Consider the following 288,358-nt stretch of genomic DNA (forward strand, 5'->3'; position numbering starts at 1 on the left):
CTCCAAGGAGAATGACCAGCACTGCAGAGGTGAGCAATGCACCTGTCAGTCCTTCTTTAGCCTAATAAAGAATTTAAGTCCTGTTTCCCAGACAATGAGTACTCTGATATTTGCCAAACTCAGCTGGAGCATAGATGACCAGTTTTCAAGTCTCTGGGTAGGCAAAACCTGTCCCTGCCCTGACCGGCATACAACTGGCTTTTCTACAGCTTCTCTCAGTTGCATCTAATGGTGATGCTGTTCGCCAAAGAAGCAGCAACTGGGGCAAAAGTAGGGGGAAGCCAACCGACTGGTTGCTGTGACCCTGGTGTAAGACTGAAGTCCTTGCTTTGGTGTAGATTTAATTATTCATAGCAGAATGGCATTGACGGGAAAGACCATCTTGGATCAGCCGTGCTTCAGCTGATGGGATAGCGCCCAGCCCCCGGAGGTGTAAATTCAAGTGCCTGATCAGGGTAGGGACTTGAATGCTCCATGATTTCAGATGAGTAGCCGGATTTCCAGGTAACTGACTGTTCTTGACTCACACGGGAGGGAGTCTTCTCGTGTGTAAAATAAAAGCTTGGTTTGCTTCTGATCTGCAGTGAGAAAAACCCTGGATGTGGAGTGTAGATTATAGCTTGTGAACACCGCTGAAAGAACAGCCTGACGCCTTCTGCCCCTGCCCCCTTAGGGGGGACGAGTGATCAATGGCTGTCTCAAAGCTGTCTGTGAAGCCTTTGCATCCCAGTTTGATTTCCAGACGTGTGCATGACAAAGGCATGTCTCGTGATACCGAATGCAAAGCTGTGCATGTGGATTGTGTTCTTGGCTTGTCCTCCTGTCACAGAATACACAAAATTATAAAGATCCCCTCCTCTTACTGTGAAAGTCGTATGTTTGGAGTCTTTCCCCTTTAAGACCTTGCTCATTGTTAGTGTTTATGAAATTTCTGTATTGCAAACCGTACTTTGGTAATGCAAACTTTGAATAAAGCCCATGTTCAAAACAAAACAAACCTCAAAAACGCACACACAAGGCAACGTTCCACTCTGATTAAATTGATAAATAGTGCTGTCTCTTACCAAAATCCTCAAAAGACAAAATGTCAGCAGGCACCTGCTATATTATAAATGATGCAAACAGAGGTGGACAAAAAAAATGTGGATTTATTGTGTGTGGGTGATGGTATCTATTTTATTTATGACCACTGGTTGAAACAGCATAGCGTAAAGACTAAACATTGCACCAGACACTAGGATTATGGTGCAAGTATGGAAATAACGCAGTTTGCAAACAGCGAAGTTTCCCTGCTTTTGCTGGCTATTTAAGGGTATTTGTGAGTGCGTTGTTTTTGCAGTGCCAGAGCTGGTTTTCATCACAGTGGGGATTTGGTTTTTAAGGATCTCCTGCTCTTCCATGAGATCACAAAGTGTGATGTGAAGCAGCGTCTTTGTACTAAAGACATCGCAAATCTGTGAGTAGTTTTTCAAATAGGCATTAAGTCAATAACATGCCATATGATAAAGTACATGCGTGAGAAACTAAGGATGAGATGAGTGACCTCTTTTTTTGTGTGCGGTGGAACTGTTGCTCAGTTTTAATTCAGTGGAGTATTCTGTGCAGTCCCAGAGAGATTACATGTATAAGCTAAACTAAAAATAGTTGGATGTGAACTAAACTAAAATCTGCATGGCTCTACTGTTAAAGAAAGTCCCCCCAGTGCCCCTCAGCTCTGCTGGATTGGTCTGAAACTTTTGATCTGGATACACATGTGAAAGAAAAACAACTTTGAGAGCAGAGACGTATAGCTCTGTGCGTTACGCTTGTAGATTATCTTGCATAGATTTCAATATTGTTAGATTTAAAACTGTCAAACAACTGTCTAAACGTGCGTTTATCTTTGAAAAAAAAAAAATGTATGAGCAAGCTGAAGATCTAGGAGAAGAGATGCAGTGAACTGCCTCTTTTCACTGAGCACAAAATGACTGCACGTATTTCTGAAGATCTTTTTCACAGGAAATCCAAGGTTCATACCTGTATGTATTTCCTGCCCTATGTCTATAGTGACTTTTATTCATAAGTACCACTATTCATAAATAAAAAACCAACCCATTCATTGTATTTCGGTAAAGAATAAAATAGAAATGTCACCTCAGCCTTAAAATAAAAAGGGTCCTTGTACAGGAAAGAGATCATCCTGGGGCTGCTGCCTAAGAGCTATAGGGTTGTCGTGTAGAATATGCACCATAAAACTGTTCCTTTTGAAATTCATCCATATATTATAATGTAAATATATACATGCACACAGAGCTTTATGCGCGATGTAATGCAACACTGGGGACCATGAAAAAGAATGGCAAAATTCAACAACCAGCACCACATTATTGGTGTCTCTGCCATCACTTACATTAGCAGCTGGCACCGAAGCCTGGGTGGGTAGTGCAGGGCGTTTCCTGGTGAGTAACTTGTGTCCACTGAGGACAGGGTCATAATCTAGGTCTGAATTCAGAGATTTGAGTACATCTGAGTTACCATACTGCTCCCACTGCCGCCGACTTTGTCTGCCACTGACCTGTGCTGTGCGGGAAGCTTGGGGCAGGAGCTCCAACCCAGCCCAAACCGCTGTAGGCATCAGGTTGGACACTGTTGGCGGAGCATGATGCTCCTGCCCCGAAGCAGAGATCGTGGATAGCCATGCTTCCTGTCCTGGCTGCCCGGGGGGACACCAACTCCAAATGCACAAAGCTTGTGGATCGGAGGACGGCCGGAATCGGGCTGAAAGGTGGTGGTATGTCAGCGTGGTGAACACGGCTCGCTCCGGGACAGCTCGCTGTTCTCTGGAAACCTGAAACCTCAATAAACACAGGAATTATCATTGCCTGATGCAGTTATTAACACAGTGCTAAGCACCTGTGAGTTTTCAGGACCATTTATTTCTTGAAGTGTAGGAAAATGTCGTTGATGTAAATGAGTTTGACCAGGGGCTGCTTCCTGGCCCTGAGCTGCCAACATCTGTCTCCGCCAGAGCAGTTAGAATATTTAAGCAGCCAAATGCTCCAACCAGCTGAGCGTTCATGGGCAGTTTATAATGTGCTACATTTCAGCTAGACAAAATTGTTGCCATGAATAGTAATGCCTCATAGCTGTAATGCCCTTAGCCCTTCCTTCCCGCCTTGCACACACAGCCCAGCCTTGTGCTGGTGCCTCCACCCTTCGACAGGGTTTACAGAGCCTTTATGCTGGGAAGGAGAGGTCTCTCTATTTCTAAGTGAGATATTTACGGCTGCTTTCTATTGCTCAAAAGATGCAGCACTCTGGGTGATGGGCGTGTGGTTTTGCCTGTTTGTGGCTGCCCTGGCCTGGGGAGAAGGAGCTCCCCGTGGGTGGCACGTTCGGTAAGGCTTTAGAGATGCTGCATTCTGCAACGGCCGGGTCACAGATCTGTCCTGAGCTTTGATTTAGCTTCTGCTCTGTCTTGGTGCCTAGTGTAGAGAAGTTTGGTTTATTTTGCTGTACTTTACTCCCCTAACTGTAAAAGGAATGTTGTTATCTACCATGTTTTATAAAGTGCTAGCAGGCTGTGGTTGTGTAGGGGGAGCTGTGCTTTCTAGCATGAATTAGTGACTTAACCCCAGGGAAGCTGAAACATCAAATCTTCATGGAGAAAAAAAAAACCCATGTAAGGAAACTGCCTTCCCTGTGTCTCAGGCATTTTAGGTGCTGTTCCCTTTGCATTAGGACAGAAGCCAGTAATCCCATGCTTCAAACCACACCGGGCAGTGCCATTGCCTGGGTAGTAGGGGATTCTGCTATGGACCAGAAAACATGGACTAAGCTATGGATGGGGCTCTTCTGAGATGTACCTATGCATTACGATAATCTGCTACTGCCAGAAAGAATAACAAGAAAGATTAGATAGGCAAGACTGTGGACAAAATTAAAGTGAGATTTAAAATGAAAGTATGAAAGGATATTAAAAATACACGCACACATGCATCCTGATGGCTGTCCTCCTCAATAAAAGGTCATACCCTCCGTGTGAATCGTGGGAATAGATATAAGAAGATAAGAACCCTGAAGATACCGTATAAATACAGTCTGAGAGATGGTTTATTGGGAGAGACAGACTTCCAAAGAGACACAAGCTGGAAGGAGGCAAGACACTTGCAAATAAGATCTCATCTTTATTGTGGTGTTCAACATTATTTCTAGGTAAAGAAAAATGTGTTCTGGGGGGCTAATCAAGGTATTTTTCATTTAGGGTTCAAACCTTTATGCTCTCCTGCATGAGGGCTTCATTGCATCAGTTCCTCTCCCTTCCCATCCACGTGTACCTGTAGCCTAGTATTTTCCTCCCTGTCCATCCAGACACCTGGGTTCATAGACAGACCCTTTCCAGAGGAGGGTGACTTGGGGGAAGTACCCAGAGGAGTCCGTGGCTGTGCTGCTGGCAAAACAGTTCTTGGGAGAGGGGCCAAGACTGCCACAAAGGCAACAGGCTACACGTGGGACATCTCAGGCCAGTCGTAGGTATCTGCTGGCTTTGTGAACCAAATGTTTGCTCTTCTGTCAACAGAACCTCTTACCTCTTGGAAGGAAGAACAGGAAGCTCCAGGGACCACCTTGATTTTATTTTCCTTGAAGGATAAGTTAATTTTCTTAAGGCACTAAGTTATGATCTATATCCCAGAATCGATACATAAAAGAGCTAGACCAGGAGGGCCAAGAACAGCAGTATAGACAAGACTTAAGATCGTGTTTGCTCATAGAACCTAGACAGAAAACCTTCTTAAGCATTTTTTTTTTTCTTTACAAAGAACATTGTGTTAAGCCCAAATCTGAGACCGGTCCAAATAAAGTAGGTAAAGAGATTAGGGAAGAGTTCTGTCCAGTGCCTGTCCGTGCTTTTTAAAATCTGTCTATTCAATAATGTGAAACGATGGGATAATATCTCTAGAGGTTTGTTTTTGGGTTTTTTTTGTGGGCACTAAGTTGTTTGATTAGCTTCTGTTGCCTGGGTGAGTGTTCAGACTCTTAGCTGGTAGGCTCTGTTTAAGATTCTGGGTGATTACTTCCCATGAACTTGTGTGCTCTTATCTCATGGCTTTAGGTTGAGTCTCATTTCTGTATTAAATTTCAGTTTGCTGCATTTGAAAGGAGTGAGTTGTATGAATAATTAAAACACATTTATTAACTTATAATGAATAGTCAGTAAGGCTGGGAATTGGACTGAGTGACGAGTGCGGGAAGTTTTGAAGCCTACTCTTTGTAGGAATGAGAACAAAATCTTGATAAAGTAAAATTTTCTGGAGTTCAGTATGTGCCTGGATCACAACCTGAAAAATAGAAGTACAGTCTTCTCTGGGGTTGTCTGATACTTCATGATGAACCTTCCTGCTCTCACTATTTCGTGAGGTCAGTGAAGGATTTTCAGGCTGAACTCTTCTACGCTGTACCCTCGCATGTTTTCTTGAAAATGGGCTAGTGTTTATACTTGCTCTGTTTAGAAACATTATTTTTTTAGGAAAAGTAAATTAAAAAAAATGCAGAAGACTGGGCTTCTTTATTTTATTAATATGTTCACCTTGCTTTACTTTTACAGTATGGAGTAGAAGAGAGATTAAAGCATTAGCTGCTTTTATGTAAAGCTGATGGCTTACTTTTGGGCATTTTCTTTCTTTTGAATTCTACAGCACACTGTAGACTGACCATATTACTGGTCAGTGGCAGCTTGTGGGGGGAGCCCTCGTCATTGGCATTGCTTCCAACTTACACGAGTATTGCAACAGCGCTTGGGTGCTCAAGTCATGGACCACATCGTCACCCTGCTGGGCTTTCAGTAAGAAGTATGGAATAAATGGTTTATGTCGCCTCAATAGGGCCTAAATATAAGAATAGCATAGGTGGAGGGCTGTGCTTGGATAATCACCGCTGGCTTGTATATAATCACAGCACGGGGAGAGCAAGGCCTCATTCCCACCTCCTGCCCCCCTTTCCCGGGCAACTCAGGAGCCTGATGTAGGTGCGCCAAGTAGCCGGGTGGAGCAGCCCCTCTCCCCATCTACTGCACGAGTCTGCAGAGATTAACGTCCCAGCTGCGCTGCCTGGCGCGAGCACCTTCTGCCCAGACACTCTGATTTAGCACCGGTGTCAGTGAGGGTGGCAACATCCCTGGAGTGGAAAGCAGAATCCAGCCCTGCCACTGCCAAGGTGATGAGCTGTAGCTCCATGAGATCTTTTTGACCTTCTGCATTGTGCCACCCATTGTGGCTGTAGTGAGCTTCCAAGGAGAGAGCTGGAAGCAGCGGCGGCGACCAGCCAGGGGGTTCTTGCAAGTCACTGGGCAAAAAAAGCAGTCTGAGACAAAGCCCCAGGGGCTGGTCATGAGAGGAGACCTGGCTGCTGAGAGAAAGGCGTATTCTTGTTTGGTTTACTTCATTTCCCACACTGTTGAAGCAGGGGAGCAGCCTGAGAGACCACACAGAGAGCTGCCCCTCTCTCCTGGAGTCACAAGCTCTCTGCCACAGTGTCCTGGGGGAACATCGCTCCTAATGAAATCACCAGCCAGTCTCTGCTGCCTGGCTTTTGTATTAGCGGAGTTTAAATTAGGCCATCACTCTGAAGTGCCAGCCTCTCTTTGCTAGTGACAGATGAGGAGATGCAAGCATAATCAAAGGAGCAAATTAATCGATTCTGATTCATCTAATCTTGGCAAATGAAATGCCCCAAGGAGACAGTGGGGACTTTTCAGCACATGCTGGAACTTGGGCTCTGGCTACAGGAGCGTTTCCACACCAGCCTTGGAGCAAGGCTGACAGAGGGTATCAGCAGGGTCTAGGATGCAGACTGGCAGAGTGGCCGGGCCATGGGCCAAACAGGGTCACCGCCTTGCAGGGACAGTATTTCCAATACGTCCCTGGGCTGGAGAGGGACAAAGGCCTGGGGAACAAGTGGTAAAAATCCCACTGCAAAATGGATAACTTTTTATATTGACTTAATGTTTTTGGGATGATGAGGCTTAGGACTAGTGCAATAAGGGACCGGAGAAAGGGAAAATGGTTTGCATGTTTGATAGGATCTCCCGTGATCTACCCCAATATATGGAGAGGAGGAGGCCAACTGAGCAAAGTGGCCTCTCTCTCACCTGCCATGGAGAGGGAACATGGTTCCTCTGGTTCCTCTCCTCCACGCCATTAAATCAGCCTAATACCTAGTTTTTGGCATTCATCTTGAATTATTATTTCATATTCAAACCTATAAAAATGGAAATGAAGAATATGTTGAACAGTTTCTTCTGGAAGGTACAGACAGCATTGTGTTTATATAAGCAGTCATTCTTCACTGCGCATTACATACCCGCCTGGGTATCAGTGAAAAATTATTTGCAGAATGTGTATTGTCTGTTGTTTAGAATGCCTATTTTTGTGAAAATGATGCTAGTCCAAATAATTGAGTGTAATGGAGAGGAAGTATATAGATGCTGCAAAGTGCTACGAAAAGGCTGAATTTGCTCTGGAAGAAGCCTTAAGATTTCATTACTCCCATTGCAGTTTCTAAGAGCAAGGTAACCTGAGAAGGAAAGGGACTACTTTGACAAATCACTTTTATTTTGCTTCCTACAATAACTCACGGACAAAAAGACAGATTGGTTTTTCGATGCATTGTGTCAGATAATTCTCTCTCCCGACTCAGCCACCCTCCCCCAACTTTAACTTGACTGAAGAGGCAATTTGATTGTACATGCATACGTCCCGCTGCCTGGTAAAAGGACGCAGCTGTGTGCCTCCAGGTTTACTACAGCGCCATAGTCTATATTTTCCCTCTGAAAGGTAAAGGTCGCAAAAGGTTCCACGTGTACAGGAGGAGAGGTGGGACTGGGCAGGTGCCGTTGCCCTTGCAACCAGCAGCAGTCAGGCCATTGCTAATGTCCCCTCATGATTTGGTCTTGTGCCCTTAACTGAAGGAGGGGAGGAAGAAACCTGAGCAAGGTCTAATAGGTCTGGAAACTGGACATTTTTCTGAACATTGGGGCATTTAGTCCAATACAGAAATGCACAATCCAGGTCAGGAGCTAAAGCCAGTCAGCCTGCTCGGAAGATAAATTCCCACTGTAAGGTGTTCAATGACCCCAAAATCGGGAGGACACCAGATAAAATGGTGAGGGTCCCTGTTTTCTGAAATCTTGCAAACAAGGGCATTGAGTTTTCTTAAAGAGCTTTCCTGTAATGTTAACCATCTGCTATGATATGGTATAGTTTCAATGTCAATGTGCTGTTTTGGGTCAGAAAGGAATATGACTGAAACTTTCCCAGTTTCTCAAAGTTAACTTTGATGGTATGAAGAAATAAATCGCAAAATACAGAGGAGACCATCACGACTGAGATAAAGACAACTGAAGGAGTGAAAGTCTAGAACTGTTTCTCAAAAACTCCAACAGAGCACAGCACGAGCCCAGCTTCAGCCAATGCAAAGCACTGAGGAAAAAATTGACTTTGCAGGGAAGGACTTGGAGAAAAAAACCCTGAGCAAAAGGAACAAAATATTGACCTCCAACCTTCCATCAATACGTGCCTTGAAACAGTAAATCCAGCAACTGAACTCCCATTACATACAAAAGACTCTGAAACAAGCCTTTGAGATGAAAGCCATTAGTAAGGTAAGAAGGAAACGTTTTCCTCCATAGAAAGTCAAACATACTATTTACTCCTTCAAGTAATGTATTCAGGGCCAGTGCTATATGTGAACTCTGCCTGAAAGACATTGTTTCTCCATCCTAATCCATTTGCAAATTGAGTCAGTGAAGTACCAATTAACTTCAGGTCATTAATTTTATCATTTTCTTTCATTTTTATTTGCTTTTGTTTTCCTTTAACTTGTGTAATGGCCGCGGGGAGAAAAAAAAAAATTGTTTGGGTCCTGGGCCTTCAATAAGTCTTTTCCTAATGCACCAATTTCGGGGCTCAGGTTAGAGCTCTGCTTGGCCTTTTTGTTGCTTAAGACACTTCTATGCCTTTAGTTTTAGTCTCCATCCTCTGCTTCCCCAGCTGAGATGTCTAATGTGGGGGGGATTAGTCCCAGCTCTTGTTGAGAATGTGGGTCTATTTTGTTTTTTTGGGATAAGGAGCAAAAGCTCAGGATCTATCAAAACAAATTCCTGCTTATGTTTCTTTAGTTTCATGGTTTTGTTTTAATTTAATTTTAATTATTTTAAAGACATTTTCCATATTTTTAGGTCTTATATTTCATTTTTACTTTCAGAGGGTTTTTTTTATTTTAAATGAAGTTTAAAAGAATAGATTTGTTGGGTTTTATAATGTGCCAGGAGATCCTCTGCTGTGAGCTTCTTAGATGCTTGGTAGCATCTCTTGATCCACATACACTATTTGTTGTACAATATTTAGCTCCTTTTAGGGTTTTAATTTAGTGGGGACTACATGGAGAAAACCAGCTCAGTGACCATCTCTGAGTTAAATCTTTCAGAAATTAATAGCGCTGAGTGGAACAGGGACCTCCTTGTTCTGGATACAACCAGTTTTTCTGGCACAGCGGGGAATGACTGGAATTTTTGGCTATGGCTAAGTTTGCTGTAGGGGGAGCTTCATGGTGTTGACCTCGCCTCGCTGTTCTGCTTGTTCTAAGCCGTACTTAACAGTACTTTTAGTGGTGCCATAGGTATTGCCGAGTACTATGGGAAACTACACAATTCTTTGGTTAGGCAGGAGCCCTGTTTGTGACCTTAAGGAGACCCAACCACTGGCTTGCTAGCTGCTCACCTCAGCTGTATACATGACTTACACTATGAGGAACTTCCTTTTGCGGCTCCTGAGGACAGTCAAACGTAGACTCTAATGACCCAAGAGCTGCCATGGAAAGGATTCTTCTGCTTGTGACAGGAGAATAATAATGTCATGCCAGCTGATTTTACTCATTTTCTTATCAGCTATTTAAAAAGCCCAAGTGTTTAAATCTTAAAAATGAACCACACCAAAAATAGGGAGAAAACTAAAAACCCAAATCTCCCGCAAAAGCAATAAAATCCACAGTTTCATTCTGAAATTTTACCTGCATGTAATTTAGTAGTATAAATCATGAAGGAAATTGCACCTCATTTCACCGAACAATGCTATGGGAATGAAAACATAGACAGGTGGGGGTTGAAGTGATTAAATGTTTCAACAGAGTAAGCAAAATGAATCCGTGGTGCTTTCTCAGGATGTAGAAACCGATGAAGTATTCTATAAGCGGCTGGCAGAGGTCTCGCAATCATCTGCCCTTGTTCTTGTGGGGGATTTCAACTTCCCGGATGTCCGCTGGGAATACTACACAGCAGAGAGGGAACAGTCCCGGAGGTTCCTGGAGTGTGTGGAAGACAACTTCCTAACACAGCTGGTGAAGGAACCTACTAGGGGAAGTGCCCTACTGGACCTACTGTTTGTTAACAGAGAAGGTCTTGTGGGGGATGTAAAGGTTGGAGGTCGTCTTGGGCAGAGTGACCATGAAATGATAGAGTTTTCAATTCTTGGTGAAGGGAGGCGGGGAGCCAGCAAAACTGCCACCTTGGATTTCCGAAGGGCAGACTTTAGCCTGTTTAGGAGCATGGTTGAGAGTGTCCCTTGGGAGGCAGTTTTGAAGAGCAAAGGTGCCCAGGAAAGCTGGTCATACTTCAAGCAGGTGCTCTTAGAAGCACAGGAGAAGGCCATCCCCATGTCCCGAAAGACGAGCCGACGGGGAAGAAGGCCAGCCTGGCTAAATAGAGAGCTTTGGCTGGACCTCAGGAAAAAAAGGAAAGCTTACATTCTCTGGAAAAGGGGGTTGGCAACTTATGAGGATTATCAAGATATAACAAAGCTATGCAGGGGGAAGATTAGAAGGGCCAAAGCTCAATCAGAACTCAGCTTGGCCACTGCAGTTAAAGATAACAAGAAGAGATTTTTCCAGTATATCAACAGAAAAAGGAAAACTAGGGAAAATATAGGTCCACTGATGAATGAGACGGGTGCCCTAGTGGTGGAAGACACAGAGAAGGCAGAGTTACTGAATGCCTTCTTTTCTTCGTTCTTCACTCATAAAGCCGTCCCTCACACATCCCATACCCTGGAGGCAAGGGGGAAGGTCTGAAGAGAGGAAGATTTTCCCTTAGTTGAGGAGGACCGGGTCAGAGACCACTTGGCCAAGCTGGACATTCATAAATCCATGGGCCCTGACGGGATGCACCCGCGAGTGCTGAGAGAGCTGGCAGATGTTATCGCTAGACCACTCTCCATCGTCTTTGAAAAGTCATGGGGAACAGGAGAGGTGCCTGAGGACTGGAGGAAGGCTAACGTCACTCCAATCTTCAAAAAAGGCAAGAAGGAGGACCCAGGGAACTACAGGCCGGTTAGTCTCACCTCTGTCCCTGGGAAGGTAATGGAGCGACTCATTCTGGATGTCGTCTCCAAACACATAGAGGAACAGGAAGTTATTGGAAGTGGTCAGCATGGATTTACCAAGGGCAAATCATGCCTGACCAATCTGATAGCTTTCTATGATGTTATAACGGGTTGGCTGGATGAGGGGAGAGCCGTAGATGTCATCTACCTTGACCTTAGCAAGGCCTTTGACACTGTCTCCCATAACATCCTCATTAGGAAGCTGAGGAAGTATGGGCTAGACGAGGTGACAGTGAGGTGGATCGAGAGCTGGCTGAGCGACAGAACCCAGAGGGTTGTGATCAGCGGCACAGAGTCCAGTTGGAGGCCTGTAACGAGTGGTGTCCCTCAGGGGTCAATACTTGGACCAATTTTGTTCAATATATTCATAAATGACCTCGATGAGGGGACAGAGTGTATCCTCAGCAAGTTTGCTGATGATACCAAGCTGGGAGGGGTGGCCGACACTCCAGAGGGCCGTGCTGCCATCCAGCGTCACCTGGACAGGCTGGAGAGCTGGGCAGAGAAGAACCTAATGAGGTTCAACAAAAGCAAGTGTAGGGTCCTGCACCTGGGAAGGAAGAATGCCAAACACCAGTATATGTTAGGGGCGGACATGCTGGGAAGCAGCTCTGAGGAGAAGGACCTGGGGGTCCTGGTAGACAGCAAATTATCCATGAGCCAGCAGTGTGCCCTTGTTGCCAAGAAGGCCAATGGCATCCTGGGCTGCATAGGGAAGACTGTGGCCAGTAGGTCGAGGGAGGTCATTCTCGCCCTCTACTCTGCACTGGTGAGGCCACAACTGGAGTACTGTGTCCGGTTTTGGGCTCCCCAGTTCAAGAGGGACAGGGAACTACTGGAGCGAGTCCAGCGTAGGGCAACCAAGATGATTATGGGACTGGAGCACCTCCCTTATGAGGAAAGGCTGAAAGAGCTGGGACTCTTTAGCCTGGAGAAGAGAAGGTTGAGGGGGGACCTGATTAATGTTTACAAGTATCTAAAGGGTGGGTTTAAGGAGGACGGAGCCAGGCTCTTTTCAATGGTTCCCAGCGACAGGACAAGGGGCAATGGGCACAAGCTAGAACATAGGAAGTTCCGTTCAAATGCACGGAAAAACTTCTTTACAGTGAGGGTGACAGAGCACTGGAACAGGCTGCCCAGGGAGGTTGTGGAGTCCCCTTCTCTGGAGATTTTCAAGACCCGCCTGGATGCAGCCCTGAGGGATGTGCTTTAGGCAATCCTGCTCTAGCAGGGGAGTTGGACTAGATGATCTCTAGAGGTCCCTTCCAACTCTGAAGATTCCGTGATTCCGTGATTCCGTGATTCTCCCAAACCAGGCAGCACCAGTGACATGTTGAAATATAGCAGTGAAACTCTGCAGAAGAGGTACCTGGACGTGAATTGACCAGAGGCATCTATTCATCGCCTGCCCCTCAGGTTACATTCTACACGAACAGACACTGTATTTTCTCGTGAGAATATTGCAGTCCAGGGAATGGCAATTCCTGCTTCATTTCAGTTCCTGGCTCCTAGCAGTCCCCTGCTTGAGGGGATTGAGTGCACCCTCAGTAAGTTTGCAGACGACACCAAATGAGGTGGGATTGTTGATCTGCTTGAGGGTAGGAAGGCTCTACAGCGGGACCTGGACAGGCTGGATCGATGGGCCAAGGCCAATTGTATGAGGTTTAATAAGGCCAAGTGCCGGGTCCTGCATTTCGGTCACAACAACCCCAAGCAGCGCCACAGGCTTGGGGAAGAGTGGCTGGAAAGCTGCCCGGCAGAAAAGGACCTGGGGGTGCTGGTGGACGGCCAGCTTAACATGAGCCAGCAGTGTGCCCAGCTGGCCAAGAAGGCCAACAGCATCCTGGCTTGTACCAGGAACAGCGTGGCCAGCAGGAGTAGGGAAGTGATCGTGCCTCTGTGCTCGGCACTGGTGAGGCCTCACCTCGAGTGCTGTGTTCAGTTCTGGGCCCCTCTGTACAAGAGGGACATTGAAGTGCTGGAGCGTGTCCAGAGGAGAGCTACCAGGCTGGTGAGGGGTCTGGAGACCAGGTCACATGAGGAGAGGCTGAGGGAGCTGGGCATGTTTAGCTTGGAGAAGAGGAGGCTGAGGGGAGACCTCATTGCCCTCTACAACTACCTGAAAGGAGGCTGGAGAGAGGGGCGTGTTGGCCTCTTCTCCCAGGTGAATAATGACAGGACCAGAGGAAATGGTCTGAAGTTGCAGCAGGGGAGGTTTAGATTAGATATTCGGAAGAATTACTTTACTGAAAGAGTGGTCAGGCCCTGGAACAGCCTGCCCAGGGAGGTGGTTGAGTCACCATCCCTAGAGGTATTTAAGAAACGTCTAGATGTGGCACTTCAGGGCATGCTCTAGTGGCAGAGATTGTAGGTTGTTTGGTTGGACTCGATGATCTTAAGGGTCCTTTCCAACCATGAAGATTCTGTGATTCTGTGATTCTGTGCTTTGGGCTCCCAGTGTAGACCACAAGCTGCGTGAGTGCACCTGGCTGCAGCGCGCAGGCTGAGGTCTCTCGTACTGCCAGAGGATGGAGGGAGGCAGGTGTGAAGCAGAAGTAAGCTCCCAGTGCTAGCAATCTAGCCAGTTGCCAGTCTGGTTTCCACTTGTACAGTGACTACCCCGAGCGTGAGTTGGAGATCCCGAGCTTCTTGAGGGTGCTGGACTTAGCACGCACAAAATTTCTAACAACAGATACACACACTGCACGGGATCACTGGCAGCCCTGTGGAAATCAAAATGACTCCCTGTGAGTTAAACTACATGTTAAACTTCAGCGACTTTTCCATGAGAGGGCTGGCTCAGACCTGTCATCCTTCCACGCACATTTTCTGAAACCATCAGGGAAACTTCTGGATGACCAAAAATGTGGAGTTGTTCCTAAACTGATTAATGTTAGTTCCAAAGAACATAAGGAATGGATGTGCCATTTGATTTAGGAGCTCGCGATGTTGTTTCTCAGAAACACATCTTTCTTAGAACCTGCAGTGCCGTCTACCTGGGACGGGAAAGATTTCTACTTGCACTATTTCATGAAATTACAGTTTGTATAACTCCAAACTTACAGAGGAGCTGTAGCATGTTTTCTCTGTCAAAAAGTACTAAGATAGTTACGAATAAAATCAGTCTATCAATACTTTGAAGAAAACCCGTATTTTTTAAAGAATAAAATATATGCATATTTCTGTAGTTCCTGTTTATAATTCAACTTCTTAAATTTTATGGTGGAGTTTTTTGCGTTTTTATAGCATTAATTCATGTTATTTAATTTCCAGTTGCTTGGTAACTGCTGACAGGCTTATGCTTGTCATAGCCATAAAGGATCTAGGAGAATATACAAAACAAGCACGAGCCAGTTGTACTGCTCTCTACTCAAAACGGTGCCATTCTTCAGGTTGATTTAGAGTTTACTTCTCTCATTTGCTTTATCCTATGCCCTTTTCTGGAATGTGCTTGCACGCTCCTGCTCCTCTCCTCTTTCTCCCTTGCTCTCCACTGCTTTCTTCACCGGGAAAAAAACCAACCTCCTGGAACTGCCAGGCCTTTCTGTGGCACACAGGTCCTATGTGCATAATGAATAATTCTTAACTCTGACTTTTATTCCACTGTGTCAAAAGCTCCACTTGCCCTGTGACTGCCAACGAGCACCTTTGGCTTTTCTCAAGACATTTGCTACGCAACGCAATGAATCATTCTCTGCAATACAGCGGCATTTGAGAGCCTGAGACAACACAAAACTGATCCCATCTAATAACAGCGTGACTGTTCATAGGAGGTACCATACAATTGATCTGGATGGGAGATCAGCTGGCTAGGCAGCTGCGTGGCCAGGAAGGAAGCATTTAAGAGGACTTCACTCTTACACTCAAAATCTTTTTATAGGAAAAAGGGAGAACCCTCTCTTATATGTGAAAACAAGAACTCGTTGCTTGTATCATGAAAATTTTTAGTGTATAATAATACTGATTATTAGTCCAGTTGCAATAGTTCATAGTCCATCTATTTAATTCAAATTAATACTGGAAATCCCTGATAACTGAGTTAAAAGTGTTAAAAAGAACACCCACCCCAGCCCCCTGCCCCTTCCTAGTCTATTTATTATGCTCATCCTTGCAGTGTTCCTCCGGGTGCCAGGCCAACCGTTTCAGTGTATGTGCCTGTAGAGGGGTTATGAGGAGTTGCCAGTGCTCTGCAGCCATCACTGAGAAGAGGATATTAAAGGATATTATTGAAGGATAATTAGTTGTCAGATAGATAAGAAGGGCATGCTCTGGACTCTCTGCAACCATCTTCATCCTCAACATCAGGCATGGCAAGCAGTGCCTTTTAGCAGAGAAAATCCATCAGTTCCAGGCACGCGAATTCCAGATACATGTGATTTTGCCCTTTAATCTATCATAAAAATGGTGTTGCATTTTTGCTAGCTTTTACCATCATGTGGATGAATGTCACGCTCTGTACATGTTCACTATCCCCAATGCTTTCTGAGAGAAAGAGCAATGCTTTTGTATTTATGCCATTCTTTTCACGTTAATAGCAAGTTTTAATAAAGAATGATCTCTAAATGTTGAAGTGATTAGGGCAGGGTAAAGAAAGGGGTCTTGAAGTATCTCAGTTTTGACATCTTGGTTGATTTCTCAGCATTGTTAGGAATTCAGACAAGGCAGAAATGTGTTGATGTGAAAATTTCCTGCCAGTGCCACTGAAAACTGGGACATTGCCGTGGCAAGTTCATTAGGTTTCCATTTCACTCCTAGCAGCAGGGGCCGTTCAGGTTTGGAGCAGGTTGTATGAAGCAATTTTCTAGGAGTGATGTTCAGTATAGTGTGACCTCTGCACCTAGGCGATATTTGCCGATTTCATATGCAGAATTTTTTCCTCTTTCGGGCAAAGGTAGACAGTATCCAGTCTCTTGCAATTTAACGCCAAGTCGGTCTGAAATTTGCAGGTAAATTTGTATATGTGCAGTAGATTGCATAGTTCTATGGCCTACTGTTGCATTTCTTTCAAAGGTGATTATTTATGTGTGGAAGAGGAATGCTAGTTATTTAAACAGGTCCAGTCCCATGACTACATAATACGATTAATTCTCTGTGTCTGTTGTGTTTTAGACAATGATGTGCTGAGTGCTTGATCCAAAATACATGGAGTCGATGGAGAGATCCACATCAAATCTTAAATCCTCCAAGCCTTTGCCTTTGACTGTAGGAGCCAGGTTCTGCTCACTGTTTCACTAAGGGGAGTAACACGGAGGGTTCATGCAACAGAAGAGCAATAGGCCTAGATCAAGCTCTCGTGAACACTGCTGTCTTGCAACTGGTTCTTATTTCCCTCTCTGTCATCCCAGTTGCTTCTGTGAAGCAGACAGATTGATTCATTTTCTGCGTGTAAAGGGATGCTTACCCTTTGGTTCCGTGTCCCTGGTAAGTTGTCTGGGTGTTTCGTGTGTGTTCACCGAGAACAAACAAGTTGGGAGCAGACATGTTTTATGTTTCTGTGAGTGATGTGGCTTTTCTTGGATTTCAGACTGGAACCTCCCGTGCAGCCCTGGAGAGAGAAACCAACCCATGGAGCTCAGGCGTGGCAAAGGTGTCAAACAAAAAAAACCCCAAAAGCAGCAGATTTGTGGGGCTACAAAGCCCCCAGAAACTTTCCTTATATTGAAGTCTAACATAGCTTCATACTGATTATTTCTCAAATAAAAATATGGTTCCTTGTAAGAAAAAATTCCAAAGTATAAAGCATTTCCAAATTGGTTTTTGATGCTTTGTACAAAAGTGCTCCGAGTACATATATTTGTATTAAATTTGAATGTTTCATGTTATACCATTTCCCTTATTGTATTACTACAGGAGTATTTTTTCCCTCTGCTTCCATTTTATGAAAAAAAAATAAAAAAGTTTGATGTAAAAAGGAGTAGCTCCAATGTCCGCCAGCAGAGAAGCAGCACTTGTGAAGTTCATTTGCACTTCACCACAAAATACTGAAGTGTATGCTTCAAATCTTTTGACGTTGTGTTGAGAGAAATGGGACCATTCAAGCAATTAATTTCAGATGTTTGTTTAGGTACTTTGCTGAATCAGGGTATAGTTTAAGTGAGAAAACATTATCTAATGATCGATCTTCAAAACACTTCGCTGCAAAATGTATCGGCAATATAAAACTATGATATTAAGTACAGGTAAACCTAGCGTGAGGCAGGAGGCAAAACTGAGCAAGAGCAGAGGCAGCAGCACAGACCTTAGGCCCTGCTGGGCAGAGCGTCTTCCATAGCCCTGTTTTATGGCTTTTGTCTGTAGATTGCCACGTAGTGCATACAGGACCCCGTAGGGCCCCACAGGCTCCCCACAGAAATATCCTGGAAAAGGGCCAGACTCAGATGGTAAACCCTGGGGCCAACCTGTGGTGTCCTCTGCTTCCTATGGCTGTGGTCCTCTCCCGGAGTTGTGTCCTTAATCCCAGTTTTCCCATTCGTGAAGGACAAATGCAAGAGAACGTTGCACGTATTAGAGGACTCAAACATGCGTTGTGTAGAGAAGCACGCAGTCATTTATCAGAGATCGCCCCTGCGGAACGGATAGCAGCTCCTGGCTGAGGTGAGAGCAAGCCTCTGTTCAACCTGCTTCAAACCAAGGGCACGAACATGCATGTGCTGCTGCTGGCCCCTGGCTGTCAGGCAGGGCTCCTAATGCAGGGCTGGGAGGTCGTACGCAGGGAAAGACCTGGCTGAAGTCATCACGGGTAAAAATTGGGTGTAGATGGATCCTATGAAGCCACAATGAGAGCAAGTAGCATCAGAGTCCTCTAATAGTAGCTTCCATTAAAGTGCTTACCGTGGGGAATGGACTCACACACTGCATTTTGACAACAATTTTCAAAGGTCATTTCCCAGATATAGAAATGTAACCTTTTTCAATTTAGCTGGAAGTTAGAGAGCTAATTTCTGCAAAACATGGCCATTTTTCATCTCATCCTGCACATCCAGTGCATCCTTCCCCTTACGTTGCTCATTGTCATTCACAGTCTGCAGTTCACGGACACTGTTAAAAGCTTTCCATTTCACATCTGGATGTTGAAGTTGTCTTAAAACTTTTCTATTTCATCAGTCAACAAAAAGAATGAGGCCTTGGAGCCTCAGGGTGTAATTATGGGTGAGATTAGCCCTCCAAATGAAACACCTGTGTGTCTTTTCTGTAAACATGCACTGCTTTTCTGCGGCAACTTGGGTCATAATTTCAATAATGAACCTACTGTTGTTTAAGTGGAGTTTGGTTTGCTGCATGGTGCATCGCATCTTTTTATTTTCAAGGAGATTTTGGAAAGCTGATTTGTAGGCGTCTCTAATACCAGGCTGAACATTTTTCACTCAGTTTTGCTCAAATAGCACCTGTGAAATTCCAGATCAAACAAAGAGACTTTAACATAAACCCGAAGGTTAATGACATCACTCTGAACAACCTAAATATAGTAAAAAAAAAATCTAGTTCTGGAGTATTAACTATAGACTCAGCACAAAAATTAAGTGAACTTGTCCAAAACAGGCAGACACAATTAGCCCATAACCCATGTTCAGGAATTAGTGAAGGACCAGGTCCAAAGCTTGAATTAGCCAACAAGAGTTTTTCCTTTGGCTTTTACAGGCTTCGAGTCTCGAGTTCTCGGTTTGCTTCTGTCCCTCCTAAAATCGGCATCAGAAACCCTACTGACATCAGTGGTGTAGAAACTGGTGGCAGAAGTCCTATTTCAAAATTAGACACAAGAATCATGTCATTGCAATTGGAATAAAATATCCAGAGCTGGATGGACAAGGTTGTAAGATCACAACCACAGCCTTTAACTTTTAGAGGTCCCTCTGCCCTGTATAATTCACAGCTCTGAAGAGTGGGGAAAGTCTGCTGTTCTAGCTAATGGATTACTGTGCACATAACTACTTGAAAAAATTTAAGCTCTTAAAGTCATTTATTGCCAAAAATGTAGCACGTAATCACAACATATCTTCAGGACCGGATGGGTTTTCAGGTTCTACACTTTGAACTCAGGCGATTAAAGTGGAGCTCAAAGAACTGTAGCATGTTTTATAATTGGTGCTTTCTCTTCTTACTCATAGCAATAATATATTCCTTGCTTATTTCACATTTTATTATGCCTGAAGAAGTGCTAATGCGTTTTCATTTAAAGAATTACAAGATGTGGTTACTTAGAATGCTACATTGCTCACAGTTTTGCAGATACCGAGTTTCATATTGTAAATAGAAATACTTCTGTTATTGTATCAAGACTATTAAATTTTAAACCTACTGCAATAAAAATAATCGACATTTTTTTTATGAGTCATAACATTCATAGTTGCTATAAATGTTAATGAAAAAATGGAGTAAAGAAACTGCATGAGTGACAAAAGTCATAACTTCTACCAGACTTAATTTGTGTATTCACTATAAACTCATTCTTTTATGGATCCACAAGTTTTGTCTGCTCTGTTCCGGTGCGTTTTTTCAAGTGTTAGCAATATTGCAGCACCGCTGCCCCAAACACGGCTATTGTCATTGCGGGGCCATTCTCCGCAAACATAAATTATTTTGGCACAGACCTGAAACCGTCACCAACTGATTAACAAAATTAGAAATCTAAGGGCTTGTGCTGCTGGAGCTGAGGCAGATGTGGATCTTTCTCATCATGGAGCTGAGAAGGACAGAGAAAACAAATGAGGCCTCTGATGAGCCAACCAAAGGTGTGTCTGCTGTTTGCTGGGTCGCTTCCAGTGAAACTTTGTGGTTTCTTTCCAAGTCCAGGAGCTGTTAAAAAGCAAAATGTCCCAAGGTCAAGAAAAAATGTCACGGTGCCTGAAGTGAAGATTACTTTTGTGTATGCTCTTTTAGAGGCTTCTCCTTTCTCTGCTGGTGTTATTCGTGCTTTGAATCACTTTGTAAGTACCATGTGCCTTCCTTTAACGCTGGTGATACCTACATTTAGTGGCTAATGTAGGCATTTTAAGTCTCTCTCCAATACTTTGGCTCCTTCAGAGTTCTTGGAGATGTAGTAATCCCTCTGAGGAATACACAGAAGAGAAGGAGTAGGCCCAGTGGGAATATGTTTGGGATAGAAAATCATCTGCCTTCTCAAAGTATCCCCTGAAACCCCTCATTAACCCACAGACCAGCAGATTCCTCCATCGTTCTGCATCCAGCAGATTTGCGTCATTTTTTCAGTGTTCAAACTTGCCGTTGTTTGCTCTGCAAAATCTATTTCAGCTCTTCCAATTTCACTTTAAAATACTGCTTGCTAAAATTTACGTCTCTTTTTTAGTAGAATTTGTATGCCCACTTATTGACAGAGAAGTACAGGACCTCTGAGTGTATGAGCTGTCAGAACATCAATGGGTGGGCCACCTTTTCCCTCTGTAAGTCTCTACAGCGAGATTGGTTGCCTTTCCAAAAGCAGATTTATATTTTTTTCTCAGAGTTTGCTGTCCTGGAGCAGAAAAAATTGAATGTAATTCCGTGGTCTGTGTTGTGAAGAAAGTCTTATTTTAAAAGATCATAGTTACACCCTTGACTCTAAAATGGATTTTCTGATTTTATTAGGTTGTATTTGGTTGTATTTTGTGAACATACCCCAAAGACTCACACTGAGTCCACAAACCTTATCTCTTATACCCCTGAAAAGCTACTTTTTCTATAAGGGTACTTTAGGGTATTCTCCTAACTGGTTTCAGTGTGGTTTGCATGGTTCCTTACAGAGTCTATTAACCACCTAATAACTTTTTTCTTCCAAGAAGAGCCCAATTAACCTCTTCTGCTTCTGTGTCTCTCTCCAACCATTACGAAAGCCATGTTACGAGGGTGATCTTTTTTGGCACGCACCAAAGGGCTCACCAGTGGATTAGGAGCACTAGATCAAGGAAAGCGTGGAGCACTTCTCTTCGTTACCTTGCCAGTGGAACAAAAACTTTGTGCCAGACTTGTAACTTCAGAAGAAGATCTAATATTTGAGATTTTGATATTTTATGACGTTCTTTCAACTTACAGAACAGCGAACTGAGAAGTAAAACTGGCAAGGAACAGTCCGGATTAAAAGTGAATCTTTCCTAGCTCAAAAATGGTATAATTTCTAGTTCAAATTCTTTAGTATGTTTTATTGGTATAAACTGATGAGGGCAGAAGTGATGACACATTATAGATAACTATTAAGTCATACCATGAGCTAAAGAATATCCAGCCTGTTGAAGTTAGCTTATTAGTAGCATTAAGAACTATCAATTATACATGACTCTTACAAAACTGCCCTTGAGGTATTAGATTAAAAAACCTGATAGATAAGTATTTAGTGACTCTCAGTGGAACTACCCAAAGAGGGGAAGTGCCTTTTCCAAGAGTTTTGAATGCTTTTGAAACCTCAGGGCTACCTTATGATTAAATATCGGGGAAAAATACTTTTAGAAAACTGCTACGTAAATCACTGTGGTATGAAAACTGGCAAGGACTGCTGGCTCTGAGGCGCTGCGTTAGCTCGTGGCTCCCCACCTTACCCACCGCAGCGCTGGATCCACTCCAGCATGTTTCTATAGGTTACTGCTACGTTTCTCTCACAGTAAAACATCTCAGCAGCAAACACCTACCTAGTGTGAAAAGTCGTGTATGTAGATATGTCCAAGAGAATATTTATCACAACATGTAGCCTAAAATTGGGCTGCCAATGCAGTTTGTAACCATGCTAGCCTGTACCGAAACACGTCATCAGTGCTTTTTTTCATGAAATCTGTTTATCTTTTCAACAGAGCTCTCCAGGAAACTGCCTATCTTGTCTGTTCTGTAAGGCACGTCCTCACTGCAGACTTCAGCCAGTGTAGCTGCGTGAGTTGGGACAGGTTTGTGCAAAATGAGACCCGCATAGCTCTCCTGGACTATACCCCTGGTACCAAGAGTTGCCATGGGTTGCACAGAGGGTCTACAGCAATTGTGCAGCTCCCTCTCTGTCCTTTGCTGCTCCCCAGTCCTCTACAATGTCAAATCTGAATTGTCTGTCTTCATTTTGAGCCCACACCATGGCCAGTACGCTGCCCACAATGCCAGCCATCCTCCCAATATTGACCAATTTCCAAATGACCATTTTTGTACTTTCACCTATTCTGTGCCTCATGTTTGGGGAAAAGTGACTTACCAATAACACCCTCCTACCGTCCCCGCTGCTCTTCTGCAAATCACTCCCTAAAATTCTTTCCTTTGCTTTGACATTTTTAGAACCTTGACAACTGCGAAGTTCCTTATGGGCCAAGACTAGTGCCTGTCATGGGGACCAGCACTATCTCCCTGGTTTCCTGAAGTTCCTGGCTGTCTGCATTTGTTTTCCTACAGTGCTAGAACAATGAGCTCTGGTGACACCTACACAGCAGCATAACACAGAAACAACAACAACAACAATTATAAAATAGTGGACCTGTGGTTAAAATAAAAGCATATATTAAGGAAGCTGAGGGGAAAAAATGAAACAGCTTATCTGTTTGGGTTGATTCAGTAGGAAGTGGACAGCACAGAGCAGAGGACAAACATAATTTGGGAATATGTAGACACTTCTACAAGCCCAGCTCTGCACCAAGAGCAGAATTGCTCCCTGTGGTCCCTTCACCATAGGTGCAGGTCATAGGGAAAAAATGGTGGTGCTTTGTGTCAAGCAGTGCAGTAGAAGACCGAGGTCATTATAAAATGGAAATTGCACATAGAAAAAAAAAAAAAGTATGACTAAAAAGGGATGAATCAGATGTTTCATGAGAGGAATTTGTGTTACCCCAGAGGCCCAAAGTGTCTGAGATGTCTGACTGGGACTGGCTGAGGGGATACAGGATCTACAGAAAATATGTATTTTTCTGGAGGGGCAGCAGCTGGCAAGTGTATACCAGGGGATCGAACTTAGAGCTAGATGTGACTTGTGCAATGAATAGAAAGCAAAAAGATTTGCTTTCTTTTTCCAGACCTTAGTTTTGGGCTTTACGGAACCATGAGGTTTAACAGAAAATACAGATCTTTCTGTGAAATTGCTCTAGCAACGAGGTTTTTAATCCACTAGTAGCTGTAAATTACTGTCATCTTTGATGACTGCTGTTTTCATGTGACAATCATTAAAATGCAATTTCAGGATGTTGTGATTTTTAGCTGAAGCAAATATGTATGATACCGAACATAGCATCCTATGTTTGCATGCCCAGTTAAAAAGTAACAGATGCTCACTATCGCTTTTTGAATGCCTCTGTATCTTTCATTTTGTTCTGAATTTTTCTTTTTTTTTTAAATACTATTTTACTGTAGGATAATAATTTAAACCACTTCACTGAAGCTGCTGGATGTGACAAATGACTTCCAGGACAAATGATGGGATGATTAAATGCCTCCTTGTTTAGCAATCAATAGCTGTGAAAATGGGAAGCTGAGCTTCGTGCAGGTTTAAGCAGGGGCTCGGGCAGCTGTTTGAACAGATTCCTCTAGGGACCTCATGTTGAATATGAAGGTAATTTGTATTTTGGTTTATTTTACTCTGTGTCTATCAATGTGCGTACACAAGTGGAAGAAGAAGCAGAGAAAAGGCAAGAAACTCAAGAAGACATCCAGAGCAGATGCAATGATGGCAACCTGGAAGCAGATGAAAGACGGACGGAGTATGAGTGACTGTAACTTTTTGGGAAAAGACGTGGCTGAAGGAGACATAGAATTAGGAGGAAAGGATCTGCCTTGCTGTGTCCATGGAAAGGACATAATGATTAAGCTTGTTTTATTAATAATAAAGTTGTTTGGGGATCTAAAGATCTGTGGTCTATAATGAGGCTGAATAGACATTCTTAAACCACAGGACACAAACTGAGGCTGGTGATTTCTGAAGGGAGTGAGGGAATTAATGCTGACCTCCCTGTAATTTTAGGAAAAAAAAATTAAATATAAGAGCAAAGTTGTTGTCTTCTAACTTTAGCCATGTGCAGTCAAGGGCCATGAGTAACCTCTAGAAATATGCCTTCACTCTCTCTTCACTTACTGTGAATAAAATTTAGGCAGTTAACTTAGACTAGGTACAAAATAAAGTGAACAGGGAGCTAAAGTGAAGGTGAAGATAAACCTCAAAAATGCCTCTTGCGTATCCAGAAGGATGACGTAAATTGGTAAGATCCTCTGAGGGGAGGAGTTTTATTCACTCCAGCAAGGACTGATGGATTGTTGTTCCATGTAAAGGACCAATACTTCGAATGTCTTCTTTTTCAAGCTTCATTGTTGTCTTTGAGATGTAAATATATATAAAGAATTCTGTCAAGCTAGACACTGCCTGCTCTGCATTGCCACACTTCGCTTGGTTTCTGAAGGGGAAGCATTAGGAAAAAATGGGTAACGATGGTAAACGTGCAGGCTCTCTTCAGCATTTGTGATAACACGCGTAGGAAAAGGAATTTTACAGAGCTGATGTCCATCAGACTATCAACATCACATAATTACAAGGATAAAATTAGGCAATGACTTGCTGCTGTCTACATGCTGTCTGCGATGCTCTGACAACTATAATAATTTCAGCTGCAAGAAAGTGAGCGTTGTGCCAGCCGGGGAGCCGTGGTGTTGTAACCGGTTCTTTTTTAAAGATTCCATGGTACAAACCAGAGCTCAGACAAAGGGAAAAAAAAAGTTAACTCAGCTTTATTGTGAAGCCTTGCTAAGCAGTTCCCAAATGTCCCAAAAGTTACTTCAGAGAGTCTTACCACCCTGTAGATCGTAGTAGCACTGCTGAGTAGCAGGATCATGAAGAGCCACATCAGTACGGCTGTGGGGGGGTCGGGTGGGCAGGCACAGCGCTTTTTCAGGGCGGCCCCCGTATCTTCAAAGTGCGCTCATGTCTTTCTCTCCCTCTCTGGCCCGAGACAGCCTGCTTATACCCTGCACCAAACTGAGTGGGAAAGTACAGGCTCGAGTCGCTGCACGCGTGGCCAGCACATGCAGCGAGCCTCACCAGACTCATGATCCAGCTTTGCTGACAGCAGCTGTCTGATACCTGACTACACTGTTGTACTCCCTTCTTGTTATCTTCTTCTTCAAAGGCCGGGTTCGCATGGATACACACATAGTTTTTGCAGCAACAGTACTGAGCTCCTTTTTTTCGGCACATATACTGGGTTTGGTTCAACTATTAATTTCCATCCTCTATTATCCCTAAAACAGGTGTACAGACCAAGTGGGATGAGTGATAAGCCCCGACTGTCACTTTTGATGCCATGAAAGACTTTCCTGGATCACATATTGATGAAAGGAGGTGCTGGCTTTGGGGAATATTCAAGCCAACGTTTCTATTTGAATATACATTAAAATACTGATAAAATGCCCAGTTACTTGGCTGCATGCAAAGCCAGGGTTACTCTGAGACAGTAACAGCCACTTCTGCACACAGAGGAGTGAGCTACAAGTGGTACAATTTATTTCTGACAAGACAGTACGTTGCATTTCCCAGGTCTTACTGTTACATGCTCAGCAACCTGTCGACCTGTGACCAATGACGTGCTGCTTAATGCACGCAGGTAGGTGACCAAATAAATGTCAGAGCAGAGGAACCTATTGGAAAGGAGAATGTAGCACCTGAGTGACCAGGTTGAGTCCCACCTCGGTCCCAAACTTTCCTTTGCCTTCACGGACAGGACTGATGATGAGTCAGGCACAGCTCATGGTGAATAAGGGCACAAAATTTAATTTCATAGCTGAGGCACCGTGGAAAGGGTGTCCTCTATCAGCCCTGATAGGTAGGGAATAGTGTAGACAGCTTCTTACTTTCCTCTGTCCACATATGTGCCCAGGAATGAGCTTGGTGGATTACAGAAGTCCAACCTGGAGTAGGTGTCCTGTCGAATGGTGGCTTTCAGAAGAAAAGAGTTATAAGCAAATAATTATCATCTTTAGAATGTTCCTAGTTTTAATGATGGAAAGCGACTAGAGGAACGCAGATCTAGTGGAAAATTAGAAAATGCATTAGTTGGCCCTGAGATAGAGGGAGCAGTGAATCATAGAATCACAGAATCATAGAATGGTTCGGGTTGGAAGGGACCTTAAAGATCATCTAGTTCCAACCCCCCTGCCATGGGCAGGGACACCTTCCACTAGACCAGGTTGCTCAAAGCCCCATCCAGCCTGGCCTTGAACACTTCCAGGGATGGGGTATCCACAGCCTCCCTGGGCAACCTGTTCCAGCGCCTCACTACACACAAAGTAAGGAATTTCTACCTAATGTCTAATCTAAATCTACCCTCTTTACCCCTTGTCCTATCACTACATGCCCTTGTAAAAAGTCCCTCTCCAGCTTTATTGGAGGCCCCCTAAAGATACCGGAAGGCTTCTAGAAGGTCTACCGAGAACCTTCTCCAGGCTGAACAACCCCAACACTCAGCCTGTCTTCACAGGAGAGGTGCTCCAGCCCTCTGATCATCTTTATTGCCCTCCTCTGGACTCGCTTCAACAGGTCCATGTCACTGACTGCAACTCATTGTGTGACCATCCAGCCAATTCCTTATCCACCAAGTGGTCCGTCTGTCAAATCCATGCTTCTCCAATTTAGAGACAAGGATGTTGTGGGGAACATTGTCAAATGCTTTGCACAAGTCCAGGTAGATGATGTCAGCTGTCTTCCCTTATCCACCAATGCTGTAACCCTGGCGTCATAGAAGGCCACTAAATTTGTCAGACGTGATTTGCCCTTAATGAAGCCCTCTTGGCTGTCACCGATCACCTCCTTATTTTCTGTTTGCCTTAGCATAGTTTCCAGGAGGATCTGCTCCATGACCTTGCCGGGCACAGAGATGAGACTGTAGGCCCCCCGGTCTTCCTTTTTTTTGCTTTTTAAAAACAGGGGTTATGTTTCCCCTCTCCCAGTTGGTGTGAACTTCACTGGCCCCCCCACAACTTTTCAAGTATCATGGATAGTGGCTTAGCAACTTTATCCGCAAGTTCCCCCAGGATCCTAGCTGCATTTCATCAAGTCCCATGGACTTGTGCAGCTTCAGGTACCTTAGATGGTCTCGAACCTGATCTTCTCTTAACAGTGGGCAGTTCCTCATTCTCCCAGTCCCTGCCTTTGCCTTCTGTGACTTGGGCGGTGTGGCTAGAGCCTTGCTGATGAAGACTGAGGTAAAAAAGTCATTGAGTACCTCAGCCTTCTCCTTGTCCCGGGTAACCAGGTCTCCTGGGGGGCTGATATGAGCCCCTGGTAAGCAGCACACCTCTCTAGAGAGTGCATCAGGCTGGCAAATGGATGCCTCTGTACCTCTCAGAAAAGTTGCCTACTAGTATCACCCATTGCCTTTTCTTGGTTTCTCTGGTTGTTATACAGGGAGCAGATCAGGCTGCCATACTCAGCTCCAGCTTCTCTCCTGATGTGACGGCTCTTTTCTCTTCAATCTGCAGAGCGGTGAAGCAGGTCTGCAAGGGCACCTCAGGCTTTGGGGGAAGACTCTTCTTCCTGCTGGTCCTTGCCACTGCAAGCTTCCATTCTTCTTCCGTTCTTTTTTCATTTCTTCTAACAAATTAGAACCATTTGAGATTTCTTTTCCCCCGCGTTTTAAAATCAATTATTCCTTCCAACCTTCAAGATATGGTGAGAAAATGAAATTAGTAAATATTGCTTTTTACATCAAATTTCAACCTTTCAACCTATTTTTATAAGAAAATATTTGCTAGAGTAAGCAGTTCTGGAATATAGCTGCATGGTTTATTTTTTCTTATTGTTATGTAGCATTTACACTCTACAGATATCAGACAGATGAAATAAAACTGTCGCTCATTTTAACAAACAGCTTGTGACAATAGAATGATGAAAAAAAAAACCATTTCACAGGATTAAGATCACTATATAAAAGCTCTGTATTTTTAGCAGAGTCCCTCAAGATTTCCCAGAGGAAATTTGAACAATTCCAGAGTTCTTTCATATGGAATTGTTTATTAAATCTTTTTTCTGTAAACTTCAGGGAACATTTCTTGTGATCCCTAAGGACTGCAGCCCACACCCAAAAGCCGCACAAGCCTGCAACAGGTCAAATCCTAAAAGTCCTTCTACATACATCCTCAATTTAATGTCACTGCTGAAGCCAGGGAGAACTTAGGCCCTCCTTGGACTAAGTAAAGACTTCAGGACATGAACAATATCAGTTCCTTTCATTTACATCTAGGCAGGGAAAATTAGTACAGTTTACAGTACAACCACTGGATTTTGAAAAATAATAATTAGGGCCTCACTTCATTGAAACACTTGGGAAAATGCCTAGCTAAACTTTAAACAGGAAAAAAACGCATTTGAGTGTTTAATGGCCACTACATTGTTTATCTGAATGAAAATATTTTATTTTAATTCCTTTTAAACGAGCGCCTTCTTTCCTTGGCCAGATCAGTTTTCAAACCTGTGACTTCAGGCATATTGAATGAAGAACAGAACGGGGTGGGTGTTTGAAGGAGGAATTCAGGTTATTGGAGTCTTTTTCATCAACTACCTTTTCTTTAGGTAAATAAGTGTTATTTAGCTTAAAGATTGTAGCTCTGTCGTTTTTCCTTACAGTCTTGCTCCACCAAGGGAACAGCCTTCATAGCGTTTAAACAGCTCGGGAAGCTGGAAGGTGTCCACTTGCGCTGTTTGTTGCTAGAGCCATCAATCTTGATCAGAGCTGGCAAACATACCAAGCCTTTGTACCACTGTCTGAAATAATATTCTTCACTAGTTGAGTAACACAGCCGTTTGGGAAAATTTCTCAGGGACAAAATCGACAGCTTTTTCTCCTCGCCCCATTAATTAAAATTGCCACATTCTGCCTGTCAATAGGATCTTTGAAGGCAGTGGAAAAATGGAGAGCTGATTTTTGCCTAAGGACGTATTAGATCCAAAAGCAATGTAGTTCTGCACTTGCAGAGTATTTCAGTCCTAAGGGTCTGTCCGCTTGGCTGACTGCAGAGTCAGAAAACCGAAACATTTTTCCTACACCTTGTCATCGAGTTTATCTATAAATGATCCAAAGACAGTAAACTTTCCCTATTCTTGGTAACTTTTGTGAAACATATCAAATTTGCAAAGCTTCAGGGAAAACCATAGCTTGTCCTTAAAATGCCCTTCTGTTTTCGTTTATCCTATTGGTTACGGAATAGTTATTAAGGCTGTTTGTCCCGACATGGTGTGCTTCTCACATAGGCACCAGAAGATATGTTATCCTCTGGCATAACCTATAAGAGAATAGGAAAGAAATGGGACATTGAATATGAAGGTGAAGTAAAAAGGAGTATTATCCCCTTTTGCCAGTGTTCTCCCCACGTGGTCCCTTTGTCCCACCCCGCACTTGTGCCTATGCTCCTGTGCCCCTTCGCTTACAGGGAAACCTGTGGTCCTGACTATATCTGAGGCTGAAAATGGCCCTACTATCTGCAAGCAGATCACAGGTCAGAAGGAAACAGCTGGGGATGCTGTCGCAGAAGCAGATGGACGAGGGACTGCGCTGCTCGTGAGCCTCGTGGTGTTTCAGTTACAGTCACCACCCTGGGAATGACATGGCAAAGCAAGAGCTTCAGCCTGCCAGTTAGAGAACTCTCATTATCATCATTTTTTCTAACACTAACACTAACACTAGTATTTGGTGCTGGACCTAGTGGATTTTTGAGGGCAAGGGTGTTGCAAGGAGAGGGGGTAACTCTATTTTGCAAGACACCTGTGTTTGCATCACTCTTAAGCCCTCTCAGTGTCTGGCCAAATAAAACCTCCAAAAGTGAATGTTTCTCTTTGCCCAGCCATCTGCTTTTATTCTGTCTCGAGGGATTACTGGTTCGTTTGTCTTAAAGGCAGGGGAATAATTGTCAAGGTTTTCTTAAGAATAATTGAGCTCTTGAAGTAATGTTAAATAGCTTCAGAAGATCTTTTACTGGTGCAGAGATGCTGCTTCTCTTTGCTAAAAAGAAAATCAGACAATCATAAAAGCAGATTTAAGCTCATTCTGCTGAAGATAGAGTAGTGTATACTCTGTGGCAACATCCACACATGGGTGTTCTTGCCGTGTCTGAAGCAGAAACCTGTGCAGAGAATTTGATCATCTCATCCATCTGGTTTTCTACTCGCACTGCTGCATCAAACACCCTCCATGTAGCTGGCTCCAAAACCGCTGGAGATATATGATATATATGGATATATATGAGGAGATATTTGTCCAAGGTGTACCCAAGAGAACTCTGGAGATTTCAAGTAAAACCCCTGGGATCCTGTGGGGACGTTACACCTCACAGATGTCTCTTATCTGCTGTCAGAGAACAGATGGTAAGTGTTTCTTGTATTAAATAAAGCTGCAAAGGGTTGCAACAGCAGGATGAGATTTGAAGTATTAAGTATTGTTTAGTTAATCCAGAGAGCCCATTACTTTTATTACTTACTCCGTGAAATCTTAGATTTGAGCACCTTTGCTCAGGTGGCACAATGGTCTTCTAAACCTCACTAACTCCCTGGTGGGCACCTTCTCGCTCCACATGGCTTTGCAGGGTAAAAGACTAAATGGTTTCTTCCTCTTCTGTCAGCCCCATCTCTGAAGCAGGAGATAGTGGGGTGGAGGGAGACGGTGCCAGGCTCTGCCTCCCATGCTCTTCTCACCAGCAGCCACCAAAGTGCCATAGACTGCAGGTGAGCTGGAGCCAAGGCTGGAGGCCACCACTGGCTGTTTTATGTGCCTGTGTGGCACAGTGCGGCTCCCACCGCTCTGAGTCCGAGCAAAGATAACTTACCTTGCATTTCCTGCCCCTTCCTATCTGTCCCACTGATTTTTAGAGGCTGCCACTTTTGCCACAGGGACTAGCTGGCACTACACAACTGTGTATGGGTCAGCGGGGACAGAACTACTGCTGTCAAAGACAAGTGGTCTTGTTTGTGAATCAAAACCTTAAATCTTGTTTGAGCTGTTGTGAGTTACCTGTGTGATCCCAAAGCAGTTTTGGTGAGTTGCCAGGATGTGTTTCCAGCTCTGATCTAGCTCCTGCCAGTTGCCCGTGCTGTACTGTACTGCGCTCTACTGGTGGTGCACACCAGTCCAGCCATCCTGCAGCTAATGCTGCTCCCTACTCTAACATATGCTCAAATGAGTCAGGAATCTGCTCACTCTGCTTTGTTTTAATGAAGCGTTGAGTTCCTGTGGGATGTGACTTTCACCCCAGGTGCAGTGCTGCTATCTGAGCCTCTTTTTTCCCCTTGCGTTGAGTACAGCTGTAGAGCTTGGATCCTAATCTGACCATCTCCAGCGTGTAGAATATACACTTACCACGTTCTTGGTTGTCTCGTCTGGAACAGGAGTCCAGGCAAGGAAATTCATCTCCAGAGGTCCAGGGCAAAGGGAAGGCAGCTTGGACACAACACTCCTCTTCATGCGTTTGAAGTGGATTTCTTTTCTATGAGCAATTTATCCCAGATTGTTTTACAACACGTCTGCATCCTGTTCTGCCGACTTGCTGCTTTGAGGCCGTGCCCATGAAATAACAGACTTTAATTTCTATGTGTGTTTTTATTTCCTCGCCAAAACTGCAATACAGGTTTTTTTTTCTCCCCTGATCTCATTTATATCACTGGTGCTTTTCCCTGATGGCAACAAGAAGCCTTACAGGAGGTGGCAAAGCCTTTTGGCATTCGGCAACCAAACCGAGGTGCTGGTGCCTATTCCCACCTACTTGGGAACCACACAGAAATCGTTCAGGGACATGTTTGCCCCAAATGTGGCAAAGCAAGGCTTCAAGCAGAGAGCTGCTGCAAATGTTGCCAGCTCACTGCTTGGGAAGCAGGGCTTGGGGGACCGCGGCTCTGCCCCATTTTGCCTGGTTTAAGAGCTCCTGGCCGTCTGGTGGAAAGCCTGATTCTCTACTCGTTGCAGCTGCAGTTCCTCTCTCTTCGTACTGTGGCTGGTGAACTAGTCTGCAGTTCTCTTCTTTACCTTACCTTGGCTCTCCCTTTGGGTATCCTTCTCTAAAGCAAACTTCTTGCTGGAATCTGATGGGGTTGTTTCTACTCGATTTTCAAAACATTTGGTCAAAATTATATGGTGTTATATTATATATTATTATAATATATGATAACATATCAATATATAATATATTGGTATATTATATAGCAATGCTATATTATAATAATATATCCATATATCAATACATATTATAGCAATATAATATAATGTAATGTGATGTAATATAATGTACTATACTACACTATACTATACCATACTAATATTATATGTTATAGCTTACTTGAGACACCCTTCAGAGCAGATGTACCCAACACAGACTCTGTTGAGGATTTAACCTATGAAAGCCATAACTCCTTTAAGGTCCAAGTCTGGGAATTCTAATGGCAGTAATCCAAAGTCACTAATAACTTCTGGGAAAAACCCCCCACCCTCCTTTTCTTTTCTTTTTAAGACCTACACAAATATTTTTTCTGTATTTACACCAGGCAATCCTACAATAATTTTAATTTGTTGTTTATTTTCATGGTAAGCACATTTTCCTGGTTGATACTGTATGTTTTGTAACCAGAGATATATAAAAAAATATTATCTTCCTTTACAAGATCTCTGAATAAAAGTAGTTGCTACAGTTTATTTTAGTGAAATGGTGAGATTTTTTTTTCCCATTGCAATTATAGAGATTTGGCACATACAGACAAAACAATTATTGTATTAGCTTTCTGGCATTGGATTAAGAGTTTTCCAGTTTGGCAAATTGATTGAAAATTTGTTGATAGAATATGATTTTCTCTTTCTTACCTTTTAAAATTTAATTTTATAGCATAGTATAGTGACTTTTGTGTCTAAAATGTTTTATTTTGTTCTATGTTATTGGTACATCTGGTGAAATGACTCAAGGAAAAGCACAAGTATGCATAGCTTCCATTTCCTTCAACCTCATTTGGCAGAAAATCCATAGAATACCCTTTTGTCCTCACTATCATTTAAAATGTTGACAGTCATTTGTGGGTCTGAAGGGTACTGTGCCTAAATCAGAGACAGCAAAAGTGCTTGCAGCTTAGCCTAAGTCCTGAAATTGATAGTGGTTTGATTTAATGCTGACCGGAAAGAGGATATATTGCTGTATCAGCTATGGGGCAGCAACGTTTGGCAGAAGGAGGGGTAGGTAACGTGGGAGTAATAATAATTGTTAGAGCCTTTCCAGCAATCTCCTTGGTTTCAGTGCTTGGAGGCCGAACTAATTTTGTCCTATCAGTCTGTTCTGAATCTTCTGTGAATTTATAATATGGCTGTTCCAGGGAGACATGTTTCAGTTAACCTCAGAGTGGCCTTTGGATCTGCCTAGAATTTAATACCAAAACTCCTGAGAACGGAGAGAGTAGCAAATTGCAGACAGACAATTAATGAAGTAGATAATTAAGATGGTCAGTCTATCAGACTGAGTCTCAGCCATTCTCAGCTGATTGTTTCAATCATCAGCTGCAGCGATGTAAAATCCCAGTGCATTAGTGTTACAGAAACCAATAGTTTTTCATTTGCGTGTCCTATTTTGCAGAGATTGGCAGTCGTAATTGTTTGGAACCATAGATCTGAAAACATAACCAAAAGATTTGTAATTAGAATGATTGCTGAAGTTTCCATGACATAATGAAATTCTGGAGACTGAGGCTTTTTGCAATAAACTGTAGAACATTTATGTTAGAAATCAACCTAGATAGTTTCCAGACTTGATGTTAGTGGAAAATGGAGAATGAATGGTTTGTTGGGGTCCTCAACTGGAAAGGAAAAAAAAAAAAAAGAGGCTTTGAGAAATGACAGGAAGGTTACATTTTATTTTCAGGGAGAAAAATGTGTTTCCACGTCCTTCCATAACTTCCAGAGGGGCTGGAACTAGATGATCCTTAAGGTCCCTTCCAATGCAAACCATTCTATGATTCTATGATCATGTAACAGGTGTTCCCTTCCTCTTTGCTGTATGGCTTTTCAGTGCTGAGAGCCTATGAACCCCCCTTCTCTGAGCAGCCCATATGATTAGGGTATAAACTACCTTCAAAAGCTGAGCTTGAGGATTAGGACATTAAACATCAGACAAAACACCTCAACAGAAGTAGAGGCTTCAATTTACTCTGCACTTTTTCTCCATGCTCATCTGCCAGCTCACCTTCTCTTTCACAGGTGATATCAGCCCTTCTCTTGCCATTCCCCTCAGCTCTACTGATGCAAAGTGTATTTTTCTCTTCCAGAGCATAACTGAAGAGGGGTTCAGCCTTCAGGATGAAGGAAATTAAACACAAGAATTGGACCCATATTGCATTTTCTCTGGAAGTCAAGCAAGACAGGGTCTTCCTTTTCCCCCTCCTTTCCCACACTGCAGTTTGCCATCTCCTCACTGTGCTGTCCTCAACAAAATCTATCAAATGGCTGAGACAGATGAGGACAAAAACTGAATGTTTTTGGAGCGCACAATTTGTCTATCTATTTATTTATTTATTTTTAGAGGAAAGAATCAAAATGCTACAATTCAACATGGGCACGTAGAAATGGCTATTGAGCTGGGAGAGGGAAGAGAGGAAACACTTATGGTATTTCATAAATTACCATTACCCTGGTTAGTATCAATTGCTGTTCCCGCTAGATAAGGAATCTGGCCTAAGAAGAGGGTGGAACAGATTAATACACATCACAATTAGATAGCCAATATACCTGGAGCCCTAAGACAAAAATACTTTGCTGTTTAATTCATTAAAGACTATACTCCCCTGGCTGAGGCACTGTGAAAAACATTGACAAAGGAATTAATTAGGAAGTGAGAGATCTTAGGAAATCAAAAAAGTGTTTCTCTAAAGAAGAAGTGAAATTTGTTAATGAAGTGTTAACCTCTGCTGGCACTTCCATAAAAGAAATCACATGAGGTAGAAAAACACCGCGCTGCAGGATGGGGTGGAGAGCAGTTGTGAGCAAGGCTCTCCTTTCTACGGCAGGGTTGAGAACTCCTTGAAGACAAGATGCAAGAGAATTAAGAACAGCCCCCCCAAAAAACCCAAAACACACCTAAGATAGTTATTTTCAGTCAAAAAGAGCTTCATTACATCAAAATACAATTTTGGTCAACCCAAACCACTTTGGTCATTCGGAGGGTACTTGGCTGTACCAAGCCTCCTGGTCACTTTGCCTCCTCCAAATGAGGCAGGTCCCTGACATCCATGACCATATCTTAAAGCTAATTTTGTTGCTTGTAGAGAATAGCATACATGGGTCCCAAATAAAATTTGTGGAAATTGTTGAGACACGCGCACCTACATGTAAATATACACGCACCTGTAAGAAAACGCGTCTGACTTTTTTTTTTACTTGTATTGTTCCCGCACTTTGCAGGCTGAATTCCCAGTAGGGAAGTGCTCTCCAAAGTAGGAAGTGCTCTGTGCTCAGGCATCGGCCCTTCACTCACCTGCCTTGTGTAATTTCCTCGTTGCTGTGAGTGAAAACAGAGTCTCTTTGGTCAGGATGTGAACTCTTCACGGAGCAGGCTCTCCTGGTGGCTTCGCCTTGCTGCACCCAGGTAAGAGCGCTCCTAGCAATTGCAGAGGACCTCTTGGCAATGAAAACACTTAAATAAGAAATAATCATAATTGAGACCATGACTATCTCAGTCATATCTTAGACAGAACATGAAGGCTAGCTATGAGCAGTGCAGGGCGCTGTGATCCTCACGTTTGGGAGGAGTACAGCAAATTTCATAATTTTCTGTTCTTAGTCGCCATCAGCAGAATGACCAGGAACCAAGCGGTTAAGTTGAGAGGCAACACGAATAACGCTGCTAAAGAAGTTTGGATGCGTAGAAGTGTTTTCCGGATTCTTTAGAGATAATCCTAAAACAAACAACACAAAAACAGATCAACACAAGCTTTGTCAACACCACTTTCATGCAGGCAAACTGTCTCTGGGCAGCAGGGATGCTAGTGGAATGTGAAAGCTCTCAAGCCCGGCTTGAGACAGGAAACAGGCTCCATTTGGAGCCCACATGTTTTTAAAGGTAAATAAAGTCAAACATGTTAACGCCTCTGGGTCTAGTTACAGTCGGATTGTCAGAAAAATTATGACCTTCCAAAATCCCTCTGTATCTGACTAGCTCAGTGAGATTTTCTCAGCTTTAGGCAGATTGCTTATGACTGCTGCATGGGCTGTGCGTCACATAGTAAAGTGGTGTTGGTGATCCTTTTATGAGTTCCTGCCAAGCCTAAGAAAGAAAGTAACCTCATAACATACAGCACGCTGCCCCACGGCACAAAATTTGTAGCTAGAAAAGCTAGAAAAGTTTTTCGCAATAGAAAGTTTTTCTCATTTTGTGGTGCTGTAATTAAAGGAGCAAACGCCATCTCCAGAGTGAAGACAGTGCTCATGTTACTCTCAGACCTGCAGCACTAACCAGTGGCAGAAAAAAGTCTTCGTATCTGGCAAGAATTTTACATACATCCCCAGCTGTGCTTTTATTCAGCATAGTCACTCTAATCTGGTTTGCTTTTTTTTTTTTTTATTTTGCCCTATGGCTGTGTAAGACCAGAACCATCACCAGGGAAGAAATAACAACAAAACCCCCCACCCAAACCTCCTCTGAAGGCTGCAACAACTTGAAACCAGAACCAAGTCAACAGGAAGACACGGTTCCTCCATTATCAATGCCTTCTTTCAATGTCAGAAAAAAAAATGAAGCTAATAAACACACGCTACTGGCAAGGAGCCCAAGAAGTGAGGTGACGTTACTCATGTGCATGGTCTCAGAAAATCCTAACACTTCCAAACCGCATTTTGACAGAGTCAGTTGTAGCAGAGAATTAGGAAGACAATGGCAGCTTTCCGAAATGAAAAAATATGCTGTAAGAAAAGATATCCAACGGTATGATATATGTATGAATTTTGCATTTTGAGCTCTATGGAAAAATGCAACTAGAACACTTGTATTCTAGCACCATAGTCCACTATGGCTCCTCTTTAATCCTGGTTTCTTCTTGGTACCAATTGTAACATTGCATTTTGCTTATTGTAGTTTCCATCTTGGAAATTAGGGTTTAATATTTCAGCTGCTTCTAATTTGACCACACTGAAACTTGGCTTTACTGTTTACACAAACAGATACGTTTCCCAAGGAATCCAACGAGCTATGTTTTTTGAAGTGCAATAAAAATAGCAAACCTCTGTTGATTTCAGATATATTTTCCAAGGTGCTATATCCAACACAGACTGGCTTTGAGAAAATAGAAATGTGCAGGAAAATTGCTTTTGGTCCTTGTCTGTTCTGGATCACTCACAGCTAACACACCGACGGTGGAGACGGATTCCAAACCCAAAGAAAGCTGGTGGAGATTAACCGTGACTTTTACTGGTGTAGCTCTTGCCAGCAAAGCAGAAAACAGCACTTTTAATCAGAAGTAGAATGTCCCCACTTAAATCAGTCTGAGAAAGGCAAAAAGATGGAGACTTTCCAGCACAAAGCAGCAGGAATTTTTCAAGGCTTTCATGACAGGGAAGAGTTTGGGATTTGAGGAGAAATAAAGTGGCTTTTTGGGGGAGTGGGCAAGGGTTGTAGTCACCAAACAGTTATGGATCTATTATGAATCCATCCTCCTATGGCAGATTATTTGGGGGGTTATTTCAAGCTTAGACTTGCAGAAGTATCCACTTGCCTTCCTCCTACTTTGTTAAGAATCAGAGGCTTGCTTTGAAGATTATTACTCTGACATAATGTTAATAACCTCTTTCATGGTGTGCACAAGGCATCGTGAAAATGTGACATACCTTTCAGGACAAATAAGAGTACAGATATTTGACCTACCAAAGCTAGTGGGACTAAGCTTGACCCCATCCTCAAATTTTGGAAATTTGGAATTTGTAAAATTCATGGCAACAAAATACCTTCGAAGAGCTAGGCTTTCTCTGTTGCTGTAACATGTAAAAGACTTCATGCCCACTCTGCATGTCTCTGCCACACAGTCTGAACGCAAACCACCCCTTACCCATCATCTTGAAATCCATATAAGCAAAGATGTTTGGTGTTTTTTTGTTTGTTTTGGCATTACAAAATTCATTCGCGCTCAAGAGCCATTTCTGAAAGTCACTAATGTCTCACAGTCAAGAACCTCAGAGCAATAACTGAAAACAGTAGAGAAATGTACAAAATTCTGTGTGAAGCAGAGTGGTTTTCAGTTTGGAAATGGAGCAATCATCTTTGACTGTTGCTTTTAAACTGCATCCACACATGCAATTATTCTACATTTCAAACCAGAACTACTAGCAACATTATGGAAAAATATCGGTAGGTTTGATGGGCAGTATTATGAATGCTTTGCTACCAGGACAAACAAAAAGCAACCCTCCAAAAGCGAAGTAAGTGTTTGAAGGTCGGAGGGGAGTTCTCCCATTGGAAATAGAATATTATTAATAAGTAATTATTTGTCGTCACAATATTATCAAAGACAACAGATAGGCCCATCTCTATCAGTTCTGAGTTTGCACGTCTAACATGTCCTTAAAATACCTTCCAAGACAGGTGCTCAACACCCTCTGGAGCCAACTGTCCCCCAGATGAGGAAAGACTTTCAAATTTGAAGAGAGGTGATGGGTAACTGTTAATTACTTTAACAGTCCATTAGTCCTGCCATTTTCCAAAGAGTATGAAAACAAGGGTTTTCCCCTTTTTCTTTACAGATACTGTTTAGGTGCAGAAGGCTTCATTAAACGACAGCAAGATGTACCCGATGCCAAAGCATTTATCTATGAGGTACATTTGCCAGCCCAAGGAAACTGATGGGTAGCAATGCTCCAGCCTCTCCTGAGCAGTTTTATAATTCACTGAGCAGAACAGCAAATGCAACTATACTCAGGAGGTGCCACGGAAAGGCTTTGTCCCTTGACTAAAGGAAAATATTCTTAGAATACATTTGACCGTTGCTGTGTCCCGTGCATGTCTAATTGCCTGATGTTTGTGAATATTGCTCACTGGTGATGCTTCATCTAATGTGAAACATTTCTTAATAACATAAATTGTTCTGGGCCAAGACGTATTTTTCTCTTCCAATGTCTTTCTATGCTAGCTGACTTCTGCAGCTCAGCTGCATTGCTTCGGAAGCAGGTCTCTCTTGGCAGATTGACAAACATCTCGGCCACAATGCATTCTGCTGAAGAGCTGGTATTTTTGAATGTTAGAGGGAAAAGGGCCTTCGGGCTTTATCTATATGAGGACTGCTGACACTCACACTTAGTGTAGGGATGCGTTGCCTATGTCTAGTTTGCCCTTCTGCCAACAGAGGTGTGCTCATGGGGTCATTGTGATATAAAGGAGATTTTAACTGGTGACTTTGTCACTGGTAGTACCCACAGTGATTTCCAGTGTTGTCTTGTTGCCCAAAAAGAGGGAGTTTTGTAGCAGAAACTGAGAAAATTAACATCGAGCAGTTGTTAGCAAAGCATGCAGATACTACTGTATGTATTGCATGCATTTGATATGCTCATCTTTTTTTTATACATATATATGTAGAGAGAGAGAGAGAGAGAGAGATGGGCCTAATTGATGGAGAAGGGTTCAGCGCTCTGAAGTACATGAAGCATCTAAAAAATATGTGCAATTTAGTGATGCCTTTCTGCATGCTAGCCCTGCATCAGCCTAGTAGCATCTTTTAGCAAACTATTTGCTGGAGTGCTAAGTAAAGTGCAGGAGCTGACTCCATCCCTGCCCAGCAACATTTGAAATTGCATCACTTACATCCCAGTCGCATGATTTGGACTATAGGTGTAGAGTTTAAGTAGGTATTTTCTATTACATGTGTATGTTTAATATATGTGTGTGTGTAGTCTCTACATCACAGTGCGCTAGAGGGTTCCCTAAGACATGGCTCTCTCTTCAACAACTGTTGAACATTTTTCCTTCTAATACTTCCGAGTGCTTTAAATATTTTGAAAAATTCACTAACCAGAGGGAAAAGAATTCATTAGCTCATGGCTGAGCACTATTGACAAGTAGATTTTGGTACAAAATTCCCATGAGAGTGCGTAAAGTCAGGTCAGTCACTGAGGAATATGTGGTTTGGGAGGAGGAAGGGACAGCTTTTCCCCATTGACTTTTGTGGGAGCTTTGGTCAGGATTTAGAGACAGTTTAGATGTGTACAGAATAACATGGTCAGACAGGTTGGGAGTTTTTACCAATGAAAACATACTTGGAGGAAAAGTTTAAATTTTGAGTGTAGGACTACAGCCTAAATCTGTCAGTGGCAGTTTCGATGGATTCAGTGAGGCTAGCACTTTGTCTGCAATCGTTTCCTCAGGACCACACAGTAAGTCTGTGGCAGGGACATGACCCAAACATAGGTTTGCTGAGTCCATGCAGTCCAGTGTCTTAACCACAGGCTTTTCCTTGATTTTAATAGATATTTATCTGACCTTTAAAGCTATTGTGCTACTAGCTCATAGCTGGGCTTGTCAGAAACTTGAAGAAATACCGGAGGGGGTGCGGGCTATTTGACTGTGTAACAACAGCACCAGTGTTTGGTATTCATTTATATCTCATTACCTTAGGAGAAGAAGACATTCCAACAGTTTTAAAATGAGTTTTCTTTAATTGCAAAAATAGAAGACTCTCACAAAGCCGAAATTTTCTGAATGCTCAGTTCTACACCAAAGAAATTACATGTAAAATACTCCTGTGCAACATGTAAAATAAACCAAGAAAGGGCATTTGACTGGCACCCAGCTCAACATGGACCCCACTGGGCAACACCTGATCTGAGGGCTAGAGCAGACCAGGCTTTCCAGGGTATCTGACCCCCCTGCCAGGGCTCCATCTTCCTGTATCTGCTGAAATAGGAAATGTCAGAGCAAGGTTTAACTTCTGTATTGTTTCCTCCAACATTTCTCTCTGAGAAATCTCCCCAGTTCTTCATGGGAATGACCTGAAAAGACAACAGCAGCCCCCGCACTTTTGCGGCCCCTGGGGGGAACGTGAGTGTTGGAGGGGCAGTACGAAGCATCCCCTCTCTGATCCATCCATAGCCATTAACGTTGATAAAACAGGAGCTGTAAAGGGTGAAATCCTGGTTTCCACAGAACTCAAGCGGCTGATGCTTTTGATTTCAGCAAAGTTGAGATTTCACTCACATCAATCAGTGTTACTTTGTAAGAAGGTTTTCTACATGTCGTGAATTATTTACAGCAAGGTTCAGCTCATGTACAGCACAAAATGCAACAGAAAATTGGTTTACAATCAGAAACATACATCTCCTGGTGTAGAAAATCATCAGGGTATTTTTATGCATAAAAACACATTACACAGTAAGTGTTAGACAATGAATTTCCTGGCTCACATAAAAACAAAGAGATAATTCAATTAGAACTGTGTTTTCATTCATATCAGTCATAAACAATGAATTTGTGGCTTATAGACTGTCCCTCAGATTTCCTAACATGGGAAATCTTGCTACGTTTTCAAGCTTTTTCAATTTTGCGAGCCATGCATTTCAAGCATAATCCAATAAAACTCGATTGCATAAAACCTTCCTGTCACAACCATGCAGTAATATTTTGTCCAAATATGAATTAAAAAGGAAAACTTTTTATATACACAGGGAATTATTTATAATATGTCCAGATTTTTTTGTATATGTTTTGATTCTTGAAGTTCTACTGCCAATTTACAAAGATTGTGTATGTTAAGCATAAAATACATTTATTACTTTTCTTTGCCCTGATTGCATTCATTTCTTTTGCTGAAGTGTATTACTGGTAACTGATACAACATTCTGCACTCAGGAATGTTAGTACTTGTGTAATGTAATACAAATGCCTGAAAAGCAGAAACCTTTGTTCACGAGATACGAGATATTCCTGATACATGAGAAAAATTGATACCAAGTTACTCCTACATGGTTTATAGCGAGAAAGGAGAAACATGCTCTGATTCCTTTTTGGCATTTTCCCAGACTTGACAAGACATGACAAACTGTTCATCAGGAATGTGGCAGTACCTGTGTAGTTGACGACACATCTGGAATGACCTTCCACAACCTTACGGACACAGACTTCACAAGGAGTCTCTCATCAGGAAGAAATTTCACATCAGAGGAATGAAATGAAAAATCCTTGGGCTCCCTCCTGTTGAAAATGAAGGCTGCAGTATGGGATGTATCTGCTTTGTGTTGGACACGCTTGTACTATTAATTCTTGTGCAGGCTCTGAATCGCTGCCAGTTCAAAGCTACAGCCTCTGCCAGAGGGTCACCTCCCTTCGGTTGCTGGAGAGCCAATTATGAGCATGGTGGCTAAGTCCTTGGGAGTTAAATACTTGCTATATACCCATATACAATAAAAGAGCTTGTAAAATACAAAAAGGCTGTAGTACAATGCAATTCAATAAGGAAAACCTTTTCCTCAGCTATTTTCTGTTCATTTGTTGTGGGCCTGAACTTGATAAACCTGCCCACACAATCTGGAGCAAGGAGAACATGAGCTCTGACCATTTGTAGAGCAACGCTCATCATAGGCAGCTATTCTGTGCGACTTTCATCCCTGTGGAAGCCAATACTGCTGATGCTGTCTCTGACCCAGACACGTGGCCTCTTTCTTCATGGGTCTTATATCACAGATTGTTTAAATTCCACAGAACTCCCTCCCAGGCCCTTCTCAGAAGGGATGCTTAATCGTGATGGTATTTATCCATAAGGGGTTTATTCATTAAAAAGGTGCACACATGCACACACACACACACATACTGTGAGAAGTTCATCCCCTGCAGCAGTTATTGGGAACAGCCGTACATCTCCTTGCGTACCAGTCACCTCCCAGAAGCACCTATCTGTGCAACACAATGGTGATCAGCCTGGTGCCGCCACATGCAATGAGATACATTAGCCTTGAGTGTTCAAAACTAAAGAAATATTAGTCTATATGTAGCACAATACTGAAGAGTTGGGATCTTTCATGTTAAATATGAGGGTGAGACTGGAGTTCACCAAGTGTTTTCAGTGGTTGCTAGATATTTACATAACCTCTAAAATCAGTGAGGGAAAAACCCCGCTACACTGCTGAAGTCAGTGAGAATTACTGCTGTGTTGCACAGGGTACAGTGAAATAAGAGGTTTTCCGTACCAAGGAGCGGTTTGTATCTTAGGTCAGTCTTCTCCACAACAGTGGGTCTTTTGCTGGTGATATAAATGAGGTTACTTGTTGGAGAGCAGACACGCATCCGGGAAAGAGATTATTTCTGCGTGCCTCCTGATCAGCCCCTTTCATCAGCTCAGCATTGTTTTAGCAAGCTGAGAAATGCAGTGCAGCCAGACATTCCCATTGTGAGCCCATCTGGTGCGGGAGCGGGCAGATGGGTGACCCTGGTTGCCCGCACTCCATACGGGTTCCCCAGATAGCATTAAGGTAGTTGAGAGGCTACATACCCTCTCTGCCCCACAGTCTCTCCCACTTGTGACTGATGCTTCATACATTGTGTGGCGACTATGGGTCACTCTCTACCTGAACATGGTTCTTATAATAACGCATTGTATATATATTCATATATATATATTATATATATGTATATATGCTACCTAGAATTTCCAGATGTTTTCCTGTTTGTGGCTTTTATCTAACATTCGTCTTCTAAAGAGCTTTTAGATGTTGGGGTTTTTTGGATGACAGGATTACATTCTGACAAAAAGAGAAAGGTAATGTTATTCTGCTTCTAAAGATGCTTCATCTGCGTGCTCAGACTTTTATCCCTAATTTAGTTTTAAATCTGCACCTACCATTTCCATAATTCCAGTGGTCTGTTGTTTTTTTTTTTTAAAACAATGTGGGCCAAGCATCTGAATTCTATGAACCAGTTTGGATTAAAATGCACACTTTCCAGTCTGAATTGTGGTGAGAACATCCTGGACCAACAGCGAGTCAACATAAGGTGCAAACTTTAAAGGAGAAACATTCCTTCTGAAAGCATGTCGGATGCACAGACTGGGGAGGAAAGACTTGTTGTGGTGGCTATGATGAGGTGGGGAGAAATGCAGGGCAGATGAGGGAAGGAGCTTTTATCCCCTTGACTGTGTTTATGCAAACTAACATCACCAGCACTTGGGAATGGAGGGGTTCATTTTGTCACAGTGCTGCACGTCAGACATTACAGGAAGCGTGACCTCCTGCAGTCACTTCTCAAAGCTGCATTTGTTCGCAGGGAGAGAAAAGGAACCAGATTCTTAAAATCAGCGTAGGCATCAGATCCCCTTTAAAATTGACTGAAGGTACTTTTCTTTTTCCTCTTAAAGATAGGCTTGTGAGATCCTGAAATTGGATTATGAAGAAAATCTCAAATGGCAAATGATGAGAGTTAAGTACCTTCCTGCCCCAGCAGAGCACTCTGCCCACCTCTGCTGCTATAAAATTACAGAAAATAAGTCTTGACAGGAGTTTGATAGGTCATCTAAATGGTCCCTCTGCCAAGGCAGATGAACACGGCCTAAATCATCCCCAACACTCTCTGTGCTGATCTGTGTTTCATGAGACTCACATACAACACCCTGGTTAGTCATCTTACCATGATGCTTTCTTTTTCTGCAGCAGTGTGACATGTTCAGTAATGATAATCTTCTCACCACGTGATTTTACTGGTTAAAACAGCTGTCCTTCATTAGGCTGAGACAAATTGAAATGCTGAGAAATTCTTTCTTTTATTTTCACAAAGATGCTCTGAGTACTCAGTAAAGGGGTCCTTAAATATAGATTTGTGATTCATCTGGAAGTACCCACAAAATTCTGTGCTGCACAGAAACATCTGCAGGCCATGAAAAGGATACTTTGAAATCAAACCTTACGGGTACCTTAATGACTATGGCTGCCACAGAACTATAGGTGTCCAAGCAGCATGACTCTGGCATCATCCTAAATCTCGGGGCTGGCCAAAGACTTAAGTTTCACTAGATAGTTGACTAAGGAGCTGATCATGTTCTTCATCCTGATGTAGTATCACTGCTGGCCGATGACATTTGCTGTGTAGGATTCATACTTCCATTTTGCCAGGTTCCTCTGAAGCAGCTGTTCATGGAGAAAGTACAATGGCATATTGCAATGGCCCAGCTGCCCCATGAACTCAAAATTCCCAGTTTGCCACTACTGTTAGCTCAAAATTTTCCTTTTTTTCCCCCCCATGTGGCTAGCACTGGTTCCAAACTGCACATGGTTGGGCTCAGGTCTTCTGTGGTGCCAGAGGGCAGAGCGCAGAGGGTTGTGGGCTCACACACTGCACAGAGTCTCACTGGCTTGGGATCAACTACTGTTTCAATGTAAATGAATTTTAGTCTACAAATGCTTATATTTTTGAGCAGCAATCAAATAACTATGCATATCTAGCTTCACGAAGACACATCTGACTTAAAATTCCAAGCACTGGAAATGCAAACACCTTCACATTGTTGGTGTACAGGATTTGCATCTTTGAAAAATGGCTCAAATTTTTGTTTTTTAAGGTTGGCAAAGGATGGAGGAGGATTCAGGAAAAGAGGATAGATATTCACCACATTTGCATGGTTGGTTTCATCTCAAAACAAAGTTATGTTGCTATGTTATAAACGCATGAGCACTTTGTAATGGCAATAATGTCGGACTTTTAATTAAGGTAGCGTTATTGCTAAGAATTTTAATACAGAGAAAATTGTCTGTTCTACCTTTGTTGCTGTTTTATTTCAGCTAAAACATATTTATTAACTAAATCAAATAAAACACAAGTCTTACTTTCAGCATCCCATGCCACAAAAAGTCTTTTAATTTGTGCTGCGTTTCTGTAACTAGTAAGGAATAACAACCAGCATCTTTCTGATACATCTAGTTGCTCAAACAAAGCACACACATAAACCCTCCTGACAGAGCAAACGTTCACTAAACCGGGTTTTCCTGTGTTGGGTGTGGTGTTTGAGAGGAAATAGATACTGCGGAGTTGATTAATATAAGGTTGGTTTCCTCTTAAAATACTCCTTGAATCCATGGATTCAAGTGTCAGCTCCTTTCCAACTTTTTGATCCACTGATACATCAATTATGCATTTCTTCTGTTCCTGTGAAATGTATTAGAGACAAAACACCCTACAGCCAAGACACTGCAATTGTCAAGGTCATATCAGCATTCACGATATTATGGTGTATGGTACTACGTATAAAGCAGAGAAGTGACATTTACCTTGTGTGCGCAATGACAACATTTCAAAACATCTTGAGATGAAGAAAAATAGCATTTTCCATTGGAAAATATTCTGATTAGAAATTACTCAGTAAGTATCTCTCAAACAAAGCCTTTCCTGCAAGGCCCAAGGGTGATGACAACCCTAAATTCCACTGAAACCAAGGCTGCCCTAAAGACTGATGCAACCACACAGTGTTTCCACCACCTGAAGCTCAAATGAAGATCCTAAACCCCGTATTTGGCTTTTCAGAGCATTCTACTGAAAAGAGCAAGAAAACATCATTAGTGAAGAAAGAAAAACAACCACTACAATGGCAAAGCATTTCCATTTTGTACATCCACTTGAACATAATGGACTGTAAAACAACTTGTACTTACATGTTGTAAACATGTACATTATTAAAACCAATGTGTTCATTATTAAACTCTCTGTATTACACACACTTCTTTTACAATCAGATCATTTGTGTCTTTAGAAACTAGGAATGCCTTCTGGGAGCTTGCTGGGGAAGTGTGTTGTGCCCCAAAGCTATTCAGAACTATAGCATTCATAGCAGAGCCACCTTGTTGTCTTTAATGACTAAATCCTCCACTTCCCATTGTTCGCTGTTAAAAGAAATAGCGATACATGATATACTGTTGTCCGAAAAAATAACCGCCTTTGTATTCCTTGAAGTCTGAAAAATAGGTATGTGGCTTGAATGAATGCATGGGATCGTACGTTCTTGTAAATGTTCCACTAGATTAATCATGCGATAAACCACAGCATCGGCAGACAGTTAGTTCTTGTTCCCCATCTCCTCTCTCTTGTTCTACGGTTCCAGCACCAGCAACTCAGTGCTCGCCTCATGTACGGAGAGTGGGAATTTGGTCTCCTCTCACAGAGCTTGGTTACGCCTGTCCCTCATGAGCTCATCCCTGGAAGGGTCTTCTCCAGTGAGATGGTGTCTCATGTAGGTAGACGTGTACAGCGGAGTTTCATTTAAAATTTACACATGAAGAGTAAAGCTTAGGGCCTAGATGTGTCAGTGAAGAAAAAACTGAGCCTGAATGAACACAATATTTAAAAATGGTTTCAAATTGCTAAGGATGAAATTGTCTCCTATTTTCGAGGTCTACGCCGAACTGTGTTGCATAAGTCATTCCTGAACACTGAAGAGAGTGTTGTCCAGCTCTGGAGTCCTCACCACAAGAAGGACATGGACCTGTTGGAGAGGGTCCAGAGGAGGGCCACGAAGACGACCAGAGGGCTGGAGCACCTCTCCTGTGAGGACAGGCTGAGAGAGTTGGGGTTGTTCAGCCTGGAGAAGAGAAGGCTCCCAGGAGACCTTATAACCCCTTCCAGTACCTAAAGGGGCCCTACAGGAAGGATGGGGAGGGACTCTTTATCAGGGAGTGTAGTGATAGGGCATGGGGTAACAGCCTCAAGTTGAGAGAGGGTAGATTTAGATTGGATATCAGGAAAAAAATCTTTACTGTAAGGGTAGTGAGGCACTGGAACACGTTGCCCAGGGAAGTTGTGGATGCCCCATCCCTGGAAGTGTTCAAGGCCAGGCTGGATGGGGCTTTGAGCAGCCTGGTCTAGTGGGAGGTGTCCCTGCCCATGGCAGGGGGGTTGGAGCTAGATGATCTTTAAGGTCCCTTCCAACTCTAACCATTCTGTGATTCTGTGATTCTGTGAGAGTTCTTCATGGATCATCTAAGTCAACAGGGATTTGTTTGCTAATTTCAATAGAATCTGAAATAGATTATCAAGGTTTATGGCAGGACTGGTTTATGATCTCTTTCTATGGGAGTCTCTAAAGTGCTTTTTAGCTTGTGGCATACAGACTGTCCTGCAGGCCTTCCTCAACACACCTGCAGGGTTAGGGCCTCTGTCTGTACCCTCCAAAATTACCTCAAAATAATTGTTATCTAGCTCAAGTGCCTTATTTCAGTTTTTCTCTTCCCCTTTACTATCTGACAAAATCTGGATTTAAGACTATTCTAATCCATGATATTTAAGTACCTTATGCAGTGGTAAGGAGAAAATCACTATGGATGGAGCCAGCAGCAGAAATCCCACACGAACGGAACTGCAGTATAAAGAATGGCATCCTGTCTCTTCCCATTCACGTGCCACGTAGGGCAGTATTTTTACAGCTCCCAGGCCAGGGCTGGTATTTAGACATTTGAGAGGAGCAGGTGTCACCACTGGCACTTGCAGCTGCCTCTTCTTCTGACCACGTCTTCCTGCTTGGGCTGGGCTGGAAGCATCAGATGCAAGTGTATTAGCAGGGAAAGCAAAGGGGGACTTCCTTCAAAGTTAAAGACTCTGATGAGTATCTTGAAGTTGTTAGTATTTGAAATATCCCATGCACATCTCAGCCAAAGGCAAAGGAGTTTTTCAGAGGACAGTTTTTCAGAGATATGCAAGATGGAATGACTTTATATTCACTAAACATTTTGTGCATAAAACTCCATAGGAGTCACAGCCCTGCGAGGCACCGGCCTTGCTGCTTGCAGATTCTTTGCAATTAGCTTAATGTGGGAAATTCATCTATTTTATTTCTTTGGTGATTTGCAGAACTTTTGGAGTGACAGTACGGTAACTTCTAACTGCAAATCAGCTTCTCCCTGACCTGATTTCTGCCTCAGTAATCACACAGAGAGTCTAATGATGCTTTGAATATGTGATAAAAGTGCTTATTACTCACAAAACTGTACATTCATCATGTTTTCCTGATGACAGACTCACACACGAAATCATCACCTTCAACAACTAGGGACTCAGAGCAGCAACCAGATTCTAAAAATAGATGCTTCCTGTGCTAAGACATTAGTTTTGCATCTCTTACCTGTGATCCTTTACTGCCATGATCATAATTTTATTACAGAGGCAAGCATTCATCTAGCCTTCATCTCAGAATGCCCATTAAAGAAAATAATAATTTCCAAACAAATTTCACCGTTTATTCAGAGTGAAAGGATTGTGCCTTAATGATGAGTTTCTGGGCAGAGTAATAGGGTGACAATTTTTCCTATAAATAAATATTCTTGAACTACCAGTATTGTTAAACAAAAACTATTTTGAGATGCCTCCAGGACTTGTATGAGGCAGCCTAAAGAACCAGTCTGTTTCTCTGAGGGTGTTGTGAATTTGGTATGCAATTACTATTTTATCTTCATCTGTTTTATGCACTTGCTAATGGGATGGTAATATTTTGGGCTATCTTTGGGGGATGGTAATATTTTGGGGTATCCTTTGGAGATCATCAAGCTTTGAATACTTTGGAGTGACTCTTTTTCTGTTCATCTGCTTGATTTGTCTTGCAATGTGCAAAATCTTTTAAGAAGTCATCAAGCTCATTAAAAGGGGAAATAAAGGACTCCAAGCCAGTTACACCTTGTGAAAGTTGATAGCTCAAAATCTAGCGTTAAAGAAAAGTACCAAAAGTAAAAACTGCTTAAAGTTTCCAATTGCCACATACTGCTTCTTTCTTTCTGTTTGCTATGAGCTACCTGGCACTGTTACAACTGACTCTTCATACAGCCGGTACGAGGAGATGTGGAGATGACACTGTCTGGTGAACAGGTCCATGTTCACTCCATGCTGCAGCGTGCGGGAAGAAACACTATTTCCAGGGCTGTGTCACGCTCCCTCTGTGACATTGCTGCCAGAGGCTGCTGTGGTTTGAATATGATGTGTCCTTTCACCTGGTCTTGCCCTCTGCCATAGTGGCTTGGATTTCCACACTCCCACCCTTCTCCCCACTTTGTTCACAAGCAGAATGTGAAATGATGTCTTTGTGATGGCTGGTGCTGAGCTAGGCAGACGTCTCTCCAGATTTTAATGCAACAAGTTCAGAGTCCTCGACATATCTTCCATTTAACTGTTCATTGTTGGAATCGTGATGGTATAGGTAAACGGGGACTTCTGTGATTGATGTCGCAGTGTAGGAGGTAGACCGCGTGGAGCAGTGCTCTCGGCGCCTTTGGCCCCACTGGGTTTTGTACTGTGTCCATTGCCTCTTCAAAGCTCCTTGTACCTGTTAAAGAACCACATAGTTAGGGTGAGGCATAACCTGAATCCCTGTAATTGTAGCATTTTTTTAATTTGCTGCAGGAATTGAAAGAGAGAAAGAGAGAAAGAAAGAGAGAAAGAAAGAGAGAAAGAGAGAAAGAGAGAAAGAAAGAGAGAGAAAGAGAGAGAGAAAGAGAAAGAAAGAAAGAGAGAAATAGAGAAAGAAAGAGTGAAAGAGAGAAAGAAAGAGAGAGAAAGAGAGAAAAAGAGAAAGAAAGAAAGAGAGAGAGAAAGAAAGAGAGAAAGAGAGAGAGAGAAAGAGGGAGAGAGAGAAAGAGAGAAAGAAAGAAAGAGAGAAAGAGAGAAAGAGAGAAAGAAAGAGAGAAAGAAAGAGAGAAAGAAAGAAAGAAAGAAAGAAAGAAAGAAAGAAAGAAAGAAAGAAAGAAAGAAAGAAAGAAAGAAAGAGCGAGCTCCAGGTCTAATTCCATCAGGTTCAGTCTGCCTCTCTCTTCTGCTTTGCTCCCAGCTCCAGAAGCAGAAGTTACTCATCTCTCGGCCTTAACTCCCTCCCTCCCAACCCCATGGCAGCAATTAGTTTCTGCAGTTGTTGCTGCTTATGAAGAGTGGGTATGGGTTAGCTGTTCCCCTACCTAAGAGGTAGATGTGGAACAGATGGTGCACGGGAACACAGTGGGATGCTATGGTAGAAGAGGGAACAGGAAGGAGGGATGAGGATTAAAACCCATCTGAAGCTGCAGCTGGATCCTTGCCCCTGGAATGGCTAATGCATTGTGATCCCTGAAGAAACCTGACCTTGAGTAAAACTGGCCATGAATGGCAAAGTGTAAGTACACTTCAAGAGCTTGCCAGCGCTCATTTTGTAGAGGGGAAGAGTTAGAGGATTAGTATAGATAAACAGAGATTTTATTCCGGTAATTTAAGAACAGGCCCTGTGCTGGCAAACAAATAGCATTGCTCACAGCTCTCTGCATAGGAGAGAATTCCAACCTTTGGACATTCGTCTTCTAGGAATAAAATATTTTATTCAACATTTACATTAAGAGTGTTATTATATATGGCGCTAGGATATGACTTAAGCTATCGAGTCCTGCCAGGGAATAAGAAGCCCTTCTCCAGCTGCATGTCCAGGCGTGCCGGCACTTGCTAGCTCCTTCCCAAAGGAAGCACTGAGACATGAGCAGTGAGCGGGCAAACCCTGGCTCCGTTCATTCAGATCAGCGATTCCAGCCAGCAAAATGTGAGAATAGGAGCAGTTTGCCGTAATAATCTGCTGTAAATGATCACCCCTCCAGAGGAAGGCAGAGGCAGGTGAGGCACTGCGATCACAGGAGCATCCCAGAGTATCCATGCTCGTGCTGAGCTGGACGGTGTGTGTCATTTTTGCTCAGGGAGTATTCTGAAGTCACTCTCTAGGCTCTGTGCAGAACCGTATCTTTGATTCATGTAGATGAATCTAAATGACTTTAATATTTCCCAAGTCTCCACAGTTCTAATCACTCTATTAATATGTATATAGTAAAATGTTATCTACTCACCACCCACAGCTGCCTGCAAGAAAGCTGTTTCATGTCACATAAGGACAAGGCTTCATAAGGAATTGCTATGAATCTGAGATGCTTACTGAGTGTACGGCAGGACTACACAGCATGCCAAGAATGGATATTTCAATTGCTTTGGCTTTTTATTTTTAATCCAAGACACAAGCCAAGGTATGAGGACTGATGCTATAAATCCTTACTCATGGAAGTAGCTGCACTGACTTTGGTATGACTGCTTTCTTGAGTAAACAAACGTTTGCTGGACTAGTCCTTTAAAACTAACTGAAAACGATATCTATGCCCAGTTTCCAATATTAGCTCTTTTTTGCTATTGTTTAGCTTAAGACAAAGTAGTTAAGAGTTCTTTTCACCTGGAGAAATGTATTCCTATTTGCCTTCTCCTAACGCGTGAAGAAAAGAAAACAAATGGCTGAGTGTAGGTTAATTAGATACCAAGCACAGAAAAGGCACATGGCTACAACGGAACTTTAATTACCGGGGCTGTGAGCAAAGCTTACTGTGCCAATATTGAGATTTAAAGTGAAATGGCTGCATGCAGAGATGTTTCATATCACACCATCGCCAAAGTTTATTAGTGAGAAAGAACTACTGCACGAGAGCAATGCAGTTGTAGCACATGATACAGAAATATTACACATGAAGTAAACCCTGTAAAGATTTTAGTCACTTTAAAATTGCCTTTTGATGTCAGAGTATGAATGTTGTAGCTTCGTCACCATAGAAGCTATGGGGAGAGACTGGAAGAAGAAATCTTCAGAAGGATTAAGTCAGTGATTTTTCCCCAATATCACACTGGGGCAGGAGATCCTGTGACCTACAGCTGGACACAATGAGGATAATGCAGAAGTCCTGGGTGTGCCCAGCAGCTCTGCCTGCTCGCAGCCATCTCTCCAACGCTGCCACCGCAGTCATTAGTGCCTGCAGCCACTGCGCACCTCCGGCCATTGCCTCTGCCCCTAAGTATTGAGTGTGTTTGCATTTCACAGCAGTTCATCCATTCAGATTAATCTCAGTGTCTTTAGTTAAGGTGGGAAGAACTTGCTCTTACAGCCTGTTCCTCTCCTGGCCCTGCTTCCCCTGCATAGACCCCAAGGCTTTGATTGCTCTTGCATGGGGAGAGGAGCTGCTGTGAAGGCGATGAGCTCTTGCTGAGCTCTCAAACTGCTCTCAGTTGAACTGGAGTTTGATGGGCTACCAGGTTAACCATAGGTCTGGAGATGATAACACGGTTAACCGAAGGGGGAAGAACAATGTCACTGAGCTTACAAAGCCTGCCGTGAGGAGCTTATCGTTTTGTTCTCAGAAGGGAGTGACACTTCAATTGTATGTGTGGTGAGGGAGAGAACAGGCACATCCCCTCCAGTTCAGCCCATGATTAGAAGTGCCGTTAGTCAGGTTTAAAAGGCTCCATGGAGCAGTGAGAGCACGAGGTCAAAGCAGCTGGGTTTTTGCTCTCCGCTGAACTGCTGGCCTGTGCAAGGATCTGGCCACAAATGGATAATGGATAGTACAAGCTGCTGCACTTGAGTAAAACAACGTGTTAATCTAGATTGCCACGATTCCAAGGATCTCAGATGATCATAATTCAGTGCCAACTAAAACTGTTCATGCACGGATTTTAAATGTGTAAGCAGCATTACTGAAAATCACATGCACAGCAATAATATATTAACGACCAAGGAGGCTCCTGGGGACCGGGAGGGGCAGGGCGATGCCTGCTGTGCTTTCTGCTGGGATAGCAGATGGAAGAAAGTAAAGTCTAAAGAAACAAAGAGCCTGAGTTTATTTACTCAGTCCTGCTCTTCAGGACTTAAAAGGTTTTTCTGTTCTCTATTAGCCATTCATGCCTCTTGGCACACAAGATATATGGCTGACTTTTTTTTTTTTTTCCAAACAGACTTTCCATTTTGTTGGCCAGTCTTGCAGTCTAGAAGCAATCTCAAGCCTGGAAATATGGTCTGGTGAGCAGACTATTGCAGAGACCTTGTATCATCTGTACAACGCTGTTGTTGTTGGACAGAGAAACTACAGTGCTGCTGGACACTGAGATTTTCTATGAAAATGCACAGGAAGATCTGTCAATTTAAAAGTCCAAAACAAATCTATTGTTTACGTGTTCTTCCACATGAATGCAGGCACCAGTACAGCTTCTCATTACTATTTTTATATTTCTTTCTATAGATCGGCTCGTGGTGCTAAAGGGAGGTTGGTGAGGTAGTAGGCGACGAACGCAATATAAAACACTGTCAGGTGGTCCTGAGTTTAGCATTGTTTGTCCTGGCTAAACTTTATGTAATTCATCCTTGAAGTTAAATATTCCAGTAGGAAAAAGTAAATCCCAGAGTATCCAGGCCCCTGTGGTGCTAAAATTAATCTCCTTGCCCCACACTGAATTTTCTCATGAGACATAATTTTGAGCTCTATAGCAGCAGATCTATACAGCAGCTTGGAAACAATCTCCTACCATGACTGAAGACCAGACTGTGGCTTTGGTCTATGTCATACTGCACACAGCAAGACTCGGGGAAATTATCTTTGCTTAGTTCTCTTGGGCAGCCAAACTCAGACCAGCACTCCCTTTGGAAGGACCTAATGCCATCTTGGCATTAGTCTGTTGCTGCTTCTCTATAGGTTTTGTGCCTTATGTATCTACACCTTGTGTAACTGCAAGAATAAATGGGACTTGCAGGAAGGGGATCACGATCCTCTCATCCTCTCTTCTGGCACAGCCCAACACAGCTACTCTAATACATAAACTTGCTTGATGTTTATTGGTAATGTGCTGATGCAAGTAGCACCAAACTGTCTTGAGTCTATATTAGAGAGGTGTCTGCTTTGGCTCTCTGGCCACTTTAGCAGGAAATTCTACAAAAAACTTCCCTTATTGTCCAGTAAATAAAATTTCCTACAAGAAAATAATGAGGAAGTTTCTCAGCATCCCTATCATTGACCATGTTGGACAGTCTGGAGTCTGCAGCAGATACAACAATTTTAAAAGTGTGTGTAATGATGAAAAGTACCCAAGCACCAACAAAAATCACGCTCAACATGTCTGAGAAACTGGAATCCCCACAGCTGTTTGCTCTTACTGCCTGACACTGATGAAAGTTTCTGATCAGCGACTCTATCAAGGAGTCATTAATTCTACAGGCAGTCTGCAGCTACCGGAAGGTAGTTAAGCCATCCATGTGATTATTTATGGGTTAGGGTTTGGGTTAGGGTTAGGGTTTGTGTTAGGGATATTTCTACTATTCAGGATTTGTATCCAGACCCTGCATCTTCCACCCACATAAGGAATGACTGGCTGCTATTGCAGCTTCCTAACAGCAGCTCAGTGAGTGCAGAAGTCTAGACCGCACAGCATGCCTCTGAGGTTGGACGTCTGAATATCATGTATGAATATAGTGTATTTTCTTTATCCAAATGTATTTATTCTGACTTCTAAATTAATTTAATACAGTATTTAATGAACAAAAGAGAGTTGCATATTTATTTTAGACTAATCTTCATTCCTGGAATGTGGCTTTTAATTTTCTGCCTAGTGCAGTCTAGTTTAGTTCATATGACGGGTAAACTCATTCATACCCTGCAATCTAATTTTGAGTTAAATGATACATATGGCCATGATGTTGGCAAGCAGCTGTTCCAGATCTGTTCGTCACTGGGTAACCTGCAAATTGTATTCCTGGAGTTGTAAAGGTGGATATGCTTCTCTGACGTTGTGGCATTGCCAAAAGCACTTAGGTATGTTTCATCACATAGCTCCAGTTCCAAAGAAACAGACAGCCTTTAAGATAGTTTACATTTTCAGTGTATTTTCTTGCTGCCTTTCCTCAATTTTAGCATTGCTACAGCCTTTCTCGCCACAAATCCATACGTTCTCATTAGAGTTGGAGAATTACAGAGTAATTGACCTTTTACTCTAAAGCTATAAAACAGTAAGCAAATTTGTTCTGCAAAATCTAATCTGAAAAAAATGGAAGGCAACACTGGTGAGAATGAAGAAGGAAGAAGGCAATGCTGAAGACCAGGATTTTGGGGTAACACATTGTTTGGAGGCAAGCAAGGACAGGCTGGAGCGCTGCCTGCACAGAGCTATGCAGTCATTCCTATAGGGAGAGGATGCTTCAAAAATTGCCTGGCTGGTCTCTACTTTCTCCACGCCTACCAGGGAGAACGAGAAATCTCTCTGTGTTTCCAGGGCATGGAGAGTGGACTGTGCCAGAAAGTTATGACAGTAAGGGAGAATGAGAAAGCCTGCAGATCCTGGGGGTATAAAAGTGATAGGAAAAAATTGCTGTACGTCTTTCCAACTTTTTTTTAATTGGACCCATGAAACCATGATTTTTACGGTTATCATTTTGTATTATGTTCTGGTGTCATTAACTGTTCACCTTTTGTTATTTTCTTTTATTATCTCGAGAAGCCGTGCTACAGAATTACAGTCAGAGGCCTCTAATTGTTTCTACTGTTGCATTTCTCTGTACATTTATGCAGCAAGCCAGCCAGAAGCCAATGTATAGCTATGCCATCCCAAAAGTTAGCAAACCAGCTAGTAGGACCTTATCAATAGATAATGTGCTTCAAGTCACTACAAAAACATCCGCATGGTCACATCATTACTGGGAATTCGCTATTTTCTAATAGTACACAGGGATAAACACGAGCATGAATATCTCTTTTGGTTGACATACTGAGTGTTAGCATCACAAAGCTTGCTCTGTACCTAAGTCACCTGCTCTGGATTAAAAAATAACTTTTTAAAGGACTTTCTGCCTTTCCTAAGATATGCGGTGGTTTATTTTGCTACAGTTGAATGCTCCTGATGTATTGAAAAAGCATTTTTCTGCTAACCATCTTTGGAAAATGGCTTACTGTAGGAATTTAAATGGTTCTTGACATATTTTAACCAGCTATTTCTTTGTAAAAAAAAAAAAAAAAAAAAAAAAAGAAAGTAGTGAATTGGACCTAAAACCAGCTCTAGGTATCTAAAATACTGATCCAGCTGTAAAAGAATGTGAAACAGCTTTGCCTCAAGGGTTTTTATTTCTCAGTTACTACAAGAGAAACACTGACTTTAAAAAGGCCAGTGCTAATCCTCAAAGGAGTGAAAGTAGTTGCGCTCCTCCAGGCTCCTCTGCTCCGACAGTGCTACTGGGGACGGCACCTCCACCACGGCTCTGGGGCTGAACGCAGCACACGGCTCTCCAGGACAGACCCCCGAAGATCCCCACTGCTTCTTATGGGCCTTTTTGGTCCTTCCAGGCAATTCTGGGGCAGGAAGGGAAGTAGAGCATTTTTCTCCTTTACTTGGACCTCTGTCTCAAAATTGCAGATAGCAGGGGGAGAGTCTCACGCCTGTACCCCATTTGGTGCCATCTGCTTTGTGAAGGTAACATTCCTGATTCATCCGCTCAGAGATATTCAAGTCACATAATATTCTGCACAGAGCTTTCAAAACCTCACGCTGCTGGTTGTACATACAGAGTAAAAAGCTACTTTGTGTGGTTTCGAAGTAGCACAACATGCTTCATTTCTGCCTTAATGAACAACAAAGTGACTATTTTTCAAATTCTGTTCATTTGCTGTATTTTACATGCTTACCTCACCATTGAAGAAGCAGAATATAGTTGCCACAAGTAAGCCCTACGAGAAAGGAAAAGAGTTTAGGGATCAGAATATACAATTTATTTTTTTTTGCATTCCTTAGGAATTTGGACTTGGAGGGATACAAAATAAAAACATTAGTCCACTTCCTCTACATCACCGACACTTCACCTTACCTCCCCCTCATTCACAGTTACATTATTACACCCATTTTTGTCTTCTCAACATGTTTTTCCATTTCGTTCTATATTACTAGCATTTATATATTATCTATTTTGTCTATGAAGTTATTTTTGTACAAGAGGCCTAGAGAAGGAAAATTAAATGGTGTGTAAGGCAGATATCTTGCTTACAGGGGAATACCACACTGGTACCGACTTTGCTGAAGAGACGGCAGAAGAGCTGTGTCCTCCATGCTGCCGCTCGTTTGTCAGAGTACAGTTACCCAGTTACAAGTGTCAGCCAAGGAGAATCCAGCTGCCCCAGGAAGGCTTTAAATCAAACTGTATGTCAGGGTAAGTGAGCTTGTATGTGGGGCACCACAATGGATGGTGGGGATGTGAAAAGAGGTATAAATGGTCAGGAAAAGGGAAAAAAAACCCACAATAGGTGAGTTAGAAGGTAGGGGCAGAGAAAAAGAAGAGAGATTGCAGATCAAAGCTTAGTCCTAAATGGCTTAAAATTAATTTAATTACTGCCACAATTGTTCAGATAATATTTCACTACTGCTACAATATTAAAAAGGGCCAAGCCAGGGACATGAGGTGAGAAGGTGTGAAATTAATAAGAGAGAAAATTCTCGCACACAGAGCCTGCCATTCAGAATCACGTAGTTACTCTGGTCCATGTTCTAAACCACACTCGCTCTTATTAAAATAGCATTACATAGCTTCAGTGGGAGCCAAATGCCTTCATTTTAAATTACTTAAAGCAGTTATTATAAACTAAACATATGGCAGTTTGTGAAATTGAGGGGAAAACTGCAATACAGTAGTTTGTGTTCCCATGGGCTGCTTTGAAGAGCTTTACAGCTGTATCTTTTTTATAAACCTTAATTTAACTGATTACCAGTTAAATTGTAGCTAACACTTTGTAAAATGTCTTGGACTCTCAAGTGTATATTTTGGACCACAAATGTAGGGTAAGCAATAACTATTTTAGCAAAATGCTTATATGTTAGAGATACATAGGCTGGTTTGAAGAGATGCCGACCACCTGAATTTTGGCAATTATTTTTCTCCAGTAAATCTCTTCTAATGCAGAATTTGTAATTTGACATGACTTCAAATATGAACCCAGTAGAGCATATGCAAGGAGGAGGAAGAGTAGACATAGTGAGAAAAAGAAAGTTTCTTTTCATGTTTTGGAAAAACAGTGAGTATTCTCAAAAAACTCAAATTGCGGTATACAATATGTGATGCGCAATAGTTTGCCCATAAGCTGTGGTTTCAGAAACACCACAAAGCCAACCAAAATCTTATGCCTCTAAAGCAGGACTTGGTTAGACCACAGATTCCTAAATAAAAAAGTTATGCAGGGGGAGCAAATGCGTCACTTCCTGGTGCCCTATCTTGATTTTCTCCTGCTCTGTGTGTGCTGTATTAATTTTCAGAGTCTTGCAAAACATCTGCAGTTGAACTACCAGGTACACAGGCTCAGCAGGGGTCTCACTATTTTGCTAAAGTGTGTTTATATTAACAGCAGTCAGCCACGATGGGAAATGAAACGGATCTTGATCTCATCTGGGGGTAGAGATGCACGATGGATGTTGCATCTGAGGCACGGCGGACACAAAAGATGCCAGGAGGAGAGAAAGAACCAGAGAAACTTCTCTAAGTCTGTTCTTCAGTGCGAGTGTTTCGGGGGAATTTGGGAACTGCGGTTCACCTAAAGGCAGAATTGAACCTGAACTGCTGAAGTGAAGTCATTTTCCATTTCAGTTCCTGTATGTTATTTGAATTCCTCTGTTACATTCTGCAATTGCTCTACTTTTGTTGGAGAGTGTAGTTCCCTTAACTGATGTTTTCTCCAGACAACTTCTGACAGAAAAGCTAAAGAGAAAGCTGTGGTGGTGCCTCATATCCCTTCAACTCTTCCGGTCTGGAATGAGCTGAGAGCAGATCTGGCTCCTCACTATTTTGAGACCACGGATGTTGTACATGTTCTGGCTGAAGAAATTATTTTCTCTAGTTTGTCCCATATAGGTCTCACTGCTCTTCTTCCATCAGCAACAGCCCTCTGGGCTCTGCCATCTATCTACTTCCATTTCTATTTCTATTTCTATTTCTATTTCTATTTCTATTTCTATTTCTATTTCTATTTCTACTTCCATTTCTATTTCTAGTTCTAATTCGTATTTCTATTTATTTCTATTTCTATTTCATTATTTCTATTTCTATATTTATTTCTATTTCTATTTCTTATTTTTTCCCATTTATACATAATTTTTTGACGATAGTTCAGAGTACTACCGTTATCTTCAGCTGTAAAGCTCCAGAGATATCTGTAGGACATATCAGCTTTGTCTCTTCAGATGCAGTTGGGCTTGGGATGATGATAATTTTACAGTAGTTCTATTAAAACATGACAGACTGGATGTAGGTTAATCGTTTCATGTAAGACCCACAGGTTAATTTTCATATCTCTTTGACACACGCCTTCCATATTCTCTCTAACTGCTGCTGGTTTTTGCTTAGGGTGCAATTCTCGTTGAGGATGAGATCTCTAGGTCAGTTATACCTCTCTGCCACTGTGTGGAGTTGTTAAACTGACCTGTGATATATTGTCTGCTGAGAGCAGGATAACACTGGCTGTGGTATTGAAGGCAGAGATGAAAAATACATTTATTTTGAGATTAAGGCCTTTAACGACTTCTGAAATTCTTTATTTCTGGAATTGTGTGAAGACCAGATGAATGTGGCTTTTGGCCGAATCATGCCTTAGAGACTGTTCAGAGTTAGCAGCTCTCAGACCTTCATGTACCTCACTGACCCCATAGTGAGTTTTTCCCTGTGTTTAAGTGCCTATACTGGTCCAAGGACATTCTTTGCTTGACAGGTATTTAATTTGTATCTAACTCTCCCAGAAAACCTGAGTGTCTTGAAAGAAGTTCCAGTAATTTGCTCAGGTTAAAAAGAAACAAACAAAACCCACCTATGCAGATCCTGCAAATTTACATGGATTTCTGATACCTCGGTTGTTTTTCTTCTAGGTTATGTCTCCATAAAACCAATAAACCATATCTATATATGCTTATTCCTGTTATTCCTGAGGATGTCTATGGCATTAGTTTCTGCCACAATTACACGCTGTGTTTACACTTCAGTGGGATGACATGTTCATTGTTGGTGGTAGAAGATGATGGCACATATAATTGTACAGATGGGCATAATATTAAAAAAAAAGAGTTTCTGATTCTCTGTGTGGGCTTTGGTCCATGTCCATTCACTTCTCACTTCTGGATCTGAGTGGACAGCAAAAGGAAAAAAAAAAGGTATGGCCAAAGTTCTTCATGGAAGTACTTCCCATTCCCATCTCTCTCATTTCAGCGGAGACAAAGAGCTTTGAGAAAAACAACACTTGAACTTGATGAACAACTTCATCATCTTCATTCACAGCACATTCATACAGCATCTCTGAGGTAAATGACTGCGCTATAAAGTGTTCATTTGTGTTAGGCTAAAAAAAAATAAGCAAAACAACGAATGTGTGTGTGCAGTTTCTGCTGCTACTGAGGTGGGGAGATTGTCAGGAGAGGGCTGAAGACGGCAGCCCACCTGCTGCGAAATGAGGGAGACATCCCATCAGTGAAAGCTCACACTTCCACACTTTGCTGCTTCTCGTGCTCTCTGTTGGAGGTTTCACTACTGTCATTTTGTACATAATTTTTTCCTTCAAAAACGGCACTTTATAATATCCAGCTTTCAAAAAAACCATTTTCCTCAACTTTTATTGGCTCAAAATATTAGGAAGTTTTGAAATTACTAATAATGCAAAGAAAAAAGAAACAGGAAATCAAAAACCCACTTATGTTGTCAGAAGCAGTCCTATGACCTTAACTTTACACAGAAAGAAAAAATGTTTCTGGTTTGGCATCACAGACGATATTTATTTCCCTTTAAATGGAGAAACGGATGGAATGAATACTTTCTAAAATGCATTGAAATATCTTACTAGTTTTAAGAGGCTACTTTCAAATGGGTTAATCTTGTTCTGCGTGAAGCTGCAGAGAGAGTTAAATTTACAACTTGGAGGCAGGGCGGATCTATATGTGACCCAAACCCATGCCTAAAAGCTACAAAACACCCCTGGCACAAATGAGGCCCCCGTGGGCTGGATGTGCCTGCCTGGCAGGGCGGGTGCTGCAGTCCTGAGGGGGCTGCTTGGAAGCTGCTCAGTGACACAGAAGTAACCTTACTTGAGGAGAAAGAAAACTTTGGTTATTCTCCATTTAATAGAAAAAAAACCCCTTTATTTGCCAATAAAAACCCTTAGAGGTTTTTAAAATAAAATAAAAATAAAATGCTGATTAGCATTTTAATTTGTCGATGGAGGCGGACGTGCATATTTAGGGCCACGGTCAGCAAGGTATTGAGAAGGAGAGTAACTTTAAGTGCTTACGTATTGCTGTTGATTTGGGGGCTATTTCTCCACTGCACCAAGCGGACCTCCATGGCTAAATCTTCTCTGGCATAGCGACAGTGCAACGTTAGGTAACGTGATAGCCTCCACAAACCCAGCTAGATGCTGGAGGGAGAATTTTGTGAGAGGGGACAGCTGGTGGCAGGAGCTTGCAAGCAGGAGTGCGTTAATCTCTGGGCTTGTTTGCGAGCATCTGGAAGGGGGGTGGGGTGTCTATGTGTGGGACTAACTGATGCATCATGGGGTTACTGCATTTTTCTGCTCTTCACTTTTTCTGGTGAGGCCTCTACTATGGACCAATGTCAGAGATCAGAAGCTGGGATAATGGGATGTGCTGGCTGGTAGTAGTGACAGAGGTGTTTTCACGACAGAGGTGTGTGTAAGGAGGCAGAGCATCCTGTACCACAGTGTTTTACACCCCGAGGAAGACTGCATCTTTCATGGGCTTTCAGCATCATCTAACAGGCTTTTGAAAGCCAAGTCCTCTCGGAAAATCTCCAACTCGCTGGCTGTTCTGGAGCGCAAATGTTTGCTTTGAGGTGCCTACTGTAGGAGCACTGTTTAACAAGCAAACTGCCTGTTCAGCAATGCACCTACAGCATCCCCCTCTGCATAAATTACTCCACTTAAGGGCTGAAATATCTTTCTTTCGCCTGGTGCAACCTTCATTTCAGCACAGTCTGGAGACTGAAGAGCTGATATTGGTGATGGTGAGGGGAGACACTAATCTCTGCTTTTACAGCATCCATGGAAGGCTGGCTGGTGGGGCTGGAAAAGTACGTGCATTCATATTTGCAGCACAAAGGCCAGTCTTCATTTTTTTTTTTTCATTTACACATATGCTGTATAGATCTGTTAAGAAGAATTGGGTCTATGTGGTGAAACAGACACAATTTGATACAGGGGAAGTAGAAATACAGAGTTTATGAATTGCTCATATAACCATATTTGAAAAAACACTTCTGCTTAAAACAGTGAGCACTGATGACAGTACTGCAAAAAGGGATGGACAATTCAAAACCAGGCTGGCTTCTGTAATTCCAAAGTGACTTCAGTAGAGGAAACCTAGCATGTAACATCTTGACATGCTGTTTTTTAACTGGGAAAACCATTCTATGAAAGATATACCATTACACAGTTTCCTGTGGGAACAAATACTTTCTCACTCATCATCTTCAATCATGATTTTTACAATAGACTGCAGTGCTTGTTTGCACCATTTCTGTGGACACGGACAATGTAGCTAATGTATCAGACCATTGTGCTCACGTAAAGCAGCGACGCGCTGTTGAAAAACTGTCTCTCTTTCTGTTCTAGAAAAAGGCATTAAAAAGGTATTGTTTAACCAAAGCAGAAATGGAGAATGTATTACATTTTCCGTGAAAAAAAAAATCTTCATAATTGCACCCACGATGCCTGCTTGTATGTGATTGACAGGCCACAGTATGTGAAGACTAATAGACTGCTGCCGGCTTATGGAGAGGCAGGCTGTGCTGTGGTTTGTAACAGCATAATAGCTAGTGGGGAAATAGAGCTGTTACACAAACTAATACAATATCTGCTAATTACATAATCAGTCCTAGAAGAAAATGAGCACCAGAGGAGCGATTATATAGCTGGCTATCTTAAATATGCATACAAGAAACGTTTGGGAAAGGATTAAGAAAGTTTATTTTCGAATACAGTTAAGAATCCACCCTAAGTAGAAAAGGGAGCGTCACTATCGGCTGCAGTTAGCAGGACGACTGCATAACCCTCCCAAAAGGCCAAATTTTACATGCTGGTGGGGAGCACACTGAGATTATATTGCAGAGGTGTCAAGAGCTCTTCTGTGAGGTCTGCACTGCTGCCCCGGCTGGGGGATGGCTCTGGGTGGGCTGTCACTGCTTGGCATGGCCTGGCGGCCTCTCTGGGCACAGCAGCAGTGGGGCACGGGCAGCCCGCACCATGTGTCCACGCTGGTGTCCCCAGCACTGTCCCCCAGGACAAAATGCATTGTCAGAGGGTGATCGGGGTCGATAAGCCATGGAGAGACACCCATTCCCGATGACTGGGACGAGGGCAGAAGGAACTCATCAGAGACGAATCTTTGCCTCCTTGGCTCCCTCCCTCACCTAGTCCCATCCATCAATACAAGAGTTTCACAATACTTTGGTTTTGTTTCTCATTCCATTTTAACCTTGGTTTGACTTTCTGTTGCGTAATTATCATAATTAGGATTGTTAACTAAGATGATTAACATTCTTTTTGCAATTCTCTGACAACATCACAGGATTCAAAAGATGTTTTAAGAGTAAAATGATTATTGTAACAGTCTATGTTATCATAACTTGCTAAAACTGCAAGCAACTTGTCATCAGAAAACTTATTTGGAGATAATTCCTTTATAGCCTTTTGAGACCGAAGAAGTGACAATACAGGAAACAATAGAAGAAACAGACTCTCATTCCTTTTAAGCAGAACTGTAATATGAGATGGCATACACTGCAAAAACAGACCTATAACTTCAGTTATTCTACACACGCAGAAGTATGCACATCCACAGTTCTGAAGGGATAAGGGTGATAAGCAGGAAATATAATCTAAGATGACAGGATGCATAGATTTGGTAGCATTATTTATCACTTCATTTAAGGAAAACCCACCACTGATTTTATTTTTTTTTTCCAGCTGTCTTCTAACTACAACATTAAAATAATTTCTGCGTTTAGCTTCTGTATGAAAGGGAGCAAGAAGTGGGTCACTGTACTCGCACCTATTTTGACCACTACTCACAAATGCATTAGAAATCTGCCTTTCCTAGTCAATATAGGACCGGATATATTACAGTCACTAAACCAGATAACCAAGCATTTAAAACCATTTAGATTTGTTCTGTTTTCTCTTTTTTTTTAAAAAAAAGCAAACCAGACTTACTGAATTATGCTGTAATTCCAAAGCGTTTATGAACTCAAAATGTCAGTGTTATATTTTAATTTAAACTGCCTAATAATGGAATTTTAACTCTTAAATGAAGCCTCATTGTCTCAGTCTTTTCTTCTGTGTGTTGGCATTCCCTCTGTACAACAGTTTGCACACACAGATAATTCTAATATTAACCTCACAGCACCAGTTTCAGTAAATTTGAGCACTTCAACAGAAATCATGCTTTGAACGTAAGAGCCCTCTGTAATCTCAGTTTTCTCTCCTTAGTTTAGAAATAGTGCCACCTGATCATTTTTGCTACATTTTTCATTGTTTCCTCTGTCTTGTGGCTGTTCTTTATGTAGCGATGCTACTTGTGCCGAGGCAGACAACCCAATAATGTGAAAGTGGTTGGAAAAGAACCGCAAAATCACGCTCAGTTTCAGGGCAAAACAACTGGCAACAGCATCTTTGGCTAAACTAACTTAACAGCAAGCACCTCACCTAAGCTGAAGTGGCTACTATATAACATACCTGGTAATGCATTAATATATGCATGATGTAATCATATATTTCTCCAGCAAGTCGGTTTTCTGGTCTCCAGGGAATAATAACAAACTGAATTCCTAGTAAGGGCACCAGGATTAAAGTGGCTCTGACAGCTTTCATGTACATGTTGGACTCAGCACGGTGGGTATCCCTTAGCTTTGTCACCAAAACTCGGACAATGTTCAGCAAAAAGAAAAAATTGACCTGCGAAAGCAAAGCCGTTATAGGTGAAAGCATTCAAATTAGAGAGACATTCCAAAGAAAAATACAGAACACATAAATGGCAGTAAAATGTAACTTTCTAGCTTTATCGTAGCGCATAATGGGCAGCTCCTTGGGAGTCAGGACTTGCAAAGTACTTTGAATGTCTTCGGAAAAGAGATGTTAAGCTGCTCTACGTGCTTCCATTAGTAAGCCTGAACAGATGTTTCAGACAGGCAGTGATCAGTTTTGACACCGATGTGGGAAAAATTAGGGTTTCCAGGGAACAATTGATCTCATTTTTTTTGCATAAAGGTTAAACGGGGTGGACACATTGTCCCCTAGGAGTAACCATGTCTCTGTTCTGAGTCTGAAGGTCATCTAGGTATCTAGCTTCTGTCTGCACCGAAGACGTCTGCAGGCAGGTGAGACAAACCCCAGCATGCCCCCGGGCGTATGGGACCTATGGGGGCACACAATTTCTCTGAAGAATGTGCTCCAGCTGACACAGCTCAATACCTCAGGCTTGTGTATGAGCAGAGAGGCAAGATTTTTCTTGAGAAAAAACTGGCCTACCCCTTGCCTCCATCCGCCTGCACGGACCCTGTGGTACACTACCCACAGGTAAAAGTTCATACATGCTGGCTCGGGGCAGAAACGCCAGAACCGTCGGGAAGTTTTGCCCCTGACCCTTACGGTCAGCTGTGCCGAGCAGCTCAGCATCTCATCTCAGTCGTTTCTGGAAATCTGATTCCAGCTGCGGGTGCTCAGCGTATGGAAACCTGCTCTTGACCTCACCTTCACAGAGAGCTCCCTGTGGGATGTGCTGAGAGCCTGCGGGGGAACAGGGAGGGCAGACCCAGGCTGATAATGCGCCCAGTGGGTACCCTCCGGGCATCCTAGGTATCACAGACCTTCTCTCCCTCCAGTGTACCCGGATCACTCTTTTCCACTCTGTTACAGTAATATCAAGCACCTATGCTTCAGAACTTCAACAGCCTTTTTTTTCCAGATGATTTTTTTAAAAATAAGAATATAAGTTGCATAACTTACATAGATATTTTAATAGGCCAAATTCCATAGATAAATGAGGTCCCATTCAATATTAAATCTAAACCTTATTTGCCATCCTCCTCTGACTTCACTGACTCTGCTTAATCTTCACTTTTAGAATTTCTGGAACTAACTGTGAAAAGTGGAAAAAGGACTTTACAAAGCTAAAAATCCTCAGGTCTTCTGAGTCAGTCTGTCACTATGAGAGTGTCGTGGCAAATCATGCAGGGCATTCTGTAGCCATTGACATCTTCATAAGAAAAGTAAGACTGGAAATGGCATAAGCACAATCTAGAAATTATAATGCCTTATTTTGAAAACAGTTAAAGATTGCTCTTTTTCCGTAAAAATTAGTCCCCCTTTTTTCTGTGTGGCCAAGATGTACAGACTTTGAGCATGGTGATAAAAATAAAGGTTGAATGGCCTTTCTAGAAGTTAGCTGGCATTACAACAGCAGAAGCAATCAAAATTGAACCAGTAAACCCACAATAGATGTGATTCTATGGGAATAGCAGACTATCTATATGGCAGGGAGGAATGGGTGTTTTGACATTGCTGCTGTGCAAAACTCCTTCTCAAGAAAGGGTAGAAAGATTTTCATGTTTTTCGGCTATTAGATGAAAGGTGGTTTCTTTATTCAAAGGCGATCCCAGTATTCACCGCCCTACGGTTTGATCGCTAAAGTAATTACTGCGGGTATGCCCATGTGGATGTTGGCAAGCAAGAAGCAGCTCAAAAGCTGAAAGTGCACCTTGGGTGACACATGGAGGTGAGCTTGGGGCTTGGGTTGAATAAAACCCCTTCTGCACCTTTCAGGTTACCACGCCAAATGGCAGCACTGGCATATAACATGCTATATGCATACACATGGCCCAGGTGCACTTTGAATCTTGTCCTCCTAGTCAGACAGCCCAGGCCAGTGCCTACCCTGGGCTAGTTTAGTTCCCTACCTTTGGAGCATGCCAGTCCAGTGACCAGTAAAACCTGTGCTGAACGACCAGCCTGAGCTCAGCTCACCCCAGATAAGGCGTAGCTAAATGCCTCATCAACGTCACATAAACCCAGTACATCGGTCACAAATAAGTTATTCTGGGAGAGAGTGACTGTCCTGATTTTCAAAAGCAGTTAGTGATCCTGTTAGTTAGTTAGTGATTCTGCCTCAAAATCTGATTCTTTACAAGGAGGTTCCTTTACAGGACTTGTTTTTGAAAAGCATTGAGAACCTGTCCTTGTAACACCGAGCAGAGAAAACCTCTAGCTACTTCTAAGTTTTGACCAAAATACTTATAGTAGAGAAACTTCTATTCTATACAGGTTAGCAGCATTTCTAAAATAATTATTAAACTGTTGATAGCAAATAATATTCTTACCAATAAAGCTGCCATTACAGGTCCATGAACAATATAGAGTAAGTGCGTGTCAACACTCATCCAGCAGCTGGAGGGGAAACACACCATTAAAATTTATTATTAACTCAAATAAAATGTGTTACACAGTTAAATAATGCTAAGTTCTTCAAAAACAGACATACTACTCACTTGTCATTGAAGTATTTGGCTCTTGCAACAGCATGAATAGATGCTGGCACTAAAGGGAACCCTGAAATGATTAAAGTTATAGATCAGTCTTGGTAATTTTTTTAGCTTGAATTTCATGTGTCACACACACTAAGTCTCTTGTCCACAAAACACGTGTGCGTGAAATCACAGCTTTCAGGAAAGAACTGCAATCCCACGGCACTCAGGGCCCTAGCCCTGATGGTGAGATGCAAAAGGGAATAAGGCAGGCCAAAAGGAGCAGCAAAGCCCGTGGGCCATGCTCTCCTGGGGTGTGACAAAGCTGCTGCCAGGCTCCCCTGAGCTGCTGCGGCTTGTGCAGGAAAGGGTGTGAGCAGGCAGTGTGGGAAGGAGGCAGGGATCAGTCAGTTCCCAGCTGAGTATTCCCTTGGGAAAACCAGGGACACTTGTTAAAACCACAAATCACTGTTGAGCAAGAGAGAGGCACGTTAACTCGCGTGCCAGATTATGGAGCAATAAACAAGAGAGTGAGGAGTTGCTCTTTTGGAGCCTAGGGCAAAAGAAAATATTTGGAGCCAGGAGTGTTTTGGGGGATGGGGATCTGGGATATCTTCTGCAGGTTCCCAGCCTCTGTGCAGCCAAGCCCACACAACGCAGCTCTATCACAGCAGGGAGTGGAGCTGTGGATACCATAAATCCACATCTCCTGCTTTATCTGTGAGGCCTCAGGAGAGGCCACTGCTCTGACCGGGAGCTGATGGGAGCAAATTTGATTGGCCCAAAGGCCCGGGAACATGCCATGCCGAAGAAACCGTTGAGCCTCAAATTCTTATGTCCAGCCTGACATTAAGACTGATAATCTGGTCCACTCCTGTCCATCTTCTTTCAGCTTGCTTGTATGTTGCGTCCCTCTCCAAAAGGCTAGAAATCTGGAACTGGGGACTCCGCACGACAATACTGACCCCAGTTCGTACAACCCTGCACATACAGACAGCTGGCCAGCGGGGAGATGTCCTACTGCCTTGTCTGTCCTGGGCAGAGAGCTTTGTGATCACCTTTGGTGTAACTGTTGCCTGTTCCCTGCAAACCATGGAGGCTTCTTCTGAGTTTTGGATATTCTATAATTACAAATAAAAATGTGTGAAAATGTCCTGCTGATACCGTGATCAGTCACGTTGTTTTTTCGGGTGTTAGCGATTTCAGAAACACTTTCACAAGAGACAGAGAATCCTGAGCCAAGTTCTGGGGAAGTCTTACCTCAGAGCACAGGCCAGACAATGCTGGAGTGAGAATAAGGTCAAACAAGTATGTAAATGGGACACTCCGATGTCTCCAGGTATCTTTAAGCAACAGCTACTTACTATACTGCTAAAAAAAGTTCTTACTGCAATTTACCTTGGGAGGACAATGCAGGTGTGGGAGAACAAACTGGATTGCCTTCTCCTTTATATATTATTAGAAAATTATTACTTGGCCTCTGGCTGCAGAATGCCTTTTTTGAGTGATGATACATGGTAGAACAACAAAAAGATCAGAACAGAAAGAAAGAAGCTTCCAACCTCAGGGTGATCTTATGGGACTGACAGCTTGAGAAAATCCTTTTGATTTGGAAATGGAGCGAGCCCAGGCCAGTTTTGTTGACAGACAGATCAGTTTTGTTGACAGACAGATTGAAGTGCAAATTTTAAGGGGCCTTTCTGTAATAGCAAAAAGTGTTCATCTAAAAGCTCTGGCCCGGAATATCATGAGTAGAGCACTCCACATGATACCAAGGGACATTTTTTCTTCTGCTAAATGCATTAGCCTAGAATATTTGGCTCAACAAACTCACAAGTAAATCTTAAGAATGTGGCGGAAAGTTTTCATTAGTCAGGTACAGGGTAAGAAGCTCATGACTGTCTACCTCCCAAATTTCCAGCTGCAGGCTGGATGGGCTCTTCTAGGGCTAGATGTTGTCCTCTCTTGTAAAGGGCCAAAAGACAGAGAGGCAATGAGAAGTGGAGCACTAAGGAGGCCTGTTGGGTCTTGGTGGCACAACGTCTATCACTCCAGGGGTCCCACCTACATGTGGTAAGCAGCGAGTAACATAGAAAATGTCTCATCCCAGCCAATGCAGGAAAAGGTATAACGTATCCCTTTAGATCATGCCAGGTCCTTTATGGCACAAGCTGGCAATTATGCTTGTGTGTTTTGTACTGGAAATTATGTATTTCCAGTTGAATTTGGAAGGCAGTTTGTTTCAGCACTGTCCAAATAAATAATACTCTTTTCACTTTTATGTGGATGGAGCTGCCTGAAGCAGTCAGACATGTGGGTGGATGCACATATTTGATACTGTTTTCTTGCCCTGCATAAGGGTGATTTCCTGACCCAGTGAAACAACAAAAAATGAAAAATGACTTTCCCAGTAGTTCCCGGAGTAGAGGTCACCTGAATGCATCAGACTTGAAATCATAGAATCATAGAATCATAAAAGAGTCTGGGTTGGAAGGGACCTTAAAGATCACCTCGTTCCAACCTCGCTGCCATGGTCAGGGACACCTTCCACCACCAGATTAGGTTGCTCAAAGCCCCATCCAACCTGGCCTTGAACACTTCCAGGGATGAGGCATCCACAACTTCTCTGGGCAACCTGTTCCAGTGCCTCACCACCCCCAGAGTGAAGAGTTTCTTCCTTATAACTACCTAAATCTACCCTCTTTCAGTTTAAAACCAATACCCCTTGTCCTATCACTACATGCCCTTGTAAAAAGTCCCTCTCCAGCTTTCCTGTAGGTCCCCTTTAGGTACTGGAAAGCTACTGTAAGGCCTCCCTGGAGCCTTCTCTTCTCCAGGCTGAACAACCCCAACTCTCTCAGCCTGTCTTCATAGCAGAGGTGCTCCAGCCCTTTGATTATCTTTACTGCCCTCCTCTGGACCCAATCCATCAGATCCATGTTCTTCTTATGTTGGGGTCCCCAGAGCTGGATGCAGTACTCCAGACAGGGCTTCACGAGAGCAGAGTAGAGGGGCAGAATCACCTCCCTCCACCTGCTGGACATGCCTCTTTTGATGCAGCCCAGGATGCAGTTGGCTTTCTGGGCTGCAAGGGCATGTTGCCGGCTCATGTTGGGCTTATCAACCAACACTCCCAAGTCCTTCACCTCAGAGCTGCTCTCAATCCATTCTCCGCCCAGCCTGTATTTGTGCTTGGGATTGCCCCGACCCACGTGCAGGACCTTGCACTTGGCCTTGTTGAACTTCATGAGGTTCACACGGGCTGACCTCTCAAGCCTGTCCAGGTCCCTCTGGATGGCATCCCTTTCCTCCAGCATGTTGACCATACCACACAGTTTGGTGTCATTGGCAAACTTGCTGAGAGTGCACTCAATCCCACTGTCTGTATCGCTGACAAAGATGTTGAACACCAGTCCCAGTACTGACCCCTGAGGAACGCCATTAATCACTGGTCTCCACTTGGACATTGAGCCATTGACCGTAACTCTTTGAGAGGAGCCATCCATCCAATTCCTCATCCACCGAGTGGTCCATCCATCAAATCCGTGTCAAGAAATACATCTGTCCATGTCAGATTCCATTCAATTATCTCAAACCTTTTCCAGAAGTGTTTTATATTTGCTAATATTTTTATTTTTCTTATAAAGCTATTTTACAAATGTCATTAGTGATTTTTGCAAATAAAATAGTCTAGATCTTCTTGCACAGGGATTAGTTATAACAATGAATAATGAGTATATTCATCTTGTGTGGTACATTTACCTTTATCTTTTGAATTACAATTCAGAGCACAACCTGCTCTGGTTGCTCTGCATTGCCCTTCAGAGAAATGTATCTCTCTCCATTGATTAACACAGCTGGATGTTTAGACTGGTTGACTACTGCTGCTGCAATCAGTGGAATTACACTGATTTATGCAAAGTTAAGGGGTGGCCATATAGGCCTAATTAGATCATTTTGCTATTAACGATTTCTACCTTAGTTAGGTGATGCTAATGATTACCTTTTTTTTGTGGAAGTATTAGTCTAGTTTAATTAAAAAGGCTGCAGACTTCATAGTCAAAGAGTTGTGTCCATTTTTATCATTTTTATAACCTTTTCCTTCTCAAGATATGAGCACCCTATTGCCACAGCCACAACCCTATTTATTTTTGGGCAGTGTTGCAGATGCTGATGAGTATCTTACTAGATAACTTCACTGAATTACCCACCATGATGCTAGTGCTGTTCTCAGCAATGTTACAGGTAGCTCATAAGTTTTCACTGCAGTCTAGCTGTCCCAGTTGCATTAAATTGCACAGCCTAAATTGAATGCCACCTGAAAAAAATACGTTTATGACCATTTTCCTCCTGCATAATTGGATATGGAATGACACTATTTTAGGAAGACATGCTGCGAGACATGAAAATGGCAAGGAAACATTTAAAATTGCTCTTCACATAGGGCTGCCATTTCAAAATGGCCCTATCAGACTTTGTATATTCAAATATTCTGAATTATGAAGACTTTGTGACAGTACAGTTGCTTGCTCCAAGATGGGTCAGCTATTTGGACTGACAGACAGTCCAGAAACCTTGACTCAATCTAGGGTTCTTCAGGAAAGTTGTCTTAATTTAAGAGCTGATGATGTTCCACATACTTTTAATTCCAAGAGCATGGCAGGTCCCTGTCTTCTCAGAAAAGATGTCATTCTCATAAGAAAAAAGAGTGCATGATGGCATTCTCATTAAAAAAAAAAAAAAGAAGAGTTCTTACATGCCTGGAAACTGTTACCTGGCACTAATATCCATATAAAGTAGAAAATCATGCTAATTTTCTAGGTATCTAATGCAGGTATCCAGAGAGCACTAAGTCTTATACCATAACAGGAAAGTAAATTTATACCATAAAAGGAAAGTAAGTAACAGGCTCTTAAATGAAAATCCAAATAGGTTAAGACAACCTCCCACTTTGCTGTTACTGCCTATATAGGACCTGATATTGATGCCTAGCTAGTGATGAAGTAAAAGTTTTAAGGTTCTTCAGAACATTCAGAACTGGATCATTTTTGTCCAATCTAAATAATTGCTAATTTTTCCCTGGTTAAGCAGTAGGGTTATTTTTTATTTTCCTGCTGTAAATAAAATAACATTGAACAAGTATAACACCTCCAAAGAGGGTGGAAAATATAGAGTAAATTCTATCTGCTTCAGACTGGGATTGCAAGAGATGAATGCAAGTGAACACCCCTCAGTGCAGATAAAGGTCCATCATTTGCTGCTTAGATGCACCAATGGTTTCAAAATACGGGGACTGGCTCACCAGAAACTGGAATAAGGCCAGAGATGCATGGTTCCCAAACCGGCAAAAAGCTCTTGATAATGATTTTCTGTCAATGCTGATATGGACTGGATGTGCAATAGTTGATTTAAACGTGAAAGAGACCGCACTCCACTGTAACGTATTGCTTGCATTTGTCTCAGCCCTGAGACCAGAGCAGTTATCTACTCCTGTGGAGGTCAAATAGTATCTTTATAACTACACCTGCCAAAATATATCTGGTACTGGATTCAGTTCCAGAGAAATTCTGGTTCCTCTTCCTACATGCTGTGTTTTCTCACTTTGGGAGACATAGATACTGATTTTCCTCCTTTTCATTCCAGAATAAATATATTTTTATAGGTACTGCCACAGATTACTATTTTTGCATATGAAGTGACAAAAATAGACAAGTTTTGTTCAGACAAGAGATGTGCTTGTATAGAAATCTATTTCTCTCCAAAAGTTCTGCTTAACAAAACTTAAGCATTTCTTTCAGCAAACCCCAAGATGCAGCAAATAATGGATACCGACTCCTGATGATTTTTTTACGTCTCTAGGCCTATTGAAACAAATGCACTCAAATTTAGGAACCAAGAACTCAATCTTAAGCTATGATCTAGTGGTATAAATACAGCAATTCAGGTGTATAAGTACTAGAAGAATTCAGAACTCTGAAAGAATTGACCATCTTGCTACAAATTATACATACCCCATCCCAAGAGGTAATACCAGTGCAATCGCTGCTCTTCAGCAAACACTGCCACCACAATCAACGTGTGAAGATAAATGCCTTCGCAGAGCATCCAGAAGTAGTTGCAGCCCAACATGTACTGGTGAAAGAACTGCAGCACTTTGCAGCTTACCTGTTAGACAAATGAGATAATGTCACACACTTGACCATCATTTTGCCTTTAAGCAGGCAAAGACAAATGTTACGGCTGGGCTATGAGAAAGCAAAGTGGAACAAATGCCCCAGCACTTGCTGGGTTTGTTCAGCACCTATCAGTGACAGGGATTTTAAACTTTTATAAATGAGATGAATGGAACAAACAGCCCTCACAAACCAGAAAAAATGTAAGATAACAGCACTCCAAAAAGTACCACATAACAAAAAATCCCCTTCAAAATCTGATGATTTTTAGAACTGAAACAAGCAACTTGATTTAGATGTACAAGAAAGGCTGTGAAGAAGACAGTAACTTAGAGCTCCAGTTTGAGTCATGTCTTTTACTTTTGATCAAACTTTTCTAAGGTTTGTTCAGCTCTCCCATGTGAGCTGGAGTCACTCACTCTTTAAATTGCACCCCGCTCTGAACTCATTCCTTTGAGAAGGGCAAGTGCTGTTGGCAATGGAGACTTTTCTGGTAGGGTACCAGGGATACCGGCTTTGCCTCTTTGCAAGAAGACAGCTTTACTTCATTTTGTCCAAATAACAAAGCAACACACGAAGCTAAACAGAGACAGTGAAGTTGGGAAGTGGCTCCTGCCTGTGGTTCAGATGGGATTGCAGGCACAGACCTTAAACAAGAGACTGTGACTTTGAAATGCCGGGAAGCAGTGGGCAGATGGTGAAGTGTGTCCTGTCCACTACCAGAGAGCCAGCTAGTGCGGGACAATGCTGTTCCTCTTCTGAGAGCATTTCATGTCTATCGACTTCTGTGGAGAGGGCAGTGAGGTCCTCCGCGTGGTCTTCCATGACACCAGCACACAAGAGGGCCAGGAGGAGTGGGAGGGTGCTGCTGTGCTGGCAGAGACCCACTGCTCCTCAGAGAGCTCCACGTGCTACTCGGAAATCCAAGGTCACAGCCATGATGGCAAAGTAACACTCCTTATCTGCAGCCATGGGAACATACTCCTTCCCCTTAACTTCTGCAGCAGTTTTCCAAGCTGACTACCTGGCCTGTAAGAGATGTCTTTAGGATTTACTTGTCTCTTTAAAGAGACATTTTGGGTAGAGGACTGCATGTTCTACCTCCATCTGAGGGACTCAGACTGCCCCTCTGGAGCAGAGAAGCTTGTTAGCCATCCAGTGCACCACCTTCTGGTGCTGAAAAACACTCCCAAAGCAATTGCTCGAACATGTACATTTAGTTCTGTTGCAATATTTACAGTGCAGCTCAGTGCTCATGAACATATAGGATTATTGATAGGTTGGGATATAGGATTCCAACAGGATTAACTTGAAGGACTGATTTTTATTTTTGGTGATTCATTTTTCCTGCTTACCACACAGCGCAGAGCGGTCACATGTTTTTTCCATACCACGTCCAAACAGTTCTTACAAAGTATGCTGAAAAAGGGTTGTATGGTGGATTGAAAACGTTAAAAAAAAAAAAAAAAGGAAGAAGAAGTATTTGCTCCTTTTTCTGTTGACAAATGTGTTCATTAGGGTTCTGGAATCATCCTTGGACTGTTTTTCACAGGTCTGGGTCAATATGTTTCTTGCCTTGTTCCCTGGCCTGTGCTCGATGCAGCCTCCCAGCTGGCAGCTGGCCTTTCTCCATTCTCCCCTTATCAATCACCCATCCCCGCAAGGGCTGCCTTGACTGACAGGGGCTTCCCAAAGGCTGCACACACATCCAGGTGGCACTCTGACATCAGCCAGCTACCCCAGCCTCTGAAAAGGCAGCAAAATTTCTGAGCCACCACAGCAGTTTTCCAGACAGGTTTTGATAAAATCCACCGCATCCCAGGTTTGGGGTGGGCCAGCCCCACGCTCCTCTGTGGGCATCTCCTTGGAGGAGCTGTGGGTCAGGGGGGCGACTTGAGAGCTCGAGGTATCGTTTCCTGATGGCTCCAATGGGAGAAACTTGGGGTGCCTGGACGTTGCACGAGGCTGGTCCTGCTCCCACCAGTGCCAAAGTCTCCCCAGCTTTCCATCCATCCACCGGGGCTCTGGGAATGGTCTCACGCTGCAGTCCGGCAGCTGGAGGGGAGCAGAGCATGGCCGATGAGTTCTGCAACAAAATCCACGGTCTGTCCTCAAACCTGTCATTTTAACTTAATGCTTTTGCCTTTTCCTATGGCCGAACTGAAAGGAAGATGACTACAGAGTATCCTTGCCTCTCGTTGCCAGCTGTTTGCACTGTTCACCAACGCTCTGAGCAAAGACCAACCAAACACACCTTCCGTTCCAACTAAGTCACTCCTTGCTGGAACTTTTATCTGTAGCTCAAACAAATGCACACATAGAAAGCACGCTGCTTGAGAATTACACACCTAAACTTCATCTCCTCGACATTTCTTTCTTTCCTGAACCCTCCATGTGAACTATCACTTGTGGCTTTAAAAATGAAATCATACACCTCTCTTTTAGAGTAATGGCCAAGCAGAGAGCTCATGACTTTTTTGAGGAATTTAATCACTTTCTATGCAGTAAATTAAAGAATACCATTGGGAAACCATGAAGGATGGGTGTGATCAGTACTTTAATCCATACCACATTAATTTGAGAACGAAGCTGAAAAAGTTCGCATAAAGTATTTAAGCACAACAGTGCATTGAGATGAATTATGTTAAATTCATATTAATCAAACAATAGCAAAAATCAGTCTTTGCTTTGGATGAGGTAACAAATGCAGCATGTTTCACCTGTGGTTAAGTGATGCAGTGGGAGCATTTTCCAACAATAAAAAGAGTGTTTTTCTTAGGTCAGAGCAGGTAAAAGAGAAGACACTGTTACTGACGAGAACTGCATTCATGCACAGTACAAATAAAACATGACAAATGTAACCAACATCTCAGTGTACACTAGTCTTAGCTGGGAAAATTGCAGAACTATTAAGTTTTATGAAGTGTATAGTCTTATAGAAACAAGTAAAATAACACTGCAAGATGATACAGAAACAAATCTTCCACCACTTCCCAAGTGGTGATTGCTTGGGAACCACCCAAGCAATCCCAATGACTGATTTATTGATACCTATCAAGATAAAAAACATGTCAAGGGGCTTTGCCTTCTAATAAAATCAAATATGTTTTGTTTCAAGTTCTCTGAGGCAGAGGCTCTGTCCTTGTTCTGTCTTGTACAATATGCAGCACAGTCAAATCCAGGAGTCAAAGGAGATGAAGGAGAGTAAAATGTCATGAGCTGACAGTCCATGGGTAACGCAGGTGACCGAAGCCAGTGGGTTTTCATTCATGAGCAGGGCAGGCTGAGAGGAAATATCTGGTCCTTTCTAATGCAGCCCCGTAACTCCACTGCTCAGGCTGGTGTGTCTCTCTCCTAAACAAAGGAATAAACAAATGCTCCTCTTTTCGAGAGCCTGGAGACAGACAGCATTGCACTGCACGGGGAAAGTGTGGTACAATTACCAGGAAAGCCCCCAGAGCCAGGTACCCATCTAAGAAAGCAGCTCCTTTGTGGCTGTGGGAGGACGGCCAAGAATGAACCCTTTTTTTTTTGGCAGAATAGAGCCTGGTAGGAAAATCAATCTGTGAGCAAGGAGGCTGCCTCCTGCTATTTGTTCTCACTGCACTGGTGAACACAAAAGCTGAGGAAAGTTCTTTACAGATCTGCGGGAAAGCACCTGAGAAAAAAAATCTCCTTTATTGTTAATTTTCCTTCCTCATGAAAGCAACCTGCAATGGCCTTAAATTCTGGTTAACTGCTCAGGGGCAAAAGGGGTCAATAGGAATACAGTCAGTCATGTTCCCCTCTCTTGCAAGTCTTGCTAAGAGTCATGTAACTCTTGTGAACACTTCAGCTGCGATACGTAATGAAAGCACTTCAAAACAATCCTGGAAACATTTCACAGAGAATAAATAAAATAATTTGTTCTCCTTTTACAAGAAGGAGGTAGATGTTCTGTGATGTTCTGCAAGATATATTGGTGTTATTATAAATACTGTTAATGTTCCAGCCCTGTCAAAGGAGTCCCAAAGGTCCATCTGCCTACGCAGGACCCTGCAACTGTGCAGTATTGTAATTGGCATGCCACTCTCCTCGGCTAATCCAGCAGCCCCTCATCACAGGGACTTGTAATTTCTCTGTTAAGTCTCTCCCTGGTTATCAGTTAATAACTTATGGACAGAAAGCTGCAGCACTAATTACCATCACTACCCATTAGGGCAAACTGGACCAAAACATTCAGACTACATAAAACCCCAGGATACTATCTTCAACAATAATAACAAAACGTAATGTGAAATAAACTGCTAATTGGTTTTTTTTTTTTAAGCAGCTCTTCCTGGTAATTCAGTCAGAGTAAAGAGACTGACTCAGTTTTGGCATAGGAAAGTTGTGTAGATTCCCGTGTGCCCTCGTTCCCGTGACGCAAGTTAGGAAGTCTGTGTTTTACACCAGTCCTTCCCAACTCCGGAGAGTCTGCCCTATGGAAAGCAGGGGTGGGATAGCCCCTCGGTGTGCATAACGAAACCCCTCTTTTCAAATGCTCACTATCCATTGAAACGCCCCTGACTGACATTTCAAATAAATTGTTAAGAATAGGCCAATCAAGGTTATCGATTTTAAATCAAGCCAGCTATATGAGCCACCACTACAGCTGTGCACTTCTTTGTTTAAATGGAAATAAACATGTTTGACCTTATCAGTCTGTCTCCTCTTCACCTCTGTGAACCTCCTCAGTGCGCCGCAGCGAAGGACCCTCCTCGAGGAGAGTCTGCACTGCTTGCCACAGAGGCCAGACATGATTTATTCAACTTCGGTTTGAAAGCAATACAATATATTCTCAGTCATTCTTAACTTAGCATTTTAAAGGAGTAGCTTGAAGTTTGATTACTGACTTGCCTTACATGTTTGTTTGTTTGAGTTCTGGCTATTAGAACACTATTCCATGAAAATATTATTAGATTCCAAGTATCCATATGTTACACAAATAAGCAATAAAAGGACTTTCCAAAGCAAGACAGTGCTAAGTATTGTAGCTGTAAATCACTGGCTATCAGAACGTCATACCATTATACAATATATCTGCTATGAGTCATCCATTAAATTGTGTTCCAGTCAGAAACCTGGCACACAGGGGCTCGGGCTAAGATTAATGTTTTAATATACTTTTAAACCATTTACAGAACAAAATGTACACAGTTGCTCAGAGGGATCCTAGGTTTTGTGTTACAAGAAAGCAAAATACGAAATTAAATAACGGGAGATATTTTTAACAGCGTCTGTGTCCATGTCTATACTATAGCGAAGGAGCCAGCCTGGAATTAGGCATTCTGGACAGGGATTAATACGGCTACATCTGCACATCCTTGAGTCCCAGCTGCCGTAGCGATTGCTCTCCAGGGGCTGCAGCTTTGAGCTCCGCAGGGCGCCGCGCTGGGCTGAGATGCTGCGGGGTTCCCGTGGAGCATCCAGCATTGCCAGCGTGTGGCAGCTGCTGGCTCCTCGCCGGCGGGGGGAACTTCGGGAATCATCACACCGGCTGGGAGGCAGAGCGAACGGCAGCCTTGTCACCCCCGACAAGATTGGTTTCTGAGCTGGGGGTGCCAAGGAGAGGCAGCTTTTCAGGAAGGCATTGTAAATACAAGACTGACTGACGGAGGAGTCAGAGAGGCCATCAGAGAGGGGCACCGAGGAGGAGAAAACAGGGGCAGACAGGGTAGCCTAAAAACCCAGTACAGGATCTACTTGACCTGCTGTTCATTTGGACTAAGAATGGAGTCAGAGTGCTCACAAGGTCTCCTGCCATCTTCTCCCAGTGGTGGGAGGTAATCCCCAATGAAAAAGGGTAAAAGCTTCAGGTATTCCAGGCACGTTTCCTCCACCATCACACCTGAGGAAGAGTCACAGGGCACAGGAAGATGGGACAAGGCAGAGGTTACTCAAACACATATTCATGAGGTGCCTTGGCTGATTTTGCAGCCATACCTGAGCTCTGGGCATGTTGTTGTTGCGCCCTGAGCCAGGCTAGTTTAAGCCTACGTGGAGCATATCTAACAGCCGACTGTACTTACATTTATGTTTGAGGTGTAAGATCTAGACCTGCAAAGGCACCTCCTAGGGACTAGGTACACACACAGCTTTGATGACACGGATATAGCCACTCCATGATTCAGTTAAATGCTCCAGGGATTTTCTAATGATACGACTGGGATTTGTGAGACTAAATATAGACACCTAAGCTGCCTCTCCTGTAGTCAAAAGATACTAAGTCAATACAGGTTATGGAGGCTACAGAAAAATTATGTCATCCTAAATGAGATATCTAAAATAAGTCATATTGATTGTGCCTTGAATGTGCCTTTCTCCATCTTTAGCTATAAAAGGTGCATGGGGTGACTAGTTCAGCTGTACATATCTACACGTGTCCAAATGTAAGACATACCTGACCGTAAATGCCTATGCTTGTTTTAACTCTCTAGACGCACTGAGATTCTGCTCCAGTGCCTTTCCTGGGGTGGCCCGCTGCCAGGGGGAGCCCCCAACCCTTTGAAGGAAGCTGGGGAGAGGGGACACCAGGAAATTCAGAAAACAGTCAGTTGGGTGTAGGCAACCATAAGCTATTCAGAGGTGAAATGGTAAGGAAAGGTGCTTAATCATTCAAATGACTGACCTATTATTGGTTGATAGCTCATTCTGCCAACTAAAGCTAAAGGCCATGTAGGTAACTAGCCCAAGCCTCTTGCCTTTTTTCTCCTGCTCGAAGTCATAGAATCATAGAATCATAGAATGGTTAGAGTTGGAAGGGACCTTAAGGTCATCAAGTTTCAATCCCCCTGCCATGGGCAGGGACACCTCCCACTAGACCAGGCTGCTCGAAGCCCCATCCAGCCTGGCCTTGAACACTTCCAGAGATGGGGCACCCACAACTTCTTCGGGCAACCTGTTCCAGTGCCTCACCACCCTCATAGTGAAAAATTTATTCCTAATATCTGATCTAACTCTACCGTCTTCCAGTTTGAAGACATTGCCCCTTGCCCTATCAGTACATACCCTTGTAAAACATCCTTCTCCAGCTTTCTTCTAGGCCCCCTTGAGATACTGGAAGGCAGTCATTACCGTTTCTCCTCCTATACTCTTACCCCCCGTGCTTGGCTGTCATCTGTAAAGACACTTTGATGCCCTTTCATTTATTTCTCTTCTGTTTCAGGCTACTTCTGTTTGTCCTTAAATACCTTCAAAAGGAGCAGAGTGGCTGGGTCATGGCTGAAAATGGGCAATAATACGGGTCTGCATCGCAGTCAATAAAGGGCAATGAAATAGCAGAGATGGCAATCACCTCAGCTAACCTGGATGTCTGACTTCATGGTACAGATGCATAGACTGACGCAGTGCCTGGAGAGGAATGAGCACTCAGCATTTCATTCATCTGACCTGTTTTAGCCACCTGCATTAGAGCGAGTGGAATGGTCTCCTGGACTCAGCACTCCTGCACTGGCAGCACTGCCACTTAATCAGACAAATCCCAGTGAGGAAAACAGTTGCAGCAGCATGGTATCAGGGAGAATGGTTGTGTTTTGGAAACATTATGTTACTGTCCTTCTGAGGGGAATTCCTTTTGGAAGTGTCCATCTTTTGAGGGATTTTGAAAAATCTACTTTCTGGCCGATTCGCACTCAAATTTCTCACATTTTAGGCAGATCCTTTTAGAGACACATGCTAAGGAAAACTTGGCGTTTAAACTCCAAATTAAACTTAAGTTTAATTTGAATTATCTTGAACTAGTAGTTGCTTCTACAACAGCCAAGTTTCTAAACATAATTGCTGTATATTCTGTGAGAGATATCAAAACCTAAGCTGCTTAAGTGTGCTGTTCATGTGGGAGGCCTTGTGTGGAAAGCACAGGAACAGCAGTTCATTAGGGGATGCCATGTCCATGCAGCATAGCACAGAATCCACCAAAAAGGCAAATGTTAGCATTTGCACTTGTTGATCTGACATTTAAGAAGAAGACGCTACTTGACATTTTTCCATGCCTGAATTTTTAGGAGCTAATGATGTATCATCTATTCACCTTTCAGTCTCTCAGATGCAGAAGAGTCGGTGCAATTGGCAGAAATTTATGGTCACCCAGGTCCCACCCTACATTTTTACATCATTTTCACTTTGTAATTACAAACCTCTCCCATCTCTTGAGGAAAAACAAAGGGAAAAATGATAAAAAGCCTCAGTAAAGCATGGAGAATTGAATTAGTGTCAGAACTCAGTCAAGCACATCCCCACACCAGGAAAGACTAACAGCCTTTCAGGGACCGCTACAGCTCACTTCTGAGGGTAAGATAAGTACGACTTTCTTGAGCAGCAGTTCTGGAGCCACGTCATGAATTTCAGCAATTCTGGAGTGGATTCACTCATTTTGCACATACAGCCAGGGTGTGCTTTTCTATGACAACCTCATATAAAAACCCCAGTGGCTGCACTGTGGCCAGACAGGAGAATTGCAGCTGATGACAGCAAGACCGGGGATGCTGAGTTTGCTGATTTTGAAATTTGGGAGTGCTTACTTCTCACTGCCACAATGGCAGAGCTTCAGGGTCCAGAGATGGTGCAGGTGCACAATGATTCGGCAGAATGACAGGTTAAATCAGGCTTTCCACAGAGACATTTAAATCTGCAGTTTGGCCTGCGTGCTGGGTATTTGTCTCCATCCTTGCTGTGGCTGAGAGTGCAGGTCTTCCTCACCTGTGCAGAAAAGATGCAGCCTGAAAATCTGGGAATAAGCCCCAGGATATGATGCCTTCAGCTTCGGGACAACTATGCGTTTTGCAGTACAAATTCCTTTCTAGAATCACATTTCTGGAGGAAACGGCACTCCGCCTCCTAAATAAGAGACTGCATGTAAGGATCACACTGATGAAATACCATACACAGGATCTGACAGAGCCTGGGTTATTTGGACTTGAAATACCTTGGGACTGGGGTACACGAAAGCTATCATCCCTCCCTTCGTGATGCTGCTATAGTTTTGACAAACCTGAGCCTACTAAAAGATACTGCTTTGCAAGAAAAGCAAGTAACTGAAATGGAGACAGAATAATTCCTGAGGAAAGTAAGATGAGAAAATCTGTCCCAACATAAATACTTATTCTTAGACTCTTAAACCTCTTTTTTCCCCTCCTGATGGGAGCTGTTAATTTCATGGTGCCTTCCCATTGAGAAAGCAACCATAATAACACTGTTGAGAAAGCTCAGGTCTTTCTCAGAGATGGTGACTGACCGACTTCTTTGCCGCCCAGATTCAGTTGTTCCACATAAACCACAAATGCTCTTCACAGAAGTGTCATTTATGAATGCTGTGAATGTCCTTTAATCATCCATACTTCATATCCTGGGCATGGCACGCCACATCAGATCAGTGAATCTGACACCACCAGGATTACATGGTGCTTTGTTTCCTCCATTACTCTGAGAGTTTTGAGAATATAAACAAGAATATAAAGACCTTGGGAAAAATGATGGGAATTACTGCTCTATTTCATGCCATTTAGACCCTGACAGATCTGTCTTAAAATGAATGCAGATATTATTCCAGCCAAAAAATTTCTGAGAATTCTTTGAATATTGGCTGGTTCTGAATTCACAGCGTCCTTTAGTCTGCATTAATCTCATTGAACCTCGTGGGAGGTGCAAGACTTGATCTTTCCTAGGATGGAAGGAGAGATTCTGATTTCCATCTGAATTGCTGCAGTGTTACGCCAGTGCAACCCAGTGATTTCAATGAGGTAAAACTGGTGCAGCACAGTCCTGGCACTGCCCATGAGCTCGCTGCTGGCAGAAACTTCATTTGCAAATGATTCACCAGCATAAAAAAAACTTGTCCTCTTGAAAGTGAACACATGTTCCTGAACCAAAGTGACAGTCATCCCCTGCCTCCAAGGAAGATCACACTGCCCTTTGCTCACAGGCACAGGACACCGTCAGTGATTTCACACTGGCTATGCCTCAGTGCCAGAGGTGGAGAGCAGGAGAGCCTGTCCCTGTGCATCCTGCACAGTACTGTTCCATTTTCCTTGTCCCTGCAGCTTAGCAATGCTGGATAGGACTGATGAGGGGGAGTCTAGACAGCAAGCGCTGTTGGGAAGCAAAGAATTACACCCTGAGAAGTGCAATTCTGCTGATACTAGAGAAACGCAATGGCAGCAGGAGGGACTGTCCTCTCCACGTGTCAGTCCTGTCTTGTGGACGAGGGCAGAGGCAGAGAGAGCAGGAATTTCCTTTCCCTCTCACCTCCTGAGGTGACCTCCCTGCAGACACGTGCACATCAGGCACTGTGCTTGCCTTCACCTCTCAGGCTCAGCCATCACAACTATGAACCTCCGAAATGTGATATGGTGCTTTCTATTCCAATTCAGAAATGATCCTTAGCTGGGACAATTTCTCTCTAAACCTGAGCATTACAGCCAAGTCTTCCTGTCCTCCCTCTCTTTCTATTGATTTCCCAGTTACCACTGGCATCCTTTTTGTGTTAAAAAAAATAAAAAAAATAAATGTTAAATGGATTTTAGAAAGACGTTAATGACTACACTGGTTCCTGCTTCAAAAGAGTTTGTGAGTCTCCTGTCCTGATATAGCATTTGCTACTTTGGAAAAGAATTTGTGCCACTCAAAATACCTGCTCTTCTCTGCTTTACTGGTGAGAGCTAATAACAAGACAGGTATCTGACACAGCAGAAACAGGAAGGATGGGAGACGTGAGCTTCTCTTCATCAACCTGCTCAGGGAAAGGAAAACAAATGGGATTTGCGTGTTTATTTGTAGATGACAAAAATTATCCTGGGGCACCTACAAGGCTAAAGCACAGCCTCAGTCCTTTGCTTGTGAATGATGAATTAAAGTGTTTGGTTCACTTGCCCACAACAGGCACTCTTGCTCCCTGTTTTACTTTGAACAAAAAATGCCAGAATTTCATCAATGAATAGGGTGTGGTGAGACACAAAACCCATGGAAAAACTTTGACTTCAATAGAGCTTGGCATGGGTGTAACTGGAGACTGACTTTGGGCCTCTTTGACTTACACAAAAGCAAGTAATACATTTTACTCTCGCCAGGCCAACCATATAATCTGCAAATGCACAATATCTGCATAATTTGTAAATTCACAAATACACACTGGGTCGGGTCTCACCAAGCCTCATTCCTATACCTGAGGCAGAAGAAGAGCAATGTTTTAAACAGTCAGTTGGACCCTTTATTAGACAAAGGGCTCCTAGGCAAGGTAATTACAGCTTTCACAAGAACACTGACTCTCTCCTAGTGTAGAAGATACACTAGAAGACTCAGGAGACATGGGTGCTATGCATTGGCCAGTAATTCTCTGTTAGAGGTTTGGTCCTTGATTCCTTTTACACCTCCTTTCCACGAGGCTTGAGTCATCTCTTTGGGGCTAAACTGTCTGCAGAGGCCCCTGTAAGTAAACTAGTGGAAGCAGGATGGAGGAACAGATGTACTAAGATGAAAGACTTTGGAGATGCTTTGAGAGTGACAGGAAAGCTCTGGAAATAGTTAGGTTAATAAAGAATCAAATTGATTTAACGAGAATGGAGCCTTCTGAAGCTCTACTCTGAGCATAACACATGAAACAACTTAGAGGATCAAAGCACCCTTTTCCTTTGTGGAGCTCCACCTTTGCTGCTTCCAGAGTGGGCTGCACCATGGGGACTGCTGGGACTACTGAGGCAAACATAAGTCACACGGGACAGCAGTTTTGCCATTTGTCTTTCCTTGTATCAGCTATGAGCCTCTTATTTGAGAAAAATATGTTTTAAAACCCCCCAAGCTCTGCCAGGCTACATCAGAAGGAACTGAAAGCAACTGGAGATGAGAAGCAACATTTAAATGGTAAAAAGTCCTAAAATTAACACTGTTCCTGAAATGCTGTGAATCTCCTTTGGTTTTTTGGCTATCATTCCCTCTCTATTCCTTTGAGAACAGGGGAAGTCACCAGTATCGTAACCCCATTAATCACAGTAACTACCCTTTAGACATTCCTCATCTTCCCATACAGATCAATGTTCTATTTCTACTGTTTAGTGTGACAGGGAGGAAAACCAAATACACTTGGGCAGTCATGGTTTTCGCTTGAATTTGTCAAAGGTGAGATTATTTATACTGTTCTAGTGTCCATGAAAATACTACATTTTTTAATATTACTGCTGCCATGGCCTTGCTTTGAAGACTGTGATGCTAGTGGACACCAGCTTTTGTGCTCTCCTCCTCACTTTCTCTTGGTCTCACTAATAATGCTGAGTGGGAAGCAGCTTAGTGCTTTCTCCTGAAGGCTTCCTTCTTGCCAGGAGATGGGTTTCAGGCAGCACAGATAAAGTGAGTGCCCTTTGTCATCCCACCTCATGCCCACTGTGAAAGCAAGTTTAGCGAAATGCTTGGGAAGGGGAAGGGAGCATGTGCTCCTGCCAGAAACACAGAGTGCATGCTGCACCATCAGCTAGAATGGTAAACTAGCTCAGGATCTCTAACGTACCTCTACATCTACACAAGGAAGCAAGAACAGGCTTCAGTGTGTCACATCCCATGTCCAAGATACTTTCCACCTCAACAAGAGCTGAGTTACAGATACGGCCAGTGGAAAGGACCGTGCCAGGCTCAGCCCAGCCCACACCCAACCTGTCCTTGCTGAGAAACTGAGATCACGGTGCTTGTAATAAAGCATGGATTGCTTTGGGTTCTCCCTTTTACCAGCTCTGCTGCTATACACATATAAGAGGGGGTACAGATTATTTATACGTTAAGGCATAAATAAGGTGTGTGGCAGAGAGCTGGGACTTGACAGTGAGACTGGAGCCTGCCTGAACGGATGCTGGGTCCTTACTCTCTGGAACACCATGGCCAAGCATGAGAGCCCACACAGGCTTCCCAGGAGCTACCAGTGGAGGACTCTATAAAACTGCAACTGGTATCAAAACTTTCACACCATACAACGCCAGAAGCAAGAGTGAAACACGAAGGGTGAAGAGGCTACAGAAAAGCCTGGAGAAAGAATAGAACAGATATCTCCACTACAACAGGAAAATGATAAAGATACAGTAAGATGTCTTAAAGCTTTTCTGGAAGAGGTTCTAATTACTGAGCCATTACTGATTTGTGACCAAACTTAGTCCCATCTACAAACATATTTATATTAGTGCCCACGGAGCTGCTCAATTTTTCATTTTCTCATTAGCAGAGCTATCCCTCCAGTCATTAGCTGTATCTTCCTTTACCCCCCAACAGTACTGAGTATTAAAATTACTAGTCTTGTGAAATACAAAAAATGAAAAATACAGATCTGATGTGCAAGACTACATGAATAGGTTAGGCAGCAAGAGTTTTATTTATATTTCCAGGATTTTTAATGGAGAACATAATGTGCTGTTCACAGATCACCCTTCTTCTGTGGGTCAGTCTCATTTAGGAAGGTGACAGAAGACACCCCTTCCTATAAAATCTGTTCCAGTAACAGTGTAATTAATGCAGATGCTACTTTAGATACAGCATGCGAAAAATTAACTCATTTTTCTGTATATGTAAGTAAGTGTTCATACGTGTCCTGTTTATTTTTGTTCAAGTGTCCCTGAAATTTTTTCATTGCTTCTTCGCTTCTTGTATGGCCACCTGGGCACACACCTTTCTCTTCCATCATTTCAGATCCAGATAAATCCGAGAGAAAGAGAGAGAGATAAAATTATATAACCAGAAAGCAGGAAAAAATAATTTAAAATAGCAAATTAAGATATATCGAAAAAGTGGCTTGACTTACCACTTTAAATGAGCAGAACGATCACCAAAGCATTTGACTCTGCAGCAAACTATATGCAAATAAGGACGCACTACAGACTCTCCTCATGTCAATGATGCTTTGGCTTGTCTCACATCTTTTGTGTCTGGATCACAGGGAGAATGTAGGTGTCTTGGTGTTAGGGATGAATTTCCTCTCTTGCTCCTCCTGTCTTTTCTCTTTGTTATTTAACAGAACCTTATTTCTTCTTTCAAAATTATATGGATTTGTTGATATCCTCATAAATATGTATTCACTGTAAGTATTTTCCCATGGCATTGCATATTTAAAATCTATTGTGAAACTTAAAAAAAGCTGGAGCTATTGGGGTGGAAACGCATTTGTTATTTTGCAGAATAAATACCACCAACTTCATCTCTGTATATGGCCATTACGTAAGGGATATCTGTGACTGTTTCACTATTTTTGTATATATCGGAGGTAGGAGCCCCACACTCATGAGCCTGTCAAGCTCAGAAGATGCACAGGTGGAAAGCGGATAAATGCAGCAAACTACAGGAATTCGGTAGTCATCTTAAAACGGATTTAATAAAACAGAGGGTGCAGTAGGGATAGAAAAAACCCAAGCTATAAAGCCTTAATTCAGTCTGTTAATTGGTATTAAAATAAAAATATGATGGGAATCTACCTGGTGGAATAAGTAAGTTTTTAACATAAATCCTTTAAGTCTTCATACACTCATATGGAGACTACATGTATTCCATCACATTAAAAACTTGCCCCTGGCTCTTAATTTTCTTTTCCCAACCACGTATTTACAAGTTTATTATGTTACTAAAATATAAAAAAATTACACTTTCTAGTAATGTTGGGAGACTTCAAACATATTAACAGGTCACCTCACCTCCCTTTTTTCTGATTTTTTTTTAAGGAAGGGAAATACAGAATTTGAGGCAAGATCCAGGAGTGAGTGTACCCTCATCCCATACTTGACTGCAGAACAAAAATGGGAGACCACGGGTCTTCTGGACCCAAGTTTTGTACCTCGCCTCTAGGCAGCAGTTCATTGCTGAGTCAAAGACATGCAAATTTGTTTTGGAACAAGGAAGTACAAAACAAGGGCTTTGTTCATCAAAGCATGCGCTTAGCTAATTAGCTGAGGCCACGTTTGCTAACACAGCTATATTCGGTAACATCAGTGGAAGGACACCGCTTGGCCCATTTCTGTGACTGTATCCAGCACTAAGGGTCCTCTTCATATTTTGTCTGGAGACCTGAAAGCTGGATGCATACATTAACCTCCTCACTGCTCTGGAGCTCCACAGCCTCCAAAGGTAACCACTTATGTCATTTTTATACTGTCTGTTGCGTAGCAACAGAGGTTGGAGGTTTCATTGGGTGATGCCCAGTGTGCCAGTACCTGTGGCTACGTGGCTCTGCCGAAGCCTCTGAGAGCTTTGTCATTGACTTCACCGGGGTCAAGATTTCACTTCAAGTGAAGATCCAGACCAAAGGCACTACATACAGTTTTTTAATGAAATCTTAGAGCATGAGAGTCCTCTCTGCAGCCTCAACTTTTAGTTTAAAGCTCTTCCCTCCAGATAATTTACTTCTGCTGTCAGGAAGTATCATTCTTAACCCTGAGGTAAAGATCTTACTTCAGTTTAGGTGCCTGATATAATCTGCCAGCTTTTTATCTTTAAATATCAAGTGTATTTTCATTGCATCTCTTGCACAGGCTACATATGTATGATGCTACGCAGTAAGGAAAAACAAAATGTGTGATTTTTTAATTATTCTTCTGCTCTTCTATTTTTTTAATCTCCAGATGGTCCCTGGGACTGGTGATGTTTTCTTTAGTCTATACATTTCCTGCTTTAATTAGCGTACTTAACCAGCACACATTTGAGAGACACATGCGTGATCCGATAATATCAGGTGCTAACGTTTAATTGCTTTCACAAAATTAGAAGCGGATAAATGGTTGAATCGTAACTGAACGATCTTATTAGAAGACGAGCTGATCAGTGTTGTGACATAACTCGAGAGATTCCCAGGCTTGCATCAATTTCACATCAGCCAGGGCTGCTGTAACGACGGCGAGCACAATGCGATTGCTCTGTTAGAGAGCAAGGTCGGAGCTGGGTGACGGAGATCTGCCATACATATTTATCAGCTGAGGGGCTGGCACAATTTCTATCACTATCTAAGAGCAGTGAAGCAAGCTACTGCTTTGATTTACCACCTCCCAAGAAAAAAAAAAACACAATAATGCAGCAAACAGATCTTTTGGGGGGATTTTGAAAAAACTGTATCCCTCTCCATCCCTGCCCCTCCCCAGCATGCGTGCCTGTGAGAAAGGACAGGCGGCCACCAAGGCCATCTGTCCCTTTGGGGGCTTTGCTGAGAAATGTCACATAGTCAGTGCTTAGAGTGGTGGGGATCTGACACAGGTTTGTACAGACAGGCTGGCTGGAGGAAGTCTAAGGCTTCTCCCTTTGAATCTGGCTTGTACCAGATTCAAAGATTTTTATTGCTCGGTGAAAGACCTCAGCAAGCTTGAGTGGAATTCTCAGAATCTGCACCCTCCACGCGTGCTTTACCAGATGGTTGTCATTAACTGGCGAATAGGAAGGCCTGGTTTCAGCGCGGCCATAGTAATTTCACTTGGGTGTTAAGATGGAGAGGAGTCATGCAGTACTTACAGGATCCCTTTTTACAAGGCCCGGGTTAGGCACAACAGCAATGAGGTGGGCAATTGTAAACACGGAGTTCAGCACGTAGGAAAAAAACAAATTCTTATGCAGTGTTATCCTTTGACAGCTGAGGCTCCTGAAAAATATGTAGCACAGGTCGTAAATTAGTGTTTTTCTTCTGATGTCACTTTAACAAGCTCTTTCTGGCAACAGTCTCTCAAGAATGCCTTTTGGCAAGGCGTAATTGGAAAATACATGCTTTGCATTGCAGCCATAACCTCTGACAAATTTGGGGTTTTGTTTTTACACCTGTTTATCAACACACGCTTTTTAAACCGTGTTGTAAAGAGCCATCCAGCTACATTCTCAGCCCTTGATGCCTTTCTTTATTTCATGGTAATTGAGATATTAAGTGGTGAAGCAGAACTCTGAGAATTATTAGATGCGCATGATACAAATAATGAACATCAGGAATATCGCCTTATAAGTAACTGTTCCCTGGAGTCTCAATTTCTCAAATATTCAGATGAAAATTATTTGCTACTTTAGGAATTAGTGGTAAGACAGGATGGGAACTTTGGGCAGGAATCCCCTTAAATTACAGGGGGATTTGGGTTGGTATCCTGCATGTTCTCACTCCAGCTGAGATCCCAAACCAGAAGAAGTTGTTTTCCTGCTCAGAAGGAGCAGCAGTCTTTTCTGAATGACTGATTTTGAGGAGGGTAGGATTTCTGCTATTGTGGGTAGACAGAATTTCGCAAGAGAAGTTTGCAGAATTCTTGTGCAACCAAATCATGACTGCAGTTTCAGACCTGATCCGTCTTTCTGATTCATGCCCAAATCCTCGTGCCACCTCCTCGGCTACTCCTGATGCAGAAAATAACACCCCTGCATGCCCCAGAGCACAGCCTGCGGCTGGCAGGAGGTGATCGCGGAGAGGCAATTATGGAGTTGTTAGATAATGCTGTGATGTCTGTATTCAGTGATCACTGAGAGCAAGCAGGCAAAACCAGTAGGAAAAAACAGCTAAGAGCAAGTATCACACTGAGGTAAGCCTCCTCCTCGGCACTAGGAGTCTTTTGCAGTCTGGAACGGAGCACAGGCTGTGACCTTCTGATGCTCTGCCTGTGGAGGTTAACGCAGAATGCACTTTCTTTAAAAACAGAGAGTTAATCTAACCAACTGAACTCTTTTTCTGCTTAGTATGTTGTTTGTTTATTTATTGATTTTCCTTTTTTAGCTCCTTGGTCACCTGCCACTTATTCTTAGTTCTCCTTACACCTATTTTCTGAGTCATTGGGTGGAATTCTTTCTTTAACTTGAGGTTGTCTTTCGGGTTATGGTCATCATCATCCTAAAATCCTCATCACCTTTATTGACCTCCTTATTTACCAAGACACCTTCTTTGGTTCAGGATGTCATGAGATGCAGGTCCTGGGGGCTAGGAATGAGAATATCTCTTTACGCTTGTTCTGATTTTATATTCTTCCTTTAGCATCAGCTATCGGCAACTGTTGAGCACCAGATACTGGGATAGGCGCACTTTCAGTTGGACAAAACAGACCATTCTTTGGAGCTATTTTTCCTACACTGTGTTCTTGTGCTTACTCCATGTGTATTTGCTCCCATCACAAATCCAGTCTAAGGTTCCTTTTCTGCTCCTGAGCTCTGATGGTATTTATCCAGTCCTGATTCTTCCTTTCTCCCTGTTCTCCATCATTATACTTTGCCTGTGCTACTGACCCCACTTTTCCTGGGACACTATCATATGCCCATCTCTGTCTTTCTCTTGCAGTCCTGGGAACAGGATTGGTGTGACGCCAGTCCTGTTTCCAAGAAATAAAAATTTCCCTATTACTTAGAGCAGTGTCTTCAGCTCCTGGCCCCAAAGATGCAGACCCTTGTCTCTCCAGCTGCCTCTCTACATGGGTACTGGTACACAGAGACAGTCTTTTCTGATAATCTCTTCCAGGTACATGTGCTTCCACTCCCATTCCTGACCTTCCTCACTCCTCCGCTTGCCTTTTGCCAGTCTCACTCCTCTATTAAACTGCACTGTCCTTCACTGCATGTTGCCTTCATCCACTATCCAAGATTCCTTTCCCTGCCTGCCTTCCTCTCTTAGTTTTACTGCTGCATTGCTCTCCTACTTTCAGTACTCCCCACTTTTTTTCCTTGATTCCAGCTTTCGTATTAAAGACCCATCTGGATCATTAAGCATATGTTTCCATACCCTCGCTTTTTAATTTGACCTTCAGTGTTTGCTGTCAAAATGGCGTCAGCACCTGCCTGAGTCAGTCCACACCAAGAGGAGAACATTCTAGCAAAACTAAAACCTTTACTTGATTCATCCTTTCTGCTGGTTTTGATAATCATCTGTAATCTTCTCCTTCTCTGACCTCTCTTAGCTCTCTTCCTGGCCCTCTTCCTGATTTCTTAATCATTCCTTCGTGGTGTTTTTGAAGGCTCCTTGTCACTCTCCACCCATCTTTCTATATGCTCCCTACTCTGCTTCATTAATCAGTATGCAAGAAGGCATCACTAAGCCAGTTATCCAGGTCTAAAACTTGTGAGTTTTTTATATCATTATGCCTCTGTCAATTGTGTCTCAGAGTTTCAGAGTTTCTCGTGCTTCTTGTGGTTCCCCTGTGTTTCATACTTACCCTATGTCTCCTACATTTCCTTTGACAGAGATAGGTCCTCCTATCTACTCACAGAATGACCCTTACTTTTGAGTTCCTATCTCCACTTCATATTGCACCTAGGATATTTTGACTTCCAAGGAGCTTTTAGCATTATTTTCTTCATAGATCTGCGTTGTGAATCTGTAATTTCTTCTCATTCATGAATATCGAGAATACTGATTTTCACCCCAAGCCAGTTATTTTCTATCTCCTACCCACTTGTTTAGTTTTCAAATTAATTTCATGCTTTCTACCATGCTCTCCCTTACCTATCCTTCCACTCATTATCCTTCTTCAACTCCCTTTAAAAGCCTTGGCAACAATTAGACTGCAGGTGCATTTACACCATACCATCTATTATTCTGGCAAATCTAGACCTATTGTGCTCTCCATCTGCCTTCTTTATACAAATGTCTTTGTTTTAATAATTCAATTGGAAGTGATTTGGAGCCAGGAGTCCCCTTTTTTCTTTTGTGTTTTATTGTGTAAGATGATGGGGGTCTCAGTTTGCAATTACAGAAATATTGCAATAATATGATGATGCACGTAACTGTTAGACACTGTGCTGGTTTTGGCTGGGATAGAGTTAATTTTCTTGATAGTAGTTAGTATGAGGTTATGTTTTGGATTTGTGCTGAAAACAGGGTTGATAATGCATGATGTTTTAGCTATTGCTAAGCAGTGCTTACACAGAGTGAAGGTCTTTTCTGCTCCTCACACCGCCCTGACAGGGAGCAGGCTGGGAGTGCATTAAAAGTTGGGAGGAGACACAGCCGGGACAGTTGACCTCAACTAACCAAAGGGATATTCCATACCATATGATGTCATGCTCAGCAGTACAAAGCTGGGAGAAGAAGAAGGAAGGCGGGATGTTCAGAGTGATGATATTTTGTCTTCCCAAGTAACTGTTATGCGTGATGGAGCCCTGCTTTCCTGGAGATGGCTGAATACCTGCCTGCTGATGGGAACTAGTGAATTAATTCCTTGTTTTGCTTTGCTTACGTGTGCGGCTTCTGCTTTACCTGTTAAACTGTCTTTATCTCAACTTACGAGTTTTCTCACTTTTACCCTTATGATTCTCTCCCCCGTTTAGTTGCCAGCTGGGGTTAAACCATGACAGACACTCTATTTTATGAACACTCTGTCTCCTGTTATGAGCTAGTATTGTTTAGTGATGCTCATCACTACTGATTCAGTATTCCTTTCTGAAAGTACTGCAACATCTATGAAGCCAGATCGTTATGCATCTTGATACCCAAAAATGAAAGAAAAATAAATCTCTGCCAGGAAAGACTTATATGTGGCAAACAGCAACCTCTGCAAGCTGTTTGTCGCTGCCTCTACAGTCAAAGGCTATTATACGGCCCCAAAACCATCTCTTGCCATCTGACTGACTGTCTGATTGACAGCTTGCCTTCTATTGAAGGTCAAATAATCTATAGCTGTCATAGCCAGATGATAGAAAACAACTGAAGGTAACATGAACCCTGCTCCCATACAGCTTTATTCTCACTTTCTCATGATCATAGCTCGGTTTCCTCTTTGTCCTCCCATTTTGCAGCGCTTTGTTTTAATTCCTTTCTCTACTTCTTCCTGTAACCTTTGTGTCATGGATTAGTCATGGAAGGGGAAGAAGTGGAGGAGGAAAGAGAGGAGGAGGTGCGTTACTATCTGGAAGGCTGCTGCAAAGATGAGTCTTTCAGTGCGGTCTGGGACCGGTCAGGATCGTGCGTTGTCTGTGACTCAGAGCTAAGAATGAGTCAGACAGCCTGATCCTGCCTTGCTTGCTGCAGGGAATCACCTTCTTGGTCCATTTAGGGTAGCCAATTTAACCAGATCCCATCTTTGCTGTCCCAAAGAACTCTGAAGCCTCGGTATAGGACTCTAAATCAGATTAAATTGTGCTCTTCCCAGTTTCCTTAAAGCATTACCATGGCTCTGGTTTTGTGCCCTTTATCTTTACATAGATGGGAAGGTAATTCATCAGTTTATTGGGCAGACTTTCTAGCTATCTCTGTATCTGATTACTGCATGTTATCACAGTCACTCATCAAACTGCTGCTCTGGAAATTAGGAGAATTCACAACCTGTATTTTGTATCCACCTATTTTGAGCTTGTAATCTTACAGATTCTTATAGTCTATGCAACGTCCAACCATTTCATTTTCCTGTGTTTCCTAGACTCACTCTCGGTGGTGGTAATGTTGGGGGCTTGTTCTTTTACTACCCTTCCTGTCTGACAGCTGAGGCACAGACATCTTACTGTATAGCCCTAAGATTTATGCCAGCTTCTTCTGGCCTCTCAATTGACTAAGCACACCCTTTCCCAGCCTATATGGACACCCTCATCCATGGTGTTCCTTTCCAGGGACCAGCACTAGATGAAATAACCAAGGAGAAGCTTTGCATAATGTTACTAAGAAAATTACTATTGGAAGGCACACAGCCTAAACCTATTCATAGATATGTAGTACGTACAGATCAAAACTGGGACCAGAAATAGGCTAAGGTGCCTCGTGTAAGATTTGTATTAAATAATACGGGGACTCTAAGACTACAACTGATTTAAGCACTGGCACAAGGTATTTGGGGTTTTGTGGAGCACCCTCCCCTGCAGATATTTAGAGCAAGGCAACGATCCCTTGTGCACTAGAGGTGGGGGTGCAGCAAGAAGTTCTTTTTACGCCCAAATTTATGCAATTACTATGCATGTGTAAGCTGGAATTTTGTGTTTGCTATGTACTGATTGAGTTTACAAACCTTCATATGTGTATCTGTGGCCAAAAAACATATCTCAGAAATTCAGATAATGAAGTTGATGATATCTCACAATCCAGCACTTAAAGTATTGAAGTTTTTCATTTATGCTGCAGAACATTAAATCTACCCATTTCAAGACACTTAAGAAATGCCAGTTAGTTTAGACACACAAAAAATCTGTACTAAAAGAGTCATAGTAAATGTTTAAAACTCAGTGGTCATGATAGAAAATGCACTGGGTGTACTTCATTATGATTCCTTGGCCTTACAGGTGACAAAAAGGAATAGCTGAATGTTTACAGAAATATCCTTTATTTTTAATTTAAGGCTGCAAGATAAACGAATAGAAAATATGAACAATTTTTCTCTTTTTAGACTTGGAAATTTCAGTATGAAAAACTGCTTTGGAAAATAAAGGTTCTACAGAGAATAAATCCTGGTTGTTTGAAAATAAGGCATATATAAACTCATGATTTGGCATGAGTGGGAAGTTATTAATTTAGAACCTGCTCATAATTCACAGTTACTATTTTGGTCACTAAGATATGAAAAAATGCATTTAACGTACTTGTTAAATTTGAGTTGGGCTTATTTTTGGCTTTCATTTTTCTGGAAACATCAACCAAATAAAAACAAATGAAAAATTCTGACCTGTACACAAAAGTCATGCTCTTTATCTGTCTACTGGGAAGATAATTAATCCCTAGAAGTAGTTTACACTTCTGGATCGAAAATATGTCTTTGAACTGCTGAAATAGATTGATGAATAAACCAAAGAATATAATTTATCTTTCTATGAGGATAGTGATAAAGAAACAACAAAATGTATTTTGGATGCTTGTCAAGGGTTCGCATCTGTTGACATTCATGTAGAAAGAAGCTTACTAATATTCTCACACAGGCCTATTTGTGTTCTAGCATAATTTTAGCTTGAAATAATTTTTTGAAGGCTAAATTACAATCTTGAAACAGTATACTCTTAGAATGACAACAGTGATGGACTTTTAATTACTACAGGTTACCATTATTGTGCAACTATTCTTTCTTAAAATCTGTAAAGAGGTTTGTGAAGAAAAAAAGAGTTTTTTTGTGTTCCATTTTCTTTGTATTCTTGATTGCTCAAAGAATACTACTTTCTTTGAAGCGTTTGGGGATTTTCTGTATTCTTGAATGAGGTAAGCTTTTTTGGCAATAAAAGTCCATCAGGTTGTAATTGTGCGTGTTATTTATTCAGAAGCATTTGTAATTGCTTCTTATATTACTCTTGCTTTGATTCCCAGTGTACAGTGTGGGGAATACTCACTTGTATCCATGGAAACCTTTATGCGGATAAAGTTGGAAAACTTTACCTGGCCTTTTAGATTACCTTGCAGTTATCTTCAGATATACTCTACCGATGGTCTGGCTATCTGATTACAAGTAACTGATGCGCCTTTGCTGAAATCAGTAAGATACCATCCCATTTGGGTCATTATACTGTATGCATCATTCTGTTTCACCAAAGTATCTGTGAATGGACATCACAACCCTGAATTCCAAGTGTGCTATTAGTATGGGAAGTTTGCAGTTTATAGTAATGTTGTGAAATACCTTAAAAAGATTGCTTAAGAGCTAGAAGAATATAGTTTATGCAAGTCATCATAGTTCTGGATGTGCAATAGCTCAGGATCTGGTCCATCATTTATTCTTGAAAATTTTCGCCAGTGCCTTTGATATCTTCTAGTGCTTACCATTTCCCTGAGCTGAAAACCAACGGCTGTTCCCAGGCAGCCCTTCACTACTGACTGCGACTGAAGCTGTGACTACATGTCTGACAGCAAATCTGAGCTCCCTCAGCTCCTTCACTGCAGACATATTACAATAAATAGTGTGCAGACAGGTACACCGAAGGACAAGATTAAAATGCTCTAGTTAAGCTGCCATGCAGTAGCTGCAATGCTTTCAGGGAATACCAGTTTAGTCGCCTTTAAAGTTCTGATACAGACCACCGTTGTTTTTCCTTTTAATGATGATGTCAGGCTACACACTAGCGTCAGATTCACGCTTAGTGCTGACTCCTGTAAGCACCTACTCAAGTCTTGATAAATCTAATAGCATGATCTTAGCTACACACCACTGGGAGATGTCCCATTGGTGAGAAGACCCTGTGCTGAGACTTTTTAAGTAGGATTATATAAAAAGGCACTCAGAAGAGCTGTTTCTCACTGCCATGTCCCCTTCCAAGCTTTTCTTTGGTTATCACATGAGATCCCTCAGGGAAAGAAGGGAAAGTGTCTGTAAGAAACACTTACTTGAAATAGAAGAAAATTGCCAAGGAAATCAACAGGGATGTTATAGACAAAGCATGGCCAACGATCGCCATATAATAAAGTATGAACGCCATCTGCAATTTAACAAAAAGAAAAAGCAAACGTGAACAATTTGCAGGCACTCCATTTTTTTTTCTCATTGAGGAAGAATCTACCAAATAAACCTCCTGTTTTGTATTTCTTTTCTTTCAAAGGTTCTTCTTCAATACACTTTAAATATAACAAATCCATTAAATAGCATGACTCGTGGTCTAAACATGAGATAAGTGTTTCTTACATGAGCTGATCTGTTTCTGCTGCACTAAAGTAACTGGTAAGATCCTTGCTCACACTATGTGTCACTCACTTTCCCATGTTCTAGGAGAGCACAGCAGACATAAAACATTCAGATTTTCAAAAACCCTATGACAAATTTCCACACATATACAAATATATTAAAGAAAATAGGTTGCTGTAGGATTGGTAGAAAGCTTTTATGGTTTGAAAGTAGCTTGAATAACAGGGAACAAAAGCTTAATGGTCACTTTTGGAGATGAATCAGTGGTTAGGTGACCTCGGGACTGGTATGGGGCTCGCATTTTGTTCAACATATTCATCAGTGACGTGATGCAGAGAAATCTCTAAGTTTCCAGGTGATACATAGGTCTTTCAGATAATTGTGAGGGACTCCAGAAGGGCGTCACATAACCAAGGGGAAAAGAAGATACCATATGAGCTTTATACAGAAGAAAGTGGTGTGCTACACCTAGGGACAAACCCTGCCTACACAATGCTGAACTCAGAACTGGAAACTGAACTCAGGGAGGACATCTTGGAGTCATCCTGGGCAGTTCTCTATATCACTGGCTTACTGTGTAACGGCAGTCAATAAGTCAACAAAATGTTGTATATCATCAGCAAAGGCATTGAGGGTAGAACATCATTGTGCCTCTGTTTAAAATTTACAACGCACTTCTTAAATGCATGTGTGTTTCCAGTCTCCACACCTTATGGACATGGCAGAGCTACAAAAGGTGCAAAGAAGGCAACTAAAATAACCGAGGCAGGGTAGCTGTGTTATGACAAGTGGGTACAAATTCTGGGATCCTCCCCTTTGGAGAAGTCAGAGTGGGATTATTATCAAGGCCTACAGAGTCATGAAAGCAGCAGATGAGATGAAACTTATCCTCAACTCCTACCACACTAGAACAACACACCCTGAGACAAATTCACTGGTGTGAACCTTGCTATTGGGCAGCTATATGGTCTTACAATGCTGTGAAGCCAGTGTGCACAAACAGATAATTGGGCTTTCACTTGGACTAATATCAGTGAAATCTAAGATAAGCCTATCCATGTTTTGTATGCCAATAGTGAAACAAAATTGCAGGACAGCAGTTGGCCTGCAGAATGCTGCAGTATTTAAACGTCATACTTTGCTCTCAGCCAAGCTCTTAAGCATCACCCAGCTGTCAGAAGACTGCAGGAGGCCAAATGGCATGCCAGGCTTCACCATTGCCTTCTTTTCTGAAATTCCTAATACAGTAAAGACTAGACAGGGGGTCTTAGTTCCTCTGCTGGGTTTATTTTCTTTTCATCTCTACTTAATTCATTTTTCTTTTGTTATGCATGAGCAATTTTTCTTTTTTCAATGCTTAGATCAATGGCTTTCTGTAGCCCTAAGTTTTGCCAGTCACATTTTTTTTTGTGTTTCCAAGTAATTTTAGACTTTCATTTGAAAACAAATATGAATAAAATTCAGAAAACAAAGCCATTGCTCTTTGCAAAGGTGCACATCTTATTTAGTTTGTTCTTCAGTCATTTGATAACTTTGGAATCAGCTCCTGCTTTCATTAACTTAAGTGGTGGCGGCCTGATTCAGATTTAAACCAAAGTCACATTTACACCATCCTGGACACGTAGAACAGACATGACGTGAGTGTGAGTATCATTCACCAATTACGGAAATTTATGCATATCAACTGCAAATGCCCTTGGTCCCCTACTCTTCCTTCACAAAGTGTGACCACGTCATTGCTAGTGAGCACAAATGCTTTTTCTGACAACTTTTTCTGGGAGCACCAGCCACCCCAGAGAGAGAAGACCAGAGTGCAGAAAAGATGAGGCAACTTTCTGAACAGAGTAGTGGGAGAGGTTCTCAGCTGCGTGCACGTCACATTTCTTCCACTTCATACTCAGTCGTTGCTATGTTTTTTCATATTAAATTGATGTAATTTTTAAGCCTGAATTTAATTTACAGATGAACTGTTCAAAAATATGTTGTTTTGCTGCCTATCCTGTATACAACCCTTACCCTCAAGCAGCTAGAAGTAGGAAAGGCTTCCAGAAAGCTACACGCAAGTCTCTGTGCACACCAGGGGACTCTTGATTATTCAATCTACCTTTCAGTGTACAACTGCTAAATCAGTTTAACTGTATACCTGAGACTCAGCATTACCATTTTTGGTTACTTCATGTAAACTTACTACAGTAACTGCTCAAAAAAGCTTTCCAAATATAACCACAAAGACAGACCAGAATGGACTGAAACATCAGCTAACAAAGCATATGGTCTATCACTGCATTTTTAAGAACTGGCTGTAATATGTTTTTTTCAAGTGACCTGCTTCAGAAGTACAGCATATTGGTACGTCCAGTTACCTTCAAACAAACATTGCACTATCCTATTAACTTCTGCACTCTTTGAAATGGCAATCTGTCATGTCCCTTCTGACATATAGGACTTAAAACATGCTGACTCATCAAATTTTTAGCTTATGTAGATTTTTTTCACCCTGGGTTTAGAAAACCTCTAAAAAAACATTTAAATGTTCTTTTTTGTCCCCCTAGAATTCTTCACTTGAGGAAAGAGAATTCTCTAATAGGAATAACTCCTACTCAGTTAATTATATTATCCATAGTTACATGGAAACAATCTAGAAATGAAGCATACTGCTGTTTTTGAAGACTTGGATTAAAGGTCATAATCTAACTTGGCATTTCTGTAAAGATAGATTCTTTTTGCATTTTCCATTATTTTTTGTTTCAGAAGAATCTCAACGTACGTATAATTTTCCTTTGTGCTCTATCTGCACTTTGCTTGAATGATGTTCAAAACTGTTCTTCTGGAAGGCATGGATAATAGGTAACAGAGCTACATTTTTTGCCTCCCTACATGGGCCAACATCTGGAAAAATTATATTTTTACGGTGCTTCCATTTAATGCCTCTGTGAGCTCAGATTGTTACTATTATTCTCTCTTTGTCATATAGGTGAGTCCTATTTTACCATGATGGTTCCTCATGCTGCAAAAACTTTTAGAATTCACCTCCTGCTTAGTCTCGTAGACTTTTCCAAGGCCCTTTTGGGCTGGATCATTACTAAATATAACCACATACTGGTTTTTGGCTGCATAGAAAGAGATCCTCCAACACAAACCCCAAATCAAATCAGTTTTTGACTCTTTTCCTTCCACAATTCCAAATAGTCACAAATTATTCTGTCACAAATCTGTAATCAGATTTTCCTGGAGCTCCACTCACATTTGAGAAATATTTATTTTCATGAGCTTCCCTAACTTAATTTTTTCAAGCTTTTCTCAGATTTCCCTCTCCTTGTTTCTTTTGGTGCTTTTATATTTAGCTCTCTTCTTTCAGCTTAGCAACTTGATTTTGGAAATATTGATGCAAATGCTTAATTCATTATTTTAAATAGTCTAAAAGACTTCAGTCTAACTGTTAAATGTGCAGGCTTTTAGGATTTCTGGATTAATGGTACCTTCATAAATATTTCTTTTCAAAGGGAGCGAGTACAGGGTGATATTCTTTGCTTAAGAAAAATAATACTAACTTAATATTTCTAGCCCTGCAGAGAAGACATCAACAGCTGGAAAGATACTTGTTACAGAAAACAAAATTGAAATTCTAAAGGATCATTTTATAACTGTTGGACAATCAGGGAAAATTGCGGGAAATAAAAAATGCATTTGAAAAATAGTGCTAAACTTGTTGCATGAATTGCTACTAAATTATCCACCCTGTAGCAAACCTATATTTAGCTTGGAGCACTCATCAAATAATTTTAATAACCTGAAATTACAAGGACAACACACTTAAATCCTTGTGCAACAAATAAAGCTAAAAGATGAGGACTTTTCTGACCTCTCTTATATGCGTCTTACTGCTAGCCCAGCCCAAAACCATTCCCAAATAGTCACTGCCTTTTGAACTGGAGCATACCTTCAGTTTTTCAGAGGTGAAAGAGTTGCACAGGGTATAGTTGGACCATGTTCGGTTGCTCTCAGGATGGCGGAACCAGTTTCCAGTTTCATCACAGTATTTTGAAGCCCTCTCTGATGATAAATGGCAATAATAGTTATCTTAGCATATGCATATTACACATTTAAAATTCCATTAAAAAGAATTTTTATGTTTGAAATATAATGTGTAACAAAATCCGAAGGATTTTCAACCTATGCAATTAATATACATTTTATCTCTTTTGGTTTTTTATTTCCTCAGAGATTTATCTGACAGTATGCTTGTTGTTTATCTTGAATAAATGCAGTAAAGTATATAGAAATAGCCTTCATTCAGATGCAATTAGTTATGTGAAAATCCTTCATTTACAAAGGGCGTTGAAAGATGTTTATGGAAGACAAAGGAAAGTATCAAGGGAAATAACTAGTTAAAAGCACTGGGTAGAGAAAGGGCAGAGGGTGGCAGAGTCCTGCCCATCCCCTGCGCCAGCTAAGCCCTGCCAGGGGTGAATGGGACCACCGCTCGCTTTCCTCTGAGGCTGCAAATCCTGCAGGCACTGGGAGAAGTGGTCCTGCCAACATTTTGGCGCAGGTCCTGAGTGTCCGGTTTAATTTAAAATGGCTGTGGAGTTCTCTGTTTAAATAATATGATGTGTGTTTGGCCTCTCCACGTGTGTCTCTGGTTTTGGTTCCTGCGCCGCAGGTGGCTCTGGCGTCCTTCCCGAAAGCCCTGCTGTACGGATTGCTCTCCAGGCTTGTGCTCCTTCGCACGCATCCTTTTACCGTGGCGGGGGGACAGTCAGGGCTTCAGCCCCGTACTGCTCGGAGGGATGCCTGAAGCCGCAGATGTGTGCTATGCCTGTGTCCTCCCGGCCATGCTCACATTTCTGTCTGGGAAACCCTGGATGCCGAGGCGCAGACAGCCACTCCTAATCACCTGTCAAGCTTTGGATGAGTTCCTTTGGCCTTCCCTCAAGCATTAGCCACACGGGAGTCACTGGAAAGTTTGCCCAAGTAACAAAGGAAGGATAAGATCAGAAACTTAATTTATTTGATGTTTTCTTAGACAGTGACATAGCTGTTTATTTATGAAAAATACAGTTTTTCAAGTCTGACTTTTAAAATAGTCTGAAAAGTCTACCTTCCATTTGCCTATTCTATCTTTACGGTTTTATTTGCTTTATACATAGATTATCAGCATTTCCAGACAATACACTTTTACAGAGCCAATTACCATTTAAATATAAACATTTTTAATTTTTTGTGGCCAATATCTGCATTTATTTTTCTGAATCAGCTCTGATGATTAATGATTCTGTTAATTTGGAAGATTTGTATTCCCTCTATACACCCTAAAAAAAGCAATTGATCATATTGGCAAGGTAAGGATTGTATAGACTGAGCTGCCTTCCTCTGACTAGAAATACACTTTATATAGTGCCATTGCAAAAAAAAAAAAAAAAAGAAAAAAAAGACAAAAAAAGACAATCCTCCAGAACATAGCATATTTTCAAAATTGCTGAGAGCCTCAAATCATTGTTTTGGGGGACTTGTTGAAAATCAATACGTGCATCAACAACACCAAAAGGAACAGTACATGTTATCTCAGCCTTCCATCACTGCAGCAGCTTGGAGATAATCTCAGACTGCCTGTGTAGCAATGTTCCCATTGTACTTGTTGCCAGATGTTATCTAAAGCTGGAAAAAGTTTTCAGTCGTAGATAAAAGATTAATGGTTATGCTACCACAGAACACAGTGTACAAACATTGTACCTACTATCCCATGCGCTCTGCAAAGTACACAGATTTTGTTAATATGCTATAGAGTATAATGTTACTATCATCTATCCTCTCTGTACTTTAGTGCCTAGGTAGGCACTCTGCCAAAGTTTAATGTGGCCTCTGTAAGTTAGAGACAAACCTGTTGCCTTGTACTTTTCCTTGAAGCCAGACAAACACAATTGATCCTAGTTTGGAAGCGGCCATGGCCCACAGATTTCTTGCTGTGTTGTTGTCAGAATCTGGGACCGGGGGATAAGCCTCCCTACTGCCCATCCCAGTGACTCAAACAGGTCAAACATTTCTTCTAAATCTATGCTTTTATACAGAAATAAAGCTGTGAGTCCGTAACCCAACCAGTGTTCTACCACAAGCTATTCCACAGCAGCCCAGCAGGAGGTGTGGGATTATGAGCCCGGGCACGCGTTGTTTTTTATGCTATCTAGAAGAATCTATTAATCTCTAAAGAAATACACAATGTGTAAGGAGGGGTAAGGCAACACTAGCAAGGCAAAATGGAAGTGCAGGCTTTAAGATTACTCAAATACTATGTAAACTCTAAGTTTTTAGGCTCTGTCTGTACCCCATCAGTTTGGGTAGGGCACCACTTGGGCACCACATTATTCAAAGTGGAGGAACAGTTACATTGGGTGGGATTCATCTCACCTGACTTTAGCAACCTTAAAGTTACGCAATTCATAGGCAGTTGTGCAAGCTCTCTGTAGCTAGCTTAGAAAGAAACTTCAAGAGCTGTCTGGGCAAAATAGATGAGAGAAATCTCATCCACAAGGGCAGTTTCATGGAAGTAGTGAAGCGTCTAAAAAGATTAACCAGTAGTAATAGTTTTGCATGTGGTGTTGTTTATGCTACCAATAGTGCTTTTATGAATCATATTTTCACAAAAAAACCCTCAGTCATTTATATGTAACAAATAACCTAATAACTCTGCAACAAACAAGATCGAGCTCTATCATCAATCAGGTTTTTTACAATTAGAGCAACTCTATAGCTAGCAGATGTTAAAAGAGTCAACACCATTTTTTTTATTTATTGTTGAGTTATAAGCTGGAAGTAGAAAGACGTTTTCCCCTGTTGCAGTGCATGCTCAGCACATACCAGACATTGGATTCTTTGCCATGGTTTGGATAGACCTGTGTAGTGCTTAGTTTTGCAGATGAGGGAATAGCTGATGTAGCACATCTGATTTTCTTACATCCTCAGTAAAATATTCTAGAAAATTTTTTTTCAAAACTGAAAAAATAATCTGACATAGTAAAATGGTAATCCTAGAAAACTTCAATTCCAGTGTCCTAAGTGAAGAATTATCACTATCATCAGAATGCCTCAGTCAGCACAACTGGAATAGGTATAACAGAGTTATATCGTGCACTGTGGGGATAAGAATTAATTTTTAAAATACAGCTGTGAAGCTTGCTAAGAAGCAGGACAGACACAGAGAAGGGTAGGGGGAAAAGAAGCAGCTGGACAAAGAGTTCATATTTGGTTTATTTATCATTGTCTAAATAATATCACTTCAAGACAGGAAAATAGGGCCAGCTGGCTTTTTAGGCAGAGTCAGGAAATTTGCATTTCGTGGCAGCAGGAGAAGGGCTCTCCCAGGCCCAGCCCTCCCTGCACCGCTCAGCGTGCTCCAGCAGGTCCCTGGGCCTCCTGCACACCCAGGATGCTGCTCCTTGCCCGCTGTGAGTGCAGGCACGTCGCCCTGCTGAGGCACAGTGATGGGTGGGAAGGAGCACACGATGGACAGAGTATGCAGGAGAGGAGACCTCGTTTGGGAAGGTGCTTGAATTAGGGGATGCCTGAGGAAGTGGCCTCCCCCCCTGCCTGGAGCCAGGGAAGTGGAAGGAGCTGCAGCGGCTGCTATGACCCAGAAGGTCTCTCTCCCTCTCTGGTTTGTGGAAGGCCATGATTTCTCATCTGCAGTGACTACTCTTGTCAGCTTGGCAACCTGCTCAGCTAAATGCTTTGTGCATGTTGCCAGCTGTGAGAAGGCTGCGCCTGTGTCCCTCAAATCCAGTTCCTTGTGGTCACAGGCATCACAGCTGGTAAATCCAAAAGGGTCTGCAAGAGCTCTTCAATCTGTTCCTCCTTCTCCGGCATGGAGCATTTATCCTCATTTCTCTAAAGATATTTTGTAAGAAAGACAAAGCAATTCAGAGATGGCAGTATGGCACAAGAAGAGAGCTGCAGAGAGCTCAAATACCGCAGTGCTCTGCCTCCTCCACTGCCTTGATCCACACTCCAGAACCAGGGAACCTCACTCCCTCTAGTCAGTGTTAGGGCAGGAAGCAAGGCAGTGATTCCATGTTCCTCAGTCATAAGAGGTAACAACATATTAATCATCCTCTGAGGCAATTGCTCATGGATACACGCGGATCTGTTTCCAAATTGCATTTGTAGAAACTCTGCCACACGAAGAGTTACGAGTGAGTGGTTTACAAAATGGAACCAAAGACAGAAACCCTATGAAGTGGAGAACTGAGGGGAGTTTTGCTAAAAGCAGCCTTGGATGACAAAGTTGGGCCGGGCTTGCTCCCTGCTGGGGTGGGTACTGCTCTTAACCACTGTTCTTTGCTAAAGAGGAAAAGGAGCAAAAGTGAAACGAAAAGGTACGGCTGCCACAGCGCAACTTGCACATTCAGCTCCATTGCTATATGTTAATGCACCGAATCCATCCTCTCCAAATGCACCGTGCAGGGAGGGGAATGTGAGTAATATAGCACTCCCCTGCCACCAACCCAACAGCCTATGGACGGCACAGGGCAATGCTCTGCTCCTCCTGCTGCCCCCAGTAAATCTGCCTTGCTAGAAGGCCATTACATCCACAATACATTTCCCTTCTTTTTATTAGCAAGAATATTACCAGCATGAATTACATACTCCATTCCTATCAAATTCAATTCCTAGCAGCTTCAGCATGACCTGGAACCATTTCAAAGGGATTACACCAAAGATTAACCTGGATAAAATATGAATATAAAATAAATTTCAAGAGAAACTGTGCATGCTGCCTGAATAGGGGAGTATATAACTCGGTCCTGCTCAGAGCTCTGCCGTCAGGAGGGGATGAGACAATGAATTTCCTGCTGTCACTGGAGTTAAAGCAGTAGGTCTCGGTATGTTTTCCAGACAAATTGATTTATTTTTATGCATTATCACATTGCGCGTGATGGTCATTGTGAGAAAGAGATTGCTACAAGAGGAGGGAGTTGTTTATTGAAAAGGACAAAGTTGTCGCACCTTGTAGAGAGTGGTTTCTGTTTGTCTGTTAGCTTTGAGATCCTCATTTCCTTTCCCAGGTGGGGAAAGAAGGATGCGAAGCCCTAGCTAACTGAACAGCACAGATTATCACAGTGGTCCTTCCTCTTTCAGAACACAGATTTCTGCCTAGTATGACCTGATATAAGTTCTGTGAAGTAAGTGGGACTACATCTGGTAGTTAGTTGGGAAGTTGTCAGACACAAAATGAACGGAGCACTGTGCGTGTTCTCCATCATTTTGTTTCTGGGCCCTTTTCTTCAGAATATGATTTTGCCTTATTTACTTTCCAACATACTCTAGCAATTTCTTCTTGTCATTGATGCTGTTGGGGGTTCAGATATAGAGAACTCGTATAAAGCACCCACAGAATGATCCTGTGCTGGTAGATAATGTTTCACTTTTCCAGTTACGAATGACCTAAGTATCAAAGCACAAAAAAAAAGCTGTATGACATAATTTTATTCCAGGACTCAAAGCTATAGCCATCAGTGAGCTGATACACAGTGCTTCTGCAGATCTCAGCGCAGCCCAAAGCAGCACAGCGTGAAATCAGAAGTCCATGGGGTTACTTGCATGCCTAAAGTACATGCTGAGGTGGTTTGATATCATGGAGACTTTAATGGGAAGCAAATCTGACAGACACTGCAGTTTTCATCTTGTAAAATCATTGTTCTTTAGGATGAATTTTCTGTTTCTTAGCAGAAAATCTAGCTGCATTTTGTTTAACAGCCGTAAGTTACCAAAGGAAATAATGACTTGTGACACAAAACCTGACGGAATTCTCAGGACAGCTGAACTTGTGCTTCTGGCCACCTGTAAGTGACAGCCACTTCCGTTAGCAGTTGAAAGACTTCTACTCACCCCCATGATTTCTTGTCTCCCTCCTACTTTATCAATTCCCAGCGTGACAATCAGCCACCTGGCAAAGCAAAGGCTGCCTACCCACTGGTTTGATACCGCAGCTGTAATATGTGCTGGGGAACTCAACAGCTACTCCAGGAAAGTGCCTCTGGCTCAACCAGGAGATGCTGAGCTGCCACCGAGCCAGGGAAAACAGTGTCAACTGGCTGGGATGCAGGCAAAGGGGCTGAGAGAGGTGCCAACAAGGAGAAGAGAGATGTGCCATGGGAAAATACTGAGTCCAGGAGACCACAGGTATTGTTCCTAAACAGGACAGCAGAAAAAACAGCAGGAAATAAATTACTGCAGGAATCTTTTCCCCCTATGGCTCTGTACAGAGAATAGGAATACTAAAATATTCACAAATCTGCAAGTTTTAAAGCGTGGCAGAAAGAATAACGGCAGCATGCGCACACTCTGGGCCAGACTCTGCAGCACGCATCTGTACATTAAGGAGTGATTCGCAATCAGCCCTACGAGCTACAGACCTTGGCATTAATAAGCATTAATAAGTGGAGTGAGGTGCTTCTCCATGGATGGCCTCAAGTGTTACTCTGAAGAGTGCTGTTGTAGCAGAGCAATTAATTGAGAACAAGTCATTGGAGACAAGTGGGCAAGTAGCAAAGCTGGCAATAGGTGGCTTGGGAGAGAGCAGGAGAGTGGCTGTCATCATGCCCATGCACTGAGGGATGAGGACCTCGAGTCAATACATGGAGTATTCACAAATTAAGGCTGTTAGTGCTACAATTTTTTTTCTATGAAAGCCATGGAAGCAGGGGAACCAGAGGCCTTGTAGTAAATTGCCCTATTCATCAAAGTGGCTGTGCCACATGGTGAGGATATCATGAAAAAAATGGGGGCCGAAGCAGCAGGTACAGACCCCATCCAAGAGGCATCTCTAACATGCAGGTAGGAAAAGGCTTGCGCAACCTCAGGATCCAGAGCCTCAGTCTTTCTCCTGAACATGGGCACCTCTGTCTGGGAAGTGAACCAAGTTTGGCCACCTCTTTCAAAATGCTCTTCTGGCATCTTTTGTACAAATAGCCCAATGGTTGAAGCACTTGTCCACAGAAAGGGAGACCTAGGTCAAAGGCACCCCCCAGCTGAAAGTCTCAGCTCCTCAACCTGTTTCCCCCCAGGTGCTCCAACAATTAGCCATGAGCGTGGCCTGGCTGCAAGACTCCTCCTTGAAAACTATGACACTGTACAGAAAAGAGGTCAAGAATAAGTGTGACGGAAAGCAAAAAACGGTCACAGAAGACAAGACTTTGTGATTCGGTGCCTGCTGTGTGTCTCAGGGATGTCAACTGCTGTAAAGATTTGTGGGGTGCGTCTCAGAGTATTCCCACAAGAGGTGGACAGTCACAGTGCCACACAATCTCACTTCGCAGGCACACAAATCCTTCAATCCATCCTGTCCAATGCCTGCTTCCACTGGAAAGGGGGAGGTTCCTCCATCGCAGTTGGGATGGAGGTTTGAATCCCTTCAGACTGAGGCTGACACTGGAAGTTTCACACTTGCTGGGTGAATTCTCTAACCGTGGATAGCTTGATTTATAAAGAACAGAAATATCGATCAATCTGGCTGCTATTGCAAATGGGATTCACCAAAACGCATACTGGGTCTGATCCAACCTGGAAACTCTTCTGTTTCTAAACAGGCAACAAGCTCAACAAAATCAACAAAAATATAAATACATATAAAATATTTTTAAAATGTAAATATATAAATTAGGCAACCCAAAAGCTTGATATATTTTAATTTCAGCCAAACTCTCTGAGATTTTGCAATGCTGCAAAAATGCCACTGGAAACATGCTTCCACTCAATGGCATGTATGTTTCAAAGGCTTCCTTTGAAAGGTAAGATGATAAAAAGAAATACCGTACCAGTTGGATCAAAGTCTGGAAAATAATCCGGACAATTCTGAGCAGTGATTCTTCCAGCAGGTGTGTCGTCCCAGCACAACCAGCCATCCCACGTTCGGTTGCAGAACAGACCTGGACATTTAAGAGGAATGCAGTAGTTAATTCACACACAGTCACTCCTGAACCTGCTCTGTTCTAGCCTCCCAAGGAACATTGCTGTCTGCGGACAACTTCCTTTTTGCAATAAAATCCCTTGTTGTTGCTACACTTTGAGTGGCATTCCAGTACTTGAAAGGGGTCTACAGGAAAGTTGGAGAGGGACCCTTTATCAAGGAGTGTAGTGATAGGATGAGGGGTAATGGTTTTAAACCGAAAGAGGGTAGATTTAGACTAGATATAAAGAAGAAATTCTTCACTAAGAGAGTGGTGAGGCAGTGGAACAGGTTGCCCAGAGAAACTGTGGATGGCCCATCCCTGGAAGTGTTCAAGACCAGGCTGGATGGGGCTTTGAGCAGCCTGGTCTAGTAGGTGGTGTCCCTGGCTGTGGTGGGGGGGTTGGAGCTATATGATCTTTAAGGTCCCTTCCAACCCAAACCATTGTATGGTTCTATGATTCAGGTACTGCAAGGTACTTGTTATTGCTGATCTGAAGTTAGTGGTGTTAATTTTACTGGAAAGTAACGTTTTTAAGCCTGTTGAACCCAACTTTGAATGTAGGATCTGATCCTACAAATTCCTCTTCTTGATCCTCCTTCCATCCTTGCCTGTAAATGTGTACACTAGTGGTAAGGGGGGCCTCAGTTGTCCAAAGACCTTATAGACACCCACTTTCCATTTCATCTTCTGTTGTTCAGCAGGTCTGAAGATCAAGTCTTTGAAATGTAAAGGTAGGAAGGGCTTGCAGGGACATCCTAGCTAAAGGCAATGTTTGCAGAGACAGGTCCCTGCTAAGGTTGTTGCATTGCTCAACACGAGAGATCAGCCAGATAACTACAGATCCAGTGAAGCGAGGTGCAAGACTGATTTGTAAAAGGCAAACTCTGCCTGCTGATGTTGCCTGGGTAGGAATGTTGTGATCCTGTCCTCATCAAGACAGGATATAAGGAAGAATATAAGGACAGATATAAGGAAGAAATTCTTCACTAAGAGCGTGGTGAAGCACTGGAACAGGTTGCCCAGAGAGGCGGTGGAAGCCCCATCCCTAGAAGTTTTTAAGGCCAGGCTGGATGGGGCTCTGAGCAACCTGGTCTAGTGGGAGGTGTCCCTGCCCACGGCAGGGGAGTTGGAACTAGATGATCTTTAAGGTCCCTTCCAACCCTAACAATTCTATGATTCTAAGACCCTTCTGGGAGGGTAGCACTGTTGACGCTGTGTCCCCTACAATCAGTGTTCCCAGCCCTAGAAACGAAGGCCATACGAGGGAGCCAGAAGACAGCTCATGCTTGATTTGTGTTACAGACATGTTGCATGCTATGGTCCACAGAAATTGTGTTATAAGACTGCTTGCTGTAACACGTTTTCCTGACTTACTGTAGATTTATTCCCTATACATCTCAGTTATTTCCCATTTAAAATCAGTTTGTGTTGGGGAAAAGGTATTTATCACCGTGACCACCAGGTTAAAGGGAAATACAGTGAGAATATACATCTTGCCTTTTTTGCTGTGGTCCCAACAGAGTTTCAGAATTGCTGGCATGACCATGTAGGTTGTTTTTGAAAGAACCATATGTAAGGTGCCTAATAACCATTGAAAGTTAATAAAATATGGGCAGCTAATTGCTTCTGGTGCTTTTGAAATTATCCACAGATAAGCTTTCTTACTGAAGCAAGAAAGCTGTAAAAAGACGTCTGAATTGTTCAAATTTGCACCAATAACTGTTTTTCAGTCAAAATAGTTATGGATTAAAAATTGAAAGCACAAATATTTTGAAATTAATTGTTTCCAGATTAGGTGTATAGCAAAAAGATATTTTTATGAACACTGTTTCTTCATTAGATAATATTTTATGCACATATATTTTTCCATTGTCAAGTTAAATGGGCTAATGCCACTTGTTCATAAATCAGCAGTTTTTAATCTTTCCTTCAGGCATTCTCATGTTCTTCGCTAGTTTTAAGATGTATTTGAAAGACTTTTAGGAATCATTTTGTAATATCAAAGCAAAAGGAGAGCAGAAAATGTTTGCAACTTAAGCTTGTATCTGCAAGACGCTGCAGAATGGGGTTGGTAGGAATTTCTAGCTTTAAATCCTTTGCCTTGCCTGCTAAAGAAAAAAAAAATCACTGATGTCGATCTACACAATGTGGAATATGTTTTTCAAGGTAACAGGATATATATGTACACGTACATTGAAAAATATGTATATGTATACATATATACATATATATGTATATATGTATACATATATATACACACACATATATATGTGCATATATATACACACATATGTGTATATATATACACACATATGTGTATATATACATATATATGTATACACATACATATATAGATATGCATACACATGCATAAACATGTTTCCTAAGTGCTGCAGGAAATAAAACAGTGTAAGTAATAAAACAGAAGAGCTGAACACCATATTGTTGTATCACCAGCTAAAAATATTACATTTTTGGATGGCCAGGGAGTGTAGGAGTGCTGTGCTCTCCTGGAGGGATGGTCAGGTGTTCCCACGTGGCTAAGCTCCTGCTGGAGAGCAGCTCAGCTGAAAGAGACCTGGGAGTCCTGGTGGACAACAGGATGACCATGAGCCAGCAATGTGCCCTTGTGGCCAAAAAGGCCAATGGCATCCTGGGCTGCATCAAGAAGAGTGTGGCCAGCAGGTCAAGGGAGGTCACCCTCCCCCTCTACTCTGCCCTGGTGAGGCTGCACCTGGAGTACTGTGTCCAGTTCTGGGCTCCCCGGTTCAAGAGGGACAGGGAACTGCTGGAGAGGGTGGAGCAGAGAGCTACCAAGATGATTAGGGGACTGGAACACCTCTCTTATGAAGAAAGACTGAGGGATTTGGGTCTCTTCAGTCTGGAAAAAAGACGGCTGAGGCGGGATCTTATCGACACTTATAAATCCTTAAAGGGCGGGTGTCAGGAGGATGGGGCCAGGCTCTTTTCAGTGGTGCCCAGGGACAGGACAAGAGGTAATGGGCACAAACTTGAGCATAGGAAGTTCCACCTAAACATGAGGAGGAACTTCTTTCCTTTGAGGGTGGCAGAGCACTGGAAGAGGCTGCCCAGAGAGGTGGTGGAGTCTCCAACTCTGGAGACATTCAAAACCCACCTGGACGCGTTCCTGTGTAATCTGCTCTAGGTGACCCTGCTCTGGCAGGGGGGTTGGACTAGATGATCTCCAGAGGTCCCTTCCAACCCTATAATTCTATGATTTAGTTATTTCTTTGGGATTTAAGGTAATCAATTCTACTTTGCAATGGATAAGATAAGCGTGTGTACAGTTTGGCTCTGCTGACACATGGCCACTTGTAATGCTGCCACAGCTCACCTGTGTTACACCATCTCTCTGTCTCTTGAGCCTGACATACAGTTCTCTACAGTTCATTGCCATCAGCTGTGAGACCCAGGATTATGAAGGATTTAAACTACCTTTGCGCCAGTCTACAAATGAACTACATCAGGGACTTGTAGAGATGCCAGGGAAAAATTAGACACATCTTGTCTGGCTCTGTAAAGTTGTACCAGACACTGGGTTTTCCTGGCAACTCCACATCTGTGCTGAAAATGCATGCCCATTACAGCCCTTCAGCTCGTGTGTCGGGCTTTTCCTCTCAAGAGACACTCCTATGGTTGTCCTTTGCATTAAGGGAATTTCCTGTTTGATCCCATCCTCCCTTCGAAATTTGCAGCCAAGAGACTTGTACTCTTGTTCCCTTCCAACCCCTTATGAAGTGTAAATGTTGAAGGGCTGGTGAAGATCCTGCAATTCAGTTGAAAACGCAACTTCAGTAGTGCTGGCATCATTCGTTAGTCACCCATTACCTTCATTCTAGGTTAAAAATGAATTAAGTGCATGTTGCTATGAACATAACAGTCCCCAGTGGCATCACTTAAATCTAGCTGCCAGTCGAAGGAATGCAGGAACTGCTGTGCGGTGTGCGATGGCTGTGGGTCTGCCACTGCTGTCCTCCTGGGACAACGCTGCCCTTGAGAATACTACATTGTCTCATGACATATGAATTCCCAGCTTATGCTGGGAAAACACTTCAGCCCTTTGCAACTTATCACATGAGAAATGTGAATCCAGTGGATTACATATTTATAGAGCTGGAGACTAAAAGAATAATCTGAGGAGACAGTAAGTTTTTCCTCCCTCAAGTCCAGCAACTAAAGGCTTGTTTATGTCTGAAAAGATGCCTTCTATCCCATAACCCTGTTTAAATACTTGTGGGTTTTCCCCATTATTGGCCTGAATGAAAACCCGTTTGAAGCAATGGGAATCTCAATATCCATTCCAAAACATTTCTGCATCAAGACCCGGGTACCTTAACATCTAATTATTCTTTGAGTCTTACAGAGTCCAGTAAAATCTTTGTGGTAAAGAATTGTAGAAATGTCTTTGTTCTTGTATTACAAAAAATCCCACATTATCTTCACCCCATTTATTAGTTCAGGGGGTTTTAATCATTATTTTTTAATATATTTTCTCTTTAAACTGTGTCCTTAGCATGTCTGTTCTTTACCTGCATAAATCCCCACAATGCCCCCAATCCTTTTTCTCTAGCCTCCTCAGAACTTCTTCCATATTTTCTGTGAGAAACAGTGACCAGAACAAGAACACTCAGTCCCAACAATAAATGCCCCTTCATTCATTGGTGCCATTGTGGCACTACTATTATTTGTCATTTCCCTTTTTATTAATCTTAACATGTGCCTTGCATTCAGTAAAGATGTGTCCTCAGTGCCTTATAAACTTCTTTTTGCTAGTGTTACTGCTGAATATAGAACACCTGGAACATCTGTGTTGATACAGAGCATGACAGCTGTCAGTTAATACACGAATGACAGGAAAACGAAACAGTGAGCAAAGCAAACGGAACGACATTTGTATTTAAGAGATCACCGTTCACAACCAGGTCTTTGTGTGAGCTTGCTGAAAGGTTCTGGAGAATGCCATTGCCTAAGCAAGAACAAGAGATATTCAAGCAGCAAAGCACTGAGCCAGAAACACAGATGAGGGGTGTATCATCTGCATGGGGAGGAAGGAAGAGCTTTCCATTCCTTGGACTCACTCCAGGCTTTTTGCTTTCTTTGCACTTAAGAGGATGCTAAGTAAGTGTGAATTTGACTACTGCACCCCAAGGAAGACTATGGGTTAGTATACAGAAGAAAATGTTTCTTTATAGCCATATAAGCAAGCGTGGCAATATACAGAGTTTTTAAAATCTTTTTTACCTTTCTTCTTATATGGAGGAGCTCTGTTCATCCTCTCATAGCATTTGAACTGCGAATCTATTATCTTCTGTCGTATGACTGAATTTTCAGTTACTACAGGCTCTAATGTAGGATCGGTATAATTTACAGTAGAAGAAAGACTTGGAACCATTCTCTGTACAGAAAGGAAAAACTGTTAGTACAAGTGAATAAAGCAGGAGGGTAAAATAAAAAAGCGTGGATCAGAAAACTCTGTATGCATTCTTCAAAGGCCTTTTATTTGCACATGTGTTTAGCATTATGGTAGGCTTTATACTGCTTGCAAAGTAAATGCTGAATTTTTACTACTTTACCTCACTATAAAATCAGAATTTTAACCATGCTCTTTTTCTTGGCAAAAGAGATGACCATTAAATACTTGATAAAGTCTTCAAAATCTTTTAATTTAGCTGATTGATCTGCAAAAAAATTTTCTATCTTCCCAAAGTTACACCCATCTATTTCTGCTCGTTTGTGCTGATTTCTCTATAGACTGTCTAGACAAAATACCTCAGCATCCCAGTCTTGAAACTGATCATTTCATGTTTTATGCCACCTGCTTTGATCTCCTTCAACTGTTAAGGTCACAGAAACAGAGGGCAGAGAGTTTAAACTTCACAACCTGTCCTTAGCGCTTAGTTAAGTACCTAAATTTGAAAGTCTGAATAACAAGGTCCTCTTTGATCAATTGGCATCTTCTGACTTCTCCCACTCTGAGCTGCCTGCAGGGCAAAGGGAAGGATCATTGCCCCTGGAAGGCAAACATCTCAGACAGAGAGGTCAGTATTCTTTTTTCCATCCATCCATCCATCCATCCATCCATCCATCCATCCATCCATCCCACTATTGCACAACCCAGGCAGAAATGAGAGTGTGGAGCTTTAATTAATTCTCTTCTGACTTAATCCTGTCCCAGGACACTTCTCTGCGTGAAGGTGATAGGAAAGGATTAGCCCCTCTGCTTCCCCAGGCAGAAGCAATGATGCTGTGCCACTTTCCTTGTATGACCCTCTATTTTTCCTTATACTAAACCATACTAAAACCATCACAAACACATACAGAGTCATTTAGAGGCTGCTTCAAAACTAAAGACTCTCAGAAACACAGACTCAAATTTTTTAGCAGCAAATACTAGTACGCAGATCTTTAAGCAACCATTTGTAGTTGTTCAAATTGAAAACATCACAGGTTTGAAAGACCAAATATCAGCTTACTTCTTAAATTGTTGCCTCTTTTTTTTTTATTGCGCATCACAAGCAATCATATCTCATTAATATATTACTTTCTTTTCAATTTGCACAGCTAAAACACCTTGGTAAAATACACTGCAAAAGCACAGTATGTTTGACTTAGTTGAGAAAAAAAATGTCATTACTTTATCCTCATACTTCTGTGCCAAACCATCTCAGTTTAATCTTTTTATACCCATACATCCAATTATTTTTTCCTAATGTAATCTAATCTTTTTTGATACTAACATTTTCATTTTGAACTGTAAATAGATACCATCTGAAGGCTGGAGGACAGTGAAGGCAGTTTATCTCATTGCACTGAAATAGGTACTTGAGGAGGAATAAGAAAGAAGATATTTTCTGGCAGATACAATTTTATATAAATTTTATGTGTATACACACACACACATATAGATATACTTGGACAGCGAAGCCATTTGGAACATTTCGTCTGGCCATCCAAGTGAAAAATTAAGCATTTAGGAAGCCAAAACAGGAAATACAGAAGCAACGCCAAACATTACAGATCCCTCACTTGAGAGAAGACTAAAGGGAGTAGCTGGAGTCTATGAGGATCATTTAAAAAACAAACAAGCAATGCCCTAAATCCAGCAAGAAGTGCAGGAAAGTGCAGATAAGGTCCTTCGGATACCCTCAGATCTGCCTTAGCCCTTTGTGTCCATGTATTGCCACAGGCTTTGGTACTCCTCTGAAGTGATTCATAGATACTCCATGCTTATTTCTTTCTTCCTGGTTTTGAACAATACCTCAGCTCCAAGTTGTTTGCATTCGAGAGAGGAATAACAGTATCATCAAAGAAAGCTGGGGGGGGCTTCTGTGGCATCACCTCTATTCTCGATGATCCCTCTGTTTCTCTGGGCCAGTTTGGGAACACACTTGTGTTTTGAAAGCATAACCATCTGATTATGCTTGGAAAACATCACCAATTTTCCTTCCCCTGAAACATTTTCCTTAATTATTTTTGTTTTCTTCTAGGAAGGAGATGATCTGCTCTTCAGATCTGTTTGACCAAACAAGATCAAAATCATTTCACCCTGACAGAGACCAGAAAGGCTGGTGTTGTTGGCCATAAATACTGTTGTAGTTTCCTATGCTTTATCTGTACAGAATAAAGCACAACACAGATATGAAACAATTGGCAAATGCCAGCTACACGGACAGAAACTGTAGGAACTGTTCAGTGCTTCGGAACATCTTTCCCCCTATTCTATCTTTTTTTGGAGCCTCTTTTACACACCATTTTTAAAAGGACTGACCATTCCTGGAAGATTGCACATTATAGAAATATATAAGCTGAAATCAAAGGTACGATATGCCATTAGAAAAGGAATGCCCTATTTACATCTTCTAACTAGTGAAGATGTAAGAGTTTGTAACTAGGGATGATGATTTTGAGGGGTAAGATACAATTCAGAGACCGAAGACACCTTACTCTTAAAGGTCAGTTTTATAACTTGCTGTGTGTAAGGGACTAATCTAATTCCTGAAGAATTCAGCTCATGTTGGGTACAGGTTAATGAGAATACTTTAATATTTGGAGGCAGAGAGTTCCTGCGGTGGTGGATAGGATAAACATCTCGGACTGTGCACAAAATTACTGAAAGTGCTCAACCATGTAACCAGGAGGACCGCCCATTCCACTGCCTCTGAGCAAGGCAATCATGGCACAGCTGAAATTGCCAGCAAAATTCCTGTTGCCCACATATGGGCCAGGAATTCACTCATAAAGATTAAAAAAGTGAATGAGACTGTGTCCCTAAAGCTCAATGGAAATTACTTCATCAGTGGAAATCACTTAATGGCCTACAGTAAATCTAAAGCATGTTTGGAGAGAGACTGGAAAAATAATATTAGATTACAGCTGTGTCTTAAATTTTTTTTCTTATTACTAAACACAAAGACTCAGATATTCAAAGTCAGCCGCACACAAATCTTTCCAGGCACTTTTGATGTAATCGAAGTACATTGTGCACGTAATCCAATTAAGGGGTTACACGTAGGTGTGCTACTGGTATTGTTCATCTGTGATGTGCCCTTTAAATGTGCTCTTCCCTTTGACTGCTATTTTTCATTTCTGTTTGCCTAGATTTAAAAGCTGGCCATGGAAGTTGGAACAATATTTTCTTCTCCCTTAAAATCAGATGACCATTTTAGCAGGCTAACGAAAAATACATTTAGTGGCTTGCTGGAGGTTGAGCAGTCACACCTCTGTTTGTTTGCAATGCTGGTGTTTTCTACCATGTGTAGGAGAACCACATGTCCACCACCACTTTGGGACTCGGAGACTAAAGCATGATGTCCCTGAAGTCAGTTCAGTGGACTGACGATGCAGCCTTATATTCCTGGTGCTCAGTCAGACAAAAATCTTGGTACAGTGTGTGATGTCGGATATTATTGCTTCATTCTTCTTGCACTCCTTACCATAGGGGTCTGGAAAGAGCAAATGGGGCAGAAAGAAATCCCTGGGTCACTGTCCACTTACCAGAGGCAGCAGAAGCCCGGGCACGGCTACATGGGGGTAAAAGTTTAGTGTGTAGCACGCTAATGGGAGAGGCTTGGAATGCCCCACAAGTCTGTGTGTGTGTTCTCATGGAATGAATGAATAGAAATCACTTTTGCTACTATGTTCCCATGATTATATTTAGATATTTTAGGAATCAACTTTTAAAAAACAAGTTTTCACCATAAAAAACCCAAGGTTAAATAATTTTCCCCTGGTTATTACCTATGGGATTGAACAAATTTTGAATGTTCAGAGTCCATTACTGCTCGTCAAAAACCCCTCCCATCCATCAGTTACTTCAGATGGAAACATAAATGATGTTGATAAAATAAAGGAATGCCTCATTCATTTATAAATATTCTTTATTAAAGAGAAATAAATAATTCACAACTTAATAATCAGGATGTGTTCATAGCCTGAAAATGATTGGTATGATTTCTTCAGAAGAAAACTGTTTAAGTGATGTCCCATGCAGCAGTTTAGCAGCCGTACATATGATGTCACTCCTAAAAGTCCAAGTAAATGACGTCATACATACGACCACCAAGCCACCACGTGACAAATGACTGTTATAAGAAAATCAATTATCATTACAAAGAAATAAAACAGGTCGCTGGGAATGCTGAAGTTCACTTTATACCTAGAATTAATAAAGGAATCTAGAGAAAGCAATTTGGCTTCATTATTAAACTATATCAAAATGAACAAATAGTGCCCCGGCTCCTGTAAGACAGTCACCTGCTATTAACCTGTGCAAGACTGTGCCCATTTCTGCAAGAGAGAATCCAGATAAAGCAAGCATAGAATTCCTTCTTTTTTTTTTCCCACAAAGTTTTGGACATAATGAACAAGCATCCCCTAATATTTTTCTTCCACCATCAAGGAGCCTGAAGTATACTAACTGTTGACTTCACATGGCATTTAGGAAAAGAAGGCATTTGTAGCTTTCTTTGTTTTTGTTTTTTTCCCTCTTTCCACTAAATACAGTAATTTTGCAACATTTATTGTTGATCTCGGTCAAAATATATTTCAAATTCTGGATGCTCTAAGTGTTTGTTATTGACTTCAATAGCTCAAACATTCATTTGGTACATTTCTTTTAAAACTGCTACGCGTAGTCACCACTTTGTGGGTCACTAAACTCCTGTCCTTCAATACATCACATCTTTGAGTGAGAGCTCAGCATGATTTAGACTGGTTGCAGAGCCCGTCTCATAACTCGATTATGTTTGAACTACTTTTCACAGCTGCTAGTGTTCGGACAGAGAAGAAAGTAGCTGTGATACCTTAGGAAGGTCATTAGTGCATGGTACTCAGTAAATACAACAAAGATTTCTTATCCATCACAAATATGCTAGGAAATGGCAGACAGCTTCTTTGGGGATATACCTTGACATGACATGTTTTACTTTACTTAACCACTGAATGTTAACATTTTCCCACACTCAATTGCTGTTGAAGCAGGATGGAAATTATCTCATAGTGAGATCCCATACGACTTACACTGCAGATTTTGGCAGCTGTTTAAAAAAGCACGAGATTATCAGCCACAGCACATGAAGACAAGTCACTTGTAATGAAAAGCAACTCATGAATCTTACAGTTCTTTTCCATTGCTGCAAGATTTGCACCAAAGCTTTACTCCCAGAGCAGGCTTAAGCAAACTGCAGGCTTAAAGGAAGAATGCAGAATACTTCATGGATTTTTGCTTGCAGCTCTGATTATCATCTTGCAAGAGGGCTCTTTAGGGCTATCAGCTGCACAGCAACATTCTTATTTTTTTAAAAAGCAAAGATGGAGACAAAAAGTCCTGATCACCCCTGAAACCGGGGTGAATAGAACAGAATAAGGCATTCCTCTCCCGCTTGGGAAACCACGAGCAGCTTGAGTCTCAAATTCTCACACTGATTCTCACCACCTTAAATCATCAGCAGCTTGCTTTCCTGAGTTTTCCTTGTGTGAGAAGAGTTCCAGAACTTGTAAGTCCACTTCCTTACAGCTTGAAGCAACCCATAGTTACAAAGGGAAAAGCACATTTCAAAACAACAGCTTTCAGAGGCATGGTCTCGGGTGATGAAACTAACTGTGCTGATCTGAGAGGAGAGGGCAAGGAGACCATGAGCACCTGCGTCACCCACAGGCACACGGAGTCAATGGTCTGATGCAAGTGGCAGATGCAGCTCTACTGACTGCCCGGATGATCCAATGGGTACATCCTGAGTGGCTGGGGAAGCCGCTGGCCTCCCAGCAGTACCAGACAGCAAGCATGATGAAGTGTGCCAAGGAAGGCTGTCACAGATCTTCAGCATCTCTTCTGGCCCACCAAAGGGTGGGACATGCTGTGGACCAGACACTGGAAGAGCCACTGTGCTTACGGTGCCCACACAGATGCAGGTTTTAGAGACTCGTGGGGACAGCTGCTGAGCGGGGGAGGTGGCAGGAGCCCAGGGGAGCAAGTGGCTGCACCACCCCAGCAGTGCGTATTGCACTCCCAGACGTGAGGATCAAATGGGTACACCACGAGCGGTGCCATCATAACAGTGGTAAACACTTTATTAATTGGCTTCCGGAGATTTGAACCTACTGCAACTGTGTTCCAAAACACGCCAGTTTGTGCAGTTACTGAAAATTATATTTAGGCTTGCACAGAATTTATTTTCCATGTTTTGTGAATGGGAATTATTCACAAGCCTTTAAGGAGCTGACACCATGTACCAAACTGTGTATAGTTTAGTGACTGAGGCTTGGTAACAGTTTGGCAGATTCGGACTTCATGAACTTGTACAGTTTGTTTTTTACTCAAAATGAATTCATTTTAAAATACGATCTTGGTCGTAATTGAATAATAGTGTTGTCTTCAGCTGCAGCATCCACTTTGTCCTTACTGAGCACTTTGTGGTGGCTCAGGACAACAAAATTGGAATATGTGAGAAAAACTACTCCATCAATGCTCTTTTACAGGATAAGACCATTTGTAGGCACTAGACAACAATTCTTACTTGACAAAATCATGCAGAGAATAAAACTCTTTACTCAATGTCTTGCAAAATTGATCAGTTATACAGGAAAGAGATCCAAGCTTGTTTCCTCCTCCTCATTCCGTGTCCGTGCCCCTGGACACACTGTGCTGACGCTCCATCTTTCTTCCGGAGAGAAATGTGCACTGAAGAGATGAACTAATTGCTCCAGCACACAGGGGCTCATGTACTTGAGGGAACAATTCTCAGTCACATTCGGTGGCTCTCAATAATTACCAAAAAGTAGAGAGCATCAGGAATAAAGTTAACTAAGAAATAATGAACAGTTAAATTTTCTAATGGAATTCACTTTGAATTGTAGAGGACTATCTGGTGATGCTGCATGCACTGTCGTTATTGCACATCCAAAAGCAAGGGAAGTCATCAAAGAGGAAGACAGTAAGAAGTTAGTTTTATTGCTAAATTAGGTTTTGGAGGAACTGGTGCTTTAGTTTTTGTTTGGCAAAGGTGAGTTGTTATGGACCTGTACAGAGAAGACTAAAGTGCTATGCATTCTATGCAAAAAATTACATATGAAACAGAGATGGATTGCAGGGAAGGTGGGATCTATGGACACTTTGTAACTAGGGTCTAGGACAAAACATTCAAGAAGAGATATGGGATGAATCTCATACCTACAGTGGGACAAATGGCATAAACAGAGGGCATAAACAGCCCAGAGGGGAAAGCAAGGATATCAACAGGTTGTGTTCTTTTGCAACAGCTTGCAGTCACCAGCTGGGAGCGCAGGACACAGATGAGAAGATGACAGTAAACCATCAAAGCCATGAAAGAAGAAAGATCTGGAGGATGGTTTGTGGGATGGTTAGAGAACAGGAATGGGAGATCACCCCTGTGTCACAAATCACGTTAATTTCTATAACTTCTTCAGCCTCAGATAGCAGCTGACACGTAAGTCCCAAGGGCTCATGGCTCTGGGAACAGAGGAGTGATTAGAAGAACCAACAGAGTGGGAACAGTCCTTTTGGAAGAGAAAGAAAGTTGTCCTTTCCTCGTTAAAGACCACCAACATAAAAAAGTAAAATATTAATGTTTTCTACCAGCTGCAGGTGGGGAAATTTTTGGAAAAATGACTGATGCCAAATATTTTTCATATTTGATCTAACAGCAGTGTGCTGGCAAGTGTCATCAAGGAAACAGAGCTTGCTCATGGTCTACTTCTATGGCCATGGCTTCTCCCTTACTGGAAGATAAATTAATCTAGGAGGTGTCTAAGTAGATCGCAGTATAGCCACTGCAGTGCGGAAGTAAGGAATACAGAGATTGGAACAGTGAAAATGTAAGGAAATTTGTGCTTGTTATCCATCAAGGTCAGAAGCTGGAGAGCCCTCTGGTGTAAAGATATCTAAAAGGAAGGGGATGCAGATCTCACTGCAGAGTTTCTTAAAGAAATCCTAGCCCTGGAGTACTGCAGGAATGAGCACAGAACTAATGTTGCACACATGCTATCATGAGTGAGAGATTTAAAAGATTTGTGGACAACAGGGCAAGGATGAGCCCAGTCCTTCAGGGTTGACCTACAAATCCATGCTGTAGGTCAGAGCACCTCAGACACTCAGAAATGCCGTTGACAATTTCAGTTATCAGAATATTTACAGTCCTCTCACTTGACTGGGGTAGAAAAATAATCGGGAACTGTTTCTTCGGCAGACATTGGCTTGTTCTAGGAAGACTCGCTGTTCTTTGCCAAGGCCCCTGTCAGGCTATGCAGATCAGCTGGCATTCAAACCCAGAAGGAAGCTGGTCTCTGTCTGGCTGTTTTGTCAGAGAGATCTCTGGCCATGCAGTGCTACGTGCACCCCTTGCAGAGCTATGTGTAACAACCACAAAAGGTCACAAATATCAGAAAACTCCAATGTACCTCAAGGCAGAAAACATGCCAAGCACAAGGATGATTCCTCAAATCATTAATTCTGGACACATTCTTTTGAGACCGAGTTAGCATAAATGTTCTTTCTCTTGCTCTCCAGCTCTTCTTTGGTTGAGGGTCCTAATCCTGAACAAATGAATTCAGCATTTTACCAGTGAGGTGTTTGTTGTTGTTGTCCTGGGTTCTCTGTGATCTCATTTAATTGCTTTCTTTTACCTCCTTCTATCCATCATTCTATTACTGTTCTCTCCTTTCCTTCTGTCCCTTTTATCCATATAAATTTAAGTGCCAAACAGCACCATGGGCAAGTTATGCTAGGCTGAAAGAAGAGGAGGGGACAACCAACCAAACAAACCACGGAGAGCAGTCTCTACTTTGTTCCCCAATGTGTCTTCTAACCCCATTTCTACAACATATAGCCAGAAAAGATGGGAGTTGATGTGGAGATATGCACAAATGTTCCACATTTAGGTGTTGGAAGAGAAGATGAGAAGCAGAGGGGCATGAAGAGCTAATCAACAAAACACAGTAAGAATCAAAGCTTTCTTCAGGAACACAGAGATCAACAGTTAATTGGGGATTAAGGTGACACCCAGCATGCAAGTTGCTCATACCACACCAAGGTAGAGAGCTGCTTGTTCCCACTAGCATCGTTCAGACATATTCTGACCATTCTGTAACTGAGGGTCTGGGCAGTATTCTCATTTCTGACTACCTGTAATGTCTACAATTTTATGGTAATTGATAATAATTTGAGGTTTCACAAGTAGAGATCAGATAAAGCATTCAACTTACATGACAAGTAATTAGTCAGGTAGAAATGAATTTGCTATATATTTAGACAACAGGTACTCAGCCATGTTGCATATATTGAAATAACTGTAATGTTGATATTAAACAGGTGAAAATAGCATTTGAACTGAATAAATAAACTTTATACTGTTGTTTTCCATTTCAGTTGCTTTCCTAATAGCAGAGTAACTATAAACAGTGAAAATCCACAATTATTTAAGTCAAAGTCTCACACAACAACATTAAAGAAGTTTTCAAACACATAACTTTCCATGTCACTGATACGTTGTAGCCTGTAAAACACAGAAATGAAAAATCACATGCATTACCTTATTCACACTTGCAGTTCTGTCTCACCAAGAAACAACCGTTTCAAGTTCAAACTTTTATGAGATATCTTATTTAGAAACATTAACCTCATTTTGAAATTTATCAGCAAGGGAACTCATTCTTTCACCTTCAACTCATTCATCTGTGCAGTACAACAAATAGAACTCAGTGCTCATTTTTCTGAACACCACCACAAGTTTAAATTTGGCAGGTGTCATGAGCAGTTCAGTTTTCTCATACTTACAATTAGAAGGATGATCAGTAAGAAGCAACTGTGGGTTGTCTTTTTCATTGTGGAGTCTTCCTGGAGAGACACACTGTAGCTGACCCGTCTGGTAATTAAACAACAAAAACAAAAGCAGTATTAGACTTTATCTGTTAGATAAGTTCCTTGTCTTTGCGTAAAAGTTTATTTTTAGACTTAAAGTGGACTCTGCATGTGTGTGTGCCCCCAGCCTTGTGTGTGCTCGTGTTTGATTTCTCTGGAGACAGGTATGCTTTTAATTTGGTCTCCTCCGTTGATTTCTGGTGGTCAGTTCAGCTGATGTGGGGTATGGCTCCACGTTACTACATCAGCAGCAGCAGATCTGGGTTAAGCTCTGTGTCTTTTCCTTGGTTGTCCTGATGCACCTGCTTCTAACCTACACATATGGCTGCAGACCTATGAAGAAGCTGGATATTTTAAAAATTATCTAAAACCCCCACAAAGATCTGTGTTGCAGATAGGCCTAATGGCAGCTCAGAAGGCATACTTATGGGGCTAGAGAAAGACAGAGGTTGGGTAATCTCTAGCTAGGTCAACAAGCAAGCGTGGCAGGAAAAGAGAGAGAAACTGGGAATACCACCATTGAATTTCATGCTCCCTAATGCAGCCAGCTCCCCTGGACTGTGGATAGACACATGGCAGAGTAACCCTCAGGCTGTCGAGAATGACTGCTTCAGCCACACGAAGTACTGGAGAGGCAGAGCACAGCCTCCACAGGCTTGGAGGGAACTGAAGTGGCAGCTTTTGGGTTTCTTTTTTTCCTAAACCAACACCTATCTAGCCTTTCTGGGAAAAATATCCAGGGGTCACCTGCTATCATCATATTGCTTTGCAGTTGTGGGAGTTCAAGCAAGCAAAACTCTTTGCCTTCTGATGTCTCATGGACTACTAGTAGTAACACATGCCTATAGATCACCTTCTGCCACAATAAGAAAGTGAGCACTCACACAACTTGATTTTTCAGACAGCTTAAAAACTAAGAATGAGGTGTTTTCTACCTGAGCAAACAATCCTGCGAGCACCCTACATATGTGAAATCCAGGAATTTAATGGGAAAAGGGCACACACACTTGGATGCTTAGTCTACTTTACATGTAGCGAGCCACACAATCACTTGTGTAACATTTGTCTCTGCAACAGCACTGTAACAGCTTTTCTTATCTTGAAATGGTCTGGAAAGTCACTGATTTTCAGGGGGGAAGGAAAATATAAACTCAGTTGTAGCTGTCCTTACCTAAAGCAGAAATATGTAATCTCAAAATGTACTAAAGGTGTGGCACTTCCTCTTCAACGTAGCATATGTGGATGTAATCTCCTACCAGATCCAAATGGGAGTGTTGCCGTCATGTGTCACTGAGATTACGTCTAACACAAAGTGATGGAAAAGAGGATTCAGAGGATTTTTCTCTAATAAGAAGTAGCCTTATTACTGTCTGAGCCTTGCCAGCACTGGTGTTCCAGAGGTAATGGGACAGGCAAATGACACAGAAATAATACGTAATTACACTGTCAGCCACAGATTTGTATTTGATCAGCAATGACAGGCAACTCAACTGAAGCAAAAATTGGACAGCTAGATCAGAGGAAAATGCCTGGAATTGTCTACATCTTCTCTACGCTATTGACTGCAGTGTGTATTGGCCCAAAACTACCAAAAAGAATAATGAGCATATAAACAACGGGGCTTGGTCAGCTGTGCAATGAGCAGACATACAAGCACGAATATGTGTGTTCATACAGTTATGTACTGTATTGTAAAGCGTTCTGTAGTGGGGTGAAAAGCCAGTCTGGTAGGTGCCTCTATTCTTCCTGCTAGCCTCATTACTTATGCCACATCTATAAAGATTTGGTAAAAAGCAGGCAAAGGAAGGACTTTGCCTTACAAACTGTCGACAGTTTTAAAATACACATCACTTTCCACGAATGGCACAGTGATCAACACAACATTGTGACCAAGAATAAGCAAAATCAACAGCAACTGAAGTTACCTGCAATACATCTACTTTTCCTGTATTTTGTGCTGGGAGTGCTTGCAGCACTATGTTGGGTTATAGCTGTGGATACAGGTAAATCTTATCCTTGCGAGATTTTGTGAACATTTGTTATTACGTATAGAAAGAGCTATTTAAAATGTTTCTTGCTCTTGTCTCTCCTAATTGGAAAAAAAAAAGCCACCTGTAAAATATTTAACACATTATTTTCCCCTCTGTTAACTGTGATTACTGTGACATGATAACTACATACAAGTAAACGAGTAAGAATAATTTCCCACGCTAAATCTTATATAGTCTTGATATTTCTAGTCTTACTTCTAGCCAGATCTAACCACAGGAATGGCTGACATGCTACATAAAATCCAGTGCCTCTTTTTTCTTCCTTTTTCACAGGAGTCTTTTACAGTGTTCAACAACTGTTGAACAACAGTATTTTAACAATCCTTGTATAAAGCCCCTGACTAAGAAGTGGCTTTTCTCTACTTTAACTGCAAGAACGACACATAGCACTGCAGCACACTTGGGTTAGCACCAGTATGGGCTCAAGGATGATGACTGCCCTGAAATGAAAAGTTACATGCAGGTAAAAAGTGTTGGTCAACGGGCAGGGCAGAAACGACAGGGAGGTGGAAAGATTCACAGGAAGGTGAGCCCAGAGAGACGGACCACGTCAGCCCCTGTGAGTAGGAACAGACCAGCATCTCCACGGCTCTGACCCATCTCCAGCGATTCAGGTTCAGGTGTGACATGACAGGCAAGCTGGGATGTACAAAGCAGCACACTCAAGTGCCCTGGATTTGGGTGTCTCGTGCTAAAACTATCACTTTTTTACACCAACTGGAACTGCTGCCCATGGCCAGCCTGGTTCCAGATGAAGGGCAGCTGGGTAGCCCAGAGCAGCCTCATGCAGAGTGTAGGTGCTGTCCTGAATCCTCTTTCTATACTATTTATCCTTTTTTCATAAGTCCATCAATGTCCTTGCTCGATGTTAAGATAAGAAAATGTGCTTCACATATTTAAGTTTTAGAACATCCATATTTAGTGATTAATCATCAGCACATTGCTAAAGCCCAGTATGGTATTAATTCTTCATCCTCTTGCTTGTAACAGTTACGTATGAAATCCCAGTCTGTTTTTAAATCTAGAATATTGCTCGCTCTTTCTTTGTAAATGTAGCATAGCTCACTATGTGCTAAAATATTCCTCCTGCTTCAGCTATTATAGTAATACCATTGACACCTTGGGATTAGTCCTGAAGCTCATCTGAGGACATGCACAGCATCCTACTTAGTAATGACATCTCTTTGGCTCTGTCTTGTCATGAGTTGTCGGTGTGCACGAGCAGCCCAGAAAGCCAATCGTATCCTGGGCTGCATCAGGAGAAGCGTGGCCAGCAGGTGCAGGGAGGTGATTCTCCCCCTCTACTCCACTCTCCTGAAATCCCACCTGGAGTATTGTGTCCAATTCTGGAGCCCCTACTACAAGAAAGATATGGACGTGCTGGAGCGTGTCCAGAGAAGGGCCACAAGGATGCTCAGAGGGCTGGAGCACCTCTCCTATGAGGACAGACTGAGGGAGTTGGGGATGTTCAGTCTGGAGAAAAGAAGGCTCCGAGGAGACCTTATAGGGGCCTACCAGTATCTTAAGGGGGCCTACAAGAAAGCTGGTGAGGGACTTATTTTTACCCAGAAAGGTGGTGGAAGTCCCATCCCTGGAAGTTTTTAAGGCCAGGCTGGATGGGGCTCTGAGCAACCTGATCTAATGGGAGGTGTCCCTGCCCATGGCAGGGGGGTTGGAACTAGATGATCTTTAAGGTCCCTTCCAACCCTGATGATTCTGTGATTCTATGATTTCCGCAGCTGCAGTACTAAGCTGAACAGGGCTTCAATTACAATTACCATAGAGTTACCCAGAAGGTGGGACAACCTTCCCTGCACCAGGCCAACAAGGGGGGGCCAAATTTAGTCAGAAAGGAGGGTAAAAAGGGTAAAATTCAGAAGAGGGCAGTAGAGCAACACTTCTTTGCTGAGGTCTAAAGAAAGGATAAGAAAGGCAGGCCTTTTTGAAGAAAAAACTGGAAAAAACTTCTCATTTAATTATTCTGCTCTGATAATTCTGGAATGCCATCTTTCACAATAGTCCTGACATACCTTTGGAGGAAGAAATGGTTTTAACAAGCACAAACAAGGACTTGTGGAGTTTGTGGCTAAGTACGGAAGTGTGACACAAAAATATCTTTCTCAGTTGGTATTTTACTGCCAGAAACTTTGAAAATTCACTTGCCACCTGCTTGTTTGGCTGCAAGTTCCTTAGAGGGCTTCCTTTTCACCCCCTGCAGCTTCCTTGGGGTGAATAGCTGTGTACCCACCTCCAACCCCAAGGTCTCTAGGATTTCTTAACTAGCGGAGAGGCCTGCAGACCCTCCTAGGGAGTGCCTTGCCACTCAGCCCAGAAGGGCACCGACCTGCTCTGCCTGCGTTAACACTGGAGGTGGAAACACAGAGAAGAGGCACCTGGGCAAGACACGGGCAAGCCAGCAGAAGTCGCTGCTGAGCGTTTAGGGAATTTGGATCCAAGGAGGAGGCTGCAGGTATGTTTTCATTGCCAAATGTTGCAGATAGTCTGGGGGAAAGTATTTTAAAATTCTCCCCTCATTCCCAGCTAGACATTTTACCCCTGGATTCCTAATTTAGGTTACTGCTCTGGGCCAGGAGTGAGCTGTACATGACACTTCCATAATCGCAGGTCCTACACAGACCAGCATTGTAGCTATATCCCTTTCCAGCAGAGGAAATGCCATGTCTGTGATCCCCATGCATGAGAAGGGAATAGAGCCAGCCCCTCCTATTTCCCAAGCACGTGCTCTAGGCATTAGCCTGAAATGGTCTGCAAATGGTTTAACTGGCACCAGGATCTTCTGTCAACCACATTTCCAAGGGAAATGGTAAGCTCCGCTCAGTTCTTCCTAATAAGCCAGAAAACTGGTGACCATCAGTCCCAGGTGGAGTGATGTGCCTCCCTACAGCCTCTAGTCAAGTGACCAAGAAGATGAGGCAAGGCAGAAGACATATCTAGTGTCTTGCATTCCTGTATTCCCTATTGGTTACCTTTACACAGCTCCTTAATCTTTTGGCTAACCTCCTGAAATTTTCATATGAAAATCTCCTGAGAAATACTGGTTCCAAATTCTCAGTTTCGGGTGTCAGGTACCAAGAGGCATTGCTACATGAAAATTGGAGGCATCTAGGTCACTTGCTGGATCTTATCTCATTCCTTTCGGCAGTGTTGGAGATAATTTCACTATCAGGGAACCAAATGCTCAGTTTTGTGATGACTGCTCAGTTGTTACTCAAGCAGATCACCATTAATTTCCTTTAGCGTTCCTGGTGGAGATGGTGAACTGCGTCTTGTAGAGCTGAGTTTGTGCTATGTTAACAAATTGAAAATATTAGCCATGGCAAATAGGCAATTTCAGAGCTGCACAGATCAAGTGACCAAATAAATCTACTTTATTGATTCATTTGGATTACATGGGAGCTGTAATGTTTGATGTTTCATTTTCCCATTAAGAACCAGTCAACAAGAAGGGCTATTTTACCTTAGGCTTCCCTTTAACAAGATCCTTTTCAATAAACTGGACAAAAATAGAAAGAAACAGAGAGTAGCTACAAACTTGCCTGTGTTTATTTTACCAAGTTTTGAAAAGACCCTACACTACATATCTGAGCAGCCAATGTGATCATACACACTACAGTGAAAACTGAAAATGGTTGTTATTAGACTGAGTAATACGAGAGAGAGAAGTATACTTTGAAAGAATAAAAACTACAGGAAATGTGCTTTGAATAAGAATTATTTACCTGGGTCTGTAATAATACACAAGCCAAATTATCCAGAAGGTTTTCAGAAAAGGATGAACTTTTTTATAAAATAAAAGACAGTAAAGCATTAAAGGAGTTAGAGGAGCTGATTCCTTCCACCTGCCAGGGGCACCTGGGGTGAAGGGCCCTCGGGAGGTTTCCATTACCCAGGCAGCTAGCTGAGCACTGGCACTGAACTTCTAGGTCCCTGATGCTAAATGTATTATACGTAGATCTGGGTATGGTATTTCTTCATCCTCCAATTGTTGGGGGGTGATTTCTACCACATATTTGTAGCCAAAAAATTTACTACTTTTTCAGTACTTATGAAGCCACCCCTAATCCCCCTCCTGGCTGTTAGGCAAGGGGTTTTACGAAGTTTAAAAGCAAGTAAAAGCAATGAAAATTTCAGGAAGGAGTTAGCAAGGTATCTCAGGGTTCTGTTGGTAGCCAAAATTTGAAATACTTACAAAGACTGGATTTTGTCATTTCTTTCAAAAGCCTTAGTTTTTACCTTTTTCAAGTGTCCTCTAGGAAGGTGTAAAACATAAGGTATTTTAGCTCGACATGTTAAGAGGAGTATTTGAAGAGAGGTGTTCCAAGCCCTTCTGGAGTTTAGCCTCTACAGGACTCCCTGTACCTTGTTGCACTTCCTGAAATTGGCAAAATCATTCTCGTTTACCCAGGAATAGTTGTCCGAACAATGTATATGACCCGAGTGTGTTTCGTTTAAGCTGGATGTGAAGTTATCCCCCGAAGAACCGACTTTGTTTAAAAATAAAGAAAAGGAAAATAAGCCAATACTGTAGAATTACAAAGCAGAAAGCTGTGTAAGAAAGCAAAGGAGTAAAATCTACAGCAGAGCATTCCTGCTATTCTAAGAGCGCCTGAATAACGGGATTAAATGAAGCAGCTTTGGCCAGTGGTCTACTACGCAATAGATGGAAGAACCACACTGCAGGAATGCCAAGTTCATCACTGAACATTCCTCAAAGCAGAACACTTCCTTGCCATTCCGCTACACTGTGAAGCTGTGGTTTAGCATCTCACATAGTAGCACAGTATAATTTTAGCCTTATAGGCACAGCTGTGAAAGGTCTTTTCAAAAGTGCTTGCAATTTTTGGAGGGCTTTGCAGCAGTGCTTGTAAAATGAGCAAGTATGTGATTATCTAATCTTGATGACACTGCAGCTTGAACACATCCAGAAGCTTGGGATGAATACTGCCCTACCGTAGAGCACGGACTTCAAAGGAGTCGCATGCATTTATGTCAGATTATTATCTTTTGCATAGCCTGCAAAATTTAAGCAGATGTTTGGAATGAGTCTGTATCTATTTTTTTTTTTCATAGAAAAAAGTTTTCACAGTCCTCATCACCTGCAAAATAATCTTTGTGTCTAACATTAATAACAGTAGTAGAATTTACAATGAGAATTCTAAGGGGTAGAGCTAAATAAACATTGCTAAATAAACTGAAATATATTACACCAGCTTCAGTCAAAACTCTGTGAGTTAAGGAAAAAGCCACCTCCATGGTTGCCTTATGACTTTAACTGGACCTGCATCCTGACTGTGCTGTACGTACAGCCTGGGTCTTATGAACAGTACATGCCAGTCAATGCATTTAAAAATATTCTAACAAGTATTTGAGTTCAGTGGAACAAGAGTATAATGACAAGACAGTTCTGGATGGACTTTCGAAGCACACATGGAGAGTTAGGGAGAAGCAAGAAAAACTGCAGGAAAGAGGTTGAACGTAAGTGTGTTGTTCCTTTTTCCCATTCCCAAATTCTTTCTCTATCACATTGGAAGAATCTTCATCTAGTTGGATGTGATATTCTTCCTTCTTGGATCAATACTTTTTTGATTTAATATATTGAGATTTTTGTTAAAATTTTTCTTTCAGCTGCAGCATATACTGGAAAGAAAAATAGTTATTTAATATTTACTTGTGGCCAATTCCTTCTCAGTTTTCCATTCAATCCTTCCCCAGGCAAACTCCCACTGGTCCTTTTTTTGTAACTATACATTCCTATAAATTATTTGAAGCAAGTGAATATTTTATGGGGTGGGCAGAAAAGCAAGAAAAATATTATACTTTCTTATTATGTCACTGTTTTTTATATAAATCACATAAAGTGAGAAAAATCCTGTGAGTGGATTGTTATAAATCAAATGCATATGACACACATTTAAAGCATTTTGTTCCCATTTGGCAGCAGAATAGCCCATGCTACAGCTGGATGTAGGTTTCATTTCTGCCCTTACAAAAATGAGCCTGTGTTGAAATGCTAACACTTCTTTCTTGAGTCTGGTTCTAATTTTATAGCAGCTCTGCTAATAATGAATAGAAATCCTGATTATGATTTGAAGTCAGAACATGTCACCATTGATCTGGAAGGGTTGTATCTACCAGGGTATTTTAAATGCCTTAATAAGAGAGACACAAGCTTTGGGGCATGCAAGCTCTCTTGTGACAGTCTCTGATGGAGGTTTTGTGTGTCTGAGGTCTTGGCTAACTTTACAGATACACCAGTTGGCCTACTTAGGGAGTTATTACCTCTGCTGGTAAATCTTGCTTTACCTATGCTCTTAAACTATTATATCCACCGCAACACTGATATTTCTGTTACCACACCTACACTACAACAAAAAATGACCCAAAGCTGTCATTGCATTTTAGACTATTTTTACAACTGATGTAATGGTGAATGCCGATATAAAGATTTAATGAATGGTGCAGATATAAGAAAACATGGGTAAGTCAGTAAAAAGAAAACTACCTCCATCAGTTATTACAGATTAATTAAACATCACAGCTGTACTGCCTGGGTACTGTGTTGTCCCTGTTGGGAATTATGGCACCATTACTATAAAGGGTGAGACTGAATGTAACAATCTGAATTGCCAGTTTCAGTTAGGGCAACATCCACACATTGCTCACTATGGCATTACATACTCATTACAGAAGCCAATTTACATATGGCAAATTACTATGAACTGATATTTTACCAAGAAGTAGCTATTAGCCACTGAAATTAAAGTTCTGTGGAAGATTTACAGACTAACATACATGAAGAGATTTACTTTCAATGACAAATAGGCAGGCGAGATTCGTAGTGGACACACATGTGCTCAGGTTAGAATACAGAGAGGAATGGGTCTCTGCAGAGACTTGCAGAGGGAATATTAGTGTTTTCTTTACGGTTCCTCTTCTTCTGTAAATTAGAGTGGCTTAGCAAAGAATACAGATTAGGGAATGGGAATCACCTGAACAGCAAGATGAGCCATTACCAGTGTCAGTCACTCGCATATTCCTACCAAATTTTATAAAAAGCCTTGGTTCTTTGTCCCAAACAACTGTTCCAGGCTTTCAGCCTGGAGTCCAGGGTTCATCCAGGTGTGTCAGAGGGATAGGTGGGTCCAGGTGAGACACAAAGTACTCACAAGAAAAGAAGGCCAGGAGATGGCTAAGTTAGATGGTGGCTGAAACGTGTGCACGTGCCTTGTGACTTGAAAGGTCTGTCATTACTTGCCACTAACATCAGCTTTGACCTTTCAGGGAAATCAGCTGCCAGCTCTTATGCCATGCAAACAGCAGCTCTGGTGATCTCTTATGCTGCTCGTAAATATTAATAAGCAGAAGAATTAGCATAACCACTTGTGGGGTTCAGAGTCTCAGCAAAGACCTCGCACAGATCCTACATACATGTGAATATCAATGGCCAACCACCTACCACGGAAGTCTTATTGACACCCAAGTATTCAGGTCCATGGAAGAAGGCTTTATTTTCTGGCAGATTAGAGATGGATGTAATGTTCCCAAAAAGGAAAAAATGGTGAAGCATGAGGAACCCAGTACAACAGAGAAACAAGCCCTTTGACCACAACCTAGCCAGACAGGAAGATGCTGGAGAGCACAGGCTTTGGATCTGTAGGTCTTTGGCTGCATCTTTCTGGTAGGATGAGCTACTATGAGTAAGTTCTTGAGGAGTTAGTGAAGCTCTGCTTGTATTGAGCTGCGCTTATTGAAGATCTCTTCCTATCCTGCAATATGATGACAGCAATGAGAATTTGGGCTGCCTCTCAGATTACAGACTGACAGTTGCTCTTGCTGCCCACTGTGCTGGGGGCAATCTCAGTGCTGGATACTCCAAAGTGCCAAGGTTCTCACTGCCTTCAGCAGAAACTGCAATATAGACACAAAGCAGCAGAAATGCTCTTCTGTGAGCCCTGGGTTTTCCTTCTTCCATTGTATGTGCCAAGTGGAGCTCTGAGACAGCCCTAGGGAGCCAATCTACACACCTTGAAAAGGAAAATGACATAGCTTGGGAATGATTTGTTATGACCAATGCTGGCAAAAGTGGTTCCTCAGAACCTGTTAAATGCAATACATGTCTTTTTATTGGCCTATTGGCATTGTCACTGTCCCACTTGCTTTGTCCCAGTTACTTTGATTATTTAAACTGTATTTCTCTGATTTTGTTCTCCTTTCATGCATTATTTTGTACATGAGATTCCAGTTAGATAGATAATGCATAGCTTAATTTTATTCTGGACAGGGCACTGCTGGGGAGCAGGACTTGGTCTGAAGCATCTTGTTAGCCAGGGCCAACCGGCCAACCCATCATGCGGCCTGGCTCCCACCTGCTCTGTTGTTAGGACTGAAAGCCTCTGGGGCCATTGCAATTCTCAAGCAAGTCGGTAAAAGCCCATTTATGATCACTTATAACATAATGTATTTCTTAAGCTGCCAAAACTAACTCTGAATGCTTCCTTATGCCAAGGTTTACTTTTGGTAAAATCTTGATATGCACTGGCTAAAGCCCGTATTTAGCAGGGTTTTATTTCCCTGGGTCTGCTGAACTGAATTTCCGGTTCTGTTGCCCAAGGCATTCAGAACCAACCCTAAAATGTCAGCTGAAGTCACTAATGAGGACAAGTGTTCAAGTTTTGAGTCAGCTGAAAATATAGAGTCAGTTTTGCTTTTCTGAGCACAGCAGGTGCCATGGGGCTGTTCTTCAGTTTACCTTACAGAGCTCTTGGACACTTTTGCAACAGCTAGGCTCAGGGTTGCCCCAAATCTTCCTACTCCAGCTGCAGAGAGACAGGATAATCTGGACCACAAATTTTAAAGTCGAACCGGAAAAGAAATGCCTCCAATATAGCAGCCTATTTGTAAGGCTTTTCAAAATAAAAACCTGGAAGTAGTCTGTAATTCTCAGCAAGATTTTTCCTGTTACACCATAGGTTGCCAACTTTAGTATTTATTTCACTGGCAATGAGTAAAAAGACCTGAAACTTAAGCCTCTCTGTGCTGTTAATAACTTCAAATATCCATCCATGATCAAAAGCTTCATATGGAAAAATAATAGATGGTCTCTTCCATAAATTACATTGCCAGACAAAGTGTCTTCATATGGAAAGTACTTTATATAGCAGATAGAGGACAAAAGGGAAGCCTATTTGGATAAGCACTGAGATTCAGAAAAGATTTCTAATGGCTTTGGAAAGAAGTCAGCATAGTCTATTCAACAGAAGCTAGGGATGACCTTGCTTGACATCCCGACAGTCTTGCTGAATCCAAGTGTCTGCATGTAAGTTTCTGCAGGGCTGTACAAAATCTCAAGATGTAGGGATTTTAACACAGCCTGTCTCTTATGGGATCTGCAGAGGTTGTGTCTTGAAGTATTTTGCCCTTCTGGTGTTCATTTGTCCTTCGGGCGATGCAAAGAGTTCAGGCTTGTATTTGCTTATAAGCAACTTGTAGCTTTTGCTTAAAGCTTGCCAAGTATTCATCCTGATGAAGCACTTGACCTTTCTATGAAGTATGTTTTTCAGACACCACCAATTTGAAAAGCACCTAAAGAACATTTTTCTCGATCTAACTATTTCTAATTATGGCTGCATTTGGAATCTTCTGCGCTGTACCTAGATGGCCACCTTCAGCAAGGTAATGAGAGGCCCAACTCTCACTGGCGTCTTGGAGTAAGATCTAGTTTTGCCTATCATATAGCTCACGCATTACACATACACAAGCAAAAATGCAACATAAAAGCCACATATTTAATTTCTGGACTGCATCTGGATGTTTTTTTCCTTTTTAAGAGAAAAATATCATTCATATTTTAATTGTTGGGGTTTTTTATTAACTCATTTGATATCAATACATGCAAGGTAATACCACTTTTTTAGCTTCATTCATTGATCCCATTTCGGCAGCTGTTTCACAGAGCTACAAGGAAAAGAAAAAGCAATGCTTTAATCAAGGAATACAAAAAGCAATGCTTTGATAGAGGAAGACATCACTGTTAAGCAACAAATGATCTCAGGAGCAAAATTGGCACTGGAAAATAGAGTTGTATGTTTGCATAGCTCTGTAGCCTGGATCTTATAGTGAATGGGTGGTCTTGTTTGGGAGAGAAAGAATGGAGGGATCTACAAAAGCAACCTTTTTGTAGAATAAGTCTTGCCGAATAAGCTGGTATTTCAGCTGTGGAAAAACATCTTGCCTATTCCTATTTAAGAGTATAGCTCGCAGCAAAGACGCGAATAGCAGAACTTGCTTTTCCATAGCTGTATGTCCTAAAATCTCTTCTTCCAGACCTTGTAGTCATAGTTCCCTTCCGTGTATGTAGCACTTTCTCAACATCCTTTATCTCCTTTTCCACCTGCAATTTTTTCCAGAAGATACTATTGCCACCTTCTTTAAATACATTCATAATGCAGTCATATACCGACAGCACGGAGCTCCACAGCATATGAGAATGGAAAATCCAGTGCAACACTATATTAATTTATTTTCAGTGAATATTGTGCTAATTGCTTTCCATATTGTTTGGGTAAAACACCCATGTGGAATTTATTTCAAAAGTTTACAGCATATCTAGCTGGCTGTATTACATCTGCAAAATCCCCAGTCCTTTCTTATAGAATTAGGCTAGGCTTATTGAGCTCTGGTTATACATTTCTACTTCAGGGATCACGTTGAACTTTACTTCCCCTCTTAATGAATGGAGTCAGTAATCCAGGTTCAGTTGCAATCAATGAGGAATTCCACAATCCTTTTGAAAAGAGTCAAAAAGAAACAGCAAAAACACCAATAGCAAAAAAAAAAAAAACTCAATGAAAAAATCCCCAAAGCCTACTTTGGAAAGCGACTTCTGAAAGGATTAAATGCATTCACATTGTACGGTTCTAACAGCTGCTGTGCAAGGAATGACTAAGTCTACGCTTCCTTCTTGGGCAGTCTAGTTTAGGTACAACTCCTTCAGAAATGTCCCTCTCAGCAGGCTGCATTCAGACACTTGCTGTATCACCATCATCAACATGCAATTACACATTGCAATATCCACTGCTGCATATGGAATGGAAGACGTTGCTAAATACCTTGGTGTATTTTTTAATTTACAACAAATGCTACAAAATAACAACCTTTCACTTTTGGTCATTCCTGGCCAGTCCTGAATGCCTGGAACTCCACTTGTACTCCAATGTAATCACACCATGGGCAGTGCTAAAAGACATCTGGGGAAATTTTGCTGGTTTTGGGCGTTTCAACTATGACAATCATTACTTCATCAATCTGCTGTTACCATGCTGATAGACAGTATCCGAAAAATCATGCTGCTCCTATGATGGAACAACAGTTGCTCCTTGAATTTTTAAGTAGAACTCTTGCCCAGCCACTCTTCTATATTCAGTAATTCTACTATTAGCTTCCTTATTTGTCACAGGGATTAAAATAATGGTCCAAAATCAAATAATCAACTCATTTTCCCACTAGCATAATACGGTTTCATACCATCTCCTTCTTGTGTGATCCGATCGATGTCCAGTAAAACCATCTTTTGGTACAGCACTGCCAATACCAGTCTAGCCAATGGACAGATCAGGATCCCTGCTCTTTTCTTGGTGTTACTTGGCCCAACAGAAAACAGATGTTGTGTCAAAAGTTGTGACACCTGTGACTGGATCATTAACTTGGCCTTCGATCATTAGCAGCGCAAACCTGACCTTATTTTCATGACCTGAATTCTGCCAGGAAAAGTAGAAAATACATGGGAAAAAAAATCTGTACATGAAATGAACTACAAACATTACCTTTCACTTTAAAGGCAGCATAAAACACCTTAAGACAATACACTACTTCCATTTATATAGTTTATTGTAATAGCACAGATTTTCGGGGAGTGGTACTTAGCAAAAATTACACGGAAAAGGACAGATTGTCCACTGTGACATTTGTCTGTTGTGACCTACTTTCAAACCCAGCTATATGACAACTCTAAAAACCAAGTGCCTACAACATATTTAGGTTAGGTCATTAGCTTCCAGCCAGGGAAACGAGCATAATATCATTCCATAAGAGAAGGCTGTCACAGTGAAAAGATTTGGCAAAGCCCTTTTATTTATTTCAAGCCACAGCAAAAAAAGTCTCACTGAGTACTAGAAAATCTCTGCTGAAGGTGTTTGAGATTGCTCTCCACCAATTGCTCTTTCCAGGTAGTGAGAATGCACATTGTTCTCCCTTGTGCTCTACTTGGATCTTGTTTGCAGGAAACACTCTTCCCTTTGTCTCACTGGATCTCAGCTGAGCAAAGTTACTTTCCCTTCAAGCTACACTTCCGCAACCACAAAACAAGTCAGAAATACTGCTGAATATGTCTGCAGGACATTTTTGCAGTACTACAAGGGAGAGTCTACACTCATACTCTCTGCTTTGAACATGATTCAGTACGGGTCTGAAATACCTACATCTCTTTGACATGCACTCCAGTCAATCCCTGGTTAGTAGAGCATCTAAGTGCAAGCCTACCTTTAAACATAATTTAAAAATGCTTTTTAAATGGGGTTCTGGTGCCCAACAGCTGAAGTCATTCAAATGACGCACTGGACTTATTAATTGGAGGTTGTGCTGTTGATGATGCAAGCAGCAGTACGGGTGTGTTTGATGGACTCTGTGTTTAACAGGATGCACAGCTGAAAGAGATCCCTTCCAGCTGGGAACTTTGGTGATCTCACTGGGCAAATGCCAAGAAGACCTCTGGCAGATAGCAATGCCTCTAATCTTACATTTGATTAGCAATACTGTAACTTTTTGTAGAAGGAAGAGAGATGACAGTCCAGTTTCCCTCAATTTTATCAAGTCCCTGCAAAACTGTCCAGTCAATTTCTACCTTGGTGAAGTACGGGGAAATTTGTATGCCATGAGACCTTACGCACAATTTTTGAAGAACTATCTTAGGTGACTGAATGTGTAAATAGAATAAAATGCATTGTTTAAAAAAAAGCTGAAAGAGGTCACTTATGATCTGGTGGGGCCTATTGCATGGTCTGCAACCCAGAATTACTGTGTACTAGAGATCTTGGTTATATACCAAAATAGATCTGGGTGGAAGATGAAGAAATGTCACACTTCTGTCATATCCCTGAGAAGCCCTTCAGTCAGTTCCTCATCCAGAAGGAGGTTCTGTCCTGTCAGGTACTGAGGAACTAAACAAGATGCTCAAGAAACAAGTAGTCTTGCACAATCAAGATTTTAAGACATCTCTTGTTAATCAATGATGCATTTTGCCTCCCAGCTGAAGCAGCTGCTAGCTGATTGTCAGTAGCTGGAGAAGGAGGTGAGGAATGAGAAGATTAATTTTTTGCAGGAATCAAATGCTCATTGTTCTTTACTAGTAACTACGTAACAGTGTAACTATCAGGTTTTACTGGGTTTTCAAGTTAATGGCTATGTACAGAACATGCAATTATCAAAGAATAAAATTATCAATGAAATATATAATTGCACATATAAATATGACACAAATAGCTACTGAGGTGGCTAAAACTTGCAGTCTTTCTTGGGGCAATATTTCTTTAGAGATCGATGAACGATATCTGCTCCCTTTTCCGATATAAATCAGGATTAGCTCTATTAAATGCAATGAAACTTTTCCACAGTTCCTTTAGTAGAAATGAGTGGTCAAATTTGAGCATTCTGGAAAACTTCAGGGTATTGGACTCTAGTCCTATTGGACTTTTCATTGAATCAGATAAAAAGCATGTGTCACTTCATTTAGAACAAGTTCTGTAAGCTTCACAACAAATCAAAATATCCCCAAGTTGAGGTAAAAGACAAAAGTTCCTGTGGTTCACTTTATGCTCATTGTCTCACTGGGCACCACTGAGAACAGCCTGGCTCCATTGCCTTTACTCTGTCCATCAGGAATTTATACACACTGAAAAAAATCCCCTCAGGCCTTCTCTTCTCCAGTTCCAGCTTTCTCACCCTCTCCTCATATGAGAGGTGCTCCAGTCTATTAATCATCTTCATGGCACTGCTGGACTCACTCTAGTATACCCATGTCAACAGAGTTGTAGGGGTTTTTTTTTCCTGTCTACAAACAACTGATGGGGTGAGGATGAACTATGCATCTGTGAAGACACCTCTGTCACCTTTGCGCTCTACTCTGATCGGCAATGCATTCTGGCTGACAAACTGCAAAAGTCGGGAGAGGAGTTTCACCCATAAATGAGAATCCTTGGTACAAGCTGCTTTTGTTTAATCAGAAAGATTGGGTTAAAGACAAATAACACATCAGACTTCCACAGGGAAGTTCAGGTGCATAAGTCATGGAAGATGATGATAGGAAGCCAGATGCTTGAAGCTCTTGACACTAGGTCACAGCCACCAGCAGGGATCCTGGTAACAGATACTAAGCAAACACCTTAAGCTGATGACTCATCCAAAAAAGATGCAACTCAGATTGGTATCCTGATAACGCCAATGATCCTGTCTTCAAGAGGAATATACAGTATTAACCTGGTTTATAATGGTCATATTTCAGGAGAGGCAGGCGCTGCACACAACGCTGCTCTATCCTATGTTAGCTTACTGAACTGAGTGACCCCTAGTCCACCAGGGCCCACGTTATGAGTGCTGTCCCTTTCTCTATGCAGCCATAGACCTTCTGGGGGCAGCAGCCACCTATCAGTAGCTGAAGGCCATCTACACCCTGAACAGCATGAAGGTGCTGTGGCTTCTAATGACATCTGACGTCTCTTACCTGAGGTCAAAGGATACTGCCTGGTTGTGGGTGCGTTGCGTGCTGTTCACTGCCATTACCGGGTGGGACACTTCCCTGCTTATATTCTTTGCCCAGCAAAAGATCAGAGATGGGTTGACAGTGGTCACCTATCTGTGTACTAGGGTGGTAGAGCTTCAGTACTATTCTGCAGGACATTTCACCAAATGCACTCTGTTGCGTATGAAATAAATCTTCTGTGTTTTGTCTTGGTATAGAAAGCCAGGTGGAGTGATCAGTGGTCCTGACTTTTCAAAAGAGCTCCTAGTGAAAGCCCCAAGTACATTAGAAAGGTCAGGATGTGCCAAAGCTCTGAATGTTAACCCTATGCAATCATATTTCAGTCCCTGAGTTGTAGGGAGAGTATTAGTCGTAAACTAGGTTTCATAACAAAATTAACCATTTGATTTTGTAAAAAAATTAACTGGTTTTACACTTCCTTTTTCATTTTAAATCATTTTAAAATCAGGCTATCATTTAAGCTACAAAAATATCATGTATGCTAAGCAAATCTTGACTAATACAGTCTAGCTGTAAGACTAGAAAATGTTTGTTTCTAGGCAAACACTGTTGATTAAAACAAAAGACATGAAGCAAAGCTTACATGGAAATAAAGATTCAGGTTGGAATTTTAGGACTTTTTTACAAGTCTTCTAAAACATAGTAATGATACTATTTTTTATTTTTCTTTTCTGTAAAGTACAGAGGAAGACAAGGACTCTCTTTAGTTTAGCTGGGATTACTACACACTGAACTTCCAAGCACTGCAATACAATTTGTCCTTAGGAGTTGATAAAAATGACTGCAGAAATTTTTTAGAATTTCTTTTTGTTCATCATTAAAATATCCAATTCTTACAAATGTAAATAAATGTTAAGCAAAAACACCTGAAAGAAAATTTAGAGACCGTTAAAGACTTCCATTAAAGACTAGCTTTTAAATTTTTGTTCCTGCACTGTAACTTGTGCAATGTTCAGTAATTTTTAAGTAATGTACCAATGAAGCTATTTGTTTTTCAGATAAAAATAGCTGAATTTGAGCCCTTTGAAATTGGAGGAGAACATTTCCCTTTGATTTCAGGAAGTACAGGTCTCACACCTTACAATACCTGCATGACCAAGGCTTATTTCTTTCAGGTAGTTATGATCGCATATAGTATTACTCTAGATGTGATCAAGCAGTCCTGCATTATACCCTTGAGCAGAGACAATGCGAGCAAGTTATTTCATGAATAGACTCAATTAATGTTAGTGCTGATCCAACTTATCAAATGCTTCAGTTAAAAGCTACTAGTTTTATTTCGACTTTATGTATTTCCTTCTCCATTTAGAGCAATTCCTCTGAACTGGACGACGTTAAAGGTATGGGACTGGTGCTCAGTTTGTGTATGAACTGGTGTTACCTTCTGGCACATTTGCCATGTTTGCACAGCGCTGTAGAGGTCAGCTGAGAGCTCCAATTCCTGTAGTCCTGCAGCACCTACAGTTACAAGACCTGACTGTTGTAGTATTTCCAGATAAATAATTCATTCTAAAGGTGTTGTTTTCCTAGCGGCAATCTCATTGTATTTTGGTATCTTAGAAACACAGTAGACTATTAAACACAGTAAATTAGAAACCAGTTAGTAGTAGATGCTAATCTCTATTAACCTTACCTACGTGTATTTGATCAGTCTTTTCCTTTCTGTTGTGAATATAGTTACTTAAAGAGCCTGCTTATTCTATCTTTCTACAAGGCGCATCTTATTTTAATTTCTCTCTATAGCTATTGGTCAGAAAGCCAGAAAATTTTTTGATCTGGTGAGATAGTCAAGGAGTTACCAGCAGATACACAAAAGTGACTAAAAAACCATTTGCCTATTAAGGGACCTTGAAACTTTTCTAGGAAACTTCTGTTTGGATGTGTTGAAAAATCTATGATGAATATTTAGTGCTGTAATTTTAACTCCCATTACGCTGCATTTGCATTTCAGCTTTTATTTTCAAAGGAAAGAGAATGAAGTGATGATATTATTTTGGAGCTGCCCTGGATGCTGGATACTCAGCAATGCAGATCCCCTTCTTAGCAGAACTCCCCAGTGCTACACCTTTATTAAACGCTGAGTCCCTTTTCAAATAGTTGCAGTGACAGCTCTTTGGAAAAAATGCTTATTTGGTAGGACTCATTCTTTGGAAGGGCAGAACTGTGATCTTTCAGGCAGCAAGTCTGTATCTTTCTGTTTGAGTTATCAACCACTACAAGATAAGTGATACTGTCAGTACTACGTACAATAGGGTCTCACATGGAGTTCTTGTGCCAGGACAGAGGTCAGTGGTTCAAGCAGACGTTTATAGCTAAATAAATATCTCATATGACATTTTAATTACAGAAGTAACAGTTTTGGGCAAGATTGTTTGGCAACTTCATTTTTAACATCAGGTTCTTCAAGCTGACTCAGTTTGGGATTTTGAAGATTGCACGGCAGCATTCATAACAGATGAACAATACGGCAGGCTGCTGAACTTCTGGTTCCAAATTTGTGAATGTGGAATAAAGACTGTGAGACATGTAAAATATCTGAAATACCGTCAATTTTCTGGGAGAAATTACTGTTCTATTATACTATTTCAAGATGAATCAATGTATGCACTTAATTAAACTGATTTTTGACTGAAAAATATTTTGAAGTAGATTAATTTCTTAGTGCTGTTTCAGGACTTAATTCCATGTCTCAGTCATTAATAATATTACATACTGCTGATTAAATAGGAATAAGCATCTGGCCCATAAATTGCAAATTACACAATTTTTTAATTACTATCAACTTTGGAGTTGTAAGAAATATTTTCCCTAATTTAACTTTTGCCTTACTTTGGGCCAATGGTGCCATTCAAACAAAGTCAGCATTTGGTATTGATTTCAATGAAAAGGAGTTTGGAGCAGAGAGAGAAAAAGAATGCTGCAAAGAGAAGGGCAGGCTCCTGCAGTGAGCAAAGCTGACAAAAAGACAAAACGCTTTTACTCATCATGGATTTCTTACTAAAACTTCCTCCCTGCTAATTGCATTTCTGAGCTGGGGCACACAAGGCAGTGGACACAAACAACCATACCTTTCTTGGATCACATTTAATAATGAGGGCTGGGGAGAAAGCTAACCACCCTGGTTAATTAAAAGTTTTACAGACTTCAACAAAATCTCCGTACAGACTTGTTACCACTGCACTCTGCCAGAAGTTTGTCTTCCCCCCTCCAAACTCCTTCCACACGTTGCACAAGCGGAAGCTCCAACAAAGCCCAACAGAGGCTCCAAAGCCAAAACGGAGTTTAGTTCCTGTAGATTGCTAAAATCATGGAATAAACTGTCTCCGGGGATACAAGTTTCGCATACAGCCGGATGAGTCTATGGGAATCCTTGTATTGGGTTGCTTACAGAAATTTTGTTTCAGAAGCCAAACTCAGATATTGGCAGCTCGCCAGAGTTTGGTATCAAACATAGAAATAACCTTTTATTCTTAAGAGACAGGATCAAAAACCCTGTGGATTGTGACAGTGTAATATCAAAAAGAACAGTTATGATTTCTAATGCCAGAACAGAAGATAAACTGTTTCTTTTTGCTTTCCTGGATACAAATTAAGGACTTTGCTCAGTCTACTATCTATGACTTGAACAGGATGTCTCACCTTACTTCAAGATAAGTTAGTAGAAAATAACAGAAAAACTTCCCAACCAGCCCTGAGATTGAAAACAAATTCTAAAATGGGAAAGAGGTAGTACTGTGAAAATTAATGCAATCCTCGACTGATACAGTTCCATCACATAATAACATTACACATACTCTATCAGTACTGGTAGTTAAAGTAAATTCATCTGAGCTTATATAACTGCTTTCTAAATTCCTATGTACCGACTGTAATTTCTGCCTTCAGGCATTTTTTTTTAATGAAGCCATGTAAAGATCTTGCATTCCCTTGAAAATAAAACAAAAGAGTTATTTTTGTATTTGAAGTAATCCTAAGAACAACTGCACTTTTAAAAAACAGCCTGGCAAAGATGGTCAGACAGAGATATACATCTTGCTTATGTACAGCAGCCTGTCTAGAGATTCTGGTTACTAAAATCATTTGAGGAATTAGATTATTGGAATTAGCATCTTTTTAACACTATTTAAGTACTCCCAGAGAGAAACATTTGCTTTGCGATGCATAAAAATACATCAGGAAGCTTATGTAATTATTATAAAAAATGCATTCTTGCACAAAATACGTGGGACTCAAGTATATGATATGTTCTCTGAAGTTACAAATGCTAACAGGAGAATGCCTTCTCCGTCTATGGCAACAGATATTTCACAACAAAGAATATACCATTCTCTCTTTCCCCGCGTATCAGGCCACACGTACTTTTATTCTTCTTAAAATTCTTAAAAGTTCTTAAAATAGGCTACTCCAGTAATAAGCCATACTGTTATCACAAATAGGTACACCCAAGGAGGGCAAACAGTAAGATGAGAAGTTGTAAAGGGATCTTAGAAACTTCCTTTTCAATTTCATGTCACTCTATACCATTTTTCCACCTTTCTTTTTGCCCATAAGTGTCACATAAAATCTGTATATCCTACCACCCTTGATGCAGTTAGAGATGCAAAAGGTATGAAGAGGGGTCCAGAGTCTCGCTGGCTGTACTGTTTTCTGCACTCAGGATGTAACTATGTGGGATAATTTTATGCCTCTGCAAGCGTAGCACTGCTGTAGAATTAACAGTCAAACATTTAATTCCCATTTGGTTTATGTCACAATGAGAAGAAACGGTTCAGGTCTATGGTGTCTCTGATGTCTACACATTTAGAAATGAGTGTCAAGACAAGTATAATCCCTTTCTTATTTGTGCAGGGAACTGAAGCAAGGTAAAACTTTGAAAGCTGAAGACCTGAACTGTAGCTTTCTGTAGTCTGTAGAGAGGCGTTAATACATTTTTCATAGAAAACCAAGAACAGTATCATCTCCTTCATTACTCGGAACCACGAGGGAAGAAGAGAGGAACTAGCAGGGTTGGGACTGAGGATGCATATATGATGAAGGGTGCACCTTCACATCCCAACAGCCTTCAAGTTTTCACAATTCTCCTCTCTAGCCAAGGGAAGCAATAAGCTACTTCAGGATAGGAGTTATATTGGGGCACAGTGCTAGTTAGAGGTTTTGACTGAGGAGGGAATGACAGTGGGAAAGGTGGTATATTTCTGATTTATTTATGTACATTTACAAAACACCTGTTCAGAATGGGAAAACAGAGGACAGGATACAAAGAGCTGTGAATTTTAACAACAAAGCTAAAACTAAGACCAAAGTATGTTGAAATTGTCATTAAATAACCAGCTTTTACTTAACTAAGCATCTGGTACAAATAGCATTGCTATGTTCTATGCAATGTAAGAAATTCTTGTAAAATCTGGTTTCTCTGCATCCTTGGAAAAATATTACTGCATACTCTTTACAAGTCATTCCTTTCATTAATAAATATACAGCTGAGAGAAAAAAGTCAAATGGTCGAATAAGCATAAACCAAGTGAGAGACACAGCAGGCTCACTTTTTTTTTTCAAAGTGTAAAAACCCTAATTTTTTAATAGTCAAATGTAATGATTTTTTGTAGTGTGGTTTACATGCAAATTTTTATTTAGCTAATTTAGCCAAATTGACAAAAGCAGTTTAAATTTCAGAGAAAAATAATCCTTATTCTACCCCTTGAAAGTATACCCAGAAGGAGAAAACTGTAAACAGTATGTTCTTGAAGTGCAAGAATTAATGAAGTTTTCTTTCTTAAGGACTTCATGTCCGAAGACTGATCTCAAAGTGTGAACACAGATATTTTGACACAGAGACATTTATTATGCCCTATGCAGATAGCCTGTCACATAACAAAGAACTCAACTTGGTAGTTTTCTTCCCAGTCAAGAGACTCACAGGACACCCATACTGGATTTCCATCATCTTCATGTCCACCTATTTCATAAAACTTGTAAGGAAATCTGCCAACCTTATAAGGAAATCTGGAGACATGTCCAGTTTGGGAAAAACAGAGAAACCAATTCAAAAGTTATCAGCAGAGAACAGACCCCGGCAGTAACATCACAGGAGTCTCTGTTCCCAAGAAAGAAATCAAATATTGCTTTCTCTATTTATTATTCTAATTTTGTATGTAGATCCTTTTTACTTTTTAGATCAATTTTTCTAATTGACTCATAAAAATACAGTTAAAAGTGGTTATACTTCTATCTGCAAACTATTATCTGTTCACAATGGTACACATACAGCAACCCATGCTTTTAGATAATACTTTGTATGTAATGTGGAACCAAGAGATGTATTAAGGTATAAACACAAAGGTACTTGCAAGGAACACGGACGCTATTAGGAGACTAAGTTAAACTTCTTCCTGTTGTGCTACTCAGATGATCTGGATGTATTTTAGTTAGGTGTCTGGTGAATCTCCTGGTCTCGTTTGATTTAATCTTCTCAAACAGTGCAAAACCTTGTTTTTGTTTGGTGAGGCTGGAAATGGCACAGGGAAAGGCTGTGAAAAGAGACTGGTTTGGGGCTAATCTGAGAGGAAATGAACCTTTTTACATACTGCATGCAGAAGTTGTGGTACAACTTGCAGGACAAGGCATGGATGTTAGCAAGACTCCTACCCTTTTGGACATGATATGAACAAGAACAGCACAAATTTTTCTGTACGTCTCTGGTCCACATTTAACTGTTTTCCTGCAGGACGGGAACCTGCAGGAAACATCTACTGCTGGTAAAAGCTGCAGACAAGCCACCAGACCAGTGGAAACATGGACGTGAGCTAGTGCAGCAAATTCTGAATTACTAATCTTGACTAAAAATTGTTTTGTCTCCTGTGGGTGGAGTATTTGAGAATGACTCAATATCTAACATGCAGTCATTCCCACTGCTGGCAAGAGAAATAACAGTCCAGATCATCTACTTTACAAGTGGAGGAGAATGAGATGCACATCATGAGAGGCCTCAAGGACAAGATGATAATGAAGTTCTTTTGAGGACCAACTGGCTAACTGCTCCTTTTCCTCATCTAGGAAATTTGCCTCCTGATCTGGTTTCTTCCTGCATCATGAAATGGAGAAGACCAGGGCCAACATCTAAGGGCAGTGCATCTGTGCATGTGTAAGTTCATGCCTATATGGAAGTAGCTGATCAGTGCTGCTTCCCATATCAAGTAGTTCCAGAAAAGAGCTGTGTAAGGAGAGTAAAAGTGCACTGCCCATGCCAGGGAAGAGAATGCCAACAGTGAGGCCACTCTGGGCTGCCCACCGTGTGGTGTGGCACTATGTAGCTGTGGTGGGATGGAGAGCCTCTCACACACAGGGGATCCAGAACAAGAAAGAGAGGATTTCCTTCTGGCAGCAGATCAGAGAGAGCTGAAGAGAGTCCCTCACATCATTCATTTCTGATTAAGTTGTTAAACAAATTTACACTTCTTCTCACTAACATTTCTTTCAAATTCATCTGTCAGAGATCTCAAGATCAGTTTGTTTATAAATGTAGTTATACAGTTATAAACTGGATAACTATTTTTTTCTGTACATCCAGGCTAAAGTGAATCACCAGCACAAAAATCTTGCTTCGGTGGGTTTACGAAATACGACATGCTTTATTCAATTTCCTGCCAGTGCATCTGTCCAACCAAACTGCACTGTTCAGAAGCTACCACCATTCAATACCAAAGCCTTTTTAAACAAATCAATGCTACAACCTTTAATAAAGTACAAATCCTGCAGTACCTCACAGAATCTTTGCCTTGGAGACACAGGATATGAACAATTTGAAATATAATGGGACACACTCATCCTTTACTATAGGTAAATGGGAGTTAATCCCATACATGGCAGCACCACTGCGCATGGAGATCCACTTTTTCATCTTAGGAGAAAAACAGCTAGGCTAACACACGCCATCTATAGAGCTCTTGGTCCCTTAATTAAACCCTAACTATATCTAAGAATATGCACGTCCAGATTGATGAAAGTATGATGAGCAGTCAGCAAAAATCTTCCTTGGGGTTTAATTACAAACTCTGAAATGAATCTCTACATGGAGATTGCTGTTTCACAGCCTAATTTCTGCATTCCCCCTGAAATGTTAAGCATGTTGTAATCCATTCATTATACACTGGAGAATTTTCCTAGCCAAGAAAAGGAAATGGATTAAATAGGCTTTTTCCAGAACAAAAATGTAAACTGTGCTGGTTCATCATCTTGGTTACTGTATCATAGCTACGGTATATATCCTACCCTAAATGCTTTTCAAGCCAAATGCCTGGGAATTCACCTACTCCTGCTTTTAAAATAATGGTGACTTTACATTCTGCATCCCTTATTGCTATGTAGCACCGGAATCAGAGATGCAATTGGCACAGGAAGTCAGTGCATTGGTTTCATAGCAAGCAAAATCTTGGCAAATGAAATAGCCTAGCAATGTGTAATAGCAATGAAATACAAATTAGTGTCTAAAGTTGGCTATCACAGCAGACTCCATTATCTCAGCAGTAGGAAAACCTCTGTGGCAGCAATTGATTTTGGCAGAAATATGAGGGTCTAATACTACTAAGATTTTATATCCCTTGCTCTTCTAAATGTATTTTCATTTGCTTTGATTTTTAGTGGTACCTCTGAAATCCTACACCTCTACCTTTTGTAACGCTAGCAGCGCTGGTACATCCTTGCTCAGACACAAGCAGAAAAGATACATCCAACACCTTCTTAAAGGAAATCAACATGCAACTTGGAGACTTGGCTTCAGCATTTCAGTGGACCAGCAACAGTGTCCTGACCAAGATGGTGGGAAAAAATACTCGCATGCAGGGTTGCAACAAATTCCTTCTCAAGAGCAAAGAAAAGAGGCTGGCAGGTACAGTTAGTCTGAATCACTGTTGCATCCCAAAGCTTCTCCTATTGTGAGACACCTGTGATGCTGTCCTTATCCAGAGATAAGTGTGCAGGTTTAATCTAATGCTTAATGAAGATGATTAATCAACATAATAAACCTGATCCTCAGTCCAAATTGTGACCCTGTGACTCACGCTAAAGAGCCTTTTACTTCCCAAGCAGACAAATTGATTTCAGTGTCACCATTCAGCGGATAAAGATCAGCTCAACAAGAGCAAAAGTACTGGGATCTGGCCAGCATTTCTTTTGTTATGGTACTTCAGACACATCCAGAGTAATCAGATATTAGAAGGAGCACAATTCCCTTCAACAAAATCCTTTCCCAGAACTGGCCAGATACAAATTGCAATAGAAAGTAAATAAAGCAAGCTGTATTGTGTTGCTTTATACTTTACCAAAAGAGCAGGTGGGAAAATGTTCATTTGTCTCTGAGGAAAAGTAGAATATCCTACAAAAAAGAAACGATGCTGCTCTTTCTGTAGCTGTTATTTTCTAGTTCGTAACACTTCTGAGCAATTTAACACTTGGAGCACAAAGTGGGTATGCTCAAATGATTATGCTAATAAGTTTGTGCCTGATCTCTTGTGAATATTATAAGAGCATGTTCTGTGCCCCTTGGCATCTTCCCTTCCCTTCTCACTGCAAAGACACTCTCAAAGGATGCCGGAAGGTGAGAGATGGACCCAGGAATATTAAATGCCCCTCTCTGAATGATACGTGCAAAATCTTGTCCTCTCATATTGTTGTTCTTTTAAAAAGGCACTGTTAGAAACACTGCCACTTCCAGGTGAGAGTCAGCTCCCATGCAGATGGCTGCATTGGAGCTATACATCCATCTTTCCTTTCATATTCAGTCGAGACAAACAGGCACTTGCAGAATATGATTCATTCACATTCTGTTTTAAATGTTTATTTTAGGTTGATATAAATTAGTAGCTTCAAATGTCTGTTTCTACACAATCTATGAATTTCTACATCGGGCACAAGAACATCACCTCATGGCTTTGATGAAACTGCAAAAGAGCATCTACTGGGAACAACAGGAACAAGCATTGCAAGCATTACCCTTGCTTGACACTTCAGGGTGCTTTGGTACATTCCAAACCAATATTTGCAATCAAATAATCCCGACAACATCAAACTAGAGTTTGTCCAAGTCAAATACATGGTCCAAGAGAGCAGCCCCAAAAAACTCTGTCAACTGTATGGTTAGAAATACAGTCCTGTGAGGCTGTATACAATTCCCCTGTTAGGGCAACAAAGACCAGTTTAGCGCATCACTCCAGTGACGTTTAATTCCTGCTACCCGCTATCCAAAGTTGCTAACTCCCTGGACTGCGACACTATTAGCTGAATCAGAACGAGGAAATCCTTAAGACAGGCTACTAGGGAAGGCAAGACATCCGACCACTGAATTTTTCTCTCTTAATCTGAATCACTTATCATTCTTGTGAATGTGAATGCCGCAGCTATAGCTACATCGAGTACGAGCTCCAGAGTGAGCAGCCTGGCTACAGCCCGTTGTTCTCCACTACATAGTAATGCAACCTGAGCACCTTTTATGCTGAACAGACGAAGGATTATGTGTCATAGAAATGTTAACATCACTTGAACAGAGAATAATTCGGAATATCTGGGTTTGGAAGCACTGGAAGGAACAACTCGCAGGAGAAAGGTTATGGGAACGGCATGTGCTGGTGGCATGTATATTACAAGGTCACCAAGATGCCAGCATGAAGGCAACAAAGTACAGACTGAAAGAAGGCAGCCTACATGCAGACTAAAGCAAAGACTCAGTGCATTTAGAGATGATGGTGGGAAGATACTGAGCAGAGTAGGAGCCGAAGACACCCATAAAAGGAGAAAAAAAGCAGTGTACACAGAAGTGGGACAGGATAGAGATGAAAAATCACAATCATTGTCCACTTCTAAAAGGTACAAACAGGCAGACCCAATAAAGGCAAGGGTTTCCAAGCTAAGAAGCACCCAGCAGAATACAGGGGATTCAACAACTTCCATCGCTTGTCCCTCAAGCAACTGCAAGAAAGCCTGGACAGACCACCTAGGTACAATGTGGTGCCTGTGTGCTGAACAGATGACTCAGGCACACGTATCTTGTGGCTTGTGTATATGTGGTACAAGAGTGTGATTGAGTAAAACTGATTTTCTTTGAAAATAAAACCACCTTTCTCTCTCACTTGAGGTCTCACATTGGGCTTTGCTACGCTGCACCATTACTTCCTACAATCATGAGAATCAGTCTCTCAATTGGTTCAATTAATATTTCATAACTCATACAAACTGTGAGATCTTCAGCAATGAGGACTAGCCATGACTGGCCAAGACCTATTCCCATCCTGCCCTGTCTGACTCAGATGAGACCCTTACGATCTCCCGCATCGCAATCTTAGCAAAGACATGTAGTCTTTCTGCCCTTCTCTCTTTGTTTGCAATTGGTCGATCCTGAACCTGATAAACTTTTCCATATAAGAAAATTATTGAAATTTGTATGTTCCTGCAGGTTTTTTATTTCAACAAATTGGCATTGTCCACCAAAATAATTAGGTAGAAAAAGCATTTTGATAAAAATACCCAAGCTACTTTAGAAATAACAGAACAGTCCGTTATCATTTATGTCTGATTCAGGCTAGAAATACATTTACATTCTCATGTACACACAGCTATTTAGGAGACACAAAATAAATTACAGCAATTTACTATAATGCAGTTTTATGAGATTAAATCCCTCAAATGAGCTACCTCTAGATCACACATGAAAGAAATGATTGCATTGCATCACCAGACTCTATTGTCAAAGGGTTCAGCAATAATTTGTTTGTTGGTTACAGTAAAAATGCTCATTTAACTTCATATAAAGACTCTACACCACAGAAGCTGGATTTCTATCAAAGATTTCCAATACCCTCTTGAGCTATTTTGAACAGAGCTTTTATTCATTCCTTTCACCTGGCCTATTATGTTCCTAGTGGAAAAAATTTCCATTACAATCACATTTTTAGGAGTGTGGAAGGAAGTAAGCTCTAAGAAACAGACAGCAGTCCAAATTTCTCCATATCAATTCATGAGGCCCATTATTTCAATATTTTACTGATAATTCAAATAAATACAATGAAATGCATGACTTGGCAATGTTCTTAATTATTCTTTGCCATTTTACAGTGACAAAGTCATTGCATTGCAATTATACATTGTATGCTTTGTGACACAGTTTACCCTTCTGTTTCATGGATATGTCTATTTTCAGCTATAAAGCGTTAGTGGACACAGTGGGATATGCAACATTGAAAACTAGGACACAGTGGCAATGATGGCATTGAGTTTCTCAGGGAGAACAAAATGTGCAAAGGTGTGAAAACGACAGGATCAAAGATAAGTTCAAAGGCATCTCTGCATTCCTCTGGGATAAATACAGTCGGACATAATATTGTTACAGAGAAGAGTTTGCAAATCTCTATTTATGAGGAACTTCTGCAGCCATTTGGCTGGATTTGTGGTCTCTCCAATCATTCCTAAGGCAGAAACGGCAGCCGATGGAGCTGCAATAGGCGCCCCATGGCACTGCCGTGCTCCATTGCCATGAGGCCAAGGTGTGTACCAGAACCCCAGTGTGAAAGTTTAGTCCTACCTATCTAGGCATGGTTCACATTTTAGCTCATTACTCCTGTTAAACACTATGGAAAATGCAGCAAAACTTGTTACATTAATTTTTCAGGTGTGGAAGCTGAGGTCCAACAAAAGACCAAGATCTTGTACTAAACTGTCAACGAGTGCCAAGGCAGAACTGCTGGCAAGACTGACTCCAGGACCGGTGTTTGCTTCTCATACGCTTACGTCCTTCTTATGACACTCTTTATTGGGGCAACCATAGTTTAGAATGGCTCACTAGTGATTTTTGAGGGAAAAATTTATTACAGAGAGCTTCACTTATGGAAATATGGGCTTTGGATGTGATTCTGTTTCTGGAATGTGACAATGGAGTACTAGAAACATGCAAGTGTCTGGATTTTCAAGGACTGAAAAGCAAAGTTTGACAGACAACATACTCTTTAAAAAAGAATAAAAAATTGTCCTTTCTTATGAAACTTTCTTTCTGTTGTTCCTTTCTTGAACGTGTAGTGCCTTGTCAGAACGGATCCTTTGAAAAGCGTAACAATAATGCTGAACTTAAAAAGAACGGCTGAAAACACCTCAACAAATAAATTGGCATTGCCTCCTGTTGATTTCCAACTTCACCCCAATCAAAAGAGATCTCACTTGGTGAAACATTAAAAAAAAAAGCAAGCTATCTCTGCTTATATTTCATTAAATTTGGAAACGAAAATATCAAAGAAAAAAAATGCAAGATATAAATCACCTTTTAATACTGCTATTTTTACTTGAGATTCAATCAGTCCCTCTCTGTGTGCCAATAAACAATAAACTGTGGCCAACAAACTCATGCTTCAGTCAGCCTGCATGAGTGGGCAGCCTTTTCTAGATGCTCTGTTTTTATGAAAATAGTGCTTTCAAGCTCTGTTTGCTGCAGATGAAGAAGATATAAGACAGCAGGACAACATGTCACAGTGGCTGGGCAAATAGTCATACATAAAGATATTGGCAGCCTTCAGGTTTGCTTTCATCTCATGGATGACAGGTGCAAGTGCATGGTGTTGAGCATAGCACATTCTTTCAAGTACACTTGTGAGACGTATCTGTGAATATCTGAATGGTTTGTGAACAGCTCTTTTCCCTCTGTCAGATCAGATCAAGAGCAGAGGTAAAGACTGTGCTGCTAACTTGTGGTCAAATAACACTGTAAAAAACCTGTTGTTTCCCATGTATTTGTATTATTTCGTGGCACACTGCTTATCTCTATAGTTATGTACCTATAAAATGTGAGTCACAGATAGAACTCTACAGATAGATAAAGATACAGATAAGCAGTGTACCACAAACTACCACAAATGCATGGCAAACTTCATATTCTGGGTTTATATACTGATGTTTGCCCTTACTGTCAAACACGTATGAAAAAAGGTCTGGGTTGCTCTGTGGTCAGCACAATTGTGATGATGTCACCTTTAACCAGTTATTACTCATAATCCCAGTGGAAGGGTTGCCTATTATCCGAAGGCATCTGTGTATGAACGTGCTGCAGTCAGTGGAAGGCTTGAAAGAGCAGGATTTTGCAAAACAGAGCTGACGTGACCCCCTGCTAGCAGGGGAGCATTCAAGACCGTGACTCTGGATCCATCAACAGTGTTAGTTCCTCCCTTACTACACAGCAGGGCTCCAATACTTGGCTTTTCCCCCTAAGACACATAACTCATCTCAGTATTCTCTGATGAAACCTCCGTTCCCAGTTCTCCCCACTTATGCCTGGGGAGCCACGCATGAGACAGAACGACACCATGTCCTTAAGGGGGTCAGCTGTAAATCTCTTAAGAGATGTCTCAAGAAAGACTACCCAAAACTTGGCTTATAATTGATGCCTTTCTTACTCATTTGAATTTGTGTCATCTGGAGAATATCCGTGGGACATTTGCTCTATATAGGTTATTGATTTAATTTCAAAGAATTATCTAATTCCTTCAATCAGAATTTCTTCTTTGCTGAGACTGGGATGGTGAGGGTTATGACAAGAGAGGAGAGACAATTACTTGATCACAGAGATGGGAAAGGCTTCTTGAATATCCAGTCAGAAGACAGCTTTATCAGAACTTCTACACAGTTACTTCAAGCCTTGTCTTAAAGTCAGCAGTGCATAGTATACATGAATATTGGAAATACGCACCCACCCTTATCTCTAGGGAGCAGTGCTTTTCTTTTATCCTGCTAGAATTTAATTAGGTGAAACATTAGATTAGAATCCTCTAGCATATAAACTCAGCAATACAGTTTCATCTGTAATTGGCTCCATCTCATGAGAATTACAGGAGCCCAATGAGATAAAGGAATTCTTTTCTTGCTTGCTAATAAGTGTGGATAAGGCTGACCTACCATACCAAGAATTAGTAAGCCACTTCTAACCTCCTTTCATCTTTCTTAGTCTTTATTTTTCTCTTCAAGTCCAACCTCTGCCTTTCGGAAAGTTGCTTTATGTCAAGAAGTTGTGAAGAGTGAAAGGCAAACACTGCTAAGTGACAGCTGTACTCTGGAGAACAGCAACATCCGTTCTGGAGTCAGCCACTGCATTTCATGAATCTGTCAAGTGTTCTAGGAGCCACCGATTCAGTCAAGCTCTGGGTATATTTATTTTGAAGTAAACAAGAGAACATATGTTATGATACTAAACAGCAGCACTTTCTGGTTGAACAGACTGTAATAGAGAACTCTTCTACTTTACGTGCACTTGCAGACGGGACTGAGCTGTGTATGAAGCCTGCAGTCTCTGCTTGGGATGCTGCAAGACCAGGCTGCCTTGAACTTACATTGGCAGAGTGCTTGGCTTAGACCAAAACCACCTGGCATCAGGTCTGTGTTCTGTTACCAGGAAAAATGAGAAATCAGAAACAAAAGTCAGTTCCTTTTAATTTTGGTTTGACTGAACAATAAAAAGTCCCAAGAAATATACTTACAAAAATACTGCAATAAGGAATTTCTCGTTGATAATGCGAAAATGAGTTTCATTCATTAACACAATCACTATTCTGAGTCCTTGAAATCACAGACTAACCTGTGTCTGAACTGAGAGCCTGCAAGGTAAAACCTCCAGTCCTATCAGTTCTATAGGAATATGCTCAGCTTCTCCTTTTAAGAGAACAAATGCTATAATGAAGTCCTATTTTAGCTTTCGCAGTCTGATTATTTGCAAGTAGTTATTCGTAATGCCACTTTGTATTCTGACAAAGAAGATTGTATGACAAGGGCCAAATCCTAATGTCTTTGCTCAGTACCGAAGCAAATCTCAGCAGGAGTTCAGTGAAATCTGTAAAGGCTGAATAGAATTTAGCCAAGAGCATTTTTAGGCCTCAAATCTGCAAGCACTTTTCCATCTATTTAATATTATGAACATGAATAGTCGCGGAGATTGCAAAAGTTAGTTAGAGTGGGGTGTTTAGCTGTGGTTTTGTTTTTTTTTTACTTTTTTCCTTGCTTATAAATTTAACCTGCCTATTTTAACTGAAAAATCCTTGCGCGGCTAAAAGGAGAGAAAAATAGAATGCTGCTGAGTATCATTATGAGAATTCAGAACAAGCCAGAAGCAGCACATAGGCTTCCTATGTTCCCTTTTTACAGAAAGTATTAAGAAAGGTGACTTTTTCTTGGTTACAGAAGAACCGAAATACTTTCAAATGTCTAATGTTCTGCACAGTAGAAAAAAATATTCTGCATATTATTCCTAAAGCACAGCTCAGATTCTACACATATTTTTAAAAGTTCATCTGAGTGGTTAAACACGGCCTATATTCAGAAATTAATTTTATTCTTAGTAATGTTATAGTATTTGAACCGTTTTTTCTGACCCATCTCAATGATTCCTCATGTAGTTCCCAGACAAAAATCAATTTAGCAAAAAAAAATGTATATTTCTCTGAAAGAGACAATACTAGTGATTGCAGGGGGAGTGAAGTAGAATAGTTCTGCAATAAGCATTTATCACAACTTGGACTTTCATTTTTTTTCTTTTTGAAAGAACTGGTTGCCTTTAATTTGACCAAAAGACATGGCAAGTGCTCTTTCTTTTTCATTTACTACATTTAATATATTTTCTAATACAAGTATCCAGTGTTTCTGAACTATGGTTAATAATATCACTATGATATGGTCATTTTTAATTACTATTGGTCGACTTAATTTAAAAGCAGCATGTTCTCATTTCTCTTTTCACAGTATTTTCAATACAGAATTATTTTCATTCTCGACGTATCATCAGCAAATTTTCTGTTGGTGCAAATTCCTGCAGTTTCTCACTAATCTGTACCATCTGAGAACTTGATGCCATAAATTAATTCAAATTATCATTTAACCAAATTACATCTTTTACAAGAACAGATACACAACGGAGACTACTGCACCATCGTACTGATTACTGACTTCCTAGTTTTTTTGTAACTATATGTAGATTTAGAAGTATTATGAAATATTGTAACAGTTTACCAGATATCAGTACTAATGCTACTTTGCTAATTAAATATGGCATTTGTAATACAGTACCCTGATGAAATCATTAGTGATAAGGGACCCTCTCCAATTGGAAGCACTAAAGAAAATTAATTAAAGAATTAGTGAATCAATCTTCATTCAAATACGCAGCTAATCTCCTGATAGCTTTTTGGAGCCAATTTCAATAATCAAATCCATAAGTAAGTAAAGTCTAAAGATGGAAAACATGAGAAACAAGGGGTCCCAAAGAAGTACGAGCTTTTGCACACTGATGGCCAGAACACCCATCAGAAAACCAATGTAGTATTTTTGTGTTGTTTTGGCAGGGAATAACTAGTCTGTTGTTGGACTAATCAGGTGAGGCTGATGAGTATTAGCAATCCCGTAAAATGTGAAAAAGAAAGAAAAAGCCTAAGCATTTCCAGAAAAAATGATGCTGTATTTTTGTGTATAAACCACATGATCACACACACATCAACTACATGTTGCACGCACCCTTGGCTACTAATCATCTAATTAGGCAAATACTGGACTTAGGCATGACATACCCATCTTTCAAAAATGGCGGAGTTGTTTAATTCCTAGAGGTACAGCTCAGAGGGATAAAACCAACTAGTGAAATATTTGTATCCCATTATGTGGGAAGGTCATTTTATATCAGCTCTTGTCCAGTCAAGCAGCTCTTTGCCTCGCTCTTTGTCTGCTAGCCTATGACCAGCAGGACTGCCCGCATCCCTCATCCTTTCCCCCAGGCTTTCCCAGGGGCTGGTGTCTCCTCCTGGGGGAAGAGCTGGGGAGCAGGACTTGCCCATCAGGATAAGATAGGCAGTGAAGGGAAGGAGGCATTCAAATATTTAGCTGCCTCTAAGGCTCATTTTGCTTCCCCAATGCTCTTAATTTACACCGAGGGTGCACCATAAGAATATGAACCAGCAATCCCTAGAGAACCTCTGAGCATTTGAAAATAAAGCAAAATGAAAGAGTCCACCTTATCCCCAAAGGCAAACTCCACACTCCAGCATCACTTTCTGATTTCACCAGCCCAATGTACTCACAGACCTGACAGATAATCAAAGAGCATAAATTAAATTAATTGCTTTAATTCTGGAAATAGCTTGTCATTCTATTAAATTGCCAATTTGTTATCCGTCCAAATGATAAAGACGTTTAGCTCATGACTGCTTCTGCTTCAGGAAGGAAAGCAATGGGAGCAGAAGCAGGATATGAGTACTACTGGGCTATTAATTTTCACTACTGTAATGACACGGGGTCTCAAAATTAGGACCGCAGCCCCACCACAACAACTATGATGCAAAGTGGTACAGCACCCTGTTCTAGAGAGTGCCAAATCACACACAGGACTTGGGTTATAGAGTAAGACACAAGTGGAAAAAATGAAGGAAGAAAAGAGTGTTATAAAACCATCACAGCTCAGAGCACACCAGATGCTTGCACCCCCACAACTCATTTAACAGTACCACTCAGTTCTGGTTGTTTGCGTTGTTTAGTATTATACACAGTGGACTCATTTCACAGGTGCTTGAAACAAACAGTGTTATCCACAGTGCCTTTGCATTTACTATGCTGCCTCAGGAGGCTTGAAGGGTGTGGAGGCTTGAAGGATGTAGAAGCTTTATGGAATTAAATTGAATGTTCAGTTAAAACTTTTAGCTATCTGGATGTGTATTGAGTTTCTTCAAGCTTCAAAACTGCCAAAGGTGCTTAGACTATTTTGCTGAACTTCCTCTAATTTGTAATGAAAAGGTACACTGAAAAGGGAAGTGTGGCAGATCTCACTTTGAGAAAGATACCATAGCCTTCACAAAGGATTTCATACTGAGGCACACTATCAAAATAAGGTTAGTTAGTTGATAGACTTCCATTGCATCCAACACAGAAAGAGCACCTCTCTCCAAAACCTCAGAGAAAGGCAGAATGGTTTACAGACAGAGAAAGCCCTCCCTGATGGGGTCTACGGGGCACACAGCCTGTGTGAAGACAGTTAAAGGGACCTGCTGTCCTCTGGAAGACCAACCCCTGAGAGTGAGTGTGTGTGTGTGTGTCTGTGTGTGTGTGTGCCTTCTCATGCTCATGAATTCAGGTTACCTCATAAGAACTTAGAATTCAGGTCTCGTCCCAAAACTACAGCCAACGCAAGCTCTGAGTCACCTGTTCCAGGGAACAATCTCATAAGTAATCACTAACAGCACTGCAAACATTTCCTTGTGCCAGACCTGCAATCCTTTTCTTCAAGGTTGGTTTCCAAAAAAGTCCAGGGTAATATCACATAGCCTACTCCCTAGCAGAGCATTGGAGCAGATAGGGGAATGAAGTAAAAGAACTAAAATGAGATTTGCTTAATACATTATCCTCCTTTTGACACTTCTGGGAACTTTGTGAGAACCTGTGGAGAGGAAAAACATTAGCAAAATACAGCAGTAAGCTGAGTTTTCAACAGCTATTGATCTGTGCCTGCAGGTTCAGCGCTAAGGTTTCTATTTTGAAAACATCCTGCTTCTTAAGGCCTTTTTCCCAGCACCTAAACACCCCTGCAAAAAGGAAGAGAAGGTGTCTCAGCAGCAGGTTAAGACGAGGTTTCAAGGGAAAAGGGATGGATGAGAGCCCTCAGAATAGGTACCAATAGGTGAAACAGGAGCAATGCACCTTGCTGCATATGCTTAAAATGTTTAAATCCTTTTTCGAGAACTAGCCCTTCTAACTTAGCCCACTGAAGTCAATGGTATTTTATATTGATTTGTCTGAGTTTGCGCTCATAATCTCTAGCACAGGTCAAATCAACCCCTCAGCTACAAGACTGTCTTTCACCATACACTGATATAACCTCCATCCTCTCTCTAAGCTCATCACAGCCTGAATTCAGTCCTATTGCAATAGCAACATTTAAAGAACTGAATCACTGGAATATATCGCAGTTTGGTATATTTAGATCGATATCTTGTAAGTCTGGTACCCTGTTATTTTTGAATGTTGTAAAAATACATTGCTCTACCACTTAGTATGTAATTCTAGTACTAAATATGACAGCAATAATTCTAGGAATGAGGGAGGTATTTACAATAAACAAATCCAAAGAATAGTAAGACATAGCACCCTCTGGAATCCCTTTTCCCATCAGTTATGCACACATTACTGACATCTTGTAATCAGAAGCTATAAACTGTGTACTATTTAAAGAGCTGGAAGAAGCAGAAGTGATACCTCGGGCAAGTCAGAGCCCTAGGGCAGGACACAGCTACTCAAAGCAGATGTACCCATCCACATCTCCAGCTACAGGAAGAGCCCAGGGTCTCCCAGAGCCTGGGGCTGGAGGAACAGTGGCCTCAACAGTGGGAGTTAAGCCCTACTTGAGCTGCTGAGTGGCCAGAGAAAGAAGCTGAGGCGGGTGAGCAGACTGTGTGGCACCATCAAGGCTGCACCAGAGACTGACGGGTTCTGCAGGGACCAGAGCCCCAGCCCCACACTGCACAAGAGGAGGTATGGCCAGAGGCTGAGAACAGGGACTTCTAGCACGACTGGAGCTGAAAGTCTGCGACTTCTGGCAGTGAGGATGCTCCCTCTCCAACTGCAGATGTTTACTGCAAAACTGCTGAAGCCAACAGAAAAGCTTTATCAAAGGGGAGAAGTTGGATGGAAGGGGAACATGCCCATAACTTATGAACTAGGATAGGCGAGTGGTAGACATATTAAAATCATAAGGGGAATAGAACTAGGGAGAAGTCCAGGGAAAAGGGTTATGGAAGTAATGTAGCCAGATAGTACAAACAGGACATACTGGAAACCAATCTGACCACTGTGGCTTAACTAAAGGAGCAGGCACAACACCTGAAGGTCTGCAGCAAGCAACAGAGGCCCCAAAGCCACTGTCCGGCCTCTGCTGTCCTCCTGCATTGTTGTCACACTGTGAAGACATGTCTGCTTCTCCAAACTAGTATTCCATCTGTAGCACAGTTGCTTTGAATCAGTTATGCATGGGTAGATGCTGTCCTCACAAGAAGTATTCTTACTGACCGTGAAATCTGGGGCCTGCTGCCACCAATTGCAAGCTTTCATTGACTTCGCTGAATATTGGAAAATGACCATACGTGAAAAAAGGCTAAGCTCTAGGACTTTCGGACAGTCTGTCTTTTCACAGACAGACTTTATTGTTTCTTGTTCTGATAAATGAGGGAGGGGGATTGATGATGCATGGTTTCTTCTGCTCCACTCAGAAGGAAGATCAGTGGGGCTGTACCTACACTGGTGATTTCATTTGAACAGGCGGTTTTAAAGCAACTCCTACCCCTCACTGCTCATGCCCTGTTGTCCTCTCTGGTATGGTTGTGAGATGTGATTTTGGTGTGCACGAACAACACATCCTACATATAGTCCCTTGTTTACTAACCACTGATTAATGTAAGAGCAGATGTATAAAGTCATTTGTGTGTTCCAGCAGCCCAACCACGCGCACAGACAAAAGACGAGCTCAATTCTTCCTCTTAATCTTGCCAATTCACAGTTCACTGGCTACAAAGAAACCCACATGCAGACATCCCTCACTCTAGGATTAAGTATTTTATAAATCAGCATAATTTATAGTAAAGGGTGGATTAGGATTATGGATTCTGGTATCCAGTTTCTGCATACTCTGACTAACAGTCCCTTTCAGTCCCTTTCAAGTCTCACTGCAATCAGCAAAGCCCAGAGGTAATTTAAAGGACACAGATTTAGGACTGCATTTTCACACTTTCCTTAACCCAAACCAACAGGAGACAAATTTAATAGGACCATTGACCATGAATCGGACCTTTACTCTATATTTCTGAACTCAGCATTGTCTGCTGTGTACTGCAGATTCTTACCACATTTACTCTGGAGATCTTTCCTTGAACATGCAGCATGAGGGCTTGAAAGCACCAATCGATAGATAAGTAGAGGAAATGACAGATGGCTTAATTTAGAAATAGGAAATATTTAACATCCAGCAGCACTCAGGTTCTCTACAGCTGTCACTCTTCATCACTGCTTTCTGCACGCATCCTAAATCTCATAGTTAACATATACCTGCTTGTCTAGGAGACATGTATATTAGAATAATACAATCATAGAATCTTCATGGTTGGAAAGGACCTTTGACATCATCAAGTCCAACCATACACACACAACCCCCCCCCCTAAAATCTCTGCCACTAGAGCATGCCCTGAAGTGCCACATCTAGACGTTTCTTAAACACCTCTAGGGATGGTGACTCCACCACCTCCCTGGACAGGCTGTTCCAGGGCCTGACCACTCTTTCAGTAAAGTAATTCTTCCAAATATCTAACCTAAACCTCCCCTGCCGCAGCTTCAGACCATTTCCTCTGGTCCTGTCATTATTCACTCGGGAGAGAAGAGGCCAACACCCACCTCTCTCCAACCTCCTTTCAGGTAGTTGTAGAGGGCAATGAGGTCTCCCCTCAGCCTCCTCTTCTCCAAGCTAACCATGCCCAGCTCCCTCAGCCTCTCCTCATGTGACCTGGTCTCCAGACCCCTCACCAGCCTGGTAGCTCTCCTCTGGACACGCTCCAGCACTTCAATGTCCCTCTTGTACAGAGGGGCCCAGAACTGAACACAGCACTCGAGGTGAGGCCTCACCAGTGCCGAGCACAGAGGCACGATCACTTCCCTGCTCCTGCTGGCCACGCTGTTCCTGATACAAGCCAGAATGCTGTTGGCCTTCTTGGCCACCTGGGCACACTGCTGGCTCATGTTAAGCTGGCCGTCCACCAGCACCCCCAGGTCCTTTTCTGCCGGGCAGCTTTCCAGCCACTCTTCCCCAAGCCTGTAGCGCTGCTTGGGGTTGTTGTGACCGAAATGCAGGACCCGGCACTTGGCCTTATTAAACCTCATACAGTTGGCCTTGGCCCATCGATCCAGCCTGTCCAGGTCCCTCTGTAGAGCCTTCCTACCCTCAAGCAGATCAACACTCCCACCTCGTTTGGTGTCATCTGCAAACTTACTGAGGGTGCGCTCAATCCCCTCATCCAGATCACTGATAAAGATATTAGCCTAAGACAACTTTTAAACTATTGGCAACTCAGGATGCTAACCATGAATCAGTTTTCTGCACTATCTCTTACAGAGTCCTGTCACAGCTTTGCAATTCAAGGCGGGATTTCTCCATGTTAGATAGTAACTCAAGATCAACTAGTATTAAAAAGTGGCAGCAAGTACAGCTTTAGGACAGTCCTTTCATATTGATCCTCAATCACTTCCCCAGAAGAACATTGGCAACCGTTTTGTTTCCACAGCTTCACGTCACCACAAACCTGATTTGCTAAATAGAAGTAGTTAGTGCACAAAACTATGGTTGCTAACTGAAGCTTTGGGAACGCAGGTGTGCTTGGGCGGAGAATAGTTCTCAAAACGCCTCTCTCTAGTCCTTATAAACAGTTTACAACATGAAATTTGTAGAATATAGCTAAATGACCCCAGATAAATAGCATTATTTTCAAAAAATAGCATATGAGCATTAATAAAAGGTCAGAATTTGATGCTCAAAGTGTAGTAGGCTTCTGCTGAAATTAAAACCAAGTCACTTAAGCTCTAATTTGCTTTCAAATATGAATCATGGCATCGGATGGGGATTTCACCTTTCTCTTCCCTATGTTAAGTCTCAAAACAAATATTTGCATTTCCAAATTGTGATAAAAAAAACCCAAACAACTCTAGACACAGGATTCAAGCATAGATCTTGATCTAGGTTTTTCGTATCCCCACATTATGGAGAGGTAAGATCTGGGTTTCAGTTTGTAGAGCAATTCAATTATATACTAGTATCTAGTCCTCCTCCTTCCAAGAAAATAACCCACCTATTTTCAGATTTATTCCTTTTACCAGCCTAAAAAAGGCAATATTTTGGTATTCTACACACTACTTCACCTTAGATGTTTCCTCAAGATTTGATGGAGAGTTGGTTGCTGAGACAGACAGTGAGCTAGGAACAGTGTTCTGTGAATGTCACATGCTATAGGATATTTTTTCATTTCTGTTTTCATAGTCTTTTCTTTTTATTTCTATTGACAAATGGTAAAGTTGTGCACAGAGGCCTGACTGAGGGACTTGTATTTGCAAATACATATTTATGTGCAAAGGAATATATATTACATAGGCAACAAGAGATTTCAGGTCACTTTATCTTGCATATGCCTAGAAGCAAATATTTCCTTTCATTAGTGCTAAAGCTAACTGATGAAGAAAACTTCCCTTTAACTAGATTCCTAATATCGGTTTTCTTAAAAGTGTGATATACTCAGTGCCCACGGGGGTGTAATATACAATAAATTTAGAAATGGCTACAATATTTCAGGAAGCTGAATGAATGGTTGTTGACAAAGCACTTGCACAGATCTGTGTGATTCTGTTGTAGCTGAGAGCACTCGAACTACAAGGAGAGCTGTGAAGTCCATTAAAAACTTCAAACTGATTTAATCTGAAGCAAATACTGATACTAAATGACATTAGTGAGAGTCCACATGGAAGAAGGGACAAAGGTGACGGCAATGGATTTAATATCTTCTACTTGCTGTCATCTTGCAGATCAGAAGAGAAACTAAATTCTCAAGGAAAAAGCTGTAATTTTCATCACATGAAGAAGGAGGGGGAGTACAATTACCCGGCTGCCTGCTCCTAGCTCTTTTTTCAGCCAAACCACCTCCTCAGCCTGCTTCATTGACATGCTATGCCTACAAGATTCGCACCTCCACGGGCGACAGTTCACCTACAGCAGGAAGGGAGGAGTGTCCACGTGGGATAGCGTCAGCTGTGGCACACATGGCTGCACGATAGCTCCAGCAACGGGCAGTCTGTCATTGCTCATGCAGTCAAAGAGAAAAACAAACTTGGCCCATACACTTGCTTTTTATGTATTCAGCGATACCTTCCTATTAAATTTGTATAATTCTTGTAAATTCTCCTGCTTCTTAGGAAGATGACCATGTTGGAATTGTTAAGACAGGTTACTGGAGACACTAAGACCTTGTCATTGTTTTCCAAGCAATCCAAAGGACTTCCCAAACATGTTTCCTGTTTGCAATAGAGGAGCGTGGAAAAAATTAAAGAGAATTTTAAACTTTTCATTTTAGCCTGGCAAGCTGAGACCAGAATAGCGTTCAAAAGCGTGACGTTTGGGAAAACAGAGGAATGCTGCTGAGTGGACTGGTCAAAGACACTGCTAAACCAAAATATTACAAATCTTCTACCTTTCTGAAATGGAACATCGATTTGGAATTTCTTCTTTAATTATGCGCAGAAAGCACTGTGATTGACTTCTTTTGTGATAAGTATTGAGTTTTATTCACCAAAGGACATAGGCAGAGAAAAGAAAGTCAATTTTATCTGAAAATAAGTGGACTAAAGTTGCACAAAATTCATCACAAATCACAAATTCACCAGAAATATGATTTTTCGTTCACAATGTTGTTTAGTTTGGGTTGAAAAAAATGGGTAAATGTAAGATTTTGACCTTTTGTTTTAAAACGGTACTTTTTCTTCACCATTTGCTTCAAGATAATGATAATAAGCCACACTCTCCCTGCCCCACAAAAAGAAAAACAGGAAAAAAAGCTTTAATCATTCTGCAAGGATGGGTTAGTTGGGCTGCTTTCTTCTTTATACTCAGGCCAACACCAAATATTTTTAAGCCTTATTTGATAAGGAGTGTGAATTATATGAACTGATTTTTTGTGTGCCAACATTTACGATAAAATCACACATGGCTGCACATAACACAAGTTTCAGTACACTGAAAAAACGAAAGAATCTGAAAATGATTGCCCTGTATTTCAGGGGTTGCGGGAAGGATAATAGATATCACTGCCTAGTTGAAATGTTCTGCAAACTGGACCTCAGATCTCATCCCTCTATAACAGGGAATACAAAGAGCATGGATGAAGATCTACCTTTGAATTCTGTGTCTGGTGCCCTTTTCAGCTGGCCTGGGGATGTGGCTCTCGTTTCCTAACAGTTTCATCGCTGCTGATAGTCTGTCTCAGAAGAAAGATTGACAAGAATGGTTCACTATGGGAGACAGAGGCACAACTCAGTTTCCATTACCTCTGGCTGGCTGGTTACAGCAGAAACTCTTTCCACATTTCAAGTCTTTACTTTTACCAAAAGCTCTATCCTTCAGAAGCTGGAATGGCACGGAATTTTCTGAAATCCTGATTTCAACACCTCTGCTGGAAAGACAACATAAATGAAGAATCAGACTAGATTAGCATTTCACCAGGAAACCTGCAGTCAGGCAGAGGAGCTAACAGACTAGGAACGGCACAGCAGGAACACAAGCATATCCAGACCTGTTAATTTTCACTCCTGTTTCTGGCAGTCACACTGGTGAACAACTCACTTCAGCTATTCTTCATGCCTTCCATGGAGCACTGAGCAGGAATGAGAAGTGCCACCTTCTGGCAGGCACCCCTGGGGAAGCAGAAGTGAAAATACCAGAGTCTTTCCATGCAAAGAATTAAAACTTAGATCAGGCTTTTTAAAAAGTTACTTCTGACTTGGAGTGACTCAGTCTTTGGACAACAAATGTAGACAGCTGGCTAATATCAGCCATGTATGTAGAACTCAGAAACACATATTTGATTGAAAACGGAAGTCCTGACTAAAGCACTGTCCCAAAACCAGCAATGAGCTGCGTCAAGTAATTTTGACAAATTCCCCCCACTACCGAGTCACAGCCACTCTATTTTTTTCCTTTTTAATTTGTTGTGGAGATTGAAAGAAGCCTTATTAGTACTGCCATGACAGTGCATTCAAATTGGTTGTCAACAATGTCCCTTTCTTTCTGAAGCAAATTTGTATGCTATTTGTAGTTGCTCCACACAGAGCAATTTTAAAGCTCTAATCCATGTTTCTCTATTCTGAGGAAAAACGAACACATTTCTCAGATAAAAACAAAACAAGAAAAGCAAAAACTTCTGGAATATATTTGCTTTTGAAATGTAAATCTCTGAGAGCAGTAGTAAATTCAAGTGTTCAAGGATATTTTCAGCTGAGTATTTTTTAATTACACAAATAACATTCTTCACAATTTCCATACAGAAAGAGGTCATATTTCACAAAGAATAATCAAGAAATTCGTTGTGGATTGGCCAATCCAAATTAGCTGTTGTCCACACATCCACACAAATTTATAGAATGAGAGTGACATGTTTGGCATGTTTGGCAATTCCCAGTTCAGTCTATCAAGAGACTACATTTCCATGAATATTTTGATCCTGATGAAGTAAAAGTTTCTTAACAGAAAAGCACTTCATCAGAAATGTTTAAAACACTCCTACAAAGACACTTCATCCAACTGTTTCTTAGAATCACAGGAATAATAATCTTTTTTAAACCAAACCAGAACAGTTTTATTACAGATTTTTAAACCTTCAAAAGAATTTATTAGGGAATAAAAAAAATCTAGAGGAACAAACGAGCAGCTTTACTTTTTAACAGAAGATTAGGTTTGAAAAGCAGCAGAAGGGACACTGAAGAAAAAGACTGTTCCACAGCAGAACAGCAATTGTTCAAGCTGCCATCATAGGTTTAGTACTGTTTGCTGTGCTTTTAACTCAAAATAAATCAGTTTAGAGTAACCTGCAATAGTAAATAATTGAAACTTCATTCTATGGCTGACTGACACAGCTGTGTTGGAAACATGTCTTATTAATATGGTATTCTGATGTTTGCAACACTTTAAAAGATAGAGAACTAGCATTTATTTTCCCTTTTTCTGTGGAGATGGATTTGTACTTTTTTAAAAAGTGAGGAAAAACTACTTTACCTAGAATGATGGAACACAGTATTTTTATGCCATGTGTAACATTTAGCATAGGATGGAAAGGTCTATGTTTCTTGCAGTGAGAATTGCCATAAACGCATAGAAAAAATGACTACAGTGACTGATAGATTTTTAGGAGGAGTGTTTACTTTAATGACTGCCACAATAATTCTTGAAAGCAAAAGTACAGATAGGGAATGCGATTAAATAGAAATGCCAGAAGAGGGACAAATTGTAAGAAGACATTTTTTCCCAGAAATATCACTAAGTTGGTATATTTTAGTGAGGTATTTCAATATTGCCAGGAGCTTTGATATAGAAGCTTCGAAATGTCATGTCATGACTGATTTAACTGATTTACAGATCTAAAGTCTTATGTTAGGAGAACAGTCTGATTTATCCAGATCAACTAGGTATTATTGGAATCTAGAAGAACTGTGAAAGAACTCAAACTATATTTTTTCAAGAAAGAGAGATGTTAGCAGTGTATTTTCAGCACACAGTGGAGTAATTAAACAATATCTTCTGTCTTGAATTCACATTTTATTTATATTTTTTTCTTTCTTTTACTATGAAACTATGAGACTTAATATACTAAGGAAGTTACCACAATCGTATTTTGTTCTCTAATTGTAAATTGATTCCTCAACCCCTACTCCATTATTAACCATTACTATTACAATATCCAGGAGACCTTGTCACAAATCAGTAACTCCTTGTGTTTAGCAAACTAAAAACATGCAAAGGAAAATATGCTCATGCATGCAAACAAGTTAAGTGTGCGACAAGAGTAACAGTTCAATACGGAGGGACCATGAAGTAAAAGGAAGATCTCCAGTGTAATAGCCAGTGGTCTCAACAGCCTGACCGCTGCGGAGGTCAATAAAAAAATCACGGAAAAAGTGGATTTGTAGGGGAACAGCAAAGTGGGTATTCCCCAGGGGCTACTTCCCTGGTGCAGGAGAGATGGTCCAGGAAACCAGAATGAAGTGTTTTTCCCAATACTTAATGAGTGGTTGGTGCTGATGCATTATTCAAATGCACCAGGATTATTTAAAAGCAGAAAGAGAAGATGACTAACTGATAATGTCCGAGAGATGAGAGTGGCAGTCTCTCTGACTGTTAGGACAGCGCAGGCTAGAAGAGCCCCATAAGTGAACGAAAAAACACTGGGAGCCTGGGAAAGCTGAACTCCCAGAAGGATACAGGGGCAGGGCTCATGTCCCTAAAGATGTTGGAAGACCTATTCACAAAAAGAGGAAATGAGAAGGCATTGGAGAGATTATACAAGTCAGCCTAACTTCAATATCCAAAATGATACTGGAGTGTGACAGTAGACAAAGAATTAATAACTACTGAGTCAATAATAGATTGATGAGAAACCATCCATGTGAGTATGTCACAAAGAAATCATATCAAGCCAGTCTAATTCCATGCCAGGTTATCCAGCAGCTGGTGTGACATAGGTTGACTTGAATACGACTTTTCTAACAGAGTGCCCCACAACATTCTCACACGCAAAGCTGGGAAACCTGGTCTAGACGACAGCGTTATAAGATGAATGCAGACCAAGTTGAAAAATAAGATTCAAGGATTTGGTACAAACAGTTTGTACTCAACAAAGTGAGACATGTCAGTGTTGCAGGGCTCTCTCCAGAGACTGGTATTATCTCACTTTTTTCATTACAAACTGTCTCCTCACCACTGTGTGAGGTTATGCATGGAGTATGATGTCCCCTTTTGAACACAGGTTTTTAATAAACATGGAGACAAATTAATGTTCAGAGGAGAGCAACAAAACCCCTGAGTTTTAGAAAGCTGTCTCATGAGACATGGTGAAAGAATATGATGTCTAGATCTAGGAAAGGAAAGATTCAGCAGCATTTAAAAATACACAAAAGAGTTTAGTTTTCTGTTGTCCACCAGTGATAGGATGAGAAGCAATCTGCTTAGCATTCCACAGGGAAGATCTGGTTGTACATCACAAGAAGCAGTACATTTAGAAAGCTACATACATCAGTACATCCAGCTGTACACTTAGAAAGCACTCAAGTAGGTACCTTGGTGCCTTTATGGAAAATCATTTACTATTCTGCAGCAATAGGAAGAGTGGTGCATGATGACGGCTTAGTATCTGAGAAGTAAACTGGTGACAGACTACATAAAAGGTATTGCTTTGTGGCTGGATAGGAAAGTTCATCACTCATAGATGCCATGAAGGAAGAATCTTCATGACCAAGGCAAAATCTAAAAGTGACGTCACACTGGAAGTACACATTAGACCACAAGAAATAGCCTATGGAGTCACACTGATGATCCATATAGCTCAGCTCTGTGGTCTGTTCTTCATTTCTTTCTCCTTCCCATAGAGTGTCCACAGTGAAGTGGAAGGAAGTTTAGAGCAGATCTCCTCACTCTTGTCTGTCTATTCCTTATAGTGGCTGTTTATCAACCTGCTCTCCACGAATTTGTCCAATCCCTTTTTGAAAACCTGCCAATACTATCTGCTCTTCATGGCCTCCTGAGGTAACAGTGAACTTCACTAGCTCACAACTTGCTTTTACCTGTTTTAAACTACTGGTCCTTATTTCCAGTCTTCTGTGACTTCCTGATTAAGAGTTTGGCATACATTCATCTCATTAACCACCTTCACAATTTTGTAAACCATGAGCATATCCCCACAGCTTTCTCCTCTCCAAACTGAAGACTTTCAGCCATCCATGCTTCTCTACAAAAGATGGGTACTTTGGCCAGTTAGGTTTTACACTACCTTTTAATGTATAATGGATTTAATTCCAGGCGGGACGGCAATACAGCCCACCACTTCAGGTTTCACATTTACCGTGTAATTCTGTACTTCAGGTAAAACCTGACAGGCAAAAATGGTGCAAGAGCCACACCTATAACGCTAATGAATGCAAATCTGTCTGCTGGTTCTGTTTAACCATGCTATTGCCGTGTAACCGCAGGTCAGAGGAACACTTCATATAATCCATTTCAGCACTGTCACTATTGTGGCTGACCATTGAAAGTCATTTGCTTTTGGCCTTATGTTTACAATACCAGTTCAGCCATCTTCCTAAAGAACAAATTGCCATTTTTCACCCTCCCCTAAGACATGATAGGTGAGGTCATTGCAGTATTATAACCAGATGCAGAATTACACCTGGACAATGGGGGTGAAGCTAACAGGGCAACAGAACAGCCCTCCCCCATCAGCATTTTTGGTTCAGACAGGGAAAGGAGCCAAATGAAATGGCTGAGTAACTCTTCCCCTGCGTTCCCTGAACATTTAATGAGGTTCTGTTTGCAACTTCTGTTCTCATTGTAGTTTTACACTCAGCTTCATACACTACATATTTTCAGTACTTTGGTAAGCAGTTCTGGTGTTACATGAAAGTATAACATCATGTGATAAGTGACTGGCTCAGTACACAAGAGAATAAGACACCAGCATACACTTATCTTAAAACTTACAAGAGACTTCTTGCTTAACGAAAAGCAGATCCCAAAACCTGATAAGAGACAAATGCTACTGAAATATTCATAGAATCACAGAACTGTCTAGGTTGGAAGGTACCTAGATCATCGAGTCCAACCATCAACCTAAGGCTGCCAAAACCGCCATGAAACCATGTCCCTAAGCACCACATCTATCTGTCTTTTAAATACTCCCAGGGATGGTGCCTCAACCACTTCCCTGGGCAGCCTGGTCCAAAGTTTGATAACCCTTTCGGTGAAGAAATTTTTCCTAATATCCAATCTAAACCTCCCCTGGCATAACTTGAGGCCATTTCCTCTTGTCCTATCACTTGTTACTTGGGAGAAGAGACCGACCCCCACCTCGCTACAACCTCCTTTCAGGTAGCTGTAGAGAGTGATAAGGTCTCCCCTCAGCCTCCTTTTCTCCACGCTAAACAATCCCAGCTCCCTCAGCCGCTTCTCATAACATTTGTGCTTTAAACCCCTCACCAATTTTACTGTCCTTCTCTGGACTCACTCCAGAATCTCAATGTCTTTCCTGTAGTGAGGGAACCAAAACTGGACATACAAAGGGTCTGACAGTGAAAAGAGATATCCTTAGAATAATGTATTGGGATAATGTTTACCCCTGTGAAAAAAAATGAAACTAAAAGTTCAAAGTAGCAGTTCTAGAAGTTTACTAAGAAAAAGATAACTAGTAAGAGGATATGTATGTCTCATTATGGTTATGGAGTGTCCCATGAAAGCATGGGTCTATAGGGACAGGTGGCTCAGACGACTTGACAGGGCTCTGGCTTTCCTAACTAGCATCATGGTCAGCTCCATCTCACACGCTGCGGGAGGAGACTGCACTGCTGTGCAAGTCCCTGCCAGGAGCAGGTGTTTAGCCTACAAGTGGTGGTGTACTTTTTCTTTCTCTCCCATATTGTGACAACAACTGTAGCAGAGCAGCTTTGTGATGGCTGAATGCACAGCCATGACATCATCTTTTGTTTATCTTTGTTGTCCCTTGATAAAGGACAGATGAAAACAACAGACTGTGAGACTGTCCCTTAGCAGTAGTAGCAGCTTATAAATGACATTAAAAGTCTACCAGAATATCAAGTTTCCATCTCTCAAAATCATTCAATTGAATGCAATTAACTAACTCCATTGTACTTAGGATAATCTAGTTCATACACATGTGGCACCTTTACTTCTAATTTACAGGACTTCCTCTTTAAAGTATCTGAAATAATTTTTTTTTAAGTTTCCAATGACACAAGTATGTCATGGTATTCAGTGATTTGGTGCCAGTCTCTAAGGGTTGAAATCATTTAAATCCCATCCTCGTGGTGAAACAACTACAATCAGGAAGATGACTGAGCAAGCAAAGGAGTCAAATGGATTGACAAGGATTAAACCACGAAGTCTTACATGGTTCTAAAATAAATGGGAAATAATTTTCTGTCTTCAGAGGTGGCAGGCAGTTATTAAGTTCTTCAGTTCTGTGGATGCTTTAGAAGCCCACAGGTTATGCAGCGTGTCTAGGCTAAAATAAACCAGGTGAATAATGCAATGTTTGCAACTAGCTAGCATATAAAGGCAGATTTTATTTAACGTTATAAAATTCTCAGTGATCAGGCATTAAGGAATGTCTAAAACCACAAGAATATAGAGAGAATCAATGAAATGTTTTTTATTCTGTTATTAATTTAAAGAAAGAAAAATATTGTTCTTCCTGGCATAAGGTACTAAATTGTGAATTTTTTACATGGTGAGAGGCAGGCAGGTGGAAGGAAGCCCAATTATGACACTGCACAGCAGCTGCAAAGTTTTAAACAATATCACAGCTCTAAGCTTAAAAATCTTTAATTGTAGCAACATTAAATTGCCAGCTGTGTCCACAAAAACAGAAGCTGTAACAATTATTAGCAATTATTTCATCCAACAACATTTAGGAAGGATGAAATACGGAAAGACAATCTGCTGTCCTGCTGTCCTAATGTTCTGTGTGCGTTATTTTTACTGACAATGTTTTATGGAATTTCATAATGATAAAATGTTTGGCTTTGCAAGCAGACAAAACTATTACAAAACAATTTTTGCTTTAGCTTAAGACTTAGCACTTCACATCTTTCATGAATCTTCACATAATTGTATTTTAGCCACTATGCATATCCCTTGAGGTATGTGTATCTATAACCTATAACACTGATGGAAAGACACACAGTTGTAAAACCAAATATCAAATAATAAATAAACATTATACATTTACAAAGGTAGGTGAACATTTGTCAGATTGCATGGTTTCCAGAGTCCTAAGCCCAATCAACATTAAAATAGCATCAAGGTATGGTGCAAGCACTGGTTTGCAACCATCCTTCCTCTTATCTGTTTGAAGGTATCCTGGTATGATTTTGACCCATGTCAACTAACGCTGTCTTTGAGACCGTCTTGGTGCAGATGACAGGGGATAGTTTGGGCCCAAAGCCGTTTTCAGCAGGCAGTTCAGGAATAACTATGCAGTTTTAGGGGGAAGAGAAATAGGAAAATCATGTTCAATTTCCTCCTTTTTTGCCCAGTGAAACCTAAACACATAGTTTCTTAGTTTGTAGACTGTTCCAGCCTGTTGTGCTCTGTATTATTCCTACAGGAACGTGCCGCCATGTCCAAGATTTAGTAGTGAGGTCACGTACTTTGCTATTCCAGAATCCTAGATAATTCCTACAGTTTATATGGACTGCTCAAAAGAGTAAAACAGAAAATGTGCACAAACTAAAATCCAGGACTTGGTTTTATTGCCCCCAAGTTGGATGCATGAAGGCTCACCTTTGATGCTTGCGTTCTTCTCTGCATGGAAGTCCAGCCTCAACATCAGACCAGGAATGCACCTTTATCACTGTCACCACAGAGCTTACCAAATGGGGGGTATGACACTGTACTGCAATACTGCAGCCACAAGTCTTTACAAGAAGAGGCCAGTAGAAAGCCTGGATCCTTTACAGTGTAGCAATCACACACAAATAGAGGAATTCTCAACATTTCAAAGGGTGTTAGCCCTGATCAGTTCTTGGATAGAGGAGGGGGAAAAAAAAGTGAGCAGACATCTACGTATAAAGAAAGCATCCCAACTGCAGATCCCCACCAGGAAGCAGTGCCTGCCTGCAGTAGACCCCAACAAGAAGGCTGACTGTTCATCCCACGGTCTTGTTTTAAGCATGACTTTTCATTATCAAGGTTTTCCACACTGTCTCTAGTATCCAGGTTAGAACTTTATGGCCTGGATGAGAAGACAGTTAGATTGGCAAAAAACCTGCTTGGATGGTCTGGTTCAGAGGTTAGCAGCTGATGGGTCATACGCTACCTGGATGCCTGTAACAAGTAGACTACTGCATGGCTCTGTACTGGGACCTGTCCTCTTCAACACCTTTAACAATGACCTGGAGGAGGTGATGGAGTGCACTCCCATCAAACTTGCAGATGAAACCAAATTGGGAGGAACAGACTCGAGGGCAGATCTGTCATTCAGAGTGACCTAGACAGGCTGGAGGAACAGCCTGACAGGAAAATTATGAAACTTGTCGAGAATCTATGCCAAGTCCCACACCTAGAGGTCTTGACAGACAGCAAGCTGAACATGAGCCAGCAGTGTTCTCCGGCAGCAAAGACAGCCAACAGTATCTTGGGTTGTTAGAAGCACACAGACAGATGATTCAGGGAAGTGATTAGCACTCTTTATTTGGCACTTGTTAGATCACATCCGGAATACTGCATACAATTTTAGGTTCCCAACTGAACAAAAAGGTGTTTAGGAACAGAAGCAAATTCATCAGAGAGCCACCAAGATGGTGGGAGGACAAGAAACAAAGAACATAAATTGAAACAAAAGAGTTTCTGACAGGATATAAGAAAAACTTTTTCACCGTGAGGACAGTCAAACATTGGAGCAGGTTGCCCAGGGAGGTTGTACAATCTCCACCCTTGCAGATTTTCAAGACTCAACTGAATAAACCCCTGAGCAACCTGGTTTGATCTTCTAGCTGACACTACTTCAAGTAAGATGTTGGACTGTCAACCTTCTGAAGTCTCCAACCTCAACTAGGCTGTGACTCTGTGATTCTGTGAGTCCTGGTTGCTTTAAAGCTAAAGTTTTACAATATAATTTTGCAGGCTTTACTTAAATAATTCAGCATTCTTCTGGTTTCTTTTGGGTCATGCAGTTTGAATTCGAATCACCCTGTTGTTCCAAGACTCAGCTGAACTGTTCATCTTCACAAAGAGGACTGGAAGTGCTAATGAAGTTGATGCATTATGAATTGTCAGTTTGGATATCTCAGCTGTCACAGTCATGTTGAAATAAATTATATGCATTATTAAAGGGTGAACATCATCACACCCATGTTATAACTAGGGAAGTCTCCAAAGAGAAGACTTAATTTTCTCATTTTCCCGAAGAAAATGAGCTGTATTCCCATATCACAAAACATGAATTTTAAACCACTAACCCAATTTATCAAACCTAAACACTTAAAGAGTGGTTTGAAAGAACTTAAGAATGTGTTCTTAGGAATTTTGGCATATTTTTAAGGTAGTAAAACCTGCTAATATTAGCAGATGTTTTTTATGTAGACAATGTATGTCACCTGAAAATCAACATCTGGGGAATAAAAAGACAAGTCTTTTCCCGATGCAAATCTGACAGACATCGTGACATCTAGGCAATAAAAATATTTTTTTAAGTTTTTTGTTACTGAATTCAAGGTGAAAACATCCATTGTTGGCCATGTGAACAGAATTCTGTCCAAGGTTATCACTTTCTTCACTGTGATGTTACTTATATTATTTACCCATGAGAAAAGAGGCAGATCCAGCAATACTAAATGGCTTCTCCACAACTTTGCAATGAGGCAGCTCATTCAACCACACAAGTGTACAATAAAAATATCAAATGCAAAAGTGTCAACAGGCAGTCTTGTCTGTGGTGAAAAAAGAACTGTCCTCACGGCTTGTTCAGCTGCAGATTGCAGGGTGTGTGCTCTGTATCTTGTCCGCAGAGTGCTCTGAGTTGTGTGTTGCAAGCAGAAACAAGACCTTACAGGTAAAAGATTAAAAAAAAATAATAATAATCACACTGTTTGAACATAGCAAGCAAGCAGTTAATTGCTGGGTCTAAATGAGGGGGCCAGGCTGTCCTACATGAAATGTTTAAAACAGCAAGCAGACATTGAAGGTAGGAACACCTTAAAGAGAGGGCAGCAGAGAGACGTGTTTCACATTTGTTCTTTTCTTTAAAAGATAGAGACAGGGAAGAAAAGATAATGTCAGCTAAGGCAGCAGCAGATGAGACCAAATAATTGCAGATGGTTGAATGCAGAAGCTGCAGGATGTACTCAACCATCAAGTGGGTACTTGAAAGGAGCTATTTATGTATGAAGTGTTCCCTGAGAGAACCCACAGGAAAAAAAGTGCCTGAGCGCTAGAGATGCAGCTGGAAATCATGATGGAGTTCAGGCAAGATGTGAGGACAGGATGAAGGGAGGAAGGTTCATCAAAGAACAGTACCTGAAGAGCATGGCTGAACGCTATCATGAGGAAGAAAAGACAGGCATTGAGAAAGAAATAGACAATAAAAACTTCCAGAATGGGTTTGTTGCTCCAGAAGACAAAGATGAGAAAAAGGAAGAAACAGAAGATCGATGAGAAGGGTGAAGAAGAGCTAGTGTTCCAACAAGAGCAGACAGGGATACCAGGAGACTAGAAAAATAGCTGTGAAAAGGATAATACATTGAAGACTGCGCAGAACTGAAAAAAAAAAAAAAGGAAAGAGGAGCAGAGATCCACACCAACAGCACAAAAATTCAGTTTAGGGACTCACTGGCCAAATCTGCATTAGTGTTTCAGTTTAGAGCAGTAAAACGGTCTTGAAACAAAGCCATTGAATATTTCCACTTAGCGCATGCCAGTTTTATTGGCAGAACTGCTTGGTTTCCTCCGTTAGGAGAAAACTATACCAGAAGTTGTGCTCTAAATGTAAATGAAAGGCATGTCTGCCCCTGAGGAGGATCTAAAGGTCCAGTCCAACGACTGGGCTGCACTGTCACAAATTTCTACCGCATATGCATGACATGAAAAAGCTCTTAAACCATCAAGTGTTTCTGCCACAACCTGAGGTCCTTCAGGTGCTATAAAATGAAACAAATGCTGTATATCTGCTGCCATATTTATCAGCGCCTGACTCTGAATCTCTATCACTCCTTCCTCCGCCATCTTCTCCAGTCCTGGCTTGGAATCCTTATTTAAATTCCCTACATCAATTGCTGTCCATCCACCCTTTCTGATCCCTTCCCGGACAATCTTGGGGTTTTTTTTTGCCTTTTCATTTGGTCTTTATGTCTTTTGCAATGGTGAAGTGCAAAATTCCAGAAGATCCAGCAAAGTGCAAATTACGTTGTCCCATGAAAGTTTCTCCAGTAGCGGCTACATACTGGGAGTCTCAGAAGATTGCATCAATTGATGCATGAAGAAGACTGATGAGCCCAACAACCTTAAATCTGAAAGGATGAAAATCGTTCTTGAAGAGCAAGGGCAACAACCACTTTTTGGGGACAGCATGGCAGGAACGTCCACGTTCTGGAGAGCTTGAACAGGTCTCCTGGTGAGAACTATCATTGATTCTGTTGCCCAACTGAACTTCTGTGCTCTGGGATACGGGACAATATAGCTGTGAGCACAATCCCCAGTGCCACTCTGGAATCCTGCCCATTGATCCCACAGAAGATCACTACAAAGGCACAAACAGAAGTACCTCTCTGGCTTGCTTCTAGTGCTTTTGCCTCAGCAAATCTCTGTGTCAGAGCTCTGGAGTCCAATCTGGGTCAGTATGTTTTTCTGTGCAGGTCATTATAGTGGAATGGGAATTACATGAGGTTTCTGGCACTTGGGTCATGATTGAGAAGAGATGATGTGTGTTATAAAGACTGCTTTGCCTTTAAAAATAGTCTGTGGTTATGAGCTGTGGGTGAACTCCTCTATGTGACAGCTAGCTACAGCAGAAGCTCCCCTCCCAGTCCCAGCCTGTACAAGTGCCTAGCTGTGTGCCAGCGACTGACTGTGCAGGCAGCATGCCATAACACAACCCTGCTAGAGTCCCATACAGAGGCTTGTGCTTCATGGCAGTTTCCTTCCCTTCAACATGGTGCTCTATAGCCTGGCGGTACGGGGACAGCGTCAATACACAGAGTAACCGTGTGGATCCCATCCCTGCCTGACCAATGAGATGATCAGAGAAGTTTTTCTCATACATTCTGTAGGAGCTGTGGTAAAGTGACAAATTTTCCTTGCGCCTCTCCCTACCCCTCCCCATCTCATGCAATGAAAACTACTGTGACCAGTGCGGAAGGTGAGCAGTGCTCCTGCAGTTCTGTTCCTGAGGTCTCCCACCCTGTGGTGCATATCCTGTAGTCGCCCCAGCATGAGGGGCCAGGAGTTTGTGGGAAGGGTGTCAAGTACAGAACTGCATTCATTCCTGGCTTTGGAGGGTACCCTTCAGGTAAGGGATCAGGAATGGGTGGTGGGTCCTGCAGGAGGGAGAGGAAAGCCATTCACTTTTGCTGACATGCCATATAGTCTGAAGGAGCCATAATCCAGAAAATGACATATCGTTCAGCACGCAGGGGTAGGGGGCTGGAGAAAAACTTCTGGACAGACAGGAATACCAGATAGCTGGTTGCATCGTGGCCATGGAGGGCCAGCCCAGAGTGTTGCACACAGTCCCTACAACACATAAGCTCTGCTGTTCCTCAGTTTGGACCGGTAGTCGGGGGTAGGAGCAGGGTCACCATCTCTCCTGTGCTCAGGCCTCATCTGCCACCCCAGGGCTCTTGGAGCAGCAGGAGGCTCTTGGCCCACTCTCAGTGCATGCTAAAAATCGACATGAGAGCGCGATATCCCTCTAGGAGCCTCCTTCCACTCACTGCTTCACACCAACTCTCCACCCTGCTCTTCCCTACTTGCTGCCAGTCTTGAGGACCAAATGTAGGAGCAGAGGGATCAGTTTTGGTCAAGGGATCACAGTAACCTTAGGCAGGAGTAAAAACCCCAAAATGTGCATGATGAAGATGTGACAAACATAGGCACCAGCTACTTGGATCTACCGATTGGCTCCTGTTGTACCAAATTACTTGCTGAAATAAACACAGACAGCAGTACAAGAACTGACAGGTCTCTCACTGTGGTGGATGCAAGAAATGGAGGGATAGGTTTGGTATGTGCCATTAGCAAAGATAAAAAATGTGGGCTTTTCAGAGGAATGAGTAATTCCTATAGCTGTAAAATGTAGCTCGTAGGAAAAACAACTATTACTGCTGTTCTTCATAATGCATTAAAAAGAGACCATTCTTATCCATTTGTTTAGACAGAAGGAAAACACAGATCTACACCTGTATCCCCTGCAAACATAAATCAGAATGCAAGTCTGTTATACGTGTGTTATATATAAGCAGTTATGCGGATATGTATCAGTTGTCTAGTTTCAGCAATCATGTCAGGACCAGCTACAAATTAGGAAGATCTTTTCCACAAACATGTTGGGAAGTGAAAAAATCCATTTTTGTGCCAATATCAGGAATAAATAAGGGGTATGTGGATGAAGGAAATTGAGGGCTGGCAGAGGGTACTGAAATGCCAGCTGTAATTATAAAAAGAAAAAACAATTTTCACATGCATTTCAGAGTTTAGTCACAGAGCTAAGTGCATCCTTATTTTATGAGCTTCCCTATTATCAGGCTGTGCAACAGTGCCATGAAATTAACAGTCAAATATGGGCCTTAATCCTGACATAAATAACATTCCCACAAACAGTACTGGGAGATTGGTCAGAAAAGTGTGTTCAGAACTTGAGCTCTAAAAATGAAGACAGTGTTGGTGGGTCCCTAATTATAATATCTCATTTAGCTCCCACAATAAGGCAACTGAAGCAGTAAGAAGCAAAAGGAAGTCAGTTGCTGCCAGATGGCTTAGTCTTTGCAGCCGTTACTCACTGAAATAATATTTGCTCACACAAGAAGGCCCACAGCATTCACTGGAGTGTAACACAAGTACTAGAGGAATTCAAGCTTCATGATAAATCTTTCTAAAAACAAGTTGCGGCAGAGAATCAAACTATTTTTCCAAGCACACAGTTTTTGGGGGTAAATTCACCACTTTTCACTAAAGTCATCATGGACAAATTACTTGTTTCAGTGACTCAGAGAGCCCATGATCAATTTATGATTCAGGAAAACTTTCAGTGTCCTTTTAAACTAAATATGTAGTTTGCAATCTATATGTGATGTAGTATTAGAATATGTCCTTCCAACTCATCTACAACAAAAGTTCACTAAATCACGGGTGTTTAGTCAAATACTATTTTAACTATTGTCCACTAAGTTTTTATACTTTGTAAGCTGTTTCCTGACATAAGTGAAAGTTGTTATTTGGCTTTATTCTGGAAGTGTTCAAACCTGATTTGAAGCTCACTGACATCAGCAGGTTTCTTTTCTCTGACTTCAGTAGAGTTTGCTCATCCCAACTTCTGCTTTTCAATTTGTTCTGATCTACGCCAAGTAGCTCAGGCAGTTTTTTCCAGAACAAGGCTCTGCAGTCCAACTAATGCTGTCAGGAGAAGGATAAAGGTCCAGTGATCTATAGGTCTACTTGACCCCAGGAGAGAAAGATTTGAATCTAGGTCACGTATCTCCTGCATGTGATACACATAAGAATTTCTGAGTTGCAAAAGGTTTTATAAATGGCCTGAGATTCCTGGGAAGACTATCTCTGAATATAATAATACTGAAAATAATATAATAATATACGACCTGTTTTCCAGGAACAGAATTTTGGGATGAAAAGCCCAGCTGAAAGAGTTTGTCTCATGTACCTGCTATTTGCCTGTACAGCAGCTGCTGCTGTGTCCTCTGAGCAGGGTTGCTTCAGATTCAGAGTTAAGCTGCTTCTGATGGCAAAGCCAGCAATTTGTTATCATGAAGATCTGAATTGAGAACTCCTTGGTAAAATGTAAGGCACAACTAACAATTCAGATACTGTGCGGAGTATGTCTGAACATGCTTTCAAAACATCTTTGTGAGGGCCTCATCTAACTTTCTAAGCACAGGCAGAAATGCTGAAGAATGGGATTCTTCTTGGCACATTGTTCATTACTGTTTGCTATACCCTACACTTTATTTTCAAAAGAAAAATATCAGAGGCTTCTGATATTACCCATGAAACCATATTAATAACGGGCATAGAGAAATCCATGGCACTGCTATTGCACGGACACTTTCTGTGGTTCTGTTGTTGTTCCTGATACCAAATAAACTAAAACGAACTATCAGAAGCAACTGTAATTAATTAAGAAAGCACACAATCCTAGGAAGGCTTTATTGTCTTATTTGTCCTAGAAAATTAATTATGTGTATTCGATGGAACTGTAACTACGGTGCTGTCATTCCATGTGCAGTAAAAGAAAACAGAGCAACCCACAAGTGCAGCAGTTTTAGTAATTACAGATTCGAGGCACATCTCTTTCTCATGTTTGAATATACAAACTACTGTGCAGTAAACTTGGGTTTTAGGCATGATGTCACATTCTTGTTTCTCTTTTATGGAAAACTATCCAATTCAGCATCAGCATAAAAGGAAAGAACAAATCCTATTCTCTTCAGTAAGATGTGAATATTAAAATGTAATTGAAGTATTACCTGCTGAATTCATTCAAAATAAACGCAATTCATTATATACAAGAATCTCTCCCAGTGCTGTAGAATGGCTGCATACCTGAAACAGGCATAGATAGGAAATGCAAAAATTACCATTCCAAAGCTTGTTCAGCCCCATTCCCCATCAGGTATTTTATTATTTACAGTTGAACTTGCAGCATAACATTACAGTTAGGCTGCAAACAGAGATTCTGCAGCAGTACAATCAGAATTCAGCAGCATTGCATTTTGTCCTGATGCCTACACAATTGCTAGAGGAAGATATTTTATTTACACAGCTGTGCTGTGTTTTATAAACAGGTTGATTCTGACTTTCTGAAACTTCATGGAGAATTATTGTAAAGGAAAAAAAAAGAAAAGCAGATACAAGTTCCCATGTGTTTGACTTCTTGCCACGTTTACAGATAGGATCACAAACTACTACTTTTGTCTAGTTTCTCTGAAAAGGGGACAAAGCTTTTTAAGGACAAGCAGCCCAACAGGTTCCTATCTGATCATGGCTGCTCCAACCACTGCTTTTTAGTCCCAAAGTAATATGACCAAAGCAGTATGACTGGTCCCCACTACCGGATTAATATAGTTCTTATGTTAAACATCATCTAGTACTTTTTTTTTTTTTTATGTAAACAAAGTTCATTTGCAAAGCAGAGGCAGCTTCTCCATCACTTTTATAATGGCACTGGTATGACAGATATTGCTGTCATCACTCCTGGTGTCAACACAGCTCCCAAGAGGAAAAGCAGGACTTTAATCTCAAGTAGCATTTGCTTTCTGCAGATAACCACGTTCTCTATCAGCAATGCTTTCTCTTCATCATGCCTTATCAATACTGTTACATTAGACTTACCTCACAACAGTTTATGCACAAACGATCATCTGATCTAACAAAATCCCCAGTCATATTTGTTTAGCATATTGCATCAGTGGAAAGTTTTAACTCAATCTCTTAGCTGAAGGTCTCTTGGACTGCTGAGTCACACATGATTAATTCTAACAATATTTTAATTTCCTTCATGATTAGGTAACTAATGATTTGAAATGAGATTGGGTGTTCTAAACTGAATCAGAATTAGTTTTTTTTTTTCTTTGATGAATTAATTATAATTGATTTATAAAGTGGCACTCTCTAGGGGCCTGACTTTGCAGTGCTTACTGATGAGGCTAAATTCCCATTGAAACCAATGAGCACTTTTCCTCAATAAGCATTGAAGGATCTGCCCTTAAGACTTAGAAAGTATAACTAGTGCTAGCTTTTGAGCCCCTCTTAGGACTACAATTACAAACACTCCAGAGCTATAATCCTAAAAATACATTTTGCTAAGAACTACAGCAGAATTTCTGAGTAATGCGTACATGGAGTTATCCCAAGAGTTTTATGTGTTTCCATGAATACTGTATTTTACTAGCAAAATAAACACAGGAAACTTGAGTTGGAAGTAGGCGGGCAGTATACTCCTCTAAAATCTTCTCCATGAAAACGACTATGGATACCCTACGCAGATGCAATTCAGTTATCTCCATTATACCCGTTCCTCTTAATCTCTTTGTCGTGATTTCTTGATGAGCTCTCATAATCAATATTAAGCAGCTGCCTGCCTTTGATGCTCTAGGAAGGGATTCAAAGTCACACCAATGCAGTATTTTGGTGTTTTCTTAATTGTTTGCTTCACATTATTAAATAAAGCTATTTGTTTTTTCTAGAGCAAGTGGATAAATGCTATTTTTTCCAACAATATCATTAAAAAAACTTCAGTTTTGTGCTTGCAATGAAATATTTTGTGATTTTGTCTTTTTTCTGTTTTTTTTTTTTTTAATCAAGGTGTTGGCCTTTCAAGATCCTCCTCTTTATAGGCTGTTTTAGAACCATTTTGCTGAGATAATTCCATATTGCTCTTTAAAGCAATTTGGCAAGTATTTTTGACAAAAAAAGCTCATAAACAAAAGTGGCTGCACTTTTAACACTCCTATTTGAGAACAACTTTAAAAGGCAGTTTATCAGATATTAGTACATCTTTATTTTTAAACCAGCTGTTGTATCAAATCTGCACATGAGTTACAGCACCTGTCATCTTCTGATGTCATTATGTTGCTATGTAATGATTTGAATGGACTTTTCTCCATTGGCATGAGCGGGTGTTGAATCAGCCATGCAGTCTCAGCCCTGGGAGAGCTGAGGTTCAGTAGACAAAGAATGACCCCTGATGACTGAACACAACTTTGATTTGAGTTTCAAAGCTACAAGGGATTTCAGCTTTTATAAGATTTTGCAGGGAGAGAAACAGGATTTACACTGATATTTCATAAAGATAGCTCAAGGAGTTTTAGGAAAAGATGGAATACCTGCTAATTCTCTGCAAAAAGCAATTATTTCAGTAGTGATCTTGAAAACAAAAATAAGAAACAGAGGTACCTCCCTACTGAGCTGAAGTGGGAAAGCACCCGAAGCTGGAAAAGACTAATTTCCTGAACTGTAGGTATTTTGTAAAATTAAGCATCTTCTAGAAGGTTCTATGAAGAATGAATATTACTCTTGATGTCCATTAAGTAGGCAAGTATTTCTCCATTGTTTTCAGAAAAATATAGTTATTATTGTTCATTTCTACAGAAACACTCATATATTGCATACTAGTACATGGCTGTGCAACCACTGCTACGGTAGTCATTTTATGATGTTACAGTCTCAAAGCCAGTAGCATATCTAAAAGATATATTCTGTGATAAAAATAATCTGGTATCGCATAAAAAAAATATAATCTGGAAAACCCTCTGGAACATATCAGAAAACTGCAAAGATGAATCAACAAAGGACTCAGTTTTATTATGTTACTGTCCTCCTTTTTCGAGCAGCATAACTTCAGCCCACTCTCTGAAGATAGATAAGAATCATTTATTGTATCCCTCTGGATGTTGCCGACTGATTGCTACCGTGCAGCAAGTGATGCAGACAGAGAAAAATCTTCTGTCTCTTTACTTGTGGAAGAAAGGGATTTATTTTTATGCTCTTTTTTCCTAACAGATCAGAGACTATCCCCAAATAAAACAGATTATCAAGGAGCAAAGGCTGGCTAAAGTAACAACTTCAAGCCAAATCTTACTAGTTTTCCATGTTAAATTAGTAGCACCATCTTCTATCTGAAGTCAGTAGCACTTACACAAAGGGGCGCTGCTCAATAAGTATTCAGGGGTCTAGGAAAACACAGGTAAGTTCTGTAAGGTCAACCTGGGGTGCCTACATCAACCACAGCTCCCCAGCCTCCAAGCATGTCACCAAAGAATACAGGCAGAGAGTGAACTGCAGCACTGAGGACACCAGAGTTCACCGTTCCTACGTATGCTGAGATCTCCCAACACTTACTCGGAATGAATTAGGAACTCCAGAGGTGAGCTTGCTGTCTCACTGCAGCTGAGAAACACTCAGCTGAAATTTATTTCCCATCCAGTTCCTGGCAGAGACAGGACTTTGCTGGCTGGTTTCTCCATGCTGACGTAAAGTCATGCAGTCACCTGTAACCCATAAACGCCACTTGCCCAGAGCTGCTTGTGTCTTGCAAGTGTGACGATACTATCCTGGCTGTGACACAGGACTGAGCTGAGACCTCACGAACCAGATGCAAAATCTACTACAGGGGACTCTAATGATTTACACTCTCTGTAAACTAGACCACAAATTCAGCAGATGGTGACACCTCTTCCCATTAAAAAAACCCTTGTCCTAAGTATCTATGGCACACTTGGGAATCCCAGACAAGCCCCTACTGATGGAAATGGTTGTTTTCGTGGCCAACACATCAGGACTGAACCAGGGACAGTCAAGGTTAAGAATATAAACACAAGTTTAAGAATGAGTCCTGAGTAGTAAATGGTGTAAAAATTACCACCTGGCAGAGTGAACTCTGCAAACACCCTCGCCAGAAAGGCATTTAAGAAACTCTGAAGATGCTCCTACTTAGATGCCACATAGATTGAGAAACCTACTCCACACCTACAGTTTCTCCCTAAAAAACATTATTGTGCTATCTGTTAAAAGATGAAAGCAGACCTCCATTGTCTGGATATCTCCTTTGCTTGGGTTTCATGTGATTTAGATATTATTCTTAGTATTGACATTCAACATCTACAGTGTGAGTTGTGCTTTAATATTCCAAACATTCAGGGAATAGGTATCAGACTCTCTAATCCAAATGTTAATTTGGTTTTCTGAAGAGCGTCAGGATGAATTCTGATCAGCACTTCTGCATTAGCTTCTCAGCTGAGTTTTAATACCATATGTGAAGATGAAAGAGATGATCAAATGTAGAAATTACCAGCTGATTTAGAAGGTCAGTATTACAACAGATAAGTCGTCTAAGATCAGATTTCCATTTTCAACCCTGCATTGGCCTGCAAAATCAGATCTCAGCCCAAGCATGAATAATGTGCATTCTCCCAGAAGACTCCAGTCCATTTGTTGAGTGAAGCTGGCTGAATAGTAGGATTTCTGATTTGTGAAAAAGTTTAGAGGGGAAGCAGGGAGAGTTATTTGGTTTTACTCTGAATCAGACCAAAAATATTTTATTTTTTTTAATTTCCCACGAACTGGAAACTGAGAGAACATGTCATTCTGACAATCCCAGCACGTGAAACTTCCTGCAGGAAATAACCTCACTGCACCCAGCAGCTGCTCGGTGAAATCGAAATTCTTGGCACTTTCACGCTTGCTAATCGCCCACCGCGGTTCCCCCAGCAGCTGCAGGGGCTCCCCAGCCCTGCGCCCCACACATCGGCACGGCTGGCCAGCCCGGGGCCCTGCCTCCCCGCTCCTCCTCGCAGCTACACCCCAAACCCCCGACTCCCACAGGTGTGCCCAGGGCTTTCAAGCTCCAGGCTATGGACACTGGGCCTGGCAAGCCTTTCAGCTCTAGAGAAGAAAGATGGGGAGTCCTGGGGCATGTGGCTGGGTCAGGCGATCCAGTACATCTGACTACAAGTTTATTCAACATAAACGTTTGCAGAGAAACATTTTTGATTCATCAAAAAAAGCATTAGTTCTAAGGTCTCTGGCATGCGCAGGTCATTCCCACTGAGAATACAAAATAAGAGAAACCATCGTGGCAGGCAGACCTCTTGCACAATCTCTCTAACTTTTACCTTTTCTGTCTCATCATGGTCTCATTTTCCCTACAGGCAGATATCCACATGGACATGGAGAAAAGAAATGGATCCTCTTCATTATTGTTGCCTTAATGGTGACATAGATTTCCACTAAAGGCAACGGATTTTCTGTGCAGGACTCCAGGCTACGATTTACTCCAGCATGAAAAAATCAGCCTATTCATTCTGCCTTTTATAAGGTAAGATCCTATCAGTGCAGTCCTTGATTTAGAATTGTAAAATGCTGTATTTCATGGGGCGTTTTTAAGACTTAAGAGTTTTCTTAGCAAGACGCACTTAAAAAGATGGATTTACATATATACATTGTAAATCAATACTAAAGTTGTTCTTTCCAACAATACAGCCAGAAATAGAAGAGAAATAGAAAATTATTAATGAAACTTCTGAATGAGCATGACGCAAAATGTGGCACATTGGAGACCCCAAGATTACATGTACACTAGTAATTTAAATATGTCCAAACTAAGGCATGCAATAATCTTACACACTAAAAAAAGTCTTCCCTTCTAAAACAGGGTGTCCACAATCGCAGCTGCCTATTGTGCACATCCCTGGCCCATGCTAGTTCCCAAGCTGCACCCAGCCATCCTTGGGAGAGCTCTAAGTTGGCTGCAGCCAAGAGTTCAACAGTTTTCAAGTATGACGATGTCGCAGCGGTCGGGAGCGTAGTCTGAGATGGATCCACACTTAAAAAGCCTTAAAAGCTCTGAGTTACATGGTTGTCAGAACTGTATAAATATGAATCAAGTATGCGATCTTTTTATTGTATCAGGAAGCCACTGAAGTGTGATATGTATAATCGGGGTGATTTACTAATGAGGATGAGCCAAAAGAAAGCCTTAAGTATGGCCTGTACTTAATTTCAGCCTTAATTTCAGTCTTAATTTCAGTCTTTCAAGATTCTTCTGCCCTCTAAGGGCAACTACCCACAAAATACTAGATGCACATTAGAATGACTGCGGGTCATGAATTTGTCTTCAAATTTTTCCATGGGAAAATCATTATTTCACCAAAGTGTTTTGATTTTCTATTGGGAAATACCATGATTCCATTAGAAAACTCTAAACACCTTTTTTTTGTGGGGACACTGGGGGAAAAGAAGTATCACATTATTTCTGCTGTTAAACTAAAATGACACATTTTTTGTCTGATTCCTTGAAAATTTTCTGTAGCTGCCTGAGCTGCTGTAGCTTCATGTGAGCTAAGTTCACATTCCTCCTGTACATATTTCCTTCTCTGAGGTAACACTATTCAACAAGCCACTGAAAAATTTTATTTGGGAATATCAAAATTTGCATCTGCCTACTGTTGACATTTCTTACTCGTGATCTTTTTGAACTTTTTGTTCCCTACAAATTTCTGATTATATTCTAAATTAACAAAATCTTCAACTACAGAAATCGATTGTTGAACAACTATCTGACCCCATTTTTCTTATTTGTCTGATGAAACCAAAAAAAGGAAATTAAGACATCTCTAGAGTATTGATTCTATTATGACACTGTACATTGTTTAAAATTATGACTTCTGTTACACCTATGACACTTCAGAAAAGTCAATGATACAGTTCATGTTTTCGGCACAAGTGATCTTCCTCTTTTGATAACATCAATACCAATATTAAATCATATCACCTATAATCAGTATAGAAGCTTCTGCAAAATTTTCCCCTATAGTGCACAGATCATTAGGAGGACAGAAATGAAGGCATCAGAACGGACAACTGTCATCAAGTTTTACTCACAGAATTTCCAAGAGTCTATTGAGTACATGGTCACAAGTCTCCTTTCAGCACAAGAAATAACTGACAGGCTTGATGTCATGAAATAATTTGTGTATAAAGCAAGTCAAGAAGACAATCTAAATCGTGTTACTCTTAATCCCGATCAGATATGCTGGCATCCGGTATATTCATGTATGTCCATGTAAGCACACAGAGGTTAAAGACAAATTAACCAACTCTGCACATTTAGCTAGTCATTAATGACAACTTCTAGGCTTTTATGAGACCCTATGACATATGCAGTTCATTGAAGTCTTTTTTTTTCCATACAGTGTTACAAGGACATGAGCACAAACCTGCAGAGAAGCCTTTTTGTCTATGCTGTCCATGATGCATATATAAAAAGGTGGAAAGAAAAATCTTTCACCACGTTAAATTCATCAAGTTGTATTTTTTATAATTGTGTTCATTTCACTGATACCACTATGTACAATGCAAATCTTTTGCCATGCCTGCAGACTCTTTTAATATTCTTGTCAGAGAAACATATATAATCACATAATAAAAACCAGGACTATGATGAGGGACAGAAGCTTTACAGTAGTAACACTCATTAGAGAAATATGAGCCACAAGGCCTCTTTTTACTCCAATAATATTACACTCGGTACAAAATGTCAAAGATTTTGTAATGCGTTCCCTCAAGAATCTTCTTAAAATAGGGCATCTGAGTTAGACATTCTGCATTTATTAATTTTGCCTTACTGTTTTTTATCTTCTACTTACACATTTTTCTTTTCATCGATTCCTCCCTACAATGGGATTTTAGGAAACTATTGCCACATTTTGTTAATGCCATTTCAAAAAATCAGTTTGTAATAAATCACCCAGTTGAACCTGAATGTAAATGCTACCACAGAGCAATCTCTATCATACTAAAAATAAATTTAACCTGCAGAATATGGTGAGAGGGAAAAATAGTTCTTACTATCAAAGTGAAAACAAAGAATTCAGTCAAACTAGTAGCAGATATAACTATAATCCTAAATATGACAATTGCTTCTATGGACAGTTACATACAGAACTGCTTAGCTTAGACTGTTCCTCCTCTGTAAGTCATCAATATTGGGCAAAAACCCCAAAGTAATTTTTTCTATATAGCTGTTACACTAATAGCCAATATTATATCCCAACAGTAAACGTGCCTACATAGTCCTGATCTGAAATTCTAAACTACTTATCCCTTAATTGTTCTATCACGTAATTTTCACTAGGAAGTTCATAAACTGTTTTAAGACTGAGTTTTTGATACACAATCAAAAGGAAGTTATGGATAATATGAAATGTTTTCATTCTAATTTCACTGATTCTAAACTGGGATAGGGTCAAGCTCCCATTTCCCAGCTAGCGTTAATAGCAAAATCATATTTTTCAAGGCCGATGATGTCACATTTAAGTAGTACAGAAACATGATTAATGAAGTAACTTTGCAGTATAGATGCAATACAATGCTTCTTACAAAGCTTCCCTTCTGATCAGGAAATACAATCTTCCCTTCTGATCAGGAACCAGACTGGTTCTTACCGCTGCAGTGACTGAATGATCAAGAACTACTACATGCAGCAATATGGTGGGAGAGGAGTAGATGTCTTGATGTAACTCAGAAATGAAGCAGAGCAGGGGAACCACTTTCCTTCCCCCAATGCAGCCACAACAGCAACTGGTTGAAGGTTGAACAAGGCCTTTCTTTCAGCACACAAATTAAATGGGCACTTTTGATTTTAGGCTATTAAGTCCCCAAAATTTTTTTTTTTTCCCAAACAAATTTTAACAAAAAGAGAATTTGCAAAGATCTTCCCTTTCCATGTGTAATCTGAAATGTGAACTTCCTTCCCCTTCAGGACTTCAGAGACTTCATTTTCTTTCAGTTTTGAAATCCGAGATCCACATTCCTACCCTGGTTGCAATCCCAAAAACCAGTTCTGTTCCTCCTCAGAATCCTGTTTTACCCTACATCAGTTACTCACATGGAAAGAACTAATACCAGGAAACTAAAGTATTTTTAGTTAATTTTAATGTGACTCAGCAGCTGGAAACAAGGACAGCTTGTTCCATGAGAATGCCACCCGGTACTCCATCATGGACACCAGTTAGGAAAGTATTGGTACAACCGTAAATAACTTTCTCCATCCAGACACGCTTTCCAGGAACTTTCGCCATCTCCAGAGCTCAAATCAGGCTCCACATGCCATGTAATTACAGTAGTAACAGCTCTCTGGCACTCAGCTGTCAGCAAGAAGGAACTCTCACATCAGAGGGGGAGCCATCCCCAGAGGGCAGAAGCAGTGGGACGTACTGCAGCCATCCATCGGTGGTGATGCAAGGGGATGCAGAAAACAAGGAAATGTAAGAGGAGTCATGGAGTCAATTATTTTCTAAAGAGAATAAAAAGAATCTGTTCACAATTATTCGCGATAAAAATCACGTCTAATATTTTCAGTGTGCAGCTGTCTTAATGATAACTTTTTAAACTCAAACTCTAAGCTCCTTTCCACTTAACCTGCAAAACAACGAAGATTATTTTTTTTCCCCCACTGGTGTCCTGGTGTAACAGCATATCCCAATCTGTGTTAGACTAAGGACCACCTTACTCTTTTGAAAAAATACCTGTAGAACATCTTGAAAAAATACTTTTCACTTCTCCTGTGAAAAACAGATGAAACTTTGCATGTTCATGCATTTTTCCCCATTGGTTTCCTTTGCATGTGTGAGACTGTGGTATGGGTTTTTTGTTGGTTTTTTTTTTTTAAAAAACTGCCACTGTTTCACACATGACCTCTATAGTCTCACAGACAACAAGTGCCCTAAGTTTGAGAAACAGTAGACTATAGGCCTCAATTAATTAAGCAAATACAAAAGTAGTTAAAAGCCCACATAATGACTTTTGGAATGTCCTATAGCAACATACAACACATAAACTACTCCTAACCAGTCAAGCCAGCTACACTGTTCAAGAGATGTATTTGTAGATGACTCCTGATGCCAAGTTGAGAAGCACAAAAAGCCAAAGCATTATGAAACATTGGGTAGGAAGGATCGTTTCTGTTTCTTTGGTGTTTCTATCATTTTATTTATTTCAAACATTTAGAAAACTTTTCACATTAGTCATAGCTTCAAAGTGGCAAGTTCCCCTGTTCCAAGCCCTAAAAATGACACTTACTGTACACGTTTTTCTGCTGTTCATTTTTATTACCAGTGTGAGTTTAAAACTACTTGCTGACTGTTACAAATGAACACAACAGAAAAGTCATTCTGGTTGATCACTATTTTGAAATGATTCATTTTCCTTCTAATACAGGTCAGTGCCAGCCAACAGTCTCTTTCCGTGCCCTAGAGAAAAATCTACATCAGGCCAACACTACCTTCAGAGAGATTTGTCTTTCCATCATATAAGCAGAATCAGTTCCCTGGGTTGGGTGGGGGACCTTCACTACCATGAGACAGCAAAGCACAGCTGAGCTGCAGACATTTACTCATAAGGGCAGAATGTGTTGCGTTTTGCGGACCTCCGAGCAGTACATCAGATTAAAATGAAATCTGTCGCCTCCTTATACTTGGTTATTTTTATACTAGCAATATAGTAAAGTTCATTGGTGAACTTTGTGTGATTTAGTTGCCATGCAACTAAACTAAAACCAGAGGACGACTGGCATTATGAACTGTTTCTGCCCTCTGGCAGACATGCATGGGATAATTCTGGTGACAATAAGACTCAGAGAAGCTTCAGGAAACAACCTAAAGAATATGTAAAGCCGAGTACACAAAGCTAACCATGTAAACCAATTTTAGCAGAGTATGCAGTCATATTTCAAGCTTGTATTATTGCACAGTAAAGCTAGAGAGCGTATTAACTTCTCTCTAGTGATCCTAATTTTATTTTCAACGCTTTTCCCCATTTGAAATTTGCAATTCAATGCAATCAATTTCACTTCAGTTAAACACTTTAATGTGCTCTAATAAAAACAGGCAATTGATATTCTAATTCTGTTGTATTGAAACCAGCACTGTATTATGAACACATATGACAAAATATCGCAAGCACTATAGATGGCAGTTACATAGAGGAAGTTTATTCCTCAGTTGCTTATACGAGATATACCAGTCTGCACGGCACATTTCATTTCAAAGGGTTTTAATGCGCTTTACAAATTATACTTTTAAATACCAAATCACCTTAATTTTGATCTAACGTTTTTGAGGTGCATCAGGGTAGTCTTTTGACATTTCGCAGCAGTACCATATCATAATTTAAGGGCCACTCTTGCAAATATTTTTTGCACACGTTTAAACTGGGAGCACTCAAATACATGAAATATTTCACTGGACCACGGTCTAGGACAGCAGAGAAAGACTGCAATTCACGTTTTATTGAAACAGCATGGAGAAAGAATATACAGAGGCACAATGTAATTACAAGAGATCGATTCTATAATTTTTCATAAAATCTTCTCTGAGAAAGTCTCAAAAATTTTCTGCCTTCTATTGACTGGATCAGAGGATGCCAGAGGAGGAATTAAACATTTTGCAAAATTTTTTTATGTGTTCCCTTGCTGGGAATTATTTTTAGACAGCATAGTTACCACCAATAAACTCATAAAGAAAAAAACAAATGACCAGTGACCAGCTGGAGTGCGTGGAGTTCCTCCTGGGGATGGATCAGGAGCAGACCCAGTGCTTACGGGTCAGGATTAAAGGGAGAGCAGGGACATCTGATGTTACAGTGGGGGTCTGCTACAGGACACTGAGCAGGAAAACCGAGCGGATGAGGCCCTCTATAGACAGAGAGAAGCAGCCTCACGTTCACAAACCCTGGTCCTCATGGGGACCACCCCGATACCTGTTGGAGGGACAACACAGTAGGGCATAAGCAATTCAGGAGGTTCCTGGAATGTGTTGATGACAACTTCCTTCTGTAAGTGACAGAGGACCCAACGAGCAAAGGTCCTATGCTGGACCTTGTTCCCACCAATAATTAGGGGCTGGTGGGGAATGTGAAGCTCCAGGGCAGCCTTGGTTGCAGTAACCATGAAATGGTAGAGTTCAAGATCCTTAAGGCAGCAAGGAGGGCACACAGCAAACTCACTACCCTGGACTTCAGGAAAGCAGACTTTGGCCTCTTCAGGGATCTGCTAGGCAGAGTACCACGGGATAAAGCCCTGGAGGGAAGAGGGGCCCAAGAAAGCTGGTTCATATTCAAAGATCACCTCCTCCAAGCACAGAAGTAATGCACCCCAACAAAGAGGAAGTCAGGCAAAAATTCCAGGAAACCTGCCATCCAGAGGGACTTGGACAGGCTTGAGAGTTCAGTCCGTGTGAACCTCATGAAGTTCAACAAGGCCAAGTACAAGATCCTGCACATGGGTCACGGCAATCCCAAGCACAAATACAGGCTGGGTGGAGAATGGATTGAGAGCGGCCCTGAGGAGAAGGACTTCAGGGTGTTGGTGGATGAGAAGCTCAACATGAGCCAGCAATGTGTCCTTGCAGCCCAGAAAGCCAAACGTACCCTGGGCTGCATCAAAAGAAGCGTGTCCAGCAGCTCAAGGGAGGTGACTCTGCCCCTCTACCCTGCTTTCATGAGACCCCACCTGAAGTACTGTATCCAGCTCTGGGGCCCCCAACATAAGAAGGACGTGGACCTGATGGATCAAATCCAGAGGAGGGCCAGAAAGATGATCAGAGGGCTGGAGCACCTCTGCTATGAAGGTAGACTGAAAGAGCTGGGGTTGATCAGCCTGAAGAGAAGGCTCTGGGGAGACCTTATAGCAGCAGTACCTAAAAGGGGCCTACAAGAAAGATGGGGAGGGACTCTTGATCAGGGAATGTAGTGATAGGATGAGGGATAACGGTTTTAGACTGAAAGAGGGGAGATTTAGATGATATATCAGGAAGAAATTCTTTACTGTCAGGGTGGTGAGACACTGGAACAGGTTGCCCAGAGAAACTGTGGATGCCCCATCTCTGGAAGTGTTCAAGGCCAGGTTGGATGGGGATTTGAGCAGCCTGGTCTAGGGGGAGGTGTCCCTGACCATGGCAGGGGGGTTGGAACTGGGTGATCTTTAAGACCTCTTCCAAACCAAACCATTCTATAATTCTGTGACCTAAGGAACCACCCAATACACTTGTATTCTTTGCTCATTTTCCAGTGATTTCAAGAATTCTGAACCCAATAAACTCTTGAAATCTGATGAAATCACCATCTGACACATCTGGTGTCAAATCAGCTCAGCACTTTACCTTCTCAGGCTTGACCTGAGATAAAATTTTCATTAATGGCTGAGGCCATTATGCTTGTAAAAAGGAGAAAGGGGCATGGGGCCCCTACAGCACTCAAAAGAAAACCGGGCCAGTGTATACGTATCACTCAACACATCTGCATGTGTCCCTTCATCTGTGTGTTTCAAGCCTTTGAGCATCTAGAGCTTGACTCTCACTGTAATTTTCCAAACAAATTTTCTGATGCGTAGCTTTACCCTCAGAAACAATGAAAGCTCATGCAAACTTCAAATAGGAACAGATTTAGAGTTGGTTTTGTTGGTTTATTCCTTTCAGGCAGATCATCATATTCAAGGCAAAGGTATTTTGCATTACATTATCAAATGTGAGCAGGATCACCTTCAGAAGGATTAAAGGATTCACATTGATGAAATACTGCAACACACAAGACATAATTATTGGTTTTACAGTTGATACTTCTCTCCCTTACATGTACTACCTACTAGCACTGATTTAATAATTTTTTCTTCTGAATTAAGGTCAGATCAATTATCTCACAGAAAGCCATGCTTATTTGTGACTCAATTACCTCCTATGTGTTTTTATGCTATTATTTTTTCAATCTTTCTTGATGAATAAGAAGCTCTTATATTTGGACAAATATTTTTACAAATCAGTTGGCAGGCAGGAAACAATAACAATATTGAAAGATTTCCATAGAAATGAGCTCATTACCTCTGCCTGCTTGTGGTAAAATAGTTTTAAGTGGGTTTTGCATATGTGTTGCTAATCCGGTAGGCAGAGATAGTTGCAGAAAGTGTAATTAATAGATAAACATGGCACAAAGTATGGGAGGCTGTGTTCTCAACTGCTCAGTTGTTTTGTTAACTTAGACCTTATGTAATTCCTGATTGATAAATCAATAGTGAAATCAATCATTTCTTCCAGAATTATCCACTATGGGTATGGTAGGGAGTTATTAAGGGCTTGCCTGATCTACTATAACTGTGTGGGTCTTTGTGGTGATTTCAGCTGAAGGAGAACTATATCCTGAGGGGGTGCCCAAATATCAAGTCAGGTATGTAAGCAGAAACCACATAAACCATGCCTAAAACAAAGCTCATGACATACATAATTTGGTCTGGCCAGAAATAATTATTAAATATCCAGACTGCTTCATATTATGAAACCAAATGTGCACTAGTTCAAGTAAACATTTGCCTCTTCAAATCATGTGTTGCTCTGCAACTGTACCATCAATGGCTCTCCTTTGTGAGTCAAGGCCACACCATTTTCTGTAACAAGATAAAGGAACTGAAAGGTGCTTTAAGTTACTAGGTTTAAAAGCAAAATACAGGATCAAACATTCATTATAAAGGAAATGGTACTACACTCAAGAAGTTTGCTTTTTCTTACAAGGTTTGTATTTTACAGGATATAAAGCACAAGACATATCTGGGGGACTTTTACAAACAGGCAAAATAGAAACAAAACCAGTGAGCTACTGTGTAACCAAACACCAATCCAACCACAAACCTATCTATGGGATCACCAAATACAGATGTGTTTCTAAAGAAATATTACCGTCAAGCAGAAAGGATAAAAGGAAAAATCATTAAGTGAGAAAAAAAATATTGGATTGCAGCCATAAGTGTCACTATTGCCTACACAGTTCTCTTTTTCTGTTAGCTTGTCCAGTGTAGCTATTTATTGCAACCGCTTTCAAGACTCACTCTCCAGAATTTAGCTGTCTAGAGAGATTTTTTCCGTGACATGTCTTAAAGACCATATCTATTCACCCCATCCTCCTTTAACTTCATTGACTTATCATTCTTTTCTGGATCTTTTTAAAAATTACTTTTCTTGCTTGAAACTTTCCATGCACTTGCTCCAGTCTATATTCTGGATCTCTTCTGTATTTTCTCTTTTAATATTAGGATTTCTTTTGAACTCCCGTTTGCTAGTATCTAGTAACTAGATCTCCACCATGTCACTCAGGCTGATGCTGTGTCAAAAGCCTACTTAGTTCCTCCTACTGTCTCTTTTCCTCCTCTTTTGTCTCTCGGCTTTACTCACACTTCTGTTTCAACGCTGATCTACAAAAACCTTTTCCTTCCTGATTACAGTTCCTAATTTCACTCAGTGTCTGCTATAATTTCTTAATTAACTCTGTAACCATATAATTAACCTTTGTCACATTTCCTGAAACATCTGGCAGGAAAGAATCACTCCAAATAAACTTGTAGTGTTACTGGATATGTCTCTGTTAACTATGGTCTGTCATCCTAACTATCAATGTTGACTATATCTTTCTCATGGCTGGTAAATCTTCTGGGCAGGAGCAGTGTTTTAGTTTGGTGTTTGAAAAGCCCTTGAAGAGTAGTCTCCAACTACTATGAGACTGACAACAGTACAATTTAAAGAGAAGATAATAATACATAGCGATATAGGTACTAAGGCACTGAGGTGCTTCAAAAACTGTTCCTTTCTTCAAACAGGACCTCAGTTTGCCTAAGTACATGAGGTGTCAGTCCTACAGACCACTTATTAGCACAGCAATAAAGGCTACCTTTTATTGGCAAGAAAAACTTCCCTACTTTCCCTCCTTGGGTACATGCTGGCAGCGCTTGGTTCTGCACACCTCTCAGCTAAATCTAAGAGCAAACTCGAACAAAGACTCGAAACATCCCTGGGGAATGATGGGGGTTCCTGTGTCAGCACAGCTCTGCATGCTTGCACATTAACCTGTGACAGATGCACTGACTAGGCTGCTGGTTTGTTAAGCAATTGCCACAGAGCTTGAGTTATTACAGGCAGCCCTTGTTACCAGACACCTACTGCTTTAACATCAACAATGAAGATGAGTCATTAAAGCAACTTAGGAGCATCAGTGAGCAGGTGCTGAGACAAATATGTCTGTTTGCTGTGATGGTGTACACTGTGACATCTAAGACAGCACTGCCCCAGGGTCTTCTTTGCATTATTATCTCTCCCCAACGTCTATCTCAAATATTGAAACTCCACCCTTGCTGTAAGCCTGAAGGGAAAAGGAATTTTATCCTTCCAGCATCCTCCGGCACCCTGCTTATTTTAGAAGATTTTATTAGTCTATCCAAATCTGAAACTTTGTTTATTGGGGTCTTTCCTCTGACCCTATAGTAATACAGCTCCTCTGAGCTTTTTCCAAACAGCAGCAGAAGTTTTATAAATTGCTGTGATTCATTTACTGCCACTCACATTAAGCCATCATATGAATTTCAGTCTGGTACAACCTGCGAAAGTTATGCTTGGCAGCAGATAAACTGAGATGGTCTGTCTGCAGACTCAGAAAGATGACTTTGCAGTTCACACTTGTTTAGAAGATTACCCTTGTAATCCTCAGACACATTCATTTAATGTAGTACTGCTTTTCAACACTTCCACCAGGAAAAGCTTCCCCATACTCATGCTGTAGAAGGGATTTTCCTAGCCCTGGCAATATTCTTTCACTTTTTACCATCAGTAATCCACCACCTTTTTTTTACTTTTCTCTTTTGGGGGAGTTTTGTCTCTGTAACTGTCACAGGCAGAGCACACAAGGATGGAAGAAGTTATAGAGACGGACTCTTTGACTGGTCTGTATGCGAGAAGGACAACACTGAGCAAGCATGTATAGAGAATATGAAAAGAGCTGTTATGCCCTTAAAACAACACCCTCAAAACAATTTGGGATGAAATACACATTCAGAATAATTTTTCACTTAAACAACAGAAGGAATGAAAATAGGTCAGTATCTCAACCTCACTTTTTTAAACTTTACTTCTCAGAGTGACCTGACAATCTGCTGCAAATTAAATGGATAATTGACTTGTTATAATATTAGGACTTGGAGATATGATTTGATCCATTACAGATAAGCAAAGGACAGTATGCTGTCTTTACCCCATGGTAATTCACAAACCTCACAGCAGTCAATTGGAGAAAAATGCTTCAAAAAAATCAGTCTATGTTCCATTTGATGCAGATCTGTCCACCCTATTCTATGCAAAGAGAGCTTTAGAGCTAGTGAGACTTGCTCAGCTACCAAGTATGTTTACTTCAGATCTTGTATCATTAGACAGTGGCTGTGATTTTTTTGGGTTGTTTCCAGCCAGAATGAACTGGAGCAGAGTTCTGGCACTCCTCCTCCCCAGGGAAGGTGAACCTGCAGGCAGACCACGGAGGTGGCTGTTCAATTTGAAGAACAGATGTCCGAAAACGCTTTCTTATGCACAGCAGAGACATCCCTGGCTGCTCAGTATCCTGATCCACTACACATTCCCAAGCATTTCAAGCATATTTGTTTTCCACCTGCAGCCAGTCTGTGAATTAGCTATGTGCTTTCAGATGGGGTATTGGTTTAACTGAATGGACAGCTGGTACCTGATACTGATGTCCTGTGCCAAATGCTAACAGTTTGAAGCACGTGTCTACTCAAACTACATCCAACGACATCATTCATATATAGAATTATGTGCAAACACATAAGCAAAGATGGGTTTGTAATAACATCCACTTTCCCAGCTATCGTTAGGATTATTTCTCAGGAAGAAAAAAATGAACACATTTCAAAAATGAACAAGATGTAACAGAAGTAAATTAAATGCAGACAGCAAGATGTCACAATCCCTATCATCAATTGCTCAAATGTAAAAACAATGTCCTAATCATCACATTCCAAAAATGAATCCTTAAATTAGACCACAGTCCTTGAGTTAGAAACCACAGAAGTGGTTTCAGTAGGTGCTGTGAAGCTGTAGCTTCTTGTAAACTCCCTCAGAAACTTGCTCTGAACCCATGAAGGAAAATGCATCCTCCCTCTCTCTCTTTCATTTAGATTCCCAAATACAGATTTTTTTGAAACTTCAGGATTCCAAATTTGAGAGTTTTGACCTAAATTCCTCGCAACAAAATAACTTTTGCATGTGCCGATTCTGTGACAATCAATTTAAATTCTGCAGAAAAATATTTTTAAGGAAAAAAAAAAAAAGAAGAGATATTAGCACTGTGTTAAAAGGATGCCACCTACTGGGCATCTCATCAACCTCCGATAAAAGACTTGGAGAGGTAAGTAGGTCTGAGAAAACTGAAAAACCCTGCTTTACAGGAAAGCTCCCTAAAACTGAAAAAAAAAAAAAAAAAAAAATTTAATAGCTCTCTGTGCTCCTTAAGCTCAGGGCTTCCCAAAAGCCTGTGGTTTTCTTCCTTTTTTTTTTTTTTGCAAGCTTTCTCATGCATCCTTTTTTCTCTTGTAGTAATAGCAGCAGCAATAGCTGTGTTTCATGATCATTTCCTCTTTGTATTTTCCTCTTAACTCTTCCCCTTCTAGTGCCTATGTTCCTGCTGAGAAGGTTGTGTCTTAACACCATTTTTTTCCATTCTCTTCCCTTACACTAACAGGCACTGTCCAGGATTCCCACTGAAAACAATTAAGAGATGCAATATATGCGCACACATACAGAGTTACATACAAGCAAACATAATGGAATTAATATCACACTTTAGGGGAAAATCAGACTGTGCTTTAGGCTCTCCTTGGTATGCAGTCAAAAAGAAAAGTTAAAAATGAGGTTTCAGCTTTGAATTTGTGTTTCCTGGTTTTGTGAGACTATCTCAGCCCTCTGTTCCTTAATTGTGCTGCCACTACATTCTGTTTCTATTATTGGTTTTGCTTTTTATTTAAAACTTTGCTTTTTAGTAGGAAACTGTCAGGAATACATGGAACTACTTTTGTTAGTAGTGTAGTAGACATACCTGATGTCCCTTGCAGCCGTGGAGTGCAAAATACCAGAAAAAACATGCAGAATTCGTATGAGTTTATAAAGTCTCCAAGATTAAACATAAACCTTCAGGAAAGTATGTAGTTCACGTGCAGTTTGTTAGTCAGAGGATTAACAAAACAGAGGGCCACATTCTGCTTTACCATTGGGACCAATTATACTATTCCAGCCGAGTTAAAAGACTTTGAAACAAACATGGATTACATTTATATCTACCATCTCTAGACTCCTGTTCACTAACAGATTAATGCAAAGGGACCTTAATTCTATGCATTAGGTCCTATTCTCATTTTCACTATCGTCACTCTTGACTACATTGACAGTACAAAGGGGACTTCATATGAATCAACTGATTTCAAGTAAGAATTAAGGCTTTAATCTAAGTCTGATGTACAGTGGGTCACAGGGTTGGTTTATGTAGTTTTAAAACCAGTTTCACTATGACTACTAAGGGTATCCTCTTTTTTGGAATTGGAAGAAGTACTTGGTGCAGTGACTGATGTGGTAACAGCACAGATATGCTTTTTATCCATCAGTATACAGTTTCTTCCTCTCACCCACACCAGGATGAGCCTACTCACATTGTTATAACTGCCCACTCCGTGGGAACTCTGTTAATTTTTACCATGCCAGTTCTATTACCACAGCACAATAGTTTGTGCTCATCTAGCACCTGGGGGTCAGCAAGTCAAGCCCACTCTTTAAATCCATGTTCGCAGAGCTTTCACACCTCTAATTCTCAGAAGAAACAATTATTTTACAAAAAAATCTCAGAGCATGCCTGCCCAGTGGAGGGACAAGCAGTCACAATTGTGCCAGGCTTGAGAATGGGCCAATGTGCGTGTGTCTGAGAGCGGCACTGAGGCAGCCAGCAGAGAGCGAGGATGCAGCCTTTTGTGTTCAGTGCTACATCAGCCTGGCGACACCGTTTCTGGCCCCGCTGGCACCAGAGCCAGCCGGCATGGCTCGGAGCAGCGTCGCTGCAACCCACGCACCCCTCTCCCACATGTCTGCCTGGCCAGAAAAAGCTGAAAGGATTGCTGGCATCTAGCTTCCCTGGATCACAGCTTCTAAGGCCACCACACACAGCGTCAGTGCTGGGAGCACCTGAGATCAGCCCAGTTCCCTCATTAGACACTGAGGAGATTAATTTTGTGTCATGCATTTTTATTGTATTTTACCATTCTACTTCCAAGCATAAAAGGACAGATGCTCTGATTTCAGTCTGCATAACCACTGATTTAAATGTATGAATTCAGGCTAGTGATTTAAGTTGTTATGACTTGCTTATGGAAATGCCCATTATATACTGTTTCCCTATTCCGTGAAAAAGAGAGTTCTGCCAATGGGTGGCACACCTTATGGGAAGAAAAATGCAAAAGAGAGGAGGGGTTTATTATTAAGACAACCAGATTGGCTGCCTACAGCCATTACAGCAGGATGGCAAAATAAGATCTGCAAGCAGATGGGATCAGGACCTGGTTTCAGAGTGACAGGAATTTGAATCATGCACATAGACCATGCTTTAAGACTTTATATCCTAGCTACAGAAAACCCTAATTCTACCTACCTACATGTGGCAGATAGGTATTCTCTTTTCATCTCCTGGAAAAAGTCGCATGGCACAAGTTAGCTTGTACAGTACTTTGAGAAGTACGACATTTCTCCTCTCTGTGTGTCAGTGTTTCTTACTTGTTATGTTTGCCTAAAGAGCTAAATTCACTTAGGAGGAGGATACAATGGAAAATAGTTTGGGAAATTATAAGAATAATCTAAATCACCAGCTTTTAAGAAACCAAAGCCATCCTCTCAGCCTTTCCACCCTTGTGCTTTGACCATACCCAGGGATTCCAGATAATAACCTGATGAGTTAAGAAGGTGGAACTGCTCAGGAATGATAGCGTACAAGCTAAACAAGAAGGAGAAAAAGGAAAGACAGTTTTCCACTACATTCATTTAAGAGAGAGATGTTTGAATACCTGAAGTGGTTTCCCCCCTCTCCAAAAGGCTATCCATCTCTTTTTTTACTATTAACTGGGAGTTTTGTCATACATAATCACACTGCTCTGGGATTCATCAGAATTTGAGGAAGTCAGTGTACCAAACAGGATTTCACCAGTATGATATTCCTCTCTAAGTTATGCACACATTACAACAGGTATGAAAACCTATGAGTAATGCCAGATATGTCTTAAGTATGATAAACAAGTATCTTTGCTATTTTACAGTACCCCATATTCTAACTACTTTGAATATCAGATCGCACCTTGTATTAGTTCCTGTCTCAGAAAAATTCGCTACTGTCACACTTCCTTCTTGCTGACAGGATGGCAGTGCTTCCAGTTACGGGAGCAAACGCATGCCCTGGCACTATTTCATTTCTCTTGCAGTGTGCAATTGGCTCTTAAAAAAAAAAAACAACCAACCTTAAAAGGAAGCAGATGATGAAGAACAGAGGTGTACCTCTTGTGTCAGGCTAATACTAATGATACACAGAGAAAATGAGAGTTCTTCACGGACTAGCGTTAAAAAAGAAAGCTAACAGACTCACCGTCATACTGCCACCTTCTTTAAGACTGATGAGCTTTAACTATTCAGCGGCATTAAGACCACTTTAATATTAGCTCTCAATAGTATCCTAAGTACACCAGCTTTAGCTTTCTGAAATTTTTATTTGCAGTCAAAGGCTCTAAATTTCTGCATTGTTTTCACTTTCCACCTTTGATTTTACTAGTGGATGAAGTTTTTAGCAAAAACTCTGTTCAATTATGTTAAAAGACCTTTTAAACAAAAACATAGGGTACATGCCTGTGTGTGTAAATCAGTGGCGCCGTTATCTTATATAAAGTCTCTTGGAATTACATTAATGAAACTAAATTCATGTAATAAAGTCAGATGATTAAAGACTCCAGATTATAATGGTAACTCCAAGGGTAAACTTTATTTAGCCTTCTTGGGGAGAGGTACTACAATTATTAATTACTTGTCCTCAAACTTCATTTTCCATTTCAATCCTTCTTCACTGGGTTTCTAAGGATGAACAGTGACCACTGAATGAGAAGTGATTCAATACTATATTTTATCACTAGTATTTAGTGGATTGCATTTATCGTACATACATGAAACCTTGCCTGGTAGACAGATTTATTCATTTCTTTGCATGGCTTTTTCCTTGGTGCTCATTACTGCAGTATAAATGCTTCACTGACAACTAACTCACTTTCAAACTACTGCTGTTTGGTGAGCGATAGTATTATCGTGATTCCACAGCTGAGGACCCAATATGCTTCCTCTTCACAGCTTGGCATTTTTTTCCTTAAACAAAGACAGACATCTAAAACTCACTACCTGCTCTCAGTAGCTCAGCATATCATACACACAGAAGATGAAGAAGCAAGATCTAAGACATGGAAGGAAAAATGTTTATAAGACAGCTGATAGTGTATTGTTGTGTTTTCATAAATGTTGCCATGTACATCACTAGTGTAATGTCCCCAGCTCATGCAGCGCATCCTGTAGAGGTATTTCCCCATGGAATGTTTCATTTCATTTCAAGCTAAACTGTGTCCATATTTTCTAAAATTTCTTTGGCCATTCTTGGACCATACAATGGAATCTCTTCCTCCTTCAAGTTCTTAAAGAGATGACATAATTTCTTCCATTTAGCAGGTAAGTTGCTGCCCCTACTCTTGAGTTTCAGTTCCTTTGAGGTGATTAGTTCTTTCCGACCCTTTTCCTTTTGCCCATTTTTGGATATGCTTGGATGCCTCCTTTCAACACCACAGTAATTCCCTGAGTCATAGAAAAAATTAGGCTGGAATGGACCTCTGGAGTTAACCTAGCAACTTCAAAGTTAGAACTGGTTATTCAGGGTCATATCCAGGCTAGTTTTGAATTTCTCCAAGGATGGAAATTCCACAGCCTCTCTGGGCAATTTGTTCTAGTGCTCAGCTGTTCTCATTCATCCGCTTCCTAATGATTTGGATCTGACTGTGATTTAGAAATGTCTCCAGTATCATGTGATTAACACTATTGGTTTTTAGGGGCATTCACTCCGGTAGGGGGGTAAGATGTTCTGCCATTTCAAGCCCTCTCTTCTTCAATATATCTTGTGGAGATGATACGTCAGCAGGCATGTTTGAAATGCTGCCTTCTGGATAAAGTATTGGAAGGCATTAATTAGCTGCCCTCCTTGTCTATCTGACTTTCCAATACCAAATTGTGCATCTAGCATAATTAATATGCTTGTTAGAGAGGGCTTTGGAAGTGATGTCATTTAACATGAGTGGGTTGTTTTGTTCCTGTATCATTGCTTGATTGTTCCTGTGTTGATTTTTTCCTGATTCATTGCCTTACAGATCTTTAATATCTATGCATACATGGAATACCCTATCATTTTTCTTCTCTACTGCCATCATCAAGTGTACCCTTTCCCATGGCTTCTTCACTTTCCTAATTAATATCTTTAGTGCCAAGGGGCTCGAAATGGAAATAATAGTTATCACAGTGCAGTATGCACTTCTGGTACTGCCTTATAGCTAGATTTCGCAGCAAGCAGTTGACATCCTCCATCTTCAAACACACATAGAAACTTAGTATTACTACATTCTTTTCTAGTTTTCACTGCTTTTAATGTTTTTATCAAATTTAATGAATACCTAAACTTTACATCCAAAATTAATCCTGCAGGAGTGCCTATTATAGGTATCTGGACGCTTACTTGTATCCTTGGACTTTTACCTACATAGAATAAATGTTCTTGTATCCTACTAGCCTTGTTATGCTTTGTGCCACAGGTTCAACTTTTTCTGTAGTCAGTCCCAAAAAACTGTACTCCAATATCAATGATAATTTTTATGGCTATTTCTTCTTAATTTATTTCAAAAGTTGCGTATCTCACCACTATAAATCTCCTTTTTTAAACAGCAACATTGCTGCTGGCTGCTTTCCCCAGAGACATTCTTCAGCTGCACACATCGAAGGCTTTGATCTCCTCAGTTTGCTTTGCGGTATTTAACATACATCTTCTCAAACACCTGCTTTTCATTTTTCATCGCATGATACTTCCACACTCACTGGCAATTTGCTGGGTTTGTGCCTCTGCAGTATGCTTCTCTTCTGACATGAACTGTGGTTGATGCTTCTCTCTGTGACTGTGTATACGAGTGACTGCTGACCTCCCACATTTTATCTACATGCCATCACCATTACTGAGGCGTCCTCTCATCTGCTCTGTATCCCTTATGTTCTAGCCATTCTAGCAATATTTTAGGATGTTCAAGTGTCTTCCACTAATATACATACTTTTCTTTCTTTTTTACCTCATCCTATTAGACGTTTCCAGCACACCATTCTCTTCTTCAAAAATGGTCTTTTTATAATCAGTTACAGCTGGCTGATTCGCTTACACCAAAGGACTTGGTATGTCCTCAACTTTGCTAAGACTTCTTCTCTGAACGAAGAACTTCTTTCTCTGAAACAGTATGCTTCAAATCACTCCAACTGTCCATCTGCATTTCTTCCGTTAGCTTCAGAAGTTTTCCCTTATGGACAGCTATAAATGTTTTCATCTGTCTGTACAAAAGACTATGAGAAACAGAATCCTTCTCCTCCTTTGCCTGATTCCGTCAACTAAACCTGTGCATTAAATGAAGCTTTCTGGAAGTTCAGGAGGTGTACACTTCTTGCCTTTCTCTGTATGAGGTACCTAAAATTTTCTCAGGAACTGAGTCTGTGAACTTGGACTAGATTATTACCAGACAGTGGGACCTAGCTACAGTCAGCAAGTCCTGCCCACACACTGAATGACGTGAACTAAGCAGAGTTGCTTAAATTATCAAAGTTTTCAGATTGCTTCTGTGTCTACATCCTGCTCTCTGAAGCTCACCATAATAAACCCATGAAGAACAAATACCATTGTCTTAAGATCAGCACACCAGTGTTTTAACTATGCATGGTGAAAATGGCTCATGAAAGAGACCAGAACCTTTAAAGTCCACTGCAAAAGTCTATATCAGCAAAGCTGAACTGGTCACAGCAGTGGCAGACTGACATCCTGTGCACTTAAGTCCTGAAGGAAAATAAAGCATCACCAGAAATCTTCACAGATACCTGCTGACACCAGATGACTAGTGAGACTCAGAAAGGTCATGCAAGATTGGTGCGTTGTCAAAGGTATTGCCTCTCTCACCTTGAGCTCCTCCACTATGAACTTTCTTCTGTTCCACTCCCGTCTCCTCATAGACATTACCTCCTGCTTCTCACTCATCTCCACTCTCCTTTCTTTCAGTACCATTCACAATTCACAGTCAGACCTAGCTCCTTCCAAACTTTCTGCCACTGCAGTACCAGTCTCCTTCCCTGGCCTTCAGTTTTTCCCCTTCTTAACTATCTCACTTTCCTGGCTTCATGACTCCCTTATATTTAGTGGGGAAGAGAGGGGAGGAAATTCTGTCTCTTCCAACACATCGTCCTCCTATTGCCCTGGTGTCCTGCCAACTCCCATCCCTACTAGCACCTAAATGCTTCTTCCTGGGAATGTCAGTGGTTTACAGATATCAGTTTGTCCCTCGGCATCTAACTTGTCAAACAAGCTTGTCTCACATTCTTCCTGTCCCAAACTCCACTGGCCCTCAGTACTAACTTCTAACCCCACATTCAGTATTGCTCTTCCATGTCTGAAACCATTCCTGTTTTCCCATGCTCCACACTATTTATACCTCTCTTCTCTCCTCTTTTGTGCTCTAGTCTTGTTCTGTCTGCCCTCAGTTGCACAGTATAAACTGGCTTACGCTACCTCAAAACTGTGATTGCAGACTAAAGCTCTAGGAAGATCAGGGCTGTACAAGTGTGGGTGTCTTCTTATACAAATGCTAAAAGGTTCAATCCTGACTCAGAAATCATCTACTGCCAAGTCCATTTTCCACCACATGGTAGCAGAAGAACTTCTCAGAGACAAAAATCAACCAGAACTTGTGGACATATGCAAAACAATATATCCTGCACTAGAGATTTTCAAAGACAATGAAAATTATCTGGCTAAAATTTTCCAAATAAATTCAACAGATTGAAGATTGAGACAGTTGACTTTTCTTAAGTATGCACTGTGAATAGGGCTGTATTCTCTCCCAGTATCTCCTCTAGGCTGTTCCATCTTTGTCCATCCAAACCATGCCCATTGCAGAGTACAAGGCGCTTACTACATTATGGTGCATTTGTTTGAACTAAAATGATATTTTACTGTAAATAAAATACATTTATACATAATTGAAATTCAGCTCACCGGCAAAAGTATTTTTATAATGATAGAAAAAAAACTAGATTTCATAAAAAATTTCCTGCAATTCATTAGTGTTTCCTTTTTCATTATAAAAATGGAACATTTTCAACAGTAAAATTAGTTTGAAATACATTTTACGAAATTCTACACTGAAGTAATTAGCCCAACTAAGTACCTTTAAATGTTATACCCACGCGATTTCTCCACATGAAATTACATATGAGTTGAAAACTACCATTCATCACTTCAAGAAATCTCTTACCAAATATATTCTTTGATGTGGTATGTGGCATTTGATGACCTGCATTATAGTAAATAAGATTCTGACCACATTTTGCAAGCAGAGAAATTATAGGCTTTGATACTAATAAAACATTGTCCCAATATTTTGTGAGTGTATGAAAATACCTTCAGTTAATACTTGAGGTTCCACAGGATCTTTTCTGTGTATAGTGCATATGTACCTCCTTCTGGCTTAACTGTACTAATTTCTCATGTTCTATAGGCCATTAAGCCACATTTCTTTTCCTCTTGTTAAAGGGGAGGCTGCTACATTTTTCACCATGGACTAGTGTAAATACAAAGCTTCCTGTCGTTTCTATCACTGCGCAGACAACTCAACTACAGCAATGACAAAATGCTGGAGTGGGCTTGGCTTTTTAGTTTGCATGTAGATCTCAGACTTGAATTATTTTGGATAGTAGGTGAATGAGAAGAAGTGACATGGTTATATGATGATACCTACAGGTTTTTCCAGCAATGACCTACGATTACATTAGGTATTTCATGGGATGAACACATTTTCTTCAAAACACTGCAGATCTGATTGCCAATAAGCCAGCCAAATTTTAAACGTGTATAAATCCAAACATACACATTTTCTTTTCAGTCCTGAAATTACTCCAGTCTTTAGGAAGCACATACTATCAAATACCATGATACAAGAAAAACGAGAAATACAACAGAAAACAGTGGAGTAGAAAATACTGGGTCTGTTTTATCTGTGAGAACATATGGTAACAATTATTATTATTTATTACTTGATCCTGCTTCAACCCAAAATGTACTTGGCAACATTTGAACAAAGAGGAAAATATTTTATTATCATGCAAACAGCTCAAGGGCTTAAATGAGTCAAGCCCTTGAGCAGCCTATAGTAGGGGAACTGGCCCTCAGAAAATTAAAGAAAGTCTCCTCGCACCCAATTTGTTCCCCATCACTAAGTCTTTCTCAAGACCACGGCTTAAAGGATTTGCTAAACTCCAAGCACTACAACTCTGCACGGTCAGGAGCACATGATTAGCTGTCTATGGGTTACTCTTTCAGTTTCTAAAGGGATGTTCTTAAACAGCCTGAAGCAAAGCCAAGGACTTACTGGAGATGCTCTAAATTGGCCAGACTAAACTACCCTTTGAATCAGCCTCACACTAATCCTGTTTGCCATTTTCCTTTGTTAGAAATAGAGTTCCTGGAGAAGTTGCAATATAAAACATTAAAATTCAATAATCTACTCGAACACCTGTATAAGGAACTAAACCAGTATCAGTGATCTGTCTTATCAATACATTACATATGCAAAATTAAATATTGGAGCTTAAATGAAATTTCCCCTGCTACAATATGTAAATAGAAGACAGTGCTATTAATTAGGCATTTTGTAACATAACTTTCCAGAAGGTCATCTCTACTACTAAATGCACAGATGCACATATCATTCAAAGTATCTTTTTCCTCTGAGTTCTCCTTTCTCTGCAAAACACTTCCTTCTCTATATTTTTTGTTACCTGATGTAATTTCTGCACCCCATATTTTCAGTCTCCATAGTGTTTCCACCCCAGCAGCAACAGCACAGCTGAGGATAACAGCAGCAGACCCACCCTTTCACCTTCTGAATTGTTTGGAGAGTGGGCATTTGGAGACAAAAGAAAATGAGGATCTTGTTAGGAGCTGGACTGACTGGTGAGAACAGGAAAAGTTCTTGACAGGAGAGATTCAACTTTTAGTCGCATGAGGAAACTCAGTGATACTTAGATACCTTTCTCTACCAAAGTCAAGAAAAAATTAAGAAGTCTCTCTAACTAATCAAAGTAGTGGACGCGTAAGCATCCTCTCTCTCCTGTCCTTCAATACTTAAGGCTAGAGGAGATAGCACACAGCATGTTTAAGAGCATGAAATGCTCATACGCACAAGGTGTTCCAGGCTGCTAGTATAATTTGGAAAGGGACTACTATGACAATCTAAAGATCATCAAGTATCTTTTGTTGTTCATTGTACTCCAATGGTCAAGAGATGACAGTCTGTAACATATAAAAAGCTGTAACTTTATGGGAGGGCATTCATTCCTCTTCTGTGAGGAATCATAGTCATCCATCCAAAGATGTTCACCATCTGCTTGTTAGCTGACATACAGCAAATTACATCATCATGTTTCAACGATGAAAAGAGAGCGCAATGTAAGAGAAGGACCTAGTGATGAAGCAGCTGCACAGCTACAGGTAACTAAGACTATAGAATACAGGCCACAGACTAAGGCTACAGGTAACTGAGACTACAGGTAACTAAGACCACATGAATGGAGACAAACATCAAGAAAGCCAGCTGGAGCAAATCATATGTTCTACAAGAATGTAGCTTGTGCAGCAGAAAGTGAGACACAAACAGGTTCCTTACCGAAGGCAGTGTGGAGCATCACCAGTTTGGTACTGCATCGTAACAGGGATAAATTTAAAAGGGAAAAATCACTTGTGGGCGTCACGTTACTTCTTCACAGATCACTTAAATCAAGACAGCTTGATTTGCTACAGATAACTGCTCTGGCTCACACAACCTGCAGGGAAGATGCAGATACAAACAATATCAAGGAAATACAACTGCAGAGCTACCTGTGATTCTTCTAAGCAGTTAACGCTCGTTATTGATATCAGCTGGAGGAAAATCAAAACTAACAGAAATGGAGTCAACCATCTGCATACACCACAGCTGTAATGCTACAGTTATATGAGCTTTCTCGTGTCAAAGCTTGCCTCGGTGCTGCCTGAGAGAAACAGAAGTGGCTAATTCACTTCACAAATTTATTCAGTCTTTGATTACCTTTCTCGCCATTCCATCAAGCTCTAAACTATGCCATGGATTACAGCAATTTTTTGTTATACGAACCCTGAAAACTAAGTAAATATTTCACCATAAAAAAACCACACACAGAGAATATTCAGTTGACCTTTGAAGGGACCCTATGCCAAATGTGGAGTCTCATTACAGTCACTAACAAAAAAGTAAAATAGAAGTTTAGTTCTTTTTCTTTTACAAGTATATCTCAGCACAATCTTAACCATGGAGGCTTGACATCTTTGTAACAGCAATACTGCATTTTCAGAAGCATTTCACATTATTTAAAAGAGATTTTTTTTAACTGTCAGCTTAATTCTGAGGAGATAACTGCGAAGACAAGACAAAATTAATCACTCAAGCAACCTCGAAATATGTCTGTGAAGCCACTTGGCTTTGCCTGCAGAAGTGTCCAATTTCTAGGACAAAACAACAGAACAAAAATATGCTTTTCTAATTGTGGAGAGGTAGTTCAGCACTTTGTAGCACATCCAGGAAGAGAAAGGCATTTCAAACGCTTTTGAATAATAGCAATTTTCTATCCTGTGCTTTACCCCAAGCTAATGAGGACATCACAAACTAAAGTTAACGCGTCAAGGCCACCAACAAGCATGGATCGCATTGTTCTACTCCTTTAAAGTACGTATCACTAAAGCTGCTATAAATAACATATAGTGAAACCACAGATTAAAAAATACTGCAAAATTTATCAAACTTATTATTCATCTAACTCTTGGTAATGGTTAATAATATTCATCAAAAGCCACAGACAGAGTGATATAGTTCATACATACAATGCTGGATATGACCAAACATGAAATTACTTGCTAAACAGTGCCACATGAAACTGCAACGTGACACGTGAAACTGAAATGCATGCTTATTTTCAAAAATACTACTGAAAGTGTGGTGTAAATAGCTAATTCTGCCAAATTTTCATAAGTATACCTGGAGTAAATGATTAAAAAGCCAAGCTCCAGAAGCTTATTTTAAAATAGATGCCATTCCATGTCACCTTTACTGAACCACACTGGATTACTGTGAAAAAAACATGTGTACTGCAATCCTGTCAAGGTGCAGTAGATAAGATGCACTTGCATGAATGGCATTTTTCAGTTTGTTTTGTGTATGGTATGTACCGGTAAGAACACCAGTACTGCACTATCAGTCCATCTCCTCCTGGACCCAGGAAAGCTCCTCCCTGCAGGTTCCCTGGGTGTGTGCTGCAGGCGTTCAGCTGATCCTTGCAGTAACCCATCTCTCACGACTACAGCACTTCAGTGTGCAACTTGCTAAAAGCAGTAGTAGTTTGCCTGTCCACCATACAATCCTAATTCAGAAGGCATTTTGGGAACCATGAAAAATCCATGGCACCATCTACTCTTATTCCCAGTACTATTTCCTATTAACTATGTTCAATGGCTCTATTTTCTCCTGTGGCTGAATAACAAAATTTCTTATTCTTTTTTAGTTTAATGGTAAATCTTTGCATACGTCCATACAAGCCTGCACAGGCAGTCGAATGGAGCTCTCTACCAGAGGGTAGCTACCAGCCCCAGGTCGTCCCCACCCTGGAGGCCCATATCCTTAACCAAGGGTCACCTCAAAAGCATGGAGCCAACTGGCTCACTGGTGAGACAAAACCATGTCCTCGGTTTGTTCAGCAGATCACCTCCAGTGAGACTGGAGGTAAGACCAGTAAGACTCCTCCAACATCTGTGGATACCATCTTGATTAAAAAGGTGTCCAGCTGAAACATGCCCATAAATGCAACCTTTAGCATGAGCCATGGATTTTCCAGTTGTAACTCTTGGGTGAATACCAAGCCCAGCATTGTTAGCAGTGCTGCTTATCAACTGAGATGTGGCCAATATCTCTGCCATTGTCGTCTTGTATTGGCTAGTTCTCCATATGAGCAATTCAGTGTGTCTCTCTATTTCATAGACAAAACCAGTTCAAATTTTATCCGATAGGAAGGACAGTTTTGAAAACAGTCTTGCATACACATTCTCCTTCCTTTCAACCTGCCAAATCCCACCATCACAAGCTATGCATGGAAGCATAACTGTAGCAAAAATAACAAAAAACTTCAGCACAAAATATCTAGGATGTATGTGTTATTCACCTCCAAGCAAGATCATTTTTTTAAAATTAGCGGTGCAAGTTAGCCGTGTGATCTTCCACAGTTGCTTCGCCTGCTTCAAAAGAATGAGAATTACTTTTTAGGAACTTTACATCTAGGCTTTCTCTGCATCAGAACCACTCGTTACAACATCTGTATTGCAGCAAGTCCTCATACAAAACACCACCTCTGTAACGCACCATGCGGAGGTCCTTGGGCTCATCCTGAAGCAGTCATTTCAGGTACCCGAAGCAGCTCTGTCCCATAGGCATGGCAGCCACCCAGAGACCAGCGCTTTGCTTCTCAGGAGTGAGCCACAGGGCACGTCTTGCTGCTGGCACTTGCATTGCACTCATGTACCAGAGGCTTCCAGCAGCCAGACCCACTCCTTCCCAAGTAGGGAAGTGACTCAAAGCAATGTCAAATGGAAAGTGGGTGTAAGACCAAAAACCAGCACAGAACAAACAACATGTAATTATGTGCTGTTCTTTGGCATGCTAATAAACATTGAGGTTAGTACCAAAGTAAACAAGATCAGATGGAAATAACACACAACTTTACGACACTGGTCATTCATTTCTGGGTACCTTTATCAAAGAATCAATTAACATTCAACATTGTTAAAAAGCGCTCAGTGTGCCCTTGCTAAGTATGGAGTACTCATGTTTCAGACCTAGATCATCTGTTGGCTTCCTACATGGCCTTCAGCAAGATGTCTCAGTCTCTCTTGAGTATTTACATTGCAAATTTTTCAAGAGAGTGAATCTTATTCCGTGCTTGTAGTTCTAGCCAGGGACCTGACTGGATGCCACTCTTAACACAAACAGCGGTTGAAAGTGCTCAGCACATAACAGGATCACCCCAAAAGGCGCAGATATGATCTGTGCTAGCATTAATATGAGTTTCAATATTGACTTCAATAGCAACAGTTAGGACCCAAACATCAATTATCAGAAATAAACCAAAACTGAATTTACCAGCTTACTAATATGTAGAACCAATGGGCATTTGCAGAACTGAATTTCATGATACTTGCTAGCACAACTTTCAGGCAAATGTAGCTCAATTATTTAGTTGCTCATTTTCCCAAAAATTGTATTTACATGCATAATTTTTAAAATAAATATGGAAGAGACTTTTTTCTATATAATGATTTTCAGGAACTCTGTCACAATATGCTCTTTCTTGTTTCATCGTCACTTACACAAAACTTGTGGAAATTATTGGCAGTTATGTTCGTCACGCCAACGTTATTATATAACAGGACTTGCAAGTGCCCATTTAGCTTCTTACAGGTCCATTGATGCAGATTTAAAATTAACATATAATATTAACCGGCTAGCTGTTAAGTGTTGTTCCATTCTACTTTGATCTGGAAGAGAGCTGGATGAAAAACAATTCAGCAAACACTGTAGAATGTTGTTTTCATCTTTAATTAAAATTTTCAACTCTTTCAGATGGTTTTCAAAACCGTTCTGCTGTAGGCATGAAGGAAAAGAAGTTCACTAAACTGGATTCCGTCCATTTATTAAGCTAATCCTTGTTAATATATTATTCAGTAATATTTCAACAAGGTTATTAGAAAAGATGCTTCTGTTTCTTCATCTCCCACTGAAGCTTATGAGCTGCAGAAAACTAAACTGTAACTTAGGTCAATTCTTTGCTGGCGTTTTTATAGTAAGTCAAATATTTAAGCAGTTTATTTGTGAACTTTTTTGCCATAAGCAACACAATCTGATAATATTCCCCCCCCCCATACTGTGTGGATACCTCTGTTAAAATATGATATATATGCAAACTGCAGTCTAACTTGTTTATGATCCATTCTGATGAAACTGCCCATAAAAAATGGAGTATAAGACAAATCTGAACTGCCTACTTCTCTTGAAAGCATATACAGTTTATTATATAGAGAGGGTTTTTTTTAAATATTAAAACCTGTGTGGCTCTTACCCATGATTCTAAAGCAGTGCTAACAACTGAGTTGTTAGAAGTGCCATCACCAGCCAAATTTAAACATTGCCACTTGAATTTCTAACCAAAGTTGGCTGGCACTCACTATAAATTATAATGAAGATCTACGGTGAAGCCCTCTCTTTGGAGGGGTTAACTGGGATTTTGCCACTGATCTTAACAGGGCCAACATATTATGGTCCCAACAGGGCTTTATAAAGTTTGCGTACTTTACTACATGCCCATAGGTACTGAAACACGTCTTAGTTAATTCAGAATAATTTCATGTCAGCCAGCATATGACAGCACCAGACAGGTAACTTAGAAAAGGTTACCTACTAGTAAAGGTTATCAGATGTCTGAAGAAATTAAAAGGAAACATTAGCTCTCCTGTATTTAATTTACCTACTCAACAATTATGCTTAGCATTCTGAGTGGGGAATTAAATTTACTCTTCATCTCGACATCGCCTGCAGTTTGAGCTGCTGGTAGCAGAGAAATGTTACCCTGGTCAGCCCTGATACATTCAGCCCCAGAGCAGTGTAAGGACCCTTCCACCGACCAGACATAAGGGTTCCCCGGCTGAGTAACACCCTACGAACACTGGAGGGGAAAAGACGCGGAAGCAAGAGCTTTATTTGATTCAGTACCTACAGAAAGACAAAGGCACTTTAATGCGATGGCCTGATTAATTCATTTTAAACTCCCTCTAGCCAGGTTACTTAACTCTATCGTAACAGAGAAAGCGCACAGTCCTGGGAAGAATATCACATGCTGTATTACCCTTAAGAAGTTGAAGTGGTAGCCACTGTATGTAAAAGCACGGCAGGAAGGCATCTGTTAGATATTGACGATATTGACTTCAAGAGGTCTTGGGATACAGTCTTTCTGTTTACTCTTTTTATGAATGATTTTTTTTCGTTCATCATTTCGGTTACAATTGACATTCTGTAGCTAAAATAAAACAGAAGTTTTTCCTCTTTTCTTTACAAATTGTCAACTACGTTAACCTTGTCAAAAAGCCCGCAAGAATGAAATCAATATAGCAATTCAAAGACAAAATTGGCAGGCATTTATATTGTCCTTGGACACATCCAGTAAATAGTCTCATACATCAATCTACCATCATCAATGGCAATATTCTGAAATCTACTAATGTTGTTTTTACATCTGCGGCGTCAAATGACAAAGAAAGTACAAATATCGGTCCAGCAGATGAAAAATAACACAGAAATACTATCTGACATGAATGAGAAGCACGGACTAGTGACTCAGGTGTTATTTAAATGCCCTGTACTTCCAGGATGGAGAACGGCGACCCTTTATAACCCACATCGTGCCGGCACCGACCTGCTCCGCCAGCTCAAAACCCGTAGTGCAAACTCCGGGACTCGCCGATCCCGCCGATCCCCCGCACCGGGCGGGCGGCTGCCGCCCAGCCCCGCCGAGCGAGTGCCCCCGGCGCCCCCGACCCGCTCCCTCGCGCCCCTTCCCGCGGGGTGGCACTCACAGGGGTCAGCGCTCCTACAACCCCCTCCCCTCTTTTGTCACCCCTTATTTTTGTCTGCAAGGCCAGGCAGGACCTGCCTCCCCCCCACCCCAAGTCGCCCCCTCCCCGGGGGCGGCGGGTGGAAAGGCAGGCGGCGAAGTTGCCGGGACTTACGGTGGCAGCGCTCCCGGCGCTGGCGCGGCACCTCCTCCCGGCCTCCCGTCACCTCGGGCCACCACGGCGGCGGTTCGGCGCAGCCCGGACGACCCTTCACTTCTCGGAGGGGCGCATGGCCGCCGTCCGCTCCCTGACAACCCCCCCACGGTGGGTCGCCGCGTCCCGGAGGGGACCGGGCGGGCCGAGCAGTTCAGCCGGCGCACGGACAGGCGCTGCCCAGGGCGAGCCCCTCTGCCGGGGCCGTGCCTCGGCAAGCATCTGCCTCCTCTCTCCCACTCCCCGCTTCCCCCCCGCCCCGGGCGCCGGCGGGGCTTCGCGCCGACGTCGGTGCGGGGCGGACAGAGAGAGCCGGGCGGCGGCGGCGGCGCCTCCCCCGCTCCCGCCTCCCCGCCGCTCCCGGCCGCCTGCTGCCGGCGGGGCGATCGCGCAGGAGCCGGCGCTGCGCTGGCGGGCGGGGCGGGGGCGGCCAGGCCAGGCCAGGCGAGGGGGGGCAGCTCCCGTCGTACCGCCTGAGGGGCAAGGGGCTGCCCGGCGCGGCGGGGAGGCCGGCACCCGCCCCGTGGGCCAACGGGCTCGTCCCCCCGACCTCGGCCCCGCGGAGGAGGCCGGGGGCGGCAGCGCGGCTGCCCGCGGCCGGGAGCCCGTTCTGCCGGCTGCCCTTCCCGTGCGGGGCCGGGGGTCCCCGGACCGCCCTGCCCGCCATGAGAGTGCGTACCCTCAGGGCGCCCCGCTACCCTCAGCGCTAGCTCCTCGCTGGAGCGCGGGCCCTGCGCGCCCAGCGGCCCGGCCGGAGCCCCCGCCACCCTCCTCCTCTCGGAGAAGTTCCTCTGACCCGAGCCGGCGTTTTCGTCCCGTTTCGGTCACCTTTGGGAAGAGGAAAGCCGGGGGAACGGAGGGCGCCGAAGGCCAGACCCCACCGCTCGGGCACCTGGTCGCGGGGGCGGCAGCGGAGCCCGGGTCGCCGGGGGATGCAGCCCCGCGGCCGCCCTTCTGCCCCGTGGCCATCAGCTTGCCCGAACCACTCACCTACCGTCCACCGAGCCGCGGAGGACCAACAACGGGCGGCCGCAGGATTTACCGGACAGCAAAGTCCTCTAAATTCCCGTTTCTGCTCCAGAAGCCATGTAAGCGTTTTCAAGGAAAGGAGAGGGCGAGGAAAAGCCCGTTGCCGTCGCCCCCGGTCTCCTCAGGAGAGCAGCCCCCTGCTACCAGGGCGTCCGGCGGCGACTGAGCCTCATCCCCACGTTGCAGGAGAGCGTCAAGTGGTTGTGCACGGGGTGTTGGCAGGGGAGGACCTCTCCGCTGTGACTGCTCCAGGCTGCCCAACGTTTAAATATCCAGAGAGCCCCAGTACGGCGGGGAGAGCGAGCGAACCCACGGTGATTCACCTCCGCGCTCCTGCCCACCGCGGCGGTGCGGGCAGCAGGTAGCAGGGTGTCTTCCCAGCAGATGGAGTCAGGAGGCAAACAAACTTGCTAAAAAAGGTACCACCAGCCGGCTAAGAATAGCTTTCTTCTTTCCTCCCTTTGCGCGAAGGACATTTCTGCCATCAAAGAAAAGGAACTTTGATACCGGTTTTTAAATCGTCTGGCTTACTTCTGAATGGAAAGTTAGCTCCTATTGAAGTGGTTCTCATGGTTGTTTTTTTCCTCCACCTATTGCATTCTCTTTCCAGACTACAGTCGGTTTTTACAGCTTGCCCTTCTCATAGAAACCTGCATGCAAACCCAGCCGACTGCCTTTCTGCCTGCTTCCACATCGCTCCGGCCGTGCTGGGGAGGGAAGGAGAAAGAGGAGCAAGGGAGCTGAGCGCTGAGAAGGAGGCGCTGGGCTGGGCAAGCACCAATTTCCAAGAAAAAAGAACCTCTTGCCACTTTTTGCAGCATATGTTTAAAAGGGTGTCTCTAGGTAGTACCACCAAAGAAATTTGTCTTCCTTAGGATATATTAGGGGGGTGGGGGCGGTGTGGAACGTATAATAAAAGATAAAACACTCAAGAAATACTGATGCACGTCATCATCCCTTCAAGGCTTAAACTTTCACTGTAGGTTTCACCCTTTACTCTGGCGGAGACAGCAAGGAGAATCAGTGGGAGCTGCTGTTATGAGCTCTTACAATGCCACAATTACTTCGCCGTTCACAGCTTTCTCTGGCAGGAACAGCAAAGTTGGGGGAGGTTTTCATTAGCTGCACTAGGTCTGGAGCCACAGAGCAGCACCCCTATGGACCAGCCATAGTCGTGTCCCTCTTGTACTCCAGCCAACCTTAGGTGGGCTCGGATGAGTCATGGTTCTAAGTGCTGGAGGTGTTTGTGGAAGAGGAACTGCTGAGAAGCAAAAGCCTAAACTGAAGCCTAGGGAGAGTAGGAGAATCACCCTTCCTGTCATTGCAGCAATAAATTCAAAGAAAAAATAGAGAGAGATTTTTCATGTCTGATAGCCTGGAATATTTTATTTTTCAGAGGTTTTTGGGGGGGCTGGGATGAGTGGGTGTGTCACCAGATAAGTACAGATTGCTTTAAAAGATACAGAAGGCAGCTGAACTATGTGAAGGCAGGTGATGGTCTGTTTACAGTGGTTTCTTCCATAGTCCACCCGTTTAGGGGTTTTTTTGTGCGTTGTCTGGCTAATGCTCTTCATTCTGTGATTGGAAAGCATCACATTCTCAATGACTGTTTTTATACTTATTTCAAAACAGATTTTATGTTGCTCTGTTTTCTTACTGAGTAGCGTTCATCTGCTGAAGTATAAATCTGCCATCCCATAATCTGGAAATAGCCTTTCTAAGGTTTGGGGGTTTTTTTTAATCAACTCCCGTTTTGTTAACCATTACCTTGCACACAGAAGCAACACTTTCTGCTTTGCTGTAAGCAATTCCATTGTGCCCCATGGGACTGCAAGCATGAGTAGTTACTATTTGGCATGCATGTGAAATACTGATCGGGCCCATAAATAACAACTGGAAAATTATTATTAACTGTACCTTGATGGTTTTATTTCTGTTCGTGCTCAGGAGTCATTGCAACGCTCTGACTTCTGCACAGAAGTGGCTGGGCTACTGTTTTATGTTGTGGGATTATAGCATTGCTTTGTACATGAAGAGTTAAGAAAGTCTAAACCTGGTTTAGAGATTTCATTCTGTTATGAAGAAAAACATTTTTCCATATAGTGTGGAAAGCCATGCATTTCTGTCATTTGTCTCATTTACACCATCTTTTTTTTCCTAAACATATTTTGTCTGTAATGGTACTAGGAGTAAAGATCCCACTTGTGAAACAGGTGCTGTCCTAATTTTGTTTCTCAGGTGCAGAATTTGAAGTAAAAAAAAAACCAACAAGTTCCCAGCTGGACCTATAAACTTTCCATGATCTGGGCAGCAATATTTCCACAATCTTTTGCAGCATTGCGAGCTGCTTGGAGGTGAACTATTTCCTGTCATAGTTTGTGTATCTTTCTTACGTGGGATGGTGCACCCCACAGTCGCTACCTGGAGCACATTATCTTCAGATAAGGGTTTAGTTTGTTTGAAGAGTGAGCATTGAGCTGTCTTCAGAAGGCTGTGTAGGCATGATGTACCCTTTGATAAACAGATTATAAATAATGCATTTGAGTAAGGGCTACATTCTCAATTTGGACAACAAAATGGAAGGAGTAAAAGACAACATTTAAACAAAAATGGTAATAAATTTGGCCTAACCCAGTTCAGAGTGAAAAGAATGGGAATTTGCCATTAGCTTCAGCACAAGTTGCATCAGCTCTATTAAGACTTCCATGGGAATATTTAGTTCTTTTGCATACAACTTTGGAATCATGACTTTGCACTCCTAGAAGGGACTTGATTGAGAACTCTGAGAACAGTTACAACACTATCAGCAGCAATGCAGGCTTCCTACTCCTGCCTGCCTGTCAACACATCAGCTCTGTGAGAAGGAAATTTCATGGAGTGGGTATAGCTGCTGCTCAGGCCATGCATCCCTAACCAAATAACTTCTTTTTATTTTCACAGAAGAGCTCACTCCGGAATTAGGGATTTGAAGAGTGACAGGTATACAGCTTTATGAAGCTACTGCCAGTTGAAGAACTTCATTCCAAACATGGAAAGCAACATCAGGAGAAGTATAGAAAATGCTTAAGCGGCTGGACGGCATATAAACAACTTAGAGTAGGATTATTGGGGGAACAGAACCGTGCTGTGCCATAAGAGACAAAGGTAAAATAGGAAAGTTTTTATGGGAAGATGTGTGAGTACATTTGATCAATGGGAAGGTGTAAAACCAGAAGAGCAGAACGGAGATATTTAAAATGAGGCATAATATGTGAGTTATTCAGGAATCTTGGGCTCTGATATACTGCACCACTTAGATCCTTAGTTCTAGCAGGTTCACATGGTGTAAAAAGAGTTACTGCATAACATAATAAAAGACATCTTTAAAGATACATTTCCCCATATTTTCCTTCTCTCAGCAAATAAAGAGACAATAACAATCATTGGGCTTACCCATATTTGAAATTCTGTAATAGGTGAAGCAGCTTCCCAGAGGGCAAAATATTGCAAATTTCTCATACGCCTTGCAGTGTCATGTTGACCCAAATGTCCTCTCTTGAAATGTGAGAACCACTGTGCTTGGGTAAGGGTTAATTCTGATTATGCTACAACGTAGATGTTATTTTTGATGTGGTGGTAGCCTCTGTGAAACGTCCTCCAACTTGAAGCTCTAGTTCTCCCAAGCAATTTGAGAAGGACGGAGAAAGAAGGTTTCAGGAACAGCATTTTTGGAGAAGTGATAGAGTTAATGCGTGCTAGAGAGACCAAAAGAGAAAATAAGAATGAAGGATGAGAGAAATGAGAAAGAATGCATGTCTGGACAATGCCTTTAATGATTTGGACCCGCAAGAGCATTTACTTTTAGAAATATTCTGAGAGAAGAAATAGCATGACTGGGAAACAACCTGGAAGTGTCAGGAGAACACCATATCTGCGTCACAAACAACTGAACAATGGGAATTTTGTGTGTGTTTGTTTTATTTCTAATCGCAGAAGCCATCAAGTTGTCCAAGAAGTAGCTGTTTACTTAAGACAGTCCTTTTCAAAATTAATGGATTTTGTTTCATTTTATGTTAACTTTGTTTTTAGAAACCTGAAAGTCAAGACTTATGTGTTTGTCCAACATCAAACATCTCATTAGAATGATGTACAGACTGTCTTACTGTCACAATAGATTTATTTCAATCAGTTGCTTAATGTACAATAATTTCAATCATTTTTTTAATGTACAATAAAACATGGGTAATTACATTTGCTTTCTTCCTTAAATTTCTAGTTTTAATTTATGTTATTTAATCTATTGAAATATTGATTTTTCAGTTAATGTCTCAGGACATTCTTAGAGGATCTCCAAAACATTTTGGAGTGGGAGACATATGCCTCTAAAAGAGAAATATTTTTTTAAAGAAAAACCCCTTCAATCAGTGATTAGACAACATAAAAGGAAAAAAATAGGAAATGAAAAATATAGGAACATTAGTGGTATTCAGGTTTTCGAAGAACAAGGAAAAAATAATAGATTTCCTAATGTAGACATTTCAGTTATTAGTATTTATACTGTATTCCATTTCCTATATAGAAAAGACTATTTTAATTCGGGAGTTAGCAATATGTGCTTTCACTAGGAGAGCACTCAGTAATTACACATATTGGTAGTAGAAACACAGTGGGCTTTACTTGCTCTGTACGGAGGAAGGAGGGGGAAAGCAAACAGGATAATGAAAACCTAGGCAATGGGAACGCTTCCAGAGTGAGCACCTGATTCACTCAGAATCTCCGGTGTACCTGATTCTAGAGAGAATCTCAACCCAGCATCAGAAAGAAGAGCTTTTCAGGAGAACTAAATACACTGTCAACTGCTAGAAGTGCCTTCCCCGGTGTTTCTACAGTATATAAATCATAAAACATTGTGAATTATACAAATTTTCTATGAAAACTATTCCAAGAGCTCTATGGAATTTCTACAAACCACCAGCAGGCATATTTCATAAATCAAACATACTTGCAAGGTCTCATCAACATAACCTTTGCAATTCACTAATATATTTTTAATATGAGAAATTTCACATTATTTGGAGTTACAGGCAATGCAAGAATCTACCTATTAGTTCTCAAGGCTCATTTATGTACTTTTATAAGATAAAATTTCATATCTTTGTAAGAATGGTCTTGGGCCTGTGTATCATTGAGTCTTTACTTATACCTTCAAAATACGTTTTAAGTAAAGCCAAAGCAGTGATATAAGCTCACATTGGTTCTGTGAACTAAGGTGAAGTCTACCTCAAATCTTTATTCTGCTAGACAGAAATTTTTATTATGTCTGTAAGTCTGACCAGCATGTTATTTTAAAAAGTCACGTTGCTTGGAAAATGTAACGGTAGCGGGCACATAACTGAGTAAACCCCAGCTCTTGACAGTAAGTGTAGTCTTAATCATTCTCATTCTCATCATTAGTTCGTCACTCAGTTTGACTTGTCTGAAATGAAGTCCTGCCCCTCCAAACAAGTGGCATATAGGAATCCGCTTGCGCTGGGTGTGAAAGTTCTCCTGCAGCAGCAGGAGGAGTGGCTGATACAGAGTTACTTGGGTACAGAAGTGTTTGCAGGATGGAGGCGTTAATCATAGTCTTTAGTGGGAGACTGTACTGTCTCTCATCAATAAAAATGCCTAACAGAGTTTTAGCACTACATATGCATGTACATACGTGAGCAATGTGAAGGGAGATGCCTTATGCATAGCTTTTCACAATATCATATAGTATAGGAAAGCTGGGAAATGTTTCACCTGCCTTTAAGGTTGATTATCAGTCTCCCAAAGAGACACATTAGAGAAGAAATCTTCTGGATTTTTCCTTAGCTCTGTAAGTAAAGATTAAATTGTCAGAATTCATTCCAAATTGGTAACCACCTTTATGCAATATTGAGAGACAGTGCAGCTGAGTTGAAGAGGCAAAGATTCAGATGGTGTTGAGCAGATGTGTCTGTATTCCCTTGTAGTCTTCCTTTGCTGCTTCTTGACTCTGCAGTCTGTAAGGAGTCTGTGGAATCTGTGGAGCAGGGGCTAATTTTCAGCATTTCATCCAGCCTCGTAATTACAACCCATGTTAGTCTAGAGAGTTTGATTAGCGTGAGAAGATCAGTTGCTACTTTTATAGCTAACCTTTCTGTAGGAAATGTGGAGCATAATTACAACTAGATCTCTAAATATACAGTACGTATTAAAGACAGTGGGATGAGAATGTTTGCATCTTGAAGAGCTTAAATTTTAGGTTCTGATGACAGAACAAATAGGAGATTGCACACATTATGGACAAACGCTAGCTTGGAAAAGGGAACTAGCAGGAAAGCACTACAGAGGCAAGACAGATGCTTATCATGTTGATTAAACTTTCACCTCCCCATTTCCACTGTTATTCTTCTCTCCTTTCTCTTCAAGCATGCACACAATTGCAAGTACAAATTTATTCCAGCAATGTTATTGATTGACCATCTTTGACACTGGTTTTCCAGTGCTGCCCATTTAAATCTTGCCAGCCAAACTGTTAACAGGAACTAAACATAGTCACTGAGGGTCAGATGCTGGGAGAGCTGCAAAACACAGAACACAGGTCTTGAGGGAAATGTCTGAGTGTAAAATTCTTGCTCACCTTCATCTGAACCTAATGATTCACTTTGTGCGGTGGTCCTAGCTCTGCCTCTGAGGTTTACCTTAGTTGCATCTCCTTTTCTCCTGATGATTAAGTGAAATCACATGCAGAGCTCCTAGATCAGTCCTGTATTTCTGAAAAAGCGCTGTACGGTTGGTCCTTCTTCAGCCAATTAAAACAGATATAGAGACACAGTGCAGAGAGATGTCTGGCTCTAGAGCTTCCAGACATTAAAATCTAAGAAGGTCTCCCAGAGGAACCTTATTTTCTCTGGCACTGTTTCTATTCCCAGTCTAGATATATTTTATGGCTTTGAGGCACAACCCTCTCCGTAGTTTTTCTTGTATCATAAAGTCTTTGCAGGTAGTCATGTCTAAAATACTACTCTGTGTTCTGTTTTTGAACACGCTGTTATTCCAAAGGAAAAAAAAAGTTGGAAAGGGATGAAATGCGGGAGCTGTCACCTTTTAAGTCCAAAACAGTCATTTTAGTTATTGTCATTCTCATATTGAGAAGCAAAAGTATTGGAAGTTTTCAATCAGAGGGCTGCCAATGCATTTCGCTCTTGGCCCACAACATCTTTTCTATTTGAGTTCTGGACCTTGGCTGTAGAAGAAATTTGGAAAAAGATTCAAGGGTTTTTTCAGATACCAGGAAGTGAAAAATCTGAAATTTGTACGTAAATAGCAAATGTTGCAGCCAATAAGTTGCAATTGGAAAATAAAACTTCTGCCATAACTTCCTGTGTGATGAGTTTTTAATGCATTTTTTAAAACTGAAATATATTTTAAACTGTTACTTTTTGCTGCCATGTACTAAAAATAAAAATATGGCATGGTTTTCAGTACTGTTATGTTCTGAGTTGTGCTTCACCTCACAGGGGTTTAACAAGGTTCATGTTTTCAAATTCATCATTATCACTTAACTTGCAGTTTTACAAAGGAGTGTGAAAATCATTCAACTTCAAGCAGCAAGTATACCAGGAACTCTCACCTCTCTCCACACCATGCACACACTACATCTTTATTCTAGCAATATTATTGATCTATTTCTTTTCCAGTTAAGTCTCACCAACTGAATTGTGAACACAAGCTAAGTGCGATCAGTGGTAGCCAGGTACTCAAAGGAGGCTGCAAATCACAGAAGAAAATTTGAGAGCGATGTGCTTAAAATTTCTGGTCCCAGTTCGAGGACATGGTATGAATCAATAGCTCTAGTTTTCATACACTCTTTTTGAAGAGGGTGAATTCCAAGGACAACATTTGGGATGTGGTGGGACTGGTTTGAATGCATGGCAATCCAATGCAAATCCTGATCCTTTGTGCAGGTCGACATCATCGATCTCAGTGGAACATCACTGAACTCGCTTTGCTTGTATCTGGTTGCAGGCTCAGAGATTATTTTTCCTGGTGATTTACTCGTCCAGTTTTCAGTATTGGGTGATGATTAATGACTTCTGTTGAGGCACGGGAACTGGCTCACCGCATGTCTCTACAACGTCTGGTCTTTAGAAGCTAAGTTGGAAACTCATGCTCAGTAACTTTTAATACCCAAATAAAGTGTTTAGCACTAATATTATTTCCATATTTATTAAACCTCAATGAAAACTGAAGCATTTGTGATTTTCCTTCTTTCTAACAGTGTTGATATTTACAGTGCCCTACAAGAGTATCAGATGGTGTGTGGTATGCAATATGTTTCAGGTGACCCAATTCTTATTAAAGGTCTAGCAAGTAAATTTAAAGGTGTTTCCAATCCCTTCTAAGCAAAGTCAGACAGGATATAATTCTCTTCTTCCCGAAATAACTTTAGTCACACACCACCAGTATCATATGCCATTTAATAACAATATGCACATGACATTCAGTGAGCTGAACTTGTTGCTCTAAGTTCATTTTACTTTCCAGTACAGCCTATAAATTGTTCATGAGATATTCTTTTAGCTGTTCAAGATTCAAGAAAGCTTTTTCCTGTAAGGTGAAGGACTCTGCTCTTTTTGCTGCTGTTGCTTTATGGTTTGGTTTTTTTCAGGACAAGGTTGAGAATGCAGAAAAGTTTAGAAGAGGGAACTGCAGGTTTTGTTTGATTTATCTTTTTCTTTTTTTGGAGCCATTATGAAGCTGCTAGAGAACTTTTTTCCCAGATGAAGGCCATTATATGAAGATGAATTTTTCTTACTCTAAGAATGTGTTTAGTTCAGACGATACAGAAACCCAGATATCAGAGGTTTTTATAATGGAACCATGTCTGCGGTCTCTTGGAAAGGTTTTCCTCTGAGTTCACAACATTCAGGGCAGGAGATCGTATTCTGATTCAGCAACTGCTAGAAGAAGGCTGTTCTTCAAATACAAAGTGCCCCAGAAGGATATAGCCATCAGTCTAGTGGAGCAAAATGAAAACTGACTAAGTGGGATACCTTAGTAAAAGACAACAGCGAAACCTTCATTGACATCAAGACTGGATAACCTCTGAAAGGCAGGGAACTTCTGTAGTTGCCTAAAAATAGATTTGAGGACCCTACTGAGAAGGTTTGCTCAGGAACATCTGCAGTTCCTTTACATCTGTAGAGAAGAAGGAAGAGAGGAATACTGAAACACTGAGCAGAAGTTTGCTATACTTTTGAGTACTGATTTCTAGGAAACAGATGACAAATAAAGTTGGTTGAATTTTTTTACATGAAACTGGACATATCTTACCAACTTGTTGATGAGCGTTCAGACTAACTGCATATGTGTTTTACCAGCTAACTAGTTAGCTAGTAACCTAGTTAGTTACATAACTGAAAGAAGAATTGTAGCAAACAGATATTGAAGTTTCTAATTTCATAATTTGTCAGGAATATGAATAGCAGATGAGGAACTGGACAAAATAACACATTAAGAATGAAGACTGGGGAGAAGGGAAATCTTGTTCTCCTCACCTTGCCCCACAATCTAGGTTGATGGAATTTAGTCATTTGGTAGGTATTGTGGCATAGTACAAAGTCCACTGGGACTTGTTTTCTTTTCAAGTTTTTGGAACTAGTTAAATATTTCAGGTGTATGTATTTGTGGAAAAAAAGAAAGCAAACCAACCAACCAAACAAAAGAGGCCAACCCCAAAATACAAGAAAAGCGCAGTTCCCAGTTCCTCAGTCAGCCAACTTTTAATTCAAATTTTATTCAAATTTTCTTCAAAGATTTCCAAGACATTTTACAATACAATATTGCTTTAGAAGTGTATATTCCAAATTAATGAATATTTTTGAAGCTTGATATAGAGCTTGTGCTGGATCAAAATTCATTTAATTGAATTAAATGGTGCTTCTTATTTTTTCTTAAAATAATAGGACTGGGAATTGTATCAGTGGTGATTCTTGTAACTTACTACCAGATCTCAAACTAAGGTTATAGAGCCAGTCTTCAGTCCTGGTTCCACTGAAGCCCATGCCCAGTTTAACACCAAGTTCACTGGGAACAGAATCAATTCATCAGTCATCGTTTTGTTGCTTCATACCTCTGGGATGAAATCAAAACTTTTTTTTTCATAATTTCTAATAGACATGATGGTGTGTGATGGTGCCTGGTATTTGACTGTTCGGGCCCATCATGTGGAGGAGTCCATCTGAAGTAGCTATTGTGCCGAATATCCACGTCTTACTTTAGGCACAATGATTTCCTCCCAGACTCATTTAGACCACGCAAAAGGGAAGATGGTTGTCTCCGTTTTCAAAGCACAGTAAGTTGTCTGGCACAGAGGTATTCTCTGCACGCACTGAAAAGTGTCACTAAGACACTAGCTTGGAGGAGTGATTGCGTGGTAAATTTTGCCTTAGATTCCTGTCTGCTCATTTCTCTTTGTAGGCATCTTGCTGGCTTCAATGACAGGGCCTGTCATTTCTATTCTGTTACTACCATCTATGCTTGTATAAAAGCTGTTCGAGTTAGAGCAGCTTCAGAATAAAGAATCCATTTGGAGTTTTTTTCTTGCTTTTCATAATAGGATCTCTAGCTATGGATTGTTATTCTTTGCTTATTTATAGCATTTTTTCCCCTCTGTTGAGTCTTACTTTCTTCCTCCTTTTCTCCCCTTTGATGGGAGAAGTTATACTTCTAAATTCCCTCTTGAACAGCAGGGTCAAACTCTGAACAATACCCCAGGCATTCTTTAGCATATTCTTCCTGCAAGGCAAGTTACCAGATAGATTTTTAAAAGGCAGTTTATCCAATTTCATACTGTATTAGTACCCTTTCAAACGAAAGTGCAATTTTGCTTTTCACACTAATGACAGTTTAAGTTTTTAGACAGAGCTAATAGCTCACTCTGTATCCAAATCACGCTTTTAGATCCCAACTCCTTTGCTCTTCCTTAAATATTTGTGTTGAAAGTTTCCTTGCTAGGTAAGCACTTATTCACCCATGCCTTAGGCTGAGTTTTCCAGGGAGCTCAGTTAAAATTTTGTGCTTGGGAAAAGCACATTGATTTGGTAGTGTTAGCTGTCATGACCATTTCACTGATGCGAACTCCTGTCTTCAAGATCTGGAGGCAGGAGTTGAAAGTTAGTATATGTTCTGCACAGACGTCAGAGATATACTTGTGTTTTTGAAAGAAGAATCAAATTGGAATAAATGATAAACCTCCATAGAGGAATGGAAACCTCCTTTTCTCATGCAATAGACAAGATTTTGGTAAGTTAGAGATAAATTCATTAAAGATATCATCTGAAGCAAGTGTATTCTACCCCTTCTCAGTGCCTTCATGCTGACCAAACAGGACATGTTTATGTGTGTGCTCCGTTCTGGTTATACATCAACTTTCTCTGCTCTGCCTTTTTTGTGCTGCTTCCTCACCCTTTCTCTATCAATGCTCATGGCTGTAGGAATGCTGAAATTGAGAACAGAAAGTCTGCCTCTCGTGTTGCTTCGTTATTTTCTTATCCAACAGTTCTGTGAAGTTCCAGATAATGTTGTTTCTGATGTACTGTCTTGATTTTTCAACAGCAGGAGATGACTTTCACCTCCATCTTAGACTCATGTGTTTCAGAGTGTGGTAGGACATGACTTTTCCAACACCTTGGGAAAAAACTGTCCTCCTCATCTTGCATTACAGATGTCCAAATGAGCTCACAGCCTTCCAATCCCTACAGCTGTGTTTTGCTGGACACAAAACATTTAAGTAGAATAAATAGGGAAATCTTCCTCTTCAGGTAGGGCAGATATCAATGTGCTGGGCGAGACGTTAATCAGAAAGGCTGAAAATAAATCTTCTTGCTGCCAGCCGTGTCCTCAAGCATGAGGCCTTTCTTCCAGTCCTTCTTCATAGTTCACAGGTTCAACAAACTGCACCCAGGCCTTTCTGAGCATGGAGAAAATCTCTTTCTTCGTGTCCCTTTGGCACTTTTGTGCAGGCTTGCTACAGGCCTCCTGCTTCCAGTCTTTCCCACTCCCTGTCTGCCTCAGCCCAGATGGGTCCCCAGGCTCAGCCTGCTCAGCCACTTCTGGGGACTCCTCTGCTCTCCAAGAGGGTTACACTGGACTCGGAGTAACTGCGTCTTCCTCACTGCTCCTCATTGTTACATGACATTATTGCACATGGTCGTGTATGTCAAAGTTTTGAAATGCCTATAGTTCTCCACACAATGTTAAATTTAGACCGCTGAATGCACTTTTTGCAACTAAATTCGTTTCTTGCAACTATTTATCTCCCCCCCACACACACACCTTTGCCTTTCCCTTGTTTGTTGACAAATTTGGGAGAACATCCTATTTATGTTTATAAAACCAGTCTCTTTCACTCCACACTGCCACATTTCTGCAGCATGTAAATCATTATGAAAGATATTTTCTTCTGCCTCTGGAGAATGACATATTCTCCTTGCTGCTTTCAGGGAGTTTCTAGATGATACTTGGCAATCTCTTTAAACAGCATTTTGCACCTTGACCACTAATGGTCTGTGCCATGTTTTCATGAAACACCTGGGATCTGAACAGCACAACATCTGAGCATTAATTGCAGTGCTGTCTGCAGTTACAGCAGACTAGCTGGGCAGTGGATGCATCAAGAGCTCTGAAAACCAAATTGCTTGAAAATTCAGGTTCTTTCTAGGTTCTGCTTCCTGTATTCATTATTGCTTGTAAACTGGGTAAGTAACTGCTACATTTTAAAATACCATTTATTCCTTAGAGTATTGATGAGAATGCAGATTTTCCCATCCGCTGCCTGGTGTTCTAGGAATTTGGTTGCTTCCTGATTCAATGACTGAGCAGGGAGTAAAAGTGATGCCAGATATGGGAGTCAAAGTTCTCAGGAAGATGCATCAACCTAACCTAGGAACCTGACATCTTGGGTCTGCTTCTTTCTCCAAAAGGTTTAATGCTCTTGGTAGCAAAGGCAGTACCACTTGAGCAGAAGGCTCAGGTGTGGAGTCTGAGTACACGGGTGCATTTCCCTGCAACTCTTAAAAGATACCTGACAGGCAATGGTTTAGACATCATCCCAGTTGTGTGTATTTTACCACTAGCCAGTTATAGGCTGTTTTACACCAAAGAGAGTGAATATGGTGGCTCACTGTTTATCTTCTCATCTGCTTATCTTCTCATCTGCTTTGGCTCACCATTCTGAAGTTCCTAATCTGGACATATAAGGGATCCTGGATGAGTCCTGCTCCAGGACCCTAAAAGTCTTGTATTGATTCTACTTTCAGCACCTATTTTGTAGATTTTGGTGAGGTTTTAAAATAGAAATGTTGGGTTTTTTTGTTTTTTGTTTTTTGTTTTTTTTTCAATTTGGCACTCACAGATTGGAAACCTATCACCCTTATTTTTTTATAAGATGCCTCTAGCATCTCTTTGTCATTGCATTTGATTTTTTTTGTTCTTAATCATCTTTATGCACTTCTCTTCCCTTAATGCCCTTTGAAGTTGCTCGAGATAGAAAGAAACAGTATGCTAGCAATGTAAGAGAAGCTCTTGGGAAAGTTAGGAATTAGAGAGAGAACCTTATTTGTTCATGGCTCAAGTCTTTTTTTCCTACATGAAGAAGATTTGTGATTCCTGACCCACAACTACTCTGTGTCCTGCTAAGGGCAAAGATAGTGTGGAAACCGCCAGGGAGAGCACACCTAAATCGAGGGGAACCCAAGGGATGCTTCAATCAGCCTGTATTTGCCTCTAGAGGTCTCCCAACTCTTCTTACGTTTGAAACGCCAAACAAACGGACTTGGCACCTCTGTAGCTGTCTTCAGAATGTGCTCCCTCCCTTCCTCTCCCTCCCCTGGTGCTCTGGCCCTGTGAATTAGCTCTGTAGCTTCTGTGGTTTATGGTTCACAAATACAATTCTTTATTGTCGCTATCTAACATTATCGTAACCTGTCAGCTGACCTTAATACAACTCGTACAGGAAGATTTGCCGTGACACTTATAGGAGCTATTTTGGGGAAAAATACTGGATAATGCAGACTGTTTGTGTCATAATGGGTAAATCTAGTGACTGGAAATGAACATTTAATTGATGTACTTATAAGCCTGTTTCCAAGCAAAGCATATGCAAAACTGAGTTAATTTGAACTGTCTTAGCAGCATTTGTCTGCAGAAAAATGAAATCCCCACAAACATTGGTATAATGGTTCTGCTCCACTCCTTGTAGCGTCTCAGAATGTGTCAGCTGGAAAAGCACCTCTGCCGGGTTTCTTTCTTCCTTGGTGCTGACAGGTACCTGTCTATCCCAGCTTTTGCAGGTGGGATTCAGGAGTTATTTCGCTAGAGTTATTCAGCCTGCTTCATGTTGTTGTTTTATATAGCTGTCGTGACTTCAGAGCGTTTTTTGTCTGATTTGCATCAGTACAGTGAGAAGCTAGATTCATTCACTGAATCAATACAGTATAATGCTTTCCTGTTAGTGTGATCCACATGCAGAATGAAGCGGAATAGGGTGGCATACTATACCACCCCTTTCTATGTGAATTTAGACCTATTTTCCCGCTCGGGCGGAGGAGATAGTGACTGCATTCAGGCTGCCAGCAGGAACTCAGCAGGAGCGGCTGCCTCTCAGACACAAGACAGAGGCAATCAGGTGCTTCCCGCAGGTGCTGTGGAGCTGCTTGGTTTGGATTGCTTCCTCTTGCACCAGCGGGATGCTGTCGGTCCTGCCCCGAGGAGAGACAGCGGGTCCTGGCACGTAGCCACTAACCTGGCAGCAGCTAGTATCTCTCACACTGGGAAAGAAGGGTTTTCACTTACTCTGGAATTTTTAACACCAAATATAACAGGTTAAAATGGCCACCCTTATTTAGACCAAGCAAAACCTAAGGCATCCAGGCAATACAAAAACTGTGGGAGAATAAAGTTAAAGGGCAGTTAGCTAGGGCAGCAACCTTCACAGAGGAACTGCTTCGTGAAAAACTGGAGGAAAACAGGAGCATACGGTGTCTCAAATGTACAGTAATGCTGTTGTACCCCAGCTGATGTCTGGTGTCTAGAGTTTACGGCTGAAGAGGGATGTGGTTAACTAATGATTTTACAGGGGAGTGGGAAAATGCTGTTTCTAAATGTCTATTCTGATTCAATGAAAAATGACCAGAGATTTGGAGGCAACAGGATTTTTCAAAGGGTGTGATGTGCTATGAAGAAAATGAATTCCCAAGTCATTAGCAAAGATATATAATCCATATGATAAGCCTTTAAATTAATTTAATATCCTTATAGAAGTGTATGTATTAGATTTTTTCAAGAATGAAATTTGAAATTTGTTTAAGAGCTAATTTTATGGCTAAGATTTTTTAAATTTTCCATTAAAATATTCAGAAACATGTGGCCATTTTTTTTTATTTTAGTGAAAATAAATCAAAGGACCTTCTAGCTTAAAATTTTGGTTGTTTACTATGTTCTAAAGTATTTTTCATGGTGAATGGATTTGGGTAGGTGTACTGATGTTTTGAATGAGTCCCCTAAAATTTGTAATATTTTCTGTTTTAACTTACAGCAATTTTAATTAAAAAAATGATGGTTCCAACCTTTCTGCAAACAGTGAGAAGAGACTGCTTAGCCCTTTTTAGGAAGCTAACTGTCTCAAGGAGTTATCTTGTTTTCATGTTCGAATAGCTTTCAAATGTCATACCCAGACGGAGAGAAAGGAAGACCATGGCTGTGGCTTTTAATGAGACGGCTGCTTCTTTTTGAAGAACTGTATTCGAACATCAAACAGCAGTTGGATACAAAGAGACCAACAAAGAGCTGTGAGAGTGATCAGCAGCCAAACGAGCACAGGTTAAGAAGATTTAAGGAAGTCTGTTCAGTCTAAAAGATACTGAGAGAAGACCTAAGAGATCATCGAAAAGGAAAGCAGATTATGATCACTTACTCACTGCAGGTAAGAGGCAAATGTCATGGTCTTAACTTTAAGCAACCAAGATTTAGGGACGGATCTCAGGAAGTATTTTTTGATGGTAAGCAGGATGAAGATGAGGGATAGATTACCTGTGGTGTCACATCTTTCTCACTGGCAGATCTGAAGAATTGGCTATACAGTCCAAAATGGCTTGTACTGCAGCTTCTAGGTCTGGGTGAGACCTTGCTGTGCCTCAACTATCTCATAACAAAAAAAAAATCATCATCTCCTTCCTTTTCCCTTCACTGTTTTCCAGGCAAAGTAAAATGAAGCACGCAGGGCACAAAGGAGACAAAATGACTTCCAGCAGATCCCTGGTCCAAATGATCTGGGGGGGTACAACTGTGAACATTCATTATGAATTGGAGCTATTTGACAGCCACCATCACGGATTAGGCAGAGAGGTGAGCTGGCTGACTCCAGTTTCCTTTCAGTCTTATTTTTTGGTGATCTGCTGCAGAAAATAATCCAAGACAGGTTTGAGCTGGCAGCTGAACTGGTTGGCCATCTAATCACGCTCTTTCATACAGACCAAGAGTGGAAAACCCCACACCCCTATCACAACATTTGTACCCCACAATGTCACTGTGTGGAGGTGACAATTTACTGGCTGTCATAGGATTGGAGCCCTGGTGCCACGAGGACAGCACATCATTCTGACCCACCAGTCCAGAAGGCAAAATACGATGCGCGGCTGTGACAGCCCCGGGGATGCTGTGATGGGGACAAAGAGCAGGTAGATCTGTGAACTTTCTCAGGTGCTTGTCTGAGTAAAGAGACACTCAGTAAAAACCATTTAAGATTCTCCTGTTACAATACTGCCTCTCGTGTGTGAAATGAATTCAGTTTGACAGTTCCAGTGGAGATGGGAGATATGCATTGAGCTGCTTAACCCTTTCCCTCTTTTCTCCCTTTCTTCCCCTTGCTAAACTCATGCCTGCCTACCGGCTTAGAGGGGTGAATATATAAGGTATTTGGTTACTTCAGCAATGGCCTCAGTCCCTTAGGGCCCTTGGAAATATCTCCAAGGACTTTCTCCATCATTGTCCTCCTAACTTTAAGAGTTCTCTCCAAACCTAGCAAATTCTTGGGAATCTAAGTTTAAAAACCTGTGCCACAGCAATAAAATGCTATCTTCATAACCGGTATCAGTATCTGCTGTTGGATACCTCTCCAAAACCACTCCACAAGTTAAAAGCGAGACACTGAGGAAACACTCAGAAGACTCAGAATCATTTTCTCATCCCCTAGCTATCCTTTTAAAAACAGCTTCCAGAGTATTGTGCACTGCGTGTTAGACAAAAGAAAAAAATAGTCTGGCAGCACAATTTAGAAAAGCTGATGACTTTAAAGACCTTCAACACGGAGAGAGCTGCCACTGATAAAAACTTGCTGTGACTCAGCTATGCTTTGCGTGAGAGCAAGTCATTTTGCTACTTACTGTTGATTACTGAATTTGAAACCCTCTGAGGTCTTTGAAAGGTCTGAGAACTGTTAAGGATTGAATGCTAAGAAGGGGATCTATTACTGGAAAAAGTGGTTTTCAAAGAAAGATTGGTAAAACTTGAAATATAATTAAAGAGGCTCAGGTCCATGTACATAATGAATGGTCCATTTATTGTCTTATTCTACTGCAAAGCACAACAGTCAAATCTCGGGTAAAAAAAGGTGAAAAGAGTTTATTCACTCGAAGCTCTAAAAGGTTTACCCACTTCTGTATACAAAGCAGGAGAGATTAACTACTTTTGTGTTCAGTATTACACCAAAGAGTAAAGCAAGAATGGAAACTGAGTAAAGAGATTAAAAAGCTCCAGAAAAAAGGATTTGGTCAAAATTGGTGTATGTATATCTCTTTACTCATATATATTTTTTTCATATATATTCTATATTCATATATATATGTAAATTAAGAAATAAATATGTATAAAGACTATTCCACACTAGACAGAATAGTGCAGCTGGGTGCAAACCAGACAGAAAGCAGCCAGGCCTGGGCGGACAGTGAGTTTAACACCCATCAGTAGTGTGTCCTCGCAGGCAATGGAGCTGCTGAGCTGCGTTAGCAAGAACATAACCAGCAGGTCAAAGAACGGGCTGATCGCTAGGAGGCATTTCTGGGGCCACATCAGGAGTGCTGTGTCCAGGTCTGCCTCTTGTAAGGGGGGCCTGGCAAGGGAGGCAATGACAAATGGGAGAATCCTAAAATGTTCTGGGGGCTGGAGCACACGGTTTATGAGGACAAGCTGAAGGAGCTGGTTTCTTTCAGCCTGGAGAAGAGAAGAATACGGAGTGACCTAACATCTGCCTCCAACTGCCTAAAGATGAGTTACAGAGGAGACAAAACCTGACTTTTCTCAGCTTGGAACAGCACGAAGACAAGAGCTAACAGTCCATGAGGTGCAATAAGAGAAATTCTCACTGGCTATAAGGAAGTATTTTTCATTGTGGAAGGGATTAAATGTCGGAACATGTTGCCCAAAGAGGTTACAAAGTCTCCAACCTTGGAGATCTTAAAAATTCGACTAGTCAAGACCCTGCACAAGCAGATCTGAAGTGGAAACTATACCTCCTGTGAACGCATGCTTCAGCTAGATGACATTCCTACAAAATTAAATTATTCCACAATTCTATGATTCTGTGCTATTTGTCTAGTCTGTTTTTAGAGATTTCTTATGATGGAGACTCCACTATCTCCCCAGACAATCTATTGCAGTGCTTCCCAAAGAGATGAAAAAAATATTCAAAGCAACTGTATGTTTTGACTGGATTAAATCAGCTTCTTGAAGTATTTGCAACCTTTACATTGCAATGCTGTGACAATGCCTAGCAGCCGGAGGGTGAGACTGAATACACTGTATTTCTTATGGCTGAAGTGAAGGGAATGGAAATAATAAAGCATTTCAAATCATATCATTGCATAATCTAAAGCAGGGGTTGCTAGAGAATGGATATGCATTTCAAACACCTTTGGTAGCCCCTGTGTAAAAGTTTTCCAATATTAATGCTGAAAAAAGGGATATGGCTGCAGAATATAAGAAATGATTTCATGGCTGTAGTTCCCTATCTCTGTTTTTGTAAGAGAGGTAAGAATATATATCAAATATATGATACCTGATTTATTGATATTCTAGGAAATTAATTACCACAAATCCATTGTTGTATTGCCTGAAGACTGAAGATCCATACTCATCAGATATATGTATGTCACCTCCTCTTCTAAGTCTTATTTCTACTCTTAGCAACTGTGGCTGAAAGATTTTTATTTGTCTGTAGTAACTGAAATAGCACTGTTTTTGCAGAGGATCTAGCCTCATCTTTTCAGGGCCCTCAATTGCACGCTTAAATTCAGTAGTTTCATTCTACCAAATAAAACGCTTGCATTAAGAACGGCAGAATCAGGTTGTGAGTTCCCAACAGAAATCAGATGGTTGATTATTTTTTTTGTTCTAGCAAAACATAGCTGGCGCTCCCAGCATTTTGAGTATCATCTTAGTCTATGGTTTGATCCACTGTAACATCCTGTGTGCCATACGAGATTTTGAGGATAAACTCACTCTTCACAGGTGTATTTTTCACAATTCATATGGGGCAGTCTGTGAATTGCTGGCACAGCACTGGCAATACGAGGAATTGGTAAGCCTAAATCCATATCTTACCTTCGTCTGTTGTATAAACTACTAACATTTTTTTTTCTAAGGCGGCTACATATCTAAATGTTACATTTCTTGGAATTGTTTTCATGAACACACACGGGTTTTACCTAACTTTTAAAAGTGTACCAAGACTAAATGCAAACAAAACTTACACTTTTTGGAGTGGCTGAAGTGAAGGTGTATCCTACAAACAGTGAAAAATACTTTTTTCAGGGTGGCATTTCTCTATTTTGGAGAGAAACTAAATAAACAGATTTTGGCTTATGGACAGAATCCTCTCCCCTTAGTTTATAGCTGGGCCATGAAGTGACTGGAAAACCGGTCTGTGTTTGCCTCAGAGACAATTGGCAATTGGATCGTAACCTATTACATGCTATAAAAGGTAGATAAGGTGCTTAATGAGAAGACAACTCTGTCATACATCTTCCCACGTGTCCCCTGAGTTCTGCTCAAGGTATTGCTACGAGTGCAGCTCCGTAAGGGCTGCAGAGGCTCCTGTGTGGCTTTTCTGAGGGCTGGTCCCTCTTTGCAGCAGAATCCTGCTCTAGAGCCACTCTGGGAAATGCTTGCACCTGCATGGAGAGGCAGAGGACAGCAGCAGGTGATGTGTAGAGGTAACATTTCTGCGGGTTTTATATTTCAGCCCTCAACACAACCAAGCTGAGGATAAAACTAGGGGTTACATTGATTATTTTGGGTATTACTCCAGTTAATTCAACATGACTGGATCTCATTTCTCATAAGAGTTGCATGAGTCAGAGCTGTCAGATTGAAATATATGTAAGTATATAAGACATTTTTCCAAATAAATGGATTTGACAGTGATTGTCCAAGTCAAAACATCATAGATAGGACACCTCTCACCTGATTTTAAATGCTTGCTCCTAACAAGCATCCTAGAAAATTAGTATAGTTTCTCTTACAACTTATAAAGGGAAATATATATACTTTAAAGTTGTGATCTGACTCACTTTAGACCTACTTTCCAATGAAATAAGTTGTTCACAAAAGCCCCTCACAAGCTCTCGATTAACGATAAACAGGGCCCATTCTGATTAACTGAGATGTAGGTAGTCAGTGTTCTTCGCATAAATTTTGCTGAACTGTGGAGCCCATTTGACAACAGGCTCATTTAGGTTTATGGTCTTTTTTTTCAGAGCTGATTTAAGACTTTGAGCTGTTGCTCAACGTTCCTCATTTTGCCGTATGTGTTCTCTCTCTTCCCTGCTTTATGTGCTGATTCACCTCTTAGCATCTCCAGCCTGAGCAGCAGACTAAAAGGCTTAACTAAAAGCTTTTGATTGATTTCAGCTTCGTGTGACTTCAGTAAAGAAGCAACAGTACTTGAGCTGTGGCAGGATCCTGAAGGCATCTGTGGAATTGCACAGCATGTCCCAGAGTCACGTTTTTACAGACTCTGGCTTTTCACTGAAATGCTTAAATGTATCAATGGGGATGTAACTGCTCTGGCAGCAAAAGTCCCCTTCTACTAACAAAAAGAATTCTCTTTAGTCCACGATGGGAATTTGTACCTGTCGCAGATGGAGTGATGTACTTCATTGGTAGAGAGAAGCAGCGATACATTTATTGATATAAAACAATGATTTAACAAAGTTTGATAGTAAACGTGACAGTGTTTTAAGAAGATTCAATGGCGAGGCATACTTGATTATTTACTGCATAGAGGACAGGGTGAGACAGAACTGTCAGGGAGACTCTCCTGTTGAGTCAAGAGGTTCAGAAAGGACCCTCTTGCTTTCTAAACTCCTTCTCAGAGAGGAGTCTAGGTGCGGTTGGATCCAGTCCTAGTCCCAGGCTTGGTCAACAGTTTGTATCTAAAGGATTATATATGTGCCATCAAGCCTTTATATCACTTAGCTAAAACTTCAAAGTTTAGCATGCTACTAGTCACTTACCAGGGATATGTTGTGGCAAGGAGTCCCTTATTCCTAAGAGGCAACCTTGAGAGTTGTCACTACTCAAGGGGAGATCCTGTCGTGCAGCCCGCTGCTCTGCAGGAGAGCTCAAAGGGCTCTTGGGCTGTTCACTATTTATGGGGGTAAGATGACTGACCTATAGTCATATTCGCATATTGACCACAGTACCAGTACTGTGGTTAGGTGACCAGTACTGCGGTTAGGTGGGCGCATTGGTCAAGTTAGCCCTTGGCTATTGTGTTATCTGTCTCCCCAAACCCACGTTGAGCCAGATGCGGCCATCGAGACTAGATGCACCCAATATGGCCACCATGGGTGGTTATCGCTTGGGCAGGGTTACAGGAGATAAAGGTCAGGTTGGCAGAGGAGCACACCATCACAGTACCTCATGGTGTGCAATACAACGCCCATCTGGTGGTGGTGTGCTGCGCAGAAATCCCACGACTCCCTAGTGTTACCAGTAGCACAGGACACGCGGTCTGACCCATTGGTACTTGTGATAGTAAAGGAGACATTCAGAGCACATAGCTTTGTGGTCAGGGATCTTTTCACAGCCCTGCCTCTTCTGTTCAGAAGTCACATCCTGTTCATTTCTCATCATTTAATTTCACATATCACCCGTCCTTTCCCAACAGTACTTACGAGCTTTTCTCCATGCTACTGTCCTCTAATGAGCCCTGTGCCATTATAGTTTCCATTCCATCCTTCAAAATGCTGCCATCAAACCCCATTTGTCACTTATTTGTTATGTTCAGGACATGCTAGTATCTCAGATTAATAGAAAAAAAATAGCATAATCAAGAAAATATTAAGAAAAAACCCCACCTATACAAAACTGTAAATGTCACTGTATTTTCTTTTGCTTTGGAAATTTTACCTCCATCTGGTGCTCTTTCTTCACTTTCTCTATTACAGAGTGCCCTGAGAGGCCAGGACCCATCTTTGCTGTGTCAGTAAATCACCTTGTACGACTGAACCTTGATCCCAGAAAGTGTTTAAGAGTTTGGCCCTAAGTCAACTTTGGGATTTATCACGTCTTAGATATTCAGTCAGTAATGAAGTGCTTTGCAAGATCAGCAATGTATAAATAACAACTAATGCTCTCCAGCTCTCAGCCTCTGTCCTTGCCTTAGCAACCAAAAATTACTTTGAAGGTTAAGTATTGTATATGGGATAAAGATGTGGAAACTGGATGTGTGAGCCAGTCAGGTGGATGGCAAAAGGATGCTTCTAGCTTGTTAGAGAACTTCTGTGCTGATAGTGAGCTGCAGTTACAATCAGAGGAAGCAAATGGTAACAAGAAAGAGTGCGAGATGCCCTAGCGTATTTTGCATAACTTCTCTGCCTGGTTCCCTAAGACAACAAGGCTTCAGTCATTGTGCTTTCACTTTGTACGCCAGTTTATCCACCTTATATAGCATTTGAAGTAATTAGTTAATTTCAACCAAAATTGGCAGTAGATAGGATATTCCAAAATGTTAAATTCTAAAAAGTATGATGAAGATCAGTGACTGGGTAGACAGGCAAGGTCCAAACTGGTCATAGCACTGAATTAGTTCTGCCCAATATAGGTCCCGAAGAGGAGCAGCAGCAGCAGAGACAGTTTAGCAGCTCTAGCTTTGAACCAGTCCTAACGATGCTGCCACCTACACGGCTCCTACAGGGTGGAGCATGTGAAGGAGCTGGAGGTGCCCTGGGAGATGGGACACAGAGAAGATTCAGTGGTATTGTGTGTGGATGGAGATGCACAGGAGACGCAGCATGTGGAAGGAGTAGGAGCCGGGATCTGTTGCTGCCGCTGCCTGTAGAAAAGTGGTGGTGCGTTTTTGATTGTTCGGCCCTGGAAGATTTAAGGAGAAACACTTTAAAGGAGAAATCCTTTAAAGGAGAAATACAGTAAACATAATGTTGTATTTAATTTTATTGTTGTTACTACTGTTTTTATTGCGGTAACTCTAAGCAACCTTCTCTGTAGTTTCTCAAACAGCTTTTTGGAAGTCAATCAGCTAGCGGCACTGAATTCTGCCCATCTGGATCTTAATGTGGAATCAGATCCTGTTCAGCTATATGGTTTAAGTGGATCTGTAATTTTTTATGGTATTAAGTATTCAAAGTCTGGTGATAAATGTGTCATGAGATGCTGTGTTCTGGGTAGTCTGAAATGTATACAGTAGGATACCCTTTCAAAGGACTGGAAACTCTTCCTGTCCACCCATACTTTTAAATACATAGAGCAGATCAGAAAGGGATTTGATAATTTACAGCATACTTTTTGCAATGTGAGTTTATCTAATCTGCCACATGTTTATATAACGCACACTTCTGTGCGGCAAAAAGGCTACATGAAGTAATTCAGTTTTACAATTGTTTTCAGAATCCATTTAAAAAAAAAAAGGAGAGAAAAAACCCACTTTTTTCCTCTAAAATGAATTTAGAGTTGTGGTTGAAAGTTTTCCTTTCATACAACTCAATGAAACTAGATCCTGTAATTTCTTTTCAACAAGTAGTTTGTGAATGTTGCCCCAAAATGAAAACATTAGACGGGAATCCCCCTTTGTTTTTACTTCAGGCTAAAGCTGACTTCACAGACTTCAGACAACTGAGGTCACATAATCTTGCTCAATGGGTTTATTCTCTTGGGATATAATAACTATTGTTATCATGTACTTGTATGGAAAGTACCATAATAGAGTTATGCAGAAGTGGCTTTGTCTGTGAGATGTACAGTTTGGAAGTTCGGCTCTGGATCAATATTATGTATAAATTACTACATTCTGCAGTCCCACCCAGCTTACTATGTAAAAGTTACAAATTATGTCTCCCGTTCTGACTTTTTTCTACCCACCTCTGCAAATACTAGCTATCCTCCTCTCTCAAGCTGTCTTAATTTGATTAACATCATTCCTTCAATTCAGAACAATTTGTGCTTTGCTCAAAAAGTGTTGCTTGTTATGGAAGGCATGTGATTTTCTTTGAATGTAGAAAAAAATTCCTCCTTTTTCTGTGTCATCTGTTCTGCTATAAAGTACAGTTTACAAAAGCTGCCTTACAAGGGTTGTCTATTTAAGCATTTTAATAACTGTTATCAATTTTTTGCTTCAAAATTAGCTGAAAGCCATTTTCACTACATATTTATAAAATTTAAAATGACTGGACAATTAGTAATGCTTTATTTAGCCCTTGTCCTTTTATAAGCGATGCATCTCGTAACCACAGTAGCATGAGAAAAAAAACCCTTACAGACGGCTCCCCTCACTCCCGTTTGTCCCTATAACCACAGATGCTGAGGATCTAACTTATAGTACACATTGCTGATGTGCTGTTGTCACATATTCAATGTATTAAGTCTAATGTTCTTTTCCAAGTATGCAAACTGGCCTGCACCTCCTAGTGTGGATTTCCACTCCCGGCACAGGCCAGGAAGCAGCTGACCGCTTTGCGAAGGAACACCAGAATAGTGACTCTTTTGCTTTTAGAACAACTTTATAGGGTACCTTCTTTCAATTTAATTAACTTTGACATGCCTGACAACACTACCTTGGCAGTTGTAAAATCTCAGATCCAAATGCTACTTGAATATTGATTTCGCGCTTCAAATAAAGGCTTTCTGACTTCATTTAGAAAAAGCACAAAATATTTATGTTTATGTACAATTGAGCTTCAGTACATTTCACTTTGTTGGAAAACCCCGTGCCATGATGGCATCACACTGCTCATGTTACTGTGAGATCAATTTGATGAAGAAAAAAAGCAGGTGAGCCATCCAAAAGGACTCTTTGAAATGCCTTGTTTGTCATGTTACATTTATTTTTAATCAAAAGTTTTCAGCTTCCATTTGCCATATTCAGTTACAGCGTGTCACTGCTCTCATGTCTCTCTTGTGTGGGCATCCCGCTGCCAGCTGACCCTGTTAACTAAACTAGGTGCAGATTTGAGAGCATTGACCCAAGGACCACATGCAGATTCTCTTTCTGCAGATCTGATCCCACTTTATCGATAGGCTGCAACGGATGGAACTGTGCTTGCAAGGCACCGCAAAATTTGCTTACATTCTTCCGCTTCTCCGAATTCAACTATTTCCTTTTGGCTTTCAGGATCAGATCATCAAAGAGCTGTAAATCTGAACAGCCTCATCAACTGCAGTGGAAAAAAGATTGATTTCCCAAGCTTCTCTTTAAACCATAAAGAGCAACAGAACTTTTCAGAGCTACTGCCCTCTGCTTATTCCCTTGACATGCTTTAATCAAGGAAGGGACAAATCTTGCAAACAGAAGCATTGATCATAAAGGAAATAATCTCAAGTTATAGAAATTCAAAAGAATGTCAACCTTGAGCTGGTGCAAACAGTGACTTGCTTGTTTTAGCATGTTTTGTTGCTATAATGTCTTCCAATAGCAGCTAGGGTGTTGGATGGCAATGCTGTCTGCAAATGGACCGACTGGTAGTTCTCTGCTGCAGTATGATTGTATCTAGACCGTGTTTTTCTTCCTGCCTGTTCTCTTTGCAGTTTTCTAAGCTACTCACTTAATGACATGCAAACGCCTGAACATTTATTGCAGAGGAGGAAGTATTTTATTTCAGGGGTCAGGAGGTTTTATTATTTTATTTTATTGATTCATGAGCTTATGTACGCATTAACCAAGAACAAATACTTTATTACCTGTTTGTTCCTTACGTGTTGGTTTATTCATTTTTAATTGATTTTATATCTCAGGAGTATTTGCTTTGTGTTAATATAGAAGATACAGTGGAGCAATTTTCACATGGTATCAAGCTGCTCTGGTCTATCTTTGGAAAAATCAATAAAATGAGGTGAAAATAAAGGTTGTGACTCACTGGCTGATATACACAGAAGAGCGTCAGTCTGCAATGCATTATTTTTAAAATGACTACTTAAAAATTCAGTGTGGCTTGGTTCGGATTTGATGTCTCCAGAGCTCTAAAATCCTGCTTGAAGACCACTGATGTTGTGACAGGGAAATTCCGTGCAAACCAGCAGACCCCAATGGTACTGGAGCAGAACGCCACGGTGTCTTTTGCTCAGCTTTTGACCCCATTTCCATGGAGGGAGTCTTCAGATGCTGCAACCTGACCCTAATACCGGAAACATGGGAGTCTCTCTAAACTCTGGAAGCTCAGAATCTCCTCCGGCAGGTCTCTGTCCTGCTGCCGAGGGGAGGCAGGTTGTGGCTGGGGGGGCTGCCGGGCGGATTGACGGAGTCTGCCTGCCGAGCAGGTAATGCTGCAGGAGCAATGCTCGCTCATTTTAGAAGTCCCAGACATACTTGGGGTGGGTTTAATATGGATGAATTTACTGCTTGTCCTTCCGTGGGGTGATGAGTAATTTAATCTGCTTTTGCTTTTCCTCTAGTTGTTGAAATGAAATGCATATTTTACTGTAATGCCGTGGGATACTTTCAAAATCGGTATTTTTTGTCACAGCTTATCTAGATGCAAATTGCCCCTAATAACACATTAACATTTTAGCTGCCACAGTGTTTGCAGTCTTCAAAAAGACAGATTCATCGTCTCTTGGCCTCTCTTTAGCATAGCACAACCTGCCCTTGAATTGGTATTATGGATAGCGTTGTTATTATTATCTAACATGATTATTGCTGCTCAGACTTGAGACTGAACAGATTACAGAGCAGCGGTATTAAAGACCATATGTCATAGACTAATGTAAGGTCTCTGCCTCCAAAGATTCTGCAGTAATTGGACATTTTAACTGAAGATTTTGTTTTACCTTTCAAAGAATATTATGCTGCAAACTTATTAATGAACTACAAATATTTTAACTTCTGCTCTGATGTCTTACAAAGTATTCTCCTTTGTGGTTTCTTGAGCTCATTTCTGTCCTTGACACAATTACTTTCCTCCTCTTGATTTCCTGTTGAGGGTGAATTATTTCTTCATGTGTCTGTCATGTCCCACAGGCTCTTCCATTCATCAGGTATTCATCAGTGGTTTTGTATCTCTTCTCTTTGATCCAACAACTAGGCTTCCTGTAATTTCTGAAATTTTGCTTTAACGAAGTTGATTACCAATCAAGAATGCAAGAACTATAGGCTATGATTAGACACATGGAGACCAGACCCACAGAAATGTAAGTGTGCTTAGACTATACTTGTATAATCAAGATACTCTGCAAAACGTCAAGTAGATCTGAGATCAGCCGTGGCAATTTCTGTGAGAAACATTATATGTGCTATTAAAAATGATACCAAGAAGGGTCTGATATAACACAGCAGCTGCTCCATTCATACAGCAATTTTAAAAGAGATTGTTACCATTGAGGGAATAAAGCAAGAAACAGAAATTAGGTGTAGCAATATACCAGCTAAGTCCCTCTATGTTGAATTAGATTCAACACCCTTGATTCTGGATGCCTTTGAACCTGCTTTTAACAGGTTCCAGCATTATTCTTCAGTATCTGTAAGAGAAGTTTTTTACTCAGGGTCCAGGTGGGATGGATTTTGTTCACATTTTCCTCTAGACTTTCAAAAACATTCTAAATAATTGCCTGAATTCCATAGCAAAAGATGGGGTGCCAATGTATTTCACTTCTTGAGCATTTTATTCTCAGGCTACAGACCATCTTTCAAAAGGAATGGGCATGCAGTTGCACATGCACAATTACATCTGCATGTATATCCTGTAAGTGCAGAAAAACTGGGATATCTGGCTACATAACCGATATTAAGATAACTCAGGATTTATATAAAAAATGTAGTATTACTGCTATATTATTCAACTATTTATTATAGTGTATGTGTTAATTGAAGAAATCGGAGGCAACCTCTGAAGTTACAAATCTAGCATCTTCCACAGACAACTAGGAATTTTAAAAAGTATCAAGAAACAATGACGACAGGCTCCCTAGTGTCAGTACTCCAGTGTGTCAGTACTCCTACTAGTGTCAGTGCTACTATGATTTGCAAAGTTAAAAGAAATTGAGCAATACGGAAAATAAACATAAAGTCACTGAAATTATTGGGGAAAGGTGCCTTACAGAAAGATTTGCTGCATACCTCCTTCAAACTGTAAGGCAATGGCCCTGTCAGAGTCAAAAGTGCCTCCCTTAGCAATGCCACCTTGCAAACAGCTCCTGTAGGAGGAAATGGGGATGGCAGAATTGCAGCCGCTAATTCCGACTAATTGAGAGCATAAGTTAATTTAAATTGCCACTGGGAAAGAAGTTGTTAAAAAGTGAGAGGCCTGAACTTCTTAACTTATGCGAAAGCAAGATAGTGTATTTTGTACCCATAGCTGCCTCGACGATACCACAATGCTAACTACCTAAGTGTGAAGGAAAGGCACAGAAAGTAAGGAAAAAGAGAAGAGTGGGAGGTTATGCTTTCCTGTGCTAACGGAATTTATTATGGCAGATAGCCACCTGTGTACAAAGAAATGATCTAGAGATTCCTTACCGGGAAGTAATGAATAGATTAAGAAATTCTGAAAATACGTGGTCTTTGAACCATATATTTCTGAATAGTCTTTTTGTTTCCTACATGTCTCAAGCTTCTATTCTGCAATAATTCTGTATGCTAATTAAGGGAAGGAGGAAGGGTTATGTGTCTTTGAATCAAATAGGACGTATGCGCAGTGCGTAATAGGATGCTGTGATTTATATTGCTGTTCTCTGCTGTAGCTCTTAGTTTAGTGCGATGCAGCCTTGGTTCTGGTTTGTGTGCTTTGTGATAGACTGGTCTGGAAGGAGCTTTTAAATATTTTTAGGATCTTTTACTCTTTCATATAATGAGGGAGTATATCATGCATGAAGTTTCATTGCACATTGAGGATGTTGATATCTCAGTAGGTGTGCCAGTCTCCTCGTACCCCTACAGCAGAGGAAAAAAAAATGCAGGTTAACTGTGGGTTCCCATTGTAATTGGAGAGTGTCTGGAAAAGTTACAGTTTGTCCCTGAGGCAATCCTAAAGAATTTTGTTTGTGAGAAGAAGTATTCGAATGCTGATTGTCATTTTTTGTGTTCTAGTTTGTCATGCTCTTGTGTGCTCCTCTGTGTCACTTACTGATTACACTGTCGCTAAAATTAAGTCGTGAGGTCTGAGCCTTCGTTTCAGTGAGTTACAGGGATATATATGCACATTACCGTCAATATGGAAATTCAGTAAAAAAGCGATTACAGATAAGCATGTCTGCCAGCTTCTGCTTGCAAGCTGTAAATAGCCGATCAGAGACTTATTTCTCTGGGTGAGCATCTAGTAAGTCATATGCTTTTCTTACAGTTAATGAGTTTATACAATATTTTTTGTTAGATTACCCTCACTCCCCAAACGGAGTGAGAGAATTGTCCGATTTTGATAAGGCCTCATACCTTTGCTTACCATTTCCAGGCATGCTATAGAAAACTATTGTAAGGGCTTAATTCAGCTTGACTGGTTTAGCTGATCCCACTTTGTGCTTTGTAATCCATTCCATCTCTATCTGAATTAGAGAAGGTCCTGAGCAAGACCATCATCTGTGCATGGGGTTACTAGCAAGGACTAGCAAGGGGTGCCAGCTTCAGCATCTGAGAACTGTATTCCTGCTTTTGAGCTGTAAGCTCTTTTCCAAGTGTCACCCATACTCTTCTCACCGTGGCATCTGTTGGCAGGGAATTCAGTTTGGATTCCAATCATTGTATTTTGACGCATGATATTATACGGCCACATAGGTAGGTTATTGTCACGTATAAAGGCATTAGGAGACACCTAGGAGCATACAAGTGTGTTTTGATTTTGGATGATTTAACAACCCATTTCATATTGTTATTAGCAGAACTTACCTGCCATCTGTTTAATTGTCTTTTAGAGATCCTTAACGTTTAAACACGCATTTTTCATTGGTCATATTCTTACTGCTCATTGCTGGCTTCATTTACAGTCAAGAGTTTCATTTCCAGTGTCTAGAATGTGATTTAAAATGGGGAAGATAAATCTGGAAAAAACCACCTATATGCTTTATGACTTCTGACTAAGAAGTGAAACTCGGGCTAGTATTAATTGCTTCACCTTTTGCTGTACCCGCTTTTAAGGCAAGAAATTATACTCCTGAGTAAAGATTTGATTAGCAATGATCAAGTTGAGACCGAGCTCATTGGAAGTGCATAAAACATTTTTTATCTGGACATGTTTTGTCTTCATCTCAGATGTTTGTGGCTGGTTGCCTACAGCTAGAAGAAATATTTTTCCTTTTGAGCTTTTATTAGATTTGGCAAGCAAAGGCACTTTACAGATTTACCATAAAAATTGCTCCCATTTATCAAAGAAGCCCACGATCATGTCTTATTGTTTCTGATAAGGGTGTTAAGAGTCACTGACCAAGGAATTAGGAAACTACTGGGAAATGTACGAGCATGGCAGTCTTTTTCCTCCATGCAGGAAGCCACGGACCAAAGCACGAAAAGTCCCTGCTCCATTTAAATGTATGCAAAGAAAATCGATGGCTTTTCTTTTTTTATCAGATCATTAAATGAGTTGCTAGCTGTAAAGCTGGTGGAAAACTAAACAGAATACATTTTCAAGAAATGTAGTTGAAAGACTCCAGTCAATTTCTTGTGTCCTACGCTACGGGAACTGATTCAAATCACTATAGGCTTTGGACACTCCGTTTGGGACTTAAAAAACACTGAAGCCTGCTGGCAGCAGTTTATTGTAGCTAGCCTTCATGCTGTTACTGACAGAAAGATTCTTTCCTTAGCTGTAACAGACAGACTCTTTTCAGCACCACCTATGTAAATATATAAAACCCGCTTCCTGCCATGAACAGGGTACAGGATCAGTTTTCAAATAATGCCTAAACTCTGCACAGATAGGCTTGTGTGTAAAATAGCTGTGCTTTTGAGCACTCAATATAGATAATTCCAAGTGAAAAATACATGCTGCAAATGCGAAGCTGGTAAGTGTTTCCGCGACAGTCCATTAACATTAGCACTGATGTATCTTGTGGGTCTCCAGCTTCTGAAGCCACAGCCGAGCTGGCCCATGACAGCAATAAATGGATAGTTTCATTAACCAAAATGTGAAGTTCACTCAGATCCAGTCAACCATTTTTTCTTGATAAATACAGTGATCAGGCTTTCTGAGGGCTAATCTTTTTTTATTTGAAGTCATCCTCCTTGATCAGCTCTAGCTGCTAGTTTTTGACAATGTCATGGTCTCCATCATATGCAGCTATTTGCACCTTCCTGATTTCTGTTCAGGCCAGAAGCACACCAAGCACTTGTTGCGGGGTTAATGAAAACAAAAACATATTTCAATTTCAGATTTTTGACAAAAACTTACAGGGAAAAAAGCCCACTTTCTGACCAGTTTTAACTGTAAATTTTTGAATATGTGTCAGAATTTTTTAGGAATATATAAAAGTTCTTGAGATGCTACCAGCAATACTCTTTGTATCTGTTAATCTGTAACTTGGGGATGTCTTTCTCCTCTATGGACAAATCTATAGCTTTTGGGGGCAGGGGGGGAACCAACAAAAAAAAAACACAAAACAAACAAACAAACAAAACACCAAAAAAACCCCCACCACAACCAACAAAAAAAACCAGGATAATAAATAGGTAACTTTTCTACATTACTGCAAATAGTTTTTCTGTGTACACAGTCATTATTCACTTTCACAGAATCATAGAATTGTCTAGGTTGGAAGGGAACTTTCAGATCATTGAGTCCAACCATGGACAACCATGGAGTCAAAACTTGTCCATCCCCTAGGCAAGGGTTTTACTACCAGAAATCTTCTAGAAAGAAGACTCCAAATGGCAGTGAGATGTCAGAGTTCAAATATCTCATGGGAGGGAAGGACTGCCTAGTCATTTATGGGTCCCTTTAGATGCTTGTTTCATCTTGTGATACCAGGTTAGGAGCTTGTTTCATTGCTCGTCATGCCCAGAGTTCCCTTTATCCTCATCCATTCTTTTTAATAAATGCAAGCTCATTTCTTGCTGGTTTAACCTTCCCAGACCCCTTTATAAGTCTTGCTTTCCCTGGTGCTTTCCTTTGCCACAGTAGGAAAAGTGTGACTTCTATGGCTGCGATTGTTCAGATTGTGATAAAGGTGCAGCAGCATCCTTGCCGAGCTGCCCACAGTCACTACACCCTGAAAGTGATGTTCCAAAAGCAACCTTTTCCTTTAATTACTTCAAATGCCTGGAGGCTAATATAATATAACAGGCTAATAAAATACAGCAATACAAAGAGCTTTTCTGGAGCCCTGAGTAGTAGATGTGTATAGTCGCATCAGTCAGAAATTGTGGGCTGAGAATAAAAAGAGAGTTCTGTCAAAATGGTCTGTTGAACAAGCTGATGCACTGGCTTTCCTGAAAACCATAACAAATCTAAAGTATGTCCTCAATAAAAAGAAAGACAAATCTGGACTTCCTGAGGAGCAGTGCACGATATGTATTTCTTTTGTTACTTTCATGCTGGGAAGTGGGAAAGAATATTGTATTTTAAGACAATAATTTCCCTAAAGTAATAGCAAAAGGGGGAAAAAGAAAGAAATGGATTTTCCCATAATGAAAGAAAATTGAAACTGAGATACGCAGTTATAAATGGGAAAAAGTTAATAATGAATGGGCACTGTTCAGAATTCTTTACTAAATTTCATTTATTTATAAAACCAGCCTAAAATACAGTGAAGCTAAGAACCTTTGAGACCCTTTTGAGAGCTCCTATTTAAATTAGAAAAAGACAAGTAAATATGTGTTATGTATATGTGATATTCAGATATTCAATCGTATAACATAGCTTTTTCACAGGAGCTTATTCTGCAAAGGGATTTGTGAAAACAGTCACATTTTTGTGAGTACAGACTTGAGGATTTGCTTGTAAAGGAACCAAAATAAAAAGAAGTTGAGCTTTTTAATGTTAATCTTTCTGGGTACCTTTGGACACATTTTGAAGTAGAAAAAACATCCTCATAGATTGTCTTTTTTTCCTTCTTGAAAAAAAAAGCAACCCCCAGAAAAAACCAGTCTGAAAAGTTTTTTATTAGCCCTAGATGAAAAAAAGTCAAAGAAGTTAATGTTCCCCTGTTCATCAATATTCATGATGGGTATTAAAAGTCATTGATATTCATACAATAACAATTTTATGCATAAAATATTAGAATGGGGAAGTTGTGTCATCCCTTGTCCTCAGCCACCATCATGATTTCAGCAAGACACAGTAGAGATGGAAGCACCAGTTCACCCAGAACTTGTGGCAGGACGGGGCCCAGAGGGGAGAGAAGAACTGTGATATAAGTGCACATAGTTAAGCTCTACAACCAAAGCGGTGATACTAGCAGGATCCCTGCTTCAGATGCTAAGACTTGATTCAAGGTGTATTTAACTAGTCAACTTCTTTCATAAAAGCAAATTTCTAGTAGTTAGAACAGTCAACCACCAGTGTTTTAAGAACATCATGTAATTACCAGATAAACTCAAAGGCTCCGGGTGTTCTAAAAGCATTCACTCAGACAATGAAGTAAGAGCAAGTTATACGGGAGCTTGGTTTTTATTTCTTTACAATGTCATCTCATTTCATGGAGCGGGTTTTCCAGATCCAAGAAATCATAATCAATATAACTGCTGCCAGGGATTGCTGTGTGAGGTAGGTATTGACTCTGCTTTCTTTCTGATGAAGTGGTTGTGAAATTAAAGCTTGAATCTTGAAAAGATTTACATATATTGACACCAATATTGGCCCTGAGGAGAAATACTGTTCCTCAACTAATGTTGAAGATCACCATACTCAGAATTGTTGTCATACAGATTTGAGAGCAACATGCAGCTACTGCTATCAGAAAGCCCAGCTAACTTGTACTTCTCATTACTAGAAAGTGACTGAAGATCACTTTCTCTTCAGGCATCTTTTGTTCATAGACTGCAATTTTACTGACAGGATGACCTTTTTGAATGATTATATTTATCCACCATTTCACTCAGTGCATTTCAGGGACGTGGTTGTTCTTTACAGACAAACATAAACCACCATAGGTGAGATCCACTGAAGGATTTAAATGGAATACATATTACTGGAAGAAATACTATGGTTCCCTGTAAAATACACAGGAAAATGCTACTGCCTCAGGATGGGAGCAGAGCATCCATCTCCCATTGAATGAGCTGATCATAAATATTAAGGATGAGTCTTATACCACTGCTGCCTCTTCTTTACAATAGCCGGCCGCTGTATGGATGATGTGAGTTCAATTATACTTCAGCCTGAGGCAGTTCAGACCCAACGTTTTCACCCTGAGGGTTAGTGTACAGGTCACCAGGCTGTCCCTATGGGGCACTCCTTCCCACTGGATCTCACCTGCAGTGCAGAAAATGTAAGGTCCATTGGGCCAACATGAGAACATACAAGAGGAAATTTGGCACTGGAGATTAAAGATTGGGAAGTGAAGCAAGTGCACTACATTAAAAAGAAAATGTATAAGACGGGTGCTTGTATAATATAAACTGTTCTGAGAGGAGGGATGTCCATTTCACCTCTCCAGACAAGTGAGTTATCTAGCCACTCAACCACACTGTATTGCAGCAAATATGTTACTATGGGTTCAGAGCAGCCTAATCTGGCAGTGCCCTCGAGATCTGATCCTACTGGGGACTTAGATGGCATGACATTAGTTGTGCTTAGGTGTAGGCTGCAAGATGGTCTGACTGGTGACTTTTTGGCTACACGAAGAATAGATCTAGGCACCTGGAGAGCCTTAAGGAGGTATCCAGAGACTTAATTTCTTAACTACATGGTGTTTATTTTCAGATGCCTTAAATTCCCCTTCTACATTGTTCCAGGCACTGGTGTGGACTCTAAACCCAAGAGTTAGAATCATGGAACTGTAGAATGGTCAGAGTTGGAAGGGACCTTAATGATCTGGGTCTCTTCAGTCTGGAAAAAAGAAGACTGCGGGGGGGAATCTTATCAACGCTTATAAATACTTAAAGGGTGGGAGTCAGAGGGATAGGGCCAGGATCTTTTCAGTGGTCCCCGGCAACAGGACAAGAGGTAATGGGCACAACCTCGAACATAGGAAGTTCCATCTCAGCATGAGGAGGAACTTCACCCTGAGAGTGGCAGAGCACTGGAACAGGCTGCCTAGAGTGGTGGAGTCTCTGTCTCTGGAGACATTCAAAACCCGCCTGGACGCGTTCCTGTGTGACCTGCTCTAGGTGACCCTGCTCTGGCAGGGGGGTTGGACTAAATGATCTCCAGAGGTGCTTTCCAACCCCTACCATTCTGTGATTCTGTAATTCTGTCATTCTGTGATCATGTAGTTCCACCTCCCTTACCATGGCCAGGGACACCTTCCACTAGACCAGGTTGCTCAAAGCCTCATCTAACCTGGCCTTGAACACTTCCAGGGATGGGGCATCCACAACTTCCCTCAGGACCCAGGGATGTATCTCATCAGGTCCCATGGATTTGTGCATCTTCAGGTTCTTTAGATCGTCTTGAACCCGAACTCCTACAGTGGTCAGTATCTCATTCTCCCAGTCCCTGCCTTTGCCTTCTGCAACTTGGGTGGTATGGCTAGAGCCCTTGCTGGTGAAGACCGAGGCAAAAAGTCATTGAGTACTTCAGCCTTCTCCATATCCTGGTTGACCAGGTCTCCCTTTTTCTTCTGGAGAGGGCCCACATTTTCCCTAGTCTTCTTTTTACCACTGATGTATCTTCAGAAACTTTTCTTGTTGCCCTTGCCATCCCTGGCCAGGTTTAATTCTATCATGGCTTTAGCTTTCCTAACCTGATCCCTGGTTGCTGGGACAGTTTGTCTGTATTCCTCCCAGGCTACCTGTCCTTGCTATATTTGGAGTGGTACCAATGATGCTGAAATAAAAAACCTTGTGTGTCTTAGGGTTTCAGCATCACATCAAGCAAGTCGAGAGTGACAAGTGCCTGCCACTGTCATCCAGAAGCTTTTGCTTAGTATTTCTGATTGCATTCCCAACTATGCAGTCATGAGACATAGCAGGGGATTCAGATGTGCTCTTCAGCCACAAGAGATACACTTGAGGGAATTGCTAATCTCCTCAGACACCTGGAATGAAGATACTGACTTGTGTATGTACAGCCTGATTGTCCACCTGGCTAAATCGGATCATTCCTCGCTCTGCTGTGGCAGTGGATTTTACAGCTACTATTCTGAAACTCTTGTCTTGCTATTGGCATGGCTAGATCCTCCAAAGTACTCACAGCTGTGCTGCCTTTTAACAGCCATTCCTTCAAAAAGGGAGAAATGATGAATTCAGCAACACTAGGTTAAGCTGATAAAACTCACAGGCATAAATCGCAGTCCAAAACAATTCTTCAAAGCAGCAGCTGACCTATGATTCATGATATAAAGCCCGGTGGCTTGGCTGCATGAGAGTTCTAATTGTTGTGGGTTTGGCCTGCTCTACCAGCTTCGGGCCAGCATTGCTGCTTAAGTTGGGACACCCAGCTTTCAGCAAGAGGAGCACTTCATCAACATATACACCACACAAGAGATATCACATTCTTCTAGGGCTGGCAGGATCCTGGCCTCCCCTCTTAGTGAGTGGTTGCCATTGTCTTTGCCAGGAGCTCCCTCTGCCTCCAGCAGCAGCCCACTGCTTCGCTGGAATTTGCTCCCAGCTGTGTGAGAGCACACCTGCAGCACACCATGCTGTCCTCCAACAGCACCACTGAGTCCTACAGATATTGTAATGTTGTGTTTGTAGAGGAGCAGACTCTGGAGATGGCTAAAGCCTAGCCATCCCTAGAAAGGGATGTCCTAGAAGTCCCTTTTTTGTGCATGACTGTTAAGCCTGGGTGAAGGAAGAGCCACCAGAAAACAGCAGGCCAAAGAGGGAAAAGTGTGTGAAAATCTCCCCAAAGTGCTGAGCTTCAGAGGCTGTTGAGTCTGCAGGAACTGATAAGCTCACAACCCCGTGAAGCTGCTGAATCCGCACAAGGCCACCAGCCCACATTAGTGTTGACAGTGACCTGTGTAACTCAGCCTGCATCCGGGAGGGCAACAGCTGCTGCATGCAGACAAAGTCTACAGGATGATGTACAACCTCATAGGACAAAGAACCCTCTGAGAGGCCTTCCAAAATCTAACCTCAAAGCCACTGGTGTGGCGGTCCAGTCCTCCACTTATGAATATACAGCGGGAGCTGGTCTCCCAGCCCTTGCTCCAGCTGGGTAACAACAACTGTGTGAGTAAATTAGATCCCCTCCACCCCCTCTGAGTGAAAATAAGGAGTTTTCAACAGGGAGAATGAGTTGTCCAAACTTCCACCTTTGCTCAGAAAATAGAATGATGAGGGCTGCTCACAGTTCTTACAGCTCTCCTTACAGCTCCACTTACATATGGTAAAATACTGTACTTGGTCCCGACATTTCCTCTTTACCTTTCAAAGAAATTTGGCATCCTATAAATTTATCACTGCATCAGAAATGAAGGATCATGCATCTGAGGTTGCGGACAGTCTCCTTTGCTTTGAAGAGATAAATCTTACACCTTTATATTTCTTGTGCAAGCTTTATGTTTCTTGTTGCTCATGTGCTCTTTGGCAAGGTGAGAAGGTTTTGTGGGTTACAAGTCATGTGTATGAGAGCAAGGCAGAGATGAAAAAGGTAGTATTGTGCTTTACTTATACCTCAAGGAACTTAATTTCTGCTAAAGCTCAGGCGAGACCCAGGGGTGAAAATGAATGAAACATGATTAATAAGTAACCTTAATAAGCATTTTACATTTACCTTTCAAGTAGCCATTAAAACAGTTCACAGAAAAGTGTCTTTTATGTTTCTCTTAAAATAGCAAGTTTTCCTCTGCTTTACTTCTAGCCCTGGTGCTGTCCCTGTTGTTTGAAAGGATTTTTACAAGCTTGTGCCAGGAGGGAACCTTGTCCATTCTAGTGCTGCCTTTGTCTTTTCAAAGGTGCTTATATTTGTCAGGTAAAAACCAACAATTGACAAAGGTGCAAATACCATCCATCTCCTACTCTGTATAAAGCACTTGAAACTAAGGAGTGTTTTCTTTGGTTTCCTTTTTTTGAAAGATCTTATGCTAGACTTTCTTTTCAAGTGCATTTTGAAGAGGAGGTCATCTTCAGGGAATTCTGTATGAGCTTATTTTATGTTTGTTTATCAGATGTTTTCTGTAAGAAACTGCTAATTAATTGCCTATTGATAGAAATGAAATAGGCTGCCAGAATTCCCTGAAGCAGCAAGCAGCAGCTGAAGCCAGTGCTTTGGGGAAGAAGCTTTTCCAGGCGCTGTTGGTCTAATGAATACATTGACACAACAGGTCAACCGCCTCTTCTCACGTGGGGTTTTGTACCTTCTTCCTCTAAGACAGCCTAGACTGTGCTAAGGATACGGATGCCTCCCTACTCATTATTAACTCCTGGTGTTGCTGTTCTAATCTACTCAAGCAGTTTGCTGCTAAGGAAGTCAGAATTTTGGTGAAGGGTAAGATTTTGGTGTGATTTGTTTCGGTGGTTTCATTTTGATTATTTGGTCCTGTTGACTAAATGGGGCCGGTGGCAGCCAGTCAAATGTTTCAATGGCTGATCCCTACCCTGTGGCAAAAGACCTTCCAAAGGTGCACAGTTCACCTACCAATAGCAGTGCCTTTTTATTTTATTGATGAGCCTCTTTCTCTCTCCAGTAGAGTAAATTGACACAAAGCCACTCCTGTAAGTCAGGCTCCAGAGGGACAGAAACCTTTCCAAGAACAGCTGTTCCTTCAGTGCAGGGACATCTGCCAAATAACGCGATGGGCTCAGCCTTTTTCTTTTTGACTTAATAGGAATGAAATCACTGCCATACTCAATTGTCACAGGTCCATCAGCTATCCGGGAAATAAGTCCCGCTTCTGACTAAGTGGTCATTTTCTGTCTTAGGAAGTGTTTTGATTTTTAGGATAGCAATGGGAAGCTGCTGCTTTGAGACATTTTATCTGCCTCATCAACATTCAGATTCAAATGCCAAGAGTTCCTAGTCATGTCATAAAACCACGTAGGTACTTTGTGAATGAAGGTGTAATAGTACATCTGTTTAAGTATTCATTGGATCAGGGCCAAAGAGTGAATCTGGTCACTTCCATATTTTTAAAAGCAAGTGGAGAATTGAGGGAATGATCACGCATGACAGTTATTTAGAGGTGTATGGGAGACTTTTTTCTGATTTGATAACCAGGCAAAAGAATAATTCCTGAAGTTCTGACCTAAAAATAAACTTCTAAACTTTCACTCCTGGAATGGAAAGGTAACCTTTTTCCTACATATTTTTGCTTCTTTTTTTAACTTTCAAGTTAGGCAAATTGCTTGTCAAAATGTCACATCGAGAGAGAAAAAAGAAATATTTAATCAGAAGTGTTAAAAAATGCTCCTGAGTTTCTTTGTAAAGCTATTTTTCTTGTTGACAAAAGATCAAAATATAGCATGAATTTATGAATCATCTTCATAAACCTGTATCTGCATTACTTTTGAAAAAAAAGTAGTTGAATACAATTTTTACTTCCAGACCCAGCTTTATTTTAAACCTACTCAATATTTCTCACTACCAGTCACTTTTTCAGTTATATAACTTCGCTAGAATTCAAGCATTTTAGTTGAAATTCTCTTTTTAAGCATCTACCACAGACTGAATATTTTAATTTAATTTCTGACAACATACTCTAACCATTCTTTAAGATACAGGTTGGTGTAAAGTACACTATCCTGATTACCTCAAAAATGTTGGCATTGTGTTTTGGGTTTGGTTTCTGTTTGTTTTGCCTTTTTGGGAGCAAAGAACTGAAACATGGGAAAGAAGACAGTGGGGATATACCTTTTGTTATCACTGCTCACGTATTTTGTATGGACAAGGACCTTACTAAAGTCTCGCAGCCAGATTTCCCTGAAGGAAAAATAAATAAGTAAATAAAGCTAAGCAAGACTTTTCCCAGGGAAGCACGCTGCCAGCTGCGCTTTGTTTGGATGCAGAATTAGGAGGGGCTTTTCTGCCCTCATTCACCCATCAATCTCAGCATCCAAAGCTCAGATAGTGCAGAAGAACTGCCTAGTAAAGAGGGGGCAAGAGCCAGAGCTGGGAAGGGGTCAGTAGAGGGAAGAGATATGGCTCTATAGTGCCATAATTTCTTCCTGATCCCAAACTCCTGCGTGACTTGTTCACAGAATATCTCTTTCCCTCTCTAGGGCTGGTCCTCGGGGAGGATGATAATGCGTTGCTGAGGGTTCATTAGCTCAAGCAGATGTGAATCAGAAAGCTCCTGCTGGGACCAATACTCATCAATATGACAAAATTTCAGGATTTTCTTCAGTTTGCTCCAACTAACAAACAAAAGATGGCATGCCCACATCCTGTGACTCCTTTATATTAAACAGTTACTGTGTTGTTTGGGTTTTTTTGGGGGTTTTTTTTGGTGTTTTTTTTTGGTGTTTTTTTTTGTTTGTTTGTTTTTTGTTTTTTGTTTTTGTTTTTTTTTATAGTGAGAAAGCGTTTTTAAAAAGCATAGAGAAATGTGGAGGAAAATGACAATTTTGGAAATTGCATTATGCACAGTCATTGTGGTTTTTAACCTCAAGACTCCTACCTCATGTGCTGACCGTTGTGGAGCCGGTTTGCGAATGAATCAGGGTCTGTTTAAATGAATTCTGCTTAATTTGTTCTAGAAAATGGACAATAAGTAGAGGATCAGGCAGGATATTAAAGTAAGAGGTCTCACCCTATGACAGTGAAGGCTGTTCCAGAGAACTGGACCCTATTTCTAATTTTTCCACTGAGGTCCTCTGTGGCCCTGGACAGATCAGGTAAACCAAAGTTTTCACAGTCAGTCTGTGTGTTACCCATTTTCCTGCTGTCTGACTTGGGAGCTCTGATTTATAAAAGCACAGAGAAATCACAGCTGCAGCTGGAGTCTCGGCAAATTCTAATGAACACATATATTTCTAAATAACACAAAGCTCTCTGGAAATGCAGACTCTATTCTTCAAACAGGACACTCAAATTAATAAATATTTATCTTCAATCTCTCTGTGGCTAAATTCTCCCTTTTTATATTGGGAATAATAACATCTGTACCTATCCTCCCTGCCAACACACACACACACACAAGGAAAGGAATTATCCTGTTGTGAGAACAGAGCTCAAATAACATATAAAATGTAAAACATATGTTTTACATGCAAAGGAGCTCCTGGCTTTCCCTGCCTAAAAAGATAAGATTGCAACTTTTATCCAGGATAGCAATTTGGAGAAGCTGAAGAAAAGTTCAGTTCTTCAGGCCGTAGGGGTGATTCTCCTGTCAGGTTGTGGATGTGACCGGCTCAGTGTTGAAATTAATGCAAATGTATTTACTTCAGTAGACCTGGGTTCAGAGAAGAGAAGTTTCTTTCTAGGGCTTCTGAATTCTTGTTTACTGACATGGGTCAATGGAATCATGTTGGATACACACTTTTAATCAAACGTTTGATTGTGAATCATATAGCTAGAGTTGGCTGCGATGGTGCAAGGAGAAGGCTTTTTAAGCTGGGTCTGGAGAGCACTTGGTGTAATGTCTCATCTCATTACCTTCTGTTATGAACCCACATGCTGCCACAATAGTCACATAACGAAGGAGAGAAGGAGTCATTTTGCTGTCCTTACCAAAGTTGCGTGGCACTTCACTCTGAGGATCTAATTATTTTCAGAATAAAAAGGGGGACTAAATAAAGCTCTAGAGAAATACTTTACCTGAGAATGATTGCATGTCGATTTTGTTTAATGAGCATACTTTATCAAGATGGGTTTGAAATGCTTTATCGACTACACCAGAGGTCAAAATCACTGGTAAATCAACAGAACAGGCATTTGGGTAACAGCCACTTGGTGAACAACATGTGTCTTCAGAAAACTGTAGCTAGTAAAGAGGATTAAAGTTTTACAGAGGTTGCCTGCTTTGTTTTGTGATGTCTCTCTGCATCAGACTGCTTGCACGTCGGGGAGTATATGATTCATCTTCATTCTTCCCATACCTCTACTTCATAAAATCCCACTTTCAGTTAATACCTAATGGTTTGTCTTACGCTCTGCTAATATACAGTAGTGTTCAAGCAGTGTTAATGGCAAGGAAGGGAGGGACCATGTCACTTCAGTCAGCACAGAGGGAGAAAAGAAATTCTTTTGTTGACAGCTACCAAAAGAAGAGAAGAAAGAATTACACATACAGCTGAAAGCAAAAGGGAGGAAAACACGTGCTCTGTTTCATTACAGGCTCCAGTATCAGGAATATAAAAGATACATTTTCCTTCCTCTGAAGCAGAGCGGTTGAGTACACATATTAGGTTTATCTCCACAAAGACTTTGCAAAGTCTTGTAGGCTTTTTGCAAAACCCAAATAGTAATGGTGCAGACCTAGGATATTTTAGCTGTGTTACTAAAGCTTCAATAATTTTGTCTGGCCAAAAGGCTACATTTTTGTCTTAACTCTGTAATAAACAAAAGCTCAGTTTTGTAAGATCGGGTTTACTTGGTAAGCGAGTTCTATTTTTACCTGAGCTACGTAATTCAGAAAGGATTCAGACTTACCTTAGCTTTGCCATCCTTCCGATATATCTGTTTGTGATAAGGGGATCATGGTGCAACGGTACAATGAATAAGTGCTGTTAGACAAATTAGACACGCAGGTGTATCTGTATTCCCGCATTCACATGCCCCTGGTTTTGTACATGGGGCCTAATCCCCAGCTGCCCATGTTGTCTGTATGATTGTGTTCTTTTTATGTCGGGTTTGACATAGCTTCCTTTGCTAAGGGCCCTTAAGCACAGAAAAAAATACACACTTAAGTCTCGTCTTTGCATGCAGTATGGATGGTGTTGTTTCGTTTGCTTGCTCCTTCTTCTCCAGGTCTCCAGTGGGGTCCTGCTGCCCTGCTCCCCCCTCTTCATTGTGGCCTTTCTTGCATAAAGCCCCAGTGGCAGTGCTGGAGCATCTTCTCAAGGGATTGCGTAACCTGCTCGTATGGATAACTGCAGACCTGTAGGAGCAGGACTTCGTAAGGCAGGAGGAGAGAGAGTGAGTGGGCTGCTGCCTTGTGTCTTCCAGGTGGTGATTTATACCGAGTTCTTTTCTGGCATAAATAGATGCAGAAAAGTAGACAACTTCAGCTGTAGCAGGTCATTCGCCTCTGGCATCTTGTTTTCCCAAGAAATAACGGCAGTGATGCAGGGTTAGAGCCGTTCATCCTCGGGTTTGATGACTTTGATCTAGGTAGTCAGATGGATGCATTTAAAAGGTCACACAATTAAAGAATGGTCAGATTTGCAAAGTCTGTAAAGGATGCAGAAATTTCACTCAGCTTTGCTCATGTTGCCCACTGTAAATAATCAGGGTGACGATGGTAGCTTTTGGACCAGATATCATGCTTGCATCCACTGTTCTGAACTGGGACCATCTGTGGTAAAACACCTGGTTTATGCTGCAATTTTTTAAAAAGTGCACCCTTCAACACTGTGACGTGGGTCCCTGTTTCATGCACCCACTTGGAACAAACTGTGTTTGGGATATTTAATAGGCTACAGATTTTATCCTGATGTTTGACGTTTAGTTTACAATCAGTCGGTGACTATCAAAGCATTTAATGAAAACATATTCAGATTTTTCTGCTTTTGTAATTTGTGACACTGTTTTCCATATGCTCAAGCCGTACTGTGTCTGCTCCCTTCCTAAGTGAGTGGCAGTTTTACAGTGCACAGAGCTCCTAATAAAAGGTTATTGTTGACAGTTCAGTCACAATATAAAGTTCTTACAGCTTTAAACATGTAAAGATGTTTAATTTGTTTTTAATTAGCATTTTGGTGCTTAACTTGTAGTAGGATTTTAAAAAATGTATTATCTTGTAAAGCAAGCTGGAATAATGAGCTTTAATTGTGGATGCTTTGGATGCTAGAAGATTAATCAGTACTGCTGTGCAGCTACTGGCTTATTCTTTTAGGAGTACTGCTAACAAAGTTGTGTAGGGAAAAAAAAACCAACAAAGAAATATAAAATAACCTATTAGCAATGAAATACCTGGTAGAAAAAAATCCTGCAGCAGTACCAGGAGCAACGGACAAAGCTGGGTCTAAAGCTTAGATTGGCAGGACTGCGTGGGCCACGTGCCCATAACTGCGTTCAGCCAATCACAACTGACATCAGGATTTTGTCTTGTTAATATATCTAGCCATTAAATAAAATAAAATAAAAAAAAAAGACCAAAGATCTTGATTTGACCGTTTTTTAGTTCAGGGCTGGCATCACCGTTCTGCCGCTGTGCTGTTCTCCATCCACCCAGCACATGCAGCACGTGTGAGAGCAGCACGGATCTGGCTGCCCCCAGCCCTGCTCCACACTCGTGGGGTCATCTCCAAGGGCAGCCAAGACTCCGCAGGTGGGACAGCCAGGGCTCCGCAGGTGGGACAGCCAGCTGGAGCGGGTCCTACACTTGTTGCTTTGTTCTTCAGGTTGGAGTGTCATGTTTTGTAGGTATCTGCCTACTTTTCTGCTTCAGCCTGCACATATATTTCATGTAAACTGTCTGAAGAGCTGTTACTGGTTATTCGCTTTCTGCCCATATGATTGTAAACTGAGAGACGTGGTGGAATCCTGCATCCATCGTTTTTCATCCTGGTGGAATCCAGGCCCACCATCTTCCCAGCAAGAGTTTTTGCTTTGTCATAAATCACTGCACTCACATTCCCTATTTAACCTAAAGATGCATAAAGAGGCATCATAAGTGGCATATTAGATTAGTATATCTTTGAAAAGAGACAGATGCTCTGGGAAGTAGATGAGAGATATGCTTAACGGAGTCCGGTAATTAAAAGCAAAGATCTTAGATATCATGGAGTTAAATAACAAAATGAAAAGGAGCAAACTAGATGTAAACTAATCAGTGGCTGTTTCATGAGAGAGTGGGGATTTTTCCATAGGTATGTTTTTGTTGTCTGTACCTGACAGCATGACATGGGACAACTTCTTTGTGTAGCCTGGAAATGTGGAAAAACCTCATTTAGAAATGGAACTCAGAGCCATTTTTTAAAAAAGTGTCCAAACAGAACACTTCAAGTTTTGAAATTTCTTTGCTTTTTGTCCAAAAATATTTAACTTTATTCTTCTGGCATTCCTGAATAGTTTCGGTTGAAGCTGGAACAATGGTTTTTATTTTATTATTCTTAAAATAAGCACACTATCTGTAGACATAAATATGTGAACATTCTAAAGGGATCCACACCTTAACTGTAGAATATTTTATAATGCCACAAAATCAGAAAATGTTGAAAATCACTGGAAGAGGAGAAGAGTAATCCGGTTCTCTCTTATGTCAACAGTGGGCTCAACAGTAGAAGCATCATTAACACAAGGCTTGCAGAACAGTTGCAGTAGTGAAGAGTGGGTGCAGGGCAGAAAAATTAGTATCTGATGCCCATTTCTTGCTTTATGCAAGCCTTCTAACAACACTCCCTTGCGCTACATCTTCTGTAAGAAGAGTATGGCTTTTTGGGTCATGTCACATCAAGATCAGTCTCTCAATGACAATTGTTTATTTTCATTTGAACTTTCAGTACGCAATTAATTAAATTTCATAGAAGTCCTATCAGATAACATAAATTCTGTAATGCTTTGGAAAATAAATTATAAAAAGAGTTTACTTGTTTCTAAGCAATGTCCATACACTTTATTTTAAGTATCATCCTTTCACTACAGTTATTCACAGAGATATATATTTTCTCTGTGTTACCTCATGGCTAGGAGTAGAGATGCAGGCCTAAAATGTAAAAGTGAAATACATTGCTGTGGGTGGCTTTTAAAAGACACTTATTTTTATTCACCATCTGTCACATTGGTTCGCAGCCAATATCCAACAGTGATTTTTATATCTGCTTTAGGATTAATGAGGTATTGAAGAAGAAATGAATGTTTTCACAGTTGCTTAACTTGTTGCTTTATTTCTCCTTTTGCATTAGCATTATCATCCTGAAGCATCCGTTATTAATAATAAGCATAATAAGCGTGCTGGAGGCAGCACGCATTGCTGTTAATAATAATAACAACGTAGGACATCACAGAGTTCTGAAAGAAAAAGCTGCTTTGGCTAAAACTTCATGCATTTTTTGCTCTCTTGAGGCTCTCACAGAGCAGTATGTGGCTCCTTGGGAGCCACTTCTACTCCAGGTCCATTCCCTGCCCTCCTTCTCCAACCGCAGCCAGCAGCAACTCAGCCGTTGTTACCTGACAGGTTATCCAAGACCTGAGCATCTTTATCCAGTGAAGCTTTTCCAGTGCTCCTCAGCAGAAATCTGCTGCTTATTCATAGTATTCCAGATTTGTTGATTAACAAAAAGGAAATGCAAAATCATGGTGGAAGATACACTTAAAATTGCTACAACAGCAAATAGTGACACAGTACTTCTTCAAAGCCTTGCCAATAGGAGATGATATCCCTTAGAAGTGTGAAAGACTGAATTTTCAGTAATGATTCTGAGCATTCTAAATTACAGAATTTTCCCAAAGTGTGCTGCTCCATTCTTTTTCATAATGTCCTCAGGTTCGACATTGTATTCCTGAAGGGTGAAAGTCAAGTGAAAAATTTCTGTCTTTGGTCACCCCACTTGATTTACCCAGCAAGTGAATCTGGTAGACACCTCAGTATTGCTCACAGTAGCATCAAAAATATCAGCAAGTCCTTGGAGTTGCCATCTTTTGGGGGGAATTTAGAGAGTAACATTTGAAAATATGTTCAAAGTATATTCAGACTTTATGAGATTCATGATAGCAAACCAAATGTTTAATGACTATCCAAGATAGTAGAAAGGTGTTTTGCTGAAAGATGGCCCGTGCACTATTAGAACATACATCACTTTCTCTAGCTAGAAGTAAAGTTAATCAATTCAGGGTTTTTTTACCCTAGAAAGCCCTTACTCTATCTTTTATAACACTAAGTGCCTGGGCTCCAAAATACCCTCAGAAGTTTCAAATCTTCTTTCATGGTACAATGTAATCTTGATAAACACAAGTCAAATGAAAGACTTTTTTCACAGCCCTTCATCATGTTTAAGGAACTGTGTGAACAACGTGAAACTGGCAAGTGTTGGATTTTCCTCTGCTGATTTTAACAAAGAAATGAAATCACAGTCTTTTTTTGCATGTGTGTGTGTGCTTTCCTGCAATTCACTAAGTAAAAATCAATTCTAAAAAAACCTGATATCTAGGAAAAAATATGTCTTCATATGCTACCCATATGACTGTGTCCAAAGCCACTAGAGATGATCTCTTGAAGGGGGTGACATTATTGCTAATTACAATCTTCTATTTAAATGATTGAGAACTGGAAGTCTGCTTCACAGAAATTTCTGTAGAATACAATTCCAGTGCTCAAAAAACTGCAAAGTCCATAGAATCATGAATGGCACAGGGAGAAAGTGACTGTGTTTATTTGCTGTCTCTCACAGGAAAAGAACAAGGCGCATTAAAGAAAACCGAAAGGAGACAGATTCAAAACACACTTCCAAAAGCTTGGGATGCGGATGGTCTGGCTGCAGAGTGTTGTAATGCTAAAAGTTTACATGGACTCATGAGAGACTGGACAAATCTAGGAAAAAGCAACACATTAAGGGTTACTGAACCCACAGAAATGACACTGGGCTTATAAATCCTGAGACGCGGGACTGTGCTCGGCGTATTCAGCATACACACACGCTCGCCTACATCTATATTCTCCTTCAGTCACTTGCTGTGGGACACAATTAGAGAGAATATATAGAGCAGTACAGACCTTCAGCCTGATCTGCTGCCGCGGCCTTTCATTCTTATCTTCTTTCTATTAATTCCAAACTGTGGCGACATTGCAAAACTTCCAATAAGCTGAAGGATGATATGATGTCTCTCTTATATACAGAAATATTTTTAATATATATAAATGTCTCTATATATCATATATAGGTTATCTTTTTTAGGAAAACAACATCTATTTAGACGAGTAATGATAATTTCTAAAAATGCTGTAGGAACACAGAAGCATTTTATTTTGTTAGTTTCAAGGACCATCGATTAATTTTACTTAGACTCGTGTTCAAATGCGTTAGATTGTATGCCCATAACAATAGGTATAAAGTTAAAGTGGGTATTTAATATAGTATTAAAGTTAAAAAATGGATCAAGATGACAAGTGGAAATTAAAACTTTTAACTTTTATTTCAAGCCCTTTCATTACGACTAACTTACTTGCACAACGCATTTAAATTTTGATAAAAGTACACATTTCATCGGAACGGTTTAGTGTTGATGTTCTTTGGATCAGACTAATTATCAGGGTCCACCTTTTGTGAAACTGTGATTCTGGAGGTGTTAAAACTGCCTTAACTTTTGTGCCTTAACTGCCTACCGTTTGTGTCCAACCTGGAAGTGCTCTTTTTTTTTTCAGGAGAGACGGGGCAAGAGCTCTTTCAGGTTATGATTCAGTGCAGGAGCCTAATTTAAGTGCTCTGAATTGCTTCTTGGATCCTCCCCACTATCCCGTGGCTATAAAGTAAGACTAGTCTCCTAAACCTTGGCACATGAATTCAGTGTTTCATGTGAATATCCCTTTGTGCCATTTTCTTAAGTTGCTCCACACCATGCTTATATGTCCCACGGGCTAAATTGCCACAAGCTCTGCTAGTGTAAGTCTGTAAATTATTATAATCAGAATTACTGCTACAAGGGTCCATAAATCCCTCAGAGCAGGACTCTCCAGCTGTGCTTCTTCAGCTCCCAGGCCTGATTCTTGCCTCGAATTTTTAGGCAGTGTAACAATACAGGAAATAATAGTAATAGCCTTTGGCCACTGCCTGCAGATGCTGAGCCCAGGAGGCAAGGCTCTCCAGGCGGGAAGTACGAAAATACCCCCTTTCCCTAGGATAGCAGTGACAGACCATTAAGCTCATGTGTTCCCAGCCCAGAAAGGCACAGAGAAACCCTGTGCAAACATGGGAACACTAATCAGAAACTGATGTGGCTGAAAGACTTCCACCACTTTCTGTTCTTCACCAAGTTGCAAAAAGTACCCTGGCTGGTGGGATCTGGGGAACTGTAGCGGTTCTCCAGCGTGATGCTGAGTGAAAAGACATTCGCGCATTTTTACGGTGTTATTTGGAAGAGTCCTTAGTGCTGAGTAGGAGTGCTTTTCACTAAGGCTGTTGCAACATCAGCTTGCAATACTGTTCATTCAAATGCAGCCAGAGGTGAGAGAAAAATTATTTATCTGCCTCTGGCTTTCTTTGTAAGGTATGAAAAAAACAGTTAATACTATGTATAGTGATGTTCCTGGTGGGATTAGCCAGAACAACCTGCCTCTGTTTCAAACCAGGCACTCAGGGGCTTTCCTACAACTTTCTAGATCACCAGAGGAGGCTCACCAGCAAAAGTGAGATTGCTAGCTACACAACGGAGCCAAAAAAAAAGGTCTGAAAAAAATTGCACGCATTTGAAGAGGACCCCAAACATCTTTTTTCTAAACAATAGGACAGGAAGAGGCGCCATTTTTCTCCAGGTTGTTGCCTACCAACACCTCTTCAAGCACCCAGAGTACCTCTTCACTCTTGAAGAAGGAAAGGTTCCTCTTACTTTTTATGGCTACGAGCAGGGCTCTGCTCTTCAGCAGCTGCAGGCTGAGAGTAACTTTACAAGCATCCACAGACAGGCAGAAAATGTGCAAGATCAGCCAGCTCTGGAGCACCATGTACAGCTCTGAGAATGAACCCAAAATTCCTCCTATGAACCGCAGCCATGGCAATGGCAGGTGAATTGCAAATCAGTTTCTGGCATCCTGGATTTACTGTCACATTTATGAAAGGAAAGCATTTGTCTTCAGCTTATGACGGTTGTAGGAAAAGACATACCTCACTTTCTAGTGGCATATGCTCACTTTTTATACCCCACCCCACACCCCCCCCCCGGCTTCATTTTCCACATTCTTTTCCATCACCTTAAACTGGACCTACATCCCCAGCTGAAAACAATTTAGAACTTCTGTATAAACCTCAGAAAAAAACATTGAATTGCCTTACTTTTAGAGGGACACCGGCAGGTCCCCCTTTACAGTGCTATCTGTTCAGCATGGAGGAGGAGGCCAACAGTGCTTACTAGAAACTGAAATGCGTGGTTCATTTCACTTTTGAGAAAGTTCTTTCAGGACTGAATATTATTGTGCGCCTTTTTAGTGGGGGTAATGGATTTGACACACTGCTGGGCCCCAGAGATCATCTCAATGGCTGTTGACAGAGGTCTGTGTTGCCTTGCTGTGAAGATATTCTTAGACATTCATCTGTTGACTATATTTTCCACTGCCCTAACTTTGCTTTTCATCTCTCAGGGTGTTACACAACAGTTTTGCTCTGTGCCTCTGAAAATGGTATCTACTGGCTGCGTTAGCAAAAAGGTCAAACTCTGCATTGACTTGTTTTGTCCTGAATATCATGACTTTGTAAGAACAGTTTAGATTTTTCCCTTCTTTCTTAGGCTGTGTGTTTCACATGATAAGACAAGACAAGAACACCATGTCTAGGGAGCACAAAATCATTTGAATCCTTTCTCTGGGAGCTTCCAGCTCTACATGCAGAGAGGGATAGCAGCACTGGCTACTTCATGGAAGTGGGAAGACACTGGCCTGGCACCATGTAGAAAATTCCTAATGCCTGAGCTGGTTACAGGTCACTCAAGGACGCTACATCAAGGATGTATGATGTATCATCAAGGATATCTTGATGATATCTTAATGTTTTATTCCCTCTCCAGCTGCTGGAAAAACTGAGCATCTCTGGACACCCTCTTTCTAATGAAACCTCAGTCAAGCTCCATTTTTATCTTTCAAGGGAAACTCTGTAATTTCAAAGTTTATTTCATCCCATACAAAGGAGCCTTAGAGAACAAACGAGACTTTGAATCACTCAAGATATTTTCAAATACTGTTGTACCAAACTGTGATGGACTAGTTTAAAAGATGATCAAACCACATTGAAAGGGGCAATGGAAAATTAAGTAATATTTCAATCAAGAAAGACTGAAGCATGCCATTTCAAAATGTTCTGTGCTCCTTCAATTTTTCTTGTTGTATAAACTTCTGTTGAACACATTGTTATTCCAGAAAAAATGTTCAATTTTCACCAAATTGGTGCGAGCTAGAGGAAAAATGTTCCACTGAAAAAATTCCATCTACTTTTGGTCTCCTTCCCACTTGACAGGGACCATCCCTAAAGCACCCACTAAGCTATTCACTCACCAACCAAAAATGTCCGGAGACAGATCAGTTTAATGCGGGTACAATTTCTGTTAAGCGCTATATTTCAGCCAGTGGGTAGAGGAAGCAAAGCAAGAAGTTTGATTGATAGCATAATCTGCTGTTGGTTTTATTATAGAGAATAGTGGATGATTTCATTACAGTGAATAGTTGCGGGGGAGACAAATAATGGGAGGTTGAGAGGACCTACTCCTGTATTGCCCCCCAGTCTCACTGATTAGACGGTCTTAACTGAAGGATGTCCATTATTAAACATCTCATTGCATATAGCAGATTGATTCGTCTTGGCCATTGATTTAAAATCTTTTCTGTCTTCAGGTTTGTCAAATTTCCTTTAAATGTATTCAAGCGACTTAGTAAGCAAAATGGAATCTCCTTTTTGTTCCTTATTTCCATAGAAGTTGTAATACTAGAATCCTTGGTCTTTCAGGGCTTCAGAAATTACTGGGCTGATCAGAGTTTTTTCAGCTGTAGAAATGAGTCCAGCCATACATTTTCTTCACGTGTGTATTTACAAGTGTGAACTCATTTACAAAATAGATCAAGAGTAATAACTCAGTAGCAGATGATATATCTGCAGATCCTGATTTGCATTTTCGTGTTCAAACTACTGGATGTTTCTCTTCCCGCAAAGACAGAAGTGTGCTCCCCAACTGAGGACTTCCGTGGAGCAGTAAAATACTAGATTGGATTTTTTAAGTGTACGGATAATTCATACAGAAATATCCAACCAAAATACCAACCAAATACAACTGGAATAGAAGAGTTTTATTTCTTACAAATAGGTCATTGTAAAACCTGCTTCGTACATTAGTAAACATAATGAAATATATCTCCAGACCATCCACTTTTTTTTTCAAGTACAAATTGTGCTGTTTTCTTTCTTTTTAAGCGGTACTCATCTGTTACAGACAAAAAGAGCTGGAAGAATTTCTGCTTTGAAGCTATATCCATTTTGCTTGCATGAGTCCAAGAACATTTGGAGCTCGTCAAAGCTACATCAAAGAGTTTTATCATGCACCTGCATCAAAAAGGTAGTGACAGAGCAGCATTTTTAAGAGCAAAGCCTGTAGCTTCATCTTTGTCTTTATATTTGAATAGGGCTTTCAAAAGGAGGAAAAATAACAAGCAAATGCAATATTTTCTGCAAGAGGAGACAACTTGTCTCCAAAATAACTTTTCGATTCAATTGAATATTAAATAGATCAATTTAAAATAAAGGATTCCAATTAGGAATGGCAAAAGGCATTCAACTTCAAATTTAAGCAATCAACATTAATTTAAACTTTGAAGAATGATAAAGGAATGTTTCTTGAAACATGAAACAGTATTTCATTTATCTTTTTAAAAACACCAAGCTTTAATTGTCTGTTAATGCAATCTATAGCCTAAACAGGCCATGTGAGCACAATCCTATGGTACCCCCCAGTTCCTACTAAAGCAACGTTATCTCTCTATGACAACTCACTGCCTTGTAACGATTCGTTCTCTTGGATTCTTGCACTTGAGAGCATTACAGCCACTAAGCTCCAAAGCCTCTTCTTCCCCCAGAGAGACACGCTTGGCATAAAATTGAGACAAACATCTCAGAGTATTATTTTTCCTCATTTCCCTTTCTCATCCATCACTGTATTTTAAAGTCTTGCCAGTGTTATTGACAAAGTTTAGTGATGAGTTAGTTGTTTCGTTCAGGAAATCACTTTCAGTTTTAATATCTATTGGTGTTCATAAGGAAGCATTATACAACTGATCTCAGTTGTTATCTGGATGCTGAGCGGACAAGGGTCCTGTTTGGTCTCCATGTCTACTCCCTAATGTCATTTGAGATATCATGACCTTGATTGTGAATGAATTCTGACAAATCCCTCAAAGTCAGAAGGAAAGGCAGTCCTGGAAACCTTGTATAGATGCTTAAAATGCTTTTCCTGTCCTGCCAGTATTCATAAGCTCTGTTTGCAATGAAAAATGCTACAATTAAAAATCTGCAATTTTTTGTTGGGTTAGGCTGTTAAGTTTCTTGCTCCAGTTGACACCCTCTTCTGAAGTGTTTTAACCAGAGATAAATTCAGAGGCTTTCTGAAATTCTCACTTTGTCTCTTTCTTTCGGTTTTTCAGTAAAGATTAAACAGATTCCAATTCCTCAGCTTGGAAAAGGGAAGGCAATGAAAGTTATAATACTGAGCTGTAAGACCATGAATAGTAAAGTGAAGGTCAGTAAGCAATGCTTATTCATTATTTCTTGCAGTATGAGAGTTATTTAGGTACTTAGTGTTAACCGCAGATTTAAAACCAACAGAAGGAATTACTTTCCTCTAAAACGTGCAAATAAATCATGGGACTCATTTTTGCAGGATACTTCAGTGGTGGAAATTATTAATATATGGATCCTTTGGCACTTAGTAAACACAATAGTTCACATTCTACTTCTAGCTTAGAAACTTCTAATCCACTGCCTGGACATACATTTATACATATTCTCTGTAAGCTACCACTGTTGCTCACTGGTGGAGACCTAAAAGTTGCGTAAAATGACCTTTGGTGTGATGCTGGTGTGGGAGTTCTTACATTCTTATGTTAATGGCTGTTTATGTCATGGTGTCAGTTTATATCATAATTTTCTTCTCCTCCTGTGTGAGGAGATGAAATAATGCTATTTTTACCCTCAGATCTACTCTAATTTCTTTTCACAAAAGATTAATAAAGATCAATAAAGATTAACTTAATACACATTTAGCAAAAAAAAATAATTTAATTACTCTGTAAAATTTGAAAATCTGTTGCATATCAAAGTTTAAACTCTGCACAAAACCGACACCACCATATTATGATTAATGCTATAATTTTTGTCATTTTCCATGTGGTTGGGCACAGAACTTGTCACTAATTATCACAGACATATAGCATGGTGTAAAGTAGAGTCAATGCATAATTTTCAGCTTGCTTCACACTTTCTGGTTTCAATCATCAAATCCATTTGACTCCTTTGGAAAATCCAGATTCAAAGATCTTCCAGCAATGAAAATCATGTAACTACTAAGAAGCTGCAAATGAACTGTATGACGTGCTATTCACCTTATGTGCATAATTTTTACTAATGGCCAAGTAAAATGCCATTGAAGGTTTTAATTTTTCCTATTATCTTCACTTTCATGCTGGTTCTCAAGGCTGCTAGTGGTTCGTGATGGTTTGGCAGGCTACAGTAGAGAGCTATGTCACCCTGGCAGGCTGCAAGCACTCCTAATTTCTTCAGCACGCTCTTGCTGAATAAGGATATCCTGAGCTTCCCTGGACTCTCTGAGTGATGGACCCAGTGGAGGCAGCTCAGTTTATACATTATGTTGGTGTTAGAGGAAGCAGCCCTGCATTTCCCAGTCTTTTCTCATGCACTGTGCCCCCTCCCAGAGCGGTGATGATACTGCAGGAGCTGCCATTTCTTGGACACCAAGCCTGCAAAAGAGAGGAGGTGAACCTGTGTATTTGTGTCTGTAAATGGGTCCATAATTACAATTTCATTAAAGGTTTAGATGCAGCTGTCATGCTTACACATGTTACTCAGTTTAGTCATGACACACAGTCCAGGAGCTGTATTCAGGTGGGCACCAAGGGGCCCCCAGCAGCCCCAGAGCATTCTCTCCAATAGGAAAGAAAATGTCCTATGCTTTCGGAGCCCCAAGCGCTGGTCACCCAGGATGGAGGTAGAGTCTCCAAGTTGCCTCACTCTCCTCTCCATGCTGTTCTGGATGCCACAGTTGCTTTTTGCATCCTATCTGAGGCTCACGAAGGTAAAACCACAGCCTATTTTTCTGTAACATAAAGGCAATGCAGTTCAACAGGTGCAATTTCACTGAAACACTATTATTAGCAAGGAAATTTGGTACTTCAGCTGGAGCAGTTCTTGGACCTTTTCCACTGTCCTTTAATAAATGAGAGTCCTTAAGCTGGTGATCGGTCATAACCTCTGCTGGTTTTGCACAAAGATCTTCATCTATGAGGTCAACTAAAGTGATAGTTTCATATGAGAAACTCCTTTTAAGTATGCAATGAATTCTCAGCAGGAATTACAGTTTATAATGAAAGGTTAATGTCTCTGAATAGGGAGCTGGATTTGTGTCGTATTACTTCCTCGTAGACTGTTTCAGACTGCCAACGTTCTGCTACACAGGTATGGGCTTCACTCAAACAAAATAAGAGCTTATTTAGAAAAAAAAAAACATTAACGAGATAAGAATAATTATAAATATAAACCAGAAAAAATTAAAGATGTGTTGTATATGTTCCAGGCTAGTAAACTCGATAGGCTTAAGTGTACCCAAGATAATACAGAAGAACGCAGTTACATCTCCATCCATCTCATTTGTCTTAGGATTCCACAAAATCTAATTTGGAACAGATTTCTGGCACGCAGGACTAAGAGAAGAATACTTCTACTCCTAGTAATTGCTTGATGTATTTACCTCCATCCTCTGTCCTAAGTTTGTTGTCATACCACGCCTGTAGCAAGACACATTACCAGCACATCCTATAGGGCCAGAAGTCTGGCAAGAATTGCACAAGCTTCATAAACAGTCGAAGACAGCAGTAAAAAATATGCAGCAACATATTTGGCATGAAAGATCTGCCCAACAGCTTTGATGAGTTCAGATATACCCCGTAGAGGTCTTGTATTTTTAAAATACAGATAGAAACTGTTTGTATGGACTGGAAGCAGTTTTGATTTGTTCATTCAGCCTAATCTCACCTTCCATCAAGAATTACCAGTACGAGGAGAGGACTATTGACCACATTTGGCTAACCACACTCAGGCTGAATACCAGTTTATCCCACTGGTTTCCTCATTCATCTTGACTGACCTGCCCAAGAAATAGGTGAATGAGCATACAACATGGCTGTACAAGCAGAAGGGATGAGACTCAAAGTCAGGGATAAGTTTACATAGTTTGAAGGCATAACAAGTTATTCCTTCTTAAAGTCAGAATTTTTTTTTAAATTAGTGGAATTACATCTTCCTACATTTAAACATAGTCCCACCCCCTCCTTCCCCAGCACAAATAAATTATCAAGAAATCAATTGAAAAAAGTAAACCTGGTTATTTTTCATGCCTGTTTGCCTGTTCTGTTTGTTACACATAGATCCCATGGTTCCTGTTCAGCTATATTCATGCGGTGAAGATCAATAATGCCATCAATTGCCAAAGGACATTTACCCATCCAGATTTGAATTCTTTATGGAGAGCACTGTGAGAAACATTTCTCTTTTACCTTCTCTGTGCTCCTCTCTAAAAATGTAGGTTAATTTTGAGCAAAGGTAACAATAATAGTAGTTGAAAAATGCCTTTATGGTACCTAGTGACCCTAACTCCTTAGCTCAGTTCACAGTTTCATCATATGTGTGTGTGTGTACTTGCAGACCACCATCACGAGGAGGAGTTTTCAGACTCCATTCCCCTCTAACTTTTCCCATCTGTTTTAGAAACGTGCAAAAATCTTCCCTTGGAGCCTCTGACTTCTTAAAACACCACTTTCAAGCCAGCAAGAGTTGCTGTGTGGCCCCTCACTGCCCTCAAACCACACACACGGCATGACGCTCTCTGCACTGCCTGGCTGCATTTCATACTACAGCCGGGTTCCTACAGGGAAAATCCTCCCTGTCTGTCAAGAAAATGTACCAAGGTTATGCTTTTATGCTTTCTGTGAAAAAAGTTGGAGTGGGAATTAAGGCAGTGTCAGAACAAGGTGAAAAAGAGAAGGGGCTTTTAACTGTTGTTCTGCAGTGGTACGTGTGTGCGTGTCCTGCCTCCTACCATACAGCAGCTGAGATATGTACCAACGCTACCAGGCGATCCCAGGCTCAAATATGGCTTTGCTCACTGCAGAGCATTCAGTGCGTATCTTTTTAGCATTTATTTTAAGCTTTGCAGGCCTCGTGATGAGTAGGTTACAAAGACCAGCCATGGAAACTTGCTTTGGATTTTATATACAGATTTATGAATAAAAAAATTGCACAGTCACATCACTGGTAATGTATCTTATTTGTTCCTTATTTAGGAAAAGCTTAAAAATTCAAGCTGTCCAAGAGCAGAGGGTCGTTCCGTGTTTCTGTGTATACATCAAAAAGATCAATGTCTGGCAAGCTTCACAAGCTTGGGTAAATGCATGGAAGCATTATTAAATCTAGCTCTTATTCAGAAACGGGTACCCAAGCTAGTAAATCAACCTTTTAGCATGCCAAAGGTTTATGTGTGTTTTTCACATTTGGTTGGTTTTTTTTTTTGAGTTTGACGACTACTTTTTTCATCCATTACCACAAATGGATTAACAGGGATGGCCAAGCAGCGTTGTCAGTCCTCCGCGGGCAGTCCTAACCCACGACCCTTTGTCAAGCACTCAGCATGGCAATTCACTCACTGGTGCCAGCAGGTGGATGAGCCTGTTCTAAAATTACTGTAATGTTATGCAAAGCTTGAGTAACTATTACGAGTAACTATGGTAGGAGAAAATAATTCAGTGCTTTTTATGAAATAAAAGATATACCTTAGCATTTTATTTTTATGAAATAAAAGATATACCTTAGCATTACCTTAGCATGAACAATATTTCTTGAGCTCAGGAGTACTGTTACAGTGCAGCAGGAGGTACGTGGGCAGACACCTTCAGCTGCCTGGGGCACAGGTGCTGCCGAAGGGGCAGGGGTGCGGGGTGATGGTCAAGAGGGAAGCACCAGAGTACAAGGTCCCTCAGGTGAGATCCTGGGCTCTTCAGTATAGTCTTGGGCTCTGCTTTTCAATCGGCACCATTTTTCAATTTTTGACCTGCCTGGGTATCATTTGCTTTTTGGAAACCTCAGATCTGAATCTCAAAATTCAGTGTGTTTGTTCTTCAGCACTGTTAATCTGCACAACCAGCAGAACTGCCAATTTTGTTGATCATACCGTTGTGGTTTTTTTTTCTTTCATTTTAAACTTTACAGTAGGTAGAGAAGCCATCTGGCACAAATAATCTATGATCTAATAAAGCATCAGTTGCTCTGAAAAATGAGTCTGGAAAGAGCCCCCAGTGTCCCCTCCCAAAGCAGCTCAGCCATTACTATTTTTAATTAAGGTACTTGGTATAGCAGTAAACCAACAAAGCAGAGGAGTTAAGAGGTTTCTGATTCTTCTAAATAGTCACAACACCTTTAACTTTAATGATTAATTTGTTTCTGCTTTTTTCTGAAGTGAGCTGACAACTGACTTTCCAACATACTCCCGAGAATATATTCTCAAACTGCTGGCTAAAATGCAGGTGCATTTGACTGTGGTTTTGCTTGGGCATTTTCCATGCTACGTTTCATCTCCTTATTACAGCTGAACCCCAAAAGAGCTTTTTGTTGTTGCAAAAGAAACAGGAAATTTCTGGTACTCGAACATCAGTAAGACAACTTTTCAGAACCGATCCTCTTCAATAACTCAATGTGATAAATGCATAATTGGATGGTGCATCAGTGTGAGAAAGGTTGAGGGAAAAGGAAATTACAGAAGCTCTTCCATATTCTATTAACCATCTGATAATAATTTTTCTAATGGTTTGCCTTACTTTCAACATACTTCAGTCTGTACTCTGTATTTTCCATGTACATTATCATTTCTAACTTTAAAAACAACTTGAAAATAGTATTTTTATTTAGTTCTTGATAAAGATGGTCTCAGTGCTCAGTTTTTTAAAATCGTTGGGTCTTTACAAAACATTTATTGCTCTGCCAAGGTACAGTCCTACATTTACGAAGCAATTCTGCAACACGCTTGTCAAGCCATAAACCATCACTGAAGAGCAGAATGAAATCTTCCTTGTTCATGCAGCTGAGCCTGAGGAACACACTGCAGTGGTCTGATTTTTTTTTGGTGGTTGTTTATTCAAAATTCATTGCATCATGTGCAAATCAATCCTTTCTCTCAGCTTTAAAACTACCCAGAAGCGATTGCTGACCAACACTGAGAACTGGGAAGAAAGCAGAGGGTTTCAGATAGACAAGCCTCCTCAGAAACCCTGAAGATCCTCACTGGGTGGTGAGGGACACAGACAGATCTCTCATTCAGGGGTAATGTCTGAGAAACTCTGACATAACATTTTCCAAGGAGACTGCCAGAAACCTGTGAAGGATTTTTCAAGCCAATGTATAGATATAAATCTTGGAGACATTTGTTCTGTATTGTAAATGACTGCAGGGAGCCCATTTGATTTGACCTTTTATTTGGTCTTTTTTTCTTTTTTTACTTTTTCTTTTGGTTTCTTTTCTATTTTTCTCACATCAGGGTGACTAATGCCTGCTGGTGATCCTGTAGTAAAATCTCTGTGCCAACAGGGAGATGAGAAAGGTGAAGTCAGATGTGGACAGAGGAACAGACCTGACTTTACCCTACTATCTATCTCCTCTACTACGCTCATCGGTCACACAGCCATGTGAGCCACCTTCCCTGCCACCAAATCTTCCCATCACCAGAAGGATTGTACGATGTGATTACTCCATATCAAACTCCATCACTTTTCCAGTCTAAGATATACTGCTTAATCATCTCACGTGTTTCTAAACCAGCTTTTAAACCATTATATTGACCTTTGACTACAGGATACAGATGTTGAAAGACTGAAATAGAGTGAAATGACTGAACGATAGAGAAGACAAGCTCCAGGACTGATTCCTCGCAACGCCCGGTGATGAGAGAAGTGCTGTACAGCTGAGACTCACTGCGGTTTCAGTTGGTGCTTGAACAATAATGTTCAGCTGAAAAAAATGGTGGAGAGCTATTAAGGAACAGGAGATGCTCAACCATCTGCAATCCTCGTGCAGGGGAGGCCTGAGAGTATAATTTATCCACAGCTGTCTTCAGAAGGCATATCCTCCTGGAACATTCTTCCTCAAATCCCATCCCCTCTGGTAAATAGTGCAAAGGCAGACCTGTTCTCTACGCCTTGGGTGTTGATCTGCAGCTCCGTGGGTTATTTGACAAAATTTGGAGGAAAATTTGGGGAGAGTAATCAGGAAATGACTCTCAAGCAGGAGGACACTACAGGACCTAACTGAGGTATCAAACAGCCTGGTAGGTACTTTGGCTGATCAGAAGCTTTCTCTCAAAATTGATTTTGATGTGAAATTAAAGAAAACCAGTATTTTTGTAAGTACTGCCTGTGTTCTGCAGGCTTTGTTTTCTTTATTCCTCAAAAAAACCCACCTTAGATGTTTCTGTTTTCAGCCAAAAATATGCCTCCAATCCAGCTTTCTGATTTTCCTTTTCTACTAAAGAAATGGATTTTCCACTAGGAAAAAAACCCCTACATTTGCTATTTTTTTCCTGCTATCTACTTGCATTCTACTTTATACAAGAAAAATGTACTTTTTTTTTCTTTTCAAGGTATGTATAAGCAAAATTAAGAACAATGCAAAACAGGATAAATAGAGTTTATCTTATTTATAAATAAGGCAGTAATTCTTCAAGAAAAAGCTCTTCCTTAAATTCTATGAAATGCACCGATATTGCCAGCCACCGTGTTACCACTAAAGGTTTGGATCACTTTTCTCGGTAACACACTTCACATTTTCCCATAACCTTTAGACAACTGGATTATGCTGTGTCTTTTCAGAAGAAGTTATTTAGTTGCTGGATAAAACGACTGCAGTTTTCTGTCATAAACTTTTCCATATATAGAAAATGAACCCATCAGATTCTTGTCTGCTTTCTCTCACTGTCTAAATATACATTATTTTTAAATTCGTGACTTTATTACTATAAAGAGTGAATTTCCATGGACAGCAAGGTGTAGAGATGCTGCTGGCCAGGCCCTTGCCTGCGTGGTATCAAGGCTTAGAGCACTCTGGGAGTGCTGCAGCGGTTTTGATCTTCAACAGAGTTATGGGGAGATCAGCCAAGATCAGGTCTTCCATACCTTCCATACCTTCCAAGAAGCATTTCACCCACTTTTTCCATACTTACTGCATTTTTTCTTACCTTTCCCCCCCTCCCACTTCATCACTGCCCTGTGTTGCATCCTTTGATAGCTCTGCTTTCCCACCCACACTTCCTAATGCCTTCTCGAACTTCTCTCTCCCCCCCAACCACGGAGGACTCTGGGCAGCAGCAAGCCCCTAATTGCACAGCCAAGGGAGAAACACAGCAACAGCTCCCATTTTTCCAAATAGGAAATCAGACAGAAACGTAACACCTAACCACAACAGGGCAGGAATGTTGCTCCTACACCGTCAGTCTGTGAAATATGTGTGCAAACCTAACTCAGGGAAAAGGGCAGACTAGAAGAATCCTTCCAGTCTTAAATGCAATCCTAGGATCTTCCTCTAGCACATCCCAGCTAAGAGTTCCCCAACTCCCCCACCTGAAAAGTCTAAAATCCCACAGACTGTGCTACCAGCCTCAGTTTACACAAGACGCCTCTCTGGTCTCAACTTGGAATTGCCTTTGGGAAAAAAGCCAACAGAATCAGGTCTTTCTAACTGAAGAGATTTACATTCTCTGGCTTCCTATCTGGGGGCTGCAAAGCAGTGTGATACGCTTTTGCAAAGTTTTCTGTATTTTGTAATTACACCATCTGAGCAAATAGAAATGCGATGGTGAAAGCAGGAGTCAGCAAATCCCACACTGCCTCTGATACAGCATTCTAGAGAGGATTAAAAAAAGAACTAAAAATCCAGCATATTAATGAAAAATGCCACAAATGTGGCACAAGCAAAATACACTGACAAACAGCCCTTTGATGAAAAGAAAGGTCCTGCAGGAACTGCGCAGCGTGAACACCCAGTGAGACCCTGGGAATTAACTTTTCCTCCCTGGCACAGCAAAGGCAGATTATGTGCTTAGTCCAGGCTTTCCTTGCGGTGCAATTCATACCAGCATCAGCCCTGGGAGAGATTCTTTAACAGGTCTGTCTGGTCCCTCCAAGGGAACATGTTCTCTGGAGGTCAGTAATGTAAATTGTCTCCAGCCTCGAGGCCTTCCATGTCATTGAAACTCTGCTCTGCAACCTGTCACTGGTAGTTATTGCCCCTTCCCGTTTTCATTTCCTGCCCACCGGCTGCTGCATTAGCCAACGCCAGGGAGAGTACAAGAAAATAAATTAAAAAAAAAAAAAAAGGGTAGGAGACCTCTGCAGCACCTTTAGGCTGCTGGAGAGCCGGAGATGGCATCGCAGGCAATGGCTGGGGCTGGCGGCTGTTTCTCCCTCCTTTGCCAAGTCAGCGGCCAGCAGAGCAGGGTCCTGCAGAGGTGCAGGGTTTGTCTCGGAAACCAAAGTTGCCTCCCCATAAACCAGGGTGCGTATTGTGACAATAAAACAGCTGCTTCCTCAGGAAGGAGGAAGGCATATGACATCCAATTTCACAGCTTTTTTTTGATAAATTGAGTTGGGTTTTTTTTGTTTTCTTTTTAGAAAAAGTAGGTGCCCATAATATTTTCCATCTTTATGGGCTTTTTTCCTAGGCAGTTGCTCATCAAAGAGTCTGTTCCACATCTGTTGTTGTCTCCCCTTGTTTCCTCTAATGGAAAGCTGCTCTGAACTCTCATCCAAGCTGGGGATATTAAGCACATCCAAATGATCACTCCTTTCATAGGTGCAGGGGGAGCTCAGTGCTCCAGCACACGGTGTTTGCTAATAGTTTTATGCTGCATGTACTGTCATCACATAAAAAAGGCAGGATAATAATCTTCAGTGCAGTTTGTGGGATCAACCCTATAGCCTGAAAAAAGAAATGTATTTGCGCTCCTCATAATACTGACTTGATTATTCTGTTAAGCCAGAGCTGACATTCTTGTACTGCACCTTTACACTTGGACCCCAGATTACCATCAGGAATATGAGCAGAAAAGGGAAACTTCACATCTTTAAAGTTAGCTATAAGGCTGGTTGCAGGGTGGGTTTTAAATAACTGGCATTTTCTGACGCTAATTGAATTTAGGGCAACCAAGATGATTATGGGACTGGAGCACCTCCCTTATGAGGAAAGGCTGAAAGAGCTGGGACTCTTTAGCCTGGAGAAGAGAAGGTTGAGGGGGGACCTGATTAATGTTTACAAGTATCTAAAGGGTGGGTTTAAGGACGACGGAGCCAGGGTCTTTTCAATGGTTCCCAGTGACAGGACAAGGGGCAATGGGCACAAGCTAGAACATAGGAAGTTCCGTTCAAATACACGGAAAAACTTCTTTACGGTGAGGGTGACAGAGCACTGGCACAGGCTGCCCAGGGAGGTTGTGGAGTCCCCTTCTCTGGAGATTTTCAAGACCCACCTGGATGCAGTCCTGAGGGATGTGCTCTGGGCAGTCCTGCTCTAGCAGGGGAGTTGGACTAGATGATCTCTAGAGGTCCCTTCCAACTCTGAAGATTCCGTGATTCCGTGAATATTATTTAAGGATATCTCTGCTTTGACTCAAAACTCGATGTGACACCAAGGAGTTATGGTTCAAAAAGTCATTTATTCTTGGAATAACCCATGGCTGGAAATATAGTGTAATTCCATACAAACAGATGGTTTGTAGCATTTTAATATGGTTATATTAAATTGTTTCTGAAGAAACCTTGTTTTGGTATTTACACATGATCTATAATTCTGTCCAGTGAATGGCATGATTTAAATTTGTGTCATGATATAAATTTTAAAAACTTCTACCATAAATTCATAGCAGTAAAGGCTGTAGGGATTCTTTGCATCGCCCGCACATTTTGGTCTTTCTTTTCTGTTAAAGGCATATTTCTCCCTGTCCTGTTTATTTGAACCAAATGCAACTGTGCATTTGCTTTTATCTTCATTGCATTTTAGTCCAAATTTTCTCATAATTTTCTTGCAAGTCTTCATTTCCGATTCACAGGATTACCAAAACAGCACCTGCATTTGCAAACACTGGGTATTTTGGGCGTTGTGCTTTAACAGTGCTAACCCTTCCAGAAAGACATAAACCAGCAGCAGTGTTAGTGTACTGCCCTAAGTCTCCAAAAGGAGACAGATGCAATTCCATATTTTCTACACTGTAATTTGCACTCCAAACACACAATTACACCATTCTGATAATTGCACCAGGTTTTTCACGTGCTTCCATTTCAGCTCAGGCACCATCTTAAAAATATAAGAAAATTATACAGGCATTTTAATCATCTGAACATTTTTTCTTCTCCAGTAATGACAAAAAGAAAACAGCTGATTTATAGAAGATATAATTTTCCAGAACACATATTTCATACATATCCTCAGTAAAAGGAATGTGATACTGAAAAAATACCAGCAACAGGATACTATTGGCCATAATGAGTGAGAAAATTAGGGTGTTGTTCTTTCTGATTTCTCTTTTTTCCAAATAGCAATCTGACTGCCTGCTTTCATTCTCTTGGAATTCTTTTTCAAACTTCTAAATCATGAAAAAGAATTGTCATATTCTTTCCCATTTCTAATAATTCAGTGGCAACATTATCAGCACCTGGTGTTTTGTTGTTCCTGAGCTCCTGATTGCCTCTCCAATCACTTCAAAATTTAATTCTTCCACAAATAGCTCATGTGTCTGGGAGACAGCTTTTTATTCACTATTAACCATCTCCCTGTAGTGGACACATAAAAGTACTCCTCCTTGTTCTTCTGTAATTGAGTTTTTTATAATGAAAACGTTTCCTTATTCGTTCTTTATCAGACATAGATGTGGTTAATAACCTCTCTTCTATGCATTGATACCTTTATAAAATGTGTATATTTTACTAATCTTGCTATCCTGTTTCATCTTTTTCCCCAAGCCATGAAAGTATTGCCTTTCTCCTTATACTGCTGGCCTCATGACTTTCCCTCTGGCTTTAGAGTGTTTCTCATCCAGACTTCAATTCTGATTTCAAAGGCTACAGCCTTGATATATATCAATCTCTGTTGCTTTCCTGCAATCTTTATGAAACCACTCTTTTTCCGTTGTTTTCAGATTTATTCCTACAATCCGTCCTAACGCTTTCTTTACCATCTCTCTGCAGGTGTTCCACCTGGTACCAGTTTTCTTATAAACATCACAAAATCCTTTGAAGACTCCAAGCACTTTTAACTACTCACAAATATTCCTGCCCATATTCTGGATTCCCCAAAGGTTCTGTGTTGTGTCTCTGTCTCAACTGCTTCATTTCATTTTGCCCAGTTCCTGGTTGTAGCAAATCATTTTCCTACAACACAGAGAGCTCACCTGCAGCCAGGTCCCCTTCGCTTTCCACTGTCCTGGGTGTCACTTCCATGTCTTGATTAAACTAGTATGTTGTGCAATCTGATTGATACCAAACTAGTTTGAGGTATTCGCATATGCTTTTGAATGATCTCATGACCTTCACATCTTTGAACTGGGCAAGTGGCATTTGAGTGCTATTAATTCTGCCGTTAATGCTTGCATCTGGATCCCATGCATCTTCCTTCACTTCCTTAGGATATCAATCACCCTGGAAAATACTGGCAACTGAAATCATCTTTTCTTTAGTTCTTCTGAGAACCTATCTTTTACTTTATGGTCAGTGAGCTTCATCAGAATGAGAAAAGTCTTTGCCTGGTACCTCCCTTTAAACCACAGACAGGAGTGCCGCGAGCACTGCAAACCCAGTTGCTGCTGACAGCAAAGTACCACCTGTGAGCCAGGGCCCGTTTGATGCTCCACGACTACTCCCCCATTCCAAAATGGTGCCAAACTCATAACTTCAAGAGATTTGTTTCCTAGTCGTCTTGGTTATTTCATGACTGTGATTGATAATCAAGCAGTTATCAGGGTTCCTAGTTTATGTGAAGTCAAAACGCTAGATGTTCCCATTCCCC

The 288,358-nt window shown here is 41.3% G+C and overlaps 1 protein-coding gene across 3 annotated transcripts; it reads right to left on the reverse strand.

The window, feature by feature from the left end:
- Window positions 1–49,512: 49,512 nt before the first annotated feature.
- CALCR (calcitonin receptor) lies at window positions 49,513–221,787 on the reverse strand. Of its 3 annotated transcripts, XM_074574682.1 has the most exons (14): window positions 220,654–221,036; window positions 214,481–214,637; window positions 126,554–126,641; window positions 116,506–116,659; window positions 111,109–111,219; window positions 103,239–103,351; window positions 99,004–99,095; window positions 91,278–91,404; window positions 74,643–74,796; window positions 68,656–68,716; window positions 68,488–68,554; window positions 65,849–66,067; window positions 57,767–57,808; window positions 49,886–50,607 (listed from the first exon to the last, which is right to left on the reverse strand). In XM_074574682.1, exons 2-14 carry the CDS (start codon window positions 214,516–214,518, stop codon window positions 50,386–50,388), a joined length of 1,488 nt encoding a protein of 495 aa, XP_074430783.1. In that variant the 5' UTR covers window positions 214,519–214,637; window positions 220,654–221,036; the 3' UTR covers window positions 49,886–50,385. The 3 variants fall into 3 exon arrangements, with proteins under 3 accessions (XP_074430786.1, XP_074430783.1, XP_074430785.1); XM_074574685.1 differs by lacking the exon at window positions 214,481–214,637 and having other exon boundaries at window positions 49,513–50,607; window positions 220,654–221,066; XM_074574684.1 differs by lacking the exons at window positions 214,481–214,637; window positions 220,654–221,036 and adding an exon at window positions 221,683–221,787.
- Window positions 221,788–288,358: the final 66,571 nt, after the last annotated feature.

The sequence above is a fragment of the Larus michahellis genome, chromosome 2 (assembly GCF_964199755.1).
Source record: "Larus michahellis chromosome 2, bLarMic1.1, whole genome shotgun sequence".
In the NCBI taxonomy this organism is placed as follows: Eukaryota; Metazoa; Chordata; class Aves; order Charadriiformes; family Laridae; genus Larus; species Larus michahellis.

Coding starts and splice junctions, on each gene's coding strand:
- CALCR (XM_074574682.1), bottom strand. CDS start 214,518: ATGCAGTACCAAACTGGTGATGCTCCACACTGCCTTCG. Junction 99,096..103,238: donor TCACCTCTGAAAAACTGAAG/GTATGCTCCAGT, acceptor GTTAAATTGCAG/ATGGCGTTCATACTTTATTA. Junction 68,555..68,655: donor GCCAAATACTTCAATGACAA/GTGAGTAGTATG, acceptor TTTCCCCTCCAG/CTGCTGGATGAGTGTTGACA.